Source organism: Symphalangus syndactylus, chromosome 5 (genome assembly GCF_028878055.3).
Source record: "Symphalangus syndactylus isolate Jambi chromosome 5, NHGRI_mSymSyn1-v2.1_pri, whole genome shotgun sequence".
Classification (NCBI taxonomy): Eukaryota; Metazoa; Chordata; class Mammalia; order Primates; family Hylobatidae; genus Symphalangus; species Symphalangus syndactylus.
The window spans coordinates 15,408,209-15,651,349 of NC_072427.2; the positions used below are offsets into that span (position 1 = coordinate 15,408,209).

Genomic DNA, 243,141 nt, shown 5'->3' on the forward strand with positions numbered 1-243,141 from the left:
AACATATATTACATTTGCATTACTACAATCCATTGAGGAATTTTACCTTTTTAAAGAATTTGTTGACAGATAGATATGCTTCTGCCTGCTCTCTGACCAACCTGCTGAGGAGATACTGAGTCTGGAGATAGTTTGCTTGTGCAAATACAAACAGGAAGCTCCAGAACACCTGATATGAATCTCAACCTTCTCTCTGAGTGGACTCCAAATGACCTCTCTTTCTTGCCATTTTCACTGCTGAAGTTGGAAAGTGACTTTGAGGACATTAAAAATTACATTTTTCCAGATTTGTTGATTTGAGTCATGAGTATTCCCGTGTAGAAACGATTGGCTGACCATCAAAGATAAGGGATCCCTTCCACTGTGCACAGTCGTTGTGGGAAGGGGCTGCCCAGCCCCATTTCTAGGCAGGACTAGCTCTCACCAAGGAAATGATTCTGGGCTGTCGTCTCCCGCAGGTCAAAATGACTAAGAAACATACGTGTCTTCCACACAATCGCTCTCCCTGACTCATCTGCTGAATGAAAATAACTCTGGGGACTGAGCAGAGGGCAGAGCCACAGGATGGAAGGCTCCTGGGCTCTGAGTAGCCATACTGAACACTTCCCAACCAGTATAGACCAGGAAACTAAGAGAGAAATATGTTTGTTCGTGTTAATCCACTGAGAAGCGGTGTTAATCTGCTACAGCAGCTAACATCACCCAATTAATACAGAAAACATATGCAGCTAAAATAGACTTGAATATATATTTGGAAAAATTTGAATTCTCCCCTTCCATAAAGAAGTATACATATTTGCAGTTCCGAAGTTCATAGATGCAGGATCCAAGGGTCAAGTGTCTTCAAAACCCAGCAGCTTTGAATTTGCTCTTAACCCCTCTTGGACATAGGCTTCTGAGCCATAAAGGCAGTAAAGTCACTGGCCCAGTGCTCAGTACCAGTTGGTATTCATTAAATGTCAATTTCCCTCATCTCCTCAGATTTTAATCTCTAACTGAATAGAGAGATGCTGCTCAGACACTCTACATTGTGGAGGCATAATCAAATATAAACCACTTGATCAAAAGTAAAAACAGAAAAAGGAAGCCTACAAGAAAAGAAAGCACAGAAATCTTTCTTGGCCACAAGTACAGAGAAACACCATCTGCTCTTGCCTGATTCTGCTGCTGTCCTTAGTGTATGGTTACTGTTAGACCTTGATACTGGTGTTTTGTTTTGTTTTGTTTTGTTTTGTTTTGTTTTGTTTTGTTTGAGACAGGGTCTTGCCTGTCACTCAGGCTAGAGTGCAGTGGCACAATCTCGGCTCACTGCAGCCTCGACATCCCAGGCTTCAAGCAATCCTCCTGCCTCAGCCTCCTGAGTAGCTGAGATTACAGGCACACACTACCATGCCCAGCTAGTTTTTTTTATTTTTTGTAGAGATGGAGTCCCACTGTGTTGCCCAGGCTGGTCTCAAACTTCTGGGCTCAAGCAATCCTCCCACCTCAGCCTCCCAATGTGCTGGGATTACAGGCGTGAGCCACTATGCCTGTTCCTTGAAATTGTTTTGATCTCTTCAGAAATCATTTTAAGGAAGCAAAGGCCAGCTCACAGTATGCTTTTATATTATCTTATCAACTTTGTTTTGTGCTCATTTAAAAGATAATTTTGTCCCAGCTACTATGGAGGCTGAGGTAGGAGAATTGCTTGAACCTAAGAGGAGGAGTTTGCAGTGAGCCGAGATCATGCCACTGCACTTCATCCAGCCTGGGTAACAGAGTAAGACTGCAGAAAGAAGGAAAAGAAAGGAAAGGGAAGGGAAGGGAAGGACAGGGAAGGGAAGGGAAGGACAGGGGAAGGGAAGGGACAGATAGGGAAGAGAAGTGGAGGCGAGGGGAGGAGAGGAGAGGGGAAGAAAGAGGAGAAGAGAAAGAAAGGAAAGAAAGAAAGATAGAAAGAAAGAAAGAAAGAAAGAAAGAAAGAAAGAAAGAAAGAAAGAAAGAAAAAAGAAAGAGAGAGAGAAGGAAGGGAGGGAGGGAGGGAGAGAGAAAGAGAAGGAAGGAAGGAAGGAAGGAAGGAAGGAAGGAAGGAAGGAAGGAAGGAAGGAAGGAAAGAAAAAGAAAGAAAGAAAGAAGAAAAGAAAGAAAGAAAGAAAAAAGAAAGAAAGAAAGAAGAAAGAAAGAAAGAAAGAGAAAGAAAGAAAGAAGAAAGAAAGAAAGAAAGAAAGAAAGAAGAAAGAAAGAAAGAAAGAAAGAAAGAAAGAAAGAAAGAAAGAAAGAAGAAAGAAAGAAAGAAAGAAGAAAGAAAGAAAGAATTTTTAAAAATTTGATTCTGGATCATGTATCACTAGAAAAAATAATTTTGATGATTTTTCAATTTTTCCAGAAGCAATACTGATAAAGACGGCACATTATCCCCCTACTTTTTCTTTCAGTTGAAGCCTCTATTTCCAACCAACTTGCTGGCAGAATAGGGTGGTTTTTTAAATCTTTATCATGTTTTCCTATATGTAAAATTAATTCATACGTTTTGTAAAAGTACATTAAATTCAGACAATAGAGAAGTGCAAAAGAAAAAACAGGGAAATGGGATCATGTTATACATCTAGTTTGCCAATTTGTTTTCCCGATTAAACCATTTATCTTGGGTATCTCTTCATGCCCCTCCTTCCCATGGCAAACACCCTCAATGCATTTAAAGTCCTGAGATTTGGTTAAGAGGTGAAAGTGGACGAGTGATGTTCACACCAACATTCCTTCAGCACTGACAGCTAATTCCAGCCCAGATCTCATGAGTGTGGGCAGAAACACGCAGGTCCAAGGAACTCATCTAGGCAGAGATGTGCCCAGGAAGGTGTGAGTTTTCCAAGCTTTATTCAGAGCCGGTTCCCCACAAGGGCGTCTTTGTGGCAGGAACCTGCAAGTGAATACTGCCAGAGAGAAGGATGCTAATTACTTGAGTATGACGGTAGCTGTCTGCATGGAGAGAAATCACTTATCATGGAGCTTCTGGATGTGTCAACTCAAAGCTCAGAGCAATTAAACAAGGAAGCGGGACTGAGTCTCAGACACGGGCGGGTACACCAGAGTGAGGATCCCTCCTGCACACACAATAGGCTTGCAGGTCTGTTTCCATCACAAGCCGTACTTAAATAAAAGTGATCTCTCCACAAGGCTGAGATGGGCTATAGCAGCTGCTGCTGGATCTCTATATTCCACGGAGGTGCCTGCCTGGTTCCCTAAGATCCCTGGGCATTGTACCGGGAGGATGGCACCCAATGGCAAGATTGCCTGTTTCAACAGTGCCATCGTGTGTTAGGAGAAGCAACAACAGCCAAAACTCCGGGACACCCTTGTCTTCTGGTTTTCTCTGCTGAAGGAGACAGCATCCAAGAATCAAGGAATATCCCTGAGAGAGGAGAGATGTTGGAGTTATCACAGAAAAAAGATAGCAGGGGAAAAAATACATTCTCACTACAAATGGCATGGGATAATAAAGTGAGCTAAGTTAAATATTAAGATAAATATGCGTCTCAAGGTGATGAATAATAAGAATAAAAGGAGCCATCTTTTGTTATGTGCTCTCTATGACTCAGGCATATGAGATGCCTTGCTCGTTGACTCTTCGCAGCAGAACCGATTAGGCATTTATTTATTTTCCTTATTTGAGGAAACTGAAGATCAGAAACATTAAGGAACTTGCCCAAGTTCCACTTGCCAAGCCATGGTAAAGTGGCTGCTCAAATGTAAAACCGTCTACTCCCAAATCCATGTTCTTTTCATGATTCCAGAGAATATGGGGGAAATAAAGGAACCAATGTCTGCAGAAGGGGAGGGTCCCTTGTTACCCTCTCTGACCCATGCAGGTGTGGAGGGGTCAGGAAAGATCTGAGCTTCCTCAAACCCAAGGATAGCATTCCTACCAATTGAGAATTCCAGGTTCCAACATCACCATCTCCAGCCTAAACCTTACAAAATATATACTCATTTTTATCTCCAATTTTTTATTCTATGTGGTAAAAAAAATTATGGCAAAGTGTGTCCATCGAGAATATCCTTCTTGTTAAATGTCACACTGATTTCCTGGGCATAATGCCCATCTTGGTTTAATTGATCTTTACTAATGAAGACGGAGCTTTGTAAAGTACAGTTGTTACATTAAATTGATGTGACCTATCCATCTGCTACTAGCACAAATGTTTGTGACAGTAGAAAGAGTTGTCAGAGAGGAAACATCCCAGGGTTTTATCACCGCCGCTAACAACCCAACATAACTCAATGCGAATAAGTCTCATCCTGCCATTCTGTCTTACTGCTGCTGATATTTTGGTCCCCAGGAGCTTTGATGGGACTAAGGGTATACTAATCTGGGATGATTTGGTTGCAAGGAAGAAAAACACACTAAACTAGTTAATGGGAAATTGTGGGTTTGCTCTGAAAGAATCTTTTGTCAATTTTCCTGCACGGAAACCTTATGGACTTAGAAAGCACCAGGTGTCCAAACATTCTGTTACAAAACAAAATGTTAATTAAATCAGACATCTCTGTGTAAAAGCTAAGATGTAGCTGACAAAAATCAGCTGTTGGAATTTCCTGATGGAAATCAGATGTTGGAATTTCCTGATGAAATCAGGAAAGTGGTGAGTGGAAGTGGAAGGAAGACGAGTAAAAATAAACTTATGATACAAAATGGAGAGAAAAGAGATACCATCAAGAATTAATGGAGTGAGAAAGGTCAAACTGGTAACAACTGAGGAACAAAAATGATGATATAACTGGAGAAGGAAGAGGGGGACTGGGAAGGTAGATTGTATTATGTATTGGTTAGCTACTGCTGCATAACAAACTACCCAAAAACTCAGTGGCTTGATACAACAATCATTTATGATTGTTCACCCATCTGCAGACATACTATAATTCAACTGATCTACGCTGGGTCTGGCCAGATTGCTTTGCTTCTGTATACGAGTCCATAAGTCACTGGGATGGTGTTGCCCTACATTTACTATCCTTCTCCCAAGACCAGCAGGCTAGCCAGATGATGACAGAGGTACAACACAACAGACCCTACTGCACAAGCACTTTTCTTTTTTTTTTTTTTTTTTTTTTTTTGAGACAGGGTCTCGCTCTGTCACACAGTTGCCCAGGCTGGAGTACAGTGGCACAATCATGGCTCACTGCAACCTCTGCCTTTCGGATCCAGGTGATTCTCCTGCCTCAGCCTCCCAAATGGCTGGGATTACAGGCATGTGCCACCACACCCGGCTAATTTTTACATGTTTAGTAGAGAGGGGGTTTCACCATGTTGGCCAGGCTGGTCTTGAATTCCTTGTCTCAAGTGATCCACCTGCCTTGGCCTTCCAAAGTGCTAGGATTACAGGCATGAGCCACTGCACCTGGCCCACAAGCACTTTTCTAACCCCTACTTACATCATACCTGAGAACATCCCATTATCCAAAGCATATCACATGGCTAAGCCCAAAGTCAAAATCTGGGCATATGCAAGTGGGCAGGGCTGCAAAGTCACATGGCAGTGGGCCTGGGGATAGGGAGGGGTGAAGGCTTGGAACCAATTGGAGCAGGAAAGGTGGGTGGTGGTACAGGTGAACTAAATTCTCATCAACCACAGCATAAACCAGTAGATAAAGCCCTACAGGGTTGGTGGTGTAGTGGTACAACTTTACTACTTAGAGAAGCTGATTAACACTCAGAGTCAGAGGACTAAAAATTGAAACAGAGGTGTTTCCTTCTGAAGAGCAGTACTAAGACTAGGAGGGGGAAGTTAAGGTTTATAAACCTTTTATTTGTTTGATTTTTTAACTGTATATAATTATTAAAATTTGGTGATTTTTTTTGTTTTTGTTTCTGTTTTTGTTTTTGTTTTTAGACAGAGTTTCACTCTGTTGCCCAGGCTGGAGTGCGGTGGCACGGTCTTGGCTCACTGCAACCTCCACCTCCTGGGTTCAAGCGATTCTCCTTACCTCAGCATCCCGATTAGCTGGGATTACAGGCACGCACCATCATACCTGGCTAATTTTTGTATTTTTAGTAGAGACAGGGTTTCACCATGTTGGCCAGTCTGGTCTTGAAGTCCTGGCCTCAAGTGATCTGCCTGCCTCAGCCTCCCAAAGTGCTGGGATTATAGGGGTGAACAACCGCGCCTGGCCATTAAAGATGTTGTTTAAATTAATTTAAAATTTTAAAACAGATACTGTTCACTATTTACAGTGCAGCAGATCAAAGACAAAGCACAATCTTCTTCCTCAAGCGGTTCACTGTCTCATTTGGAAGATGGACTCTAAACCAAAGCAGCAACAGTGCGCCGGAAGAGAAGACAGTGGACCCGCAGTGAAAAGGAGACAGGCACTCAGTCACTAGGGATTGGTCAGGGAAGACAACAGAGGCAGGGACATTTGAACTGAGTCTTACAGTCCAGGAGTCTGAGAACAAACTCTTTATCCTGCCCAAAATCTTTAGAAACGGAGAACCATTTGTTTAAGCCTATAGCCATCCCAGAAAGGAAAAAGGAGTGCCCTTGGTGGGTGAGTGTATTAGTCGGTTCTCACACTGTGACAAAGAAATAACTGAGTCTGGGTAATTTATAAAGAAAAGAGGTTTAATTGGTTCATGGTTCTGCAGGCTGTACAGGAAGCATACTGGCTTCTGTTTCTGGGAAGGCTTCAGGAAGCTTCCAATCATGGCGGAAGGTGAAGGGAGACAGAGGCACTTCAAACAGCCAGAGTAGGAAGAACAGAGATGGGGTGGGAGGCGGGGGTGCTACATACTTTTAAACCACCAGATCTCGTGAGAACTCTATCACGAATACAGCACCAAAAGGTGGTGCTAAACCATTTATGGTACAAAATGGGGAGAGAAGTGATAGCATCAATAATTAATGGAATGAGAAAGGTTAAACTGGTAACAACTGAGGAACAAAAATGGTGATATAACTGGAGAAGAAGTGATATAACTGGATATAACCCACCCGCGTGATCCAATCACCTCCCACCAGGCCCCGCCTCAAACACTGGGGATTACAATTTGGCATGAGATTTGTGCAGGAACATTAAGTCCAAACCACATCAGTAGGTAACTATGGTAAGTAGCCAAAATGCAAGGGGTATTCAAATGAGGAAGACACCCACAGCCTGAAATGTACTCAGAAAGCTGCTGCAGCACTTATGGGCATGTACCCCAAAGAATGGAAAGCAGGAATTCAGAGAGATACTTGTACACCTATGTTCATAGCAGCCTTACAATAGCCCACAGGAGAGAAGAAAACTAAATGTCCACCAACAGAAGAATGGATAAACCAAACGTGGTACATGCATACAATGGAATATTATTCAACTTAAAAAAGAAGGAAATCCTGGCACAGGCTACAACATGGATGAGCCTTCAAGACATGATGCTGAGTGAAATAAGCCAGTAACAAAAGGACAAATGCTGTGTGATTTCACTTACATGAAGCACCTAGAGTAGTCGAATTCATAAGACAGAAAGTAGAAGGTGGTTTCCAGAGGCCTGGAGAGGGGAACGGGGAGTTATCGTTTAATGGGAATGGAGTTTCAGTTGAGGAAGATGAAAACGTTCCAGAGATGAACGACAGTAATGGTAGCACAACAATGTCAATGTACTTAATACTACTGAACTGGGCCGGGCGCGGTGGCTCACGCTTGTAATCCCAGCACTTTGGGAGGCCGAGGCGGGCGGATCACGAGGTCAGGAGATCGAGACCACGGTGAAACCCCGTCTCTACTAAAAATACAAAAAAAATTAGCCGGGCGTGGTGGCGGGCGCCTGTAGTCCCAGCTACTCGGAGAGGCTGAGGCGGGAGAATGGCGTGAACCCAGGAGGCGGAGCTTGCAGTGAGCCAAGACTGCGCCACTGCACTCCAGCCTGGACGACAGAGCGAGACTCCGTCTCAAAAAAAAAAAAAAAAATACTACTGAACTGTATACTTTAAAATGGTTAAAATGGCAAATTTTATGTTATATTTATCCTGCCACAATATTAAAAAAAAAAAGGTGGGGGGTAGAAGCAAGCTATGAGGAAGCTGGGCGAGAGCTGTGGGGAGCTGGCAGCTGGGGGGCATGGCATGGGAGCAGGAGGACACCGAGGACATCTGTTCTCAGGGGATAACGTGGAGCTTCCCAGGAGTGGCCCTGGACAAGTCAAAGTGCACCTCCCACTGAGTCAGGGCAGAGTGGGCCGCTCAGTGGGAGAGGCAGGACAGTACAGCAAGATCCCATTCATATAAGGGAGATAAAACACTAAACAAGACTCGATGCTCCCACAGGAACACTCATATTTCCTAGAAGATCTGGAAGCACACTCCTGACTGTGGTTGTCATTGAGAAAAGGCTTGGAACTTGTAGTAAAGTTTAGCATTACCTGAATGTTTGATTTTTTAACACCAAGACTATATTTGGGTATTCATATCAAAATAACTTAAGGTGAAATGAGACAAGTTGGCTAGGTGCGGTGGCTCACACCTGTAATCCCAGTGCTTTGGGAGGCCAAGGCAGGAGGATTCCGTGGGCAACATAGCGAGACCTCGTCTCTACAAAAGTAAAAAATAATCAGCCAGAGCTGTGATCTCACCACTGCACTCCAGCCTGGGTGACAGAGTGAGACCCTGTCTCCAAAAAAAAAAAAAAAAAAAAAAAGAGAGAGAGAGAGAGGTAGAAAGAGAAAAGGATGGTGCAATAGTTTCTTAGTCTTAACCAGACTCATTAACAAAAATAGTAGGGTCTATTTTGTTTGACAACATCCACCAAAGGTTCAAGTTCTATTAGTTTTCATATACTTAGAAAAATTCCTGCAGAAACATCCCCTTGACACATCTTTGGGGAACATGGAATGTGGAGAATTGTTTCTGTTGCTCTCCCCTGCCCCACCCCACCCCACCCTACCCCACCGCATGCCAACATTCTACATCTCTGCACATCAGGGAGCCACCGGCCTTGTCAGCCTTCACACTAGGCCCACCCTGTCCCTGCTGCAGATCAGCAGCCGGTCTCCGCCTGTTGGAACTATCTCTTGCTGTGTTTGAGATGTTAAGATGTTGTGAGAAAAGTGTGGAACTAGGAGTCAAGGAAGCTTCAGTCCTGGCTCAGCCACTTACTTATTGTTGAAAGTTGGCTTTTTATTTAAATCTCTGTGTTTCTGTTTTCTTGCTTAGAAATTGTTACAATCTGTGGCTATCATAAAGTTGATAGGAGAATACAGATATTTAAGATAGTCTGCATAGGCCAGGCATAGTGGCTCACGCCTGTAATCTCAGCACTTTGGGGAGCTGAGATGGGAGGATCTCTTGAGCCCAGGAGACCAAGGCTACACTGAGCCGTGTGTTTGCCACTACACTCCAGCCTGGAGCCTGGATAACAGAGCCAGACCTTATCTCAAAAAAAAAGAAAAGAGACATTTTGTCTTTGGGAAATAAATACTGAAGATTAGCTTCAAATGGACAGTGGTATGGATGTGACACTTGCTTCCCCGACTAACTTGTAAACTTATCCAAGGCATTGTCCACTGTGGCTCCCACAAGTTTTTAGGCTCGTCTTCCTTGGTGATCTTGCTTTGACGTGCTATGAAAGGCTGTCCCAGCAGACGGCAGAAGAGAACTGAGTCGGGAAAAACCAGCCTGGGTATTTCAGCATGCACTGTGAACTGGGTAAAGTTTCTGCACCTTAATGTCCCTGCTGTAGTAGCTCTACACATTGACTTCACAATCGCTACTGAACTTCCTTAATAAAGGTGGGTCGGCAAAGGCGTGAGGGTTACCACACGATCCAAACACCATGTCACTGAGACTCACTTAGGAAGAACATTCATTTCCTGAGTACTTCCGTAGTGCTAGAAACAGGGATGAATACAAAATAGTCCCTGTCCCCCCAGAGTTCACAGTCCAGCTGAGATCAAATGAGGACAGAACAATTTGCATTTTGCCAGGCCATCCTATAACGACAATAATTTCCTGAGTGTTTTCAGGTTGCCCGCTTCAGCCATATGTTCTACACTGCCCGCTTCTCTCCAGCCCCAGTCTCAAGCTTAACTCATCATCTCTGGCCTGGGCCACAGCAACAACCTCCTAAGGGAGCTGCCTCTGCTCTTATCCACCTCCAGTTTATTCTCACTGTATAGACAAGGTAATCTTTTAAAAATGCAAATGCAATTACACTGTGCACCACCTACTCAAAAGATCTAATGGCTTTGTATTGACCTCATAGTAATACCCCTACCCTTAATCTTACTTACAAGGCTTTTTGTGATCCGATCCCTGTTTTTCTTCTTCTAACTTTTCTGACCCTCTCCTCTTGCAATCAACTCAACAGACTGACTTTCAGTTTCCCAAATGATTTTTATCCCCTACTGGATTTACCCAAATTGCTTTTCTCTCTACTTAGAATGCCTTAAAACTAAAACTTACTCCCTCCCATCTACCCATCCTCCTTAACTTGGCTAACTAGTATTTATTCTTCAGCTCTCAGGTTAGATGTCCTTTCTTTTGGGAAACTATCCCTGACAGTACAAGCCTGGGCGTCATAACTCTCCTGGGTACTCCAGAGCACCCTCTGCTTCCATTCCCCTCGCATTTACCGTATTTCTTCGTAATGGGTTTGCATGTCTTCCCTTGTCTACTGTAAGCTCCTGGCACATGAGGACTTCCTCTTGCACAACAATGTATCCCCATTTCTTGACATAGATCTTGGTACAGAGCGGCACTCGATCAAAAATTATTGAGTAAATGAATAAATAAATCATAAAACGCAATTGATACCATCCAAGAAGTCATAAAATTCTTGAGAGTAGATCATTCTGTGTGTATCAGCCATATCCCTTTTTTTTTTTTTTTTTGAGACGGAGTCTCACTTTGTCACCCAGCCTGGAGTGCAGTGGCACAATCTCAGCTCACTGCAACCTCCGCCTCCTGGGTTTAAGCGATTCTCCTGACTCAACCTCCCGAGTAACTGGGACTACAGGTGCCCACCACCAAGCCTGGCTAATTTTTATATTTTTAGTAGAGATGGGGTTTCACCATGTTGGCCAGGCTGGTCTTGAACTCCTGACCTCAGGTGATCCACTGGCCTCAGCCTCCCAAAGTGCTGGGATTACAGGTGTGAGCCACCATGGCTGGCCAGCCATATCCCTTTTCATGAAGATGTTGTCAACCATGTGTTCTTGAGTCAAGTTGTGACCAGGCGCAGTGGCTCACACCTGTAACCTCAGCACTTTGGAAGACCAAGGCAGGAGGATTGCTTGATATCAGGAGTTCAAGACCAGCCTGGGCAACACAGGGAGATCCCATCTCTACAAAAATAATTTGAAAATACTGGCTGGGCATGGTGGCGCACACCTGTGGGTTCCCAGCTACTCAGGAAGCTGAGGCGGGAGAATCATCTGAGCCCAGAAGGTCGAGGCTGCGGTGAGCCATGATTGCGCCACTGCACTCCAGCCTGGGTAACAAGAGCAAAACTCCGTCAAAAAAAAACAAAAAAGGGAAAAGGGATACCAAAAAGATAAGAGAATGAAGTATGGAAAACATTTGTATAATGTCAATGTGAGGGAAGTCATCCTAAGTTTAACATGGAAATCAGAAACCATAAAGGAAAGATTGGAAACGCAATCACAAAAAGATTTGTTTACGACGCAAAAATCTCAGAAACAAAATTCATAAGCAAATGATAAATCGGGAGCATTCAATGTGTGTCAGACAGAGGGTTAATATCAGTACAAATCAATAGGAAAAAGACATCTTCCTAATAGGAATGGGCATAGGGCATGGATATGTAACTTAAAAATAAGTAGAAATGACCAGTAAATATATGAAACCATTCATAACCATGATAGTAATAAAAGAATGTGGCCAGCTGCAGTGGCTCATGCCTGTAATCTTAGCACTTTGGGAGGCTGAGGTGGGAGGATCACTTGAAGCCAGGAGTCTAATGCCAGCTTGCGCAGCAAAGCAAAACCCCATATCCACAAACAAAAAAAAAATTTTTTTGAAACAGTCTCACTCTGTTGCCCAGGCTGGAGTGCAGTGGCACAATCATGGCTCACTGCAACCTTTGCCTCCCAGGCTCAAGTGATCCTCCTGCCTCAGCCTCCCAAGTATCTGGGACTGCAGATGCATGCCATCATGCCAAGCTAATTTTTGTATTTTTAGTAGAAATGGGGTTTTGCCATATTGCCCATGCTGGTCTTGAACTCCTGGAATCAAGCAAGCCACCCACCCCCTCCTCCCTTGGCCTCCCAAAGTGTTGGGATTACAGGTGTAAGCCACTGTGCCCAGCCCTCCAAAAAAAAAAAATTAATTAGCTGGGCGTGGTGTTGCACACCTGTAGTCCCAGCTACTCCTGAGGCTGAGGAAGGAGGATGGCTTGAGTCCAGGCTGCAGTGAGCCGAGATCGCACCACTGTACTCCAGCCTGGGTGACAGAGTGAGACCCTGTCTTAAAAAGAAAGAGAAGAAGAGGAAGAAAAGGGAAAAGAGGAGAAGAAGGAGGAGGAGGAGGAGGAGAAGCAGAAAGAGGAGGAGAAGGAGGAAGAGCAGGAGGAGGAGAAGGAGGAAGAGGAGGAGGAGGAAAAAGGAGGAGGAGGAAGAGGAGGAGATGCAACTAAAATCATAAGAGGAAGAGGAGGAGGAAGAGGAGGATGAAGGGAGGAGAAGTGGGAGGAGGAGGGGAGGGAGGAAGGAGGAGGAGAGGAGAAAATGCAACATGAGGAAATGCAACTAAAACCACAGGAGGAAGGAGGAGGAGGAGGAGGGAGGAAGGCGGAGAAGGAAATCCAACTAAAACCACAGGAGGAGGAGGAGGGAGGAAGGCGGAGAAGGAAATCCAACTAAAACCACAGGAGGAGGAAGAAGGAGGAGGAGGATGAAGAAATGCAACTAAAACCACAGGAGGAGGAAGGAGGAGGAAGAGGAAGGAGGAGGAGGGAGGAGGAGAAGAATAAGAAATGCAACTAAAACCACAGGAGAAGGAAGAAGGAGGAGGAGGATGAAGAAATGCAACTAAAACCACAGGAGGAGGAAGGAGGAGGAGGAGGGAGGAGGAGGGAGGAGGAGGGAGGAGGAGAAGAATAAGAAATGCAACTAAAACCACAAGATACCTCTTTTTGCCTGCTGAATTGGCAGAGAGCAGAAAGATATGGTAATAATGAGAGCTGGACAGGGGAGAGTTTAAACAGGCACTCATCCACTGCTGGGGCTATAAATTGGAACAACTGTTCTGTAGGGCCACAGCCCTAAAAATGTCCCATCTGTTTGCACCAGAAATTTTATTTCTAGAAATGGATCCTGAAGAAATAATCCGATGTGCAAGATGAATGCGTCAATATGCATTGCAGTGGCACTCATACATGGAATATGGAAATTGCCTAAATGTTCACCCATGAATCCAAACAACTTTTCTTTTGCTCACCCATCAGTCACCTAAGTCCTTCAGGCAAGTGTTAAAAAACAAAGCACCTGGGATTTAGCCTAAGGAGCCCACCCCAGCCTTTCCCGGGCTTAAGCCTCGCTTTGCCCCGTTGTGCTGCATAGCCAGGGCCAGATTGAGCTCTTTGCAGTAGAGCAGGGTGTCCCATCCAGGGCCGGAGAAGTGGGCAGCTGCTGAGGATGTAACTTGTGATTTGTTTCTTGGTATCCAGGAGGAATAGAAAGCATTTTCTGTCTCCCTAGGGGCCTGTTTTTTTCTCTAAAATCTGGCTTCTCACCACTCTTGGGCCCTCAGAGCCTGATATGGTTGGCTCCACCCCTCACCTCCTCACCACCTAGGAAGCCTCTTCTAAGTTCCAGCCACCCAGGCCTTCTTTCAACTCTTCAAACTCATCATGCCTCCTCTGGCCACGCAGTCTTTGCAAATGCTATTCCCTTTGCCCAAAACACTCCTCCCTTCCTCTCCTGCCTGGTTACTTCTGAGCTTGAATGTTTCTGTCTCAGGAAGCTCTTCCTTAGCCTAAGTTTTTATAGACTCCCTTGTGCTCTGCATTCCATTTGCAATTTTACATTAATTTATGCAACTGTTTGGTTTCCATCTCTCTCTCCCAAGATTCTTAGCACCATGTGGCAGGAACATGTGTCAGTTGTAGCCCCAGTGTCCTCATGGTGTGTGATGCATGGCCCCAGCCTGGGATGACACAGCTGAAAGGCGCGGAGTGGTGCTGGCCTGAGTTCCTCCGCCACCTTCCTCGGTCCTCCTGCTCTCCAAACCCAGGGGCAGGTCTACCTTTGTCTCTGTCCACTCTGAACTCTGGGATCCCAGGAGTTGAGTTCTGTATTCACCTGTGATCAACATGTTCCTCTCTGACCCTCATCTCCTCAACTGTAGTTTGGAGAGAATAGTAACCACCTCACATGGCCGTGGTGACAATTAAATGAGTTAATATGTTAAGGGCTTATCATGGTGCCCGGCACGTAGTAAGCACTCAATTAATGTTATCTGTTAGTATTGCTGTTGCTGTTATGGTTACCACGAAGCAGGAACAAACAACAGAGTATGGCTGGCAATGTGGGGACATGGGGTAATGCAGTGGTATATGTTATGAGCTGAACAGTGGCCCCCAAAAAGATATGTCCATTTCCAAACCCCGATACCCTGTGACTCTGGTGTTATTGTAGATGTAATCAAGGATGTCAAGATGAGATCATCTGAGCGGGGCCTGAATCCAGTAAGTATCTTTCTAGGAGACAGAAAAAAAGACCTCCTGAAGACAGAGGCAGAGGCGGGAGTGATGCAGCTGTGAGCCAAGGAATGTCTGAGGCCTGCAGGAACTGGAAGAGGCAAGGAGGGACTCTGCCATAGAGCATTTCGAGGAAATGTGGCCCTACCAGCGCCTTGATGTCAGACTTCTGGCCTCTAGAACTGTGAGCAAATTTCTGGCATTTTAAGCGAACCAGTTGTTTCAATTTGTTACTGCAGCCACAGGAAAGCCACCTTCAGAGCAAAATGTTGCTGGCTAAAAATATCCCTGGACCGGGACAGTTGACCCATTAGCAGCACCTTAGGGAAGGGAGGAGGGCAGCGGGTAGTGGCCCAGCACTGCCTTGGGTTGGTGCTACAGGGGAGCTCAGGCCTGAGGACCTTCTGGGGGTCAGGCGCTGGAGGTGCCCTCTTCACTGTGGAGGCCTCAGCAAGTTCCTTCCCCTCTGTAGGCCTCACCCCCCGCCCCCCACTTGGTGTTTTGCATGTCTCTGTGAGTCTCAGGGATAAAACACTCCCATGTGAGCAAATCCTCTGAGGTCAGGTCTGGCAAAGCCAGGAGCAGCCTCTGGGGTGAAGAAGATGCTCACCCGCTGCTCCCTGAGCTGCCCAGGACTTCAGGGCCCAGACCTCCGGAGCTAACGGCTAACAGCTAATGCAGCCAGAAAATAAGCCCTCACTCTGCGTTCCCCTCTCCCCAGATGGACTTGAGGAGAATGGATCTAGTGGCATCCTTTCTGTGGGGTATTTCCAAAGCTTCCCTGCGGTCAGCTGAGGGGCACCAGAAGGAAGTATGTGTCTGGGCAATAGGCCCTATCTGTTGCCAGGCAAGCCTAAGGGGGTCCATGGAGGGCTTTGTGTCCAGGGCCTCTGGGTGGCAACACCAGCAGGGCCAGCAGTTTCTGAAGGGGCTGCCCTCCCACACCTCCTCATTCCCACTCTAACCACATGTGTTAGAGACCAGGGTTCTAGCTCATTCTGTCCAAAGTTATGTGCTGTCTTATGGATGAGGGTCCCTGACTCATTTTAGGCGTTAACATCCCCATCCTGAGGCATGGGAGGTGGACTCAGCTAATCAATTCCAGGGCCCTCTATGGCTCTGACCCTCTAATGCCATAGCAGCAGTCCCCTGACCTGGGCATGTGTGTGGCTGGGGCTGGGGAGGCAGGAGCAGCTGCTTGAGTGACACCAAGAACAACTTTGTGAACATGGACACGCCAGCTGAAAGGAAACCCAGTCTCATTAAGTCCAGTGCTCTCATTATACAGCCAGAAAACCGAGGCCTGGAGAGAGGAGGGACTAAGGTTATACTTTGATCACCCGATAAGCTGAGCCGGGAACCCAGGCTCCCTGTCCGCCCCTGGGAAGTGTGTGTTTACAATGCGCATGCTTGGGATAAGGCTGCCCTATGTGTGGGTTGAAGGGTTGCCATGAGCCTATCCATGCAATAGTCCGTGCCTGACAGTGCTGGGTGTCCATTTGGGTTCACCCTGTGGGGACTATGTTTAACCTGATGGTTAAACCTTGAGAGCTGAGGAGGAGGAGGAGGAAGAGGAACAGGAGGGATGGGCGAGGAGGGAGTTCGCAGGTGAGCAGGATCAGGAAAGGACCCCGGAGGACTGTTCCTCAGTAGATGGGCAAGCTCTGTTCTCTTGTGGGGACTTTTAGTTCTCCCCTTGGGAAATTATTCTAGGCTCCTAACATGCCTCAGACCACAGATCTAACACATACCTACAAGAGCACTCCAAGGAGAGTAGCGCCAACTCCCTCCCACCCCGGTGAGCACCGCCAGGTCAGCACTGTGGGGTGAGTGCTCAGAGCCCTAGACCAGATGAAGGACCAGCATCTGCCGGACGATGGACTCAAGTGTGCAGAACACGGTGCTAGGCCCTACAAGGAGTTCAGTAAAGGGAGTAAGGAAAAATTTCTTTTTAATTTTTTTCTTTTCTTTTTTTTTTTTTTTTTTTGAGATGAAGCCTTGCTCTGTCACCCAGGCTGCAGTGCAGTGGCGTGATCTCGGCTCACTGCAACCTCTGCCTCCTGAGTTCAAGCGATTCTCCTGCCTCAGCCTCCTGAGTAGCTGGGATTACAGGTGCGCACCATGCCTGGCTAATTTTTGTATTTTTCATAGAGATGCAGTTTCACCATGTTGGCCAGGCTGGTCTCGAACTCCTGACCTCGGCCTCCCAAAGTACTGGGATTACAGGCGTGAACCACTGCACCCAGCATAATTTACCATTTCAATGCGTTGAGACTCCAACCCTGTGGGAAACTGCCTGATATGAAAGCCTTTTCAGAAAGCTGGTAAATGTATACAGATCTTCATGGCCTAAGTAATTTTCTGATAAGGAGTGAAAACACAGCGAGTGGTTTGGGTGAGGAAGGAGGCAGGTTTGAAGCAGGACCTTCAGGAAGGGGAGGGAGAATGCCTGACGTTAAAGAGAGGGAGGGTTGTGCCTGGGAAGTACCATGATGAGTGCCAGGGGCCCAGGCCCTGGAGCCCCCAGCCTGCACCACAGTCTGTGATCTCCCTTGGAGCTGTGAAAGCCTTTACTGGTCTCCACAGTAAGCCAGTTTTTAAAAAGGGACACATTGTCATTGTACATATTTATGGGTACAATTTGATGTTTCAATACAGATATGCTTCGTAATGATCAAATCAGGGAGGTAGCACATCCATCCCCTCATGCAGGGATCATTTCTTATATGCAATGAAGTACTATTCAGCCATAAAAAGAACAAAATCCTGTCATTTGGAACCACATGGATGAAGCTGGAGGACACCATGTTAAGTGAAATAAGCCAGGCACACATAGACAAACAGACCATGATCTCACTCATATGTGGAGTCTTTTAAAAAAGTGAACTCAGGGCTGGGCAAGGTGGCTCACACCTGTAATCCCAGCACTTTGGGAGGCCGAGACAGGAGGATCACTTGAGGTCAGGAGTTCAAGACCAGCCTGATCAACATGGTGAAACCCGATCTCTACTAAAAATACAAAATTAGCTGGGCATGGTGGCACATGACTGTAATCCCAGCTACTTAGGAGGCTGAGGCAGGAGAATCACTTGAACCCAGAGGCAGAAATTGCAGTGAGCTGAGATCGCGCCACTGCACTCCAGCCTGGTCAACAGACCCCATCTCAAAAATAAATAAATAAATAAAAATAATTTTTAAAAAGTGAAGTCAGGGCACGGTGGCTCAAGCCTGTGATCCCAGCACTTCGGGAGGCCGAGGCGGGCGGATCACGAGGTCAGGAGATCGAGACCATCCTGGCTAACACGGTGAAACCCCATCTCTACTAAAAAAATACAAAAAAAATTAGCCGGGTGTGGTGGCAGGCGCTCGTAGTCCCAGCCGCTCGGGAGGCTGAGGCAGGAGAATGGCGTGAATCCGGGAGGCAGAGCTTGCAGTGAGCCGAGATCGTGCCACTGCATTCCAGCCTGGGCAACACAGCAAGACTCTGTCTCAAAAAAAAAAAAAAAAAATTAAAAAAGAAAAAAGTGAAGTCAGGAACCACCAGAGCATTCAGTGGTACCCCGTGGAGTAAAGCAGCTGTCACAGACCCTCCCCTGTGGCTTGACCTGTGCTGCCTCCCCTATTCCAGGATGTTTCTCCAGGAACAAATCCTTTTGTCATTTGGTTCTGTCTCGTTTCTCGGGATGCTGTCCTGGAGTGGATTCTCAGTCACTGTGTGTAACCCCTTCTTCATATGCGTAAAAAACCACCACTGATGATGCATGATACAATTCAGTGCTTTTGCAGAGGGACTGGTGCCTTTTTTAAATAATAATGATGCTTTCATTTGAGTCAGGGAGATTTCTTTTTTAATTGTGGTGAAATACATGAAACATAAAACTTACCACTTCAACTATTTTCAAGTGTATGACTCAGCAGCATTAAGTACACTCACAGTGCTGTGTAACCGTCACCACTAATCACTGCAGAACCTTTTCATCACTCCAAAAGAAACCCCGTTCCCATGAAGCAGTCACTTCCAATTCCGCACCTTCCCCAGGCACCGGTTGCCACTCATCTGCTTTCTGTCTCTGCGGATTTGCCTGTGTGTCAAGATGTTTTGATCTTTATGTTCCACTTAAAATGCAAATAACCATAGGAGAACCCACGATCTACACTTTCAATCCCATTAATTTCAACAATACCCACCCTCCACCCACCTCCATAGTTTAGAAATTACTATTATTATCGTTTTAGAGACAGGGTCTTGCTCTGTCACCCACGCTGGAGTGCAGTGGCTCAATCACAGCTCACTGCAGCCTCAAAGTCCTGGGCTCAAACAATCCCCCTGCCCCAGCCTCCCAAGTAGCTGAGACTACAGATGTGCACCACCATGCCTGGCTAATTTTTTGATGTTTTATAGAGACAGGGTCTCAAATTGCTGCCCAGGCTTGTCTCAAGCTCCTGGTCTCAAACAATTCCTCCCACCTCAGCCTCTAAAAGTGTTTGGATTACAGGCGTGAGCCAATGAGTCCAGCTAGGAATGATGGAATTCCCTGTGTGTTGTGGGGAAAACACTGGCATGGGAGTTCGGAGACCAGGGTTCTAGCTCATTCTGTCCAAAGTTACGTGCTGTCTTATGGATGAGGGTCCCTGACTCACTTTAGGCCTTAATATCCCCATCCTGAGGCATGGGAGGTGGACTCAGCTAATCAATTCCAGGGCCCTCTGTGGCTCTGACCCTCTAATGCCATAGCAGCAGTCCCCTGACCTGGCAGAGCACAGAGTGGGTGGGACCTGCAGGACTGAGTGCCAGAGGAAGCCAGGCCTGGGGATGGGGGCAGCACTGAGGAGGGCTCAGACTTGACCTGCCTCGCCCACCACTAGGCCTGGGGCCAGCCCTGTCCATGTGAGCTTCCTGGCTGGTTCAAAGCCCCAGGCAGACTCTGCAGGTGGGATGTGGCTGTCCCCATCACAGTGCCTGCTCTGGGGTGAGCCTCCTGGGGGCCTCAAGCAGAGGCCTTCCTGGGCAGGCTGAGGCAGGACAGGGCAGGGCAGGCCTGGGGGCACAGGAAGGAAGGCACAGAGGTTGGGACAGGGCAGCTGCAGAGTGGGATACAAGGTCCTCAACCCAGAGGCTCCCTAGGCCTCACTTGCCCCAGCTCTTGAGAGCCTGGTTCTGAGGTCTGCCAGGACTGGGGCTCAGTGCTGCCCATGGAAACAGGCGTGGCAGGGAAGAAAATCATAACCAAATATTTGTAGTCACCTCTCTCCTCCCTTCTGGAAAGGGAGGGTCCCTGGTTTGTGGGCTCTTGGCCTCCTGGACATTATTGTGTAGTGAAGGGAGAAAGGTTGAGATGCAGAGTTGGAGAAACTAAGAGAGGCCAAACTGGTCCATTTGAGGAAAGATGGGGGATACCAGGAGGGGAGGAGGGGACACCCTGGGGAACCAGGGGGCTTCCCAGGTGGTCCAAGTAGGGGAGGGCAGGATACAGAAAGTCAGAACATGGTTTTGAGTTTTGGAGACAACAAGAGAAAAGAGGGAGGGATCTGGACAAATATGGAAAGGACCGGGCTGGGGAGAGAAATGTTTAGAGATTTGGAAGATAGTGTGTCGTGCAATGTATTGTGAAAACCCCTTCTTCATATCCATAAAAAACCACCACTGATGATGCATAATACAATTCAGTGCTTTTGCAGAGGGACTGGTGCCTTTTTTAAATAATAATGATGCGTTGGCTTGGCTCCATCTGAATTAGTAGTGACAGACATCTTGAACAGGTTTTATCAGAGTTCCATTAGCTAAATATTGAGTTTCCTATTTTGTGGCTTGGCTTAAACCACTTTGTAGGCCCTTCTGCACTGGAAGCCACCTCAGAAATCACCTCTTTGGCCTGCAGCTCCATGTCCCCAAACTCTTGGCTTTCCTAAATGAGTGGCCTCATTCAGAAGATAATACAGCATCCCTCATCCGAAAATCAAAATCCAAAACTGTTTGAGTGCCGACATGATGTTTGAAGGCCAGGTTCAAAGGAAATGCTCATTGGAGCATTTTGGATTTCAGATTTTCGAATTCCAAAATCTGAAAAAATCCGAAATCCAAAATACTTCTGTAATTGTAACCTGTAATAGCCATTGGGTTCTGACCTTCCAGCTGAGACAGCAAGCAGTCAACACAGGCTCGCCATGCACCCGTCCTGCCCCTCACCCTCCCACGGGCTTGTGCCTCACCCCCCCAGCCTCTCTTGCACCTGCTGGGAAGGGGACACGATGCTCCTGCCCTGCCTTCTTGGATCTTGGGCCACTGTGACAATTGCAGGATTCCAGCCAGGGAAAGTGCTACAGGTAGAGGTACTAATTCTCCATAGAGAAGATTCCAGCAATGGCACAGCAGCCCTGGAAGGGTCTGTGATGGTCTCCACTCCTCCAGCTCTGGTCCTTGCCTCTTAGGGAGCTTCTCAGCACTGCCCTCAGAGTGGGGGAGGGGAGGTCCCAACCTCAGACTGAGGTACCTGCTTCTCCTTCTCCTCCATGACCTCCCTGTGGCCTCTGACCCCTCTGTGAAATGAGGGTGGTAATGTCTCCTTCAGTGGGCTGTTAGGAGGTCAGAGAGAATGGATACAAAGTGCTGCACACAAAACCCCAGCACTGGGAGGTGCCCCATCCATGACACCTTGAATTCCAGTCCACAATGCAGTGCATGAGAAATTTCATCCTAAAGTCCTTGATTTTAAATGCAACACTTGAGTTTCTGAACTCAAGGTCTCTTTCCTGGGCAGTCAGGTGTGCCTCAGTGCTCTGGTTCTATGTGAAGTCGGGGGATTGGGGTGCAGAGAGACACCTCGTCCTCAGTCATCCTTCCACCTCGGTCACCACTGAGATATCCATCTTTTCTAGCCATTGTTTCTGTTCTGTGGCAGGCCTGGGATCACCCAGACACACCACACTGTTGCTGCGGGTGGCAGGAAATGTCAGGGGAGAGGGTCAGGGTCCCCCTGGTGCCCCCCATCTCCTCCCTCTCTCCTTCCCCTCTACTACATCTTCCCCAGCAGCAGTGAAGTTTGGAGCTGCTGCTGGCTACAATGAGGGGGAAGGGCAGGGAGGAGAAAAAAAGGGATAGCATTAGGAGATATACCTAATGTTAAATGACGAGTTAATGGGTGCAGCACACCAACGTGCACATGTATACATATGTAACTAACCTGCACGTTGTGCACATGTACCCTAAAACTTAAAGTATAATAAAAAATATATATATATCTCAGCTGGATGTGGTGGCTCATGCCTGTAATACCAGCACTTTGGGAGGCCTAGGCGGATGGATCACCTGAGCTCAGGAGTTCATGACCAGCCTGGCCAACATGGTGAAACCCCATCACTACTAAAAATAAAAAAAATTAGCCAGGCATGGTGGCGGGCACCTGTCATCCCAGCTATTAGGGAGGCTGAGGCAGGAGAATCGCTTGAACCTGGGAGGTGGAGGTTGCAGTGAGCCGAGATCATGCCACTGCACTCCAGCATGGGCAACAGAGCGAGACTCCGTCTCAAAACAAAAAATAAATAAAATAAAAATGAAAAATAAGAGGAAGATGGGGCAGCTTTGTGTACTGCACGTCCCGAAAATGGGCTGACTGACCTCAAGAGGCAGAGATCCAAGCTCTCTAGCGTACATGGAAAACATACAGGAGAAAAAAGAAGAAAAAGAAAAAATATATAAATATAAATAAATGAAAATAACACTTCTCCCTGATTATAATGGAAATCACATTCTTTTTGTAATAATTTGCATGACAAAATATAAAGAAAAATTTTTAATTTTGCCACTCAAAAAATTCTGGTTTGTTTTTTACACTTTTGTATGCATATAAACATTTTAAAAAGTAGAATCATAATATATAGTCTTTTGTCACTTACTGTATTTTGGGCATGTTTCTATGGCAGAAATATATTCTGGCATCATCATTTTTAATAGCTGGCTGTATATTAAGTGAATCGTTGCCACCCCAGAGGTGAAATTCCTTCTATATACATTTTTAATAGACTTGAGCAAGCGTTGTTGGACTGAATTCACAGAAGAAGAATTTCTGGAGGAAAATAACATAAAACAGTTTTAGGGTTTTTAATAGAAATGTTCAAATTATCCTGTAGGAAAATTGGTTCAGTTTATACTCCCACCAACAGGGAAGGGACAGAGCTCCAGGTTCCCCCTTCCATTTGTCATCTTTGCTGGTCTTTAAGCAGCAAATCTCATTGTTTTCATGACTTTTTTTTTATTTCTAGTGCTTTTTAATCTTTTTCATGTGCTCATTGGCCATTTTTATTCTTGTGGGAAGTTCCCGTGTCTCCATTGCCCATTTTCTGTTAGAAATCATTCCTTTTTTCTGAGTAATTTTTTTTTTTTGAGGCAGTTTTGCCCTTGTTGCCCAGGCTGGAGTGCAATGGCACCATCTCAGCTCACCACAACCTCCGCTTCCCGGGTTCAAGGTGGAAAAAACCCAAAACTTAAATTTCCCGTTGAATGCAATTTGAAAATATAGCCAATGATTCCACTTTTCTTCTCTAGTAAGTTTGGACATTCTGATCTACTTGGTGTTTTATTATAGAACTCTTAGTGTGCCTGAGTCTTACATTGTGAAGATCCCTTTCTAAAACTTTACATGTAAGAGGATATACATGATATTGGATGAGATCAGGCTGGATGAGAACTGATACCTGTAGATATACTTTTTAGATGAAATCTCTGATTGCCACTCGTTTTCTTATTGAACTCATAAAAATAAAACACATTGGATGGAGGGTGGGAGTAGGAAGGAGATTTATGTGTTTTAATTGCATGTCATTGTTTCATAACAATATAGAACATATGGTATCCCTGGCTTTGGACCTACAGAAGGAAACACATTTTTCTACCTGCCATATGCCAGAGGTTCTTGAACACCTGGAGGGATTACTGCAGCCCTGGGGTGGTGAGAGCCCCATCCAGCTGGGGCCATGGTCTAGGGATCACGCCGGATATGGGGAGGCTCCAGCCAAGAGCTGAAAAATTTGAGTCCTTGTTCTTCTCCTGCCATAGAATCCTCTAGAAACTGCTAAAAATCTACAGATTGAGGCCCTGCCATAGACATGGGGAATCAGAATCTCAGGGTTAGGGCTTAAAATTTTTTTTCTTAAAGCATCATAGGTGAAAACCATTATTTTATAGATTACATTTATATGGCTAGCTCATGAGTCTGTTTATTTCCTTCTGAGGTTCAAGCCAACACTTTCACTATTTCCTGGTGATAGAGTTGTGCTTTCTCTTTTTTTTTTTTTTTTTTTTTTTTTTTTTTTTTTTTTGAGATGAGGTCTCACTCTGTGACCCAGGCTGGAGTGCGGTGGTGCTATCTCGGCTCACTGCAATGTCCACCTCCCAGGCTCAAGCTATTCTCCTGCCTCAGCCTCTCAAGTAGCCGGGACTATAGGTGCGTGCCACTGCACCTGGCTAATTTTTGTATTTGTAGAGATGGGGCTTCGTCATGTTGCCCAGGCTGGTCTGGAACTCCTGAGCTCAAGGAATCCACCCACCTCAGCCTCCCAAAATTTTGGGATTACAGGCATCAGCCACCATGCCTGGCCTGAGATCTCTTTAAAATTATTTAATTTTTTGTTTCTAAATCAAAGGAACTTGACAGAGACTTTATTGACTGAGTTGTACATTGAGCCTAGCCCTAGCCCTTTTAAAGGCACTGTGTGGAACAGTCTGGGCTCCCCAGATCGAAACTTCTCCCATTTCACCATCCAGTTGTCTAGCTGCTGTGAAGCCCTGGATGCTAACCAGCAGTTACAGCAGGCCATGGAGGAGCGGGCACAGCTGGAAGCATATCTGAGGCCCATGAGGCTTTGCAGAGGGAGGGATGTGGAAGGAAGATGACCCCAGGTGGCCAGGAGTAGGTGAGGACCAGTGACAGCCCTTTCTAACTTCTGCGTCGATTCTCGCAGGTGATGGAGTGGCTACAGTATCTACAAATGGAGAGACGAGTACGCTGAGTATCTCCATGGAGAGCATGCCGTGTGTGGCAGAGGATGCAGGAGATTTTGGAGCAGGTGAGACCTGACGCTTCAGTCCCCGCCTTAGAGAGGTCGCTTGATCGTTCTGACCACCTGTGCAATGGGAGGAGCACAGCCAGAGGTGGTCATGGGTCTGGGCTTTGTGGAGGTAGGGAGCAGAGAGGGAGTTGGTAGCCTGTCCAGCCACCAGCCCCTCTCTCCAGGGCCCTTTCCCCCTGTACTTTGGGCAAGTTCGCACATTGAAGGAGGAGAAGAAGCATGACATGCATCAGGTAGAGGAGCTGGAGACAAGCTCGGCTCCACTGCTCACCATTGAACGAAGAACCAGATGGGTGAGCTGGGGCTGAGGTGACCTCGAAGCAGGACTGTCATCAGAGGGCTGTGGGGGTGGCTTAGAATGCCCCAGGGAGGTGGGTGAATGGAAGGGCTTTGAGGCAGAGGGAAAATGGTCTGTGCCAGAAGACGGCAAGTCTTGTCATCTCCATGAGCCTCAGTGTCCCCATCAGCAAAGAGGGAGGAGTGCTGATTGTCAGCCACCCACAGTGCTATCTAAAAGTGGCTTGGAAGATTGGCTACCATCCAGGTGCAAGGAATCATTAGCAGGGAGGCCAAGTTTGGGGGGAGCCTGAGAGGAGCTGTGCACCAAGAGGAGGGTTTTTTGAGAATCCAGAGGCCTTTATTGTCTGCTTCCTTTCTCAGCTGAACCCTCCACCTGGAGCCCCCAGCAGGACCCTCGGAGGTGGAGCAGCAGCTACAAGCCAAGGTCAAGCCCCTGCAAAAGGAGCTGGAGAGTCTGGCAGGACAGCTCCAAGCCCAGGTGGAAGCCAATGAGGGCTCGAGTCAGCTGAACTGGGAGCAGGAGGAGAGGCTGCGGGAGCGGAAAGCAGAGCTCTGGGAGAAGCAGGGAGAGGCGGGCAGGTCCTCCGTGCAGAAGGACCGCACCACCATCAGCCACGCGCTCTCCCAGAATCACCAGCTGGAGGAGCAGCTGGCCAAGGTGAAGCAGATGGTAAATCCCGCCCCATCCAATAAGGGCTAGGAGGCAGGCACCAGTCTCTGGGGAAGGGAGGTACGAGGCCAGAGGCAGCTCTAGCCTGGGGGACAGGTGACCCCAGCACCCTCCAGGGCAGTGCTGTGACTGTTTCTTGCTTCCTGTCCTCCGAATTTTAGAGGTGGGTAGCCCCGGGTTCCTCCCAGGTCTGGACATCATCATCCCAGCTAGAGGCATGGAGCCCCCCAGTCACAGGGAAAGAGACAGCATTATAAGAGCCTCCTTAGATTCAAACTGAATTCCGGCCTCAGCTCCACTGCCCACCATTGAACTACCTTGCATCTCTAAGACTCGGTTTCTTTCACTTAAAAAGGAAGTGAGCCTTTTCCTCACTTCAACACAGAGGTGTTGAGGATTAAATGAGACAATACGTGGAAACATTAGGCACGTAGCACACTTAACAGATGGTGGTTGGTGCCCTCTGCTTTTCCTCCAGTCTGTGGCCTGCAGTTTAAATGGTGAGAAAAGGGTGTGAGATTTGAGGCTGGGGAAGGAGGCATGGGGTTCTAGGCACATAGGGGCAGTCACTTAGGCCTGGAGCAAGGGGCCAGGGACCTGGGCAGGTGACAGAGCCCCACAGTGCCCTCTCTACCCTATTAATGGGCCCAGAATCTGGAAGCCAGCCACCAGCTGCCCTCATGCCCAAGGACTTCCTGCAGGTGGAGCTGGAGAGCCAAGAGGCTCAGAGTCTGCAGCGGCAGCGAGACCAGTACCTGGGTCACCTGCAGCAGCACGTGGCTGCCTATCAGCAGGTGACCTCTGAGAAGGAGGCGCTGCACAGGCAGTTACTGCTGCAGACCCAGCTCATGGATCAGCTGCAGCAGCAGGAAGCTCAGGGCAAAGCAGTGGCCGAGATGGCCCGCCAAGAGCTGCAGGAGACTCAGGCAAGGGAGTTGCTGAGGGCGGGGCCCCGAGGGGATGACCTGGCAACTTCTGTGCCTTCTCATTCTCTTTCCTGGCCCCTTAGGAGCGCCTGGAATCTACCAGCCAGCAGAACCAGCAGCTACAGTCCCAGATGAGCCTCATGGCTCTCCCTGGGGAAGGTACGGGACACCACTCAGAGGAAGAGGAGAGAGCCCCAGGAGGAAAGGGGGACTGTTAGCAGCATAGAATTGAGGAGTTGGAAGAGATCTTTAAGACAGCTGGTCATTATGCTGACCGAGTGTCTGCACTAAGTTCGGCATCAATATGGTGACCTCCTGGGAGAGGGGGACCACCAGGTTGCCTAAGGATGGGATAACTGGCCCAGGTCAGAAAGGGAGCAGGTCAGAACTCCCGCACCGTTGGCTAGTGGGACTGCACCTGGGCAACATAGCGAGAGCTTGGCTCTTAGAAAAAAAAAAAAGTGAAAATAGAGAACAGCTGCTCATTACTCTCTGGGAAGGGGCTGGCCCAGGGTTACACATTGAGGGTGGGCACAGAGGTGGCCTACCGTACCTCCCTTATTGGGTTGTCTGAGGACCCCTCTGGCCACCCCCCACAGGAGACGGACTGGGCAGTAAGGAGGAGGAGGAGGGGCCTCAGCCCATGCCGAGCATCTTGGAGGACCTGGAGAGCCGGGAGGCCATGGTGAGCCTGACTCCCGCTGCCCCACCTTTGCTGCCTCCCTCTGTGGTCCCTCCCAGACACCCTTTTGCTCTTTGTTTCCTGCCCTCTGGTTTCTCTAGACCCTCGTGCCTTCCCTGGGAGCCAGTGTTCAGACATCATTTCACCTGTGACCCCCAGGTGCACCCTCTGAGGCCCCAAAGGGAAAGCTCCTGTCCCCCTCCCTGCCGCATTTGTCCTGTGTATCGCCCTAAAAGAATGCATATATCTTGCCTGCAGGTGGCCTTTTTAAACTCGGCTTTAGTCAGTGCCAAGGAGGAATAGCAGGCACAGCTACATGGGCAGCTGAAAGAGCAAAGGGTGTGCTGCCAGCGCCTGGCTCACCCAGTGGCCTTGGCCCAGAAGGAGCCAGAGGCAGCTGCCCCAACCCCAGGGACTGGGGGCGATTCTGCGTGTGGGGAGATCCACCGGGTTTTCACCATGTTGGCCAGGCTGGTCTTGAACTCCTGACCTCAAGTGATCCGCCCTCTTCGGCCTCCCGAAGTGCTGGGATTACAGGCCTAAATCACCACACCCAGTCCAATGAAGACCTTTTTAAAATTTGCAGTTCAGGTTGTGGAAAATTTGAGCTACAAATTAGCAAGAGTTTACTCTTCACATGAATGTTGTCAGATTCATCTTTTAATAATTGGTGTTTATATTTTCATTTAATGTCATCCACTTTTCTACAGGGTATGGACAGTGGATTTGCAGGTGGAGAAGACAAAATTTATGTTTACAATCAAGCCTGGAGAGGTGGTAAATAAAGATATGGTCCAGAGTATTTATAGGTCCAGTAAAAATCTGGACAAAGACATGTATGATGATTACTTAGAAGCCAGAATAAAGACCAACAGGTATCAAGCCATACAACTCTGTTTCAGTGTTTACACCAGTGAAAATAAAGTAGTTCATAGTCTTTTCTCTTGTTCCCTAGATTTGTTCCCAACAAGAAGTTTTTCAGGCCATAGACAGAGAGGCCGAGAGGCTGAGAAGGACCAGTTCAGTTTGAGGAAGATTCTTTTGATTTGGACAAATTTTTGGAAGAAGCCAGACAGCATGGTGGCTCTCAAAGACCCTCAGAGAACATGAGCATGAAGGCACGAAGAGGAGGAAGGAGTAGACACACATCTCTTCAAAGCAAATCAACTGTGATTGTCCATAACCCTAATGATGCAAGTCCCATGGCGCAACACTTTGTGAATGGTCAGGATACAAACCAAATCTGGATACTACTTTTTATTATTGGAGAAGGCGGGGGCGGGGAGGGGCGGGGATAGAAAATTTTACTTTGAATTATTTAGTTTTTTTAAAGAGTGGGTTGTGTTTGTGCTTCTCCCACCTTTCAGCATTTATAGAACATGCTGGCCCACATACACAGTCAAGACCACTTCCTTTTGTGTGACACTAGTAGTTCGGGTTAATATTTTGTGTAGGAACAGCTGCTTATGAGTCAAGTCCCCCCAACGGCAGTGAGGAGGAGGATGTTCACATATTAGAACTGTCCTGCCAAATAAATGTGGCCCCTGTTGTGCTGTGTTTAATTTGGAGTGGGGAAAAGAAACTCTTGCTTCGTTTCAACTAAAAACCTTTAGACAAAATTCTCGGTTATGTTTCCTTTATGTAATAGGCTGGGACAGTCTCAAAAATCTTCCTCTTCGTATTTTCATACGTTGCTGCTAGGGGTCTAGTTATTATAGTCTTTTTGGAGTCAGTTTTTCAGTATGCCTCAGAAACCCCTTAAAATGTGCTTACCTTTTTACTGCGTAATTCCCCTTTTAGAATTTGAACTTAATGAAATAATCATGATCGTATTATAATATTCAAATATAACTATATTTAATACAATGCATTTTGTATAGCGAGGAATTGGTATAAATTAAAAATCCAGCAAACAAATGTGTTCACAAACTAAATTATTGTATATTCATATAATGTGATATTCATTCATTAAATTAATGTAAATTTATATTTATTCATTAAAATATATTCATTATTTCTTAACTGGAAAAAAAAATCTTCCTCTTCATCAGATGTTTGCAAAACTTTAGGCCTTTGAGCTTGAACCTGGAGCTGAAAAAAATAAGCACTGTAAGGAAGGAAAGGCAATGTCTGCAAGAACATTCGATCTGAAAATCACCTTTTTATGAGGGAGTCAGTAAAAAGAACTCAGGCAGTTTTTATTTGTACCTTGTTCTTTTATTTGTTTTCTCCTCAAACTCCCTTTACCATCTTTGTTGTTCTTATGACTCCCTCACCCTCCATTAAAAATTGTAAACTGGGCAAGTCACAGTGGCTCAGTCCTATAACCCCAGCACTGTGAGAGGCTGAGGCAAGAGCACAGCTTGAGGCTAGGAGTTCAAGACTAACCTGCAGCATAGAAAGGCCCAGGCTCAATGAAAACAAATAAAAAATAAAAGAGTGAATCAGTCTGGCCCAAGATCACATAATAAGTGGGAAAGGCAAAATTTCAGCCCCAGCTTACCTGACTTGAGAAATGCGCTGCTATGTCCACTGTGTTCTATATATCTTGCTAACCATTACAGGTCTTCTTGTACTTCTCCTTTAAAACTGGGAACTCTTCCACCCCACCATTCTAACAAGCATGAAGGCAGCTTCAGTTACAAATCTCTCAACGTCCCCATCATTCCACATTTATGATCTATTTAATTGATACATAATCAGTAGCTACATGTATATCATAGATGTATCTGATATACAAACAGATTGACTCGACTCCATCTAGAACATGATTTTCCTGTTGTAGTGCATCGTGAAGTTCTTCTGAAGAAGACTGAACCCAACCCGAACCTCTGTGAAAGCCAGTCTCCTTGTCCTAGAAATTCAAAATATGGGAAAAGATTAATTGAAAGTTTCCACGAGCTCCAAATCAAACTGCCAACTTTTTCATCAGCCACAATCGGATTGATCGATTGATTTTTTGAGACAGGGTCTCGCTCTGCAACCCAGGCTGTGATGTGAAAATGACTCACTGAAGCTTCAACTTCCTGGGTTCAAGCGATCCTCCTCCCTCAGCCTCTTCAGTGGCTGGGATCATAGGTGCACACCACCATGTCTGGCTAATGTTTTCTATTTTTTGCAGAGATGGTCTCTTGCCATGTTGCCCAGGCTGGTTTCAAACTGCTGGGCTCGAGCCATCCTCCCACCTGGGCCTCCCAAAGTGCTGGAATTACAGGTGTGAGCCACCGCGCCCAGCCTCAAATTGGATTCCAGACATTTAGAAATGTCAGCAACCTTGCTTCATACCCTTCCGTGTTACCCAAGGCTAAATCCCTGTGTTCATGAACTTACTCTGTTTTCCTCACTGCCATAGAGAAGATATGGATAATGAGCTTTCTGTGTCATTCTAGATGCAAACCATATTAACAGTAATAGCCAAGGGAGATTTTGATCAGAACTCTTGTTTCTAACCTCATTTCTAGAAACTAGAAAATTAGGCCTCAAAACCTAAGTGCACTACGATCATTTCTGAGCCCAGTCACCCTCATCACCAGCACTACCATCATCATGTGTTTCTAATGAAAAACAAGAAAAGACAACATTTAGCCCCTACTTAACCTCGTTACAGACTTCTGGTTAATTTAAACAATTTTGTTACTTTCCCTTTGTGCAGATGGAAAACTTCTTTGCTTTTCTGAGATGGAGTCTTGCTCTGTCGCCAGGCTGGAGTGCAGTGGCGCAATCTTGGCTCACTGCAACCTCCAACTCCCTGATTCAAGCTATTCTCCTGCCTCAGCCTCCTGAGTAGCTGGGCTTACAGGCACACGCCACCATGCCCAGTTAATTTTTGTATTTTTAGTAGAGACGGGGGTTTCACAATGTTGGCCAGGCTGGTCACAAACTCTTGGCCTCAAGTGATCTACCTGCCTTGGCCTCCCAGAGTGCTAGGATTACAGGTGTGAGCCACCGCTCCCAGCCTACATTACCACAGCCCTTACAGTGCAACAAGGAAAAACACGGTTTCAGTGAGGTGCGTGTAAACTCTGTGTACTCAAATCACACCCTAGAAAGCCCACAGAAAAATACAGCCCAGGATAAATGTATAGACTGACTTCTAAACCCTCACAAGAAAGCGAAGGAAATGTAATTAATATAAAAATAATGTTTTATTAGTTATAAATCTAAAAAAGGTACTCAATGAAGATAAAACTGAAAATATTCTCTGTCAATTATTAGACATCTATTAGAAATCATTAGCATACTATAGTAGGCAGAATTCTAAAATGGGTCCCGTGATCTCACACATTCCCCATGTTACACCCTACACAATCCCCTCATTTTGAGTGTAGGCAAGACCTGACTTGTCTCTTGTTGTTGTTGTTGTTGTTGTTATTGAGAGGGAATCTCACTTTATCACCCAGGCTGGAGGGCAGTGGTGCGATCTCAGTTCACTGCAGCCTCCACCTCCCGGGTTCAAGTGATTATCCTGCCTCAGCCTCCCTAGTAGCTGGGATTACAGTTGGTGGGATTAGCCACCATGCCTGGCTAATTTTTTTTGTATATGTTTAGTAGAGATGGGGTTTCACCACGTTGGCCAGGCTAGTCTCAAACTCTTGACCTCAAGTGATCTGCCCGCCTCGGCCTCCCAAAGTGCTGGGATGGGAAACCTGACTTGTTTCTAACCAAAAGAATATAGCAAAAGTGATGGGATGTCACTCCTGTGTTATGTTCTATATAAGGTACCATCTTAGCAGACTGAAGAAGCCCTTGCTGGCTTTAAAGAAGCAAGCTGCCATGTTGTAAGACAGTCTACAGATAAGCCAGGAAACAAGGAGCTTCAGGCAGTCCCTAGGTGACAGCAGCTCCCAATTCAGAGCCAAAGGTCATCAAGGAAACAGACCTCAGTCCTACAGTTAAAGATGAATTCTGCCAGCCACGCTGAGGGAGCTTGGAAGTCAGTCTTCTTCCCCAGTTGGCCCTTTGATGAGACACACTACAGCCCTAGCTGACACCTGGATTATAGCGATGTGAAACCCTATGGAGAGGACCCAGCTAAACTGTGCCCAGCTGTGACATATGTGTTATTTTCAGCCATTATACTTGTGGTATTTTGTTATACAACATTAAAAAAGCTAACACAAATACCTATAAAACTTTTTTATTTTTTAATAAGTATCACTCAAAATGTTATCAATGAAGACTTTAGACCAGACACAGTAGCTCATGCCTGTAATCCCAGCATGTTGGGAGGCCAAAGCAGGAAGATTGCTTGAAGCCAGCAGTTCAAGACCAGCCTGGGCAACTTGGCAAGACCCCCATCTCTATAAAAATAGGCCAGGCGCAGTGGCTCACAGTTGCAATGCCAGCAGTTTGGGAGGCCAAGGTGGGTGGATCACTTGAGTCCAGGAGTCTGAGACCAGCCTGGGCAACACGGTGAGACCCTATCTCTATAAAAATAGGCCAGTCATGGGCCAGGTGCGGTGGCTCGTGCCTGTAATCCCAGCACTTTGGGAGGCCGAGGTGGGCAGATCACAAGGTCAGGAGATCGAGACCATCCTGGCTAACATGTTGAAATTCTGTCTCTACTAAAAATACAAAAAATTAGCCGGGCGTGGTGGCGGGCGCCTGTAGTCCCAGCTACGCGGGAGGCTGAGGCAGGAGAATGGCATGAACCCGGGAGGTGGAGCTTGCAGTGAGCCGAGATCGTGCCACTGCACTCCAGCCTGGGCGACAGAGCAAGACTCCGTCTCAAAAAAAAAAAAAAAAAAAAAAAAAGATTGCAATATATGATAATCATTTTTAAAGTATTTGATTAAACCCGATAGGTTTCCCAGAAATGAAAAAAAAAACAATTTTAAAACCAAAGCTGATTTTTAGAAAATTTCAAAATGTAAATCAGCCCTATCCAGAATATAATTTCTTTGAAACTTTAAGGAGTCATTTTATAATAGTATAACTATTAAAAAATGTAACTGTTATTTTAATGTTTTGAAATAAAACATTTTAAAATATGAATACTGTAGCTTGAAAGAAATAAACTGGGGAAGGAAAAGTAGAGAAAGAAATGCCCATTCCAGTCCAAAGCTTTATTTATCAAGTTTTCTTAGAATGACTTTTACCTATTTACGAATTCTTGTAAATAGAATCTATAATGGAAATACTGACAGACTTTTGTCTAAAGTGTCATTATTGAATACTGCTGTGATGTTACTGTAATGTAATAAATTATTGTTGCGAAGTGCTGTTTTTGACTTAAAATTTTATTTTGTATGTCTTGAAAACCATAGTATTAAAGGTATCGAGATTGTGCAAATGCTGTGCACACTTGGCATGAGATAATGTTTTTATTTTTACAAAATTGTAATATAACTATGCAAGTGTTTATTAAAAGAACACAAACTGAAAAAGTTATGGGATTAAAAAAAGTAATGGGATTAAAAAAGTTATAAGATGTTCTGCACGATGGCTCACGCCTGTAATCCCAGCACTTTGGGAGGCTGAGGCAGGCAGATCACGAGGTCAGGAGATCAACACCATCCTGGCTAACACGGTGAAACCCCGTCTCTGCTAAAAATACAAAAAATTAGCCGGGCATAGTGGCACACCCCTGTAGTCCCAGCTACTTGGGAAGCTCAGGCAGAAGAATTGCTTGAACCCCGAAGGTGGAGGTTGCAGTGAGCCGAGTTCGTGCCACTGCACTCCAGCCTGGGCAACAGAGTGAGACTCCATCTCAAAAAAAAAAAAAAAAAAAATTATGAGATTAAAAAGTTATGGGATTAAAAAAAGTTACATTATGGGATAAAAAATGTTATGAAAAAAGGCTGTAGAAAAAAATTGTGGGAAAAAAGTTTTTTTGTGGAAAAAGTTATAAAAAATAAATTATTCCAAAAAAAGTTTTATGAAAAGCTATGGGATTAAAAAAAAAAGTCATGTGATAAAAATTAAATAAATAAAAGCAGGCCACTGTCAGCAAAGCCTGGAGAAGTGTCTAATGGGGAAGGCAGGTGCAGACGAGATGAAGATCACTGTCATCCCAAAGCAGGGAACTAGGCCCGGCGTGGTGGCTCACTCCTGTAAGCCCAGTATTTTGGGAGGCCGACGTGAGAGGATCACCTGAGGTCAGGAGTTCAAGACCAGCCTGGCCAACATGGCGAAACCTTGTCTCTACTAAAAATACAAAAAATTAGCTGGGCATGGTGGTGCATGCCTGTAGTCCCAGCTACTCAGGAGGCTGAGGCAGGAGAATTGCTTGAACCCGGGAGGTGGAGGTTGTAGTGAGCCGAGATCGCACCATTGGACTCCAGCCTGGGTGACAGAGCAAGACTCCATCTCAAAAAAAAAAAAAAAAAAAAAAAAAAAAAAAAAAAAAAAAAAAAGTTATGGAAAAACCTTACGAAGAAAAAGTTATGGGATAAAAAAAAGTCATGGGATAAAAATAAAAACAAGGCTGGGCACGGTGGCTCACACCTGTAAGCCCAGCACTTTGGGAGGCTGAGGCAGGTGGATCACCTGAGGTCAGGATTCGAGACCAGCCTGGCCAACATGGAGAAACCTCATCTCTACCAAAACTACAAAAATTAGCTGGGAGTGCTGGCGCGTGCCTATAACCCCAGCTGCTCCAGAGACTAAGGCAGGAGAATCGCATGAACCTGGGAGGCGGAGGTTGCAGTTAGCCAAGATCGCACCACTGCCCTTCAGCCTGGGCAACAGAGTGGGACTCTGGGGGGAAAAAAAAGGAGTGTAATGTAATGCTTCACTCATCTTCTTTAAGCGGCAGTGGGAGTAAATCCCACCACTTTAGGGCAACCTCCATCTCCCACTGCAGCCAAGATTCAATCTAAGGGGGTTAGTGGGAAGAAAGGCTCAGCATAAAATACCATATGAGCTCTCAAAGTCCCGTGTGAGCACAGCGTGTTTTTTGTTTTTTGCTTAACCTTGTATTATATAGCTTTTCAAACATAGAAACGTAGGGAGAAGTTCAGCAAAGTGGCATGTGCCTGTATTCCAGCTATCTGGGGGACTGAGGTGGGAGGATCACTTGAGCCCAGGAGCTCAAAGCTGCTGTGGGCTATGACTATGCCACTGCACTCCAACCTGGGCAACAGAGCAACACTCCATCTCTAAATAAAGAAGTAGAATACTAAAATGCAATAAACCCGCATGTACCCATCAGCTTTAACAATTAACAAATGGCCAATGATTTTTTAATCTTTTTATAGACATGGGGGTCTTGCTATGTTGCCTAGGCTGATCTTGAACTCCTGGGCTCAAGCAATTCACCTGCCTCGGTCTGGGATTACAGGCGTGAGCTACCGTGCCTGGCCCAATCTTTTTCCTGAGTGTTCCTACATCCCCACCTGGGTTATTTTAAAGCAAATCCCAAACATATTTTACTATTTTTTTACTTTTATTTTTTGAGAGACAGATTGGGCCAGGCACAGTGGCTCATGCCTACAATCCCAGCACTCTGGGAGACTGAGGCGGGCAGATCACCTGAGGTCGGGAGTTCGAGACCAGCCTGACCAACACGGAGAAACTGTCTCTACTAAAAATACAAAATTAGCCGGGTGCATGGCACATGCCTGTAATCCCAGCTACTCAGGAGGCTGCAGCAGGAGAATCGCCTGAACCTGGGAGGTGGAGGTTGCAGTGAGCTGAGATTGTGCCATTGCACTCCAGCCTGGGCAACAAGAGCGAAACTCCATCTCAAAAAAAAAGAGACAGATCGTGTCACTGCAGTCCAGCCTGGGTGATAGATAAAGCCAGACCTTGTCTCAAAAAAAAAAAAAAGAAAAGAAAAGAAACGGTGTCTCACTCTGTTGCCCAGGCTGGGGTGCTGTAGCATGATCATAGCTCACTGCAGCCTCAAACTCCTGGGCTCAAGTGATCCTCCTGCCTCAGCTTCCCAAGTATTGAGATTAAAGGTGCCCAGCACCACACCTGGCTATATTTTATGTGTTGTAGTTGACCAATCTTATCTCAAACTCCTGGCCTCAAGCAACGCCCCCCCCACCCTGACCTGGACCTCCCAAAGTGGTGGGAATTACAGACATGAACCATTACTCCTGGCCAAATTATTTCATCTGTGAAAACCTCCGTATGTATCTCAAAGAGATAAGGACTTGTTTTTAACAGAAATACAAGCCTGTATAACATAGAAATACAAAAAATAATAATAACATAGAAATACAACACCTGGCCCCAACGCTGTGGCTCACGCCTGTAATCCCAGCACTTTGGGAGGCCAAGGCAGGCGGATCACTTGAGGTCAGGAGTTCGAGATCAGCCTGGCCAACACAGTGAAACCCCGTCTCTACCAAAAATACAAAAATTAGCTGGGCATGGTGGCACGCGCCTGTAATCCCAGTCTACTGGAGAGACTGAGGCAGGAGAATCGCTTGAACCTGGGGCGGCGCGGGGGTTGTGGCACGGAGCTTGCAGTGAGCCGAGCTCCTCCACTAGGCAAAAGGGCGAGACTCTGTCAGGAAAAAAAAGAAAAGAAAAGAAATACAATACCTGAAAAGTTTTAGTAATTCCTTAAATCAGTTATCTTTGAATTCTTATCCAAAAAATATCCACACATTGAAACATTTTGTTGATACATCTCTTAAATCTCTTTTATTCTGAAGTGTTTCCCCCCCCCACATTTCCCCCTTTGCCATTTTTTTGAAGAAGACTGATCATTTGTCCCATATAATTTCCTACATTTTGGATACTGTTGATTTCATACCTACGATGTCTTGATATATTCCTGCTAATCTCTATATAGTCTATAAACTGGTAGTTAGATCTTGAGGCTTGATTAGGTTCAATTTTTGGCAATAGGTGATGCTCTGTATTTCCTATGCATCTCACCAGGAAATGACATGATGGTATGATTGATCACAGTTCAGGCATTTTTAGCTTGATGCATCCATTATGTCTTTTGTTGTTGTTGTTGTTGTTGTTGCGTGAGGCAAGGTATAGCTTTGTTGCCCTGGCTGGGGTGCAGCAGCGCGATCGCAGTTTACTGAAACCTCCGCCTCCCTGACTCGAGCGATTCTCCCATCTCAGCCTCTTGAGTGCTGGGACCCCAGGCGCCGCCACCTAATTAACAGACGCGTCGCCTCCGTGTTTGAAATGTCCCTTTCAGGATGCCGTCCCCTTCCTGGTACGCGAAGCGCTGGGAGCGAAAGGGACTTCCGGGAGATCTAGGAAGTCGCTTTTCTTTCTGGCAGGAGGCGGGGTTCTCCCCGTACGCTGCGGAGTCTCTGCGGGGTGTAGACCGGAATCCTGCTGACGGGCAGAGTGGATCAGGGAGGGAGGGTCGGGACACGGTGGCTGCAGGTCTGAGACAAGGCTGCTCCGAGGTAGTAGCTCTCTTGCCTGGAAGTGGCCATTCATTCCTGGAGTGCTGCTGAGGAGCGAGGGCCCCTCTGGGGTCTCTGGAAGTCGGTGCCCAGGCCTGAAGGATAGCCCCCTTGCGCTTCCCCTGGGCTGCGGCCGGCCTTGTCAGAGCGAAGGGCGTCCTTCCACCCCGCGGCGCAGGTGACCGCTGCCATGGCTTTTCCCCATCGGCCAGACGCCCCTGAGCTGCCTGACTTCTCCATGCTCAAGAGGCTGGCTCGAGACCAGCTCATCTATCTGCTGGAGCAGGTCAGTGCTCGCCTAGCGCCTTTATCGTATCTACAGTGTGGCACTCACTGGATGCACATTTCTTCCTTGCCGTGCCCCTTTGATCTTGTTCTTGGCCCCTGGTATTGTCCTTGGAGCTTCCCCAGCAGGTCCAGAATGAATCCAGGGAGTAGTAAGAGCTGTTTGGAACCTGGCCAGAGAGTTAATGGAAATCACCCCCCAACCCCCTATACAGGCAAGGGAGACACCATTAGTGCCAGGCATCCCCAGGGACGGAAAGATGGTTAAGACATCTTTGCCATTAGGGATCTTATCACTCCAGTAGGAGCTGTATGAAGCACAAATTATCACGCACAGGTGGTAAATGAGTGATAGAGCTAGTGTACCCTAAGAGTTCAGAGTAAGTGATCATTTCTAGCTGGGGTGATGATCTAGGAGCTTCAAGGAGGTGAGTGTGAATAATAAGCATATTTTCTTTGGAGACTAAGCATGCTTCAGGCAGATAGATTGGTAGGAGCAAAGTTGACAAACCAGGGAAAGACAAGGCATGTACAGCGAAGACACCCATCAGCAGTTACACAGTAGCCACTGAAAAGAATTTTTTTTTCCATTTGTGGCATGAGACAATACTTGATGATTCTAATAGTGATGTGTGTGGTGGGGTAAATGGGCAACAAGAAGGCCAGTTAGGAGACCGTAGATCAGACAAGAAATAAAGGCCCACACAAAATTGGTAGCAGTGGGAATGAAGGGAAGTGATGCATTTTTAAGGTATGGTGAAAGAAAACTCAAAGACTTACTGATTGGTTATAAATGTTGAAGGAGAAGCAAAAATGAGTGAGATTTTTAACCTGGGTTACTAGGAAAATAATACTGCTACTGTGATTTTAATGGATTACTTGTGTAATCATTTAGTTATTCATTTTATGTCTGTACTCCTCAGTAGATTGGAAGGCGGGCAGGGATCATGTTTGTTTTGTTCAACACTACCCAGTGAGTACCTAGCTTAGAGTCAAGCACACACCATGTGCTTAATAAATATTTGTTGTATGAACATTGAATAGAAATGAGAAAAATAATTAGAAAAAGGAACAGGTTTGTTGGGGGAGGTTGATTTGTTTGGGTTTGGATGGGGGAAGGTAAGACGCCCATAAGAAATACAGCTTGTAACATCCAGCAGATAGAAATGTAGAACTGCAGCTCCATTGTGAGGACTGGAAGGAAGATGGATCAAGATGAGAACTGCAGGGCATCTTGGACCAGATTTTATTTCTATTTTATTTTATTTATTTTTTTGAGACAGAGTCTCACTCCGTTGCCCAGGCTGGAGTGCAGTGGCGTGATCTTGGCTCACTGCAACCTCCACCTCCCGGGTTCAGGCGATTCTTCTGCCTCAGCCTCCCAAGTAGTTGGGATTACAGGCGCACGCTAGCCCACTTGGCTAATTTTTGTATTTTTTAGTAGAGACAGGGTTTCACCATGTTGGCCAGGCTGGTCTCAAACTCCTGACCTCAGGTGATCTGCCCATCCCTGCCTCCCAAAGTGCTGGGATTATAGGCTTGAGCTACCATGCCCGGCCTATTTCTCTTTAATACTTAGTGCTTGCACAGTGACATGCGCATAAAAGACTTGCAACAAATGTCTGAAGAATTGAAAAGAGGTGCTAGTTAAAGCCACTAGTTCAGGTGAGATCAAGTAGAGGAGACCAAAGAGAGAAACTTGAGCCCACTGGGTGATTCAGCGTGGCCAAAGTGGATTTCCAGGCAATAACGTCCTCTCCTAACTTCTGACTTAATTTTTGTTAATGTGCACTGCTATTCAGGCTTGAAATATCAGAATCATCTTTGCCTCTCCTTCACCCTGATACTTAACTGAACCAGTTGCTGAGTTCCATGGATGCTTCTTTACACATAACTTTTTTATGGTGATTGTAAAATAACACTTGCACATTATAGAAAATGTAAGAAGATCAAGGAAAGTAAAAAGAAAAAAAAATTACTTATAGCCCTACCATAAGTTATAAACACTGTTAACACTGTTAATTTCTTTCAAGTATTAAAAAAAATATTAGGCTGGGTGCAGTGGCTCATGCCTGTAATCCCAGCACTTTGGGAGGCCAAGGCAGGCGGATCACCTGAGGTTGGGAGTTCGAGACCAGCCTGACCAACATGGAGAAACCCCATCTCTACTAAAAATACAAAATTAGCTGGGCATAGTGGCCCATGCTTGTAATCCCAGCTACTCAAGAGGCTGAGGCAGAATTGCTTGAACTCAGGAGGTGGAGGTTGCGGTGAGCCGAGATCGCGCCATTGCACTCCAGCCTGGGCAACAAGAGTGAAACTCCATCTCAAAAAAAAAAGAAAATTATATTACACATTCCATGTATCTCTTAATCTATTTTTTTTTTTTTTTTTTTTTGAGACACCACCACCAGCCTAAATCAGGCCTCTTTCATTGCCACATGCTTGGGCTCCCTGGATGCTTTCATTAACTCCCTAAGTGGACTCCCTGCCTCCTGTTTCTCTGGTCTTCAGATTCCTCTAACATTTCCAGCTGACTGGAATGCTTCAATGCACAAAAGCTTTATTTTTCCCTGTTAATTAGAGGATCAAGGCCACACTCCCCTAAGCTGGCATTTGGAGCCCTTCCTACTCAATTCTAGCCAACTATTTCAGTCTATTTTTCACCATTCACCTTCCTCAAGATTTCCTACCCTCTATTGACCATTTTGGGTTTGGGAAACTAAAAAATAAATAAACATTTAAAAAGGCCAAACGTGGTGGCTCACACCTGTAATCCCAACACTTTGGGAGGCTGAGGCAGGTGGATCACCTGAGGAGGTCTGGGGTTCGAGAACACCCTGGCCAACATGGCAAAATTCCATGTCTACTAAAAATACAAAAATTAGCCAGATGTGGTGGCATGTGCTTGTAATCCCAGCTACTCGGGAGGCTGAGGCAGGAGAATTGCTTGACCCTGGGAGGCAGAGGTTGCAGTGAACTGAGGTCGTGCCACTGCACTCCAGCCTGGGTGACAGAGTAAGACTCTGTCTTAAAAAAAAAAAAAAAAAAAAAAAAAACAAAAAACAAAAAAAAAACCAGACCGGGAGCAGTGGCTCATGCCTGTAATCCCAGCACTTTGGGAGGCTGAGGCAGGTGGATCACGAGGTCAGGAGTTGAAGACCAGCCTAGCCAAGATGGTGAAACGCCATCTCTACTAAAAATACAAAAATTAGCTGGGTGTGGTGGCGGGCACCTGTAATCTCAGCTACTCAGGAGGCTGAGGCAGAGAATTGCTTGAATCCGGGAGGTGGAGGTTGCAGTGAGCCGAGATCACCACTGCACTCTAGCCTGGGTGTCAGAGGGAGATTCCATCTCAAAAAACAAACAAAACAAAACAATAAATAAGGTTAAAAAAAAAAAAAGATTTCCTGCCCTCTATCCCGTTGACCTTTTGGGCTGGATCATTCTTTGTGGTGGGGGCTGGCCTGTGCATTGTTGGATGTCTAGCAGCATCCCTGGCCTCTACCCACAAGATGCCAGTAAAACCCCTACCCTGAGTCAGATAACCAAAAATGTGTCTGGACATTGCCAAATGTGCCTCGGAGGGCAAAATCATCCCCTTACCACACAGCCTATGCTCTCTTTCTGATCTTTGCTGGACTGTCCTCTTCATCTATCCATGTCAACACCCTACTCATTTGTGAAGGCCTGGTTGAGAGGAAACTCCCAGTGACTTTCCCCTCCCTGTCACTAACTGTAACCTCTCTTTCCTCTGAGCGGACATTGAGATCTGTGTCAGGAGTGGTGGTGCAGGAATCATATGACAGGGATTGTGGGGTGGGGGAGTGGAAGGGGGATGGGGTGAGGACTGTCCTGGGTTTGCTAAGTTTTCTGCAGTGAACGTGTGCTATTTTATTTTGTACTTAGGAGAAAAATGCAAGGTGGGGTTCTGTTGTGTTTGGCTTTGTTCAGCAGGAGACCAGGGGTGGTTGGGAGCCAGAGTGGAGGAGGCAGCACAGAAGGGGAGTGAGGTGCAGACCAAGGTCACAGGTGAGCAGAAGGGTTAAGTGACAAGGAGTTAACCTGAGAAAGAAGGTGGGATGTCTTCTTCCCACTGGTACAGAAAACGAGAAGGCAAAATAGGTAAATATACAGAGAAGTGTCAACTGTGGATACAGATAATAAATAAGGTGCCAGGCTAGACGATACTTAGTGCCCTTCCACCTCAGAGACTATGTTTCTGTTAGATGGGTGGCTGGGCTACTTCTCAGCTGAGGAAGCTCGTGTGACCTGTGAGTGACCCAACATATTGTGTCTCCTTCAGCTTCCTGGAAAAAAGGATTTATTCATTGAGGCAGATCTCATGAGCCCTTTGGATCGAATTGCCAATGTCTCCATTCTGAAGGTACTGTCCCTTTCCCCTGGGGGTCATGCCCCTCTTTGAGCAGTTTTTCTTTTGATGAACAATACAAACTACTGAAGAGTGACTACTCTTGTAGGGCAAATATAGGGTAGCCTAATTGGGTAGAAAAGGGAGATTGATGCTGTTGTTCGTATTTTTTTGTGTGTGTTTTTTTGTAGGGGGAGACAGAGTCTCTCTCTGTCACCCAGGCTGGAATACAGTGCAATGGCACAATCACAGCTCACTGCAGCCTTGACCTCCTGGACTCAGGCGATCCTCCTGCCTCAGCTTCCCAAGTAGCTGGGACCACAGGCATGTGCCACTACACCTGGTTAATTTTTAAATTTAAATTTATTATTTATTTTTCTGAGTCTGTTTGCTACAGAACATATATATATATATATATATATCTTTTTTTTTTTTTAAATTTTGTAGAGGTGGAGTCTTCTTTTGTTACCCAGGCTGATCTCAAACTCCTGGGTTCAAGTGATCCTCCTACCTTGGCCTCCCAACGTGCTGGGATTACAGGCATGAGCCACCGCACTTGGCCCATACTGTTTTTATATTGTTTTATTTTAGGTTTTCCTATTGACAATTTGAGGAAAGTTCAGCGGGATGGTTGTCAGGGGAGCAGTTTGATTCCTAGAATTAGCATAATTAGGAAGCCCTCAAGAAGTCCCCTATCTTCGTATCATGCTTTGTGCTTTTCAGGCAGTCTTATATCCATTGTCTTATTGGATTCTCTCTGTAGCAACACGAAGTAGACAAGCTATACAAGGTGGAGAACAAGCCAGCCCTCAGCTCCAATGAACAGTGAGTGTCTGGGAGAGTCTGTCCCTACTCCAAGCTGGAAGAGGTCCCTAGGGGCACATTTGCCTTTCATCTGTCCTTGGCTGAGATATATGGTTCACCTCCCTGAACTTTACAATTTCATGGCTAGGTTACTCTTCTGTTGTTTTGTTTTCTTTTGTTTTGTTTTCTGTAGTTTCCTTTCTGTGGTTTCTTGTCCTCTTCCCTCTCTAATTTACATCACAGTCTATAACCAGATTGACTAATCTTTCAAAATTATTTTCATCGCGCTCTTCTCAAGAACCTGCAAGGCAGCTGGGTGCGGCGGCTCACACCTGTAATCCCAGCACTTTGGGAGGCCGAGGCGGGCGGATCTTCTGAGGTCAGGAGATACAGACCAGCCTGGCCAACATGGTGAAACCCCATCTCTACTAAAAATACAAAAATTAGCCGGGTGTGGTGGCGTGTGCCTGTAATTCCAGCTACTCAGGAGGCTGAGCCAGGCGAATCGCTTGAACCCGGGAGGCGATGAGTTGCAATGAGCCAAGATCGCGCCACTGCACTCCAGCCTGGGCAACAGAGCAAGACTCCATCTCAAAAAAAAAAAAAAAAAAAAAAAAAAGAATCTGCAAGGCCTCTTATTACTTGCTGAAGATTGTCCACATTATTTGTCATAGACTTCAAGGCTGTCTGCAGCATGGCCTCCCACGTTACCTTTCCAGCCTTGTCTCTCGTGTGTCCCCTTCAAGCCTCTGTTGACATGTGCTTCCACCCGCCTCTCAGCTCTGTGCCTTCACCCTTTTCATCACTCCATTCACTCTGCCTGAAATTCTCTCCTGTCCTCACTGCTCCTATAAAGAGTGTCCATCCTTCAGAGCCCAGCCACCTCCTCCATGAAGCTCTCTGTTGCCCTTCCAGTCCAGGGTGATTTTCTCCTCTGGATTTCCATGGCATTTTGTATTTGTCCTGTTCGCTCGGCATGGAGTCATGTACAGCTGTTGTCTTGATTTTAAAGTATTTCTGAAACTTAATTAATGTACATGCTTTCTTAGAAGAAAAAATTCTCCTGGATACATGGAGAATATATCCATGTACCCCAGTTTGAAAAACGTTATTTTCTATTACTTTCTTATATTTAAAATTTTTAAATTAAATTTATTTATTTTCAGAGACAGGGTGTCACTCTGTTGCACAGGCCGGAGTGCAATGGTGCAATCATAGCTCACTGCAGCCTTGAGCTCCTGGGCTCAAGGGATCCTCCTACCTCAGTCTCCTGAGTAACTGGGATTACAAGTGTGCAGCACTGCATCTGCCTACAGTTTTATTTTATTTTATTTTTTTTGAGTAAGAGTCTAACTCTGTCACCCAGGTTGGAGTGCAGTGGCGAGATCTCAGCTCACTGCAACCTCCGCCTCCCAGGTTCAAGCAATTCTCCTTCCTCAGCCTCCCAAGTAGCTGTGATTACAGGCGCCTGCCACCATGCCCAGCTAATTTTTCTATTTTTAGTAGAGATGGGGTTTCTCTATGTTGGCCAGGCTGGTCTTGAACTCTTGACCTCAGGTGATCTGCCCTCCTTGGCCTCCCAAAATGCTGGGATTATAGGCATGCACCACCTCGCCAGGCCTTATAGTTCTTTCATTTTACTATTTTTTTTTTTTTTTTTTGAGACGGAGTTTAGCTCTTGTCTTCCAGGCTGGAGAGCAATGGTGCGATCTGGGCTCACTGCAACCTCCACCTCCCGGGTTCAAGCGATTCTGCTGCCTCAGCCCCCTGAGTAGCTGGGATTACAGGCATGCGCCACCATGCCCAGCCAATTTTTGTATTTTTAGCAGAGACGGGGTTTCACCACCTTGGCCGGGCTGGTCTCAAACTCCTGACCTCAGGTAATCCACCCGCCTCTGCCTCCCAAAGTGCTGGGATTACAGGTGTGAGCCACCGCTCCCAGCCTACTATTATTATTTTTAATAGAGATGAGGTCTCACTGTGTTGCCAAGGCTAGTTTCAAACTCCTGAGCTCAAGCAATCTTCCCACCCTGGCCTCCCAGAGTGTTAAGATTATAGGTGTGAGCCACCACGCCTAGCCTTTATTTTTAACTGACGAATAATAATTGTATATTTTTATGGGGTATTTGTGTATTGTTTTTCAGCACTGATTGTTAATATACTCCATATAGGCATCTTTTTTTACCCACTGGATTGTAAATTATTTGAGAACAGGAACTTTTGGGTCCACCATAGGCCCAGTAATGTACCCAGCTCATCACGTTTTACCCATTATGTTGAGAGGTATCTTCTGTGGTTGGTATATGGTGGACCAAGAGAATGCCATAGCTTTGGCTAGGATGAGACCTGTAGGGCAAATGGCAAAAGAGTTGGTATTGTTTCAGTTTCTTCTAAGTTGCTATCCAACTTGATAATTTTTCTTCACTGTTTTTTTTTTCTCTCTCTCTCATAGATTGTGCTTCTTGGTCAGACCCCGCATCAAGAATATGCGATACATTGCCAGTGAGTGTGCCATGGTACTATGCGTAACTGTGGGAAAGGGTGGGTAAAATCTAAGGGCTTTGGCCATAAGGACCCTCTAATAAGAAAATAATTGTTTGAGTTGGCTGTAGCACTTGTGGAGCTTCCCTGCTTCTTTTTTTTTTTTTTTGAGACGGAGTTTCACTCTTGTTGCCCAGTCTGGAGTGCAATGGTGTGATCTCGGCTCACTGCAACCTCCGCCTTCTGGGTTCAAGCGATTCTCCTGCCTTAGCCTCCCAAGTAGCTGGGGTTACAGGTGCCCACCACCAGACCGGACTAATTTTTTGTATTTTTAGTAGAGACTGAGTTTCACCATGTTGGCCAGGCTGGTCGCAAACTCCTGATCCACCCGCCTCGGCCTCCCAAGTGCTGGGATTACAGGCATGAACCAGTGTGCCCGGCAGCTTCCCTGTTTCTAGTGTAACAGATGGCCCATGACTTGCTGGGCTGCATTCCTTCTCTCTGTAGGTCTTGTCAATGCTGACAAATTGGCTGGCCGAACTCGCAAATACAAAGTGATCTTCAGCCCTCAAAAGGTGAGTTTGGATCCTGGAGGAAGTGGGATAAGGTAGAACAGGATTGAGGACCGGGCAGGGGTAAGGGGCCAACAGCACTACCTCCCTGTCTCAGTTCATTTTCTGTTGCTGTAACAGAATACCTGAGACTAGGTAATTTATAATGAACAGAAATTTATTTAGCTCATGGTCTGAGGAGGTAGTGAAATCCAAGAGTGTGGGGCTGGCATCCGGCGAGGGTCATCCCATGGCGGAAGGGTGGAAGGTGGAAGCCAGCACATGAGACCAACAAGCACCCAGGGGCTGGACTTGCCTTATAGCAACCCACTCCTGCCAGAAGGACATTAATCCATTCATGAGGACTCATCCCTCATGACCTAATCACCTGTTATTAGGCTGCACCTCCCAACACTGTTGCACTGGGGATTCAGTTTCCAACAGATGAACTTTTGGGAGACACATTCAAACCGTAGCACTCCCTCAAAGCAAATTATGTGTGATTGAACCAAATACCTGTCACTAACGTATCCTCAATTCATTAACATATCCTCAGTTGTTTAGCAGAGGGTCTGTCATCATACTGTCCCAAATAAAGTATTGTAGAATTGTGTGAAGAGGCCTCTACGTAGATTTTTTTTAATGAAATGCTTCACACTTGCGAGGTAGAACCTGCTCTGTATCCCTAACACGAACTCTAGTATAGTAATGGTGCACGGCTTTCCAATGACTTTCTCCCTGTATCCCTTTAATAATAAATACAATAAATCATCACCCTCCCTCCTCCCATCCCCTATGCTTATAAGGATGTGGCTGGGCTGCCCCTGGGTTACTAGAACCATGCCACCATATATTGGAAAAGCCTTTTCTTGCACAGGAAAGGAACCTTAGAGACTGTTTTACTCCACCCCAACTTTGAGCAGCTGAGGGAACTGAAGCCCATGCTCACACAGTGAGTTAGCATAGCCAGACTAGAGCTCTTCCATCTTTAACTCAATAATTGCAGTACGTATTTGGAGGTCCATCATAGTCTGTCCATTTCTTGATTCCATTGAGCTCCCCTCTCACCTCCACATCAGCTACGTGCATCCTCAATCCCAGTGATTGGGAGGAATGATGTTCCAGGCCTTTACCTTGCCAACCATAGGCCTATAAAGCTACAGCAAGTAGTGCATGCATACTTAGAGAAGGTAGAAGCTAGACTAGGAAGGACAGAGATTTATTCCTTTTCAATCTTTCTAAGAAAATTCTAGAGAAAATAGAGGCAGTAACTAAGGACTGAAGCCTCTGAAACCAGGCTCTCTGGATAAAATCCACCCTTGAGGCCTTATTACCTGTGTGGTCTTGGGTTAGGTACTGAGCTGCTCCGTGTCTCGGTTTTGTCATCTGGAAGATAGAGTTGATAATAGTACTTTTCTCTTAATTTAAGTGAGATGACTGAGTCTCTGTTGAAATAAGAAATCAAGCGGGACCCTAGGCTTATATTGTTTTATCCTTCTCTAAAATGAGTAAGAGGAAAGAGCCAGTGACCTTCCTTTGAATGTCACCTGAAGATTGATAGCACAATCTTACAAATATTTATCTTAGGATAATATGCTTAAGAATACAAACATGTGAAGTATTATTACCAGAGCAAGAAATTATTGAGTAGGACAACCACTCAGAATTATAGGTACTTTTGAATGTTATTAAAGGAGTCATGGCAATAATTTCTAATTCTTGGACTCTTACAAAACCTTTTTTTTTTTTTTCAAATTACGCTTCCAAGGACAGCTTTGGTGTTTTGTTTTGTTTTGTTTTGTTTTGTTTTGTTTTGTTTTGTTTTGTTTTGTTTTTGGAGACAGTGCATTGCTCTGTCACCCAGACTGGAGTGCAGTGCTGCGATCTCAGCTCACTGCAACCTCCGCCTCCCAGGTTCAAGCAATTCTCCTGCCTCAGCCTCCCTAGTAGCTGGAACTACAGATGTGCACCACCATGCCTGGCTAATTTTTTGTATTTTTAATAGAGGTGGGGTTTTGCCATATTGCCCAAGCTGGTCTCGAACTCCTGAGCTCAGGCAATCCGCCCACCTCTGCCTCCCAAAGTGCTAGGATTACAGGCATGAGCCACTGCGCCTGGCCAAGGACAGATTTGTATTAACAGGGAATAATCCTACAAGTTAAAATAATCCTACAAGCCTCTATATTACACAGAAAAACAAAACTGGTATTTTTATGAGTGTTCTCCACTTAGCACCTTACCTAATGGAATTCTTTGACCTAATTTTATATTAGGAGGCATCTCTCTCTCTTCTTTGAGACTCCTTTGTTAATTATGAAGATTGGCAGTTTTCAGACCTGGCTCTGGAATTCCATTACTTAGCGTTAAAAGTTAAAAGCAGGCCTGAAGATTTCAGTTTTCCTGGCAGAAATGAGTGAGGGAGGAATAGGATTCTTCTGTGTAATAGTAAAATAAGGAGCACGTAGCATTGATCTACATCTCACAGAGCTAGTATGAAGATGAAGACAAGTGATTCTTGTAGAACACTAAGAACAATGCCTAATCCATTTTAAGGGCTTACAACATTAGCTGTTAATAATGTCATCTCATTATCAGATGTGAGTGCCCTCAGCATTCTTTCTCATTATTTTCAAATATTCACCCTTTCCCCACTTACCTCAAAGGAGTAAGAGATCGTGGCCTTTTCCCTTCTAAAATGAGCTGTTCCATGCCAGTTCTTGGCCCCATTCTGCTTTCCTTCTCCATTATCTTGCTTTACCAGGTAGACTTTGTCTTCTGCCTTCACCCTTCTAGACAGTGTCCCCTATTTCATCTCTTCTCCCTATCAGGGCTCCCCCTTCTTTCATGGCCAGGTTTCTGTGAAGAATTTTCTACTGTCACTGCTTCTGCTTCCTCATCTCCACCTTCCTTGTTTCATCTAGTCTCCCTCAGGTCTCTGTTGTCAAATCCACTGGTGTCTATTTAATGTTAATCCTACTTAACTTCCCTGGCATTTGACACTGTTGCCCACCCTTCCTTGCAACTCTCACCTTTCCTGCCTTGACTGTTGCTGTTTTCTCCTGCCCCTGCCTCTCTGAGTATTCTTTCTCAGTCTTCTCTGCCAGGTCCTGTACTCTGGCCCCCTTTCATCTTGTGTTCCCTAGAGTCCTGTCCTTAGCTCTCCTCTGCGTGTTCTTTTCTCTTGGACAGACCATCTACTTTATTTATTTATTTGAGACAGGGCCTCACTCTGTTGCCCAGGGTGGAGTGCAGTGGCACAATCTCGGCTCACTGCAGCCTTGACCTCCTGGGCTCAAGTGATCCTCCCACCTCAGCCTCCTGAGTAGCTGGGACTACAGGCACACACCACCATGCCCAGCTAATTTTTGCATTGTTTTGTAGAGATGGGGTGTCACTATGTTGCCCAGACTGGTCTAGAACTTCTGGGCTCAAGCGATTCACCTGCCTCGGCCTTCCAAAGTTCTGGGATTATAGGAGTGAGCCACTGCACCCAGCCACATCATCCACTTTAAATACAGCGTATATGCTACTTAATTCCAAGTCCTTGTCTGTGTCTGCCGAGGTCCCGTGGGCATGTCCTAAACAGAACTCACTCTCCCTTGTACAGATCTTTTCCTCCCATCTGCTCCTCCACAATTTCCAGAGCACCTCATGCTGTTGCTCTCATCTCTGTCTGTACAACTTACCTTTTGAAGACAGCTGAACTCCTTCTCCTTTGTAAAGCTCTTCCCTTCTCTCAGGGAGATAAGAAGCAATTTACTCAAACATAAATTAAATGGATGAGAAAGAACTGGAGTGCTGGGCTGAATGATTCTAATGGTCCTTTCTAGATCTTAAGAATCTGGGTTCTCTTGTCTTTCACTGGGTTCAGTAATTATTGTCCTCATCAGTGACCACAGAGGAACTCCAGAGAAATGGAGAGAACAGAGAAGAAGGTGGTTACTAATCAATTTCCTTTTCTCTTTCAGTTTTATGCGTGTGAGATGGTGCTTGAGGAAGAGGGAATCTATGGAGGTGAGAGGAGATGAATGTGAGTGGAAAGGGAGAGAGAACATACAGAAGAAAAAACCGTTGTTGTTCTCCACCCCCCAGCTCCTTCTTTTCCTGGTCTTATTCCTGTTAGTGTAGCAGGAGGAGAGGTTCCTGAGAATGGGAATGGAATAGGACCACGAATTAGAACACTTCTGGGGGCTGGGCTTGGTGGCTCATACCTGTAATCCCAGCACTTTGGGAGGCCGAGGGGGTGGATCACCTGAGGTCAGGAGTCTGAGTCCAGCCTGGGCAACATGGTGAAACCCCATCTCTACTAAAAATACAATAATTAGCTGGGTGTGATGGCGCACGCCTGTAATCCCAGCTACTTGGGAGGCTGAGGCAGGAGAATTGCTTGAACCCGGGAGGCAAAGGTGGCAGTGAGCCGAGATCACACCATTGCACTCCAGCCTGGGCAACAAGAGTGGGACTCAGAGAAAGGAAGAAAGGAAGAAAGAAAGAAAGAAAGAAAGAAAGAGGAGAGAGAGAAGAGAGAGAGAGAGAAAGAAAATAAAAGAAGAAAAGAAAGAGAGAGAGAGAGAGGGAGGGAGGGAAAAGAAAGGATAAGAAAAGAACTCTACTGGGGTAGTGTGAAAGGAAGAGCAGGGCTTAGAGTTGGAAATGACCAGCCACTCTTCTCACCTTCCAAGGCTCCCACCGGAAAAACTGGGCCTCCCCTCTGTGTATTCCTCATGCTATTCTCCACACAACCCAAACCTGATCACAGCCCTCCCTGCTGGAAATAGCAGCAGCTCAATATAAAGCCCAGAATCCCCAACATGCCTCCTATCCCTTGCACAGTCTGGCCCCTCCTGTCCCGTTAGCCTCATCGTGTGCTGCTTCCTTCTCCTGACTCGCCACCCTCCAGCCAGAGGCACTTTACCCATGCTTTTCCAGGTACCCAGAATGTTCTCCACCCCACAGCTTTTTGCCTTCCCAAGTCTTACCCAAATTCTAAGCTTAATTTTCTCTTCTTGAGGGAAGTCTTTCCTACACCCCCAGTTGTGGTTACATCCCTTTAACATATGTGCTCACAGCTTGCTGTTTGACCTCTTTGGAGCACAACCGTGAGTTAATAGTTTGTGTCATAATTTGTCTGGTGTTTCTCCCTCACTAGACTGTAAGCTCCAGAAGGTTGGGAGCACGTCCATTTTGCTCACTGCTGTATCTCTGGTGTTCATACAGTCCTACATGTAGGCAGCTTTCAGTAAATATTTGCTGAATAATGAATGAGTGAGCCAGGCGTGGTGGCTCACACCTATAATCCCAGCACTTTGGGAGGCCAAGGCGGGCGGATCACCAGAGGTCAGAAGTTTGAGACAAGCCTGGCCAACATGGCAAAACCCCGTCTCTGCCAAAAATACAAAAATTAGCTGGGCATGGTGGCGTGCACCTGTAATCCCAGCTACTTGGGAGGCTGAGGCAGGTGAATTGCTTGAACCCAGGAGGCGGAGGTTGCAGTGAGCCAAGATCGCACCATTGCACTCTAGCCTGGATGACGAGAGCTAAACTGCGTCTCTAAATAAATAAATAAATAAATAACGAATGAATGAATGAATGGTTTTCTCAGCACTTTTGGTCAGCCCTCTAGTAAAAACCCACCACTTAACACATTGTATTACAGGCTGCTGTGGACACATCTCCTTTCCTTATCAGGCTGTGAGCTCCTTAAGGGCAGGGACTGTGTCTTATTCCTCTTTGAGCCTCCATTGCTTAATGCAGTACTGGCGTGTGGCAGGCACTCAAATATTTGTGGCGGACCTTCCCTCTTAACGTGGAGCTGAGTACCTTCTGCAGGGAGGCTGATGCTCTCTGTCCCCACAGATGTGAGCTGTGATGAATGGGCCTTCTCTTTGCTGCCTCTTGATGTGGATCTGCTGAGCATGGAACTACCAGAATTTTTCAGGGATTACTTTCTGGTAAATGCAGAGGCCCTTGTGTTTCGGCATCAGGGGATGGGGACAAATGCGGGATGCAGAGGGCTAGAAATACCAATATAACCTTTGTCCAACTCAACTAATTTATCACAGGTGATAGTGATGTAGTGATTGAGTGCTACAGATTGGTCTTTGTAGGACTTCCTGTGGAGCCAATGAAAATGAACCTTTCAAGCATCCCCCAGACCCTGCCACCCTGCTCCAGGGCTTCTAGGGCTAGCCACTTTCCAGGTGTCCTATTGGGTTGGTTCATATCTTTGTGGCTTGTGTGGTCCCTGCAGGAAGGAGATCAGCGTTGGATCAACACTGTAGCTCAGGCCTTACACCTTCTCAGCACTCTCTATGGACCCTTTCCAAACTGCTATGGAATTGGCAGATGTGCCAAGGTAAGAGCACTAGCAGTACTGTTGTCCTGGCAGACCCTGTTTCCCCTGTTCTGTACCCACCTGGGGTTATCCAAGGGCATCTGTGATATGAGGTGTATTCTTTACTTTGCTTTCATTGTTCTGGAATAGATCCTCAGAGAGGAGAACTTGTGTGGCTAACAGAGAAGCAAAAGCCAGGATCTCCTGGGTAGCATTCCTAAATCTCTTTTTATTTTGGGGACAGAGTAACACATCTTCTCATCAGTCTGAAGAGTGTTGGGGAAGGATAGACACAGATGGGAGTAGATAGGGCCATATTGTGAATAATTAGCTCCTGTCTCGGGGACAAGAGGAAGTATCACGTGGAAAGGGTTGGCTTCTGTAGGTATGGGGCTGCAGTAGGGACCCGGACACAAGACTGAGAATGTCTTGGGCCCTGGCAGATGGCATATGAATTGTGGAGGAACCTGGAGGAGGAGGAGGATGGCGAAACCAAGGGCCGAAGGCCAGAGATTGGACATATCTTTCTCTTGGACAGAGGTAAATTATGCCCAGCGCTCCTGTCATCTTTCAGCCCTAGAAGACATGGGAATACGGAAAGCGTGGTGGCAAAGTTAAAATCCTAAAGTTAGGGCTGTGAATCCCAGCTTTGAGGAGCGTGAGCCCTTGGCCCTATGGAAAGTATCAAAGCTGCCCTTCGGCATGCTGTGTCGAAGGCTGGGTCAGGGAGAACCTTCATGCTCAGGGATCTCTGTTTCAGATGTGGACTTTGTGACAGCACTTTGCTCCCAAGTGGTTTACGAGGGCCTAGTAGATGACACCTTCCGCATCAAGTGTGGTAAGTGCTATGGGCCTCTGCAGCTTGGCAAGATGGATGGGTCATCAGCCTTGGCACCTTCCACATGGGGCAGGGGTTGTGGGAGAGACCCAGACCCTGAATGAACTGCTGACGTCCAAATAGTTTGAGGACCTTTATGGCAGTTCAGGGAATGGTAGAAGTCCTCATTGGAGATCCTAATAGCTGTCCCTCTGCTCTCAAAGGGAGTGTCGACTTTGGCCCAGAAGTCACATCCTCTGACAAGAGCCTGAAGGTGCTACTCAATGCCGAGGACAAGGTGAGGGTGTGGGTGCTAGCAATGGGCCCACCTAGGGCCACTGCTTATACCAGGCTGTGGGCCCCAGCTCTGAGAGGCGAGGCTGAGTCGATGCGAGAGAGGGTTTGCCCACCAGTTCAGAGCATATCCTAGAGCACAGAGGAGGCATTTGATATGGACTTAGGGATCCCAGCTCAGCTTTCTTTGTATTTCTGCCAGAACACCTGAGCACCCTTCCTGTACTGTCATTCTACTGCTAAGTTATGGTTCTGGCAGAGTAAATTGTTCTTGTCTTACTCTCCTCACAGGTGTTTAATGAGATTCGGAACGAGCACTTCTCCAATGTCTTTGGCTTCTTGAGCCAGAAGGCCCGGAACCTGCAGGCCCAGTATGATGTGAGGCTCCAAGCCCTGGTCCTCTGTTTTGTTCCCTCAGTGGCTTCCCAAGGCTGCTGCCCTTGGGCCCCCCTTCTAATACTATGACAGGTTCCCTGTCCTTTCTCATGGATGGATGGCAACTGAGGGAGGGTGGTGGTTTCTCGTGTCTGAGGTTGGGGGGTTCACCTTTGGGAATTTTCCCACAGCGCCGGAGAGGCATGGACATTAAGCAGATGAAGAATTTCGTGTCCCAGGAGCTCAAGGGCCTGAAGCAGGAGCACCGCCTGCTGAGTCTCCGTAGGTTTCAGCTTGAGGGGCGTGAGGGGAAGTGACTGTGTCCCTCTGGGGAAAGCACCAGGGGACCATTACCCCCGAGGAGGAGATCCTTGTTCATCGGACGCGTATGGTCTTATTTGGTGTCAAGTGGGAAGAAGTGCTTTTGGATTTTGCCTTAGGAGATTTTTATTCTTCTGGACAATAAAGGGACATCTTTCTAGAACCAGGAATATGTCAGCTCCCTTTGTCCAACCTGCAGATATTGGGGCCTGTGAATCCATCATGAAGAAGAAAACCAAGCAGGATTTCCAGGAGCTCATCAAGACTGAGCATGGTAACTGCCGCAGCCTTGCGTGCTACTGCCCACGCTTCTACTTCCCCAGCTCCCAGCCCCGTTCCACCCTTAAAAGATGTTCTCTGGCTCTTCCCAGCTGACACTGGCTATGTGGAATGCTGGTTCCTGCTAGAAGTCCTGGGGGTCCCTTAACCCACCCCAAGGATGGAGAAAGAGACGGGGAGACAGACACCTGTTAGCATAGATGGCAACAGCTGAGCTGGCCCCCAGTAACAGGCTCCCCTCTGATTACTCACAGCACTGCTAGAGGGGTTCAACATCCGGGAGAGCACCAGCTACATTGAGGAACACATAGACCGGCAGGTGCGCAGGTGGAGGGCTGGGGGTGCCGAGAATGGCGTTTAGAGGTGGGGTCGGCCTTAGGCAGAAGGAAAAGAACACCTGTTGTGAAGCTTCAGTTCTCCTCGAGTCTTTCTTCCTATGCAGGTGTCGCCTATAGAAAGCCTGCGCCTCATGTGCCTTTTGTCCATCACTGAGAATGGTGAGCCCAAAAGACTGAAGATGAGAATGTCAGATTGAGAAACTATGCTTTAGGGACAGAAGAAGTGATTTTGAAAGGCTAAGGCAAATGTCTTAGCAAACAGAATGTTTCCCTGTAATTTAATGGATTCTTTTTTGTTTGGGGTGAATTATCACCAGGACACAGGGTAATTTATTGTTTTAGCCCTAAGTGGGACCACATCCAGGCCACCCTAGAGCCCTGTCATATCTTAGGACTGCAGGGGTATAGAGCTGAGTGGCATTTCTCTCATCAGTCCATCTGTCCTTATTTTCAATAAGATAAAGATACATTCCAGGAAAAAGGGACAGCAAGTTCATTTCATGAACATTTATTTATTTTTTTGAGACAAGAGTCTCGCTCCATCACCCAGGCTGGAGTATAGTGGTGTGATCTCGGCTCACCACAACCCCCACCTCCTGGGTTCAAGTGATTCTCCTGCCTCAGCCTCCTGAGTAGCTGGGACTACAGGTGTGCACCACCACGCCCAGCTAGTTTTCATGAACATTTCTAAAATTCCAGATTGTGCAACCTTCATGGCAACTTGTTTTTACTGTTGAAGTCTTCCAGTTCATGAATAAATATTCTTGAAGGTTGCCTTCTTTTTCTTTTCCTTTTTTTTTTTTTTTTTCAAGACAGAGTCTTGCTCTGTTGCCTAGGCTGGAGTGCAATGGCACGATCTCGGCTCACTGCAACCTCCACCTCCCAGGTTCAAGCGATATCTCACCTCAGCCTCTTGAGTAGCTGTGACTACAGATGCACGCTATCGTACCCAGCTAATTTTTGTATTTTTAATAGAGACGGGGTTTTGTTATGTTGGCCAGGCTGGTCTGGAACTCCCGACCTCAGGTGATCCACCTGCCTCGGCTTCCCTAAGTTCTGGGATTACAGGACTGAGCTACTGTGCCCGGCTAAAGGTTGCTTTCTACCCAGAGAAGTATTTTGCTTATTCTAAATCTCATTTACTATAGTTAGAATCCCAGTTATTGTTACCTCTATGGAGAAAAACATATAAGACTGTGCTTTTGGAACTCATTTGAACACTTTTTCTATTTCTCAATAGTTATGAAGCAGTTCCTAGTAGAACTGCCCCTTAGCCAGAAAGAAATGCATGAGTCTGCCAGGTGTGGTGGCTCACGCCTGTAATCCCAGCACTTTGGGAGGCCAAGGCAGGCGGATCTCAAGATCAGGAGTTGGAGACCAGTTTGACCAACATGGTGAAACCCTGTCTCTACTAAAAATACAAAAATTAGCCAGGTGTGGTGGCGCATGCCTGTAATCCCAGCTACTCAGGAGGCTGAGGCAGGAGAATGGCTTGAACCCGGAAGGCGGAGGTTGCAGTAAGCCAAGATTGTGCCACTGCACTCCAGCCTGGGTGACAGAGCAAGACTCCATCTCTAAATAAATAAATAAATAAATAAATAAATGCCTGAGTCATCACTTCTTCTCCCTCCTGCTGCATCCTCCCCACATCCCACTACGATCACCGTTAGTTCCAGTGTCCCCTCCTCAGCACCCTTATGTTTCACAGCTCTTCTTGGGAGCTCCCAGACTGAGGCTTTATCTTTCAATAAGCAAGCTTAAATTTAGAACCAACTGTATACTCTGCAGGGTTAACATTTACTGAATCCTTCCTCCTGAAGAAGGCATTTGTTGCTGGTTGATCTGTACATTTTAGGGTGCCTCTGCCAGCCTCTTTCTCATGCACCTGTCTTATTTTCTTCACTCTTAGGTTTGATCCCCAAGGATTACCGATCTCTGAAAACACAGTATCTGCAGGTAAGGCCTGGAGAATGTATTCTCGAGGGAACTTGATGGAGGGCAGTTACTGGGCATTTTTGAAAGAGGCAAGAGAAGTGGCCCCTTTCCTGCCTCCATTACCTTCCTGTTTCCATTCAGGCCTCCCTCTTAGAGCTACTAGGGACAGTCAGCTTTCAGCACGCCTCTCTGCCCTCTAGCCTTGTTTCACCCCACACACTGACGGCGCATGGCCAGTGCTGAGAATTTAAACATTTCAGTGCTGGCCCCAGTGGTGAGTTCTTACTCCTGGGAGTCTCCCTCATTTTAGCACCGTGTGAGGCATTGATTCAGCTTTCCTTCCTGGTACTTCTCAAGTCTTACTTCATCCAGGAAGCCTTTCCCATACATCCATGGGTCTCTAAAGTCTCATGCTGCTTTTTATTCTTCTTTGTTTGGTGTTTAATTATTTCTTTTCTTTTTTTTTTTTTTTTTTTATTTCGAGATGATGTCTCGCTCTGTTGCCCAAGCTGGAGTGCAGTGGTGCGATCTCGGCTCACTGCAACCTCTGCCTCCCAGGTTCAAGCATTTATCTGCCTCAGCCTCCTGAGGAGCTGAGACTACAAGCGCGAGCCACCATGCCCAGCTAATTTTTGTATTTTTAGTAGAGACGGGGTTTCACCATGTTGGCCAAGCTGGTCTCAAACTCCTGACCTCAAGTGATCTGCCTGCCTTGGCCTCCCAAACCCAAAGTGCTGGGATTACAGGCATGAGCCACCGCTCCCAGCCCTGTTTGGTTATTTCTGATGTGAAAATTTATCTCAACAAAGTGTGAGCTCCTTCACACTGCAGCAGAGGCTTCATAGTCCTTCTGCTCAACTCTGTAGTACCTGACAGTGCTAGATGCTCTTTGGACACTCAGTAAATAGTCTAATTGCATCTTCTTCAGAGCTATGGCCCTGAGCACCTGCTAACCTTCTCCAATCTGCGAAGAGCTGGGCTCTTAACGGAGCAGGCCCCCGGGGACACCCTCACAGCCATGGAGAGTAAAGTGAGCAAGCTGGTGACCGACAAGGCTGCAGGTAAGCAGGGAGCACAAGTGACCCCTGCTCCAGCTGTTGTCCTGACTTCTCTCAACAGGCAGCACGCTGGGAGGGACAGAATGAATTGGAAGGTGGACTGATTCCTTCCTATTAATGTCATTACTATTATTACTACTACTACTGCTAGTAAGAGCAGTTTCCACATAGTGAACACTTACCATGTACTGAACCCTTTAGTTTCTCATTTAATCTCACAAAGACTCTATGAGGTAAATTTTCTCATCCTCATTTTATGATGAAACTGAGGCTTACAGAATTAAGTGATTTGTCCAAGGTCCCTTAGTAAGTTAGGTCAGTTTAACTCCAAAGCACATACCAATAAACTCGGGTTACCCTGTGGATTGCATTTAGTAGAGAGCTGGTACCCTGTAGGAGGGGGAAGACTGTGGGTGGGGAGTATCTTGATTAGTTCCAGGGAATTGTAGTTGAACAGCTTCCGAGAGTTTTTGGATGTGATTGGTGCTGTTGTGTCCTGAATGGTGTTATCTGTGGCAGTGTCATGAATCCATAGACCTTAGGTGAAACCTGACACAGATTTCTTCCCCAGGAAAGATTACTGATGCCTTCAGTTCTCTGGCCAAGAGGAGCAATTTTCGTGCCCTCAGCAAAAAGCTGAATTTGGTATGTGGAACAGGGATGGTTAGGGAAGACGGTGGGTTCATTCCATTGTGGAGTCTTTTTTTTTTTTTTTTGAGATGGAGTCTTGCTCTGCTGCCCAGGCTGGAGTGCAGTGGCACAATCTCAGCTCACTGCAACCTCTGCCTCCCAGGTTCAAGTGATTCTCCTGCCTCAGCCTCCCAAGGGATTACAGGCATGTGCCGCCACACCCAGCTAGTTTTTGTATGTTTAGTAGAGACAAGGTTTCCCCATGTTGGCCCGGCTTGTCTTGAACTTCTGACCTCAGGTGATCCGCCCACCTCGGCCTCCCAAAGCGCTGGGATTACAGGCATGAGCCACTGCGCCCAGCCCATTGTGGAGTACTTTGAATCCACAAAAACCTTTTTGTCATTTCATGTGTATAAAGATTCTTTTGTTTGGTAGTCTTACAGCATGGTAGATTCATTCATTTAATCAACATGTAACAAGCACCTGCCAATGCCAGAGAATATTCTAAGTGCTGCTTCAGTGACAACCATATCCTATGTCACTTAAGGGCAGGGAAAGGAGAACCCATCCCTCCAGCCCCTTCACATTATTCAATAATGACGCATGGGAACTCATTCCAGAGAACTGGCAGTTACTCAGCAGAAACTGCCATCTTCCGTTATGGATTCTCTTTTCGGGGCTATTGCTGGTTCTCCCTTTAGTTGAAATAAGAATTGTTCTTTGGGCTATGCCACTTTATCTGACCCTTTAAAGGGTTAGGGAGCTGAGCTGTCACTTGCCTAATGAAGTCCCTTTGTCTTATAGATCCCACGTGTGGACGGCGAGTATGATCTGAAAGTGCCCCGAGACATGGCCTACGTGTTCAGTGGTGCTTATGTGCCCCTGAGCTGCCGAATCATTGAGCAGGTGAGAGCATGTTACTCTTGCTCCCATTGATATTTCACTCTCTCTGCTTTCTCTTGGTCCCTGGCCTGTCTCAACTTTTTTTTTTCTTTGAGAGATGGAGTCTTGCTCTGTCACCCAGGCTGGAGTGCAGTGGCGCGATCTTGGCTCACTGCAACCTCCGCCTCCCGGATTCAAGTGATTCTGCTGCCTCAGCTTCCCAAGTAGCTGGGACTACAGGCATGTGCCACTGCACCCAGCTAATTTTTGTATTTTTAGTAGAGATGGGGTTTCATATAGACGGGGCCAACTATATGTTGGCCAGGCTGGTCTCGAACTCCTGACCTCAGGTGATCCCCCTGCCTCAAACTCCTGAAGTGTTGGAATTACAGGCGTGAGCCACCACACCTGGCCCTGTCTCAACTTTTTGCTACTTGAGTAATAAGCAAGAAATGTGACAGTCTGGATGCTGTGCCCTTCCTTTCCTAAGTCTGATACTGTCGGTAGCCTTAAACACAGTGCTTATACCTTCCCAGGTGCTAGAGCGGCGAAGCTGGCAGGGCCTTGATGAGGTGGTACGGCTGCTCAACTGCAGTGACTTTGCATTCACAGGTATGTGGCATTAACAGTGGGGTAGGCTGGCAGTGAGAGGTGGGCTGGATGCACCACTCAGGACTAGCATGTCAGGGAAGAGCTGAATCTGGTCTGATCCTCACAGATATGACTAAGGAAGACAAGGCTTCCAGTGAGTCCCTGCGCCTCATCTTGGTGGTGTTCTTGGGTGGTTGTACATTCTCTGAGATCTCAGCCCTCCGGTTCCTGGGCAGAGAGAAAGGTAAGAGAGAGCAGAAAGGTGAGAATTGGCCTGCATTGTATCTGGGTAACAAAGTGTCAGCTGGGCGCGGTGGTTCATGCCTGTAATCTCAGCACTTTGGGAGGTGGAGGCGGGCAGATCACCTGAGGTCAGGAGTTCGAGACTAGCCTGACCAACATGGTGAAACCCCATCTCTACGAAAAATACAAAAATTAGCCAGGCATGGTGGCGGGTGCCTATAATGCTAACTACTTGGGAGGCTGAGGCAGGAGAATTGCTTGAACCCGGGGGGTGGAGGTTGCAGTGAGCTGAGATTGCGCCATTGCACTCCAGCCTGGGAAACAATAGCAAAACTCCATCTCAAGAAAAAAAACAAAAAAAAGACACGCAAAGGGTCCTGCACAGGAATATTTTTCTCCTGGCCTCGGAGTACAACTTGCCATAGCCTTACTGTGGGCTGCCACAGCAGGGAGCCCAGTTATACCAGTGGTAGAAAGCAGTGATGCCCAAGAGCATGGCGCTCACGTCACTGTCTATAAACGGGTGCTGTGATCCCATGGGGACTGTGGAACTGGAGGGGCTCTGTGGTTACCGTTGGGGCCTAAGATCTGTGCTGTCTCTTCTGCTGCTGCATTTGACTCCTTAGGCTACAGGTTCATTTTCCTGACAACAGCAGTCACAAACAGTGCTCGCCTTATGGAGGCCATGAGTGAGGTGAAAGCCTGATGTTTTTCTCGGCCAGTGTTGACACCTTCCCTGAACACATTCCTCAGTGAGATGCAGGCATCTGGCACCCAGCTGCTATAACCAAGTGTCCACCAACTACCTGCTAAGAGCCGGAAGCATGGAACATGTTGGGATTTAGAGAACATCTGAGAAAAGAGTTCACTTCCTGCTCCCAGGATATTTCTCTTTTCTGTTTATGAAGTCCAACCCATGCTGCTAAGATACGTGCAGGAAGAGGTATCCTTTGCTAAATTATATTTGAATATCATTGTAAATAAAGCCCCTGCTCTCAGATGTAATACATTTGTCGTCTGGACACGCATTTCCATCTTTATTAGTGAAAGCCCATTGGAGCTTTCTACAGGGGCTTCCTATGCTTCTTGGCCTGGACTTTGTGGTGGCTCCAGGCCTGGTCTGGTTCTTCCCTGTAAAAATCACTCAACCACTCTGTACCTGAGTTTCCTCAACCATAAAATGAGGGGGATGGCTGAGGTGACCAGCAAGCACGTTTCCAGTTCTAAAATGTTGTGATTCGTTACATTTTTGAGAAAATGACTTTGTTGTTTTAACTTAAGGAGGCACTTCAATTTTAAGCATTTTGTTTCTTACTGCAGAATGAAAAATTGTGTGCCATTAGAGCCATTTCAGGCATCAGCAAACAGTGCTCCTATAAATGTGCCAGCACCCTCCTCATTGCTGATGCTAGTAGCCTTTCTCTCTCTCTCTTTACCTTTTAAAAATGATGAAATATAGGCCAGGTGCTGTGGCTCACGCCTGTAATCACTGCACTTTTGGAAGCCGAGGCAAGGGGAACATTTGAACCCCGGAGTTTGAGACCAGCCTGGATAACATGGCAAGACCCCATCTCTACGAATAATAAAAAAATTAGCCGAGGGTGGTGGCACACACCTGTATTCCTAGCTACTGAGGAGGCTGAGGTGGGAGGATCCTTTGAGCCCAGGAGGTCGAGGCTGCAGTAAGCTGTGACCCTGTCTCAAAAAAAAAAAAAAAAAAAGGAATTACAACCATCTACATTAGTGGCCTCTTTTCAGGCCTCTTCCAACTTGATCTCACTGATGACTATGCTTTCCTTGAAATTGTCTTATTCAGCTTCCATAATACCCTTTCTTTGTCCTCCCATAGTCTCTTAGGTTGTTCTTTGATTACTCCTCTCTGCTCATCCCATTTGCTGACACCTCCCCTCTTTCTGTCCTTTGTTGTCATCCACTTCCAGAACTCAAGCTTTCATCTCACTCCTTAGTGCCACACAAGTATTTCCTACCTGGTCATTCCACAGGCACTTCAAACTCAGCATGTACAAAATAAACTCATGAGTGGAAGCTCCTGTCCCTACTTGAATCCTTCAATCTGCTCTTCTTCCTGTATTCCCAAACTTTGTTCAAATGAGCAAAAAATTGTATTCTTGACCTCAGATTTTTTCTTTCTATGCCCCACCTTCAGCTGGTTCCCTTGTGCTATTGGTTCTTATTTCTAAATGTCTCTAGTTCATCTTCTCACCATCCCTATGACAGAGGTCTTTATTGTCTCTTGCCTGGGTTTTTGCAAGAGTGTCCCTCCCAGCTGCTCATTCTTCCATCTGTTCCCCATTCCACAGTGCTGCCACTTACTAAAAGGAAGAAAGAAAATCAAAACCTGAGTTACTGGATCATCAAAAGTATTCTTCCTATAGAATAATGATCATTCTGGGCCCGGCACGGTGGCTCACACCTGTAATCCTAGCACTTTGGGAGGCCGAGGCAGGCAGATCACCCGAGGTCAAGAGTTCAAGACCAGCCTGGCCAACATGGCGAAACCCCGTCTCTATTAAAAATACAAAAAAAAAGTATCCAGGCATGGTGGTGCGTGCCTGTAGTGGCAGCTACTCGGGAAGCTGAGGCACAAGAATTGCTTGAACCCAGGTAGCGGAGGTTGCAGTGAGCTGAGATTGGGCCACTGCACTTCAGCCTGGGTGACAGAGGGAGACTCCTTCTCAATTAAAAAAAAAAAAGAACATTGAAAGCACCAATGAAGTTTTTCTGAAAATAAGAAAAATATGGTTCTGAAGGTGAAGCAAACAAGCATCCTTTACCTTTAGGGAAAAGGCATATGAAGAGGATTCACCTAAGTTACAGTTGGCCAATAAACACGAAAAATGTGCAATTTCAGTTATAATCAAGTGCCAAACAAGGAAATGCCAGTATTATTATTTTACCTACAAAATGAGCAAAGATTTTTAAAAGTACAATAGAATTCAGCCCTGCTGAGGGTAACAAAAGGAGGGTACTTTTCCGGTGAGGCTTTGTGCAGAAGGCAAATTAATAAAGGGAGCATTCAGTAATTACACCTCTATGAATCAGCCGTACGAAAACGCAGGATGCATTTATAAATACATACATACATAAAGATTTCTGTATGAAGATATTCAGCCCAGCCTTATCTTTTAAATTATTATCTAAATATCAATAGCAGAATAGGCGAGATATCTACACACCAGGATATTATGCCACCATCAATCACTGGGAAAAAAATGTGATATATAAGCATTTAGGGATGTAACATGTTCATCGAAGAAAGGAGGCTACAAAAGTACTTTAATGTCTATTTTGAGTTTTAAATTTTTCATGTAACGATTTAGAAACTCATCTAATTTGATCAGGTGACTTAGGCAAATCATTCAAATCTTTTTGCGTTTCCTCTGCAATGGCGACAATACTTGCCATACAGGATTGTGGAAGTTAAATGGGATAACTGGCGTTGAAACGTTCCAGGCTCATAAGCAGGACTCAATGTTCCTTCCCTTCCCCTTTAGTGTATGGCTTCTTACATCTGGGGAGGAGTCCGACCAAAGATCGATTCCAAGCTTCGCTTCTTGGATGAGCGAGGGAAACTAGGCGCTAACTTTCCTATTCATCCCCGCGCCCGTTCCGGGCGGCCGGGACTCAGGGAAGCCAGGCAGCCGCGGTGCTCTCAACTCCTTCCCCGCCGGCGCGCTTCGAATCCAAACTGCGCAGGGCGAGGAGGGGCGGCGTGTTCCGATGACGTAGCCGGCTCTGGAGAGGAGTCCCTTGAGGCTGCGGCCAAGCGAGGGAAGCGGGAGGTGCAGGCCACGCCCGGCCACTCACAGACAGTGACGTCATCCCCCGCCGCCACTCCAGCGCTTCTCAGGCCCTGCTCGCGAGTCCCCCCACCCCGATTACGCACCCGCGACTTCAGCCCGAGGGGCGGGGATTTTCTTGGAGCGACGGGAAGCGACGCCAATCGCGACGAGGCTTCGCCCCGTGGCGCGGTTTGAAATTTTGCGGGGCTCAACGGCTCGCTGAGCGGCTACCCGGAGTGACATCGCCGGTGTTTGCAGGTGGTTGTTGCTCTCGGGGCCGTGTGGAGTAGGTCTGGACCTGGACTCACGGCTGCTTAGAGCGTCCGCCATGAGGAGAAGGTGCGGGTTGCGGGGAAATCGAGGGGACGCGGGAGGGAGCGACGCCCGTCTTGGGTGCGGGGCCTGTTCAGGGGTGCGGGACCCGTGGAGGGTCCCGGGCCTAGATCGTCACGGCAGTCGGCGTCGAGTGAGGCCGGGGGCGCTGAGGGGCAGGGTCTGGAGGCGGCGAGCCAGTGCGAGGGCCGCGGCTGTGAGACCTGACGCGCTGTCCCCCGGCGGCCGCGGGTGCCCGTAGGCTCAGACGCCCGGGTGGGGGCTGAGCGCCGGTGCCCGGACGCGGCAGGGCGGTCGAGGCCGGTGGCCCGGGGCGGCCTCCACCCAGGCGGTCAGCGCTGGCGCTTGGACCCCACCCTCCCCGCCCGCGGCGTCTCAGGTGCCGCTTCTTGGCGCAGATGACTCGTTGTAAACCTTCTGCGGTCGTGGCTTCTCTTTAAAGTTGTTAAGTTTATTTATCGTTGTTTTTCTTTGTTTTATTTTTTTTTATTTTTGTGGAAACGCGGTCTCCCTATGTTGGCCAGGCTGGTCTCGAACTCCTGGCTTCAAGTGATCCTGCCACCTCCGCCTCCCAAAGTGTTGGGATTACAGGCGCGAGCCACCGTGCCCCGCCCGTTATTTTTCTTTATATCTGGCCAGCGGTGTTAACGTTTTGTTCGAATTGGAAAGATAGTTTGTTTCTTTGCAAGTTAAGAAACAGATTATGGAATTCTTTTCCGGTCGTTTTAATAACTTCCTAGGCATTGTTGGGGAGGGACTGTACGACTTGAAATTGGGACCAGACGGTGACACTGCCACTTACCAACCTTGTGACTTCCAAATATTAACTTTATTTTCTGAAAGTTGTGGATGAAGTTTTGTGATGAAACAGCGTTAAATAATTTGTAGTTTTTGGTGGAACTGATTGTTCTAAGGCTTTGTAAGATTCTTCATTTCATGATCACTAATTCTGATCAGTCGTTTTCAAATGCTTGCCCTCAGAATAATGAGAATTGAGTGCCAACATGGTGAAACCCCGTCTTAACTAAAAATACAGAAATTAGTCGGGCCTGGTGGCGCGCCTGTACCCCCAGCTTCTCAGGAGGCTGAGGCAGGAGAATCGCTTCAGCCTAGGAGGCAGAGGTTGCATGAGCCGACATCTCAACACTGCACTCCAGCCTGGGCGACAGAGTGAGACTACGTCTCTTAAAAAAAAAAAAAAAGTCCATTAACAGTTTATGAATTATGTAGGCATCTCCTCTATCAAGGGATTGAATGAAGCAGGAGAAAAAGTTACCCTTTAATGTTGGTTCCAGGCTAATGCATATAATTAACTTTTTTTCTTTTTTTTTTTTTTTGAGACGGGGTCTCACTCTGTCACCCAGGCTGGAGTGCGGTGGCGAGATTGCTCACTGCAGCTTTGACCTCTGAGGCTCAAACGAAACTCCGGCCAGAATTAATTATGGTTATCGATCCCCGAAACAGGTTGTACAGGAGATCAACAAAGCTCCTTCTCTGGAGTGCTAAGAAAAAATAGGGCAGTGGATCAGTGAAGGCTGCCTGAAGGTAGGAAACAATTTAGAGGACCACTGTGAGATATCTTCCAGTCCAGTGATTTATGTTCAGGACTGGAAAAACTGACTCATTTTACAACCTTTGTGTCCTTGAGTGGTAGTCTTTGTATGCACTCTGATTTTTTCAGTGAGTCTAAAAAAAAACTCAGACTTGCTCCTTTTAGGGGATTACCTGAAACAGTTTAGCCAGGGAGTATTTAAGTGTATCATGATAATTGTTCATAATGATTGCTCTGAAGCATCTTAAGATCATACAACTTTTTTGAAATGTCACATTATTCATTCAAAAAGACTTCTTGGGCCCGGCACAGTGGCTCACACCTGTAATCCCAGCACTTTGGGAGGCCAAGGTGGGAGGATGACTTGAGCCCAGGAGTTCAAGACCAGCCTGGGCAACATAGCAAGACCCTGTCTCTATTTAAAAAATAATAATTTATACTAAAAAAGAAAAGAAAAGTACTTCTTGAATGTTTGTTATATACAAGGAACCATTCCAAGTGTTGGGGATGTAGCAGTGAGCAAAAGTGGCATCCCTGCTCTCACAGAGTTTATATTCTAATAGTAAAAGAGGAGTGTAATAAATAAGTTAGTCTTAAATGGTGATAAGTGCTATGTAGAGAAATCAAGGGGATAAGAAGTACTGAAGGTGTAGGAAGGGGGGTTGTGGTTTTAAAGAGATGGGTCAGCAAAGGCCTCCCTGAGAAGGTGATCTCTGAGCAAAGACCTAAGAAGGAAAACGGCGAAGCCATGCAGCATGGGGGAAAAGAGATCTAGGTAGAGGAATCAGCAAATCAAAGTGCCCTAAGCAGGGATGGCGCCTGTTATGTTCCAGAAAGAGCAAGGAGGTCACTGTGACACGAATAGAATGAGCACTGAGATCAAAAGAAATGGCTTTCAGATGGAATGGAGCTCCACAGGTCTTTGGAAAGTCAAAGGCTTTTCCTTAGAGTGAGATGGCAAGTCATTGGAGGGTTCTGAGTAGAAGATTAGGACTTGGGGCTCCTGTGTTGACAATAGACTTAAGGAGGCCAGCATCGAAGCAGGGAGACCAGTTAAGAGGCCCCTACCATACAGCAAAAAGTTGGTGGTGGTGACCTGGACCAGGGTGGGGGTGGTAGTGGTAGCAGCAGAGGTCAGGAGGAGTGAGATTCTGCCTGTCTTGTGTAGATAATGCTAATGGCAGGCATATAAGAAAGAAGTGTCAAGGATGATACAAGATTTAAGTTAAAAAAAAAAATTAAGTTCAGTACAATTTGAATGTTAGGAAGAGTGAGAAATGTTTTTAATTCTTTGAAAATGATCCTCTTACAGGAACTGTCTCTAACTAGAATAATAATAACGGGTGTTTGGTAATTCCAAACACCCATTTCCAACAGGCCAAATTAAATGCGTTATATATTAGTAAAATTTTTTTTTTTTTTTTTTTTTTTTTGGAGACAGTCTTGCTCTGTTGCCCAGGCTGGAGTGCAATGGCACAGTCTCAGCGCACTGCAACCTCCGCCTCCTGGGTTCACTGGGTTCAAGTGGTTCTCCTGCCTCAGCCTCCTGAGTATCTGGAATTACAGGCACTCACTACCACACCCAGCTAATTTTTGTATTTTTAGTAGAGGTGGGGTTTCACCATGTTGGCCAGGCTTGTCTTGAGCTCCTGATCTCAGGTGATCCGCCTGCCTTGGCCTCCCAAAGTGCTGGGATTACACACATGAGCCACCGTGCCCGGCCATAGTAAAAATCTGTAAGTTTTTCAATGAAGTCACAAATCAAAAACATTTCAGATTATGGGCCGGGCACAGTGGCTCACGCCTGTAATCCCAGCACTTTGGGAGGCCGAGGCGGTTGGATCACGAGGTCAGGAGTTTGAGACCAGCCTGACCAACATGGTGAAACCCCGTCTCTACTAAAAATACAAAAATTAGCCAGGCGTGGTGGCGTGTGCCTGTAATCCCAGCTATTCAGGAGGCTGAGGCAGGAGAATCGCTTGATCCCAGGAGGCAGAGGTTGCAGTGAGCTGAGATCACGCCATTGCACTCCGGCCTGGGTGCCAGACTGAGACTCTGTCTCAAAAAAAAAAAAAAAAAGAAAAACCAAAAAAGTTTTAGATTATGTGCCAAGATATTTTTAATAACAGCTCTGAGGTATAATCCACATACCATACAATGTACTTAAATTGTGTAATTTTAGTGATTTTCAGAATATTCAGAGTTGTGCAATCATCACTGCAATCAATTTTAGAACATTTTTATCACCCCTTTAAAATCCCATTAGCAGTCAATCCCCTTTCACCCCATGGTCCAAATTCTCCCCAGCCCCAACTACAAATCTACTTTTCATCTAGGCAAGGTGGCGCACACCTATAATTCCAGCACTTTGGGAGCCCAAGGTAGGAGGACTACTTGAGCCCAGGAGTTCAAGAACAGCTTGGGCAACATAGGGAGACTCTACCTCTACCAAAAAAAAAAAAAAAAAAGGTATTTATTTTTATTTATTTATTTATTTTATTTTATTTTATTTTTTTGAGATGGAGTCTCACTCTGTCACCCAGGCTGGAGTGCAGTGACGCGATCTCAGCTCACTGCAACCTCCACCTCCCGGATTCAAGCACTTCTCCTGCCTCAGCCTCCCGAGTAGCTGGGATTACAGGTGCCCACCACCACACCCAGCTAATTTTTGTATTTTTAGTAGAGACAGGGTTTCACCATATTGGCCAGGCTCGTCTCAAACTCCTGACCTCGTGATCCGCCGGTCTTGGCCTCCCAAAGTGCTGGGATTACAGGAGTGAGCCACCGCGCCCGGCCTAAAAAAGAAGTTTTTTTGTTTAAGTTAGCTGGGTATGGTGGCTGACATCTGTAGTCCCAGCTACTCCAGAGGCTCAGGTGGGAGGATCACCTGAGCCTAGGAAGTTGGGGCTGCAGTGAGCCATGATCGTGTTACTGCACTCCAGCCTAGGTGAAAGAGGGAGACCCTGTCTCAAAAAACCATACAAACCCCAAATCTACTTTTTACCTATTCTGGATATTTCATATAAACGGAACCATAGCTCTGGTCTTTTGTGACTTGCTTCTTTGACTTAGCATAATGTTTTCAAGGTTTATTGCCAAATAATATTCCATTGTATGGCTATATACTACATTTTATTTACCCATTAATAAGTTGATGGCCATTTGTATTTTTTTTTTCACTTTTTGGCTATTATAAGTAATGCTACTATAAACATTTGTGTAGTTTTCGTATAAATGTGTTTTCATTTCTTTTGGGCAAATACCCAGTAATAAAATTGCTGGGTTATATGAACTCTGTTAAACTGAGGGGCTGGGTGCAGTGGCTCATGTCTGTAATCCCAACACTTTGGGAGGCCGAGGTGGGAGGATTGCTTGGGCCCAGGAGTTCAAGACCAGCCTGAGCAACATGGCAAACCTTAAAAAAAAAAAAAAATTAGCCAAGCATGATGGCATGTCTGTGGTCCCAGCTACTTGGGAGACTAAGGTGGGAGAATTGCTTGAGCCCGGGGCGTTGAGGCTGCATTGAGCTATGATCACACCACTGCACTCCAGCCCAGGTGACAGTGAGGCCCTGTCTCAAAATACAAAAAAACAACTGAAGAACGACCAGACTATTTTCCAAAGAGGCTGTACCATCTTGCATGCCCACAAGCAGTGTCTGAGGGTTCTAGTTCCTCTGGATTCTCACCAATACTTTTTGCTATTTTTTTTTATTATACCATCCTGTTGGCTATGAAGTGGTTTTGATTTGCATTTCCCTAATGACTAATATTGAGCATCTTTTCATGCGCTTATTGGCCATTTTTATATCTTCTTTGGAGAAATGTCTATTCAGATTCTTTGCCCATTGTGCTAGATTTTTTTTATTCAGAAAAACGATCACTTTACCTTCTAGATGTGTTACAGAGATAGGCAGCCCTGCTTGTAAACCTTCGTCAGGATCCAGAGTGCATAATACCTCTATTAGGTTAGGTAGGTTAGGAGCATAGGACCCTTTGGCAGGAATTCAGGGCCATTAATTTTACATCTATTGAACAACTACTGTGAGTTAGGGTGTGGTAAAATGAAGATGAATAAGATGTGGTGGTCCTTGCCCTTGAGTTTATGGTCTACTAGGGGGCTGGGGGGGAAATGGTAAGTGAGTGACAAGTCCACAGCTCTCCATAGGAGGTGGTGGCATATAGACAGAACCAAATGTACAAAGCACGGTGGCATCAGAAAATGAGAGCTGCATGTGGTTTATTGAGGGGCGCTGTTCAGGAAATGCCCAGGAAGTTTAGTTGGCCAGAGACCTGGGGAGTGTCAAGTGGGAGAGATTAGCAGACAGACTCGGAGAGAGGTTTTAGAAGGCCTTTCCACAGAAGGTGATTGAAATATTTCCTGAGGGCAGTGGGGCCTTTGAAGGGGAGTAGTTAAGCAGGGATCTGATGGGATTTATTATTATGAACAACTAGCTGTTATATGGAGATTGGCTGGGCAGGGGTAGGTCTGTCAGACTGAGGAGACTGGGATACTTAAGTAATGACCTTCAGAGCAGTGCCCCCGGCTGGCCTGTCTGGAAGCCAGGGTTTTGCATCCAGATCGAATATTGGCCACAGATTGGATCTTAAAAGTTATTTTTAATAAAATGGTAATATTAGGATTTTAACTTGTGCATTCTTGTGTCTTCAAAATGAAGTGCAAAAGGAGTGTTTGCCTGGGGAAGCTCTTTAGTTGGACTTTAGTTGGGATTATGTTAAACAAATGCCTTACTTACTGTTAACATTTCTCTTTTTTTCCTTTAAGTTCTGTTGGACTTGAACTGTTAACATTTCTAGGCCGGGCGCGGTGGCTCACGCTTGTAATCCCAGCACTTTGGGAGGCCGAGGCGGGCGGATCATGAGGTCAGGAGATCGAGACCATGGTGAAACCCCGTCTCTACTAAAAATACAAAAAAATTAGCCGGGCGTGGTGGCGGGCGCCTGTAGTCCCAGCTACTCGGAGAGGCTGAGGCAGGAGAATGGCGTGAACCCGGGAGGCGGAGCTTGCAGTGAGCCGAGATTGCGCCACTGCACTCCAGCCTGGGCGACAGAGCGAGACTCCGTCTCAAAAAAAAAAAAAAAAAAATTTCTAAAGTGAAGGGAGTACAGTAAATTCTTTTAAACATTTGTCAGTATTTGGGTATTGGTATGGCCATCTGGTATAGGTAACAGGTATTTGTGTAGAAATGTTTCTTCAACAAGGACGGGCAACCTCTAAACTGGGATTTCGTGGCTGGAGATATTTTGGATGTGAATGTATTAACAGCTTTGGAGAGACACATCGTAAGAGATCCAGGCTGGTGACTTGTAGAACCACCGAAAGCTCTGAGACAGAAAGGGGCTAATGAAAGTCTCTAGTTCCAATTGGGTGTGGATGGCACACAAAGAGCTTAAGTGTTTAAGTGATTTGCTGCAGGCTTCTCGGCCGAGTAGAAGCAGAGCACATCTAGATTGTAGTTTCTCTGGTGCCAGGGCAGTCTTAGTTGTCCTGTTATACCTAAGAAAAGGGAGAAAAATTTCTATTCTTTAAATGTTCTGTAAAGCAGACTAATGGTTATAATTTTTAAAGTAAGCTTTTCTTAAAAGATACAGAAGCCAGTTAAATTCGTATTTTAGATAAATAATTTTTTGTTAAAATAAGCTTTTGGTAATTGAAGAATAACATACATTCAGAAACGTACAGAAATCAAGTGTAAACTCAGTGAATTTTTCACAGTTGATGCACCTGTGTAAGCAGCAACCCAGAAGCCCTCTACCAGTCACTGCCTCCCCTGAGCCAAAAGAACCACTATCCTGACTTCTGAAAGCATAGATTAGTTTGGCCTGGTTTTGTTTTTGCTTTTTTGTTTTCGTTTTTGAGATAGGGTGTTGCTTTGGTGTGCAGTGATCACAGCTCACTGCAGCCTCATCCTCTCAGGCTCAAGCAATCCTCCCACCTCAGCCTCCTGAGTGGCTGGGACTATAGGCATACATCACCGTGCCCAGCTAATTTTTTTTTATTTTATTTTTTTTTTTGTAGACACAGAGTCTCACTATGTTGCCCAGGATGATCTGAAACTCCTGGGCTCAACCAGTCCTCCTGCCTCGGCCTTGCAAGGTACTAGGAATACAGGCTTGAACTACTGTGCCTGGCCAGTTTTTGCCTGTTTTTGAACTCTCTGTCAATGGAATCACATAGTGATACACACTTGCATATCTGGTGACTTTTGCTCAGCCTAAAGTGTGGGGTTTTTTTTCCTTTCTCTTCCTTCCCCTTACAACTTTTTTTTAGTTGTTTCTTTTACTTCATTAAAAAAACGAAAAGATTTGAGGTATAATTCATACACAGTAAAACAGACTTGCTTTACAGGTAGTTTCTTTTTTTTTTTTTTTTGAGACGGAATCTTGCTCTGTCGCCCAGGCTGGAGTGCAGTGGCGCAGTCTCGGCTCACTGCAAGCTCCGCCTCCCGGGTTCACGCCATTCTCCTGCCTCAGCCTCTCCGAGTAGCTGGGACTACAGGTGGCCGCCACCACGCCCAGCTAATTTTTTTTTGTATTTTTAGTAGAGACGAGGTTTCACCGTGGTCTCAATCTCCTGACCTCGTGATCCGCCCGCCTCGGCCTCCCAAAGTGCTGGGATTACAAACGTGAGCCACCGCGCCCGGCCACAGGTAGTTTCAATTGTATACTGTTATATAATCGCCATCAAGATCTAGAACTATTTCATCACCCCAAAAAAGTAAAATAAATAAATAAATAAATAAAATAGAAAAATAATAATTTGAGCTTTATCCATATCATGTGTAGTGTGTTCATTTTCTTTTTTGAGACAGTTTCGCTCTGTCGCCCAAGCTGGAGTACGGTGGTACGAACTTGGCTCGCTGCAACCTCGGCTCACTGCAAACCCCGCCTCCCAGGTTCAAGCGATTCTCCTGCCTCAGCCTCCCCAGTAGCTGGGATTACAGGCGCACCACCATACCCAGCTAATTTTTTGTGTTTTTAGTAGAGATGGGGTTTCCCCATGTTGGCCAGGCTGGTCTCCTGACCTCAAGTGATCTGCTCCCCTCGGCCTCCCAGAGTCCTGGAATTACAGGTGTGAGCCACTGCATCCAGCCGGTTTGTTCATTTTCATTGCCATATTAGTGCCTTGTAGGAATGTACTATTCATTCTGTTGATAGACATCTAGGCTGTTTCTGTTTCCATGCTATTATGAGTAGTGCTTCTCTAACCATTCCCATATATGTCTTTGGTGAACGTATGTGTTCATTTCTGCTAGGTATGTATGTAGAGGTAGAACTGCTGGGTTCAGCTTTAGTAGATAGACTGCCAACAGTTTTTAAAATAGTTGTACCAATTTACACCATGCCAGCAGCATATGAAAGTTCTCACTTTTCTATATACTCACCAACACTTAATGCTGTCTTTTTAACTTTAGCCATTCTTTGAGCTGCTAGTTGTAATTTAAGAAGAATAGGCCAGGCGTGGTAGCTCATGCCTGTAATCCCAGCACTTTGGGAGGCTGAGGCAGGTGGATCACTTGAGGTCAGGAGTTCGAGACCAGCATGGCCAACATGGTGAAACCCCATCTCAGTGGCTTTTTAACTTTAGCGATTCTTTGAGCTGCCAGTTGTAATTTAAAAATACTAGTCCGGGCACAGTGGCTCATGCCTGTAATCCCAGCACTTTGGGAGGCCGAGGTGGGTGGATTTTTGTGTTTTTGTAAAAATACAAAAATTAGCTGGGCGTGGTGGCACACGCCTGTAATCGGAGCTACTTGGGAGGCTGAAGCAGGAGAATCACTTGAACCTGGGAGGCAGAGGTTGCAGCGAGCTGAGATCTCACCACTGCACTCCAGCCAGGGCAACGGAGCGAGACTCTGTCTCAAAAAAAAAAGAAAGAAAAGAAAAATAAATAAAATGGCCAGGCACGGTGGCTCCACATATGTAATTCTAGCACTTTGGAAGGCTGAGGAGGGCGGATCACTTGAGGCCGGGAACTCGAGACCCACCTCGCTAACATGGCGAAACCCCATCTCTACTAAAAATACAAAAATTAGCTGGGCGTGGTAGCACGTGCCTGTAGTCCCACCTACTCGGGAAGCTGAGTCAGGAGAATCATTTGAACACAAAAGGTAGAGGTTGCAGTGAGCCAAAATCGCACCACTGCACTCCAGCCTGGGCGACAGAGCAAGATGCTGTCTCAAAAAAAAAAAACAAAAAACAAAAAAAAAACACCGAAAAATAGTAATAAATTACCAGATATTTTGTAGGAGTTTCTCACCAGCAAGTTCTTGTGTTAGTTTATTTTACCAACATTTTTGTCTGGTTTTTCTTTAGTAAAAGTATTTATAATTCTGTATTATACTTCCATAGGTAGATCATTGTTGAAAGTCCAGAAGGTTGAACTTCCATGATATAATATGATATGAAATCTTGCATTGCTAGTGGCATTTGGTAGGAAAAGGGATGGGGAGTGGTTAAAGGTGAATTAAGCTGAATGCTTGTTTTCAATTTTTTTTTTTCTCGAGGCCACTGAGGAGCTAGTCTTTTTAGTTCTTGAAAATAGTGCTTTTAGTCCAGAGGCTGTGACTGATGTAACTAACAGGCCTTAGTTTTTGGTTTTCAGTGAGGTGCTGGCGGAGGAGTCCATAGTATGTCTGCAGAAAGCCCTAAATCACCTTCGGGAAATATGGGAGCTAATTGGGATTCCAGAGGACCAGCGGTTACAAAGAACTGAGGTGGTAAAGAAGCATATCAAGGTGGGTTGAATAGTACTGGTCTCTGCATTGGACCAGGGTAAGGATGTTGGTTCTCACCCGAGATAGCATACAGAAGGGACATGTGATCATCAGCATTAGGATAGCACAGGCTCTTCCTGTTTGGTTTGGTTTGGTTTTGAAGTCCTTTCTTGAAATTTGAGGAGGCTGAGTGCGGTGGCTCATGCCTGTAATCCCAGCACTTTGGGGGCCGAGGCGCATGGATTGCTTGAGGTCAGGAGTTCAAGACCAGCCTGATCAACATGGTGAAACTCCGTCTCTACTAAAAATAAAAAAATTAGCTGGGCATGGTGGTGAGCACCTGTAATCCCAGCTACTCAGGAGGCTGAGACAGGAGAATCTATTGAACCCGGAAGATAGAGGTTGCAGTGAGCCAAGAGCACACCATTGCACTCCAGCCTGGGCAACAGAGCGAGACTTCATCTCAAAGAAAAAAAGAAATTTGAGGAGTTTGGTATTTGTGTTGGGAGTTTTTTTCCTCCATTGCCCCAAACTTATGGACTGTTTTCCCTCTTGTAGGAACTCCTGGATATGATGATTGCTGAAGAGGAAAGCCTGAAGGAAAGACTCATCAAAAGCATATCCGTCTGTCAGAAAGAGCTGAACACTCTGTGCAGCGAGTTACGTGTTGAGCCATTTCAGGTCCGTGGCAGCCCACAGGGTCTCTGGGGATCTGTCTGGGGCCTGAGACGTAGAAAGTAATGTTGACTTGGGCCTGCAGATGGAAGGCTTCCTTGTAGGGATGGAGCTAGACGTAAGAAGTGGGGAAAACATGTTGTGTAGTTAATTAGGCCTAGCAGAGTAATTCTCACCTCTGTGGAGAGTCGCCCTGGTAAGAGGTGAAGCAACTAATAGATGATCAAAAAGAAGCTGCTTACCATAGTTTTGCTTTCTAGGAAATGTGATTTTTTTTTTTTTTATAAACTCTGAGAAAAAGGTAGGCTAGATGGTGCTGCACTGTTCTTTCTCTGAAAGAAAATGAAAACAGGAACAAAAGTAACTAATGATTAAAAGGAATACTATGAAAAAACCAACCTTTGTGGGTTTTATCATACCCAGAAGCTGCATACCACTGAACCAGCCAAAATGGCTTCTTCAGAAGAAATGTCTCAAAAGCTGGAATACTGGAGTGCATAGTCCATTTCAGAGCATGCCATGATATCCATTTTGGTATGGAGCTGAGAAGTGGCTATATTGTGGTCCACTGCAAGTCAGGGACTTGAGTGAGGACACCAGCGAGGATGAAATGAATAACTGATGGGGTCCTGAAAATCTCTGCTTAAACCCCTAAAAATAGTGCCAGGATCATAAAAATTAGGACAGATGTGGAGCTTGGAAAGATAATGAGTACACCCATAAGGTTCTCAGATCCCTCTTCCTGTTACAGGAAGACCTGCCTGGATATCTATTTGGAGTTAGCTTAGGGGGGAGACCACCTTTAAAGGGCAAAGGATAATTCATACCTGGTAGCCAAGAGCAATCAGGCAGAAGAGAACATGAAGCGGAGTTTCCTGGAGTCAACATAAATGTCATAAATATAATTGATTTTGGACATAGTTTCTTTTTTCACATTCGATGTGAAATTGGGCGAGAAGTGAGGTGTACAATGATACATCTCCTTTAAGTTACCTGATGTTCCTAGTTCACAATGTTAAATGAAATTGTGTAAATGTATAGGACATTTAAGAAAAATTTATATGTCTATAAAAAATGCCACTTTTTTTTTCCTTGTTAACCAGTTAGGAGTAGAACAGGGACTATCAGATGGGATTTTGTTGGTAAGGTGAGACGATGTTCATAGGATTAGCAGGATGAGTATTTAGATATGAGCTAGGCATGCCACCCTATAGCTAACCCAAAGCAAGCTTTCCAGCCAATTTACTATTTTATTTATTTATTTATTTATTTATTTATTTATTTAGAGACAGAGTCTCACTGTGTCGTCCAGGCTGGAATGCAATGGTGTGGTCTCGGCTCACTGCAACCTCCGCCTCCCGGGTTCAAGCGATTTTCCTGCCTTAGCCTCCCGAGTAACTGGTATTACAGGTGTCTGCCACCATGCCTGGCTAATTTTTCTATTTTTAGTAAAGATGGGGTTTCACCATGTTGGCCAGGCTGGTCTCGAACTGCTGACCTCGTGGTCCGCCCATCTTGGCCTCCCGAAGTGCTAGGATTATAGACGTGAGCCACCGTGCCTGGCTGCCAATTTACACGTTTTATAAAAGTGCCTGGTGCCTGGAGTAGTCTAATCATAGAGACAAAAGGTAGAATGGTGGTTGCCAGGCTTGGAGAAGGGAAAAAATGGGGACTTATTGAGTATGAAATTTCTTTTTTGCAAGAGGAAATGAGTTTTGGAGGTGATGGTCATGATTGCACAACAATATAACTGTACTTAATACCACTGAACTATATACTTAATGGTTAGATGGTAAATTTTATGTTATATTTATTCTACCACAAGTTTTAAAATTGGGGGGGAAAGTACCCTGGTACTTATTCATCTTTCCTCACTGGAACCTTCCTTAGGAGACCCTCTTTGTGCCATATTCTGTTGACCATGAGTTGACTTACTTGTAAGTTTAACTGAAAGTCTGTCGTCCACGCCTTATGTTGTCCTTCTCTTCCTTTGAAGGAATTCACTTGGAATCTTTTAACAGTGGTACATTGTCTTATTCAGGAAGAAGGAGAGACAACCATCTTGCAACTAGAAAAGGATTTGCGCACCCAAGTGGAGTTGATGCGAAAACAGAAAAAGGAGAGAAAACAGGAACTGAAGCTACTTCAAGAGCAAGATCAAGAACTGTGTGAAATTCTTTGTATGCCCCACTATGATATTGACAGTGCCTCAGTGCCCAGCTTAGAAGAGCTGAACCAGTTCAGGCAACATGTGACAACTTTGAGGGAAACAAAGGTACACTGCCTACATTTGTACTTCCTAAAAGTCACTTTGGTTTTCCTCTAGGTATCTTGTAATTGCTTTGTTTTAAAGGCTTCTAGGCGTGAGGAGTTTGTCAGTATAAAGAGACAGATCATACTGTGTATGGAAGAATTAGACCACACCCCAGACACAAGCTTTGAAAGAGATGTGGTGTGTGAAGACGAAGATGCCTTTTGTTTGTCTTTGGAGAATATTGCAACACTACAAAAGTTGCTACGGCAGGTACTGTCTTCTCAAATTATGTCCTAGGATCTCCGTAGTATATAGCAGTTTGAACAAAACTGACAGCTGTTTCTTCAGTCTTAAATAAGGAGACAACATAAGGTAAGAGAATGAGGGAAGCTAAGGATAGTAATATATGATATACAACCTTGATTTTTGTTTAACAGTTAAAAAACCTTTAGCTCCAAGAAAATGAAATTATAGATGAAATAATATTAATCATTTGAATTAGACTAGTGTTTAATTAAAATTTTTTTCAGTTCTAAATTTGAATGCTAATTCTCGGGGTCTGAGATCCTGACAGCCTTACAGCTTGTGTTTAGGAGGCATGAAAACATGCTACTTTGAACTCTCATGAAAGTGTCTCCTCTACCCATGGGTCCAGACATTTCTTTGCGGGAGGCTGGAGGGCTAGCCCCTGTGCTGCTGCTTTGCTGTGAGTGACACTGGCTTTCTATGCTGTAGCTGGAAATGCAGAAATCACAAAATGAAGCAGTGTGTGAGGGGCTTCGTGTTCAAATCCGAGAGCTCTGGGACAGGTTGCAAATACCTGAAGAAGAAAGAGAAGCTGTGGCCACCATTATGTCTGGGTCAAAGGCCAAGGTCCGGAAAGCGGTAAGAAACCCAGTGGGTACTGGGACAGTAGTCTTCTCTTAGCACTTCTGTGTTAGTCATAAAGACTGTTGATTTGGCCAGGCTCAGTGGTTCGTGCCTCTAATCCCAGCACTTTGGGAGGCCAAGGCGGGTGAATCATTTGCGGTCAGGAGTTCCAGACCAGCCTGGACAACATGGCGAAACCCTGTATCTACTAGCCAGTGGTAGTGGCAAGCGCCTGTGATCCCAGCTACTTGGGAGGCTGAGACAGGAGAATCACTTGAGCCTGGGAGGCGGAGGGTTGCAGTGAGCCAAAATCACACCACTGCACTCCAGTCTGGGTGAGAGAGTGAGACCCTGTCTCAAAAAAAAAAAAAAAAAAAAGTAGTGTTGATTTATAATACCTTTGTGGCTTTGCATTATAATTTTACTTAAAAGGGTGGGAACTTTTGCAAACCTTAGTGAATATAAAAGTATGACAGCCACCTTTAACAAGTTTCTTTCTTTCAGCTGCAATTAGAAGTGGATCGGTTGGAAGAACTGAAAATGCAAAACATGAAGAAAGTGATTGAGGCAATTCGAGTGGAGCTGGTTCAGTACTGGGACCAGTGTTTTTATAGCCAGGAGCAGAGACAAGCTTTTACCCCTTTCTGTGCTGGTTAGTACAGGAGTGAGGTCTTTGGTTTGTTTGTTTGGAGACAGGTCTTACTCTGTTGCCCAGCCTAGTCTCAAGTTCCTAGGCTCAAACAGTCCTCCCAACTTGGCCTCCCAAAGTCTTGGGCCACCACACCCAGCCAAAAGTGGGGTTTTCATGTGGCCTGTTCACTAGTTTTTAAGACATCCAGACATTCAACAGGAAGTATTTCCTCTTCTGAACAGATAAAGCCACCTTTTCAAGACATTTAGCATAACTGCCATTCCTGTATGAAAAAGCATTTGCAAATGTTATTGGGAAATATTGGTCTCTTGCTTTCTGAAGCAATATGTCATGGTAGCCTCTAGCTGTGAAGCTTAAGTTTTTATCAGGTGCTTACTTTTTGCCAGGTGCAGTGTCAAACCCTTAATATGATTTCACAGAATCCTCAAGAGGTAAGGATACTAAAGCACATAAATGCTGAGTAATTTAACCCAGAGACATAGAGTGGTAAATGCCAGAGCCTACGTTTGAGCCAAAAGGAGCTTGACTCCTGGAGCCCAGTGAATTCTAGTCTGAACTGAACTGAATATAAAGATGAAGCTATCCCAACTAAATTCAACAGATGTTTCTGCACATTTTCTGTGATCCACCCCTCTACTGGTTGGGCAAGACAGAAAAGCAGAATATGAAAGAAACCGAAGACAAGGCAAGAGATGATGCAGATTTTTGACATTATTTTAGTCTCTATCCTAGTCTCTTAGGCCCTAGTCCCCCAAGCTGATTGTGACAAAGCTGGTTTTTATTAACCACTATATATCTATTACACACACACACACGCCTCTTCCTGTATCAGTTTACTATAAGGAAAGAATCTATTTCCATTTTAGGGAATGGGGGATTCGTAAAATTGGATACTAAATACTAGAGGAATTGTTTTAAACTACTGGGCCTGTATTTTGCAGAGGACTACACAGAAAGTCTGCTCCAGCTCCACGATGCTGAGATTGTGCGGTTAAAAAACTACTATGAAGTTCACAAGGAACTCTTTGAAGGTGTCCAGAAGTGGGAAGAAACCTGGAGGCTTTTCTTAGAGTTTGAGGTATTGCCTTAGTTTTTGTGTTTTTAACTGTTAAGAAAGCATGCCAGGTACGGAATCAGTCCAGTTAGCTTTGTTCTTTGCCAGGCTTTTGATACCTCATCTTTATCATTCTCTCTGAATTTCTGCTGACTGCCTCTATTTGGTATGCTTATCTACAGGGTCTTTTAAGAGAAAAGCCCAAAATTAATGGCTTAAATAAAGTAGGCATTTCTTGCATGAATGAGGTTCAGAGGTGGGCAGTGTGGGGCAGGCATGGCAGATCTGCACAGTGAGCAGGACCCCAGGCTTCTCTGGCCCAGGGCGCTCCCCCACCACTAAGGGTGGACCTCATCTTCAGGGCCAGGATGGCTGCTAGAGCTCCCACCCTAATGGCACTTTTTTTTTTTTTTTTTTTTGAGGTGGAGTTTCGCTCTTGTTGCCCAGGCTGGAGTGCAATGGCACGATCTTGTCTCCACCTCACAGGTTGAAGCGATTCTCCTACCTCAGCCTCCCGAGTAGCTGGGATTACAGGCATGCACCACCATGCCCAGCTAATTTTTTGTATTTTTAGTAGGGATGGGGTTTCACCATGTTGGCCAGGCTGGTCTCAAACTCCTGACTTCAGATGATCTGCCCACCTCGGCCTCCCACAGTGCTGGGATCACAGGCGTGAGCCACCATGCCTGGCCCAATGGCACATGTCATACAGTGTGGTGGAGGAAGGAACAAAGAAGGCATTGCCCCTCACTCCTTCAAGAGCTCTTCCCGGCTCTCTTCACAGCACCGTGGCTCACATGCTTTGTCACCTGCTGGTGAGGCTGGGTGAATTGCTGCCCCAGGTAAATTCTGGTTCTGTTAAACTAAGGAAGGAGAGAAGAATGGATGTTGGGGCAGGCAACTAACATTCTCTACCATTCCAGCTTTTGCTATGCTTAGAATATTGCATGGGTATTGATTCCTTTTCTTCTGATAGGCAGCATGGATGGGTTCCTTCAGAGCATTTTAGAGCTCAGGGACTGTGGTAAAGCAAGTGAGGCGTGTAGGGCACAGATTGAGGGAGACCTTGTTCTCGGGTTCATGGTGGCCCTGTTAGAGCTCAGAGGGCCTTCAGAGAATCTGAATTCAACTCCTTCAAGTTTACAGGCAGCAAACTAGGACCCAGAAGTAGAGAGAACTATGGGATATCTTACAGCTGCTTAAGAACAGATGTCTCTGTCCTCAGTTATTCTTTACTTCTGGTTACAACAAGAAGAGTAAACATAAATAAGGAGGCCAGGCATGGTGGCTCACGCCTGTAATCCCAGCACTTTGGAAGGCCGGGGCGGGCGGATCAGGAGGTCAAGAGATCGAGACCATCTTGGCTAACACAGTGAAACCCCGTCTCTACTAAAAAAATACAAAAAAATTAGCTGGGCATGGTGGCGGGTGCCTGTAGTCCCAGCTACTCGGGAGGCTGAGGCAGGAGAATGGCATGAACCCGGGAGGTGGAGCTTGCAATGAGCCGAGATCATCGCACCACTGCACTCCAGCCTCCAGCCTGGGCAACAGAGTGAGACTCCGTCTCAAAAAAAAAAAAAAAAAAAAACATAAATAAGGAGCAAAGGCAGCAACCTTTGTTGACAAGCAAATATTTAAGAAGAAAACAAGAAATGAATTACCATCCTCTTTAGTAACTATTGGCTGTCACCAATCAAGCAGTATGGAAGGGAAACAATTTAATTTTCAAGAATATCTTCTAAATTTTTCTGCCTATGTGCCCCTATTTTTGAGTATACACACCTAATTTATAATTACAAGCTATATACTTGGATTACTATTCTGATATACCGTATATGTTCTAAAAGAAAATACATGCTGCTCCGAGTGTAGTGGTGTTTATAACTCAATGATCACAGCCAGTTACAGATTTGTTCCTCTCCCACTCCCACTGCATTACTTGACTAGAAAGAAGACAGTCAAAAACAGAAAAGTTAACAAAAAGAAAAGTTAAAAAGAATGAGAAGCTTTAACAATTTACTTTTTTTTTTTTTTTTTGAGTCTCGCTCGTTGCTCAGGGTGGAGTGCGGTGGCACAATCTCGGCTCACTGCACGCCACCCAGGTTCAAGTGATTCTCCTGCTTCAGCCTCCTGAGTAGCTGGGACTGCAGGTGCACACCATCACGCTCACTAATTTTTTTATTTTTAGTAGAGATGGGGTTTCGCCATGTTGGCCAGGTTGGTCTCGAACTGTCGACCTCAGGTGATCCGCCCACCTCGGCCTCCCAAAGTGCTGGGATTACAGGCGTGAGCCACCGTGCCTGACGAGAACAAAGAATCTTAGCAGAAGTTATTGGTCTCATGGTGCCATGTTTTCCACTAATTAAAATGTACTTTTCACAGAGAAAAGCTTCAGATCCAAATCGATTTACAAACCGAGGAGGAAATCTTCTAAAAGAAGAAAAACAACGAGCCAAGCTCCAGAAAATGCTGCCCAAGGTAATAATGTTGCTAAGGGTTTTTGGTGCTTGGTTACAAAGATACCTCACTATTTGTATGTCTTTTTCTTTCTATTGTTTAGCCCCAAAACTATTTTCTTCAAAGCTTAGGCAGAGATAATAAGTTATATATTTAGTATAAGCAACTGCATATCAAGGTGTATTCGTTTGCTAGGACTGCCATAATAAAGCCCTACAGGCCGGGTGTGGTGGCTCACGCCTGTAATCCCAGCACTTTGGGAGGCCGAGGCAGGCGGATCACGAGGTCAGGAGTTCAAGGCCAGCCTGGTCTTGATCATGAGGTCAGGAGTTCAAGACCAGCCTGGTCTCTACTAAAAATACAAAATTTAGCCAGGCGTGGTGGCGGGCACCTGTAATCCCAGCTACTCAGGAGGCTGAGGCAGGAGAATCGCTTGAACCCAGGAGGCAGAGGTTGCAGTGAGCCAAGACCACGCCACTGCACTCCAGCCTGGGCAACAGAGTGAGACTCCATCTCAAAGAAAAAAACAAACAAAAAAACAAAACACTATGGACTGGGCAGCTTCGACAACAGCAACTTATTTTCTCACAACTCTAGAAGCTATAAATCTGAGATCAACATGTCATTGGCAGAGTTGGTTTCTTCTGAGGCCTTTCTCGGCTTTGTAAATGGTCGTCGTCTTCTCTGTGTGTTCACATGGTTTTCCCGCAATATGTGTGGCCTAAACACTCCCAGTCATATGAGATTAGGGCCCACCTAATGACCTCATTTTAACCTAATTCTTTTTTTTTTTTTCCCCCAAGAGATGGGGTCTCGCTATGTTGACCAGGCTGGTCTTGGACTCCTGGCCTCAAGCAATCCTCCCATCTCGGCCTCAGGAATGCTAGGATTACAGGAATGAGCCACGATACCTGGCCTTAATTCTCTTTTTAAAGACGCTGTCTCCAAATACAGTCACATTCTGAGGTATTGGGGGTTAAGGCTTCAACATTTGAATTTGGGGGAAACACAATTCAGCCAGTTACATAAGGAAAACTTTTGAGAGAGAGAGTCCTGTGGGCTCCATTACCATTTTCCACTTTGATAATAATAATACCATTTTTGAGTTAAGTCAGGGATATCATTTCAAAATGCTCTCATTTAGTAATTCATCTAATCCTTACAACATCCTTATGAGGTTGCTATTCTTTCCATTGTTACAGACGAGGAAACTGAGGTACTAAGAAATTAGGTAAATCTGGCCGGATGTGGTGGCTCACTCCTGTAATCCCAGGGCTTTGGGAGGCCGAGGCAGTTTGAGAACAGCCTGGCCAACATGATGAAACCCCATCTCTACTAAAAATACAAAAATTAACCACGCGTGGTGTATGCCTGTAATCCCAGCTACGCGGGAGGCTGAGGCACAAGAATCGCTTGAACCCGGGAGGTGGAGGTTGCAGTGAGCTGAGATCGTGCCACTGCACTCCAGCCTGGGTGACAGAGTGGGACTGTCTCAAAAAAAATGTAAATTTGCTCACTGCTTCACAGCCAGTAAAGAGGGCGATTCCAGATTGAACCCCATTAAGTCTGATTTCAGAGTCCTACTCCTAATGTTCACTGCCTGTTTCATATTGCTGATCTTCCCTGTGCTGCCTCCAACTTCAGGCACCAAAATCTTAGTGGTCAAACTTTGGGTTCTTGCCATTTTCCACTCTTGTGTGTTGTGTGAATGAAATGTCCCCAGGCTTTGATTTCTGGTCACTCTGACCTGTACCCATGTGGGCCCAGCTACCTGAAATGAGGCTAATGATGCCCTGAGGAGGAGGAGTCACTCTCTAGGGAAAACATTGCATTTGGGCTTTGCACTAAAGAGTTGAAGTAATTAACATGTCCTTGTTTCTGGTCTCAGCTGGAAGAAGAGTTGAAGGCACGAATTGAATTGTGGGAACAGGAACATTCAAAGGCATTTATGGTGAATGGGCAGAAATTCATGGAGTATGTGGCAGAACAATGGGAGATGCATCGATTGGAGAAAGAGAGAGCCAAGCAGGAAAGAGTAAGTGTGAACGTGAACGCAAATTGGGAAAAGAGGAAGAAGGTAATCTGAGCAGCCCATAGTCTCTGCTAGGGACCAGGGTTTGTTGAATAGGGAGCCCATGGCAGCTCTTTTTAGCTCTGGCTGCAGAGACATGGGCCTAGATTCCTGGCCCTGCTTCTGTTGCCATCCCAGACCTGCTCTCTTCCTGAGATTTATCACTGTTGCTTCTGAATTTCACACAGCAACTCAAGAACAAAAAACAGACAGAGACAGAGATGCTCTATGGCAGCGCTCCTCGAACACCCAGCAAGCGGCGAGGACTGGCTCCCAATACACCGGGCAAAGCACGTAAGGTAAACACAAGGCTTAGGAAACACTGATTTCAAGGGAGTGGGTGAGGGTAGTCCCAGCCACCTCTTTGAAGGGGGCCAGCCCCTCCACACCTGTAGGTATTTCTCATCAGGTGGGACGAGAGACTGAGAAAAGAAATAAGACACAGAGACAAGGTACAGAGAAAGAACAGTGGGCCCAGGGGACCAGCACCGGCACCAGTCTCGAGTTCCCTCAGTATTTATTGATTACTATTTTCACTGTCTCGGCAAGGGGAATGCGGCAGGAGGACAGGGTGATAGTGGAGAGAAGGTCAGCAGGAAAACATGTGAGCAAAGGAATCTGTGTCACAAATAAGTTCAAGGGAAGGTACTGTGCTTGGATGTGCACATAGGCCAGATTTATGCTTCTCCCCACCCAAACATCTCAGTGTAGTAAAGAGTTAACAGAGCAGCATTGCCGCCAGCATATCTCGCCTCCAGTCACAGGACAGTTTTCTCCTAAGAATAGAACGAATGTAGGTACATACATCGGGTTTTACGCCAAGACATTCCATTCCCAGGGGCATGCAGGAGACGGAGGCCTTCCTCTTCTACTAATCCTCCTCAGCACAGACCCTTTACGGGTGTCGGGCTGGGGGACGGTCAGGTCTTTCCCTTCCCACGAGGCCATATCACAGGCTGTCTCAGTACGGGGAAATACCTGGACGATACCCAGGCTTTCTTGAGCAGAGGTCTCTGTGGCTTTCCGTAGTGCATTGTGCCCCTGGTTAATTGAGAATGGAGAATGGCGATGACCTTTACCAAGCATACTGCCTGTAAACATATTGTTAACAAGGCACATCCTGCACAGCCCTAGATCCCTTAAACCTTGATTCCATACAGCACATGTTTCTGTGAGCACAGGGTTGGGGCTAAAGTTGCAGATTAACAGCATCTCAAGGCAAAACAATTTTTCTTAGTACAAATCAAAATGGAGTTTATGTGTTCCTTTTCCACATAGACACAGTAACAGTCTGATCTCTCTTTTCCCTACACCTCTTGCCCTCTGTCCTGCAGAGATGGGAAAGGGTTTTTCTGTTCCTTCATGTCGAGTCCACTTGAGAGTGGATGGAAGGCTGAGTAGCGGCCTATAGTGACAGTCACAGAGTGGCCAGCTTTGGTGTCTGTGCTTGTTGAGTCCTTGCATTAAGTTTGGGGGGCGGGGGGGGCGGGAATGATTGCCAACATTCTGTTAACGATGAAAAGAAAGCTTCAGCGGTTTTCCTGAAAACCTGTAATGCCATTTTCCCTGTAAGACCAAGAGATGGCCTTGTGGTACCATGTGAAAAACAACGTTCACACTTACTAAATGGAACATGTAATGATTCTTCATCTCTACAGCACAAAGTCAGAGAGGACTTTATTATTTATTTTTTTTTTTTTTGAGACAGAGTTTCACTCTTGTTGCCTAGGCTGGAGTGCAATGGGTGATCTCGGCTCACTACAACCTCTGCCTCCTGGTTTCAAGCGATTCTCCTGCCTCAGCCTCCCAAGTAGCTGGGGTTACAGGCATGTGCCACCGCACCCGGCTAATTTTGTATTTTTAGTAGAGACAGGGTTTCTCCATGTTGCCTAGGGTCTTGAATTCCTGACCTCAGGTGATCCACCCACCTTGACTTCCAAAGTGCTGGGATTACAGGCGTGAGCCACTGCACCTGGCCTTTTTTCTTTTTGATAAATAAAAGAGCGTTATTTCTTCTCCCTACTTATATTTTGTAACGTAAATTTATTATTTTTAGACAGTGTCTCACTCTATCACCCACACTGGAATGCAGTGGCACTATCATGGCTCACTGCAGCTCAACCTCCTGGGCTCAAGTGATTCTCTAACCTCAGCCTCCCATGTTGCTGAGACTTACAGGCACATGCCACCATACCCAGCTAATTTTTGGGTTTTTTTGTTTGTTTTTGAGTTTTAGTAGAGATGAGGTCTCACTAAGTTGTCCAGGCTGGTCTCAAACTCCTGAGCTCAAGTGATCCTCCTGCCTCAGCCTCCCAAAGTGCTGGGATTACAGGCATGAGCCACTGTGCCTGGCCTAAAATGTGTTTTGTTTTGTTGAGATGGAGTCTCGCTCTGTTGCCAGGCCAGAGTGCAGTGGCGCGATCTCAGCTCATTGCAACCTCCGCCTCCTGGGTTCAAGTGATTCTCGTGCCCCAGCCTCCTGAGTAGCTGGGACTACAGGCCCGCGCCACCACGCCCACCTAATTTTTATATTTTTAGTAGAGATGGGGTTTCACTCTGTTGGCCAGGATGGTCTCAATCTCTTGACCTCAGAAGATCTGCCTGCCTTGGCCTCCCAAAGTGCTGGGATTACAGGCATGAGCCACTGTGCCTGGCCTAAAATGTGTTTTGTTTTGTTGAGATGGAGTCTCGTGCTGTTGCCAGGCCAGAGTGCAGTGGCACGATCTCAGCTCACTGCAACCTCCGCCTCCTGGGTTCAAGTGATTCTCGTGCCCCAGCCTCCTGAGTAGCTGGGACTACAGGCCCGCGCCACCACGCCCACCTAATTTAATATATTTTTGGTAGAGATGGGGTTTCACTCTGTTGGCCAGGATGGTCTCAATCTCTTGACCTCAGAAGATCTGCCCGCCTCGGCCTCCCAAAGTGCTGGGATTACAGGCGTGAACCTCCCCCTCCCTAGTAGCTGGGATTACAGGCATGTGCTATCACACCTAATTTTGTATTTTTAGTAGAGACAGGGATTCTCCATGTTGGTCAGGCTGGTCTCATACTCCCGACCTCAGATGATCCACCCGCCTTGGCCTCCCAAAGTCTGGATTACAGGCATGAGCCACCATGCCCGGCCCCCTAGAATTTTTTTAATTAAAAAAAAAAAAAAAGTTGGCTGGGTGCAGTGGCTCAAGCCTGTAATCCCAATACTTTGGGAAGCCAAGGTAGGGGGATTGCTTGAACTCAGGAGTTGGGAGACTGGGTAACATGTTGAAGCCCCATCTCTACTACAAATACAAAAATTAGCTGGTTGTGGTGGCACACGCCTGTGATCCCAGCTACTCAGGAGGCTGGGATGGGAGGATTGCTTGAGCCCAGGAGGTCGAGGCTGCAGTGAACCAAGATTGTACCACTATACTTCAGCCTGGGTGACAGAGTGAGACCCCATCTCAAAAACATTTACAGCTGTTATCATTAGCATATCATAAGTTTTGACATATGTAGGTTTACACAATGAAACTGTCACCATAATTTAGATAATGAACATTTCATGGTCCCCAAAGTTTCCTAGTGCCTCTTTGTATTACCTCCCTCCTTCCCTGGCTCCTGGTTTGCCCCCAGCCTCTAGCTGTGGCGAGTAGGGATTTACTCTTTAACTATAGATTAGTTTGCATTTTGAAACATTTTACATAGAATCCCACAGTACATATTTTTTTGTCTGGCTTCTTTCATTTAGTGTAGATTCATCTCTGTTGTTGTATCAAAAGGTCACTCCTTTTTATTGTGGATCAATATTCATTCCACTGTATGAATTTACCACAGTTTGCTTGTCCACTTACCTGCTGGTGGGTATTTGGCCGTTTCCAGCTTTTGGCTGCTGCAGGGAGCTGTTGTGAACATTTACGTCTAAGTCTTTGTATGGATCTGTGCTTTCGTTTCTTTTGGGTAGAGACATCTAAGAGTGGAATGGCTGGGTCGTATGCCAGATGTCTTGTGCCACAGTGGTTGTACCATTTTACATTTCCATTTGCTGGATAGCAATAGGCTTTGAAAACTTTTCACAGGTTTCTTCAAACCTATGCAGTATTAGACACAGCAGGCCCTTCACCATGTAAACCCGTCTTCCCTGGACTGCCTCCCATAGTCATTTCTCTGTAGGGTAGACGGGTTGCTGGAAATGCTGAGGATGTTACTGCACATCAGTTACCCATGTGCTCTTCTCCCTAGCTGAACACTACCACCATGTCCAATGCTACGGCCAATAGTAGTATTCGGCCTATCTTTGGAGGGACAATCTACCACTCCCCCGTGTCTCGACTTCCTCCTTCTGGCAGCAAGGTTAGTATGCCCTGTGTCTAAGCACATCCTCACATGCACCCCTAGCCTGTTCACCCAGAGGCCCCACCTACTTGTTCTAGATTCTAAGATCCCTGGATTTTGTTCTTATTGAGATGCTGAGAGTTGACAGATATAAGTTAGCTCACCATTAAATAATGGTCCAAAACTAATGTGCAAAAAAAGAGAACAGTCACTCTGAGCCCCACTGGTACCATGGGAAGCAGCGGGATGTGTGGGAAACTGAGTCTGCAGCGAGCCTGCCTGATCTTCAATTCCAAGCCCAGTCTTCAGCTGGTATGGAGATAGGTCCCCTGGATGTGGGTTCTAGCCCAGTGAAACCAGATCACTAGATATGCCAAGTACTCAAGTAGAGATGTGGAAAGTATGTGGTAAAACACATTCAGTCTTTCAAATATTTTATTAGACTATGCTCAAGATAGGTGTTCTGTAAATCAAGAATTCATATTTAAAAAAATTTTTTTTCTAGAGACAGGGTTTTGCTATGTTGCCCAGACTGGTCTTGAACATGTGGCCTCAAGCAATCTTCCTGCCTTGGCCTCCCAAAGTGTTGGGATTATAGGCATGAGCCACACCCAGCCCCATATATATATATATAATTTTTTTTTTAACTAAAAATTATAGGATTATAGACAGGAATATAAAGATAGTCTCATCCTTTGACCAATGCAGGTATTGTGTGTGCATGTGCACATTCATTAGAAGGATGATACGTGGATCTCTTTCTCTGCAGCCAGTCGCTGCTTCCACCTGTTCAGGGAAGAAAACACCCCGTACCGGCAGGCATGGAGCCAACAAGGAGAACCTGGAGCTCAACGGCAGCATCCTGAGTGGTGGGTACATTGGCTCGGCCCCCCTCCAGCGCAACTTCAGCATTAATTCTGTTGCCAGCACCTATTCTGAGTTTGCGGTAATTCACCTTTTCTAATATCTACCAGTCTCTGGGGAGCACACAGTTGGGGCAGAGTGGGTATCTTCCCAGGGGCACCCAGGCTATTAGCTAGGGCAGCTACCTTGGAGGCTGAGAATCCCTTTCCTGCTTTGACCATGGCGGGGTGGGTGTGATTTAAGGGGGGGGTTGTATAGGAAGGAAGTTGGCAGCAGCAACTAGACATTTAACCTGGATCCTTCTGCTTAATACATACCATTCCCTGGCTGCAGGAGGCAACCCCTCTATCACTGCCCTGGTGCTGTCTTGGTGGAGTTCTTGGTAATTGTCTTAATTCTTTGTTCTTAGAAGGATCCGTCCCTCTCTGACAGTTCCACTGTTGGGCTTCAGGTCTGTATGGCAACCCCTGCATGTCCCTCTTCCAAACTGATCTGTCATCTGCTGGCTTCATTCATCTGGGCACAGGGCTACCCTAACCAGTAATCTCAGCAGTGTTACAAAGGAAGCAGGAATTCCTATCATGGACTCAAGAAAACACATCTGATTTACATTCACAACAGATTAATAAAATTTGTTCAGACTTGAATTGGATTCTCAGCCCCTAAAGTCAAGCACAGTTTTAAATCATGTTTAACAGAAAACCTTGACCCTCCCCAATTGTGACATCAAAGGCCTGCAATAGCTGGAAAGAATAGAGGCCCCATCACGTGGGGGAAGGGAGCCCCCGCTGTGTGCTGCCTACAGTGAGGCTCTTGGCCTGTGTGCTGATTATTTCCTGGAGTATATACCTTCCTAACCCCTCAGGGCTCAACCGCCAGCTCTAGTCTCAGCTAGCTAATGCTCATTTCCTCACCTTTGCCTCTTTCCATACATTGAGCTACTGAAGCATAGATGAAGCACTGGAAGCAAGTTTTTCCAGAATGCTCTTCACTTCCTGTTATCCTACTCTATATCTGCTAACAGCTAACTACACTGCCTTTTACTTAATCTGTGATTTCTTCTCTCAATATTTTACTAGCGAGAGCTGAGGATGTCCCTCACCCTTGAGGGGATATTGAGTTAAACTCCTAGCCTGCCTCCCCTCTTAATTGCTGCAGGGATGGAGAATGGAACAGTTGGCCAAGGCTGCAGCTAGTTTTGATCACTGACTCCAGCATGTTTTTCAAATTACATGGCTGGTGGTGCTTCTACCTTTAAAAGTGGGTGTGTGTCACTCTGGCTGATTGCTGGACAGAGGTCCAGCTTTCCCTTTTTCACTTGTTCAACCAAGGCCCATTTTATCTGAGACTTAAATGTACCTGCCTATCTGTGTGGCTGGTCCTAGGTAGGTTCATCTGGTTTGGGTTGCTATGGCTGATTGATAGACTCCACCAGGCAGCACCAAAGCCGGTAAACTAACCTCTGCTAATATCTGTCTTTCTCAACGGCCATTCATGCTTTGTCTTTTGCTGCTATACCATGTGCTCCAGCATGAGATCAAATCACCAGCAGGTTACAAGGCCTCAGCCCCAGGGATTGGTAGATATATGTTCTGGCCCATTGTTTTATAAAGGGCTCAAGAGACCAAAGCTTGTTGCCTACTTACCTTGACAACTCTAAAGTAGCTTTGTGAAGTAGAGTCATGCCTCACTTAATGACAGGGATATGTTCTGAGAATGTGGGGCAGTTTCATTGTGTACATATCAGAGCGTACTTAACAGTCCTAGACAGAATAGCCTACACACCTAAGCTATATGGTATGGCGTTTTCCTCCTAGGCTACAAACCTGGGCAGCATGTTACAGAAAGAATACTGTAGACAATTGTGGGTTTTTTTGATTCAGGCTATTCCTGGGATACTGTAGGCAACTGTAACACAATGGTAAGTATTTGTGTATCTAAACATAGAAAAGGTACAGTAAAAATATTGTATAATCTTATGGGACCACCATAGTGTGTGTGGCCTGTCGTTAACTGAAACATCATTATGCAGTGCATGACTGTATGAAGGATTTCCCTTCTGTGAGGTGTAACAGGATGGACTGGCTGAGGAAAGGGGTCACGGGCATGCGTGCACATGCACTGTGTCTATGACTAATAGAATGGTGCTCAGAGTTCCTCACCTTTTACTCCTAACGCAGCCTATTGCAGGCTAGGGATCTCAGAGAAACTACCTTCGAGGGACCTTTTGCTGACAACCGTACTTAGAAGGGTGGGGCATGTGTAATAGAGGCAGTACTGCCACTGATGTTATTTATTTTTCAACAGCGAGAACTTTCAAAGGCTTCCAAATCTGATGCTACTTCTGGAATCCTCAATTCAACCAACATCCAGTCCTGAGAAGCCCTGATCAGTCAACCAGCTGTGGCTTCCTGTGCCTAGACTGGACCTAATTATATGGGGGTGACTTTAGTTTTTCTTCAGCTTAGGCGTGCTTGAAACCCTGGCCAGGTTCCATGACCATGAGCCTAACTTAAAGATGTGAATGGGTGTTACAGTTGAAAGTCCATCATAGGTTTAGTGGTCCTAGGAGACTTGGTTTTGACTTAAATACGTTAAAGGTTTATGGCAGGAAGTGCAAATTTTAGCATATGGGACCTGACTTCTCTACCACATAATTCTACTTGCTGAAGCGTGATCAAAGCTTGTTTTATTTCACTGCTGTGTAGGAAAATGATTGACTATGCCCATCCCTGGGGTAATTTTGGCATGTATACCTATAACTAGTAATTAACATCTTTTTTGTTTAGGCATGTTCAGTTAATGCTGTAGCTATCATAGCTTTGCTCTCACCTGAAGCCTTGTCCCCACCACACAGGACAGCCTTCCTCCTGATGAGAATGTCTGTGTGCGTCCGAAGTTGAGATGGCCTGCCCTACTGCCAAAGAGGTGACAGGAAGGCTGGGAGCTGCTTTGTTAAATTGTGTTCAGTTCTGTTCCACAGTTCAGTGCCCTTTGTTGGGGGTGTGCATCTATGAACACATGCTTGTCGGAACGCTTTCTTCGGCGTTTGTCCCTGGCTCTCATCTCCCCATTCCTGTGCCTACTTTGCCTGAGTTCTTCTACCCCCGCAGTTGCCAGCTGCATTGGGAGTCTGTTTGTTCCAATGGGTTGGGCTGTCTTTGTCGTGGAGATCTGGAACTTTGCACATGTCACTACTGGGGAGTTGTTCCTGCTCTAGCATCCATGATGAGGCGCCCTCTTTACCTACCCTCTCAATCACTACTCTTCTTGAAGCACTATTATTTATTCTTCCTCTGTCTGCCTGCAGCAGTACTACTGTCAACATAGTGTAAATGGTTCTCAAAAGCTTACCAGTGTGGACTTGGTCTGTGTCAGCCACACTGTTTACTCATACAGTATGTGCCCTGTTTTTAAAATATAAAATTATTCTTAAAAATAAATTAAAATCTGTATACTTACATTTCAAAAAGATAGAGTGTGGTGTTTCCTTTCTTTCCCCCAGTCACTTTTTAGTTGGTTGGTCTGTGTGTGAAAAACAGAAAAAACTAAAAGGACCTCCTGGAAATTTTTAGTCGGGAGCATGATTTTTGAGTCTCACTCTGTCGCCCAGGCTGGAGTGCAGTGGCACTATCTTGGTTCAGTACAACTTCCACCTCCCAGGTTCAAGCAATTCTCCTGCCTCAGCCTCCCAATTCGCTGGGATTACGGGCACGCACCATCACACCTGGCTAATTCTTGTATTTTTAGTAGAGACAGGGTTTCACCATGTTGGCCAGGCTGGTCTTGAACTCCTGACCTCAAATGATCTGCCTGCCTCCCAAAGTGCTGGCATGACAGGCATGAGCCACCGCACCCGGCCGAGTGTGATTTTTTAAATATTCTCTGGTACATTTCTAAATTAAGAATATCGCAGGCCGGGCACAGTGGCTCACGCCTGTCATCCCAGCACTTTGGGAGGCCGAGGCGGGCGGATCACGAGGTCAGGAGATCAAGACCATCCTGGCTAACATGGTGAAACCCCGTCTCTACTAAAAATACAAAAAATTAGCCGGGCGTGCTGGCGGGTGCCTGTAGTCCCAGCTACTCAGGAAGCTGAGGCAGAAGAGTGGCGTGAACCCAGGAGGCGGAGCTTGCAGTGAGCTGAGATAGTGCCACTGCAGTCTGGCCTGGGCGAAAGAGCGTCTCAAAAAAAACATATATCTCTTATTCTGATTTTTTTGTGAGAAAAATATAAAACGTAACCCCTGATGTGTAAAGAGCAAAGGGAGTCCTAGGAAGCTTCTGGCTTCAATGCCATTTGTCTCAATATGGGGAGGCTGTCCAACTTCAACAGCATTACTGAGGGAGGATGGACATAAACTGTACACGTGTGAAGGGTAAGACAAAAACTATCACCACAGTCAAGTTAACCAAGTATCTCTATCCCAGAAGTTTCCTCCCACCTCCTTCTCATTCCTCCTTCCCACTTCCCAGCCTCACCCTGCCTAGCAACCACTGACTTTTTTTTTTTTTTTTTTTTTTTTTTTTTTTTTTTTTTTTGAGTTGGAGTCTCGCTCTTCCCAGGCTGGAGTGCAGTGGCACAATCTCAGCTCACTGCAACCTCTGCCTCCCAGGTTCAAGGGATTCTCCTGCCTCAGCCTCCCGCATAGCTGGGACTGCAGGCGCATGCCACCATGCCCGGTAAATTTTGTATTTTTAGTACAGACAGGGTTTCACTGTATTAGCCAGGATGATCTCGATCTCCTGACCTCATGATCTGCCCACCTCAGCCTCCCAAAGTGCTAGGATTATAGGCATGAGCCACCATACCCGGCCCACCGATTTCTTTGTTACTACAGATTAGTTTGCATTTTCTACAGTTCAATGTAAGTAGAATCATACAATATATACTTTTTTGGTCTGGCTCTTTCACTACTTTGAGATTTACCCATATCATTGCTTATATGCATAGTTTTTTTTTTGTTTTTTTTTGTTTTTTTTTTTTTTGCTTAGTATTCCATGATGTCAATATACCAGTTTATTTGCCTGTCAGGTTTATTTTTCACATTTGGCTTTTCTCCAGTTTTTGGCTATTAAAAATAAGGCTGTTAGAAACATTTATGTACAAGTCTTTGTATGGATATATATTTTTTTCTGAATACCTAGGAGTGAAGTGGCTGGATCACATCTATGGTAGGTGTACACTTAACTTTTTAAGAAATGCCAAACTGGGCTGGGCACGGTGGCTCACGCCTGTAATCCCAGCACTTTGGGAGGCTAAGGTGGGCAGATCACGAGGTCAGGAGTTCGAGACCAGCCTGGCCAACATGGTGAAACCCCGTCTCTACTAAAAATACAAAAATTAGCTGTGTGTGGTGGTGCACACCTGTAATCTCAGCTATTCAGGAGGCTGAGGAAGGAGAATTGCTTGAACTCGGGAGGCGGAGGTTGCAGTGAGCTGAGATTGCACCACTGCACTCTAGCCTGGGCAACAGAGCAAGACTCCATCTCAAAAAAAAAAAAAAAAGAAAGAAATGCCAAACTGTTGTCCAAAGCAGTTGTACCATTTTACATTCCTACCAGTAATGTATGAAGGTTCCAGTTTCTCCAGATCTTCACCAACAGTTGGTATGTTCAGCCTTTATATAATTCTAGTTATTCTGTGTATGAAGTGGTGTCTCACTATGGTTTTCATTTACAACTCCCTAATGACTAATGATGTAGAGTGTCTTTTCATATGCTTATTTGCTATCCTTCTGTCATCTTTGTTGACTTTTGTCCATTTTAAAAAATGGCTTGGCCGGGCACGATGGCTCATGCCTATAATCCTAGTACTTTGGGAGGCTAAGGCAAGTGGATCGCTTGAGCCCAGCAATTCGAGACCAGCCTGGGCAACATGGCACAACCCAATCTCTACTAAAAATACAAAAAACTAGCCAGATGTGGTCGCATGTGCCTGTAGCCCCAGCTACCCGGGAGGATGGCTTAAGCCCAGGAGGTGAAGGCTGTACTCCAGCCTGGACAACAAAGAGACTCTGTCCAAACAAAAAAAAAAAAAAAAAACCACAATGAAATACCACTTCACACCCATTAGGATGGCTGTTAACCAAGAAATAGAAAACAAGTGTGGACGCAGATGTGGAGAAATTAGGATTCGTGTGCACTTCCAGTGCGAATGTAAAATGATGCAGCCTCTGTGGGAAACAGTATGGCAGTTCCTCAAAAAAAATTAGAATTACCACACAAGCAATTCCACTCTGGGTATATATCCAAAAGAACTGAAAGCAGAGACTCGAGAGTTGTACACCCATGTTCACAGCAGCATTATTCACTGTAGCGAACAACTCAAATATCCACCAATGCACGGATGAATAAAACGCAGTGTATACATACAACAGAATCCTAGCCTTTAAAAGGCAGGAAGTCTAGATACATAAGCTACATCATGGATGAACTTGGAGGACATGCTGCTAAGTGAAAGAAGCTAGTCATGAAAAGACAAATACCATGGGATTTCACTTACATGAGGCACTACAGTAGTCATAGAAACAAGGTTAGAACTGTGGTTGCCAAGGGCTGGGGAAGGGGAGAGTGGCGAGTTAAGTGTTTAATGCGCAGAGTTTCAGCATAGAATAACGAAAAAGTTCTGGAAATGCATAGGGGTGACAGTTGCACAACAGTGAATGCATATAATGTCACTGAACTATGTACTTAAAAATGGTTAAAAACAATTTTTCTGTTTTTTATTGAACATAAATTTTATGTTCAGTATATTTTACCACAATAAAAAAGAAAAAAAAGACCCCATGGGTGGGAAACATTTGCTAAACCACACACACACACATGCACAAATACAATTTAACCATAAAGAAAACTACTGATAAGCTTATTTTATCAAAATAAGTTGATACTTGTGAAGCACTTTGAGCCTTACCTGGCACGGAGTAAACATCACCTAAGTATTAAAATTGTAATACCAAGAGAGACTGAAACAAACTACATTGTAGCAGAAGATACTCTGAATACTAACTCCCAAAAGACTTTATCTGAAATATCCAAAAGAAAAATGACTAAGGAAAATACAGAACATTTTAAAAGGCCAGAAAACTTGAACAGGCACTTCACAACAGAAAAATTCCAAGTGGCCAATAAACATATGAACTCTTCACCTCAAGCAATCTCCCTGCTTAACCTCCCAAAGTGCTGGGACTACAGGTGTGAGCCACCACGCCCAGCCATCCAAAACACAAAAGCTACTCAACCTCATCAGTATCCAGGGAAATGCAAATTAAAACCAGTGTGCATCTACCTGACGTTTCAGCCACAGTAGACCCCACCCTGCTGGGGGCAACAGTTATCTAGTAAAATTAAAGGTATCTCTTGACTTAGCAATTCAACTCGATGTTCTGCAAAGGAACTTGTGCACATGTGCAGAAGACTGCTCAAAGTATTATGTGGAATGACCAAAATCAGAAACAATAAAAATGACCATCAACAAGGCTGTATCACTTGAGGTGTTATTCATACAACAACAGAACACCATATAGCATTAAAAATGAATGAACTCCAGGACCCAACAAGGATGGATCACACAATGCTGAGTGACAAAAACGACACAAAAGCACATATACAAGATTCCATTTACCTAACACTCAAAAGCAAACACAACTATGTTGTATAAGGCTGCATACAAGCATGGTAAAATTCAAACAAAAGCAGGGAAGTGACTGACAAAGGAAGATGACCTGGAATGTGCCCCAATCTCAGCTGCACATCAAATGTACCTGGGGTGAGGTGGGCGGAGCTTTGAATCTACCACTATCCAGGCCACACACCTAGAGGCTCTGATTTCATTGTTTCATTGATTTCATTGTTTTCATTGATGCTGACCTTAGGCAGCAGAGTTTTCAATGCACTCCAGCTCTTTCTAAAGTGCAGCCAAGTTTAGGACCGGGCTTGAGGGTGGAGGGCAGGGCTGTGATGGGGAGGAGCAAATACGGGGCCCTTGGGGTGCAGGCAATGGTTTTCCTTGACCTGAATGGGGGTTTCACAGGTGGTGTATATACATATACATACACACGTCAGCTCTTCGCTTTCTCCACAGCATACACGTAGGTGTTCCAGGGCCCACAGGTGACAGTCTTTACTTGGAGTTGCTTATCTACAAAGTATTCCACACGGCGGGGCCGATCCAAGCTGGTGGTGTCCTCGTGGCCCAGCTGTCCATATTTACCTAAAGTGAAATCAGCCCCTTTGCCACTGTCTCCACTGGGTCTTGCTGCTTCTTTCCCTCCAGGAAGGGGCCCAGACTATCAAATGAAGGGCTGGGATTATGCCCCACTGCTCTGTGAATCCAAGAGACCCAGAGCCAGGCAACCTTGGGGATCCCCAAGAGGCTAGTGGCAGCCAGCCACTCCAGGCAAGACGCTCCTCCAGACTTCCCTGCTACCCAAGCTAAGATGTTCAGAGCACACACTTCCATCAAATCTTTTTCTCCACCCAGTGTCACATCCACAAAAAGCTGCTTTGTAAATGCTGGTTGGATACTCCCTTAAGACAGTCTTTCAGAGAGGTAGGCGGGTGGTACCGATATCCTCTCCATGTCTCCCCTGTCTGGTCTCAGACTGAGTGTGCCTATGTCTGTTCTAACCCCAGGGTGGGAGCAGTCCTGTTCCTCTCAGTGACCTGGCCGAGGCCCCTGCTTCCTCTAGTCTTGGTGGCTTTGTCACCTGCCCTATACTCCCAGGTCTTTCTTCTCCTTGGTTTCAGGGTCACAAAAACAATCCTTTTACTTACCCCAGCCCCACGTGTACAGCTCCCCTGTTCCTGAAAGCAAAAGGACAATCGATAGTTGTCACTACTGTTCTTTGGCAAGGCATCTGTCCAGCCCGACTTGGCACAGCCCACAGCTGCATATTACAATCCTCACGAGATCTGCCTGGCGTGGAACAACATGTTCTCTTAACAACTGGCTGATCACACGTGGCACGGCAGAGGATCCCGAGGGAAAAAGTGGCAGATCTTCCTGTGTGCCACGCTACCGAGCGCCGCAGTCTTCCATGCTGGACTGGACAGTCCCTGCTGTCAGAGGCGACGGCGGGCAGGGAATGTGTCTGTGGCCGTGCAGGGAGGACAGAAAGCATCAGCCTCCCACCAGAAGGAAGACTCTTCTGGGCCTGACAGGCTGGGGAACTACTGTGAAACAACACGGGGGGGTGGGGCTTATCCACTGAGCAAGGTAGCTGCTCTGTATGAGCCACAGAAGCCTTAAGACAGAATTGTTTCCGTCGACCACGCCCCCTTCCGTAGGCACCAGCTCGAGTGGAGCGGAGTGCCTTCCTGCTCCATCCTGAACCAGCCTCCCAGCCCCACTCACGTGTCACCACAGCTGTGTGCCGGGATCCACAGCTGGCCTTGACTGCATCTGAGCCCAAGGGGAGATCCAGTAATGCTGGGAAGGGCTGGACAGCTATGAAGGGGGCAGGGGCTCCATCCTCAGCCCCGCCCGTTCTCTTCACCTGAGAACCATCTTCATTCAGTTCTGTGGCGTCAGAATGATAATGATGTGAACACTGACCAAGCCCTGAGCTAAACCTTATTCATGCAGTCACTTTACTGCCACAACAGCAGAGGTACACGACTGTCTAGCTCCAAAGCTAGTGCTCCCAACCCCTACATTCTTCAGGCGGGGTTGGCACTAGTGCACAAGTGTGTTGTGCCAAGACCGGCATCAGCCTTGCCAATGCTCCCTCCCGTAAGGGGCTCACATGCTGCATCTGAGCAGTGTAGCTCTGAGGCCAGCATCCAGCCAGGAGTTAGGAATGACAGCCACATCCTGGGGAGATGGCTGTGGGAGCCGAGTTGACCCTCACCTTCCCTTGCGACAGTCTCTCCATCCTCTGCCAGGTTCCTGGTGGGCAGGGCCAGCTGCCCTGATTCATTCCAGCCCCAGATATAAATATCCCCAGTCTCTGAAAGAGATCAAGGGGACACATGAAACAGACTGTGAAGCCTCTGCATCCACCCAAACTCTCCTCCCCATCCCATCGGCTCCTGGGGACAACTAAAGCCTGCCCTGCCCAAGGTAACACTCCAGGCCAAGGTGCTTCCCCTCAGGCCCCAGGGGCTTGTCTTAGGTTCCCATCCCCTCAGTGCCTTCAGATCATCCTTTAAGTCCCTTACTGGACCTTCCACTTCCATTCTTATGCTGCCAAATGGCCCCTCATTTCAGAAATGTATCCCTAGAAGTGCCGCAGCGGTCTCCCTTTCAAAACCACTGGGCCGGGGCCAGGTGCGTTGGTTCATGCCTGTAATCCAGCACTTTGGGAGGCTGAGCTTTGAGCTCAAAAGTTTGAGACTAGCCTCATCAATATGGCAAAATCCCTGTCTCTAAATAAATAAATAAAACAACCACCGGGCCGGCCTGTGCCCCTTTTTCAACTGCACCCACAGCTGGTCCTGTTGAAAGCCACGTGCAGCTCTCCCCTTCCTGGCATCCCACAGCACTAGAGCTTTCTGGTTGGAACAGCCTCCTGATACTAAAAATTTCTAACAATAGCGGATTTTATGAAGTGCTTAATCCATGCTGATGTTTCCCATGCTTTTCAAATATAATCACTTAATTCTCACAATAGCCCTACAGGTGGTTTTATGACAATATCACCATTTACGCAGGATCCCTATTTTATTCACAACTGAGGCACAGAAGGGTTAAGTACCAGGCCCAAGGTCCCAGGGCCCGAGCAATGATCTGAAACTAGGAAGTCTGGTGGGATGTGTCCATGCTTCAACCTCTACACTAAACTTAAGGCCTCAAACTTCTTCTGGACCTTGAGTGCAGGGTGTCCCACTGGGCTGTTTCCAGCCCTCTGGTGTCTTCTCTCCAGCCCAGGGTTGTTTTTTTTTTTTTTAGACAGAGTCTCACTCTGTCACCCAGACTGGAGTGCAGAGTGCAGTGGTGTGATCTTGGCTCACTGCAACCTCCACTCACAGCTCAAGTGATCCTCCAGCCTCAGCCTCCCGAGTAGCTGGGACCACAGGCACGAGTCACCACACCCAGCTCATTTTTATATTTTTTGTACAAAGATGAGGTTTTGCCATGTTGGCCAGGCTCAGCCCAGGGTTTCCTGGCTTGGTAACCAGCCCAGGCCCATTCCATGAGAATATGGTGCGGGGGAAGGCATTGGTAGCTTTTTTTTTTTTTGAGACTGAGTCTCACTCTGTTGCCCAGGCTGGAGTGCAGTGGCGCGATCTCGGCTCACGTAACCTCTGCTTCTCGGGTTCAAATGATTCTCCTGCCTCAGCCTGCCAAGTAGCCAGGACTACAGGCGCGCACCACTGCGCCCAGCTAATTTTTGTATTTTTTTTAGAGACGGGGGTTTCACCATGTTGGTCAGGCTGATCTCGAACTCCTGACCTTGTGATCCACTCACCTCAGCCTCCCAAAGTGCTGGGATTACAGGCATGAGCCACTACACCCGGCCCCCTGGCATTGGTAATTTTGTAAGCTTCCAGGTGATCTAAGTAGCAGCCAGAATGAGAGCCCCAGACACAGACAAAGATCATCTGTTCCCAGCCTCACCCTCTCTGCATGGGCTCTAACAGCCTAGGAAGGAGCTACACCTGGATCACCAAGTGAAACTCCTCACTCTGGCCAGCTGTGGCACCACCACAGGGACACACTCATCACCATCCTGGTGCCTGGTGGGCACCCGTGTCCACCCTGTGCCACACGTCATGGCCCCCTAGGCAACTGCAGCCTTTCTCCGCTCTCCTTGGCTCGGCTGCCCCCTCACACTCCATACTCCCTCGGGAGCACTGTTAAGAGACAGTCCTGGCTGGGAGCAGATGGGGAGAGGAGGGGAGGGGCAGTGAGACCAGTAACACAGAAGCTAGGAACAAATGCCAGAGTCCGGGCGTGAGTGGGCCATGGTGCAGGCAGAGGAGGCCGAGGGTGAGAGGCATTTAGGAGGCATAACTGACTGGGCGATGGATGGATTTGGAAGGACGCCAGGGTAGGCCCCCACCCAAACTGGAACACGAGGAGGAAGGTTGCACAAGATCATGAGCTTGGCTGGAGAAGCACTAAGTCACTCACCACTCACACACACAGAATGCCAGCCCCCCGCGGCCACCTCAGCCATGACTAGGCCCTGCAACGCCTCCAACAGCCGTGGCTCCAGCTCTGCCTCCAGGGTCCCATGGCCCAGCTGTCCATGCCTGAGCAAGGGAGACCCTCGTCAGCTACAGTCGCATTAAGGGGTCCCGCTCCGCTTGCTTCTCCAATCACTAGCCCTGACCTGCCCCCGCCCCCGCTCACCTGCCCCCGCCCCAGGAGAACACCCGGCCAGCCGCGTCCAGCAGCAACGCGTGCTCGGCGCCCAGCTCCAGCTGGCGTGCCCGCAGCTCCGGAGCCAGAGGCCGGTAGAAGGGCGCCCGCGGGCTCACGTAGGCACGGGCGCAGGGCAGCAGGGGTAGCCTCCCAGCCTGGGCCTCACTGCCCGGATCGGATTCCCCTTCGGCCTCGGGCACCACATTCTGGGCCCACAAGGGCTCCCCACGCAGCGCCGATTCGGGCGCCCAGACCTGCAGTAACGCCCCCGGTCCCGGCCCGGCGCGCAGCACCACGAGGAGCCCCTCAGAGGCCCACGCGTCCTTGCAGCCGCCCGCCGCGCCGCTGGCTGAGCCCGACAGCTCCACGCGGCCTCCACCTGCGGGGCGGAGAGCGGGCTAGGGAGGGGAAGGGACACGCACCGAGGGCGTAGAATTTGGGGCGGCACTGGGGGCTGGTCTAGATTGGAGCAGGGTGGCCAGAATCGAGGCGGCTGGGGGGTGGGGGTGTTCCTGGGAAGGGGCCGAATTGGGGACCAACCCAGAATGTGGGGCTGGCGGCCTGAACGGGGGAGACACCCTGGATTTGCCACAGCGGTGCGAGGAGGCGACTGTGGAGCGCGGCTGGAATAAGTGGGGACGGGGGCGGGGAGTGCTCACGGGTCACGAAAGCGGTGTAGCTCCAGCTCGCGCTCACGCGGCAGATGTCGACGCCCGCCCGCAGCGGACTGGGGCTGTGCACCTGGCGCCCGCGTCCGGAGCCCAGCTCCTGCCCGAAGCCGCAGAAACCGAAGCCGAACCAGGCCCCCGGCCGCTCCTCCGCCATGCCCCAGCAGCGCCCTCTGCCGGCCGCCACCTGGCTGCGGCGGGCCCGGGGAGATTCTTGTAAAGAGCCCGCTAGTGGGACACCGGCAAGTCTCTGGCCTTCCAGGGACTGGAGCTGCCTTATCTGTAAAATGGGGAAACTATCATTCTCCTGATCACAAAGCACAAAGGCAGAGTCCGTGCCGCGAAGGCTCGCTGAGCAGGCGCCCTGGCTAATGCCCTACCGGATTTACAAAGATTCTCAAATATTTAGAGTGAGGCACTTTCCCTGTCCTCCCTTTTGGCTCAAGCTCAGCGGGCCACAAAGTGGGTACAAAGTGGCCTGTCCTTTAGGCATTGGACTAGGATCCGAGGGCCCCCGACACCTCCACCCCGTCCCGCAGCTTCCCAGCATCCGGCACTTTATCCCATGTAATCTTGGGGACCAAAATGGTCGTTTTACAGAGGAGATTCCGAGAGAAAGTAACCCTTACACACTCATACAGCTAGAGAGAGGGGGACAGAGGGCTGAAATCAGGTCCCACCAACTCCACACACAGTGCTCTGCCCCTCACCCCACAGTGGAACGCAGAAGAGCGTTTGGGAGCCAGTGCCTCTGCAACTCAGCAGGGCCTTGTGACCTTAGCCAATTAACTGAGCCCAACTGCATTTCTTCAGTTTACAAAGGGAGGTGGGGGCGGTGCTGTTTGCACCTACCTCACAGAATTGTTTGTAATAAATGCAAATAAAGGGTTTGGTGTGAGTACATGCCATGATAAACACACACTATTAGCTTATTGAATCCAGTATTTAGCGCTGACAAAAAATTTTTCCCTGGATATCTTACTGGTTTTGAGAAACTTATACAGACACAATTTCAACTGTACCTTATCTAGTCATTTATTCGTCCAGCAAGCATTTACTGAGCGCTCCCCCTCTGTGCCAGTGAGGACAGCTGTCTGCTCCCAAGGAGCTAACCCTTAAATGGGGAGACAAACACAGTCTGGTGGTTACAACAGCAACGCCAACTTCAAGCAGATTCGGCTGGAGCGGGTTTTGTTTTTTTTTGTTTTTTTTAATATAATAGAGACAGGGGTCTTGCTATGCTGCCCAGGCTGGTCTCGAATTCCTGGGCTCGAGTGATCCGCCCGCCTCGGCCTCCCAAAGTGTTGGGATTACAGGCGTGAGCCGCTGCACCCGGGCTGAAGCAGAATTGCACAGGCATTTTCAGGCCTCTGAAGTCAGATCTTGGGTCTCTCCTGAGACCCCAGTTCCTGGGCTCCTAACCCCTTCCCTGTCCTCTCCCAACCCAAGGGGGCCTCTGACCTTGATCTTGACCCTATGCCCTCTACCCTCTCGGGCAGGTCCTTCTAGTGGGCAGCCTTGGAGGAAACGCCGAGGCGCAGAGCGGCCGCCTCCGAATAGGCCTCCCGCCCAGCGGGCGCCGACAGCCACGGGGAGAAAAGGTTTGAAGGGCGCGCGGCACGAGGCGACCAATCGCCTGCAAGGGCGGTGACGTCGCCGCCCGGGGCGCGGCGGCCGCAGCCCTGTTCACCTCCCCCGAGGCCTACGCCGGGGCCCTGCGGCCCGGTCTGTGAAATGCGCTGAAACCTCCGAGGGGCGTTGGACCAAGGCCCTGGAGGAACCCAGGGGGCGTTGGACCAAGGCAGAGGTTGGGCCAGGTGGTCCCGCCCCTGCAGGAACCCGTGGGTCTAGAGCTCGGATTAGAACCACCGAGAGGACATTCATTGAGACCTGAGCTAAAGGTTTGGCGAGGAGTGACGCCCAAGACGGGCGAACCCCGCCACTCACCCCAGTCCCGGAATCGCTGCAGCTCAAAACCAGACACACGCCGGACTCATGCCCAAACAGGAAGCAGCTTTTACCTTCCACGGATTGGCTCAGGACCCGTCACGTGCCTCTGTCGAGCCAATGAGCCTCACGCTGGGCTTAGCCCTCCTCGAAACAGGCTGGGGTGGTGGGCGCGGCGCAAGCCGCCCTTCAACCAGGCTCAGCTGGCCACCAACCCCAACCCCACCCCAGCGCCCTCGGCGGAGGCCACAGAGGACTCCCAATATAAAGACAAACGTACTGAAGGCCCAGCATATGGGAGTCTGCACCCTAAACGATTTATTTCTTAGGATGGTTTAATATTTTTTGAGATAGGGTCTCACTCTGTCGCCCAGGCGACACTTTGGGAGGCTGCACTCTGGGCTCACTGCAACCTCCGCCTACCGAGTAGCTGGGATTACAGGTGCATGCCACCACACTCTGCTCATTTTTTTTTGGTATTTTTAAGAAAGAGTTTTGCCATGTTGCCCAGACTGGTCTCGAACCCCTGACTTCAAGTGATGCACCCGCCTCAGCCTCCCAAAGTGCTGGGATTACAAGCTTGAGGCACCGCACCTGGCGAGTTTCTTATTGATTAGCTTCCTAGGCTTACCCTTTGTCCCTCCAGTAGGATTAAGAAGCAACTCAGTGGGCCCTGGTTGGGGAATCCATGAGATTCCTTCCATGGAGGTGGCTCTGCCACTGTGAAGCTCCGTTGCACACTCACCCACGCCCAGCTCACACCCATACTCACCCACACTCAGAGACTCCCACTCACAGCAGCCCTCCCTGCCCAAGGACAGGGCACACAGTGGAGTTCTACACACTTTTATTGGAGGCGCAGGCCTGATAGCAGGCTCAGGCCAGGCTCACAGCTGGTGAGGCTGCTGATGTGTGCGCCCTTCCGGATGCCCCAGGATCCACAGGCTGTGTTGGGATGCACCTTCCCCATTCCCAGCTGACTACAGTAGTACAGAAAAAGGGCCCCTCTGAGTGAGGCTGCAGGCAGTGCTGGCCAAGCAGGGCTGTGCGACTGAACGTGGCCACTGACTCAGAACAGAGGACATCCTAGGGCAGCAAGTGAGGATGGGCAAGACTATTGGGCATGCCAGCCACCACCAGCCAAAGCTGCTTCTGTCCTTGCTCTCCGTGCCACAATAGGTAGCGTGTGCATGAGCCTTGGGCCCAGGGACAGCCCCTCACTCTCCATCTTGGTTGGGTTGGATAAGCCCATATTCCACTGCTTTGTCCAAGCAGGCTGCAGCAGCCCTTGTGACAGGGCTGTGGTCACCCTTAGCTAGCACTGACAAGATCTCCATCATCTCGCTCTCCATCAGGGTGCTGGCAATCTCCCTCGAGGCCTCCACCATGTTCAGCACCACCACAGCACCCCGGTGCTGCAGCTCCTGGTTGGAGCTCAGAAGCAAGGTCTGCAGGATCTCCAGCCAGTGTGTGGTCTGTGAGAAAAACAGGGTAGATATAACCCCCGGGCAACAGGCTCAACCTTGGCAAGGGACACACCCACACACCCTAGGACTGCCCCCTTCAGCTGCTGCTGGGAGTTCCTGGTCCGTCCCTCCTCCCCCACCGAGAAGAGGCACTGACCACTTGGGGAATGCGGCTGCAGAGCGTGGGCCGCATGGAGGTAAGCATGGCCAAGCCTCCGGCAGCCGCCCGCTGTAGCAGCTCATCATCCTCTCCACTGTACAGCACCAGCAGCTTCAGTCGATCATTGCCCTGGGCTTCGAACAGGTCCTGCACCTGTGGCCAGATGTGGGGAGTGGACCAAGTCAGTTGGGTGTAAAGCCCAGCCAGGGCACAGGTACCTCTGCATCCCCGCCTGTGATGAGCATCCAGACCAACCCTCACCTCCTTGCTCATGGCCAAGTTACACATGCATTCTGTGGCCGCCCGGCGGATCATCTCATGCTCCTCAAACATGTAGCCTTCTATCATGGGCACAGCCTTCTCCTTCAGGATCTTCTGCCTGCAGGGCCACAGGAGGAAGCAGCAGGGATACGGTTTGGATGTTTTCCCTTCTAACCCTCAGGTTGAAGTATAACCCCCAATGTTGGAGGTAGGGCCTGGTGGGAGGTGACTGGGTCATGGGATGGGTGCCTCATGGCTTGGTGCTGTCCTCATGATAGTAAGTTCTCGTGAGATCTGGTTATTTAAATGTGTGTGGCATCTCCGCCAGGCGTGGTGGCTCACGCCTGTAATCCCAGCACTCTGGAAGGCCGAGGCAGGCAAATGACTTGAGGTCAAGAGTTTGAGACCAGCCTGGCCAACATAGTGAAATCTTGTCTTTACTAAAAAGACAAAAAAAGAAATTAGCTGGGCGTGGTGCTGCGCACCTGTAGTCCCAGCTACTCAGGGAGGCTGAGGCAGGAGAATCGATTGAACCCAGGAGGTAGAGGTTGCAGTGAGCCAAGATTGCGCCACTGTACTCCAGCCTGGGCAACAGAGGGAGACTCCATTTCAAAAAAAAAAGTGTGTGGCATCTCCCCCCACTGTCTCTTGCTCCTACTTTCACCACGTAATGTGCCTGCTCCTGCTTTGCCTTCTACTATGAGTAAAAGCTCTCTTGAGGCCTCCCCAGAAGCTGAGCAAATGCCGATGCCATGCCTATACAGCCTGTAGAGCCATGAAGCAATTAAATCTCTTTTCTTTATAAATTACCCAGTCTCAGGTATTCCTTTACAGCAATGCAAGAACAGACTAACACCGGCAGCATCATCAGAGTTTCTACATCCGCTCCACCCCTGCACCCACACCCTCATGCAATCAAGTCCCAGGCTGAGGATTTCCCTTGGCAATGTCCAAGGACCCTCTTGCACCAGGTATGAACTACAGTGCTTCTTAGCCTTCTAACCAGGCCTAGGAAATAGCATAGGATTGTGAAAAATGCTCAAAATTAGGATGTAGAAGACCAGGGTGGTGGTGATGGTGAGGCTAACACCTAACATTTGAGGGGTTTTGTTTCTGTGTTTTTTTGAGGCAGGATCTCACTCTGTCACCCAGGCCAGAGTACAGTGGCATGATCACAGCTCACTGCTGTAGCCTTGACCCCCCCCAGGCTCAAGTGATCCTCCTGCCTCAGCCTCTCGAGTAGCTGGGACTACAGGTGCACGCCACCACACCTTGCTAATTTTTTTTCCAACTGTTAAGTTCAGGGGTACATGTGCAGGACATGCAGGTTTGTTACATAGGTAACCATGTGCCGTCATGGTTTACTGCACAGATCATCCCATCACTCAGGTATTAAGCCCAGCATCCATTAGCTATTCTTCCTGATACTCTCTTTAATTTCTTTTTTAAATAGGGACGAGGTATTGCTACATTGCTCAGGCTGGCCTGAACTTCTGGGCTCCAGTGACCCTCCTGCCTCATCCTCCCAAATTGCCAGGATTACAGGTGTGAGCCACCACGCCCAGCCTCATTTGAGTATTTACCCTGACCAGGCACCTGGATCATCTTACTTAATCCTCACCATGGCCCTATAGTAAAGGTGCAAGTGTGATCATCATCACTACTGTCTTGCAGAATAGGAAACGGGCTAAGTAATGAGTAATATGTTCAAAGTCACAGTTAGTAATAAAACTAAAACATGCTGGCCGGGCGCAGTGGCTCACGCCTGTAATCCCAGCACTTTGGGAGGCTGAGGTGGGCGGATCACGAGGTCAGGAAACCTAGACCAGCCTGACCAACATGGTAAAACGCCGTCTCTACAAAAATACAAAAATTAGCTGGGCGCAGTGACACACACCTATAATCCCAGCTACTCAGGAGGCTGAGGCAGGAGAATCGCTTGAACCTGGGAGGCAGAGGTTGCAGTGAGCTAAGATCGCACCACTGCCCTCTAGCCTGGGTCACAGAGCAAGACTCCGTCTCAAAAAAAAATAAATAAATAAAAATAAAACTAAAATATGCTGATATGGCACAATGCTAGGGGCCAGGAACCCAAGTAATAAGTACTTTTAAGTGTATTTTCTCATTGTATTCTCCTCATCACTATGCCATGAGGTAGGTACTATAGTCATCCCATTTCACAGAGGGAGAAACTGAGACAGAGCAGTTAAGTAACTTGCTTGAGGTTACCCATTTGCAATCAGGGAAGCGAGGCAGTCTGACTCTAGAGTCTGCCGTGCCGTGCTGCCTCTCGGCCTGTCTCCTCCTCTCTAATGATGCAGAGCAGTCACTGTGAGGCTCACAGAAGCCAATGACCGAGGAGTGTTTCCCAATGTGTAAACTGCTGTGGGGGATATTCCAAATCCTGATGCCTGGTCCAGGCCCCGCAATCCCAAGGGACCTTACCGGAGCCTCTCGCTGATCCCGGCCAGGTTTGTTAGGGCCATGAGCGCCTCGAAGTTCTGCAGGCCTGAGCAGTTGAGGTGCAACAGGGAGACGAGGGGCCGGACCACCTCATAGATCTGCAATGTGCACCCCACCTGTCAGGGGTACTTGCCGCGGCCCCCACAAGCCCCACCAACCCTGCAGGGAGGAGCCCACCCCCAAGAGAGTACTGCTGTCTCAGGCTGTCCTCCCTGCCCCAGGCCTTGGCAAAGCTGAAACTTCCTGCTGGTCCCAAAGGGGAGCTACAGCCCAGCCCACAGGCCGTCAAGGACGGAGGGAGTGGAAAGGCCAGGGCAGGAAGACACGTACCCGCTCGCCAGGGAAGGTCATCTCAGGGTTGGAGGTGATGGTGAGCTTGGCAAGGGCCTGGGCTGCCTTTGTCTGCCCCACGTCCGTGCCTTCCAGGGCCAGCGGGATCAGTGCCTGTAGGAACAAGCCCGTCACTGCTCAGGACATGCCTGGGAGTGTAAGACCCCAACCATCAGGCTCCCCGGCCCTGACTGTGCCACCCTCACCCTCCTCCTTCTCTCCAGGCTTGACTCCCTGTGCAGACCCTCTGCATCCAAACACTTCCTGAAACACCTAATAAGGGCTGGACATGGATTGTGCTGGGCAGCAGGGCCATGGAGGTAAATGAGACAAAGGAACAGTGGAGCCTAGGACCTTCACAGCCACCAGTGTGGAGGGGCCAAGGAGGCTGCCCGCTTCCGCGTCACTCTCTCAGCGGGACGATGTTCCTCTGGCCATTAATAATATTTTTCTGTCCCGCATCTAACACCCAGCTCTGGCGTGGCAACTGCTGAGTCATGTTTTATAGGCTGATGGCTCAGCCATCAGGAAGGGGTGTGGAAACCAGCTTACCCTGCCGCCTCCCTGGGCAACCACAGTGCCTCGGTCCTCTACCTCTTCCACTAAAGCCAGGAAGACCCTGTGGGGAGAAGGCGGTGGTGGGCAGGCGGCTCTGGGACTCTGGCAGGCAGACGCTCCACTCCTGGGCTCCGCAAGGACGGCAGCCAGGCAGGCAGCCCCCGTCGCTCTAAGAGGCCCACAGCACTGGAACCTGCACCCTCTGGAGCCACATCCGCAGCCCTGAGGCTCAGGAGTTGGGAAAGGTTGGCTGCCGCCAAGGCTGGCCCACCTGGAGAGCAGCTCTCTGCAGGAACTGGTCAGCACAGGGCTGTCCGTCTTCACCATGCACACGGTGGCCGACACCACACCCGCCGCCAGCAGCTTCTTCACCCGAGCCCGCACGAAGCTTGGCTTGTCCTGGGGGAGGAGGCAGCTTAGGAGAGGGGCCTGGGCTGACTCACAGAGAAAGGGGGGACCCTTCTCACAGCAGCAGTTGAGGAACTGGGAAATAAAACAGCCAGCCAAAGGGAAACAAACTGGCTTAAAAGGGAGGCTGTTGGCCAGGTGCGGTGGCTCATGCCTGTTAATCCCAGCACTTTGGGAGGCTGAGGCAGGCGGATCACGAGGTCAGGAGATGGAGACCAGCCTGGCTAACATGGTGAAACCCCGTCTCTACTAAAAATACAAAAAATTAGCCGGGCGTGGTGGTGGGCGCCTGTAGTCCCAGCTATTCGGGAGGCTGAGGCAGGAGAATGGCGTGAACCCAGGAGGCGGAGCTTGCAGTGAGCCGAGATCGCGTCACTGCACTCCAGCCTGGGAGACAGTGAGACTCCGTCTCAAAAAAAAAAAGAGGGAGGTTGTTCTGCTGTGGATGTCCTGGGTTAGCTGGTCCCCATGGTGGGGAACCCTCCAGCCCTTCTGGCGGCCCCTCACCTTGGGGTGCTGCTCGGGCACATGCTGCTTGGCATACTTGGCCAGCTCCACCATCTTGGGGTCAGGCTCCTCGTAGTCGTAGCTGTTGGTGCAGTTCACCAGCGCCGAGGCCACCGCAAAGAGCACTGACCTCTCCTCAGACTGCCAGGACACAGAGGCATTCACATGGGCATCCCGGGGCAGAGCAGTACTCAGACAAATGCTGCCCAGGCCCAGGCCCCCAATTCCACCCTCAGCTGGGACCCTTGGGTACAGGATGAATTCAGGAAACTCCCCAGGCCCCAGACTTTGGGAGCTTACAAACTTGACCTCCCCAGCTCCTCCAAGAAGAACGTCCTTGCTAACACCACTGGTGCTGGCCAACATGCCCACAGTACACAGAGCAGCCACTCAGCCACCAGCCCTCCTCCCTGGGGTCAAAAGACCCCACTGGCCAAGCCCTGCCAAGAAAGCCTGGTAATCCTAGACAGTGTCCCCAGGCTGACAGCAGGAACCACAGAGCTACCCTGCTGAGCTGGAACAGAGCTTTCAGAGCAGCCGCATCCTCCACAAACTCTTCCTTCACGTCGGCATCAAAGGTCAGGTAAGCCAGGCCCTCCACTGCCCAGCGCCGAGTGCCTGCGTCGATCTGGTCATTGCACAGCCACCTGGGGACATGCAGGATAGTGGATGACCCTCAGGATTGGGGGTAGGGAGGGGTACACCAAGGCCAAGGGGGAAAAAGCAAGGGTTTGGGCATCCCCTCAATGTACAGAAGCAGTTCACGTACCAGGATCCAGACTGCAGCCCCTGCCTGAGCCAGAGGGCAGGACGGGAGGAGGCCCCAACCCCCACCCAGACCCTTGTGTCCTGAGATCTATCCCACAGGTGGGGAACCACAGCAAGGCCAGATGACTCACTTTCGACACTGCTTAGCCAGTTTGAGAGTGGAGCCTTCAGCAAACTGCTTCATGCTGAAGTCAGTCCCTCCAGCCGAACCCAGCTTACAGAGTCCCTGGAGGAAGAGGGCAAGACCAGTTGGCCTCTGGGGAAGGAGGCAGGAGCTGAGCTCCTCCACACCTGGCTTGGACTCCCTCCCTGGCACTCTGTCATGGCCTCCTGGAGGCTACACAGACAAATCAGCACCCTCTCCCTCCAGACCACCACTTAGAGCATGTGGCAGCAAAATCAGCTACTGGGGTGGCCGCATGACACAGCATCTGCAGACACTGATGCGCTGGCCACTGGACAGTCGTGGGCCCCACCCCTTCCCAGGCCACACTGAGAATGGCTCTATCTCCTTCCATGTCGCACAAAGAAGCCCTCTGCAGGTGGAGTTGAGAGGCGTGTGGGGAAAGGACAGGTGCTTCAGCCACAGCCAAAATCCTTATGGGATGGAGAAATCCAGGACTGAGTGCCCCAGGGAGGAAGACCAGCTTCCACAGTGTGCACAGCCACAACAGGCTCATGGAGAGCCAGGTAGTCCCCAAACCCCCAAACCACCAGCTCCCAGGAACACTGCATGACCCCTGTAGGCCCAGCCTCAAGCCCCATGGTGGGAGGAGCCATGCCAATGTCTCTCGCCACAAGAAGGCCCAGAATCAGGCCGGGCGTGGTGGCTCAAGCCTGTAATCCTAGCACTTTGGGAGGCCGAGGTGGGCGGATCACGACGTCAGGAGGTCGAGACCATCCTGGCCAACATAGTGAAACCCTGTCTCTACTAAAAATACAAAAAAAAATTAGCAGGGCGTGGTGGCGGGCGCCTGTAGTCCCAGCTACTCGGGAGGCTGAGGCAGGAGAATGGTGTGAACCCGGGAGGCAGAGCTTGCAGTGAGCCGAGATGGTGCCACTGCACTCCAGCCTGGGAGACAGAGCCAGACTCTGTCTCCAAAAAAAAAAAAAAAAAAAAAAGAAGGCCCAGAATCTCATTCATTCATTTATTTTAGAGAGGGTCTTGCTGTGTTGCCCAGGCAGGAGTGCAGTGACATGTGTGACTCACTACAGCCTCAACCTCCTGAGCTCAAGTGATCCTCCTGCCTCAGCCTCCCAAGTAGCTGGACCTATAGGCATGCACCCAAGCCTGGCTAATTTTTTTGGAATTACAGTATTCCTTATTTTCATCTAGAGTGTGCTGGGGCCACACCCTGCAACACCAGCTGGACCAGGACCCCTGCCTGGCTGCCTGCCCACCCACCCCAGGCCCACCGTCTCACCACTAGCGCCCGGATGCGGATGCTGTCCTTCTCACTGCGCTTATATAGGTCCTTCAGCAGCGAGACACCATTGGCAGTGATGAATGAGGCCCGCTTAGCCTTGCCGGCTGCGTGGATCAGAGCCTCCACAGCCACCAGCTGCTCCTCCTCCTGCTCAGAGGCACACAGAGCAATCACACTCTCCATGACACCGCTCAGCTCCAAGGCCCGGTTGCCAGCGTCACATGGGCCCTGCAGGAGGCAGGACACCGTCTGGATGGCCCGTAGCTTCCCGGCCAGCCCTTGGCCCTCAAACCAGCTCCTGAGGGGCACAGGGTGACAGCTGTCACACCAAGGCCAACATAAAGGGACTCTTCTTCCCTCCCTTCCCCTCCACTGGCCAGGCACCTGCACTTCTTGGGCAGAAACAGCAGGAAAGCTGCCAATGGGAGGACTAGGACGTTTCCACCTGGACAATAATGGCTGATTTTCTTTATCAACACTTTCACTCGAGCCTTCCCTGACACAGTATCTAATACAGGTTACTCCCAAATGACCATTGATGTCCCTTCCTGGACTTAAGCTCTGAAATGATTCCGCTTATTTCATAATTTATCATCAGTTTTCTCCCCAACAGCTGTAAGCTCCTTTGATTTTTTTTTTTTTTTTTTTGAGACAGAGTCTCACTCTGTCCCCAAGGCTGGAGTGCAATGGCATGATCTCGGCTCACTGCAACCTCCACCTCCTGGGTTCAAGCGATTCTCCTGCCTCAGCTTCCCAAGTAGCTGGGATTACAGGCACCCACTACCACGCTTGGCTAATTTTTTGTATTTTTAGTAGAGATGGGGTGTCACCATTTTGGCCAGGCTGGTCTCGAACTCCTGACCTAAGGTGATCACCCACCTGCCTCCACCTCCCAAAGTGCTGGGATTACAGGCATGAGCCACCGCACCTGGCCTATAATCTCCTTTAAGAATAAAGACTGTCACCGGGGCGCGGTGGCTCACGCCTGTAATCCCAGCACTTTAGGAGGCCAAGCCGGGCAGATCACCTCAGGTGTGAGGTCAGGAGTTCGAGACCAGCCTGGCCAACATGGTGAAACCCCGTCTCTACTAAAAATACAAAAATTAGCTGGGCATGGTGGTGGGCACCTATAATCCCAGCTACTTGGGAAGCTGAGGCAGGAGAATTGCTTGAACCTGGGAGGGTGGAGGTTGCAATGAGCCAAGATCATATCATTGCACTCCAGCCTGGGCAACAAGAGCGAAACTCCGTCTCAAAAAAAAAAAAAAAAATCCCAGCACTTTGGGAGGCCAAGGCAGGCGGATCACCTTAGGTCAGGAGTTCAAGACCAGCCTGACCAACATGGAGAAACCCCGTCTCTACTAAAAATACAAAGTTAGCTGGGTGTGGTGGTGCATGCCTGTAATCCCAGCTACTCAGGAGGCTGGAGCAGGAGAATCGCTTGAACCCTGGAGGCAGAGGTTGTGGTGACCCGAGATGGTTCCGTTGCACTCCAGCCTGAGCAACAAGAGTGAAACTCCGTCTCAAGAAAAACAAACAAAAAAAGGACTGTCATGTTTCATCTGTGTGGGAACAGATGCGTAGGAAGTTTTTGGTAAACCCAGTACGTGCTTGATGGCGTTTGTTGCATTATTGGAACACTGATTTGAGAAAGAACCGCCCCGGGGAGGCCACTTTGGAGCAGGAAGTGGGCCTTGGGGCCACTTTCCCTTCGTCCGGCCCCCAACTAGTCCTCCCCAAGACTACTCTTTCTGCTGGAAACCTTTCATTTCTGCCCCACCTCAAGGAGTCAGAACTTTTTCGCTAGAATCCCTGGCAACGGGAGGTGAAACAGACTTCCTTACTTGATGTAGTTTTCACAAAGTCGGTGGAAATTCTCCCTCTCCGCATCACACCTGAGGTCATCAAAGAGCTTGCTGAGGAGAATAGAGGCGCTCATGCGGCTGTTCGCCGTCACTGCGAGCTCCCCAGGAGGGTCCTGTAGAGAGCCCCCAACTTCCAAAATCTTTTTCAGACCTGTAAAGACACCCCGTTTAGACAGCAGAACACTAGTTCCAACCCCTAAAAGTAAAAGAAAGAGGCTTCCTAGGAGATGTGGAGAAAAGCAAGACAAGAAGGCTACAGAGTTCTGACAACTGCGTCCAGGGCAGCCCAGAGAATCTGCTTAGCTGATCTGCTACCTAAGGGAGGCAGCTGTAGGATCAGGAAGGACCTCAGAAGTGACGCCTGCATGCCAGCCCTGCCCCTGGGGCCAAATGCTCTGGAGCTTTTGAGGTTCCTCATCTGTAAAACTAAGGAGAAAAGAATATCCACACCTCATAGCATCATTGTGAACACAATATCCACACCTCATAGGATCATTGTGAAAGACCCTGCTCATGCAAGGCCTTTGCAAAGCTTTTCTTATTTATCTTTTTTTTTTTTTTAGACAGAGTCTCGCCCTGTTGCCCAGGCTGGAGAGCAATAGCGCAATCTCGGCTCACTGCAGCCTCCGCCTCCTGAGTTTAAGTGATTCTCCTGCCTCAGCCTCCAGAACAGCTGGGATTACAGGTGCGTGCCACCACACCTGGCTAATTTTTTGTATCTTTTAGTAGAGACGGGGTTTCACTGGTTTTCAGCCAGGCTGGTCTCAAACTCCTGATCTTGTGGTCTGCCCACCTCGGCCTCCCAAAGTGCTGGGATTATAGGCATGAGGCACTGTGCCCAGCTCGTATTTATCTTTTAGGGGAAGAGAGATGAATTGATATATCTACCTTTATTTTTTCCTCGGAGTATAGAATATAGAAGTAATACATGCTCACTCAAAAAAAAAAAAAAAAAAAACAGGGCACATTGGCTCATGACTGTAATCCCAACACTTTGGGAGACCAAGGTGGGTGGATCGTTTGAGGTCAGGAGTTCGAGACCAGCCTGGCCAACATGGTGAGATTCCATCTCTACTAAAAATACAAGAATTAGCCGGGCATACTGATGCGTGCCTGTAATCCCAGCTACTCGGGAGGCTCAGGCAGGAGAATTGCTTGAACCCGGGAAACGGAGGCTGCAGTGAGCTGAGATTGTGCCACTGCACTCCAGCCTGGGTGACAGAGTGAGACTCCGTCTCAAAAAAAAAAAAGATACAGAAAGCTAATCCAGCCTCTCTGCTAACCTGCTTGCAGGCCCGCTCAATGTGCATGTATCTGCACACACATATGATAGAAGAATCTAACTCTGAGCCCCCTAAGGGTAGCTCCTGTGCCTGTAGGTGTTGCAAGAGCGGAATCCCATTGCTCTGGAAGATCTTCTCAGCTCCAGCATCCTCCTGAGCCACAGGACGCACTTCACTGCAGACACATGGCTGGAGATAATAACAACTTTTTTTTCTTTTTTTTTTTTTTTTTTTGAGACAGGGTCTCCCTCTGTTGCCCAGTCTGTAATGCAGTGGTGCAATCATAGCTCACTGAAGCCTTGACCTCCCAGGGTTAAGTAATTCTCCCACCTCAGCCTCTGGAGTAGCTAGGACTGCCAATGCACACCACCATGCCCAGCTAATTTTTTTAATTTTTCATAGAGACAGGGTCTCGCTATGTTGCCCAGGCTGATCTCAAACTCCTGGCTTCAAGTGACCCCCTGCCTCTCAAAGTGCGTCATCCACCATGCCTGGCCCCACTCACAACTTTTCTTATTACTCCTAAGGATAAACAAACTTCAGCTGCCGAAGCAAGTTTTTGTGAACTGTATCACCTACCTTGGTCAATGACCCAGAGGGTGAGGCTGTTGTTGGGGTCCTTGAGAGACTTCCGGGGCACCACTTTAATCAGGAGGGTCAGGGCATTGTCTCGGCCTTGGCCAGAGACCCCCACCTCTGTCAGCAGATCTAAGAGGTTACTGATGAGCACCTTCAGCTCCCGGGCGGGATCTGGCAACAAGAAGACATCAGTGGGCTCCACAGCAGCCCAGCCCTGTTTGACCCTTGAACTTCTCCAACAAACCAGGGAGACACAGGGAAAGGGGGATCCACATCCCAGGCTCCAGACTGAGCTCCAGCTTTGTCCTGAGGCACCTTGGCTGCTGAGAATCTACAGTAAAATAATGTCACCAAACCGTATTCCAAACAACCTGCAGCTGCAAGTCTGGTCCCCAAAAAACTGGCCTGGCTGGCTCAGCCCCATCCCTTCCATGACAGTAACGTCCAAAAGACCCCAGACCTGCTTCCACTCACCCACGATGATGGCGCCTTCTTTGCCTCGGAAGCCTTTTTTGATGCCCTCCTTGAGGGCATCAAACATAACCTGCAGCAGGTGGCAGGCAGCCAGGGACACAGCCTGGCTTTCCACGCCCAGGATGGAGACTACTCGCCGAGTTCCCAGTATGCTCAGGGTTGCCACTGTCTGGGGTGGGAGAGGTAAACAGAAGCTTCCAGTTGGTGAAGGGCAGCTACAGAGATCCCTAACTGTGAGTTACAGAATACGGCCAGAAGGAGAGAATTGGGTGGAAGGCCCAGCTCCAGGTGAACACAAGACAGAATGGATGGCATGACCCAGGGTAATGGCGGGATAATTTTGTTAGAAAGATTTCCTAAAGGAAACATTACACAGCAATGCCCTACTACCTCTCCTTGGTGCCAGAGAAGACGTAGTACACTGCAGCCCTGGGAGCAGCTGCTTTAGCTCACGTCTCCCCAAGAAAAAGACCTAAACCTAGATGAAGCTACCTGACCACCAGGCTTAATGGTCTAGTTCTTCCCCAATCTAAACCCCGAGGTTCTTTCCACACCCTGGGGATGTGGACATAATGTACACGGAATGGGCCCATGAGACCTCTCCACCCCGTTTCTTTTTTTTTTCTTTTTTGAGACGGAGTCTCGCTCTGTCACCCAGGCTTGAGTGCAGTGGCACAATCTGGGCTCACTGCAAGCTCCACCTCCCAGGTTCACGCCATTTCCCTGCCTCAGCCTCCCGAGCAGCTGGGACTACAGGCGCCCACCACCACCACCACCACTTCCAGCTAATTTTTTGTATTTTTAATAGAGACGGGGTTTCACCGTGTTAGCCAGGATGCCCTCTATCTCCTGACCTTGTGATCCGCCCGCCTCGGCCTTCCAAAGTGCTGGGATTACAGGCATGAGCCACCAGGCCCCGCCCTCTCCACCCTGTTTCTAAGCTGGAGAACCCTAGAAGGCCTGCTTGGTCCACTAAGCCCAAATCCTGACTGCTTCCACTTAGCAGCTAAGTGTCCTTGGCCAAGACTGTGAACTGGAATGGACGGGAAGGCAGGAGGCAACAGAATGCATATGCTTTTAACAATCTTAGCCTTGGGAGACCCAGAGTGCAGCCCAAGCTTAGCCTGAAGAGATTTCATTGACTGTTTCACAGTTCCACCCCTATCTAGGAATTGTGGGCTCCTCTAAAAGCAACTAAGGGTCTAGTCTCTTGTCCCCTCTCCCCTGGAGCCAGCCAGCTCAGGTAAGAGCGGGGGGCATGGACTTCACCACACCGGCCCAGGAGCAGGACTGTTCTTGCTGAACTGTCCATGCTGGGCCACCACCATCCATGCTGAGAATCATGTCGGGATCAAGCCCTATGTGTCCGGTCACTGTCTTGATGGTAGAGAGATGCTGTGGTGGCCAGGCACGTTCTGGGCAATGAGCTTGCTTGTGCCATATGGACATTGAAGGAGTCAGTGACCAATGTGTTTTTGTGAGTTGCCTGCAGGAAAGCTGGGGCTCACACTTGTAAGTCCCCCACAAAGCAAGTGCTTGGGGTACCCCAAAGCTGTTTCTGCTCTTTCTACCCTACTTCATCCTAATTTATGTTGGTCTTTTTCACGCCATTTTTATTTTTTCTCTCTTGTTACATGTATCTCCTTGTACTCTGCCTTTTCTTTTTTTGTTGTTTTGTTTTGTTTTGTTTCTGAGATAGTCTCGCTCTGTCACCCAGGCTGGAGTGCAGTGGCGCAATCTCAGCTCACTACAACCTCCACCTCCTGGGTTCAAGCAAATCTCGTGCCTCAGCCTCCTGAGTAGCTGGGATTACAGGCGCGTGCTACCATGCCCGGCTAATTTTTTTATTTTTAGTAGAGACAGGGTTTCGCCTTGTTGGCCAGGCTGGTCTTGAACTCCTGACCTCAAGTGATCCACCTGCATCAGCCTCCCCAAAATGCTGGGATTACAGGTGTGAGGCACCATGACCTGCCTAAGTTCTTTTTAGAATAAGGTAAGGGGTAGAATAAGGTAACGTAAGAGGGTAGAAGAGTGGATGGATGGATGGACGGGCAGATGGGCGGATGGACAGATGGGTGGACAGAGGGACGGATGGACAGACAGACAAAGGGACTGAAGCTGTAACCAGCCCCTCCACTCCACCTACCCGTGACTGATGCTCAGAGCAAATGCCAACCAGCGTACGCAGAGCCGCCAGCATGAGGTCAGTCTCTCCCGTGTCCAGTAAATGTTGCAAGAGCTGAACCCCATTACTCCGGAAGATCTTCTCCGCTCCAGCATCCTCCCTGGCCAGCACCACCAGGTTCTGAGAAGCCTACATCAAAGGAAGTACATTATAATGTTGATACTGCACGTGGCATAGGATGCAGCACTGGTGAGCAGGGGCCCCGAGCCCCGGACCTCACTGCTTCCACTTCACAGTTGAGTGACCATGGCCAGAAAATAACCTCTTTGAAGTTTAGCTTCCCCTGTAAGTAGAGGGAAGAGCCTTCTCTCGGGATTGATGGTTAGAGCAAATGAGTCCCCAGCAGAGCCTGAGGGGCTGGGACAGTGCCTCAGTTACCTCTGTACACCCAATTCCTGGCACAGGGCCTGGCCAACAAGGTACTCTGGGAACACTGGTTCTCTTTCCTTGGTTCATGCTAAAGCCCCAGACCCTCAGAGCTCCCATCCAGGCCCCATGAGCCCAGCTGCACGATTGGAGCAGCGGCAGAGCAGGGCAGCAGGGGCTTCGGGGAGCTACATGGGTGAAGGATGCTATAGATGGGTGGCTCGTGTGGGAGCTCACTCACTGACTCAGCCCGGGGCCTGTACCTTTTGCTTTTTCTCAGTGCCCTTCTCCTCTGGGTCCAGCAGTATCTGGAACATCTGTTCCACTTTGGCATCCGTCGAGGACATGTACCGCACCTAGATAAACCAACAAAGCACGGAGGAAATCACGGCTGTTGGCCAGAGACATCACACTCCCTATTCATTTGTCTCCAGCTCCTCACTCTGGGAGGCTCAGGGCTAGCACCTAGCTACCCTGGGCAGGAAGAGACTTGCCTGGCAGCGCCTCCTAAATTTCCCGCAGCTGTTTTTCTTTCTGAGCTATTTCCTGCTTGGGCAGCAGCGGCAGCGCCGATGCTGTAGTGCCTTTCGGGAGGGGAGGTATCGTGTCAGCTATGAGGCAACCCACTCCCAGTGGTGCCATCTATGTTGTGGCAGCGTGAATGGGCTTCCCGTGGCACTGAACTCAGCATTTATACCTCCTGCCAGGGAGCTGGCAGATCGTGAGTTAGTTGCTAACACTTCCTTTAGCTCCAGAATTCTCTTTTCACTGTTTTAAAAATAATCTGAGCTGGGCGCAGTGGCTCACGCCTGTAATCCCAACACTTTGGGAGGCCGAGGTGGGCAGATCATCTGAGGTCAGGAGTTTGAGACCAGCCTGGCCAACATGGTGAAACCCTGTCTCTACTAAAAATATAAAAATTAGCCAGGTGTGGTGGCGGGTGCCTGTAATCCCAGCTACTCGGGAGGCTGAAGCAGGAGAATCACTTGAATCTGGGAGGTGGAGGTTGCAGTCAGCAGAGATCCACTGCACTCCAGCCTGGGTGACAGGATAAGACTCTGTCTCAAAACAAATACATAAATAAATAAATAATAATCTGAACGGGCAAGACCATCCTAGGCCTACTCCCCCACCCCCAAAGTCCTGGGCATAGATGGTGGCACAAGCCTAGCATGTGGACCACCCGCCTTCCTCTCTTGCATCCATGGCGGCCATGACTAACCAGTCATGGCACGTTCCCCTGCTCGGCTTAGGCAATCTGCTTCCTAATTCTTCTCAACATAGGACTCTGGGCAGCCACTGCCAATCAGAGTTGGCATTGAGAGAGGAAACCTATTTGCTTTCCCAGGTTTCAGCATTTCAGTGAAGTGTCTGCCATCATGTTATCTGCTTCCACTGTGTCAGCATTTTAACATCAAATTATCTGGTGAATTTGAGCTTGGTTGTAGCTCATAATTAGATTCTTTTCTCCTAATTTAAAAACATACATATTTTATACAATTTCTCTTTATTAAAAAAATATGAACAGGTGATGCAGTCTCCTTTGGAAAGCCCTCTCAATCCCATTCCTTTCCCCAGGGGTCACAACATTATCATTTTGACGTATATCCTTTAAAATGTTTTCCTGAAAAAATAAAGAAACAAAAATGCATATTTGGCCCGGTGCCATGGTTCACGCCTGTTATCCCAGCAAGTTTGGAGGCTGAGGTGAGTAGATCCCTTGAGCCTAGGAGTTCAAGACCAGCCACCTGGGCAACACAGTAAAACCCTGTCTCTACAAAAAATATAAAAATTAGGCGAGCGTGGTGACATGCATTTGTCCCAGCTACTTGGGAGGCTGAGGTGGGAGGATTGCTTGAGCCCGGGAGGCAGAGGTTGTACTCCAGCATGGGTGACAGAGTGAGACCCTGTCTCAAAATACATAAATAAATGAAAATAAAAATAAATTTAAAAAATAAAATATTTTCGGCTGGGCACAGTGGCTCACACCTGTAATCCCAGCACTTTGGGAGGCTGAGGCAGGCAGATCACAAGGTCAGGGGCTCCAGACCATCCTGGCCAACACGGTGAAACTGCATCTCTACTAAAAATACAAAAAATTAGATGGGCGTGGTGGCATGCTCCTGTAGTCCCAGTCCCAGCTATTTGGAGGACTGAGGCAGGAGAATTACTTGAACCTGGGAGGCGGAGGTTGCAGTGAGCCAAGATCGTGCCACTGCACTCCAGCCTGGGCAACAGAGCAAGACTCCGTTTCGAAAAATTAATTAATTAAATTTAATATTTTCTGGCCAGGCACGGTGCCTCACGCCTGTAATCCCAGCACTTTGGGAGGCCGAGGCGGGCAGATCACGAGGTCAGGAGATCAAGACCATCCTGGCTAACACAGTGAAACTCCGTCTCTACTAAAAAATACAAAAAATTAGCCAGGTATGGTGAAACCCCGTTTCTACTAAAAATACAAAAAAATTAGCCAGGTTTGGTGGCGGGTGCCTGTAGTCCCAGCTGCTGGGGAGGCTAAGGCAGGAGAATGGCGTGAACCCGGGAGGTCGAGCTTGCAGTGAGCCGAGATTGCACCACTGCACTCCAGCTAGGGTGACAGAGCAAGACTCCATCTCAAAAAACAACAAAAAAAAACCATTAAATATTTTCCTTTGTATTTACATACCCAAGTGTACCCACAGAAAAAATACAGCACTGTTTTGCTGTGCAAGGGATCATTAACATAAATGATATTATACTATATGTGTTATTGTATATTTTGCTTCTTTTCTTTTTCAAAAGAGACAGGGCCTCACTCTGTCAGCCAGGCTGGAGTGCAGTGGCACGATCATATCTCACTGTAACTGCAAAATCCAGGGCTCGAAGGACCCTCCTGCCTCAGCCTCACAGGTAGCTGGGACTACAAGGGTGTGCCGCCACACCCAGCTAACTTTTCAGGTTTTGGTAGCAACAAGGTCTCATTATGTTGCCCAGGCTGGTCTCAAACTCCTGGCCTCCAGTGATCATCCCATCTCGGCCTCCAAAAGCACTGGGATTACAGGCATGAACCACCATGCCCTGCCTATTTTGCTTTGTTCATTCAACAAGTGTCCCAGAGCTTCCCATTTCAATATGTGTGTATCTACCTATTCTCAGTAACTATATAAGAGTCTATAGTAAGGACATTACCCAATTTATTCAGCCATTCCTCTATGGCCGGGCATTTAGGCAAGTTCCAAGTTTTTCTTACTACAAAAAAGGCTGAAATAAACATACACATGTCTACTTGTGCACGTGGACAAGGTTTCTCTGAGAGAAACAGCAAGAAATAAACATATGGGATCACAAGATACGCTCATTTCAAATTTAATAGATATGCTAAAGTACTCTCCAAAAGAGCTGTACCAATTTATACTCCTCCAGCAGTCATCAGAGAGCCCTTGGCCCCCAGCCTCACCACTGATGTGTCTACCTCTCTCCTTCTCGAAAAGTGTACAAACTTTTAAATATCTGCCAAACAGACCTCCAAATCAACAGTACCGTGCTGTCATCTTAATTTGCTTTTCCCTGGCCACAGGTAAGGTTCACTTGCCATCGGTATCTCTTGTCTGGAGAACTGTGTCTACACCCCTGGCCCAGACGCCTTCACCACCAGTCAATGCTTCCACCTCTCTGGGTCACTGACATACCTTCTCCTGAATCTGGCCCCCGATGTTCCGCAAGGCCTCCTGGAAAACTTTGTTCTTGGGCTCCAAGCTCACACATCTCTGCAGGTCAAGGACAGCCTGGTCCAGGCGGCCCAGCTTCTCTAGGGCTTGGCTCCGCCGGTAGAGTGCTTTGACATCCCCACCATCCTTTTCAATGGCTGAGCACAAACAGGAGCGCTGTCAGCACCCATGAGGCCACCGTCTCCAGGCAAGAGCGGTAGGGAAAGATCTCGAGGGAAGGCCAGAAGAAGGTGGGGGGACGAATGTGGGGCTCGGTGCTTCAGCCTCAGAAAAGGTGAGGGTAGCTGCAGAAAAGGAAAGGCCCGAGGCAGTGGGAAAGAAAGAAGGCAGATGTGTCTCTGGGGCCAAAGGAGGAGAATGTGATGGTGCAGCGGTCCCAGAGTCCTTGCCCACCACAGAAGCCCTACAGCTCCACACCAGGGCCCACCATTCCTACCTTTGGATGCTTCTGTTTCTGCTTTGTCGTAATCTTCCTGTAAGAGAAAGACAGGAGCCTGAAGGAATGGTCATCTCCCTCTCGGGGCACTAACCAGGCAGCAGGGGTACTCTCGCTCTCCAAGGTCACCCGATCCCCCACCACCCTGAGGTGCAAAAGACATCTGGCAAGCGGGGATGGCCTGGGAGCGTGAATGCCCAGTTGGGGCCCAAGCATCAGCTTAGATGGGCGAACCGGGGCCCGGGCAGGCAAGGGGAAGAGCGCCAGTCTCCCTCACCAGCTTGAGGTGGCAGGCGGCCCGGTTCCGGTGCAGAATGGCCTGGTCCTGGGGCGTCGCGTCCAGACCCAGGGCCTGAGTGTAGGCCGCCAGGGCGCCCCCGTAGTCTCCACATTTGAACAGCTCATTGCCCTCTTTCCGCAGCTGCTCCACTGAGCTGGCCTGCAGAGAGAAAGGGGGCGGAAACGTCGGAGGGGATTCGGGGCAGAGCCCGGGAGCTAAGGGGAGAGGAGAGGAGGGATCGGGGCGAGCCTCATGGATGGAGAGAAGGAGGCCGAAGATGGTCAGGGCGGGTGCGAAGGGGTGATGGCGCGGGGGTTGGGTACGCACCCCGGGGGTGGCCGGCCGGGGCTCGGGGGTCCCTGGACCACTCACAGTCATCGCGGAGAGGTTGTCCGGTGCCCGCGCAGGCGCAGTCTCTGGGGCGGGGCGAGTCGGGGCTCTGGACGCGGCCGGGAGCTGCCCCGCCCCACTCTTGCGTCGGAGGTGGGGTTAGAGAGGGGCAGGGCTAAGGAGTGAGCGCGCCCGGGCAGGGGCGGGGCGCTTGGCTCTGGATCGCAGGTGCAGGCAAGTTCCGGGCATGCCTAAGCTGTCCCCGCAGAGACCTGCAGGAAGCTCGCGGCGGAGGACCCAGAGGGAGGCCTGCGGTGGCTCCAGCCCCGACTCCGGCCCCGACCGCAGCAGAAGTGCACGAGGTCTACGGTCATCAGGGTCACAACCAGTAGGTTGTAGAGGCCCAACACTAGGAGCGGGCCTGGGCCCCTGCGGGAGAGAAAAAGTATCTGGATCCCGGCCCCGGCCGCGCTCTCGCTGCTGCGCAATGTGGAGGGTACAGAACCCCTGGGAGTCCGGAGAAAGCTCAGGACTCCCTCCCCAAATAAGTGTAGTCTTACATACACACATTTGCATACGAATTTAGGAGCTCATCCTAGAACCACCTATGGGCAGATTCAGGATGGCTCCCCATTACCAGCTTGCACAGCCCCCTGAACTTCTCCTTTGTAATTGTAATCATGATCTACATGATTTTCTGTTGCGGTCTGTCTCTTCGCTAGTCTGTAAGTTACAAGCCTCCCACCCCATAATTTAGGAACAGAGCCCCAGATACTGGAACACCCTGTCGATGTTCCAGTGGCTCCGAGGTTGGAGATCTCACCTGAGGATGGGCGGGGGCGGAAGAGCGGACAGATTGACTTGGTACAGGGCCTCAAATTCAGCCGGGGTGCAGCAGGAGCCCCCTGCAGCCTGCAGGTGGCAGCAGTAGGCTTCCTCTGAAGAATCAGAGAGACGAGGGCAAAAGAAACCAGGATAGTGGCGGCCATCGACATCCCGAGCGGTCTGGCACAAGTGAGGGTGGTGGACCAGAGCTGAAGAGAGAGGTGGGGGGCTAGAGACAAGCAGGAGGGATCTTTCCACAGCTCACTCCACCCCTACTGGAGAGTAAAAGAGATCAGCCCCTACCAGACGAAAAGACACCCTTCCACCCATCCCCATCAGTTCCAGTTCCCAGGAATAGCCCATAGCACCAGAGGCAGGTGGGCCGCAGGGGTAAGTGCTGTACCTGAGAGAGAGGTTGGCCGGACAAGGGTGACCCAGCTGAAGAGCAGCAGTAGACCCACGGATAGGCCTGTCAGCAAGGGGCCTGACCTTCTCTGGATGCCCATGAGAGTTCACCACCACCCCTGTCCTGGTCCTGGGAACCCCAACATCTCTCTTTCTAGGCCATGACTGCAGACAATAAGGAAATAAAAATCAAAGCCCCAAGGCCCTCGGGCACCATTAATATGAGCCTGAAGCTTCTCTATCACAGGCTCTTAGAGAGAGATGACAGGGACTGGGTTTCCATCTCCTGTTGGAAAACATGGGGCCTGCATTGCCAAACTGCTGAGGGAGAGAAGGCTCAAAGGCCTAGAGGACACAATGAGGGATGAGAGAGCAGCTGAGCCATTAGTATGAAGAACAAACAAGCATTTAGAGCCAAATATGTTTCTACCCATTCTCCAACTTCCAGGCTGCCATGGAAGCTCTGGGAATTCTGACCCTCCTATTTCAGGTCCCAGAGACCTCAGTTCCAGCATGTGGGGCTTCCCTCCCTAACCTCTGCTACATGGCAACCACCAAGACTAGCTGAAAACCAAGGGTGACTCCTTTCATTAGCTTTTCCCCTGAGCCTTATCTGCCCCAGCTACCAGCCAGAACACAAAAGCTACCTGTCTGATTAGAGTATACTTAGCTAATAGGGAACCCCCCCTCACAGAGAAGTTCTATAGGGATCACCAGGTTTCTCTTACCCCTCAGCTGCCCTAAGGCAGGGAATTTCTCCAGAAGGCCACCAGCCAGCAGAATTAAGTGTTATTCTAGTGCCTACCCAGGCCTGACAACATCATGCTCCCAGGACAGCAATGACAACACTCATCACCCCAGGGGCCCACAGAAGATGCCTAGAGACTGACATAGGAGCTCTCATGGCATAAGAAGACAGTGCAAATTTCATCTGCAACACTGAGGACAAAGGCAGTTCCTGCAGAAACGTCACAGCTACCTGGGAGCCTAAGTCTGAAGCAATTAGGCAGGGCTCCCAGTGAATGCTCTGATTTTTCAGGTCAGTCCCTAGGGTCTCCTGGAGGGCCCGAAGGTAGACTCCCCTACCCACAGAACCTGGCCCATCCCTACAGGGAGAACTATTTTTAGAACACTTGGAGAATTTTCAGAGCTTTTACAGGTTGAAGATTGTTCATGGGGGGAGCTTCTGGGAGAAGCTGTCTCTGACTCTGAGGGTATGTGGATTGTCCTTTCTTCCCGCTCCCATAGTTCCCTGAGCCTTGGCCACCCTGGATTCAGAGCACTGTGAGGCCACTGCCTTATTTCTTGTCTGTCTTCCTCTTTTCCACAGACTGTGGGCTCCCAGAGAGCCAGGCTTATGTTCTTGCACCCCCAACAGAGCACACTGAGCTGGGGGCTGCGATGCTGAAGGCAGCTGTCCACATCACTTGCTCTCTGCGCCTGGCATGTCAGCTCCAGAGGAATTCATCTGGGGCAGGCCCAACTCGGCCCGCTGAATTAGCCTCCACGATCCCCGGGCCTCCCCGGCGCCAGGGGGCGCTGTAAATGCTCCGTCCGGGCCCCCGCGGCCGCAGTCGCCCGCCCCATCCGCGCGATGGGCTCCGAGGCGGCGCAGCTGCTGGAGGCTGCCGACTTCGCGGCTCGCAAGCACCGGCAGCAGCGGCGGAAAGACCCCGAAGGGACCCCCTACATCAACCACCCCATCGGTGGGCGCGTCGGCCGCGGAGCGCCGCCTGCGGCACCCGGGCGGTGGGAACTGGGAAGGAAACGTGGGGGGCGTGCACCTCATTGAGCACCTATTTTGTCCCAAGCTTAGTGCGATATACCGTTTAAGCCTCATAACAATTGGAACGGTAGGCATGATTGTTCCCTTTGTCGGTTGACTCCCAGAGGGTAAGGGACTTGACCAAGGTCACCCAGCTAGTGAGAGTCCACAAGGGGCCACATCTGGCTCTCCAAAACCCGCAACACACCGCCTTGGGACTACCTCCGACCTGACTTCCTGCTTTGCCCCTCCCCGTCAGGTGTGGCACGGATCCTGACCCACGAGGCGGGAATCACTGACATTGTGGTGTTACAGGTAACTTTCCCCCTTCTCTGCTAGGAGCCTGGGATGGGGATCAGGGGCCCCATTCAGCAATGGGCAACCCTTGGCTGACATCTCAAGGCTGAGTGGGAACTTGTCCCCAGGCGGCCCTGCTCCATGACACGGTGGAGGACACGGACACCACCCTGGATGAGGTGGAGCTACACTTTGGGGCACAAGTGCGGCGCCTGGTGGAGGAGGTAACAGATGACAAGACTCTGCCCAAGCTGGAGAGAAAGAGGCTGCAGGTGGAGCAAGCGCCCCACAGTAGCCCCGGGGCCAAACTGGTGAAGCTGGCAGACAAGCTGTACAATCTGAGGGACCTGAATCGCTGCACCCCAGAGGGTACGCTTTCGTATGGGCTGTAAGGGAAAAGGGAGGGGGATGCCGCCTTCTGAAGACACAGGTTGGTCAGTTCCCCTGAAAAACCCTGGGCATTCTTAATTCCCAAATTAATCCTACTGGACCACTCTTTGATCTTCTTTCATACAGTAAAAATACAATAGCTGGGCCAAGGGGAAGTTTTCAGGACAGCTCATTCCATCAGGAACTCATGGCCTTGAACCAAGCTTGCCAGGAAGTGGGGAAAAGGCAGTGCTTTCCTTGACATCACGCTAGCAAGTTTCTGTCGACTCTTATGCAGGATGGTCAGAACATCGAGTCCAGGAATACTTCGAGTGGGCAGCGCAGGTGGTGAAGGGGCTTCAGGGAACAAACCGGCAACTGGAAGAGGCTCTAAAGCATCTGTTCAAGGAGCGGGGGCTGACACTCTGATCAGTGCTTGAAGCTATCCAGAGGCACAACTCCAGCCTCGTTCGGGCCGGAGAGGATTCACACGCCATCTTTTCTGTGCCTCCAGAGCTCCCTCCATCCTTCCCAGATATTAGAGGTCAAAAAAAGACTTGCGTTTTTTCTCAATCTGAAGGTCTCCTGCTAACTAAGCTGAGCCCCGCGTGTGGGAATCAGATGTACCCATCCATTTCTGATGCACTCACTGCCTCTCCCCAAGTCTTGGGTCTGTTTGCTATTTTGCATGGTGGGATCTCTGGCCCCTCAGGGACTTGAGATTATATAAGTACTAGTTCCTAAGACGTTATGGAAAATAAAAATAACTGTGGGTTAAGGTTTAAGCTGCTGCTGCTCCTTCTCCAGCCTCCGACTGGTAGGCTGCATATCTGTCCTTCAGCAAAGCAGGACTAATTGTGTGTCCCGGAGTCACCTCCCTCAGGTTGCGGGCCTCAACCCCTCCGAACCTGGCTTCCTTGTCAGTGAGATGGGTTGTGTAATTATCAGGTTAGACTGTGACGTGCCTGATGGAGCCTGACACATAGGTGCTCAATAAATGGTAGCAGCCTTTCCCATTTAGAAAGTTGGAAGGGGGCTAGACGCGGTGTCTCTCGCCTGTAATCCCAGCACTTTGGGAGGCCGAGGCGGGCGAATCATTTGAGGTCAGGAGTTCAAGACCAGCCTGGCCAGCATGGCGAGGCCCCGTCTCTACTAAAAATACAAAAAAAATTAGCCGGGCGCAGTGGCTCGCGCCTGTAATCCCAGCTACTCAGGAGGCTGAGGCAGGAGAATCGCTTGAACCCGGGATGCGGAGGTTGTACTGAGCCGAGATCGCGCCACTGCGCTCCAGCTTGGGTGACAGAGGGAGACTCCGTCTCAAAAATGAAAAAAGAAAAGACGTATTGGAAAGGAAGTGCCGCCCGCTTACTGACAACCATTGCTGGGCACGGGAGAGACCCCAGCAGCAACATGGTTGGGCCGGTGGGGGATTCTGGTTCCCCAGTACCTCTAGCCGCGCCGGAAACTCGGTGACTCGCAATCCCCTCGCCCTTCCGCATTGCGGGTTACTTCGGTGGTTAAGTGACAGGGACTTCCGGGAAGGCCCGGAAGTGGCCCGGGGCTTTCCGACCCCGGGAGCCGGGCAGTAGGCGGAGTGTAGGGGAGGCGGTGGAACTTTGCTCGATGGCCACGGAGAGGGATTGCCCGGTGGTGGTTTTTCAGTCGTTGCTGAGCAGCTGAGGTTTATTTTTATGTATTTTATTCTGCATCCAGTCATCCATTAAAGCCAAAGTTTATTAAGCTGTCTGGAAAAGCGATTATCTTGGGTACGAGGAAATTGTTAGGTCAAAGCTTTTCGACTACGATAGTTGTTTGCCCAAGTGAAGCCCCAGCGGAGGGCTTTGCGAAAAAGTAGGTGAAGGGCAACCAAAAAAGCCGAATGAAAAGAAAACAAATGAACAAAGTTCAGTGTAATCCCCAGGGTATGGTACATTTTGGAGAACTTTGAACTTGATTTTTTAAAATTAGTTTTGCGGGAGTAGGATTACGAGATTTTTTTTTTAACAAAAGATGACTTTGTTGTAGTCCACTTTATATGTTTTGTTGCCTGTGTTTTTAGTGTCATATCTAAGAAATCGTTGCTAAATCTAATGCCATGAAGCTTTTCCCGTTTTCTTCTAGGAGCTTTCGTTTTAGCTTTTGTTTTGTTTTTTTTGAGACGGAGTTTCACTCTTGTTGCCCAGGCTGGAGTGCAATGGTGCCATCTCGGCTCACCACAACCTCCGCTTCCCGGGTTCAAGCTATTTTTTTTTTTTTTTTTTTTTTTTTTTTTTGAGAGGGAGTCTCGCTCTGTCACCCAGGCTGGAGTGCAGTGGGGCGATCTCGGCTCACTGCAAGCTCCGCCTCCCGGGTTCACGCCATTCTCCTGCCTCAGCCTCTCCGAGTAGCTGGGACTACAGGCACCCGCCACCACGCCCGGCTAATTTTTTTGTGTGTATTTTTAGTAGAGACGGGGTTTCACCGTGGTCTCGATCTCCTGACCTCGTGATCCGCCCGCCTCGGCCTCCCAAAGTGCTGGGATTACAAGCCAGAGCCACCGCGCCTGGCCAGGGTTCAAGCTATTCTCCTGCCTCAGTCTCCCGAGTAGCTGGGATTACAGGCGTGCGCCACTACGCCTGGCTAATTGTTGTATTTTTAGTAGTGATGGGGTTTCTCCATGCTGGCCAGGCTGGTCTTTAACTCCTGACCTCTGGTGATCCACCTGCCTTGGCCTCCCAAAGTTATAGTTTTAGCTCTTACAGGTAAAGTCTTTGATCCATTTTGGGTTAAATTTCTTTTTAAATCAATTTAATTTGGTATAAGGTATACATGATGTTATGAGGCTACATACAGGTAGTAAAAAGGTTACTATAGTGAAGCAAATTAACACATCCATCATTTCACATAGTTACCCAATTTTTTGTTGTTTTTGTGGCAAGAACGTTTTGGGTTAATTTTTGTATATGGTGTAATTTTTTTGTATATACACCATATACAAAATACATGATGCATGGTTTTGCTTGTGGATGTCCAGTTTTCCTAACACCATTTGATGCAAGGTCTGTCCTCTTAGTACCTGTTTTTGAATTTTTTTATTTTTTATTTTTTAGTAGAGATGGCGTTCCACTAAGTTGGCCATACTGGTCTGGAACTCCTGACCTCAGGTGATCCGCCCACCTCAGCCTCCCAAAGTGCTGAGATTACAGGGGTGAGCCACTGCAGCCGGCTGAATTTTCTGTTTGTTTTTGAGACAGAGTATCGCACTATCGCCCGGGCTGGAGTGCAGTGGCACGATCTCGGCTCACTGCAACCTCCCCTTCCCGGATTCAAGTGATTATCCTGCCTCAGCTTCTCTAGTAGCTGGGATTACAGGTACACACCACCACGCCAGGCTAATTTTTGTATTTTTAGTAGAGATGGGGTTTCGCCATGTTGGCCAGGCTGGTCTCAAACTCCAGACCTCAGGTGATCCGCCGGCCTCCGCCTCCCAAAGTGCTGGGATTACAGGTGTGAGCCACTGCACCCAGGTGAATTTTTTAAACATGTTGAAAGTACGTCTCACTCTGCAACTTTCTTTTCCCTCACTAATATTTTTGAGATTTATGTTGATACATGTATATACTTACATCATTCCTTTAGTTTACTTAATAGTATTTTATAAACAGATAGTATTTTATGTATGCATTCTCTTTTGATAATCAGTTGTTGTTCACTTTTCACCACACCAAATAGCGCTGCAGTCAACATTCCCATACATTTCTTTGTGCATCTGAATCACAAGGTGTGCTTATATTTGTTTTGAACAAGAAGAACCCTTGGATAACTTTTTTTTTTTTTTTTTTGAGACGAGTCTCGCACTATCGCCCGGGCTGTATTGCAGTGGCACGATCTTGGCTCACTGCAACCTCCACCTCCCGGGTTCAAGCCATTCTCCTGCCTTAGCCTCCCTAGTAGCTGGGACTACAGGTGTGCACCACCACGCCCAGCTAATTTTTTGTATTTTTAGTTAAGAGACGGGGTTTCACCACGTTGGCCAGGCTGGTCTCAAACTCCTGACCTCATGATTCTCCTGCCTCAGCCTCCCAAAGTGCTGGGATTACAGGCATGAGCCACCGTGCCCAACCTTGAATAACTCTTAAAAATATTGCTATCTAGAATTTTAGTTCCTGCCTCTTTTTAAACTATAAAATAGTATTACATTTATAGCCAGTATTTATTTAGGTATACCCTCCCTCTCATTAGTTTATGCCCCTAGACAAATTCTCTTTTTGCTTAAGTACACCTGTTTTCTTCCACTAAAGTTTTGTACATTGCAAACTCTTGAGTCTTTGTGTGTCTGAAAATGTCTTCATTTCCCCCTTGCTCTTGAATGGTGTAGCTGATAGCAAATTCAAGGCTGAGTTTTCTCTAGGTTTGAATGGACTCTGGGTGTCTATTGTAGCTAACTAGATGTCTGCTATCACTGTGATTGTCCTTCCTTTGTAAGACTTTTCTATTTTTTTTTGAACAGCATCTCCAATTTGCATTCATAAAAGTATTAATCCAAATTGCAAAAGTAGACTTTTACAGAGTCACAGGTCAGTAACAAAACAGGAAATGAAATGTTCCAGAGACTTTTTTTTTTTTTTTTTTTTTGAGATGAAGTCTCGCTCTGTCACCCAGGCTGGAGTACAGTGGTACAATCTGGGCTCACTGCAACCTCCGCCTCCTGGGTTCAAGCGATTCTCATGCCACAGCCTCCCTGGTAGCTGGGATTACAGGTGCGTGCCACCACGCCCGGCTAATTTTTGTATTTTTAGTAGAGACAGGGTTTCACCATGCTGGCCAGGCTGGTCTCGAACTCCTGACCTCAAGTTATCCGCCTGCCTTGGCCTCCCAAAGTGCTGGGATTACAGGCATGAAGCCATTGTGTCCAGCCTCCAGAGACATTTTGATAAATTCCAAAGAAACACATTAGGCAGGCTGGGCACCGAGGCTCACCCCTGTAATCCCAGCAATTTGGGAGGCCCAGGCGGGTGGATCACGAAGTCAAGAGATCGAGACCATCCTGGCTAACACGGTGAAACCCCGTCTCTACTAAAAATACAAAAAAATTAGCAGGGCATGGTGGCGGGCACCTGGAATCCCAGCTACTCGGGAGGCTGAAGCAGGAGAATCACTTGAACCCAGGAGGCGGAGGTTGCAGTGAGCTGAGGTCATGCCACTGCACTCCAGCCTGGGTGACAGAGCAAAACTCCGTCTCAAAAAAAAAAAAGGCCGGGTGTGGTGGCTCACGCCTGTAATCCCAACACTTTGGGAGGCCAAGGCGGGTGGATCACGAGGTCAGGAGATCAAGACCATCCTGGCTAACACGGTGAAACCCTGTCTCTACTAAAACTATAAAACATTAGCCAGGCGTGGTGGTGGGTGCCTTTAGTCCCAGCTACTTGGGAGGCTGAGGCAGGAGAATCACTTGAACCTGGGAGGCGGAGGTTGCAGTGAGCCGAGATCATGCCGCTGCACTCCAGCTTGGGTGACAGAGCTAGACTCCATCTCAAAACAAAAAAAAAACAAAAAAAAAAACAAAAAACTAAGCTAAAAATCTACAGTTAAACCATGGTTGTACAACAGGTTATATTCATTCCTGCAGTTTCTCAGTAAGTTCTTATATTTGCCTTTCTCTTTTGAGAGTGAATCCCACCCACTCTATTGCCAAGGCTGGAGTGCAGTGGCATGATCTCAGCTCACTGCAACCTCCACCTCCCTGGTTTAAGCTATTCTTCTGCCTCAGCCTCCCAAGTAGCTTTGACTACAGGTGCATGCCACCAGCCCAGCTAATTTTTGCATTTTTAGTACAGACAGGGTTTTGCCATGTGGGCCAGGCTGATCTCAAACTCCTGACCTCAAGTGATCCGCCCACCTTGGCCTCCCAAAGTGCTAGAATTACAGGCATGAGCCACCGCGCCCGGCCTTTAGGTTTTATCTTACATAATTTGCAATATATCTACATGAGGTTTTTTTAATTGTTTTAATTTTTTTGAGACGGAGTCGCACTCTGTCGCTCAGGATGAAGTGCGGTGGCACGATCTTGGCTCTTTGCAACCTCCATCTCCCAGGTTCAAGCGATTCTCCTGCCTCAGCCTTCCAAGTAGCTGGGATTACAGGCTATAGGCACACACCAGCATGCCCCACTACGTTTTGATTTTTCTGTTTTTTGTGGGTTTTTTTGTATTTTTAGTAGAGACAGAGTTTCACCATGTTGGCCAGGCTAGTCTCAAACTCCTGACCTCAAGTGATCTGCCTGCGTTGGCCTCCCAAAGTGCTGGGATTATAGACATGAGCCACTGCACTTGGCCTGTTTTTTTATTTTATTTGTTTGTTTTTTGAGACAGAGTCTCGCTCTGTCGCCCAGGCTGGAGTGCAGTGGTGCACTCTCGGCTCACTGCAACCTCTGCCTTCTGGGTTCTCGCCATTCTCCTGCCTCAGCCTCTTGAGTAGCTGGGACTACAGGCGCCCACCACCAGGCCCGGCTAATTTTTTTGTTTTTTTTTTTAGTAGAGACGGGGTCTCACCGTGTTAGCCAGGATGGTCTCGATCTCCTGACCTCATGTTCCACCCACCTTAGCCTCCCAAAGTGCTGGGATTACAGGCGTGAACCACCGTGCCCAGCCTGGCCTTTTTTTTTTTTTTAAATGTACCTTTCTTGGAACTTAATGAGCTCTTTGATTCTGAGATCTCACATCTTTCTTCAGTTCTGAAAAATTCACCGTCTTTGTTTTCTCATCCCTGTATTCTCACTAGTCTTTTTTTCTAAAACTGCTATGAAACATTATGCCAAAGCTTCTCAGTCTATCCTCCATCTGTCTTAGCTTCTTTTTTATATTTCTTTTATCACTGTGGTGCATTCTGGGTGATTCCTCAGTTGTTTTCCAGACCTGCTAAATTTTTATGTCATCTGCCTCCAGTCTAGGGTTTATACCATACATAGAGTAAATTTCAATAATTGTATTTTTACATTTCCAGCATGTATAATTTGTAAAATCTTATTTGCTTATTTTCAGTCACTTTCTCATTTCAAGACTGAGTATCTTTAGCTCTTTGGTGATTGCACATATATATATATATATATATATATATTTTTTTTTTTTTTTTTTTTTTTTTGAGATGGAGTCTCGCTCTGTCGCCCAGGCTGGGGTGCAGTGGCGCCATCTCGGCTCACTGCAAGCTCCGCCTCCCGGGTTTACGCCATTCTCTTGCCTCAGCCTCCCGTGTAGCTGGGACTACAGGCGCCCGCCAACACGCCCGGCTAATTTTTTTTTTTTTGTATTTTTAGTAGAGACGGGGTTTCACCGTGTTAGCCAGAATGGTCTCGATCTCCTGACCTCGTGATCCACCTGCCTCGGCCTCTCAAAGTGCTGGGATTACAGGCGTGAGCCACCGCGCCCAGCCATATATATTTTTTAAAGTATTTTTTTAGATTGCTTGCACGTCATCCTGTTTTTGTTTGCAGCTTACATTTTTCTTGCCTGTGTACCTCTCAGAGTCTGGTTCTGGTCCCTTGACGTTCCTAGGTTACACTTGGTTACCTGTCCCATGTGGACTTTGAAGTCCCAGCACCTACCATCCTTAACTAGTCTCTACTTCTCTCAAGCTGTATAGCTTCAGCCTCTGCTAATGGCTGTATTATTCTCTCCATTCTTTGTCAAAGAAGATTTCCTTTGACAGTTTTTGCTTTCTTTTTTTTTTTTTTTTTGAGATGGAGTCTTACTCTGTTGCCCAGGCTGGAGTGCAATGGCAAGATCTCAGCTCACTGCAACCTTTGCCTCCCGGGTTCGAGTGATTCTCGTGCCTCAGCCTCCCAAGTAGCTGGGATTACAGGCACCCACCACCACACCCAGCTAATTTTTGTATTTTTTAGTAGAGGCAGGGTTTCGCCATGTTGGTCTGGCTGGTCTGGAACTCCTGACCTCAGGTGATCTGCCTGCCTCGGCCTCCCAAAGTGCTGGGCTGCGCCCGGCCTGTTTTTACATTTTTAATATTTATTTAGCAATCTCTGGCATTAGGAGTTGAGAGGGCAGAATTACAGGTGTGCTTGCGCCTCTAGTTGGAATGCAAGTCTCTAGGTATGTTAGTCTGTGCTGTTATGACAAAAATACCTGAGACTGGGTAATTTATAAAGAACAGAAATTCATTTTCTCACAGTTCTAGAAGCAGGAAGTCCAAGATGAAGGTGCTGGCAGGTTTGGTGTCTAGCGAGGGCTGCTTTTTGCTCCCAAGGTGGTTACTCCATCCTCACACGGTAAGAAAGGCAGGCTGTGTGAAGCCTCTTTCATTAGGGCCTTAATCCCATTCCCGAGGGAGAAGCGCTCATGACCTAATCACCTTCTAAAGGCCCCACCTCTTAATATGCTGCATTGGAGGTTAAGTTTCAGTATGATTTGAGAGGGACACAAATATTCAAACTCGCAGGAGGCAATGCTGACTGGGAAACCCCAGTCCTTCCTCCTCCACTGAGGGGCCTTCTCCAGGTCTCCACACTCAATGCTGTGTCTCAAATCTTCAACTCTGTCACATTCAGAATGCCAGAGAGTCCGCATCTCCAACCCCACTTTGGTTTCCTGTGCCCAGACTACCTAACTACATGGATTTTTAGTTCAGGTTTATTCTCAACTAGGGAGGTCCAACGTCAGGAGCCAAAATGAAGGGAGACTGCAGACCCAGTTGGTCCTGGGTACTGTTACCATCTGAATTGATTTCTCACTGACCCTAAGTAAAATTGAGGGTTGTTGCAAAGGATCCGCTCTCTGTCTTATTTCTTCTCACTATGAGAATGAGCATGACCCCTTGAAGTGTTTGTCCTTCACACACTTTTTTGTTAGGGAAGAACAAAGATTTTGTTCAGAGATCTCTACTGGGGATGGTAAGCCTCATTCCCAGCATCCTAGACTGATTTTCCCCCTCCGTGAGTGCACAGATGCCCCAGTGACAGAGCAAGGTAAGCAAGTCAGGTTCAGGTCAAATTAAAGATGCTGCTCTCTCTGCACAAGTGTTCAAGGTTTTATGTTTTACCTACCTTGAGGCAAGCCATATGAGGACACTGTCTGGGCTGGCTCACCCTGCATGGGAGGACCAGCTCTTAAATGGTTCAACTGGAGCCTTTCTCTCTGTGGTTCCAACTGGCCATACAGCCCTTCCTTCTTCATGAAAGCTGGATGGTTCCAAGTAAATGTAGGAATAGAATCCGATCCATCTCCAGTGGTTGAAGTGGCTCCTGTCATGTCCTGGTTCACTTTCATGGTAACCCTCAGAACTGTGAGGCTGGCTGGGCGCAGTGGCTCACGCCTGTAATCCCAGCACTTTGGGAGGCTGAGACAGGCAGATCACTTGAGGTCAGGAGTTCAAGACCAGTCTGGCCAACATGGTGAAAACCCATCTCTACTAAAAATACAAAAATTAGCCAGGCGTGGTGGTGCATGCCTATAGTCCCAGCTACTTGGGAGGCTGAGGCATGAGAATTGCTTGAACCCAGGAGGCGGAGGTTGCCGTGAGCGGAGATTGTGCCACTGCACTCCATCCTGGACAAGGCAAGACTCTGTCTCAAAAAAACAAACAGTGAGGCCTCAGTGCCACAGCTCTGTGGTAAAGGGCTGCTGCTTGCTTTAAAAGTTGGGCCATTTCCAAATTATGCATGCACAAGAATCACCTGGGAGCTTGTTAAAAATGCAAATTCTTTGGCCTCTGCTCCCAGAGACCAGTTCAAAGGTTACACCCAGGAATCTGCCTTTATCCCCCTGTGCACTGAAGTCAGCTTTTGTTTCTTGCTCCTATCTCCTATTACACAGCAGTCTCAGGGCAGCTGTGGCTCTGCCCTACACATCTGCACTGCAGCCTCCAGGCTGAAGGAGAAGCTCTAGTCAGACCAGAAACCTGTACTTTCAACAGCAGTTCTGGTGATTCTGAATCATACCTTGAGCCATGCTGCCTTATGTTTTTTTTTTTTTAAAAGACAGAGTCTCACTCTGTCACCCAGGCTGGAGTGCAATGGAGCAATCTTGGCTCACAGCAACCTCTGCCTCCCAGATTCAAGCGATTCTCCTGCCTCAGCCTACCGAGTAGCTGGGATTACAGGCGCACACCACCACGCCCGGCTAATTTTTGTATTTTTTTTGGTAGAGATGGGGTTTTGCCGTGTTGTCCAGGCTGGTCTCCAACTCCTGAGCTCAGGTGATCCACCCACCTTGGCCTCCCAAGGTGCTGGGATTACAGTCATGAGCCACCACCGGACTGCCTTAAGTCATTTTAAAGGCTAGTAAATAGAATTAAGCATTCGTTTCTGTCAGACAAATAATTTCATTGCACATCGGAGGCCTCCAAAGATAGTATCCTTTATTCTGCTAATTTTCTAGGCGTTCACAGATTCCCCTCCTATTGTTTGATTACAAATTCTACTAGCAAATGACACCTGCCACAGTGGAACTGCTTAGCATCCTTTACTAATAGGATTATAGCTCACATTTGTGGAGCTCTCGTATATACCAGGCACCATGCTAAGCAGTTCACAATGATAATCCTATTTCTTCTGCTATGATATAAATGGGGTTCCACTGTGTGGCCTAATACGGGCAGCAACAACTCTGACGACCTGGAAGAACTCAGCCCTCTCACTCTTGTCTTTAGATGGCTGCTTGGCAGGCCCCAGTGACTTTCTCTAAGGACCCTGAAGCAAGCTTTTCTCCTAAAGTAATTGTACTCGTTGATTTTTTTATGTGCTGCAAATATTTTCTTCCATATCTGTCATTTGTGTTTTAACCTCGATGTTTTCCATCACACAGAGACTTTCGATATTTTTTGGTTGCAAAATCTGCTTATCTTTTCCCTTATTATATCTTTTAAGTCTCATGTTAAAGTTTAGAAAAGACCGTCCCACATCAGAGGTACAAAAATTTTTGAGTAATTTTGTAGTAGATCTTCCCTCTGGAACTAATTTGTATGGACACTGTGAGGTAGAGATCTAACTTCGTGGTTTTTTTATTTTTTATTTTTTTAGCTGTGTCACCCAGGCTGGAGTGCAGTGGCATGATCTAAGCTCACTGCAACCTCCGCCTCCCAGGTTCATGTGATTCTCCTGCCTCAGCCTCCTAAGTAGCTGGGATTACAGGCGCGTGCCACCATGCCTGGCTAGTTTTTGTATTTTTAGTAGATACAGGGTTTCGCCATCTTGGCCAGGCTGGTCTCGAACTCCTGACCTCAAGTGATCCACCCGCCTTGGCCACCCAAAGTGCTGGGATTACAGGCGTGAGCCATCGCACCCGACCGAGATCTAGCTTTGATAGCTAGTTGTCTAAAAGTACTGTTTATTAAATAATCCACCTTTTTCCCCACTTAAAACATCCCTCTTACCATATACTAAATTCCTGTAGCCCTGGGTCTGTTTCTGGACTCTCCCGTCTGTCTGAGCCCCTCCAGGTCACACTGAGTGAGGTAATGGTGGCGTGAGAATCCTCTGGGAATCTGGCAGGACGTGTACCTTTCCCCCCTCAGCAGTCCACCCCCCAACTCATTATCATCGTTCAGAGTGGTCTTAGTGTTCTCACACATTCACTCTCCCAAATGCACTTTAGAACTGTCAATTCCAAAGTATCAATCTCATTGGAATTACACTGAATTTATCAGCTGATTTGGGGAAAACCAGTATGTAGACAGGAACATGATGTGTATCATTGGGCTGACTTACAGAGTACTCTTAACAGGTCTTCACTGGATTCTTAGGTTTTACAGGTAGGCAGTTTTATTGTCTACAAATAATGACAATTATAATTCTTCCTTATTTTCCTCATCTGGCTTGTTGCAGGGGTTAGTAGTGCCGGGACACTGCTGAATAATAGCATGCCTTTGGTTAGTTTCTGACTCTAATGGGAATGCCTGTGGTGTCTGACTCTTTAGAATGCCGTAACTGTTGGTTTCTCAAACAGACCTTTATCTAGATTAGCGTGTTTCTTTCCAGACTTAATTTACTAAGAGTTTTAATAAGGGATGGATTTTAAATCTTACCAGATACCTTTTCAGCATCTATAGAGCTATCATAAATTTTTCCCTATTAACTGAAGCTGAAATGAAGGCTCCTGCACAGCCATACTGTCTCTTCATATACTCCACATGCCCCTAGTCCCCTGTGCCAGGAACTGAATACCTCTGCAGGATAGACTAAAGGCGAGGCTTCAAGGTCTGCCTGCTAGGTGTGGTGCTGAATGCCTTCTCAAGCTGCCCAAGCACATGGGGTCTTGGAGGCTTTCCTTTCCAGAGAAAGAAAGTAGGACCAATCCCCACTCCCTGCCATAATAAGAAAGAGCTCTTGGGGACAGCAGTGTACAGAGCATAGAAGCCAAAGAGGAGTCAGGCAGGGCGGAGGACCCCATGCCCCTGCCACCATCCCACAAATCAGTACATAGGCCAAGTACCCAGTTTGCCAGGGGTCTTGCTACCTGAAGTGACCTATGACCTCTGACCATGACAATCTCTAGCGAGTCCTTCCTGCCATTCTGCAGCCTCTTAGCCAATGCATGCAGGCCAGGCGGCACTTACAGCAAAGCCACCACAGAAAGCAGTGAGGCCTTCGGACTCCTAGGAGAAATAGTGATTCCTTCTACTGCTCCATCCCCACTGCTAACTCTGGGTCCCCATCCCTGTCCTCCCAGAATCACTCTGATCCTGCTCATCACACCAGGACATGGAGTCTCTACATAACCACAGGATTCCCCTAGAGCCGGCTGTTACCACAGTGACCCTGATGCTGGGCTGTTACCCACTTAGCCTCCCTTACCTCTTCTGTCTGCTTCCACTTCTTCTATATCCCTGTTTGGAAAAAGGATGGGTGCCTGAGCCTGTGCCCAGCTGGGTGTCCGCTCACAACCCAAAGCAGAGCCTGGCACTGCCCACTCTGACCAAGGGCCTTCTCTCCCTGATCTCACTAGCATCTGCCCTATTTACCCATCACTGGGTTTGTGGGTTGCCCCCAAAACACAGCAGCAGCAATAAACAGAAAATGAGGGCAGAGCCCAATGTGTCACAGTTCTGGGAGGCAGATCGGGATGGGATACCCGTGTGGCTTGTCCAATGATCTTCATGTTAAGAGGCAGTCTCTGTGAATGAACTTCCTCTTCAGGCCACAAGAAGCCCTAACCCAAGCGGAGGCGAAAGGTAGCGATCTCCATGGGCTCCAAATAGACGTCAGTGCTGTTGGACGGGGAGGCCAGAGGGTACAGTAATGTCAAGGAGGTTGGCTGAAGGAATACCACGTCCAGGCCATGGAAAAGGCTCCCCAGGGCTACCTGTGGAGAGAAGAGAAGGTGCAGGGTTGTGCTGGGTGCCAAGACACTAAAGAACGTGGCTGTTCATCTACAATTTGTTACCTCTTTAAGAATCTCAGCCAGGTGCAGTGGCTCACACCTGTAATCCCAGCACTTTGGGAGGCCAAGGTGGGTGGATCACCTGAGGTGAGGAGTTCAAGACCAGCCTGGCCAACATGGCAAAACCCCATCTCTACTAATAATATAAAAATTAGCTGGGCATGGGGGCAGGTGCCTGTAATCCCAGCTACTCGGGAGGCTGAGGCAGGAGGATCGCTTGAACCAGGAGGCAGGGGTTGCAGTGAGCCGAGATCATGCCACTGCACTCCAGTTCCAGCTGGCCCCTCTCAGCAACACCACGCCTTCTTACACATGAGTGTGCATCCAGTCTCACGGGCTTGCTGAGATTTGCTCAACCCTAAAGCCTGCCTACAGATCTCCAGGTAAGAACCGTTTCACTGGGCTGTGAGCTCTGTGAGAACAGTGACCATGTCTTGGTTCACTTCTGAAACACTGGAGCCCAGCAGAGGACCTGGCACCTGGGGACATTTATCAGTGCCAGCTGCTAAGAGCTTTTACAAAGTAACAACGGGATGGGGTTCTGGTTTTCTATTTCTGGTCTTTTCCACTTTGCTTGATAGAGGTCCCTGCTCAGGGAACAAAAGTTCTCAAGCGATCTACCTTGTCTGAAACTCCCCCTGCCAGGCCTCCGGAGCTCTGAAAATATGTCTACAGCTTCCCCCCTTCTCTCCAGAAAGCCCTGGAGTGACACTTTCTTCTCCCAGCCTGTCACCGAATCTCAGCCCAGTCTTACCAAGCTCACGCCTGCCATTCCCAGGTGCTCTGTTTGCCCACCCTACTCACCTTGCCTTGGCTTGTGGTGCAGTTGAAGCCCAAGTTCTTGGCCTCCAGGCCGCAGTCAAAACCCTTGCGGTGTAAGATGAGTGCAGTCTCCGCCGAGGGCAGGGTGTCCTCCTGGATGACAGACAGTGCCCAGGGAAGTGGGCGCAGGGCTTTCAGAGATCGGAGATGTAGCAGCGCCTCTGCCCAGAGGCAGTGCTGGCACAGGGAGGCATGTGGGTAAGGAAAGGCCAGAACCTGGTCCTGGAGGTTTGGAGCCGAATACCTGCTAAGGGGTCTGGACCTCATCCTGGAGGCTAAGGAAGGAGCTGAGCAGGGAGGGACACCATCAGAACTCTGCTCTCAGCATGTCACGCTGAGGGACACTCACCTCAGCCTGGAGCGTACGTAGGTTGAGCAGGTGGAAGTCACAGGGCAGTGAGGAAGCCAGAGGATGAAATGAGCGCAGACCAGGGCCTGGGAGCTGTGTCCTGGCTACAGGCAGAGCGAGTGCCGGGGTGTTCAGGTACACGGAGGTCAGGTGGCTGAGAAGGGATGGGTAGCTGGTAGAGTGGCTATCTCGGACCTGCAAGGTTGACCCGAGATATTGGTGAGGGACCAAAGCCAGGCTGGGGGGAGAGGATGAGGCAGGATAAAAGCACACCCAGGTCAGTTCCTTTGGAAAGAGCTTTCCTGGTGCGCCTGGACTCAAGGGCATGCCTGGCTCCAGGCGAGGTTCCGCTAACCCTTCAAGTGTGGACATTTGCCATCTCACCTAACTCAGAGGGCTATTTCACTAAGCCGTTTCTTATCTACTTTTTAGTTCCTTGCTCACATAACACTATCATGAGCAACACACTCCCATCAGCCATGTCTCCCCTCACACATGGATCCACAGTGCAGGGAGGATGGCAGACAGGCAGACGCAGGCCTCACCATGGAGCACGGGCCTCCAATCTAGAGTGCTCCGGGTAATCCTGTGGCTTCACAGTGACACCACATCCACAGTGCCAGCCTGGCTCTCAGGCCCAGCGCTGCAGGGGCTCTGCCAGCAGGGCTACTCCTTAGCAGCTCACGTGGACGTCAGACTCACAGGCCTGGGCTGAATATTCTGGACTTCTGTCCCTGGCATCCCCCTTCTTCCAAGCACCCAGCATCTCTCACTTCCCTCTGCATTCCCAGGTAATGCTAAACCCTCTTCCGTCTCACCTGGGCAGTGTCCTCATAGCCACCGGCAACTTCTCCAGCCTCTGGCCTAGTTCAAGCAGCCAGCATGTCCTGCCTGAACAGCCTCCCACTGTCACCCTCCTCCAGTCTCCCTTCCCACAGATCCAACCTGCTCCACACTGTCAGCGTGACATGCTGAGAGCAGAGTTCTGACAGTGTCCCTCCTTGCTCAGCTCTTTCCTTAGCCTGGACCTTTCCTAGCCAGGATAAGGTCCAGATCCCTTAGCAGGCACTCAAGGTGCTCTGCCGTCTGCCCTGATCTCCCCCCAGCACTCTAGCCCAGCACCAGCCAAGAGGGCATTCTGCAAGGATGGAAATATCCGACACCGCATGGTCTAATACGGCAGCCACTTAGCCACTTGTGGCCACTGAGTACTTGAAGTGTGGTCAGTAGGAATAAGAAAGCAAGTTTTTTTACTTGATTTAGTTGTAATTTAAATAGCCATATAGGGCTGCTGACCACCGTACTGGACAGCGTAGCTCCAGCGTAACTAAGGAACTCACTGCTGTTCCCCAGCCTGCTGTCTTTCCTGCCTCCTACCCTGTGCCCTGGTTCATATCTTCAAATCACACCCCCGTTCATCAAAGCCACACCTGGGTGACACCTCCTTGACCTCGATCTCCTCAGCCCACATTATTACCTTGCTCCTCAGCATCAGTGAGACAAAGCCCTTTTCTACCTTGCATTTTCACACACATGGCTTCTCTGCCACCCCTACTCACGAGTAAACTCCTGGGAGAGGCAGCACTGTCTGCACTTATGTCCCTCTGGATCCTCACAGTAAAGCAGGTGCTCAATATCTATCTGATGCACGAGTGACTGGGCGGCGGGCTCTGTCACCTGGGCTCCGGCGCAGCTACACCTTGCTCGTACTAGTTCCCCACTCCCCGAGCCGACCCTTACCTCTCGGTTACCGCTCCTGCTGCTGTGAAAGATCAAGCCCCTAAACATGGCTGCCAGTTTGGAGAAAAAGTCAGGCTGGTGGGGCAAAGAAAGCCATGAGATGAGCGGGGTTGGAGCACAGGCTTAGAGAATGCTGGGACAGGGCAGAGGAGGGCAGCACAGAGGAAAGTGGGAGACGAACATGAGGGGCACAGGTGACAGAGCGCTGCTGGGAGAGGAAGGTGCCAGGCTGCGTGAGATGGGACACAAAACGCCAGACTGCCTCCCCCCGCCCCAGGAATTCAGCCCTACTCTCTCTCCCTTGCCCACCTCCAGCTACGCTCCTTGAGCCCTAGGCTGGACCCCCCGGCCACCCCCAGGGACTAGCCAGACCTGGCTCCCTGGGCGTCAGCCCCAGATGTTACCTCACTGCCCACGGTTCGCCGCTCTAGCAGGAGGCGGAAACGGTTGCAGGTTCTCTTGTTGTCCTTGAGCCCTTGGCCTAGGCCCCGGTTGTCATCCTGCATCAGCCGCCGGTCCAAGATCACCTCCAGCTGGCCTGGGGAAGCAAACAGTGAGTGCTGGCCTGCCCCCACCCCCAAGCAGACACTGACCTTTCAAAGGAGAATCCCAGCCACAGGCCCTGACAGAAAAACCCAGCTCAAGAGACAGAAGCTGAGTCACTCAGGAGAGGTCACGGGTTCCCACAGCTGGGAGGGAACCTGATGAGGGGCTGGTCCTGTGCCCTTATTTTGCAGATGAGGAAGCATGAGGCCCAGAAAGGGGCAGGCTGGCCCTGGCAGTTTACCCCCATGCTCTGGGACTCAGCAGTAGGGGCCCAGGCAGGAAACCGAATCTGGACGGGTTACATACAACAAAATAAACCAGAAACGAAAAACTTAGATCAACAGCCATCGGTAGTGTTGCTGCATACCTCCGTAATCTGGGGCAGGTTTGCTCAGGTTGGGCAGGTTTTGTTGTGACTAAAACACAGGCTCTCCTGCCCTTGTTCTACACTGGACAGCCAGACAGCCCCAGCAGGTCAGACTCAAGCTCTGACTGCCTGTGTGTTAAAAGTAGGGCTCTGGAAAGGACAGCCAGATGGCAAGTCAGGCAGAGGCTCATATTAAGTGTCATCTGGGGTTGCCCTGGGAAAAAGATAGGGCAGGTGACCACCTTTGCTTTATTTTCTAGAGTATGCTTGGAGCAGGGGCTCGGTGCATGGCTGATGTGTTGGGGACAGAGGCCCCAGGGTGTGCAGGTGTTGGAGGTGGGTGCAGCTGTTCTTGTACAAGATCTCGAGGGAAACCACACCAGCTGCCCCCACAGTCCACTGGGACAGATGGCCCTGTTCTCCCTTTCACCTCTCCAGTCCTTACTGACTTGTGTAGTTGCTCAGTCTTTTAACCCAGAACAATCACAGAAAGATGTCCGAAAACCCTAAAATGGATCCCTTGTATAGAAGACAGTCATTTTTTCAAACACCATATCCCAGAGGGGTAGAGGAGAAAATCCAGTCAGGGATATTGGGCTGCAGTTAGGAGTCATGACACAGATGGACCAGGGGCTGCTCCTGGCAGAGAAAGGCACACTCCTCCCAGCAGGGAGTCAGGCCCCTGCACTTGCCAGCCATCGGGCCACGCCTAGCCTTGACTGGGTGCTCTCGGCTCAGCCCTTCACAAGGGCTCTTCCCAGAGACAGATCTCAAGGGCCTCAGATGCCACCAAGTGCAAACTGTTCATTTTGCCCTGAGGATATGGGGGCCACACAGAACTGCCAGCGCGACCAGCTGCCCGGGTCTGACTCCAGGCCAGTGCTCCCCATGCCCGTTTTGATTCTTAAGAATGTCAGTCTTGGCCGGGTGTGGTGGCTAACACCTATAATCCCAGCAGTTTGGGAGACCGAGGCAGGCAGACCACAAGATCAGGAGTTCCAGACCAGCCTGGCCAACATGGTGAAACCCCATCTCTACTAAAAATACAAAAATTAGCTGGGCATGGTGGCAGGCGCCTGTAATCCCAGCTACTCAGGAGGCTGAGGCAAGAGAATCGCTTCAAACTGGAAGGTGGAGGTTGCAGTCAGCGGAGATTGCGCCACTGCACTCCAGCCTGGGCGAAAGAGTGAAACTCCATCTCAAAACAAAAAACAAAAAAAAGAACGTCAGTCTCTTTTAATGATCACTAGTAGGAAAACAATATGTAATTTTCTCATTTCCTTAATATTTCATAACACTGAGTGTACTTTACAAGCTGTCCCTACTCTCATCCCCACCCAGAAGAGGGTTGCACACCTCAGCTGAGAATCACTGTTCAATACCCTGATGCTTCTTGCCTTGTTTTTCAGACTGGGTCTTGCTCTGTCACCAGGCTGTAGTGCAGTGGCACAATCTTGGCTTACTGCAGCCTCCAACTCCCGGGCTCAAGCAATTCTCCCATCTGTCTCCTGAGTAGCTGGGACTACAGGCACGTGCCACCAAATCCAGCTAATTTTTAAATTTTTTTGTAGAGCTTGGGTCTCGCTTTGTTGCCCAGGCTGGTCTCAAACTCCTGGCCTTCTGCCTTGGCCTCCCAACAGTGCTGGGATTACAGGAGTGAACCACTGTGCCTAGCTTTGCTTTTTGACATTTTTTTCTTTCTTTGGCCCCAAGAGTTGTAACCCTGACGGTTCTTCAAGGGATCCAGTAGGACACTCCACCCAGTTGCCTACACTGCTGCCGCCACCAGGGGACGGGGACAGCAGGTGCCTGCCTCCTGTGCCAAGAGCTCTGAATGGCTCGCCCCCTCTCCAAGCATGGAGGTGATGCAGTCCAGAAAGAGGCAAGGGAGGCCACCAGAGCGGGGAGCCCTTGAGGGTGGGGACGGTCTTCTTTTTGTCTGATACCCTCTACAGAACTCCTGGGCCCTACTCACCATCTTTGAGGCTAGAGACACCCAGGGCCTGGGCAGTGTGCAGCGTGAGGCGCTTCTGTGCATCCTGGATATAGGCCATGACTGGCATGGGGTAGAAGTTGGCCTGGAGAGGGAGCTTCTTCAGATACCGTCGGGGCTGCACCTGTGGGGGCAAGGCCAGCAGATCAAGGGCACCCGGGCACCACGTGGGCCCAAGCGGTCCCTAGACTGAAGGAGTCCCTGATCACTCTCGCTTCTCATTCATCTTTCTCCATCAGGGCAGATCATCCCCCAGGGCCTGTGACAGGGGCAAAAGCAGAGTCCAAGTTCTACTCTGTGGGGTCTCCGAGACCCAGGCCCAGGAGTCACCTGAAAGCCATTGAGGTCTGTGAAGAAGATACCCTGGCTGTCGATGTCTGTATGGATGCGCAGGGCCAGCTCCTTGTTGACGTAGTCCCGGATGTCCACCAGGGATGATATATCCAGAGACAGCCCCTCCACCCCTGGGCACAGGAACAAAGTGGGGGCATGGAGAAGTGTGAGGCTGAACCACAGCTAAGAGGCTGGGCTGGGGGATCACAGCCGAGCTGGGGAGAGGCTCTGTCCAACCTCCCAAGAAATTCCCAGGGCATTTCTGGATGACTTTTTCTCCAAGAGAATGGAGCACCCCTGTCTCAAATGATACGGAACAGAGGTATGAACAGAGAAGCAGCAGAAGGAAGAATACGCCACAGTTGTGGAGCCCACACCTCCTTCCGGACCCTTCCTCATGCGCAGGGCTCACCTGGCAGATTGTAAAGCCGAACCGCCTGGTGAATGTGCTCGTAGTACGCAACCACCTCTGAGAAGAAAGGGCCTTCAGTGACACGCAGCACGGGGGGCTCCTTGGGGACGTAGGGCTAGGGAAAGAGCAGAGTGCTGTTGAAACTACAGCACAGAGGGCAAGGCAGGAAGGTGCCAGCCCAGGGCTGGGCAAGAGAGCACCTATTCCCAGATACCCCTGGGCTGAACAAGAAAGACAAGGCCCCTGGCAGGCAGCAATAAATCTGTGGGAAGGCCTGTGCCCCCTCCTGCCCTCCCCGCTAGTGAGGCCTCCCGGGGCCTGCCAGGTTGTTCAGGGCATCTTTAGGGTACCTTGGCCTCGGCATCGGGCAGGAAGAGGTAGGCCCCGCTCTTGTCTTTGGACGTACGGGTGCCATAGACAAGGACCTGCATGTCCACCTGCTGCTCCTGCTCCTCATCCACCCTTCGGATGCTCTGCCAAAAAACACAGCCCTGACCCCTGGCCCCACACCAGCATGTCAGGCCTGCCTCCTGGGAGGACATGGACTAGCTTCCCCAAGGAGCCATGCCCTGCTTCCCCATGCTGTCAGGCTGGAGCTGAGATGGCCCAGGCCCGGGTCCACTGTGGGTCAGGTGCAGAATGCTCGCAGGGCTGGGAGGCTGCTCTGCACAGTGCCACCACCACACACGTCCTACTCTAGTCCCTGGCCCTTTACCTTGAGGAGCCCAGTAAGGCCTGAGAACCAGACCTGCATGTAGCGGTTGCTGAGGGCGAAGTCACTGGTGCCAGAGTCAATGACACGGAGAGGGAACGCTTCATGCCTGCTGACGGACAGCTGCCGGCCGTGCAGGTAGACACGCACAGAGGAGGGCAGCGTGCGGTGCCCATCCAGGCCCAGCTGCAGCTGCAGCACGCCCAGGCCCAGGGCTGGCAGGCGGACAGGCACAGACACCTGTGGGCATAGGAGGGGTGAGGAAGTGGGGGCACGGCTTTCGCCACAGGGGTGCTGGGGCATTCGCTTACTAACAGAGGGCTTGAGCAAGTCCCTGCACCCGCTGGGGCCTCTGCCCCTCCTCCAAAGTGGAGGTGATATGATTTGCCCTTTCTTCCTCATCAGACTTTATGATTCTCAAGTGATATTTGAAAAAGTATGAAGTGGTAACCACACATTAAGCTTTCAATAAACATTGAATGACTGAATGACTGAATGATGGGGCATTATAACTGCTATTTTTACCATTACTATTACCATACCAACCTTCCCCTTCTTTTCAAGGACACACTCAAATCCCAAGAGTGCCTGTCCTCTGGACAACCCCCTCCCCAGGACACCTGTCCTCAGCCTGGAGAGTAGCAGGGCCACAAGCAGGAGGGTGTGAGGCTGGCATCGCCGGGTGGGGAGGGGCCCACGATGGGCAGAGGGCCAGGCCCACCTGACGAGCCCGCACCTCACCTGGTAGACGTCAGGGACCGCCTCGGTGGCAGAGCTCCAGTGTGCGCTGATCTGCACGGCCAGGGGCTGACCCTCCTCTGAAAGGACGCGCACGCGGGGCGAGTTGACCAGCAGGGACACCATGCTGAATCGCTCCTGTTCCAGTGGGTTGAATAGCACCACAAACCTGTGCATAGAAGGTGGGCTGACCCAGGAGGCTGCTGCTTCTGGCCAGGGCAAGCGCCCTGCACTGGTTCAGCACATGCCAGGGCAGAGGGGCCTGAGAGCCAGGGAATGGCTCTGCCTCTCTGCACCTGGCGTAGTCCAGGTTACCTGGGCGAGGAATCCAGTTGGATCACCGTGCGCTCTGGGAGGGCATCGTGACTTAAGCGAGTGTCATCCTGGAATTCAGTGGGCCAGAAGGGAAGAACCATTATGGGCTCAGCCTCCTCCCACCCCGCCTGTCCCAGGTGTGGACCAGCAGCTGCGCTGGGCACAGAACTCATCTGGATGGGGAAGGAAAAAGAGGAGCAGCACCCCCATCCAGCAGCTCTTGGGATGGGACCTGCACACACCAGAGGGTCCCCATGCAGACCCCGGAGGGGCTCACCACTTGGAGGAAGGGCGCCTCAGGGTCAAAGTGGTAGGTCTCCTTGTCCCCCAGCACCAGATAGTGGGCTGCATGAATGATGACCTGCTTCAGGTTGACAAGGGAGCGCAGAAGCCTGTGGGTGGCGCAGGCGAGGGAAGGAGAGATGACCATAGGCAAGCTGTCTGCCTTGTCAGCAGGGCAAGCCCTAGGCCGGCCTACCCCCTGACCACCCAGTGTCCTTTCTTTGGGACAGCGAGCAGGGGAGCTGACAAGGAAAAAGAGAAGGCTCCCACCTGACCCCATAGTCCACCACCACAGCCTCCTTGGCCGTGCCAGTGATGGCATCGTGATGCTGGAAGAGCCCCAGCGTGCGCCGAGCTTCCGTCAGGAGGGTGAAGTCAGACAGTGGGTACCGGCCAGCCAGGCCAGAGCGGCGAGCGTGAGCTGCAGCCAGGCTGTACAGAACCTCTGCCCCCCTGCCCAGAGACAGAAGTTAGCTGCCAGCCTGCACCACTAGCCAGGGCCCACCCACACTCTGCCAGTCCAGCCTCCTGTCTTTCCACCCCTTCTCTACCTGCCCTGGCCTCTGGGTCTATCTATTCCCTTCTGAGCCGATCCAGCCCCTCCTTAAACCCCAAAGGCTGACTCTCCCCCTCCAGCCTGGAAGCGGGGACAGGGTCTCACCGCAGGTGGGCTTCCAGGACTCGGTCTAAGCTCTTGTAGAAGGGCCGGGAAGTATAATAGCCTGTCCAGTAATGATCCTCCCGGTCCGCATAGGAGAAGAAATCCCCGCTCAGCACAGGAAACCCTGGAGGCCGGGCCCCTGGCTCCACCCCTGTCCTCTTGTACAGGGCATCAAAATAGTCAGAAAGAGTGCCAAACTGGGCCTGTGGGAACCCCAAAAACCCACTCCCATCAGTTCTAGAGCCTCTTGGAAATTGTGGCCACAGTGCTGCAGCTGGGGGTGAGGCAGGGGCTCTGGCCTCAGAAGCAGGAACTGTACATCCTGCCATTCTAGACTTAACAGAAGTAGGGGAGCCTGGGAATTAATTCTGACATAAAAGGGGCACCTTCGGCTGGGCACGGTGGCTTACGCCTGTAATCCCAGCACTTTGGGAGGCCGAGGCGGGTGGATCACGAGGTCAGGAGATCGAGACCATCCTGGCTAACACAGTGAAACCCCATCTCTACTAAAACTACAAAAAATTAGCTGGGCGTGGTGGTGGGCACCTGTAGTCCCAGCTACTCAGGAGGCTGAGGCAGGAGAATGGCGTGAACCCGGGAGGCGGAGCTGGCAGTGAGCCGAGATCGCACCACCGAACTCCAGCCTGGGCAACAGAGCGAGACTCCATCTCAAAAAAAAAAAAAAGGGGGGGCACCTTGCCCGAGTTGGGAACCCAGGGCACGGTCTCACAGGAAGGGATGGGCTGCAGCACTGTGAGGCCCCCTCCCCAGCCAGGTGCCCCTCACACCTGCACATGGAGGTTAGGCCTGCTGTTGAAGAAGTCAAAGAGCCGCTGGTAGTTGAAGAACTGGGCATCCCACTCCTGGGGCTTGTCATATCGGAAGTCATCTCCAAGAGGCACCAGGAGGACGTTGCTTCGGAAGAGCCGGGACTTCTTCCGGTATTGGTCCAGGAGCAGGGCTGCCCTGGGGCAGGAAAAAAACATGGGCCCAACATGAAGTCTCATTAGTAAAAGAGCACCACGCACAGCCATCCCGCCAGCAAGCCCCTAGAAGACATCCCATCCATCAAGGAGTGGTTCAGCGCAAACGAACACCTCCTGCACGTGAATCCCAGCCCCAGGGGAATCCAGTGTTCTCTGGGCAGTTCTGACAGCTGGCATGTTGTTTTTTACGCTAGGCTGTTGAGATCTTTTGGGATCCTGGTTCTGACACTCCCGCCTCATTTTGCCCACCAGTTAGCGATGCAGCACCAAAGTTAAGGGTCTGGACCCCGGAGCCACATCACACCAGCTCCACAAGTACTACCTGAGTGACCGTGGGCAAGTAACCTCTCTGAGCCTCCATTTCTAGCAAAATAAGGATAACATCAGTAGGTACCCATATAATGTTATGAGAATTAAAATGGATTGAATGGTCCGAGCGCAGTGGCTCACACCTGTAATCCCAGCACTTTGGGAGACCGGGGCAGACAGATCACCTGAGGTCAGGAATTCAAGACCAGCCTGGCCAATATGGTGAAACCCTGTCTCTACTAAAAATACAAAAATTAGCCGGGTGTGGTGGCGCACACCTGTAATCTCAGCTACTCAGGAGGCTGAGGCAGGATAATCATTTGAACCCAGGAGACGGAGGTTGCGGTGAGCTGAAATCGCACCACTGCACTCCAGCCTGGGTGACAGACTCCATCTCAAAAAAAAAAAAAATTAAAATTAAATAAATAAAATAAAATCAATGAATGAATATTTGTTAAACACTTAGAATAGTGCCTGGTACATAATGGGAACTATATACAAACATTTATTTTCTTTTCATCCAAATTATTGGCAAAATCAGTAGAAAAACAGCCCTGTGGCACATCAGCAGAAGCCCTTTCCTACTTTAACTGGCATGTTATAAATATCACAGTCCAAAAAGTCAACTAATCTACTTAGCGGCGCTGGCCCAGCTTGTACTTTTGTACTTCGTTCTCATGAGAGGATTCCTCAAATACCACTTTCCACTAACTAACTTATCAGTCTAGTAAGCCTTTCAAAGGAGAAAACGATTACCTTTCAGAGCCTGTTCTTGTAAACCTAGGCCAGCATCACTGATCACAACTGCTGCTTTAAGAAAAGTCATGCCTTCATAGCCCTAGATTCTTGCCTGGAATCGGCATTTAGACTTCTGGAAACAAAAGACCACTTTATTTCCCTTTTGGTCACATGTTTCAACTCTTGGACATCAGGGAGAAATCAGAGCATTGCAACATAAAAACCAATCCAACTTGTTGTATTCTTAAGGTTCTGACTAAATTGTCGTTTGGATCAACTCTTACCTAACACTTTTCCCCCAGGCCTGATTTCAGCAAGAGTGATATCTTTAGGGGTCCCTAAATTCTCTCAAAAGGGACAGGTCTGTTTTCTCAGAGGCTGGAGGCTATCTCGTGGGACTGAATGTGGATCTGAACAGGATTCTCGTGGTTGACTTAAAGCCAAGTCAGAACCCTGGCACTAAATGAAGGCACATGAGCCTGAAGTTTGTAAGATACATCTAACCTGGGAATCATTCACCTCTAAGTTGTCAGCTGGCCCTGGCAGTTTGTTAGGGCATCAAAAAGTACTCATGTGAGAAAATGAAAGCATTCTGCGAAAGGTGGTTGCTAGAGCCATTCCAGTTTTTCAGGAGACTTAGTAAGGAGCTGCTGCCGCAGACGCTGCGAGCCTCAACTCACCACCTGAGCCCACCCTCCATGTGGCACGGCCCAGACCAGAGCCAGGCCTCCTGATTCCTCTGTGAAGTGAAAGGGCTGGAAGCAGATACCTCTCTGCCACATTGGCCTCTGTGATGGCCCGGGGTGGCACCTTCCAAGGGCAGTTGATGCGCCCACCAGGCAGGCGTTTGAAATCAAATTGGCAGCAGATCTTGGGATCCGGGCCGCAGGTATGGGGGACGTCATAGCTGTAGAAGGGCATCATGTGACAGAATATGTCTGTGCTGGAGTCCGAGTCTGCAGAAGACACACCACGTGGTCACCAGCAGGCAGCCTCTGGACGTCAGGAGGGCAAGGATCTGCTCAGGCTAAAGGCAGCCCTGATAGACCGTGAGGCTGTAACTGGACCTAGGGCTGGAGAGAGTGTGTAGGCCAGGGAGAAAGACATGAGGGGCTCCTTCAGGGGACAGGCACACAGGGCACGCTGAAACCCTTGGGACAGCAGGCCCTGCAGAGGCCAGAGGTCAACGTGACCCTCCCCTAACCAGAGGGTGCGACCATTTCTGGCAGTCCATACCAGTGCCTGCAGGTCTGCTCTGAAGAACAGTGGGGGTCTTAGTTCTGATATCCCTGCTATTCCCCAGTGAAGACTATGCTGCAGTGACCCCCTCTACCCTACCTGGCCTTACCCCATGTCTGCCTCCACATGAACTCTAGGCTGTGGGTGGCAGCAAAGTGCTTCTTGATGGCATAGTGCACTCTCTGAATCAGCATGCTGGTGAGGTTGGCACGGCGCAGCAGGTAAGGCATGGTGGAGCTGTATCCAAAGGGGTCCACTGCCCAGCCAGAGCGGGGGGTTGCACCTGGGTAGGGCATGGATGCCAGAGAGGCCCTGAATACACCTCAGGGGCTGGCCTCTCAGCCTCCCAGTTGCTGGGACCCCAGCTCTTGTCCTGGTAGTGAGTGGACAGATGACATCACACCAGGCCCACATGGTGGGATCTGCCTAGAAAGGAACCACCCCCTGTCGATCCCTGTGCCTCACAGCCCCCTGCCATATCACTGCGGGCCCAGCCCAGGGCGCAGACCCCCATGCCTGGGCCTGGACTTACCAAGATTTCTCTCCAGCCACTGGTGTCCTTCAATGAGCTGGTCAATCAATGCAAAGTAGTGGGAATTGGCCTCATCCGGCATCACCCAGCCTCCTGTCGCAATCTCCAGCTGCCCGTTTCCCACCAGCCTATAGTTAAGGACTCACACTCAGGATGGAGCAGGACACTTTGCCCAGTCCTACCAACCAGAAAATGTCAGGGCCTGTGTACACTGGCCTCACTGAACCAGTTCTCCAAATCCCAGGACCAAGAGAACACACACTTTCCCTCCTTTTCTTGCAGCCAACCTCCAGGTTATCCTGGCCCCGTTTATCTCGGAACCTCTACCTGTTTTTGCCTTCCCACCCTCCAACATCACTCAACTCTTCCACAGCTCTCTGGGCCTCTCCCTGCCACCCTGGCACCCACAGCTTAAGGTAAGACCCGTCCACCCAGCCTGGGGCTCAGATGATGCCCTCCCACGCCTCCCCGCCTGGTACTGGCCTTCGGACTGCCGCTCTCTTTTGGGCATTGATGTTGTCCCACCACTTGGCGAAGAAGGAGACCTCTGCCCAGAGGAAGCGCCGCCGGGGGTCCTCCTGCAGCTTAGACACCATGCTATTGAGGATGTGTTGGGTCTGCTCTGTGTAGTACTTGTCAAAGGTCTTGATCCAGCCTAGGGAGCCAATGTGGGGTCCCCTGAGGATGCCACCATCTTCCTTGACGTCCCTCCCTTGTATTGGCCATCAGAAATCCCACTCCACACTCCAGCTCCCAGGAGTCTGCAGGGCCCTCACCTGGGTCATTGTGAGAGTGGGGCACCACAAACACCTGCAGGTCTTCAGCATCCCAGTCGTGCGGGTCGTAGGAGATGTCGAAGCCTTGCCTCCACACACCACCATCCACATTGTCAAACGGCAACTCCTCCGACACAGTGAGCATCTGCCAGGTGAATTGCAGCTCAGTACCCCAGTCATGGCCGCTGTACATCCCTACCAGCTCTGACTCTTACCTGCAGCTCTGGCTTCTGACCCCGGCCCCCCAAAGCAAACTGGCAGTCCTGGGGGGAGATGGAGAAGAAGCTGGGCCGGGGCTCTGGTGGCACCACCCAGGAGCCATTGACCGTGTAGTAGGGCAGCATGGCGGGCGGGCCCTCTGCGTTTGCTGTCAGCTCCAGCACGGAGTCCTTGATATGGCTGATAATCTCATGGTTCTCCTCCAAAAGCTGCTCCAGCTGCTCAATGCGGTTCTGCAGCACAGAAATTTGGCTCTGCCAAAAACCAAAAAGCAATCACACGCAGCTCCTTATGCCACAGGGAGGGTCTCTGCTTGGGGTCTACCAGCTGAGGCCTGACTACAGTTCTTCCCTCATCAGTCAACGCCAGACCATGAGCCTACAGGGATAGATGACACCGTTCAGATAAAGGGAGCTGTGCACATCACCACTGAAGACTACACTCCACTTGGGTTGGGAGAACCATCACTCTCTAGCTCAGGGATGGCAAAGATTTCCTTTCACCTCCCTATTCTCAACAATCGGCGTTGCCTATGCTGAGGATTTCAACGGGTCTTAATGGCAAAGAATGCTGCAATCAATTAGCAATGTCTGCCAAGAATTCAGGAGGGGCTGGGCATGGTGGCCCACACCTGTAATCCCAGCACTTTGGGAGGCTGAGGCGGGTGGATCAGCTAAGGTCAGGAGTTCAAGACCAGCCTGGCCAACATGGCGAAACCTCGTCTCTACTAAAAATACAAAAATTAGTCGGGCGTGGTGGAAAGCTCCTGTAGTCCCAGCTACTCGGGAGGCTGAGGCAGAAGAATCGCTTGAACCTGGGAGGCGGAGGTTGCAGTGAGCCAAGATTGCGCCACTGCACTCAAGGCTGGGCGACAGAGCAAGACTCTGTCTCAAAAAAAAAAAAAAAAAAAAAAAAAGAAAGAAAGAAAAGAAAAGAATTCAGGAGAACAGAGTGACAATACTCATTGCCATTGCCATTTTTTTCTTCCTTCCTTCTTTTCGCCATCACTGTTTTTAGCTGAGGGTTTCTACAAAACCTGACTATTGGGAAGGAAGGCTCCTGTCCTGTACTGACATTACCATCCAGTGGGGGGTGGGAGGCGCATACCCTGAGCCCAGGTGACTTGTATACAAAGAAATCAGCAACCAGGCACGACTCACCCGGGGGAAGTTCCCACCATTCTGGTGTCGGGTGGGATCGTGTTGCACTCGGTCCAGCATGAGGTAGAGCGAGAAGACTGCCACACAGAAGATGGCAGCCCCACATACTGTCACCTGCTTTTTCAGCTTCATACTGGCCTCCACACACACCTGGCAGGAAGGACACCATCTGTAGCTCCAGCATGCAAAATGCCCGTGGCAGTCTTTCCACCAAATGCCCCAGTGAGTTCCTGAGGGCTGTTCCAAAGGAACACCCATTTGCCTGGCTCCAAGTAGCACAAGTAGCACATCTGGGGCTGGCCCACCTGGTCCTGGTAGCAGCTCTGCCCCTAGCGTGGAGAGGACGCTCTCCTTTGGCTGGTGCTATGAAAAACGGGCCCAGGATAAGAGTCCCAGCTCTGACTGGAGTGCACCACACAAGCTCCTGATTACACAGCTTCCCTGCCTAGATAGGAGGTGCCTGTTCAGGCTCCTCGGCCATGTGCTTCTAGTTTCAGGTGAATAAGCTAGTCTCTATTTTGTTTGATTTAAAAGTTTAGCCAGAACCCAAAAAGACTGATAGGAAAGCCTTTCTCGGTGCCCTTTCAGGTCAAACTGGCACTCACCAGAAACAGTGCCTGGCATAATCCTTTCTCAGAAACACAGAATGAGTTTCTTTCTAATAAAGAAGAAAGATGCTTGTGTTTCTAGCATAAAGCAAGCCCTATGTGTTCTCCCTGTTTGTCTACTGTTTCCTGCAGTGAGAAATTTCCAGCCGCGGTTTGCAGAGCACTTAGGGGACCCCTAGGAAGCCTGCAGTGACGCCGAAGGCTCCCTGGGAAGGGAGAGACGGGGCCCAGTGCTTAGCTGCGAGGCAACTTCAGAGGACCCGTGCCCCCCGCCGCCACCGCCCTCGGGCCACCGCTTGCCTGCTCAGCAGGAGGGAGGACGCTAACTGCGGAGCCGAGCGTGGGCGGGACCGCGCTCCGGAGTCTGCTCCGCGGGCCCGGGGCCGAGGAGCTTCGTCGCCTCTGCGTTGTGCCCTACTTAGCGCGATCTGATTCTGCTCGGGAGCCTCCGGGCGATATTTTCAGCCCTTAGAGACTGGGTCCAGGCCAGTGTAGGTGGAGCTGGGCTAAGAGTTGGATCACAGAGGGCAGGCACCCGCCGCCGGGTCTCTGGCCGCCCGCCCGGCTCCCTCCCGACCCGCTTCGACTTCGTCGGCCCCGGGGACCGCAGAGACAGGCGCCAGGTCCGGGCCTCAGGCAGCCTCCAGCCCCTTCCTGGCCCCTCTGACGCCGCAGCGCCGCTCGCGCTCCCGCCGCCCGAGCCCGAGCCCGGCCTCTGTCCGAGCAGCCGGAGCCCTCCCGCGCGCGCACCCGGCCCGTTACCGTCAGCGCCCGGCCTCCGCGCCGCTCCGGGCCCAGTCGGCCGAGCTGCCGGCTGTCACGCGCCCGGGGGCGGCGGCCCGCGCGCAGGCAGCGACGCAGGCGAAGGCGGGCGCCCGCCCACCCGTAGCCGCCTGCTCCGCGCGCCGCAGCCGCGCTCCCGCTGGGCCCCGGGCCGCCGGCGCGCTCCGCTGCGCCCGCCCCGCGCGGGTCCGCCAGCCTCTGAGGCCGCCGGGCCCAGCAGCGTGCGGGGCGGGGACAGCCGCGCCGCCCGCCCCGGCCTGCGTGTGCCCAGCAGAGCTGACAGGAGCTCTGGCCGCCGCAGTCCCAGCCCGACGCCTCCCGGGCCCCGCTCCGCTGGGCTGCAGTGCGCAGCCGCACCAGCCCGGGCCGGGCCTGTCTAGCTCGGAACCTCAGGAGGGACGCGCGACTGAATTTTTTCGGAATCCTACTTGAGTAAGCGCATAATCGGGCAGTGGTCGAAACGCCCTCCTCCGTCTCGGCAGCCGCGTAGCCGGGTGCGTTCTCCGCGGCCTCACCCGGCTCCGGCCCAGGTAGCCTTAGGTTTCTGTCGGTGTGCCTCTCGGCAAAAGGGTGCTGCCTCCTGTTAGTACAGCGCATTCCTCTAGTCCCTTTCCTTTCCGTGCCTGCTCTGTTTCCTGCCAGCGAGTGAACAAGACACAGACTTTTCTTGGTTGTTTCCCTTTTACTGGGCATCTAGGTTGTTTACAGTTTTTCAGTGTAATCCATACTGCAATGAACATCTCCATGAATTCCACGTTTTTGTTCTTTTTAAGTTATATGTAACTTATGATCTGAATGTGACCCCCCAAATTCGTGTTGAAATCCTAATCCCTCAAGGTGATGATGGTATTAGGAGATGGGCCTTTGGGGGTGAACAGAGTTTGAAGGGAGAGCTCTCATGAATGGGATTAGTGCAGGTATCAAACGACCCCGAGATTCGGCCCCTTCAACCACGTGAGAACACAGCTAGAAGGCACTGTCTGTGCACCACAGGCAGGCCCTCACCCGACACTGAATCCGCTTGTGTCTTATCATGGACTTCCCAGCCTCCAGAACTGTGAGAAAATACATTTCTGTTGTTGATAAACTACCTACTTTATGGTATTTTGTCCTAACAGCTCAAACAGATTAAGACGTTATTTTATGATGAATTTGCAACAGTGAAGTTACCCAGGCAAAAGATAAGGACAGAGATGACTGATGACACTATCGCTCCCCCAAAAGACTGTACCAGTTTACACCATCAATAACAAACTGTTGGATATTGCTTAAACAATGTTTTAGTTGATTAATGAGACATATAATGCCATCTCATTTTTAAAAATTTTCCTTTAAGTTCTGGGATACATGTGCAGAACATGCAGGTTTGTTACATAGGTATACATGTGCCATGGTGGTTTGTTGCACCCATCAACCCATCATCTAGGTTTTAAGCCCCACATACAATAGGTGCTCTCCCTCACCTTGCCCCCAACCCCCGACAGGCCCCGGTGTGTGATGTTCCCCTCTCTGTGTCCATGTGTTTTCATTGTTAACTCCCACTTATTAGTGAGAACATGCGGTGTTTGGTTTTCTGTTCCTGTGTTAATTTGCTGAGAATGATCAATGCTATCTCTTATTTAACGACCATTTCTTTTTTTTTGAGACAATATCTCACTGTTTCCCAGGCTGGAGTGCAGTGGCACCATCTCAGCTCACTGCACCCTTGACCTCCCAGACTCAAGCCATCCTCCCACTTCAGCCTCTTGAGTAGCTGAGCGTTACAGGCATGTGCCACTACACCCAGCTAATTTTTTGATTTTTAAATAATTTTATTTTTATTTTTTGAGAAGGAGTTTCGTTCTTGTTGCCCAGGCTGGAGTGCAATGGCGCCATCTTGGCTCACTGCAACCTCCGCCTCCCAGGTTCAAGCGATTCTCCTGCCTCAGCCTCCCAAATAGCTGGGACTATAGCCACGTGCCACCATACCTGGCTAATTTTGTGTTTTTAGTAGAGATGGGGTTTTACCATGTTGTCCAGGCTGGTCTCGAACTCCTGACCTCAGGTGACCCACCCGCCTCAGCCTCCCAAAGTGCTGGGACTACAGGCGCGAGTCACTGTGCCCAGCCCTAATTTTTTGATTTTTTGTAGGGGGGGTTCTCACTGTGTTGCCCAGGCTGGTCTCCAACTCCTGGGCTCAAGCAATCCTCCCACTTTGGCCTTCCAAATTTCCAGGATTATAGATATAAGCCACAGTGCCCAGTTGTTTTTTTTGTTGTTGTTGTTGTTTTTGACAAGCTCTTGCCTGTCACCCAGGCTAGAGTGCAGTGGTGTGATCATGGTTCACTGCAGCCTTGAACTCCTGGCCTTGATCCTCCTGCCTCAGCTTCCCAAAGTGCTGTGATTACAGGGATGAGCCACTGCACTCGACTGCCACTTCTTTTATCACCATCAGGAACAGCTTTCCAGGTTTGTTTACTCACTGGAATGCCTGCTATTAGGGTGTTGGACCTAGACTGGGCTCATCATCCTCTTTGTCTTTTCATATTTTGCCTTGTGTTCTGGGAGATTTATTTTCCAGCCCTTCTATTGAATTTTCCATTTTGGTGTTGTTTTGGTTTTTTTTTTTGAGACAAAGTCTCACTCTGTCGCTCAGGCTGAAGAGCAGTGGCGTGATCTCAGCTCACTGCAACCTCTGCCTCCCAGGTTCAAGTGATTCTCATGCTTCAGCCTCCCGAGTAGCTGGGATTAGAAGCGCGCACCACCATGCCCAGCTAATTTTTGTATTTTTAATAGAGATGGGGCTTCACCACGTTGGCCAGGCTGGCCTTAAACTCCTGACCTCAGGTGATCTGCCCACCTCGGCCTCCCGAAGTGTTGGGATTACAGGTGTGAGCCACCGTGCTCAGCCTCATTTTGGTGATAATCTTAATTTTCTTTTTTCTTTTCTTTTGAGAGAGAGTTTTGCTCTTGTTGCCCAGGCTGGAGTGCAATGGTGCGATCTCCGCTCACCGTAACCTCTGCCTCCTGGGTTCTGGCCATTCTCCTGCCTCAGCCTCCTGAGTAGCTGGGATTACAGGCATCTGCCACCACACCTGGCTAATTTTGTATTTTTAGTAGGGATAGGGTTTCTACATGTTGGTTGGGCTCGTCTCAAACTCCCAACCTCAGGTGATCTGCCCACCTCAGCCTCCCGAAGTGCTGGGATTACAGGTGCGAGCCATCGCGCCCGGCCTGATAATCTCAATTTTCAAGAATTCTTGTTTGTTGTCTGGTGGTTCTTTTTTAAAAATTGAGGTACAGTTTACACTGTGTGGCACAAATCTTGTGTACAGCTTGATCCGTTTTGATAAATACATACACAAGCATAATCACCACCCAGATCAAAACGCAGGACATTCCCATCTACCCAAAATGTTCCCCTGTGTCAAGTGGCAAGCAGTCCCTAAGCACACCATAGTGGCTGTCAGACTGTGGTCCAGCCTTGCCTATGTGGCCCATGTAGAGACATACGTGGTTGTAAGGGCACCATGGTGAACCTTTTCCCCTCCATCTTCACACACCTTTCCATCAGGACCCTCCAAACGTAAGCACTGCTTTGACTTCTCTGTAACTTCGTTTTGCCTTTTCTTAAACTTCATAAAATAGAATCATAAGTATGAACTCTTTCATGTCTGGCTTCTTTACTCAGTATGACTTTTTTTTTTTTTTTTTGAGACAGTCTTGCTGTCACCCAAGCTGGAGTGCAGTGGTGCGATCTCAGCTTACTGCAACCTCCGCCTCCTGGGTTCAAGTGATTCTCATGCCTTGGCCTCCTGAGTAGCTGGGACTACAGGCACGTGCCACTACACCCATCTAATTTTTGTATTTTTAGTAGAGACGGGGTTTCACCATGTTGGCCAGGCTGGTTTCCAACTCTTGGCATCAAGTGATTTGCCCACTTTGGCCTCCCAAAGTGCTGGGGTTACAGGCATGAGCCACTGTGCCCAGCCACATCTTTGACATTCATCAATGTCGGTACATATATTAGTGGTGTTTTGTTTGTTTGTTTTTATTGCTGTATATACGTTTGGGTCATTTTCTGCTTGTTCTGGACCTAACTTCTCTCTCCACTTCTGTAACTTGAATTATTCATGTAGTCCCACGTTTCTTAGCTTCCATTCTCTTTTTTTTTCTCTGTACTTCAGTTTAGGTACCTCCTTTTAACCTATTAAGTTCACTAAATCTGTTTTCTGATATGACTTAATTTCTAAATTCGATTGTGATTTTATCCTTTACTCCTATCAATGTTTATGAAATCCATCCAATGAGTTTGTAATTTCAGGGATATTTTTCAGTTCAATAGGCTCCTTTCATTCTCTTTTAATAGATTCCAACTCTGTTGACATTCTCTACATTTGCTTCTTTTTTGTCCATCTTCTTCTCTGTTTGACATATTAACCAAGTTATTTAAAAATCTTTGCCAGTTCCAATATCTGGATCATCTGTGGGTCTGCTTTTATTATTTTTCTTTTATGTATTAGCCCCATATTTCTCCATTTTTTGCATGGTTTATGATTTTTAATTGTATGTCACATATTGGGTATAAAAGAAGGATAGGGACTTCAAATCTTGTTATTCCCTGCAGGAGCTAGTCACTTCAATGCAATTAAGTACTGAACTGGGTTGGGGCAGTGTTGCAATTGCAGTAAAACTCAATCCCCTCCTGGTTGTCCTTGTTCTTCAGGAATGGCCCTCTTGGATTTTGGATTGAAAGCTTGGTCAGTCTGTGTCTCAGATCTTAAAGTTCTGCTCTTCAGAGATTTAAAGGGAGCTCTTTAGCTTCCAAACCCACACAGGTGCAAAACCTGGCAAATACCTTATGTTGGGGAGACCAGCTATTTTTTCACCCCAGGCCTCCTCTCTAAACACTGCAAGACTGTGGAACTTGCCTTCTCGGTCTCCTGCACTGCCTCAGAACTCAGCAAATGTCCCATGGGGAAAACACTCTGCATTTTGTGCTCCTCTAGGTCCTAATCCATAGCAAGTCCTTGCAACCACCAAAAACTATTCCTTTCTCTCTTGCCCAGTAGAGTCTCTCTGCTTGGGCCAAGTCTGATCCTCATGTCCCAGATGGGCAAATGTTTCAGGGAAGAAAATAGCTGCCTATCACTAGTTCAACTCGGAAGGGCTCTTTCCTCCTTGAAATTTTAGTCCATTCAGTCTTTATTTCTGTGACCACTCTTCATTTTTTAAAAAATAAGACATCTTCAGCCAGGCGTGGTGGCTCATGCCTGTAATCCCAACACTTTGGGAGGCCAAGGTGGGCGGGTCACTTGAGGTCAGGAGTTTGAGACCAGCCTGACCAACATGTTGAAACCCCGTCTCTACTAAAAATACAAAAATTAGCCGCGTATGGTGGTGCACGCCTGTAATCCCAGCTACTCGGGGGGCTGAAGCAGAATTGCTTGAACCCGAGAAGCGGAGGTTGCAGTTAACTGAGATCACGCCACTGCACTCCAGACTGTGCAACAGAGCGAGACTCCATCTCAAAAAGAGAAAAAAAGACATTTTCATCTTACCTGTTTTTTCCCTAGCGGTTGCAATGGGAGTGGTGGCGTGCAGAGACCTACCATATCCTACCTAGCAGAAGTTTTTCAGTTCTGCTTTCTACCATTTCCATTGGAGGTATTATTTCACTTCCTAGTATTTTCATTTAATTACATGACAACACAACTTCCTCTTGTTTGAACAAGTTATAGGGCTCTCGTCTCTTTCAAAATAGATTTTTGCTTGTTTTGTTTTGTTTTTTTGAGACAGAGTTTTGTTCTTTGCTCTTGTTGCCCAGGCTGGAGTGCAATGGCGTGGTCTCGGCTCACTGCAACCTCCGTCTCCCCAGTTCAAGTAATTCTCCCGCCTCAGCCTCCAGAGTAGCTGGGATTACAGGTGCACACCACCACGCCTGGCTAATTTTTTTGTATTTTTAGCAGAGACGGAGTTTCACTATGTTGGCTAGACTGGTCTCAAGCTCCTGACCTCAGGTGATCCACCTGCCTCAGCCTTCCAAAGTGCTGGGATTATAGGTGTGAGCCACTGCGCCCGGCCGATGTTAACTATTTCCTGAACTTTCTTGAGGGATGGCCATTTTACTTCAAGGTTCTCATTGCCCTGTTCTTCTGTATTACAAATGTTTCCCACTTTGTTTTTTAGTTATGTTCACACTTCTTATCTTCTCAAACTTCGCTTTTGGTGATGTTAATATTTCAGATGACTTTTTAGGTTTCACTGGGACTTAGGGGAGGAGGTGAAGGCTCCCCAGTCTGCCATCTTATTCCTCAATAAATTCATCTTGAGAAACAACTCCCTCAAAAGCATTTACTTCCTCGTCAGCTACATCAGTCTTCTATGAGTGGAACTCTCTTCTCGTCTCCTCCGGAATTTTATGTGAGTGTTGTACGCATCCATAGTGTCAGCTACTCTCTAATATTCATAAGCCATTGATTCATACATCTATTGCCAGCCTTCACCTCCATCTGGGCTTCCAGACCCTATTCATCTACATTTAAATTAATTATTATTTTTATTTACTTATTTTTGAGACAGGACCTCGCTTTGTTGCCCATGCTGGAATGCAGTGGTGTGATCACAGCTCACTGCAGCCTCAACCTCCGAGGCTCAATTGATCCTCCTAACTCAGCCTTCTGAGTAGCTAGGACTATAGGTGTGTGCCACCATGCCTGGCTAATTTTCTTGTTTTTTTTTTTTTGTAGAGACAGAGTTTTGCCATGTTGCCCAGGCTGGTCTCAAACTAGGCTCAAGCGATCCACATGCCTTGGCCTCCCAAGTACCTGGGACTACAGGTGTCTACCACCACACCTGGCTTCACCCACACTTTTATCTCCAATAAAATGCAACATCTCTAAACTCAACATCCTCCTCGAAGCTCTGATCCTCTTCCTATAATCCTATTTCAGGGGATGACACCGCCATCTGGCCATAGCCTGTGTATCATCCTGATCTCTCCCCTCCTTCCCCATGTCTCACATTCAGCTGCTACTAAATCATGTCAGCTCTGCCCCATGCATACTGCCTGTCCTCCTCCTTCCCCACGGCCACCATACCCACACTCGTGCCTTCTGAGACCTGCCTTCCGGAGGAGCGCACATGCCAGGAGTGTTCAGTGGGCACAAGTGGTTTTATTGTTTCTGCCCAGAAGAGGAAGCCCTGGCAGCAGCAGGGACACAGAGAAGACATGGCGCTGCATCCTGCCGGCAGTGTGGATGCTGGTGGCGGGAGTCCAGGACTGTGAAGAGCTGTCAGCATATGAGCTGGAGCCGCTGAGGAGCTGCACCTAGGCCTGCAGAGGCCACCAGCTTGAGAAGGGGGTCCCAGCCTCACCGATGCCGCTTTCGGATGCTCTGCAGCTCCTGGTAGATGGTGCTGAAGCTGGGCCGCTGCCCAGGTTCATAGGCCCAGCACTGCTCCATGAGCCTGAACACAGCATCAGGACACAGCTCTGGGCAGGGCAGACGGCCCCCTGTAAGGAGAGGCACAGCATACCAGGCATGAGGAGGGAGTTTGAGGGTCCTCGGCAGACTCTGGGGGATACCATGAGCCATTGGAGCTGCTTAAGATGCACTGTTCTGAAGGATGCACTGTTCTCCACCAAGGGCCCAAAGGACAAAGAGGCCTGGCTTCTGATCCCAATCCCACCACGTGCTAGTTGTGTGTCCTCTGCCAGCCTGTTTATCCATCTGAGAAAGGGACATATTAATCCCTACCACACATGTAGTGATGAGCAAATGAAATAACATGTGACCTAGCACAGAATAGGTGCTCACTCAGTACTAGCTACAAGGATATTCTATTTTTTTTTTTTTTTTTTTTGAGATGGGGTCTTGCCCTGTCACCCACGCTGGAATGCAGTGGTGCGATCTCAGCTCACTGCAACTTCCACCTCCCAGGTTCAAGCGATTCTTGTGCCTCACCCTCCCAAGTAGCTGGGATTACAGGCTTGCGCCACCACACCTGGTTAATTTTTTGTATTTTTAGTAGAGACAGGGTTTTTCCATGTTGGCCAGGCTAGTCTCAAACTCCTAGACTCAAGTGATCCACCTTCCTCAGCCTCCCAAAATGTTGAAATTACAGGCGTGAGCCACTGCACCCAGGTTTTTTTCTTTTTCGAGTCAAGGTCTCTCTCTGTCACTCAGTTTGGAGTGCAGTGGCATGATCTCAGCTCACTGCAACCTCCGCCTCCCAGGCTCCAGTGATCCTCCCACCTCAGCCTCCCAAGCAGCAGGGACTACAGGCACATGTCACCACACCCAGCTAATTATTGTATTTTTTGTTTCGTTTTTTGTTTTTTTTGAGATGGAGTTTCACTCTTGTCACCCAGGCTGGAGTGCAGAGGCACAATCTCGGCTCACTGCAACCTCCGCCTCCCAGGCTCCAGTGATCCTCCCACCTCAGCCTCCCAAGCAGCAGGGACTACAGGCACATGTCACCACACCCAGCTAATTATTGTATTTTTTGTTTCGTTTTTTGTTTTTTTTTGAGATGGAGTTTCACTCTTGTCACCCAGGCTGGAGTGCAGTGGCACAGTCTCGGCTCACTGCAGCCTCTGCCTCCTGGGTTCAAGCAATTCTCCCATCTCAGCCTCCCAAGTAGCTGGGATTACAGGCATGTGCCACCATGCCTGGCTAATTTTTGTATTTTTAGTAGAGACGGGGTTTCACCATGTTGGTCTGGCTGGTCTCAAACTCCTGACCACAGGTGATCCACCTGCCTTGGCCTCCCAAAGTGCTGGGATTACAGGTGTGAGCCACTGTGCCCAGCCTATTTTTGTATTTTTTTGTACAGATGGAGTTTCACTGTGTTGTCCAGGCTGATCTCGAACTCCTAGGCTCAAGTGATCCACCCAGCTCAGCCTCCCAAAGTGCTAGGATGACAGGCGTGAGCCACTGGCCAGGTTATTCTTATTCTGCCTGGTGGGAAGGTTGGCATTAAGGGAGTTAGAAGAGTCCGGCTGGAGCATCTGGAAGAGGGTGCAGCCTGAGGCTGCTGTCATCACGGGGTGCTTACCCTTCTCCACGAACTCCCGTGTCTGCTGATTGCTGAGGTTGGGATAGGGGGAGGCCCCCAGGCTGAAGGTCTCCCAGAGCAAGATGCCAAAGCTCCACACGTCGCTTTCGGAGGAGTAGCGGCCTGCAGAGGAAGCGAGGAGGTGAGGCAGCGTGAGTGGACCCTCCCTGGGGCCAGGGTGCGGCAGGTGGCAGGACCCAGGCCTGGCCTCTGGCCATGCAGTCCAGGGTGGACAGGGACTAGGTACCGTAGTTAAGGGCCTCAGGTGCGGTCCACTTCACGGGGACTTGTCTGAGGCCCCCTGAGGCTGCATAGACCCCATCAGCTTCCTCTCGGGACATCCCAAAGTCACTGATCTTCAGAACATTCTTCTCTGTCACCAGGCAGTTCCGAGCAGCCAGGTCCCTGGGTGAGACAGGGCAGGGGCTCATTTGGCCAACAGTCGCCTGCCCAGCCCTGGCTGAACACTCTAGAAAAGCCACAGACAAAAGTTGCTCCCAGCCCTGGGCACCCCTGTCTACCAGAGAGGCCAACTCCCCCTCTGGAGCTGATGCCTGATGGTCCAGTGGGGGGCCCTAGGGGTATAGGTACCTCTTGACTCTGGTTGGGGGTGTTGGCAGGGCCTGTGGCCACCACCCACTCACCGGTGGATGCAGCACTTGCTCTCCAGGTACTCCATGCCAGCAGCTGCATCCCCCACCATCTGCAGCAGAGTCTTCACCCGCAGGCGGGCCCCCTCCGTGCGGAGGAAGGTCAGGAAGTCGCCCCCTGCAGGTGGGGAGGACCCCTGCTGAGCCTCCTGAGGTAAGGGTGCCACCTGGCCAGGCTGCGTGCCCTACCTGGAGCTCAGCGCCCCGTGCTCACCCTGCACAAGCTCCATGACGATGTAGATGGGCTGCTTCTGGGTGCAGACACCAATAAGACGCACGATGTTGGGGTGGCTGTACTGCTTCAGGATCCTGGAGGGCACTGCTGCTCAGGCTCCACGTGGCCGGGCCCGCCTCCCCAGGGTCCCCCGGGGATGACGCAAGAAGAGCTTGGCCTCCGAGGCCAGCAGACCCGGACGTGTCACCTGGGGCAGCCTCTAGCCTTCAGCACTATAAGGGGGTACTACCCACAATGGGGGGGCCTCGAGGATTAAACGCCACCACGGAGGTCAAGCACTTCACACTGTGCCATGCAGTGTAACCTCTGTGTATGCGGGACCCGTGGTGATCATTAGTTTATCACCCACCTCGCTTCCTGTAGAAACTTGGCCTTGAGGTCAGGTGGGAGCGTCTCTCGACAAGACTTCACCGCCACCAGGGTGTTGTCGGCTCGCAGGCGTCCGCTGAACACTTCGCCAAAGTTCCCCTGAAACGGTCTTGGGCTCCTACCATGGCCTTCCCAGTCCCGCAGTTCTCTTCTCTGCTCCCTACCCATTCTTCACTCAGCCCCCGTGCTCGGACCCCTCACCCAGGCTCTCTGGGAGTTTGCCCCTCGCTGGGGAACCTAGAGAGCACACAGGGCAGGCAGGTAAAGTTGCCTCCGATGTGCCACCCTCCCTGAGAGAAGTGACATGGAAATCCAAAAATCACTCTCCCTTGGGTTTGAAAAGCATTCTGATTTTTAGTAAAGTGACTTCTTCCCTAAACAGGTATCTTATGGCTTACAGTAACAGGGTGTCTCCCTGCGTGCACACAAGAGCTCGAGGGGGGCGGCCTGGGTGGGGGTGATGAGGTCAGGGTGCCGGCAAAGCTGTCTGCTGGGAGTTTTCAGGGTAGGTACTGTCCCGTTTCCTGGAGGATGGTGTGTGGTGGGGGCTGGGCAGGCAGTCAGGGTACAAGTGGGGAATCAGATGGGGCAGGGAGGTCTCTGGGTGGTAGGGCAGGGGGCCCAGGCGCGACTCGGGAGAAGCCGCCAGCGACAAGGAGGCCAGCAGAGGCGCACTCACCCGTCCAATCTGCTCACCCAACACCAGGTCCTCATGGTTCAGCACCCACTTGTCCTGGGGAAGAGAGGAGTCAGGGGATCAGAAGTCTGAAGAAAAGGGGTGCTGGGCCCTTAGAAGGGCTATGTCCTCCATTTCTTGGTGCCTCCATATGTGACCAGGGGTGGGACCACATGGGGAGCACGCTGAGATGACTACGGGGTCCAGGCAGGTGCCCTGACCAGGTAAGCACCCACCTGGTGTGTACAGCCCATGGCGTAGCAGTGGCCCTGACATTCCAAACCTAGAGCGAGGCTGGCCCTGAGGGTCACTCACTCTGCATCTTGTATGTAGACAGAGGGCCTGGAAAGCCCTTTCTGCCCAGACGCTGGGTGGGCCTGACCCACACTCCCCAAGCCCTGCCACAGGTGGCATGGGCCAGGCTGGGTGCAGGCTCACCTTGGGCACAGCCCTGTGCAGGATGACACCACTCTTCTTGGTGAGGGGCTGCTGGGTGCTCAGTAGGTGGTCGATGAGCAAAGGAATGCTGGGAAAGCCTTCCCCTTCCAGTCGGTACAGGTTCTGCAGGGCAGGGGACCCGGGGTCAGCAGCCTCCATTCTAAGAGGGCCTGAGCCCTGGGAGGGGGAAAGGGAGAGCAGCAGGGGAGAAAGGGCCTGCCCAGGACCAGGGGCAGAGAGACCTCCAGAAAAGATGCCATCTGATGGCACATGACATCCTGCTGCCCCACCAGCAGAGGACTCACACTTAAGCCGCTATTTTGTTGCAGGGACTGGGTGGTCTCTGTGGCCCCTTCCAGCCAGCCCTGCTAGGGAGGCATCCAAGACCTGGCAGCTACCCGCTACCCTGAAAGGCCATTCCCCTTGGGGAAGGGAAGGGATGGGAAGAGTGAGGCCTGGAAGGCTCGGGTGCCAGCCCCACTCACGTCCAAGGACTGGATGATGAAGTGCCGGGTCAGACCATCCCACAGCACCGACAGCACGTACTCCTGCTTGCCCTGGCTCTCCCGCACCAGGAAGTCCCCCGAGTGCACCAGCAGCTCAGCCACCTCGGCCCTCGGGATGGCCCCGTGGTACCACAGCTGCTCATGTAGGGGCTTCTGCACCTCCGGAACGAGCTGCAGCGGTGGGGGGAGCTGGGCAAGGGAGGATTGAGGAGGAGTCACTCAACCACCTTGTTGAAGAGGCCGTGGGGGCAGCCAGGGGTCTCTCTCTCTCCCCACTATATGCCCTCAGGCCTCACAACCATGGAGTGGCATGCAGAGCCATCCACAGGCCCCTGGAGTGGGCACTGGACTGGCCCAGGCTCACGCTGGGCAGAGCTGGGAAGGGGGAAGCCCAGGCAGGAAGACCCCAAACCAAGCTCGTGCCTCCTCCTCCAGGCCACAGGCCCCCAACCATTCCTGAAGCAGGGAGAGCCATGGAACAGTCGAGGTTGCTGGTCCCTTTAGCACACTGGGGCGATGGAAAGGGAGGGGTCACGGGGTGGCAGGGTCTGGGAACATCTGCAGCCTGGAATCCCAGGGAAGAGAGGAACTTCCCAACGCAAGCAGCCTGGGCAGAGCCTCCTCTCTAGGACATCCCAGTGATTAAACTCTAAACACAACAGTAGGGGGGCCCAGGCTGGGTGCCACTCACCGAGAACTTGGGGCGGAAGATTCCTGAGATGTGGCTCTTAAGGATCTCCAGCGTGGGCGTCCTTCCCCCCTCTCGCTCCTGCTCCTGAGGCCAGGGACAGACGTCAGCGGGTGGCCAGGCTTAGGGAGGGGGAGGGCGAAAATGAGGAGCGCAGCCCCAGGTGGGCAGGCCGGTGGCGGGCAGCGGCCGCGGATGGGGCAGCTCACCGAGGACGACGTGGAGTGGCGGTCATCCTGCAGGAGCAGCACGGCCGGGGGCTCGCTGGGGCCCAGCTGCTCCAGCTTGGTCCGCAGCAAGTCCTGCTGGGCCTGCAGCTTGGCCTGGCTGCACAGCGCTACCTGCAGCCCCTGCAGTGCTTCTTGCAGCACCTGCCTCTTGCCCAGCAGCTGCACCCTGCAGGCAGGGGTGGGTGGGAGGGTGGGTGAGAAAGAGGGCTCGGTCTGCGGCGGGTAGCCAGCAGCAGGTAGGGTAGGTAGGAGGGAGGGAGGCCCAGGAGGCTGCTGCAGGCAGGGGCCCACTCACCGCCCCCGGGGGTGGGTGTTCTCCTCTTCATTCCGGAGCTCCTGTTGCAGCTGTGTAACCATCTCCTGCCGCCTGAACACCATCTCGGTGGCCACAGCCAGCTCATCTGTCACCGAGGTCAGCCTGCACCCAAGAGAAGGGAAGCATTAGAACTGAGCCCTCCTCAACCCACGTCCAGTGCACCCCTGTAGAGCCAAGCAAGCCCGGCCACCTGGTGACAGCTCTGTGTGGACAATCTCCACGACCTAGCCCTGCCTACATAAACACCCGTGGTCTGCTGGGAGCCCCGCCGCGGCCCAGGTGCAAAGCCACCACCCACGTGTGCTGCACGCTCTCCACAGTCAGCTCGTTCAGCTGGAGCTCCCCAGGCTCCAGCGGTTCACCCTCCTCAAGCAGTGACTCATCGAATGTGACGCAGGGTGGGACGTCAGGTGCGGACCTGTGGGGTACAGCGCCCCGTCAGTGGACAGGCCAGCAGCCCTGGGCCCAGCAAGAGCAAGGACGGGGCTTACCCATAGTGTCGCAGGAAGCCTTGGTACTCAGCCTCAGGCTGGATGCGGGCAGCAGCTGCAGCCATCTCCTGGTGAATGGCCACCACCTCATCCTGCACCAGGCTGCTAATCTCCAGGTATTCCTGCAGGATCTCCTTCCTGCCCCCGAGATGGGATCCCCAGTCAGGGGAGCCTCAGGCTGTGGAAGGCTGGGCAGTTCAGGCCTAGGACCCTGGGTTTGGAGTCAGGGCTGGGGTTGACCCCTGCCTCACTTCAAGCTAGCCATGCCACTGTAGGCAAATTATTTAATTTCTCCCTAATCTTCTATTTCCTGGTATGTATAAGAGGGACACTGGCAGTTGTAATAAGGATCCAGTGGGCCAGGCACAGTGGCTCACGCCTGTAATACCAACACTGGTAGGTCGAGGTAGGTGGATTGCCTGAGGTCAGTTCGAGACCAGCCTGGCTAACATGGCGAAACCCCGTCTCTACTGAAAAAGCAAATATAAAAATTAGCCAGGCATGGTGGCACATGGCTGTAGTCCCAGCTACTTGGCTACTTGAGAGGCTGAGGCAGGAGAATCACTTGAACCCGGAAGATGGGGGTTGCAGTGAGCCAAGATCGCACCACCACACTCCAGCCTGGGCGAGAGTGAGACACCGTCTCAAAAAAAAGGATCCAGTTGAGATCCTGTGTGCAGAGTGTCTGCTGTACAGGGAGTGCTCAGTAAACATGAGCTACGGTCATCCCTGCCCTGGGCAGCCAGCTCTGCACAACCACTACCATATAAGCCATCAACATGCTGCCCACCCCCATTCATATCTCCCAGCCCAGGCACCTCCCCTGGGCCCTAACCTCATGTACTCACTCACCTACTCAAAATGTCCCATTGGCTAGCTCTAAGACACCCCAACCTCTCTAGTTGAAAACTGAGGCCAGGCACGGTGGCTCATGTCTGTAATCCCAGCACTTTGGGAGGCCGAGGTGGGTAGATCACAAGGTCAAAAGATCGAGACCAGCCTGACCAACATGGCGAAACCCCATCTCTACCAAAAATACAAAAACTAGCTGGACATGGTGGCACGCGCCTGTAGTCCCAGCTACTCGGGAGGCTGAGGCAGGAGAATCGCTTGAGCCTGGGAGGTGGAGGTTGCAGTGAGCCAAGATCGCACCACTGCACTCCAGCCTGGCGAAAGAGTGAGACTACATCTCTAAATAAATAAATAAATAAATAAATAAATGAACTGCTACTCTTGTCTCCTAAACCTGTTCCTCCCACAGCCTTCCCTACATAAGTTAACAGCTACTCCATCTTCCAGCTGCTCCAGGCCAAATCCCCAGAGTTACCCCTGACTCCTCTATTTCACGCTCCACTTCCAATCCATAGGGAAATCCCACCGGCTCCACCTTCAAAACAGCCCAGGACCTGACCGCTCCTCACCTCCATTGCTACCTCCCCGTCCTAGTGGCCAAAAGCTTGGATCTGGATTACTGCAAGAGCCTGCTCTCTGGCCTCCCAGCTTCGGTCCTTGCCCCCTGAAGTCTATTCGCAGCATAGCAGCCAGAGTGGCCTTATTAAAACAGAGGTCAGGGCTGGGCGTGGTGGCTCACGCCTGTAATCCCAGCACTTTGGGAGGCAGCGGCAGGCAGATCGCTTTGGGCCCAGGAGTTAGACACTAGCCTGGGCAACATGGTGAAACCCCATCTCTACTAAAAATACAAAAATTAGCTGGGTGTGGTGGCGCATGCCCCTAGTTCCAGCTACTTAGGAGGCTGAGGCAGGAGAATTGCTTGAGCCTGGGAGGTGGAGGTTGCAGTAAGCCGAGATCATGCCACTGCACTGCAGCCTGGGCGGCAGAACAAGACTCTGACTCAAAAAAAATTAAAACAAAATGAAACAAAAAAACAGAGGTCAGGTCATGCCATTCTTGTTCACCCAGAGCCAAAGTCCTCACCATGGCCCTGCTGGACCCTCTATCACCCAGTAGCCCTTGACGCCTGACTCCTCCAGCCTCATGTATGACTCTCCCCCTCCCTCACTCTCAGAGGCACCACTGGTTCCTGGCTATTAGTCCCCAGTACTCCCCTACCTCAAGGCCTGTGTAATTGCTGTCCTGCTTTCTGGAATGGTCTTTCTCCAAATAGCCCCATGATTCACTCCCGTACCCCTCTCAGGGGCCTCTTTGAATGTCACCTCTCAAGAGGCTGTCCCAGATCACTCTATGGACAACTGTCACCTCCTCCCTTGCCTCCGTGCTCCCAGGTCCCGATCCACTTCTCTTGCTTTATTTTTCTCCATGGCTCTTAGTGCTCCTCACATCCTCACTCCACTAACACGAAAGATCCCTGAGGACAGATGTTTTTGTCTACCATTGTTCTGTGTTATAATCCAGCGCCCAGAACAGTGCTCAATGAATGTAATAAAACCCTGGAATAATGGGACCCTGGAATAGGGTAATTCAGAGGTCAGTTGCCTGTTTCCAATCCTTGGCCCAGGTCCCATTCTCATGTGGTTACATGGCCAGCACTTTCCCAGCAGTGGATTTTCTGGGTCCTGCCTCTGGGCCTGATGGCTGGGCTTAGGGCTGCTCAAGGGTTGGGGGCCGGGGGACAGGGCTGCGGGCTTACAGGATGCAAGCCATCTCCTCGTGCAGGTCCTGCAGTGACCGCAGCAGGCCGGGCAGCAGGAGCTGGTGGTGGTGCTGGTGGTGTAGCTGTGCAGCCCGCACGCCCAGCACATAGCGGTTGTGGTGAGCAAAGAGCTTCCACAGGCTGCGCACATACTTGTCCTTGGCCTTGTCACGGTCCTTGTCTGCCAGATGGGGGGCAAGTGGTGTAGATGACAGCATGGAGGCCCAGGCAGCCCCCGCTCTCGGGGTACCCAAGGACAGGTCAGCACTGGCTTCGGATTCCCTCCCTGCCAGCAAGGGAAGCCACGAACCTTTGCTGGCCTCCTGGTACTTGCGCTTGGCTTGGGCACTGTCCCGTGCCAGAACTCGGTACTGGCTCTTCAGCTTCTCAATGTCCTGGCTGTGGGTCTAGGGAGAGAGGAGAGGCCAGTGTGGGGAAGCAGGTCCCCAGTTGTGGAAGATTCTTGCCTGGGGTGAAGCCCTGGAAAGGTCCTGTCGTCAGGCAAGGGGCACCTGGAGACTTCTGGGAAAGCTGGCTGCTGACGTGAGAGTCAAAGATCAGAGGGCCTGTTAAAGACAGGTCCCTTGGGGAGGAAGAGGTAGACTACAGGCTACAGTGGTCCCTCCTTGGACTGAGAGTGGTAGCCTGGTGGCAGGCAGGGCCAGTTGCAGGTGTGTGCGGCCCGTGCAGTCACTCGGGGCTCCACATGTAAAAGGGCCCTGTGCTTGGTTTTATGCTCCGTTATTGCCACCTCGAAATTCTTAACAATCTTTTAACAAAACCCCCACGATTTCACTTTGCACTGGGTCCTGCAAATTACGTTCTTGGCAGTTGGAATAGTTGACAGCCAGAGATCAGTGTTCTCGTTCCAGTTCTCCTGTTTATGTGCTGGGATATGTTGGCCAAGCGCCCAACCTCAGTTTCCCCATCTGTCACTGAGCTAAATTCCTCGACTAGATCAGTCTTTTCCTTAAAGGGCCAGAGAGTAAATAAATATTTTAGGCTTGTAGGCCATACAGTCTCTGTCACAATTACTCAACTCTGTCATTGTAGTCACAGACAATAGGAAAACAAAGGCGCATAGCTGTGTTCCAGCAAAACTATAAAAATGGGCCCACCCTTGAATTAGATGATCTTTTGGGGAGAGGAATGGGGCCAGGGTGGCCACCAGGGGCCGCTGTGGGTCCATGGCAAGGCTGGGCTCTGCACTTGAGGAAGGGGTGTGGTGCAGGGAGGGTGAAGGAGACACTGAATGGGGGCACTAGGCTCCCAGATAAATAGCTCCAAATCACACAGCCTCTAGACTGAGGAGCTGGGTGGGATTCAAACCTACGCAGGCTGACTTCACGGCCCGAGTCCTTGACCTTCAGGGGGCTGTGCTGCTGCACAGTCTCTGGGCCCCTGAGAGGAGGCTGCCTAAGTCGAAGGCAAACAGACTGACCCTCATTCCTCTCCCTGATTCTCAGAACCCAGAGCCAGATGGCACAGTGTGGAGGCGAGTACCGATTCTGAGCTTCTCCCAGGCACATGACCGGTCACCCATCCTTACATTCCCAGCACTTTGCCCAGGCACAGAAAAAGCACAGAGAGGCCTTGCTGCAAGCCAGCCCAGCGTAGGGGAGGAAGAGAGGAAGCTGCATCAAGGTTACAGCAAGCCAGGCCTGGGGTCAGGGACTTCCACTTCCCCAGTGAATCCAGGGCCTCTTGTGCAAAACAACTCCTTCGAGGCTCAAAATTTAGCCAGAAATGACCGAAGCCCCAGCGCTGCCCGCTCACCTTGGCGAGCTCCTGCTGCAGCTGCTGCCACTGCTCGCTGTAGGTCTTGCGAAGCTGCTGCCGTTCCCGAATGAGCAGGCTCAACTTGCTCAGGGGCCCTGAGTTCAGATCCTCTGCGTGCTGCCGCAGCAACCGGCTCAGGCCCTCAGTTTGGCTGGTGATCTCGGCCCAGGACTACATAGCACAGATGGGGGAGGCACGGAAAGGGGCACAATGGCTCCCAAGACTTGGCCTACCAGATCTCCAGCCACTGCCCCAGAGGGCCCCCAGGAGAGAAAGGAGAAGGCAGATACAGCCAGCACCCCCCAGAGTCCCATAGAGACCCACCTGGCTGATGGGGCTGTCAGGGCTGATGCCCCGGCTCTGGGCCCCACTGTCCTGCAGGGACATGTGGTGAAGCAGTCCTGCATACTCCCTGTCACTCTTGACCCGCTGGGCCATCCACTTTCTCATGCCCTCCAGTAGACGAAGCTCGGCCTCCTGCATCTGCTGCAGGACCCCGTGGCCCTGGGGGCTGCACAGCTCGGAAGAGAAGCCCATTGTGCTGTCCTGGGGACAGAAAGGGGGCCATCCCTGGAGGCAAGGCAGCAGCTGGAGATGGAGGCATGGGACGAGGAGGCTGGGGACTGTAGGGTCAGGATGGGCTGCAGACAGGGAGGATGTGGGGTCCTGCCTCGCTCACACGCAGCCATGGGTACCCAGCAGCAGCCTGGCCTGGGGACTGGCCCTCATTACTTCCTTAGCGTCAGGGTCTCCTCCCCCGTTCGGGAACAGGAGCCAACCTGGAGCCCTGGAGCCTCCCTCCCCAGGCCCTTCCACCCACCACCCCTTACAGGGACACCCTTGCCCAGGTCCTTAACAGGCCAAGCCTGCCCCAGCTGAAGCCTCAGGCGGCCACAGCCTGAGCCCTGCCCCTGCGGCCATACCCTCCCTTCCGCGGCCCCTACCCCCACCTGGGTGGGTCTCTGGCCCTCGGAACGCTTGCTCTGCCCCTGCCTGCCGCACCCCCACTCCCACCGCTCCTCCAGGCCCCGGGGCTAGAGTTACCCGCGCGGGCAGCTGCTCCTGGGACGGCCTCGGACCGACTCAGGCCCGGTGCCGACCCTGGCCAGTTCCTGATTCCGCGCTTCCTCCTCCCGCGGTTTCAGTTGGCCCAGGCCCCGGGGCGGGCCTGTGGAGGGGAAGGGGCGGGCGGGACCGGCCCGACGGCCCCGACGCCTGCCAGCCCCCCTGCTCCGCGCTGGGCCGCAGCCTCTAGCCGGCCGCACGGCCACGGAAACGGAAGGGAGGAGGGGGCCGGGAAAGAATGGCCCAGCCGAGAGCCGCCTGCGGCCCGCAGCCCCCAGGGCCCGGCAGCGCCCCGGGAACACCGGGAAGGGGCGCAAGGTGGGGGTCAGGAGGGGGAGCCCAGGGCGAGGCCCCAGGCAGATGCTGGGCCCAGGGAAGCCCAGGGTGTCCGCGGGTACTGAGGGGAGGGGCGCAGTCCTAGCACCAGGCCAGGGCCACCGCAGAAGAGGAAGAGGGAACCCTGGTCCCAGCCCTCCCCACTTCACGGAATTCCCTAAGGGGAGGCTCAGGCGCCAGCTTCCATTTGAATAAAATTTCCGAGTAAATATCCCGAACAGAGGCTGCTTCTCGGGGACAGATCCTGGTGGTTTTGTCCCCATCCTCCTACCCTCAGGCAGGGGCTTCCTGTCCCAAGGGAGACCTGGGGCAATCAAGGGGCAGGGGTTGGGGAGCAGAGAGGTGTGGAGTTTTCCATTTGGGACTCAGGCTTCCCACAGCAAGTCATCTTGATTCAGTCAGGCCCCCACCTTAGGCCTCAGCCCTATAGCCTGTGGCGGCCAGGTCACTTCAGCCCAGGAAGACACAATAGGCCCAGTTCTTCACACTGCTGGAAACCAGGACTTTGGGAGTGAAGTGCTCAGCTCCTGAGGACCAGAGGTCACCAGCCCCACCCCAGGGGGCCCCACTAGGGGCTGGCACATCCTCCCGCCCCTTGGAGGACTTTGGCCTTCTGACTTGGGCCCACATCCAGGCAGGCAAGCCACTGTGTAGGCCTAACTGGCCACCTATCCTCAGCTGCAATGCAGGAGCAACGGTACCACACTGGAGACTTGGCCTGGTTTGCATAGTCTGCACGTTTAATCACTTTAAAACCTCTAACATCATCTCGTGTCCATTAAATAGAACCAACAATGCTGGGCCTGTTTAAATTACAAGAAAAAAATCACTGTGCACCAACCCAGTATCTTACAAAACCAGCCGGGCTGGCCACGAGGGTAGGAGGATGGGAGAGGAGGGGGCACCCCTGGGCAGGTGGCTGGGTACCAGGAATGGCTAGGGGAGACAAAGAAAAGGGGGCTCCCAGATGGGAGGGGACTGATTGTCCTAATGGGAGGGATGCAAAAGGCACGTCAGAAGAGGAGGTTTGAGGGGGCATGACAGGTCAGTGCTTTCTCCACCAGGGCACAGTGTTGGAGGGGGCTCAATGCCACCACCTGCCCACCCCTGGCACTTGGAGAGCCAGTGACCTATGAGCCCCCAGCATGGTGAGCCCCACTTGAAACACAGATGTCAGCCTGCCCCTCCCACCAGGACCCCCTTTCCTTGAGCCCGCCTGGCTGGCCCGCCTCTTCAGGACTTGGGGCTCAACTATTCCTCACTCCTCAGCAACATGCTGCAGCCCCCACACCTCAGGGCCAGGGCAGCCAGGGAGGAGCAGGGCGGATGGTGGGTGTGAGAAGGTGGGTAGTCCAGCTGCTACCCCCATTAAAAATACAAAAACAAATCATCAGCATCTAAAGTGAAATAATCACAAAGTGAAAATATATCCTCAAACAGCCCCTGAGATCCCCACAGGGGAAAGCAGCATCGGGTGGGAGGCCAGAGAGGCCGGCTGGGCCACCGCCCCTCCCCACCACCCACCCAGGGGCTCCAGGTCTGTGAGTGCCAACAGCCCAGGCAGCCCGGGCTCAGAAAACAGGGACTCAGGCCCTGACGGGAGAGGCGGGTGCAAGAGAGGGGAGGGTGGTCAGGACACCAGCACAGCGTTCAGCCAGAGCTTCAGCCTTGGCTGCACCAGCCTGGTGGCCAGTGGTGGTGGAGGCACGGAGCACAGGTGTGGGTCATGGGACACTGGCCACATGCCACGTGCACACCTGGAGGCACCTGCCTTGCCTTGGTCCCTTCCTATGATGGCTGCTGCCGCCAAGACTCACCAGAGCTGGGGGACAGGGTGGAAGGTGCAGAAGCCCTTAGAGAGGTGGCCTCCTCCCTCAGATACCTCCTAGGCCAGCCCCCGACTGCCTGGATGGGACCATTATTGCTTTAGAGGGACAGGGAAGGGCAAGAGCTGCGGCCTGGGTCAGGAATCCCAACAAGCAAGGGCTGCCCCTCTTCACTCCGCAGGAACTCTGGCTGGGGCTGGGGCTGGGGCTGGGGCTGGGGCCGGGGCCGGGGCAAGCTGCCCTAAAGGTTTCACTCCTTTCTCCACATGGAGGGGGTGCTGAGGGTGGGGTACGGCCCTCCCCACGCCCCAGCTGGTCCTGGGCCCACCTCAGGTGGCCAGGTGGGCCCGAGGGTAGGGTGGGAAGCAGTCTCCACCCCTCTTGCCTCCCAGCTGGGGTCCAAACCCAGTCCCAAGATAAAAAAATACTTTGGTGAATTAAAAAGTGCCCAAGGAGGGGATTGGCTTGAGGGGGTGGGCAGTGGGCTCATCAGAGGGCGCTCTGGTCTTTGATAAAGGCGGTCCTCTCGCCCCGGCCCTCGTCCTCTTCTGAGTCAGACGGGCACTCCTCCTGCCAGGCTTCAGGGGGCAGCCCCTTGTAGGAGATGAGGCCACGGTCCATGGTGTACACCTTCACCCCCCGGAAGCTAAAGCCAGAGCGCAGCTGCAGGACCAGGAAGACAGTGACGAAGACCAGCACGATGAAGGCGCAGCTGAGGCCGGCCACCACCTCAGGCAGGTGTGAGGGCAGCAGCCCTGCCCGCAGCCGCGGCCCCGCCTCCACGTCCGGGGGCAGCCGGGGTGGCTGCTGCTGCAGCGGGGACTCTCGGCTGCTCTGGCTTTGCCGGGAGCAAGTCTGCTCCACAGGGTCCAAGGAGGCGTGGCTGGGGCAGCTGAGGCAGTCTGTCGGGGCCGGACCCTGGCATGTGGCACATGAGGCATGGCAGGGGGCGCAGACGCTGGCCCGGATGGTCTCCACGTCATTCTCGGTGCTATAGTGCGTATCGAGGACTTGGGGGGCGAAGCCTGGAGGGCAGTGCTGGACACAGCTCTTCTGGTGCAGGGAGAAGCCTTCCTCGCACACTGCCGGCGTGGGAGAGAGGGCAAGTGTGTGTCAGCTAAACAGACTGTAGCCCCAGGACCATAGCAGCCCCAAGCCAAGTCACCACATCCCCAGGATCCTCCAGCCCCAGGACTGTGGTCATCCCAAGAGCCCCAGGGGCTCTAGGTCTCTTGAGACTTTTTTCTCTTAGAGCTGGGCTTCAGGACAGGCACCCGCCTTACCCCCAGACTCAGGCCCCCAAAGCCCAACAGCACCCACTACTGACCCACACAGGCCTGACTGGACGTGAGGGTCTTGCAGCCACTGCTTTCTGGAGGTACGGGCAGCCCCTCAGGGGCGGTGCCATAGAGTACGAGGGTGAACTTGGTCAGCGTCCCTGTTCCAGAGCGGGGAAGAGGCAAGAGTTGGACAGTGCTGGCACCACACCCAGCGCCCTAGATCCTGCCAGCCTTCCACCTCGTACCCCTACCCCTCAAGTGCCCCCAGTACCATAGTTGTTGGCTTCGCTGGTGTTTTCAATCTCTAGGACCCACTCGCCAGAGGGATCCTCATCCCAGGAGTGAGTTGTCATGAAGGCCCAGTCATTAAACCCATCTGCGGAGTAGTCATGTGGCCTGGGGAGGGGAGTGCACACAGCCCTGAGGCCTCTGGGGGACCCCAAGCCAGGGACATCTAACCCACAGCACACAGGCCACACACCCTTCCCCCACGCAGACCAACCCCATGGGGCCAGAAGTGCCTGCTGGCTTGGCTGTTTCTCAGTGAGCCAGACGTGCTCAACTGGGGGATTCTAGAAAGGTACACAGGCACCGCACAAGGTGGGGCACACTACTGACATTAAATGGGTGCAAGCCAGGGATTCCTGCAACATGGGACAGTCCCACAGGACAAAACTGTCCCTCCCAAAATGCCAAGAGTGCCCCACTGAGTAGCACTCAGTGCCCCCTGGGCCGTGTAAGCGAGCAATGGCAAGCAGGCGGGCTGTGAGAGGAGGTGGCGCTGGGCAGGGCGGGCAGGGACAGAGCAAGCACCTGGCTGCCAGCAGGGTGGAGCGGGTGCCCATGGGGCTGACCAGGTGGATGGCCAGGTCGCCACGGCGATTATAGGACAGGGTGAGCCGCGCCTGAGCGTGCTCCAGCCGAATGATGTGGTTGGGCTCGCCCAGGCACGCGGTCACAGTCTTCCGCACCTCGAGCCGTTTCCCGATGTCTCTGTGCAGGAGAGCACCATGATGGTCAGCCTGGCCCAGAGGGACCAGCGGGCACCCCCTGCGACTCTCAGGCCCCACTGGCCCCCTCCCAGCCTGGGTCCAGCCCTCACTTGGGCTCGGTGAGGATGTCGATGATGCACTTCCGCTGGGGGGCCACTGTGGTCCAATTCTGGGCCAGGGCCACCATGGCGCCTGCGTCCAAAAGCCCATAGCCATATGAGTGGCTCACTGTGGGGACAGGGAAGGTGGGGTCAGCCGTGAGGCACAGAGTGCCTTCCACCTAACTCCACATCCAGCCTGCCGGGCCAGCCTGCCCTCACCTTTCCGGCCCACACCATTGGTGGCCCAGTCGTTGGCGTTGAGGTGGCCTGGCTTCGAGGTCTGTACCACCAGGTGCTGCATGTCCCGCCATGTGAGGTTCTTACTGCAAAGAAGGAACAGGGAGGCTGGGGATCAGTCTTTTTTGGGAGCAGCTCTCCAGCTGCCCTAAGGGCTGCCCTACAGAGAGTGCTGGTAGGGACAGGGTTGCCCCTGGCCCCCACCCACTTACTTGGCCTCCAGGGTGAGAGCAATGATGCCGGCTGCTAAGGGGGCAGAGGCTGAGGTGCCCGTGTGAGACTCCGTGCACTTCTGCCGCAAGTCAGTCGTCACCTGCCAGGAAGATAATCATATTGGGGCCTGTGATGGGTGGAGGTGGCTAGAGGAGCCACCTGCCTACCCTCCCTCTGCATACAGGCCCTGGACACCACAGATGGTATGGGGAGCCAGGGCCAAGAACCCTGGGTCCCAACTGCTGCCTTGCTAACTTGCTGTGGACAGGCTAATAATGAGCCCCTCCTGGGCCTCATTTTCCAAAGGAATAAGGGGGTTCAACTAGAGGTTGGAGACGAATAAGAACAATGTATGTTTTTAGGGAGAGTCCAGGCTTTTCAAAGGCTTCAGAGATGGCTCCATGGCCTCCAAGAACCTAGAGAGCCCCGGAATTCATATTCCATGATGCCTGAGCCACTGTCACCCAGCCACATGGGGGTGGAGGCAGACAGCCTCCAAATGAGGGTGCTGGACAGAGCCAGCCAGCAGCCCCATTTCCCCAGCCCCCACCCCCAGGTAAGACTCACGATTTGCTTCTCATTCTGGTTGCCACTGCTGTAGGTCGTGGCCAGTGTGGACGAGCAGGCCTCGCTGTACCACGGCACGTTGCCAAACTGCGTGGCGCTGCTGATGGACAGCGTGTAGATACTGTTGGTGTAGCCGTCGCAGTTGCAGCTGTCATGTTCCCGGCCCCCGTTCCCCGAGGCCCAGACAAAGATGGAGCCCAGCCCCCCTCGGCCCTGTGGACAGAGTGGGCTGGGGTCATTCAAGATTGGGACTTGAGGGAGGGCTGGCAGGAGGACACTGCTGGAGAACTGGGAAGGCCGGAGCCTCATTCTCTGGGAACTTCCTGTCCCCTGTGAGATCCCTGGTGGATCAAGTACGTATCCAAATATGTCTATCTAGGCACACAAAAAATCAGACCAGGAGGCCAAGGCGGGAGGATCGCTTGAAGCCAGGAGTTTGAGACCAGCCTGGGTAACATAGCAAGACCTCATTTCTAAAAAAAATTTGTTTTTTAATTAGCCAAGTGCAAGTGGTATATGCACTTTACTCTTCCTCTGTCCCTTAATGTTTCAATAAACATGCTTTGTGTAAAGTTAAACATGAGAATAAATAAACCAAAAAACACAAGATAGCTACGGAAGACAGCACCCAGCCTGCCCCCAGGGGCTGGACAGATCCCCACCTCACCTGGCTAACCCCACGGAAGAAGGCCTCCTCGGCGAGGCGGGCTGGCCCATCCACTGTCTTGCCGTCATCCTCGGGGCCCCAGCTGGCACTGTAGATGTGGATGTGGTTGGGGTTCAGGCCCAGCGAGCGTGCCTCCACTGCATCTGTCACCTCGCCATCCAGCATGCGCACCCCTGGCCATGAAGCGGGGGCACGAAGAGGGATGCTGCATGGGTCCCGCTGTCAGGGCCCCCCCACCCCAAGGAGCACACCCAGCCCTGCACCCCAGGGGATAAGCAGGGGAGGGTGGAGGCTGATGCTGGGAAACCCTGAACCCCCAACTACCTGTTTGCCTCTGCCTTCCAAAGACAAGACCCAGAGAAGGAAAAAGAGAACACCTCCTGCCCCCAACCACACATTCTGGACTAGAAAGAGTCTCTGGTTCCCAAAAGAGCCTGGTCATCAAGGACCTGCCACGTGAGGACTCACAATGGGTCGTGAGGATTTCAGGAGACTCCTGCTAGGAAACCCTCACTCCACAGGGGTCCAGGTCTTTCAGTCTTTGACCCTTTGAGAACCCTCCATGGAACAGCCACATGATCGAAGGATCCACAGTGGGAAAATGGCAGGCATTGGCCAGATGGGAAGCGGGCAGGGAAAAATCCCACTGAAGGGCCCTCCTGAAGACAGGGTGGCCCAGGCCCACACTCACCTCCAATGCGGGCGTTGTAAGCCACACCTACACCACAGACACCGTTGTTGGCCACCGCAGCCACTTCCCCCGCACACCGTGTGCCATGCCTGCCAGGGCCAAGCACGTAGCATGAGTAGGACAAATGGGGTGAACAGGGCCTGGCAGATGTGGCCTGAGGAGCACGAGGGATCCACACATCCGACACCCATCATCCCCTGAGTGCCCAGCCCGTCTCCCACACTCCACTGGGCCTGTGGCCATCTCCACTCTGACCAAGCCCTCCCTCAGAGCCCCAGGTGGGCCAGGATTGTGGAAAAAGCCTCAGCCTTTTAGGCAGGGCACATCTCACCCAGGCTCAGCCCTGTTCCTTAGTGGAAGAAAGGAGAAGACAGGCAGACGCCGCGGCCTGCCACTTCTTACCTGTTGTCATTCATCTGTGTGTACCGAGGCTGGGGGTCAGGGTCCTGGTCATTGACATCAAAACTGGCCCCAGGATCCTAAGAAGGATTTGGCCACCATCAGGAGAAGGCTGACCTCACTGATAGAACATGACAGCCCCTAGACACACCTCACCAGGGATCATGACCTCCCTCCCCCGCTTCCTCACATAATTGCCTGCCAAGTCCGGGTGGTTCTTCTCGATGCCATCGTCCAGAATGGAGACCACGATGCCGTGCCCTGTGTAGCCCTGCGCCCAGGCCTCCTTCACATTCAGGTCCCGCTGAGTGACACCAGACTGTGGAGACACCCACCCCATCACTTATGAGACATGATTGGTTTTGTGAGGCTAGGGGCATCTTGAAGAATCCCCTTACCACCCTAAAACCTCCTCCTGTACCATCCCTGCTCCTGAAAGGCCGCCACTGACTGTCTGGACTCCATGGGAATGTAGAGGACTCTGGGAGGGCCACCCCCAGGCCTGCTTATTAGGATGGGCCAGGGAGAGACTGCCCAGCAGGAGGAAAGGAAAAGAATCAGAGGAGGCCTCGAAGTCAGCCTCCTCCATCCAAGAGCTCATAGTGGGTGGATGGTGCATCTGGGGAGGAGGTCCCAGCAGCCAAGAAGGCCGCGTACCAGGTACCACTGCTGAGGAAACTTGGGGTCTGTGGGCTCCTGGTACACGTCCCGTTTAGTCCGTCGCTTTGCCACCTGCTGTTCCAGCCACTGTACCTGCGGGGGAGTGAGGGAGAGATGGTGTGGGTGGAGCAGGAGGCGAGAGGGGCTCCTGAGAGCAGGAGGGGGAGGGTGGCAGCAGGAGGGGGCTGGGGCCACACTCACTTGAGGCTCCCTCTGCAGCCGGCTGTGCCGCGGGCGGTGAGGCGACAGGGACCGCTTCGTCACTCCTCGATGCCAGAAGTGGTAATAGTCCCCGAAGATCTGCAATAGAGCAGGGAGACTGAGCTGGGCTTTCCATCTGTCAGTCCCCGGGGAGGCGGGGGACGGGGGTGGACAGCGGCTTCACGGGAGGCTCTCCACGGTCGGGGGTGCGGGGCATCTGCTCCCTGTCCAGGACCCAGCAACATGCAGAGGCCACGAGGACTCACTCTCACTGGGATATGCTGCTTGCCTGAACCACCTGTGCTTTGCTCATGGCCACCCAGCACATGCCGGCTACCCAGATGCCCCTGAGCAAACAAGGCCAACAGTTCCTGCTCCCCGGTGCCAGAATCCCTCTCTTCTCTGCTCCCACCCGCTGGCAGTGTCCTGTGGGAGAACACCTACCTGGCCCAGGTTGAGGAACCCATGCTTCCGTGCCACGCTGTTGGCCACTGTTGGGCCTCCAGGGATGCGCACAGCCCACGTGTTGGTGAAGACCCTGTGGCCCTGAGCATGAGCTGCTAGCAGGACCAAGGTTCCTGTTGCTGCTACCACCCATAGCAACCAGGGCCTCAGCTCCATGGGGGGGACAGGTGGCTGGGACCCTGGAGCGCCCGTCTCCTTGGCCTGGTCACAGGGCCTCGGCTCCCAGGTGCCTGCTCACTGCCTGTGGCCCGGGGCTGACTGGTGGGGGCATGGGGCCGAGACAGGCAGGGCTCGGGAGGGTGAGGAGTGCCGACTCTGAGAGGAACAAGAGGGGAAAAGGGGAGAGAGGGTCAGTTCCTCCCCTGCCATGCACTAAAGCTGCCCTGCCCACCCCAAGTTTCAATTGGGGCCTGAAATGAGATCTGGAGGAGAAGGATAAAAAAATTAGTCCTCCCCAGAAGAAATCTAGCCCCCAAGGCCAGCCAGATAGATGGACAGATGGATGCCCTCACAGTCCCCCCCAGTCCTTTCTCCATGCAAGAATATAAGAAGTGTAACAGAAGGGCCGGGCATGGTGGCTCACTTCTGTCATCCAGCACTTTGGGAGGCTGAGGCGGGTGGATCACCTGAGGTCAAGAGTTCGAGGCCAGCCCGGCCAACATGGTGCAACCTCGTCTCTACTAAAAATACAAACATTAGCCCGGTGTGGTGGCGGGTGCTCGTAGTGCCAGCGACTTGGGAGGCTGAGGCACGAGAATTGCTTGAGCCCAGGAGGTGGAGGTTGCAGTGAGCCAAGATCGCGCCACTGCACTCCAGTCTGTGCGACAGAACGAGACTCCCTCTCAAAAAAAAAAAAAAAGTGTAACAGAAGAAGCAGGATGAAGACTATGAAGCCCTGAGTCACTCAAAATCAGAAACAGCAAATGAATATTCACCATGATCAAGGTAAAAAAGATGCATTATAGAGCAGTATGTACACATAATCCCATTTTATTTTTTAAAAACTATTTATACATGTATATTTATACAAACTAAAACAAAATCTGGAAGGACACACGCTAAAAAATGTTAACAGTGGTTCTCTCAAGATGGTGAGAATTACAAGTAATTGTTATTTTCTTCTTTGTGTCACTATTCTCCAAATCACCTAGGTATATTTTACATAGGAATAAGATGTTGGCTTTTCAAGGTTTTTAAATGAATGGCATCTATACAACTCACTAGGGTTTCCTAGTTCAGCAAAGCAGATTCAGCCATAGGGAGTTATTTGCAAAGCCCCACAGCTCCTAGGAAGAAAATGGGTGACCCTAAATGGGATGGTGCTTTTAGGGGCCATGTCCTGAGGGGGTGCGGGGGTGGAGATCACAGAGGCTTCACCTCCCTCTATGGCTGAGATGGCCGCTATCAGCAAAGTCAGGGGCCCAGGCTCGTTTTTACAGTTTCCTGGGGAACGCTGGGGCCGCCAAGCCCTGCCCTGCCTGGGCCTGGAGGCCCCCAGCTGCCCCCTTGCTTGCTCCACGCCCACCAGCCTTGCGTAATCCGAGCCCAGAAAGCCAGGGCAAACACTGGCTGCTGAGCCAGGAGCGCCAAGGTGAGGCTGAATCAATAGCCCGAGTGTTGTTTTTCCTCCTTCAGCAAACAGACGGCGGGACCTCTCTGCCCAGGGCCACATAACTGTCCCCACATAGGGCCCCTGACTAGCCAGAAGCCAAGGCCCTGGAGGAAGGGGGGAAGCTAGGGGAGGTCCCAGGAGTGCTGCTGGGGGTATCCCAAACAGTGCCAAGCTCCCTGAGCAGCGGCAGGGCCCTGGATGCCCTTACCACTTCCATAGCCAAGGCCACTCTTTGCCAGATACCAAAAGGAAGACATCCCAGCTCACGTAGGCCCTGGGGAGCTAGAGAGGCAGGCTCACCACAGAGAACTCCTCGCTTCTCCAGAGGCTGCCCTTAGACACAACCGGCCTCCCCGACTGCTGCAGTCCCACCCTGCAGGCTGGGGGTACTCCACACACAATTCCTGGAGTATTTTCAGTTTGGACCAAAATAACCTGACAGCTGATGGCAGGAGACATCTACAATACCGCTCCTGCACATCCCTGTGGGCAGACTCCACAGGGCTCCAGGGCAGGCCTGGGAACCACAGCCCCATGGTGCTTTGGGTGGTTGGTTCCAGAAAGCTGGCCTGATCAATGGCTGGGCAGCTAGGCGCCCCAGCCCTAGGGGATGGAGGGACCGCCCCCTGCCCCAAGTCCCTCATTTAACAGAGGATGTGGGACCCTGGGGGCAGAGCCATATAGGAATGGGGCCTCATCTCTCTCCAGTCTCTTGCTGCCACAACAGCTGCCTCTTGGGTCCAGATGTCATGCAACCACCCCCCTGCCCCCACCACCACCAACCACAGTGCTGTAAGTCCTGCTGGAGCCCCCAAATCAAGGCTGGGTTCATCTGGGTCTAGCCCAGATTCCAGCACACTGTAGATGGAGCTGCAGCTGCTTGGCGTTAAAAGTGATTAACCAACTATTTAATTACCTTGCAGCACTCGGAAAGAAAGCAGGCTTCAGGCGCAACTGAACAGTCCCCCCAAAGAAAGAGGGCCAGCCTCCTTCTATCCAACAACCCCAGCCATGGTGAGGGGTGGGGATGGCTTCCAGAAAATGAGACCCCCACAGACGGCTCTGCCACAGCATGTGGGACAAGGGAGGATCCCCGAAAGAGTAAGAACTGAAAACAATGAATGAATGGGTTTCTCCCCACCCCCATCCCAGACTGACTCACCCTCTAGTCCCAGTTTGTCTCAAACCTGGAGGCTTGCTGTATTTCTCATGATCTTGTTTCACAAGGGACTCTGTTCCAGGCTGTGGCCAGAGAGAGGGTGCTCTTCCTGGCTGTGTTCTTGGGCAAAGCCCTTTTCTCCAGCTCCAGAACCTCCCGACACAGAGAGCCACTCTGGGCCACTCAAATTGCGCCTTACCCCAGGACCGACTGCTGTTTCTCAGACACTGGGGGTCTGGCTCTGACACAGCCACAGAGCAGGCCACGGGAGGGCCACTCGGACACCCAATCAGTCTCTCCCTCTAGCAGAGACACCACGCGGGGTCCTGTTACCAGCCCTGGGAGGCTCCCGTGAAATTATCGCTCCCAGTCCCTGCCCACTATTTGCTGGATGATCTTAACAAGTCACTTCCTCTCCCTGGGCCTCAGTTTCCTTGGTGGAAAAACTGCTGGACCAGCGGCTTTCAAACTTTTTAAAAAGCCACAGAATCCTTTTTAAAAATCAAATGCTCCGTAAAAGCCCAATATAGGAAATAGTAAAACGAGGGCTGCCCTGCTTGAGAAGAGGCCAGGCTTGGCTACTCTCCTATGCTGTGTCCACACCTGCTCAGCACCCGCCCTCACCAGGCCATATCACCTGGGTTCTCCTCGCACTTCCCAAGTCAGAATAAGAATCCCAACACTCTCCGGTGGATGAGGGTCTGCACCCCAGGGGCCAGGGGGTAGAGGATGATGGGAAAGCGGGTTCTGACCAGACAAGTGACTGCCGTCAGACCTGCCTGGCAAGCAGGCCGCCCCTCGGTCCAGCCACCCCGCGGGGGCACAGGGGCCTCGGCCAGGCCGCGGCAGAAGGCAGCCCCGGGACCTACCTGCGCCGGCCGCCGGCGCCCGGGGATCCCGCACCTGAGTCCTCGCCGCACAGGTGTGAAGGCGGGGGCGAGGCCCGGGCGAAGGAGCCCCCGCCTCACCCCCGGCCGCTCCTCCCCTCTCCGGGCGGAACGCAGGCCCTCCTCGGCCGCGGAGTGGGCGAGCCGGCGGCAGCCCCCGAGGCGGCGGGGAGGCTGGAGCACCCGGCGCCTGCAGAATTTTCTCCCCATCCCGCCCCCAGCAGGGGCCCCGCAGGCGCTTCCTGAGGTCAGAGGGCTCGCCCTGGCCCCACGCGGAAAAGTACCGGCCAGGGCCGGGGGGCCGAGACGGGCCCGGCGCGCTCAGGTGGCTGCGGAGCGCCCTGTCTGCTCCCGGCAGCTCCACCCTCGGGGCCGGCCCAGGGGCCAGTTCCCGAAAGCCAGCGGGCAGCCGGGCCCCGGGGGACCCGGGTCGGGGCTGCACCGGCGCCAGTGCCCCGACCCTCCCCGGCCCGGGCACCCGGGCCGCGGAGCCCGCTCCTGGGGCAGAGCGGCCCGGCCCGGCCGGCTCCCCTCTGGCCCGGCTCCCAGGCGCGCTTGCCTTCCCTGGGCCCCGGGCCCCGCGCCCTCGCTGCTTACCCTGGGGAGCCCGGGCGGGGAAACTTTTCCAGGCTACCGCCGCGGCGGCTCGGGCGCCCCTCGGCCGAGCGGAGAGCCCGGCGGCGGGGGCCTGGCCTCGGCGCGGTCCCCGCGCCCGGCGGCGGCGTCACGGCGCGGAGGCGGGGAGGCGCGGCGGCGCGGCCTCGGCCCGGCCGGCGACCAGGGCAGGGCTCGGCCTGGGCTCCAGCTCCGGCGCGGGCGGGGGCAGCGGCCGGGCCGCGGCGGCGCGGCTTGTTTACTCGGGCCGCTGTCAGCGGCGGCGGCGGCGGCGGCGGCCCGGGCTCCTCCTCCTCCGCCGCCGCGCCCCTCCCCCTCGCGGCGCCACCTCCGCGCTTCCCCGGCCGCCGCCGCCGCCACGACCGCCGGCTTCGGCTCGCCAGCCCGCCGCCCATGCCGCCCGGGCCCGACTCCGGCCCCGCGTTCCCAGCGCCGTGCGCCCCAGCGCGTCCGGCCCCGAGCGGCGGCCCTGCGGGGCCTTCTGGGGCGCCCGCTGCCTCCGGCTCCTGGTAGGGGCAGGTAGGAAGTGGGGCAGGCGATCCCAAAGTCCTCGCGGCAGCCCGGCGCGTCCCTCAGGCCCCGCTGCCGTGCCCCCGCCCCCGGGCTCGGCTCTTCGCCCCGCGAGCTCCCCGGGAAGACGGCCGCGGAGACCCGAACTCGGAACCAAGGGGAAAGGCTTGGGGGAGGCACTCCGAGCCCTGCCTCGGCCGGACTCTTGGGGGACTGGCCCTCTCCGTCCCCCGCTTCCCCACTCCTGGGCCACGAGTTTGAGCCTGACCGGGTTCAGCGCCCAGGGACGGCGGACCTGAGGTCCTCCACTCCCCACTCCAAGGTCGAGGGACGACTGCACGGCGGCAGGGCCAGCCTCCTCTTGGCCTACTGTTAGAGGAGTCACGACTTCATCTGCATTTGTATAGACAGGTGGATATATGAGCAGAAGTAGCCCACCTCCTTTTAATATTTTTAGCTTTTTTTTTTTTTTTAAACACCAACCGCTTGCCAGGCACCAGGCCAGTCACTTTACATTATCTCCTTCTTCTGTACATGATTTAATCCACATAATCCTTTCAGGCTGAGATTATTAATCCCATTTTACAGATAAGGAAACTGAGGCGCACAACGTTTAAATAATTTGCGCAAAGTCCCACAACCAGCAGACCTCAGATCCTGCAAGAGACTGGGGTGTTTGGCAGAGCCTGAATCCAAGCTACTTGCAATATACCAGCCGGAGCCTCTCCCTCCCTGGGACCTAGAAAACGTTTGTGCTACTTGGCTGAGGCCGACGCTGCTGGAGCTGAGAAAGAAAAGAAGGAAAATGTGGCCAAGAGCTTCCCAGGCTGGGTTATTCCAAGGTCGCAGAGCAGCCTGTGCCCATCTCTTCTTGCTCCCTGTGAGATAACCTGGCTGCACAGGATCAGCCTGTGGCCTCCTTAACACAGGTTCCCGGGTAATGGAAAAAAAAAAAATCCACTGAGTGTTTTCTATGAGCCAGGCACCACTGAGAGCTCTTTTCCTGTGTCAACCCATTTTATCCTCACCACATGCCCCATGAGGTGGGTACAGTACATTTTCCTTTAAGTACCTTTGATGGATCACTGCATTTTATAGAGGAGGAAACTGAGGCCCAGAGAGGTTAAATCATGATAATTCTTTTTTTTTTTTTTTTTTTTTTTTTTTGAGACAGAGTCTCGCTCTGTTGCCCAGGCTGGAGGGCAGTGGCGCGATCTCGGCTCACTGTAAGCTCCGCCTCCCGGGTTCATGCCATTCTCCTGCCTCAGCCTCCCAAGTAGCTGGGACTACAGGCGCCCGCCAACACACCCGGCTAATTTTTTTGTATTTTTAGTAGAGACGGGGTTTCACCGTGTTAGCCAGGATGGTCTCGATCTCCTGACCTTGTGATCCGCCCGCCTTGGCCTCCCAAAGTGCTGGGATTACAGGCAAATCATGATAATTCTTAAGGCAACTGGTGAAAAATCAATCAGCAAACCGGTTCAAATCCCTGGGGCACTATTTTTTACTGGGACACCTTAGACAAGTTAATTTCTCAGGGACTTCCTCAATTTACCCCTCTATAAAATGGAGATAATATTTAATGAATGGGGTCAGGTACGATTCGGGCACCTTTACAAACACTGCAAGAACTGGAAACTGGAGGAACAATGCTGGGTCCTCAAAGTTGAGCGGGAAGATAAATCCAGTTGGCCTTGTCCCAAAGTGGGGACTTCCCCTCTGCCAAGGAACTTTAAGACTTGTAGGGGCCACACTGGGTAGCGCCAGCCACAGTTGGGAGAACAATACTCCAGCAGTCAGACTGAGGCAGGAAGTGAGTCACGCTTCTTCCTTAGGCTGTGAGCAAGAGAACTCCATTGAGGGGAAACAGGGACAGGGCTGGCCCCACCTACCTTCCCACTTGTCCTCAGGCCTAGAAGAAAGGTCAGCCCAGAAAAATAGCAATACTTGCTGCTTCAGGTGCCCCACCCATCCTGGAGGCTGGCCCCAGGGGAGCCCGCAGTGGGTCTTTGGAGGGGGAGGGGCTAGCCTAGGCTCAGATGACTGCCACCCAGGCAGAGGGGGTGGGAAGTGGAGCTTCCCAGTTTCTCCCAGCCAGCTTGCTCTTCAATCCTGCCTTTGGCATAAGGCAAAATTCTTTAAACTGGGTTCTCAGAGGTGCATCCCTGAGAGGGAGGAATGAGGACAGGATTGGGCAGGTGAGCACCTCTTTGTGCTTCACCCAGAGTGTCTCATATTTTAGGGTTTCACATGAGATTGTATTTTACAACAATTCTGCGGCTAAAAAGAATTTGAAAGCCACTCTCCGTGAGACCTCTCTGGAAAAAATCCCATTTGACCACAACTGGTGACTTCTGCCTTTATCTCATTGCAACAAGTCCTGTGGGCAGGTATTGTTCTCTTTATCACTCCCAAATGGCCCTGGAGCCTAGGTCTCCTGACTTGGGGCCCTAGGGGCCCAAGGTCCTCTGGATCCCACCTTACCAGTTTTACACAAAGTTAGCAGGACTTGGGCATGTGACAGAAGTCTGGAGATGAGTGGGAGGAGCAGGGCCCGATGGGGTAAGTGGGGGCTGTACAGGGACTCCATTTTTCCAGCAGGGCTCTGGGAGGAAGAGTCCAGCCAGGCCTCTCTTTATCCTTGATTTGGGGCTAATCCAGGGAGGCTCCTGAGAATCGCATCATCCTAAATCCACCCAGTCATCCTGACTCCAGGCGCTCCTGTTGTCTCCTTGGGGTGCTCTGGGCGTCTTCTCTGAAATCTCTGGTCCACCTCAGGCACAGCAAATAAAGCCTTCGGCAGCAGCACCCACACCTAGTTGTAAGCAGAATGTCTACACAACATTCAGACGTGCATAGAAGGGTGCACAACAAAATTCCATTGGTGTTCTCTCCAAATGAAAGGGTCACATTTGCGATCTTTGTTTTCTTCTTTTTGCCTACCTGCATTTTTCAGGAATGTCTACAAGAACTCCTAAAATAATTAAACCTTTAAGTCAATGCAAAATTGAATAAAGCACGTCCATACTTCACCATCCAGCTCCAGAGCACCTGGGATTCATCCTGGCCGCTGCTGCTTCCCCGCCGCTCGCTGCAGCTGCAACAGTCAGGCTCCTATCCCTTCACAGGGTGGGGCCCTTCCAGTTCTGGCTAAACCACTTTGGGAAAACCTTCTTTATATGACAGGCAAACAGGGTGTCTGTGAGTGGGGGGAGGAGCTAAAAGTGATGTGGTGGTGACATATCTGGTCGCGCTGGAACTGCATCCTAACATGGCCAGCCCTTCTCATTTTCCTCATTTATTGGGGTGGGTCTGCACTTACCTTTTGCCTGGCTTTGCTGCATCCCAGCCACTGGCTGACTTAATGACTTCCTTCCGCCAGCTCCAGCTCCTTGTCTTCTGCCTTGCCTTCCATGGCCAGCCAGTGCTGCCACAATTACGTACCTAATAAATGCTTTGGGTGCAGTCTCACCTGGCAGACATTCATTGAGCAGCTGCTGAACGCTGGGCTCTGGTGCCCCATAGCTGGGTCCCTTAGAGCTTGTCCATAGGAAGCCAGAGACCACCTCTCTAGTAGGGTTGCATGGAGGTACCTGGGACACACCAGGATCTTCCTCAGTCTGCGACCTCCCTGGCCTTCCAGCTTCAACAAGCCTGCTGCCCTTCATTCTCTCTCTTGATTCAGAAATGTGAATCACTCAATCCTCATAGTTTCTTTTTGTTTGTTTGTTTTATGGGTTTTTTTTTTTTTTTTTTCTAGACAGAGTCTTGCTCTGTTGCCTAGGCTGGAATGCAATGGCCTGATCACAGCTCACTGCAACCTCTGCCTCCTGGGTTCAGGCGATTCTTATGCTTCAGCCTCCCAAGTAGCTGGGATTACAGGCGTATGCCACTTGTATTTTTTTTTTTTTTTTTTTTGGTATTTTTAGTAGAGATGGGGTTTTGCCATGTTGGCCAGGCTGGTCTCGAACTCCTGACCTTAAGTGATACACCCACCTCGGCCTCCCTAAGTGCTGGGATTATTAGGCGTGAGCCACCGTGCCCGGCCCCCTTGTTGAGTTTTCAATCGGTTTGTCATCCTGAACAGGGTTTCTCAACCTCGGCATTATTAACATGGGTCGGCTAATTCTCTGTAGGGGACACTGCACTCTGCATTGCAGGATGTTCAGTCGCATCCCTAGTCACTAAACATTAGCTGCTAGTAGCACTCCCACTCCCATGATGACAACCAAAAAGGTCGATCTCCAGGTATTGCCAAATGTCCCTTGGGAGACAAAAATCTCTCCCAGCAGAGAACCACTGTCGCAGAGTGAGGAGTGGGAATGTCATGGGATGGTGGTTAGTGTGCCAGGGTTCGAGGCAGCAAGAGTTGTCTGCTGCTAACTAAGCTCTGAGACAGCTGGCAGTGAGGGAGAAAACTCCCAAACTTGAAACTGCCCAGTATGTCAGCACAACAATGGGCCATTTAGTGATCAGGGCAAACAATCATGCGTCCTCATGACATCTGAGGACATCGCTTTCCATCGTGTTGGTGATAATGCTGAATCAAGGACAGGATCAATCATGTTGATCATACTCCGTTTTCTAAGGTGGGGAGGTGTGTGAGCCCTTGAAGCATTAAAGACGGAAAACAGATCAGTGGTTGCTTGGGGAAGGGGGCAGGGAGGGGCGGGGGGAAACTTTTGGGAATGATGGACATGTTCATTATCTTGATTGTGGTGATGGTTTCATGGGTGTGTCCATATGGCAAAGCATATCAAGGTGTACACTTTAAATCCATGCAGCTTATAGTGTGTCAGTTATACCTCAGCAAAGCTGTTTTGAATATGTGTTGTTTAAAGTTTTAGTGCTTGAAGGGCATTATTTTGAAAATTCACTACTGTGGAGTAGTCCATTTCTTTGCTGAATAAATAAGGGGTCACTGTATTACTTAAAAAGAAAACAGGAAGAAAAAACAAAAAGAAGAAGAAGAAAAGCGATCATGGGCTGTAAGGTCGTCCTAGGCAGGGAAGGAAAAGAATGGCGTGAAGAGTTGGCTCAGTCGCCCCTGAGTGTGGCCCGGAGAGCCTGTCCTCCGGCCTGCGGCAGGCCCCAGAGAGTCTTTCCGTTGACTGATGCCATCAAATCAACATGTCCGGAACGGTATTAAAAGGTGCTTGGGAAAAATAGAATAACAAATGTGCTGGCTGCCAGGAAAGGAACAGATGATTCTGGAAATTATAGGCTCCTCCTCAAACTTTAATCCCTAAAACAAACATTGCTGGGGAAAAAGTCAGTTAATACCCGGAGGAGTGTGAGTGCTGTCCTTCAATGGGGCACACCTGGGAGCAGAGAGCGTTTACAGGAGCCAGACACCGTGTGCCAACCTGTGTGTTACAGGCTCATGCTCAAGGGGCTGCACTTGGCAGCAGGGAGCACTGCGAGTGGCAGTGAGGGGCCCTCTCTGACGGTGCAGATGCTTTTTGGCTGATGGAGACCTCTACGGAGGTTCTTAGGAGCCCCTTAGCGAGGCGGGTGAGCAAGGAGAGGGGCTGGGATAGCGATGAGTTATATGTGAAAAGAAAAACTGCTTTTGTGGAGGTTGATTGTGCACTGGGCATTTCATTCATTCATTCCTCAGATACTCATTGAGTGCCTACTGGGTGCAGGACCTCTTCCAGCGCTTCAGTTATAGCGAGGGAAGCAGGCAGTTCACAGGTGAATAAGCCAGTTTATTAGAGAAGTTCAGATCATCCTAAGAGCTCTGGAAGAAAATGGTAAAGAAGGTAATGTGGGAGTGCCTGGGGAAGAGGGAGGGCTGCTATCCCTGGGGTGGTCAGGAAAGACCTCTGGGAGGAGGTGATGTTTGAGCTGAGGCTGAAAAAAGAGGCAAAAGTGTAAAGATCTGGAGGAAGGGTGTCCCAGGCAGAGGGAAAGGCAAGGACATGGGCCTGGGGGCATGAGCTTATGCACTTGTGGAGCAGACACTTCTTGGAGTATGGCCGAGAGATGAGATGAGATGAGAGGTAGGTAACGGGCTGGATCACAGAGCACTTGCCAAGCTGGGTCCAGATGTTGAATTTAATTATCAGAGCAATGGGCTCTGGATTCTCAAAATTCTTTTGGAAATTTGGCTGATTTACCCTTTAATAAAAATTATTTATTTATTTAGTTAGAGACGGAGTCTTGATCTGTTGTCCAGGCTGGAGTGCAGTGGCGCAATCTCGGCTCACTGCAACCTCCACCTCCCTGGCTCAAGCAATTCCCCTGCTTCAGCCTCCCGAGTAGCTGGGATTACAGGCGCACACCACCACACCCGGCTAATTTTTTTGTATTTTTAGTAGAGACAGGGTTTCACCATGTTGGCCAGACTGGTCTCGAACTCCTGACCTCAGTCAGTCCACCTGCCTCAGCCTCCCAAAGTGCTGGGATTACAGGCATGAACCACCGCTCCCGGCCATTTCATTTTTATATTTTTAAATTTAATTTAAAAGATGGGCTCTCACTCTGTTGCCCAGACTGGCCTCAAGCAATCCTCCTGCCTCCCCCTCCAGAGGTGCTGGGATTACAGGAGTGAGCCACCGTGCCCGGCAAATTTACCCTTTTTAAAGGCTCCTCTGACTACCATGGGGAGTAGAGATATGGGGGTTCGTGTGGGAACCCACCACAGCCCGACACAGGAGGCACCATAGGTGACCCTCCTGATGTAAAATGTAGGGGACTGGCTTGGGGGAGTCCAGTGACTTTTTTTTTTTTTTGAGACAGTCTCACTCTGTCACCCAGGCTGGAGTGCAGTGGCACGGTCTCAGCTCACTGCAGCCTCTGCCTCAGCCTCCCTGAGTAGCTGGAATTACAGGCATGCGCCACCACACCCAGCTAATTTTTTGTATTTTTAGTAGAGACGGGATTTCATTTGCTATGTTGGCCAGGCAGGTCTCAAACTCCTGACCTCAAGTGAACCACCTGCCTCGGCCTCCCAGAGTGCTGGGATTATAGGTGTGAGTCACTGCCTTGAGTGACTCTATAAGCGTCCAGCCCTTGAATGACTTACAAACCAGTGAGCAGGTGGTAGGCTCCTGTGCAGGCCTGGGAAGGCTGGACAGGAGGTGAACCACACATCTGACCTGCGAAGTGGGGGCATCTGCAGGACAAAAGCTGGCGGAGCAGCCAGGCCTGGGATCCCACAACCCAACTGCTTAGGTGGGTTCACGTGCTTCTCTCTAAACCATAGCCCTTGGGCATCTTTAGCCACAGACTTGGCAACAAAAAGCTGCTTTGAGTTAACAGCTAAAACTCACAGTGAGTTTACAGGCTCATGCTCTCAGGCCCTGTGCTCAATGCCTTATAATGATTGCTTCATATATTGCTCACAACAACCCTTGAGGCAGGTGCTGTTATGATCCCCGTTTCACAGATTGGGAAACTGAGGCCTGGACTCGCAGTCACTAAGGAAAATAAAGACCCAGGATTTGAACCTGGGACATAAGAATAGAAAGCCTACTTTCTGCCTCTACAAGAGTGCCAAACTGTGGCTAAATCAGACACAGATTCTCTCAGCCATCGTGATGTGGGTGGCTCAGCTGTGATTCACATCTGACTTTTTCTTGGACAAGAATTATTCACCTATGTTCTCACAGTAGTACATGCTGATTTTTCTGGTTTCTTTTGTTTTTGTCTGAAACAGTATTGTTCTGTTGCCCAGGCTGGAGTGCAGCAGCTCTTCACAGGTGCCATCAGATCATACTACAGCCTTGAATTCCTGGGCTCAAGGAATCCTCCCACCTCAGCTTCCCGAGTAGCTGGGACTACAGGCACGTGCCACCATGCCTCCTGAAATTTTTTATTCTTTTGTAAAGACAAGGTCTCACCATGTTGTCTAGGCTGGTCTAGAACTCCTGGTGTCAAGTGACGCCTCCCTCCTCAGCCTCCCAAAGTGCTGGGATTACAGGCATGAGCCACTGCGCCTGCCCTGATTTTTTTTAATAATATTCATGCTACTGAAGTGCTGAACTGCCCTTCCCCTCCACAAACTTGTTGGGAGGCTGCAGTGTTGGTGATCAGCCCAGCCCTCGATTCAGATTCAGCTCTGAGATGCTCTTGAATGTCCCTAGGCAAATTACTCAACCTCCCAGGGCCTGAGTTTCCTCCTCTGTAAAATGGGGTAAGAGCAGTACCCCATCATCAGTGACAGCTGTGCCAACCAGCAACAGGGGCTGCTGGGGTTGTGTTCTACCCTCCCTCCTGAAGCGGGAACGCTCTCCCGGTTGGCTGGCCTGCAAGGCTTTTCTGACCCTTCTCTGTTGCCTTAGTTTCATGGCTGAGCCTCTGCGCTGATGGCAGCTTGGTGCTAGCAGGTGATTTTTCTCTTGGGAGACAGCTGCCGGTCCCATTGCATGGCTGTGTACTTTCAGTGCAGCCTTTGGTGTGGCCTGGTTCCTGGGTGGCCCACGAGGTGCCCTTGTACCCATTTTGTAAGATTCCTGCTCCTTTGACCTCTTGCCCTGAGGTCAGAGGTCAGCAAACCGTCCTCTGAGGCCAGTACTTCCCAACTTGTTCACATGATGCCACACAGACTACATGGGCAACCCCCTGGGGCACATGGACCAGGCTGACTGAGGCTGGCAGGGCCTTGCTGGCATTGGTCGCCCTGGGCCCTGGTGCCTGCTTGGGGGAGGAGAGGATCTAGAGCCCATTTCAGGCACATTAATGGGCAGTGCTCTCTAAGGGGCCTTAGTGGCCTGGCCACATGGGGGACAGGTGGGAACACTGCTTCCTTGTGACAGCCACCTCATTGGGCTTGCTAAGTTCTCTCAAGAGATCCTGGCAGGGCCGAGCTCCCTGATCTTGTCAGCTTTAGAGAGAAGGAGTAATTTCTAAGTAGTGCTCTAGGAAAATTATTTTCCTGAGAACCAACAGGGCTCTGTCTGGCCGTGGCAGTCAGTCTCCCAATTCGAGCTACATACATTCTTTACAGGAAAGAGACTCCTGCAGCGCCCCACCCCTACTCCCGCCCCAATATGCTGACGTCAGTTATTTTTGTGATGTCAGGTATACATTTCTCCTTATAGCCCCTATGCAAACATCAATCCAAGATGAATAGGCAATATATGACTTGAAGGTCAAAACTACATGGAAAAATACACATAAGACAATCTTGCTTCTACCTCTATTCCTTCTGTGTAGTCCCTCTCCACACCCAAGTACCAATTTTTATTGGATCTGATTGATCCCTCTGTTATTTCTTTTTTTTTTTTTTTTTTTTTTTTTTTTTTTTTTTTGAGACGGAGTCTTGCTCTGTCTCCCAGGCGGGAGTGCAATGGCGCGATCTCGGCTCACTGCAAGCTCCGCCTCCCGGGTTCATGCCATTCTCCTGCCTCAGCCTCCCGAGTAGCTGGGACTACAGGCGCCTGCCAACACGTCCGGCTAATTTTTTGTATTTTTAGTAGAGATGGGGTTTCACTGTGTTAGCCAGGATGGTCTCGATCTCCTGACCTCGTGATCCGCCCACCTCGGCCTCCCAAAGTGCTGGGATTACAGGCTTGAGCCACCGCGCCCGGCCAATCCCTCTGTTATTTCTTTTTGCCAAAAGAAAAAAATATATAGACACATACATATACACACATATACATTTATCTGTATTTTTATACTCCTTATTTTATTTTTGAGATGGAGTCTCACTCTGTCACCCGGGCTGGAGTGCAGTGGCGCGATCTCGGCTCACTGCAACCTTCACCTCCCGGGTTCAAGCGATCCTTCTGCCTCAGCCTCCTGAGTAGCTGAGATTAGAAGCATGCACCACCAAGCTCAGCTAATTTTTGTATTTTTAGTAGAGATCGGGTTTCACCATGTTGGCCAGACTGGTTTCGAACTCCTGACCTCAGGTCATCCACCCGCCTCAGCCTCCCAAAGTGCTGGGATTACAGGCATGAGCCACTGCGCCCAGCCTATACTCCCCCATTCTTTTTTTTTTTTTGAGACAGAGTCTTGCTGTGTCGCCCAGGCTGGAGTGCAGTGGCACGATCTCAGCTCACTGCAACCTCCACGTCCCAGGTTTAAGCGATTCTCCTGCCTCAGCCTCCCAAATAGCCGGAACTAGAGGTGCGTGCCACCACACCAGGCTAATTTTTTGTATTTTCAGTAGAGACAGGGTTTCACGGTGTTAGCCAGGATGGTCTGGATCTCCTGACCTCATGATCCCGCCCACCTTGGCCTCCCAAAGTGCTGGGATTACAGGTGTGAGCCACCACGGCCGGCCTATACTCCCCTTTTTAATCAAAAGGCAGCGTGTTACAATTTTTTTTTCACTTAGCAGTACATCTACATTGGAGAAATGTACCTAGTAAATATAAACAAAACTGCAAACCCAGTAAAATTTAAAGTAACAATATCTGTATAATGAGAAGGATGACGTTGTTTGCTTGAAACCACATTGCTACTTTTAGCGATATGGGACTGACCACTCAGAGCGGATCTGCTTTTGAGCTTGACATGTATACGGATGCTGCCATGCTCTGGGGAATGACTCAATTCTCCCCAACCTTTCTCTATTTGAATTACTGCAATACTTTTGTTTGCACAGTGGGCTGTTACATCATTTGGCCTTCACTTGGCTTCAACGCATCATTTACGCATTAAATCCGCCTCTGTTCTTTTCTTGTTAGCCAGCAGCAATTAAACAGGACTGCTCGATGCCAACACAATCATAAACACAAATGCAAACTTGGGCAGTGAAATCCTGTGTCAACAATAAATTGTAAGGTGGTCAAGCCGACGATGATGCTAATGAAAATAATCGTATTGGCCAACTTGCTATGCGCTGGCACCATGCTAGGTGCAAGGTTTTAAGTGCAAGGTTTTATTTAATTCTCCCAGCAACTCTATAATAAAGTAAGCACTACCCATTTCACAGATAAGAACATTTAGTCTTAGCGGGATTAAATAACTTGCTCAAGGTCACATGTATAGAAAGTGGTAGAGGCAGCATTTGAACCCATGTGACCCCAGGGATCAGTAAGGGTTTGTGATGGGAGCATGGACCTCACTAAGCTTTTTGCCATCAGTTCCTGGCCATAATTGCCCACCTTGGCCAGGCCTGCTGGGCTGGGCAAGGAAGGTGTGCGGAGCCTGGGGCAGAGAGTGGAAAGGGAGTGTGGTGGTCACAGTCCCTGTTGAGACCTGGACTCCTAAGGGCCCCTCTCCCTGAAGTCCTGGGAGAAATTGCACCAAACCTGGCCTTATGACCCTGATTCCTCTCACCCAATATCAAAGTGAATAAATACGCACACGCCAAAAATACCATTTGGAAGATAATGATCTATGTCCATGACTGTAACAATGCCACTCTGTCAGGTCTTGGCAAAGGACTAAGAGTTACGTATGTTCCTGCGGTGTCCCTGGCTGGCCACCCTAGGCTGGAGCTGGGCAGTGTTCAAGATGAAAGCACAGGGCCAGGCATGGTGGCTTCTGCCTGTAATCCCTGTGCTTTGGGAGGCCGAAGCAGGAGGATCACTTGAGGTCAGGATTTCAAAACCAGCCTGGGCAACAAAGCATGATGACGACTCCTCTATAAAAAATTTTTTAAAAAAGATGAAAGCACATGCCAGGCGCGGTGGCTCACACCTGTAATCCCAGCACTATGGGAGGCCGAGGCAGGCAGATCGCCTGAGGTCAGGAGTTGGAGACCAGCTTGGCCAACATGGCGAAACCCCGTCTCTACTAAAAATACAAAAATTAGCCTGGCATGATGGCATGTGCCTGTAATCCCAGCTACTCGGGAGGCTGAGGCAGGTGAATCACTTGAACCCAGGAGGAGGAGGTTGCAGTGAGCTGAGGTTGAGCCACTGCACTCCAGTCTGGGCAAGAGAGTGAGACTCCATCTCAAAAAAAAAAAGAGAAAAAAAAAAAAGAAAAGATGAAAGTGCAGACTTGTGGCCAGTATCTTCCTCTGGCCTTTCACCCTCCTCCCATCCTGCCCTGTCTTACTTCATCTCCCACTTCCTCTCCTGTCACTGCCGTTTGTTCTTTCCCTGTCCTGGGCCTGTCGTTAATCCCCTGTTGGAGCTGGAATCCGCAGCTCCAACTTCGTTTAATGAGAAGGGTGAGATAGGGCGGCCAGGAAGGCCTGGAGTCAGAGGCTCAGCCCAAGCTTAGTTACCAAGTCGTGGAACAGGTCTGAGCTTCCCATACTGCTGGGGCAACAGATGTGTTAAGTGTACCAGCCCCAAAACGATGACCCGGAGTTTCCTGTGGGGACCTGGCTGCTACCCTCCTTAACAACAGCTCCAGGGTGGGAGTTTGGCCCTCAAGGATCAGGACAGCTGAGGCCAACCAGGCTCCTGGGGACTGACTCACACTAAGGCATTTACACAACAAATGCCCAAACCCTCTCCCATGCGCAGGTACTTCCAGGCGTGCCAAAGCCCCTGTCTTGGTAAGGGTCCCCGGAGAAGGTACACATAGACCCAAGCCAGCGGCCAGGGATGGCACCATTGCATCTCTGCACCCACTTCCTCCGATCCAGGCCTGAGAACACAAGCACCCTTCCTCCTCCCCACCAGGACCAGATAGCCCAGCACTTTCCGGTAAGCCTCTTGCCCCACATAGTAATTTGGTTTCAGTTTTCCTAGATCAGTACAATTGATTGTGAAAACCCAGTTCCCCTGTCCGTTTGGCTCCAGGTGCCAGGAACTGTTAGAGCTCCAGCTGTGTGCTCCCATCATGCGGCTCCCAGGATGGCCTTCACTTGACTCCCCAAGATTGGATTGGATATTCACAACCTTTTTATCTGGGTTTCAGCTTCTACTAGAATTCAACCCTTCCCTATTACAAAAAAAAAAAAATCTAGTTTCTTACATTATGAAAAACATTTCTTTTTTTGGAGTCTTGCTCTGTTGCCCAGGCTGGAGTGCAGTGGCGCGATCTCAGCTGACTGCAACCTCCACCTCCCAGGTTCAAGCGATCCTCCTGCCTCAGCCTCCCGAGTAGCTGGGATTACAGGCACGTGCCACCAAGCCCAGATAATTTGGTTTTCGTATTTTTTTTGAGACGGAGTCTCACTCTGTCACCCAGGCTGGAGTGCAGTGGTGCGATCTCAGCCCACTGCAGCTCTGCCTCATGGGTTCAAGTGATTCTCCTGCCTCAGCCTCCCGAGTAGCTGGGATTACAGGCAAATGCCACCAAGCCCAGCTAATTTTTGTATTTTTAGTAGAGATGGGGTTTCACCATGTTGGCCAGACTGGTCTCAAACTCCTGACCTAGTGATCTGCCTGCCTCAGCCTCCCAAAATGCTGGGATTACAGGCATGAGCCACCACACCCAGGCAAAATCCAGTGTCTCGTGTTATGAAAGACATTTCTATGTAAGCTCCATCGGCCTTCCTTATACATTCCCACAGTCCACCACCTGGCACATCCAGCTCAGCCACACTGGCCTTCCTGCTGTTTCCCCCTCCCTCTCACCACACTCCTGCCACAGGGCCTTTGCACTGGCCATCCCTCTGCCTGGACCTCTCTTCCGTGACACCTGCTTGTCCTAGCTCCCTCATCTCTTTTGGGACTTTTCTCAACTGTCACCTTTGCTGACTGCAGGATGTTAAAATGCAAACATAGCACTCCCCGTCCCCCATCCTCACGTCATTTCTCTCCATAGCACTTTTCGTCACAGGACATCCTCAGTACTCTCACTTGTTTATTGCCTTTCTTCCCCCATGGAAACGTCAGGCCTATGTGGTGGGCAGGGATTGCTGTGTTTTTCTCACTGCCATATCTCCGATGGCTAGACAGTGCCTGGAACCTAGTCGGTGCTCCATCAACAGTTGTGGAATGAATGATTTCATTTTGGAAAACTTGAATTTACATAATAACACAAAAAAGAAACACACAATATCTATAACCTTATCCTTTCCAACTGAGCTCCCCATCTCCGGAGGCATTCAAGTGGAAGCTGGTGAGCCATTTGGTGAGGGGCTGTGGAAAGGACATGTGCACTGGGCGGAGGTGGGATTATGGGACCTCCAATTTTCCTGCTTTCAGGAAAATTCTGGGATCCTGAGGAATACTTTTCGTCTTCCCCTGCAGTCATTGTCTGGGAGTTTTGGAACCGCTGACTGACTCTTCGAGCACCAGGCTTTTCCCTTGGTCCTCAGCACTGGGTGGGGAGCCCTACATCCCAGAAGGCTTGGGAAACAGGGTGGAGGGGAATCGCCTCTCACAGCCAAACAAGACTCTCCAGGAGGAAATACAGCAGAGACCTGCTCAGGGCTTAGCAAACAGTGACAAAGGTGAGGTGAAGCCAGTCGGGACGCACACCAGCCCAGGATGATCTGAGGAATGTCAGGCAGTCCCTATATCCTCAGATGTGTCCCCATCCACCTGGCACATGTCTGGAACTTCGCCATTACAGAGACTTCAGTGTCTGCTTTTTTTTTTTTAATTTTTAAATTAATTAATTATTTATTTATTTTTAAAATAGAGGTGGGGTCTTGATAAGTTGCTCAGGCTGGTCTCGAATTCCTGGGCTCAAGCAATCCACCCACCTCAGCCTCCCAAAGTGCTGGGATTACAGGCGTGAGCCACCGCACCCAGCCCAGTGTCTGCTTTTAAGATGCACTGTTTGGAAAGTCAGGTGATTCAACATTGCAGCCACATAAACCAGGTCTGAATTTGCATGTCACCCCTGACTGGGTCAAGAGTGGGTGTGAGTTTTGGTAATGGGGGCATTTAGAAGCAGGGGCACTGCCAGGAAAGGAGGCAGCCTGAGACCGCCTGAGACCTCATGGATAAACCCCAGAGCAGACACTGGGGCCAGGTATCTGGGACAGGAAGTGGCTGTGAGAAGCAGGAACCGATGTAAAACCCCTCAACAGCCACAGCATTTCCAAGGGCTCAGTCTTCACAGAAATGGGTTACTAGGACGTATCACCTATGGGTAGCATTTGGGGAACTCCTTCAGGGTCCATGTGGACAGGACGTTTGGGGGTTCACATTTATAGCAAACACACAGCACAGACGCCACCACTGCTGCCTCCTAGCCCATGGCAGACACTGACATTGCCAATATATCACCATACAGCTGTGGAGCCCTTCTCCCCACAGTGATCCAAATAGTCACGGCCAATCTATCAGAATTAGCATGAGGCCGGGTGCCATGGCTCATGCCTGTAATCCCAGCACTTTGGGAGGCTGAGGCGGGCAGATCACTTGAGGTCAGGAGTTCGAGACCAGCCTGGCCAACATGGTGAAACCCCGTCTCTACTGAAAATACAAAAAGTAGCAGGGCGTGGTGGCATACCCCTGTGATTCCAGCTACTCGGGAGGCTGAGGCAGGAGAATCCCTTGAACACGATGGGAGTCACAGGTTGCAGTGCGCTGAGATCGCACCAATGCACTCCCCTCCCACCTGGGCAACAGAGCGAGACTCCGTCTCAAAAAATAAAGAATAAAGAATTAGCACAAGAGGTGAAATGGTGTGGTGGCATGCACCTATAGTCCCAGCTACTCAGGAGGCTGAGGCGGGAGGATGGCTTGAGCCCAGGGGTTCTGGGCTATAATGCACTATGCTGGTCCACACTAACTTCAGCACCAATATGGTGACCTCCCAGGAATGGGGACCACCAGGTTTTCTAAGGAGGGGTAAACTGGCTCAGGTAGGAAACAGAGTAGGTCAAAACTCTTATATTGATCTAGTGGGATGGTGCTGTGAATAGCCACTGGACTCCAGCCTGTGCAACATAGCCAGATTCTCCTTTTTTTTTTTCTTTTGAGACACGGTCTTTGTCACCCAGGCTGGAGTACAGTGGCACGATCTCGGCTCACTGCAACCTCCATCTCCCAGGTTCTAGCGATTCTCCTGTCTCAACCTCTCAAGTAGCTGGGACTACAGGCGCCTGCCACCACACCTGGCTAATTTTTGTATTTTTAGTAGAGACAGGGTTTCACCATGTTGGTCAGGCTGGTCTCAAACTCCTGACCTCAGGTGACTCACCTGCTTCGGCCTCCCCAAGTGCTGGGATTATAGGCATGAGCCACCGCGCCCGGCCGCCAGATCTTATCTCTTAAAAAGAAAAAGAAAAGAAAGAAATGTGTCTTTACTGTCGCTCCCCTTCAGGAATCACAGGGTTAGGATTCCACGGAAGAGAAGAGCAACTGGGACTCAGGGAGGGAATGAGACCGGGCCCAGGTCACACAGGGCATTAGTGGGGAAGGCAGGTCTGGAGCTCTGAACTTGCCACAGGCCCAGGTGCTGTCGCCTGTGACTGGACAGTTGGGCCAGGAGACTGAGCACGTGTTCATTCCCATGCCCACATGCCCAGTGGAAGAAGCCATTCCAGCCCCACATGTCAGCAAGCACAGAGTGTGAAGTCCCAGGGCGCTTGGGGTGACCTTCTACACTTTGGACTTTCTGGACTCCAGGAGTCAGCTGGGTGCATTGGGAAGATGTTGGGGGAGGCCTAGAGCCCAGGATCTGGCAGCTGACCCTACATGTCCATGTGAGCCTTTGCCCCTAGTCTGTGTCCGGGGCAAACTCCCCAGTGCCCTCTAAGAGAGGCAGCCAGACCTGGCCCAGCAGGACAGACCTTGCCTTGCGCTGGTCCCCAGTCTGGACAGGCCATGTCCACGCTCCTGGCTTCAGAGGCTTGATCCATCCATGAGGAAGTTGGCCTGTGGCTTAACTTTGCAGGGTCTCCATTTCTTCATCCATTAAATGGGGATACTGACGCCTCCCCTGCTGAGGTGTCGCAAGAATGGGATGAACTAATTCATAAAATGTTTGGCATGGCATCCTGCACACAGCAGGTGCTCAGGGAGGACAGCTGGGATTCTGACTTGGCCTAGGGAATTTCCCAGCTCTTAAGAGCCCAGCCTGTGACCCACACCTTCCCATGGGAACCATCCACCCCACACCAGCTCTGTCGTCACTGGAACTGAAATATCTTGGCTGAGCTTGGAAGGTGAGAAACTTGATTTCTGCTGATTTTGGAGAAGGACAAGGAAGATGAGAGTGCTCTCTTTATCTGAGAAGCAGCTCAGAAATTTTCAAACAGTTGCCCACGGTGCCTATGTTCTCTCTGTGGTCTCCGTGTGTGTGTGTGTGTGTGTGTGTGTGTGTGTGTGTGTGTGAGAGAGAGGCTCCTCCCATTCATGGAGGGGATTCCCAGTGTGGTTGGGGACCCAGGGCGGGTAGATCAGTGAATGTCCTGCTTGGAAGTGTGTACCCGTGCCCATTCTGGCTTCCCAAGGGTCATTCCATGAGTCCTCAGCCCCGCTGTGTGCCCCCCACTCCCCATCACACAGGTGATGTGGGGAAACAGACAGAGGGAGCACTGGATGGGAGGAGGAAGAGTTGAGTTTGCTTGGCCTACAGCGGCTTTGTTTTTGTTTTTTTGAGATGCAGTCTTGCTCTGTCGCCTAGCCTGGAGTGCAGTGGCACAATCTCGGCTCACTGCAAGCTCCACCTCCTGGGTTCAAGCGATTCTCATGCCTCAGCCTCCCAAGTAGCTGGGATTACAGGTGTGTGCCACCACACCCAGCTAATTTTTGTAGTTTTAGTAGAGACAGGGTTTCGCCATGTTGGCCAGGCTGGTCTTGAGCTCCTGACCTCAAGCAATCCACCCACCTTGGTCTGCCAAAGTGCTGGGATTACAGGGGTGAGCCACTGTGCCCAGCCTGTTTTTTCGTTTGTTTGTTTTTGAGACAGGGTCTCACTCTGTCACCCAGGCTGGAGTGTGATGGCATGATCATGGCTCACTGCAGCCTCGACCTTTCTGGGCTCAGGTGATCCTCCCACCTCAGCCTCCCAAGTAGCAGGGACTACAGGTGCATGGAACCATGCCTGGCTAATTTTTTTATTTTTGGTAGAGACATGGTTTTGCCATGTTGCCCAGGCTGGTCTTGAATAACTGGGCTCAAATGATCTGCCCACCTCAGCCTCCCAAAGTGCTGGGATTACCGGTTTGAGCCACCACACTTGGCTGGTCTACAGCGTTTTAAAACAAAAACAGCCCATCATTTAGAATTTAAAGAAAAAAAAGCAGCTGGCTATAAAATAACATATAAATAAAGTTTATATACATACCCTGAAAAAAAGACTGGAGGGAAATACATCAGCCAACTAGAGTGATTGTTCCTGGGTGACAGGCTTGAGGCTGGATTCTTTTTTTTTTTTTTTTTTTGAGACGGAGTCTTGCTCTGTCGCCCAGGCTGGAGTGCAGTGGCGCAATCTCGGCTCACTGCAAGCTCCGCCTCCCGGGTTCACGCCATTCTCCTGCCTCAGCATCTCTGAGTAGCTGGGACTACAGGCGCCCGCCACAACACCCGGCTAATTTTTTGTGTTTTTAGTAGAGACGGGGTTTCACCGTGGTCTCGATCTCCTGACCTCGTGATCCGCCCGCCTCGGCCTCCCAAAGTGCTGGGATTACAAGCGTGAGCCACCGCGCCCGGCTAGGCTGGATTCTTATTTTCCTTTTTTGTTTGTTTTTTGTTTTTTGAGACAGAGTCTCGCTCTGTTGCCAGGCTAGAGTGCAGTGGTGCAATCCTGGGGCTCACAGCAACCTCTGCCTCCCGGGTTCAAGCGATTCTCTTGCCTCAGCCTCCCAAGTAGTTGGAACTACAGGCACATGCCACCATGCCCATCTAATTTTTGTATTTTTAGTAGAGTGGGGTTTCACTATGTTGGACAGGATGGTCTCGATCTCTTGACCTCGTGATCCACCTCCCTCGGCCTCCCAAAATGCTGGGAATACAAATGTGAGCCACCGCGCCCGGCCGCCTTTCAAACTTTTTGATAGTGAATATGACTTGCTTTTACCACCAGATGCAACAATAGCGAACATTATCTTTATCCAGGGGAAATGAAACCTGTGGTTTGGGCTCCAGTGGTGAGTGGGGCCGACTTTACTCACTTGTCCCGCCATGGGTGGTGACCCGCAGGCTGGGGTGGGGCCAGGTCCATCTTTCCTGTTCCCCAATCTTGAAGGTGGCAGAGGCCCTTTGAGCCACCTTGCTGGCCCACTGAGGAGCTGTGGCTGAGGAATACGCCCATCAGGGCGGACTCCTTGCTGGGAACTTGGTGAGACAGATGGACGTGGTGATGAGCGACAGTGAGGTTTCCCCCACATCCTTTTGCCTGCCCTGCTGCGTCTGCTGCTGAGTCAGAATCCATCTGGGGAGCCACCGTGGGATGTACTATGATGCGCTGGGCAGCCTCCAAGGGCCAGGCAGGCTTTGAAGAGAGGCAAGAAGCTCAGAGGAAAATCAGAGGCACTCTGTTTCCACCTGCATCCACTGCTCAGTCCCAGGGGTCATTCTTTACCAGTCTCAGACCTTGCCACAGTGCTCTGGCCAAAGCGCCCCTTAGGCACTCCTTGGGTACCCCAACATGTGCTCATGCCACGCACTGGCCTGGGCACATCCCCATGCTCCCTGGCACAGCCCTACAAGGTGGACGTGGCAGGAGTGAGGGCTGATGCCTGACCTGCATCTATCTCAGCCCTTCCCTACTCACTGCCTCCACTTACGGAGGCTGGAGTTTTTCAGTGGGGCACAGACATTTTGGCATTTGGGTGGGACATTTTTTTTTTTTTCTAGGGCAGGACAATTCTTCATGTAAGACGGTTCCATGCATTGCAGCTAAATCATTGTGACAACCCAAAATGACTCCACACTTTTCCAAACATCCCTTAGAGGTGTGAGTTCGCCCCAGGCTGAGACCCACTGAGCAAATGTTGGATCCATGCAACCGGCAGGCTGGTTGCAAGGCTTCCCTTTGGCAGTGACATTGAGGGGAAGTCTTCAGGTAAACAGGTTTTTCTAAGAAAAAAGGCAAAGATGATGAATCCTCTCTTTGACCTCCTGAACCAAAACCAGCAACCACACATGGCTGAGCCTTTCAAGATGAAATGAACAAGGCTGCTGTTTTGCAGGAGGTTGGAGCTCTGCAGTTACCTGCACCCAAATGCATTCCTAACAGCTACAGGTGAGGAAACAGGCACAGAGAGGTCAAGCCACTCGCCCAAGATTGCTTCACTGGAAAGGAGGGAAGCCAGGATTCACACCCAGACATTCTATGATTCTGCCCTGACTCATTCCAGCTTTTCTTTTTTTTCTTTCTTTCTTTCCTTCTTTCTTTCTTTTTTCCTTTCTTTTCTTTCTTTCTTTCCTTCTTTTCTTTCTCTTTCTTTTCTTTTTTCTCTTCCTTCCTTCCTTCTTTTTTTTTTTTTTCTGTCACTCAGCTCTGTAATCCCCACTTTGGGAGTCTCAGATGGGCAGATCACCTGAGGTCGGGAGTTTGACACCAGACTAGCCAACATGATGAAAACCCATCTCTACTAAAAATACAAAAATTAGCCAGGCGTGGTGGTGGGTGCTTGTAATCCCAGCTACTTGGGAGGCTGAGGCAGAAGAATTGCTTGAACTGCCAGAGGCAGAGGTTGCAGTGAGCTGAGATTGCAGTACTGCACTCCAGTCTGGGCAACAGAGCAAGACTCTGTCTTTTTTTTTTTTTTTTTGAGACGGAGTCTTTCTCTGTCCCCCAGGCTGGAGTGCAGTGGCGCGATCTCGGCTCACTGCAAGCTCCGCCTCCCAGGTTCACGCCATTCTCCTGCCTCAGGCTCCCGAGTAGCTGGGACTACAGGCGCCCGCCAACACGCCCGGCTAATTTTTTGTATTTTTAGTAGAGACGGGGTTTCACCGTGTTAGCCAGGATGGTCTCGATCTCCTGACCTTGTGATCCACCCGCCTCGGCCTCCCAAAGTGCTGGGATTACAGGCTTGAGCCACCGCGCCCGGCCGACTCTGTCTTAATAAATAAAAATAAAAATGGCCACAGAAATATTTCTAGTCCCATGTGTTCCTCCAGAACCTTACCACTCTCCCATAGGGGATAGAGTCTTTTTCTCCTCTCTCTGAAACTGGGGAGGCTCTTGTGGCTGCCTTGATGAGTAAATATGGCAGAAGTTATGCTCTTTGGCCTCCAAGGCCAAGCCATCGAAGGTGGTGACGTCTCTGTCTCTCAGGATGCTTGACCTCTGAAGTCATCTGCCATGTCATGAGGAAGCCTAGGCCACATAACAGTCATGTGCAAAAGTTCCAGCCAATGCCCAGCTGAGACCTCGGCTGCTCAATCACCAGCATTGGTAGCCAGTGAAGTGAGCAAGCAACCTTCACTATTCCAGCTCCAACCTTCCAGCTGAGGCCCCACTGGCATCTGTCCAGATTCTTGGCTCACAGAATCTGTGAGCCTCATAAACAGCTCTTTTACTCCTTTGAACAGGAGGCTACTAAGAGTTTGGACTTTGAGTCAGGAGTTGTGGGATGCTTTCAAGCAGTATGACTGCGGCGCTGGCCTCTCTGAGCTCCTGAGCAGAGTGGAGACCCAAAATACAGGGAGGCCAGTGAGGAGGCTACTACACTAGTCCGGGCCCTAGTAAGGAGGGACCTTAGGGCAGAGAGGAGAGGAAGGTGGGGGGTGGGAGGCACAATAGGAAGCCCAGAGGCCAGGCAAGGTGGCTCACACCTGTAATCCCAGCACTTTGGGAGGCCACAGTGGACGGATCACTTCAGGTCGGGAGTTCGAGACCAGCCTGCACAACACAGCAAAACCCTGTCTCTACTAAAAATAGAAAAATCGGCTGGGCATGGTGGTTCACGCTTGTAATCCCAGCACTTTGGGAAGCCGAGGTGGGTGTATCACCTGAGGTCAGGAGTTCGAGACCAGCCTGGCCAACATGGTGAAACCCCATCTCTACTAAAAATACAAAAATTAGGGCCGGGTGCGGTGACTCACGCCTGTAATCCCAGCACTTTGGAAGGCCGAGGCGGGCGGATCACGAGGTCAGGAGATTGAGACTATCCTGGCTAACACGGTGAAACCCCGTCCCTACTAAAAATACAAAAAACTTAGCCGGGCATGGTAGCGGGTGCCTGTAGTCCCAGCTACTCGGGAGGCTGAGGCAGGAGAATCACTTGAACCCAGGAGGCGGAGGTTGCGGTGAGCCCATATTGCTCCACTGCACTCCAGCCCAGGCAACAAGAGCAAAACTCCGTCTCAAAAAAAGAAAAAGAAAAAAGAAAAAGAAATAAAAGAGAGCACAGAATGGCCCAAATATCCAGTTATCATCTCATGTTGGTTGCCAACTTGGCAAGCCATTTTCCCTTTTGGAGCTTAACTTTTTTACCTTTAAATGAGTAAGACTTTTTTTTTTTCTTTCTGCATCAGTTCTCCCTAGTGCTCAAGGCCCAGCCTGTGTCTCACTTCCCAAGGGCTAGCCCTTTTCTCTCTCTCCTCTCAAAGACTCTGGTCTTGCTCCCAGCTTTTTTTTTTTTTTTTTTTTTTTGAGACGGAGTCTGGCTCTGTTGCCCAGGCTGGAGTGCAGTGGCGCCATCTCGGCTCACTGCCACCTCTGCCTCCCAGGTTCACGCCATTCTCCTGCCTCAGCCTCCCGAGTAGCTGGGACTACAGGCACCCGCCACCATGCCCGGCTAATTTTTTGTATTTTTAGTAGAGACGGGATTTCACCGTGTTAGCCAGGATGGTCTCGATCTCCTGACCTTGTGATCCGCCCGCCTCGGCCTCCCAAAGTGCTGGGATTACAGGTGTGAGCCACCGCGCCCGGCCTTGCTCCCAGCTCTCTAACAGAGCCTCTGCACACTTTTCCTGCTTGGTATATCTTTTTTTTTTTTTGAGGTGGAGTCTCACTCTGTCACCCAGGCTGGAGTGCAATGGCAGGATCCCAGCTCACTGCAACCTCTGCCTCCCAGGTTCAAATGATTCTCCTGCCTCAGCCTCCTGAGTAGCTGGGATTACAGGCGCACGCTGCCATGCCTAGCTAATTTTTGTACTTTTAGTAGAGATAGGTTTTTGCCATGTTGGCCAGGCTGGTCACGAACTCCTGACCTCAGGTGATCCGCCCACCTCGGCCTCCCAAAGTGCTGGGATTACAGGGATGAGCCACCACCTGGCCCCCTCTATGTTGTTTTAAGCCACTAAGTTTATGGTGGATGCAGGTGGAAACAGAGTGCCTCTGATTTTCCTCTGAACTTCTTGCCTCTCTTCAAAGCCTGCCTGGCCCTCGGAGGCTGCCCAGTGCATCATAGTATGTCCCACGATGGCTCCCCAGATGGATCCTGACTCAGCAGCAGACACAGCAGGGCAGGTGAAAGGATGTGGGGGAAACCTCACTGTTGCTCGTCACCACGTCCATCCGCCTGACCCAGTTCCCAGCAAGGAGTCAGCCCTGATGGGCGTGTGCCTCGGCTACAGCTCCTCAGTGGGCCAGCAAGGTGCCTCGAAGGGCCTCTGCCACCTTCAAGACTGGGGAACAGGAGAGGTGGACCTGGCCCCACCCCGGCCCTGCTTGGTGTATCTTATGATAATTCACTTTTATGTTGTTTCTTTCATTTGTCCGGCCGTTTTCCATTGTATGAGTGTATCATACCTTGTGTATCTCCTTGATGACGTTTCCAATTTCTTCCTCCTGGGATGCTCATAGAGCTTCTGTAGAGTCTCTGCCTGGAAGAGGAATGCTCACAAATGTTCTCACCTTCATCCTGATCTTGACCTGACCTTCAAGCTGCCATTTTGTGTCACTTCCAAGTGGCTTTACCAATCTTCTCCAGAGCTGGTGGGTTTTTGTCTGTTTGTTTGAGACGAAGTCTTGCTCTTTTGCCCAGCCTGGAGTGCAATGATGTGATTTCGGCTCACTGCAACCTCCGCCTTTCCTGCCTCAGCCTCCCGAGTAGCTGGGACTACAGGTGTGTGCCACCACGCCCAGCTAATTTTTTGTAGTTTTAGGAGAGATGGGGTTTCACCGTGTTAGCCAGGATGGTCTCGATCTCCTGATCTCGTGATCCACCCGTGTTGGCCTCCCAAAGTGCTGGGATTACAGGCATGAGCCACCGCACCCAGCCCTGAGCTGGTGTTTTTTAAGGAGTCTCATTTGGGTCTATATTTAATAATATCAGTATTTATGTTTTCTTCCATTTTAAATTATCTGATGGGTGAGACATAATATCTCCTTGTTGTTTTAATTTACCTTTCTCAGCCAGGCACAGCGGCTCACGCCTGTAATCTCAGCTCTTTGGGAGGCTGAGGTGGGTCAATCACTTGAGGTCAGGAATTTGAGACCAGCCTGGCCAACATAGCAAAAACTTGTCTCTACTAAAAATACAAAAATTAGCCAGGCATGGTGGTGCACACCTGTAATCCCAGCTACTCAGGTGGCTGAGGCAGGAGAATTGCTTGAACCCAGGAGGTGGAGGTTGCAGTGAGCTGAGATTGCACTACACTCCAGCCTGGGCAACAGGGTGACTATCTCAAAAAAAAAATTTACATTTCTCTGATACTGTGGAGACAGAGCCTTTTTTCTGTTTTTGAGACAGGGTCTCACTCTGTTGCCCAGACTGGAATGCAGTGGCATGATCACAGGTCACTGCAGCCTCCATCTGCTGGATTCAATCCATCCCCCTGCTTTAGCCTTCAGAGTAGCTGGGACTACAGGCATGCACCATCATGCCCGGCTAATTATTTTGTTTTCTGTACAGACGAGGTCTCACTTTGCTGCCCAGTCTGTTCTCCATCTCCTGGACTCAAGTGATCCTCCCACCTTGGCCTCCCAAATTGCTGGGATTATTGACATGAACCACCATGCCCAGCCCAGAGCCTCTTTTTCATATGATTATTGGCCATCTAGGCTTTTTTTTCCTAGAAGGTTCATAACCTGTGCCGAATTTTCTGTTGGGTTGGTTGTCTCGCTTCTTGATTTGCAGAAGACCTTTACATATTCTGGATACCAATCTGCTGATTATATTGCAGATGTTTCCTCCATATTGTGCATATCTGTTATTTATTTATTTTTGAGACAGGGTCTTGCTCTGTCACTCAGGCTGGAGTGCAGTGGCCCAGTCTCAGCTCACTACAACCTCTGCCTCCCACGTTCCAGTGATTCTCCCACCTCAGCCTTCCAAGTAACTGGGACTATAGGCATACACCACCACGCCTGGCTAATTTTTGTATTTTTTGTAGAGACAGAGTTTTGCCATGTTGCCCAGGCTGGTCTCCAACTCCTGAGCTCAAGTAATCTGCCTGCCTCAGTCTCCCAAAGTGCTGGGATTACAGATACGAGTCATGGTGCTCAGCTGTGCGTATCCTTTAATTTTGTGGCATTTTTTTGTTGAACTTAAGATTTAAATGTCAATATCATCAGACTCATCAATTTTTTTCCATTGTAGCTGATACCTTTTGTGCCTAAGATATTCTTTCCTGTCAAAAGGCATGAGGAGCTGGGTGCAGTGGCTCACACCTGTAATCTCAGCACTTTGGGAGGCTGAGGCAGGTGGATCACTTAATGTCAGGAGTTCAAGACCAGCCTGGCCAACATGGTGAAACCCCGTCTCTACTAAAAATACAAAAATTATCTGGGCGTGGTAGAACACACCTGTAATCCCAGCTACTTGGCAGACGAGACAGGAGAATCACTTGAATCTGGGAGGCAGAGGTTGCAGTGAGCTGAGATCACGCCATTGCATTGCACTCCAGCCTGGGCAACAGAGTGAGACTCCACCTCAAAAAAAAGAAAAGAAAAGAAAAGAAAAAAAAGTCCGGGCGCAGTGGCTCACACCTGTAATCCCAACACTTTGGGAGGCTGAGGCAGGCGGATCACCTGGCATCAGGAGTTTGAGACCAGCCTGACCAACATGGAGAAACCCTGTCTCTACTAAAGAAAAAAAAAAAAAATTAGCCGGGTGTGGTGGCAGATGCCTGTAATCCCACCTACTGGGGAGGCTGAAGCAGGAGAATCACTTGAACCCAGGAGGGGGAGGCTGCGGTGATCCGAGATCATGCCATTGCACTCCAACCTGGGCAACAAGAGTGAAACTCTGTCTCAAAAAAAAAAAAAGAGGCTGGGTGTGGTAGCTCACACCTGTAATCCCAGCAGCTTGGGAGGCTGAGGCGGGTGGATCATGAGGTCAGGAGAGCGAGACCATCCTGGCCAACTGGTGAAACCCCGTCCCTACTAAAAATACAAAAAGAATTAGCCGGGAATGGTGGTGTGTGCCTGTAGTCCCAGCTACTCCGGAGGCTGAGGCAGGAGAATTGCTTGAATCCAGGAGGCGGAGGTTTCAGTGAGCCGAGGTCATGCCACTGCACTCCAGCCTGGGCGACAGAGCAAGACTCCGTCTCAAAAAAAAGAAAGAAAGAGGCACATGGGGGCTTTGGAAGGCACTAGCTATGTCCCGCTTGTTGTTGTTGTGTTTATTTATTTTTTTGACGGATTCTCGCCCTGTTGCCAGGCTGGAGCGCAGTGGCACGATCTCGGGTTACTGCAACCTCCGCCTCCGAGGTTCAAGCGATTCTTCTGCCACAGCCTCCCAAGTAGCTGGGACTACAGACATGTGCCACCATGCCTGGCTAATTTTTGTATTTTTAGTTGAGACGGGGTTTCACCATATTGGCCAGGCTGGTCTCAAACTTCTGACCTTGTGATCCGCCCTCCTCGGCCTTCCAAAGTTTTGGGATTACAGGCGTGAGCCACCGCTCCTGGCCTTATATCCCGCTTGTTGATCTGGATGCTGGGTACACAGCTGGGGTCACTGTGAAATTTCATCAAGCAGCACCCTTATGACTTGTACACTATGCATGTTGTAATCAAACAAAAAGTTTACTTAAAAAAGAAATTGTTCCTTACCCTGAGGTCATAAAAATATTCTTCTATATTTTCTTCTAAATGTGTTAAAATTTTGTTATTCACATGTAAGCCCTGAATCCACCTGGAGTTTTGTGTGTGGAGTTAGGTGGGATTCTAATTTTACTTTTCCCATATGGATCACCACTTGTCCCAACGCCATTTATAAAAGAGTCTATCTTTTCCCCACTGGTTGGTAACGCCTCTCTGTCATACGGCAAATTCTCATTTATGCAAGGTTCTGTCTCCGGGGCTCCTGTTCTGTCCTTTTTTTCCCCTTTATTGTTTGTTTTTAAATGGGCTCTCACTCTGTCACCCACGCCAGAGTGCAGTGGCAGGATCTCAGCTCACTGCGGCCTCAACCTCCCAGGCTCAAGTGATCCTGCCACCTCAGTCTGCCAAGTAGCTAGGACTACAGGCATGTGCCACCACACCCAGCTAATTTTGTTTTTGTAAAGACAGGGTCTCTTTGTGTTGCCCAGGCTGGTCTCAAACTCCTGGGCTCAAGAGACCATCCCACCTTGGCCTCCCAAAGTTCTGGGTTTACAGGCATGAGCCACTGCACTCGGCCCACCTTTTTTTTTTTTTATAGCTAGATGCCAAAGCCATTCTAAATTTCTTAAAAAAATTTTAATATCTGATAGGACCCTTTTGAGGACTTTAAGATGAGAAATGGTCAGAATGATGCTGGGATGAGGTCACTCTAACGAGAGGAGAATGGGTTTTAGAGACCAAGGCCAAAGGGTCAGGAGGAGCTGGTGGTAGCTACGGTGACCAGGCAGAAGGTTAGCAGCCCGGCCTGGGAGGTGGCTGGGAAGTGCACTGAGCGCACTGATGTTGATGTGCCGAGGTAAAGCAGACAGGACTCGCTGAAAGATTGGATGTGGGGGTGAAGCAAAAATTGGGATTCAAGATGACTGTGGTTTTTGGCCAAAGTAGCTAGAGGATAGTGGAGCCATTGGCTGAGATGGGAAAGCCTGGGGTGACGCTGATAGGTGGGCACTTAGAAAGTGCTCAATTTGGCTGGGCGCGGTGGCTCACGCCTGTAATCCCAGCACTTTGGGAGGCCGAGGCGGGTGGATCATGAGGTTAGGAGATCAAAACCATCTTGGCTAACATGGTGAAACCCCGTCTCTACTAAAATACAAAAAATTAGCCGGGCGTGATGGCACGTGTCTGTAATCCTAGCTACTTGGGAGGCTGAGGCAGGAGAATCACTTGAACCTGGGAGGTGGAAGTTGCAGTGAGCTAAGATTGTGCCACTGCTCTCCAGCCTGGTGACAGAGCAAGACTCCGTTTCAAAAAAAAAAAAAAGAAAAGAAATAGAAAGTGCTCAATTTGCCAGGCGCGGTGGCCTGCTCCTGTAACCCCAACACTTTGGGAGGCCGAGGTGAATGGATCACCTGAGGTCAGGAGTTCGAGAACAGCCTGGCCAACATGGTAAAACCCCATCTCTACTAAAAATACAAAATTAGCCAGGCGTGGTGGCGGGTGCCTGTAATCCTAGCTACTCAGGAGGCTGAGGGAGGAGAATCACTTGAACCTGGGAGGCAGAGGTTGCAGTGAGCCGAGGTCATGCCACTGCACTCCAGCCTGTATGACAGAGTGAGACTCCAACTCAAAAAAAAAAAAAAAAGAAAAAGAAAAAGAAATAGAAAGTGCTCAATTCACCAGGCGTGGTGGCCCACGCCTGTAATCCCAATACTTTGAGAGGCTGAAGCAGGAGGATTGGTTGAGCCTGGGAGGATGAGGCTATAGTAAGCTGAGATCATGCCACTGCACTTCAGCATGAGTGACAGAGCAAAACCCTGTCTTTAAAAGAAAAAAAAAATACTCAATCCACTCTTGTCTGAATGAATGAGCAAAGGGGTGGGTGGGCATGAGTGAGAGGCGAGGCTACCCCACTGCCTGCAGTCCACCTGTCTGAGTCCTCAGGGAGGATTAAATAAAACCCCCTTGCTCACAGGGTTCTGTGTCTCAGTGAGTCTGTGCCACATCCCCCCAGCAGGACTGTCATTGCTGGGGCATCTTCCCCAGTGTGGCAGCACTCCCCGCTCCCCACCAGGCACATCGCTAGGCCCCCCAGGCTCTTGGTCCCAGGCCACAGGTTCATGGAAGGCTCCCAGGCCCAGGGGAGCTAGGGAGGGCGCAGCCAGGCCCTTGAGGTTGCAGGTCTGGCCCTGTCACTCATCTGCCTCCTCAGTTAGGGAGGTGGCATGGGTGAGCCTCCAGGTCATTTTGGGGGCCTGTGCTATTTGCCAGCACAAAGCAGCACCAGTGTGGAGAAGCCACAGCCTCAGAGGCCCTGCTTGTGGGTGGGGGCTGAGACCTGGGTGTTCGGGACCAGATCACCGCTCTGTTTACAGCCCACCTCTGGCTCATCGTCACCAGCTGTTATGAAAGCACCTTCAGTCCATAAAACGTGGAAATTGCATCTGGGTGCTCAGGCTGAGTCACTTCTCTGAGCAAGCCTTCAGCTGGAGCAGCATTTTTTTCGACCGGGCCTGGAGTGGGGCTCCGTGTGGGTCTGTGTTTACCCTGTGGGCAGCCCCAGGGGGCCTGGCAGGCCCTGGGTACAGGCTTCATTTACTCACTCATTGAATCAAGACCATTTTTAGGCCAGGCACAGTGGCTCATGCCTTTAATCCCAGCACTTCAGGAAGCCAAGGCAGGAGGATGGCTTGAGCCCAGGAGAGTGAGACCAGCTTGGGCAACGTAGTGAGACTCCATCTCTACAAAAAAAAAAAAAAAAAAAAAAATTGGCCAGGCATGGTGGCATGTGCCTGTGGTGCCAGCTACTCAGGAGGCTGTGGGGGAAGATCACTTGAGCCCAGGAGGTGAAGGCTGCAGTGGGCAGTGTTTGTGCCATTGCACTCCAGCCTGGAGGACAGGACAAGACACTGTCTCAAAAAAAAAAAGGAACCAGTTTTAGCCGGGTGTGGTGGTATGCACCTGTGGTCCCAGCTACTCAGGAGTCTGAGGCTGGAGAACTGCTTGAGCCCAGAAGTTCAAGGTTACAGTGAACTATGATGACATCCAGCCTAGGTGAAATTCTTAAAAAAGCTAAAATTCTTCTTTTTTTTCGAGACGGAGTTTCACACTTGTCGCCCAGGCTGGAGTGCAATGGCATGATCTCCGCTCACCGCAACCTCCGCCTCCTGGGTTCAAGCGATTCTCCTGCCTCAGCCTCCCGAGGAGCTGCAACCCCACGCTCGGCTAATTTTGTATTTTTAGTAGAGACGGAGTTTCTCCGTGTTGATCAGGCTGGTCTCGAACTCCCGACCTCAGGTGATCCACCTGTCTTGGCCTCCCAAAGAGCTGGGATTACAGGCGTGAGCCACTGCGCCCAGCAAAAAAATTATTTTTTCAAAAGATCATTTTAAAGCCGCTTTTGTGTGTTGAGAGTCAAGCACTATCACCAGGATGGACAAGGAGAAGTAATAAGGGAGTAATAAGAAGTTCTTACATCCCCAAATAACCCGGGGGTGTGCAGAGAGGCCAGGTGCAGGTTCAGGAAGACTGGGAAGAGAAAGGGAAGGGAGGAGCTGAACTGCAGGGTGGAAAGATTGGCCTCAGCCTGGGTCTGCTCTGTACATCCACCTGGAGGTCCTTGGCCTGGAGCTCTCTCTGCCCTGCCATAACCTCTGGGCTGAATGGGAAGGAGGGAGGAGGGAGGCATGGTAGAAACCAGTTTTTTTTTTTTTTTTGAGACAGTCTTGCACTGTTGCCCCGGCTGGAGTGCAGTGGTGCGATCCTGGCTCATTGCAAAGTCTACCTCCTAGGTTCAAGCTATTCTCCTGCCTCGGCCTCCCGAATAGCTGGGATTACAGGCATGCGCCACCAGACCCAACTAATCTTTTTGTATTTTTAGTAGAGACAGGGTTTCGCCATGTTGCCCAGGCTGGTCTGGAACTCCTGGGCTCAAGTGATCCTCCTGCTTCAGCCTCCCAAAGTGCTGGGATTACAGGCATGAGCCACTGCACCTGGCCAAAACCAGTCTTTATTAAGCACCTACTTCATGCCAAGCCCTGGGCTAGTTTGTTCTCTTAAGGCCTCACACCTGGTCCAAGAATTCTGACCATTTGCTGGCTGCAACGATTTGGGTTAGTGACTTCACCTCCTATGTGTTATATCCTCTTCGTCCCCTGCCTCATCTTCCTTGCCTGGCTTTATGGTTGTGCCGGTCAAGTGAGATGACACAAGCAAAGGCATTTACTCCATAAATGCAGCTGGTGCTTTTATAAAGAATCATGCTATGGTTGGCATTTATGAAGTGCACACTATACCAGGCACGATGCTGAGTGTTTTCCTCACAGTAACTCAGTGAATCCATCGTCTCTGGTCCATGAAAAAAATTGTTTTATAGTCAGATAAGGAAAACATGGAAACATCGCATTCTCCCTCCTGGGGTACTTTAATATATTAAAGGCTGTTAGCCTGCGCACAGTGGCTCACACCTGTAATCCCGGCACTTTGGGAGGATGAGGCAGGAGGATCGCTTGAACCCAGGAGTTCGAGACTAGCCTGGGCAACGTAGAGACCCTGTCTCAACAAAAAATACAAAAATTAGCCAGGTGTGGCGGCGTGTGTCTGTGATCCCAGCTACTCAAGAGGCTGAGGTGGGAGGATTGCTTGTGCCCAGGAGTTTGAGACCAGCCTGGGCAACACAGTGAGATCTTGTCTCTTAAAATAATTTTTTTTTAATTAGCTGGGTGTGGTGGTGCACACCTGTAGTCGCAGCTACTCAGCAGCCTGAAGCAGGATGCCTTGAGCCCAGGAGTTGGAGGCTGCAGTGAGCTGTGATTGTGCCACTGCACTCCACCCTGGGCAACAGAGCAAGACCCTTTACTATATATCACAAGGACTCAGGAGTCCTATGGTTAAAAGGAAATAAAAGCAAAACCCACCTGTTTGTGTTTAGCCATCATTTCCCATGTTTGTTTGCTCCCTGAGCTTCATTTCTGAGGAGCCCTTATTAAGATTGAGATTGAAGCCTGTCCGTGTTCACAGGTACACATGCAGACCTTCAACAGCTGCCTCGTCAGTCTTCTACTGGCTTATGGGGGCCCTGTGGGCCACTTTGGCTTAGGACCCTGTATTGTTCATTTTTTCTCTCATTCATTCATTCATTCTTTCAACCACGTGTCCCTTGATTCTCAAAGGCACAGTGAGAGGTGGGTAAGACACAGCTTCTGTTTTAAGGATCTCATAGATCAGGCCAAGGCACAATGGCTCACACCTGTAATCCCAGCACTTTGGGAGGCCAAGGCAGGCAAATTGCTTGAGCCCAGGAGTTTGAGACCAGCCTGGGTAACAAAGCAAGACCTTGTCTTGACAACTTAAAAATTAGCTGGACATGAAGGCCAGGCGCGGTGGCTCACGCTTATAATCCCAGCACTTTGGGAGGCCAGGGCGGGCGGATCAGGAGGTCAGGAGATCGAGACCACGGTGAAACCCCGTCTCTACTAAAAATAAAAAAAAAATTAGCCGGGCGTGGTGGCGGGCGCCTGTAGTCCCAGCTACTCGGAGAGGCTGAGGCAGGAGAATGGCGTGAACCCGGGAGGCGGAGCTTGCAGTGAGCTGAGATCGCGCCACTGCATTCCAGCCTGGGTGACACAGTGAGACTGTCTCAAAAAAAAAAAAAAAAAAAAGAAAAATCTCATAGATCTGATGGGGGTGACGGAACAGTGTGATCAGAAATTCAAGGCACTGAGGGAGCCCAGGGGCTGGCACTGAACCCAGTCTGGGCATCAGGGATGGCTTCCTGGAGGAAGTGTGGGTTAAGTTGGCCAGGTGAAGGACATCGGTGGTCAGAGTTGTACATATTTGTATATCTTTGAAAATATTTGTACATCTTTGAAAAACTGTGCATTATCTAGACTCTCCAGGACCTCCCTTGGATTATCTGACTCCATTCTATGAAGACTACTTACAACTCTTTAACTTGTAGGTTAGTGATAGGAATGCAAAATTTTGCTTGTCTATAAACCTGCAGATTCCAAACTCCAGTAGGAGACCAGTTGACTCTCCCCTCCCTAGCTTTGCCCCCATTTGCATGTATTTGTTGTTGTTGTTTTTTGAGATGGAGTTTTGCTCTTGTTGCCTAGGCTGGAATGCAATAGTGCAATCTTGGCTCACTGCAACCTCCACCTCCCAGGTTCAAGCAATTCTCCTGCCTCAGCCTACTGAGTAGCTGGGATTACAGGCATGCGCCACCACACCCAGCTAATTTTTTTTTTTTTTTTGGTGGAGATGGGGTTTTACCATGTTGGCCAGGCTGGTCTCGAACTCCTGACCTCAGGTGATCCACCCAACTCAGCCTCCCAAAGTGCTGGAATTACAGGCATGAGCCGCTGTGCCCAGCCCCCATTTCCATGTTCTTTTCCATATTCCTGATTATTAAATGTGTCTGTTCTTTAGATTTCATCTGAACCAGTTGTAACATCTGCCTGGTTTCCTTAAATTTGTTTAGGAGTAGAATAAAATATTTAACACATACTCTTTTTTCAATCTATGTATGGAAGTCATGATTTTGCCTCTTTTTAAAGTGTCTTTTAGAAGGATGATAGAGGCTCACCAGGCAGAAGGCATGCGTGCAGAGGCCTGGAGGCTTGCTCTTCTCGGCTGTTGAGCAACCAGTAGCCAGATGCAAATCCTTATCAGAGCAGACCACCGGGAGCTGCTGCAATAGACACATTTTTCAGCCCCCATTCATGAAGGGTGGAGAGGCTGGAGGAAAATGAAAACGTGCTAGTGACCAGTGGCTAAGCATTGATGCGTCTGCACAACCAGGGATTTCAGGACTCTGTGTCACCTTCCAGTTATGTTTGCATTTGAGTTAAATGCACTTCTGCGGTGGAATCCATTGCATCTGGGTCAGTGCAATTGAAGTGGTCGTTTTAGGGAGCCAGCACTGGGCAGGGGCCACTGCTGTGTTTAATGAATTCACCTCGTTCACAAACACAAGCAAAACTCACCAAGAACAGAAGTGAGCTGGGACATTCACAGCCTTGGTCTGAAACCAGGGAGATTCAACAAAAGCTTATTACGATTGCTATTCCTAGGCACAAGAGCCCTTCAATCAATTAGCTTAAAAAATTCCTGAAGTGCACACACAAAAAAAGCAAAAGAAACTGGACTTTCCATCCAAGAATGCTGGGTAATATACGCTGCATTGGAAGGAAACTGGCTTTGGGCTCTTCCAGGCTGGCCTGGAGCATAAGGCCCAATGTGGCCTGCATTAGCCTCAGGCTCTGGCGGGAAGGATCTCACTTCTCTTCCCCCTCTTTCTTGTCCATTTTGTTGGCTGGGCTAACAGCAAAACCCCCGTTCCGTCATCCTCAAGAACAAGTCCGGGCCAGGCACGGTGGCTCACGCCTGTAATTCTAGCACTTTGGGAGGGCAAGGTGGGTGGATCACCAGAGGTCTGGAGTTCGAGACTTGCCTGGCCAAAATGTGAAACCGTCTCTACTAAAAATACAAAAATTAGTTGGACATGGTGGTGCATGCTTATAATCGCAACTACTCAGGAGGCTGAGGCAGGAGAATCATTTGAACCCAGGAGGTGGAGGTTGCAGTGAGCTGAGATTGCGCCATTGCACTCCAGCCTGGGTAACGAGTGAGACTCCGTCTCAAACAAAAGAACAGGCCCCGCGTGGGTGCCTCAGCCAGGCACCACTTTGTTCCCTGAGGCTCAGCTCCCCGTGGATGTGGTGCTGTCAGGGGAGTTTGCTGGTGTAGGAGCACTGGGCATCTGTGATGTGCCAGGCACTGTGCCGGGCACTGGGGAGACAACAGTGACCTGAGCACACCCTGCCCTCATGGAGCTCATGGCTAAGGAGACAATACAATGTGGAGGGGGCTGGGCTGAGAGGAGGCGCCCAATGGGGCATGGGCACAGAGACGCCCCAGGGGACGTCCCTGCAGTGGGGGGGGGGGGGGAGCCCAAGTGGCAAAGGGAAGGAAAATGGCCATCACGTCACAGTACCTGTTGGGGCTGGTTCTGAGCTCCCATCAGATCCTCTGGAGAACTCCTAGGAATGCAGGAGGTGGAGCTGAGGGGCACAGGCCAGAGCTGGACTCCTTTCCCTGCACCGGATGGTCAGCGGGCCCTTTCCTGAACCCCAGGCCTCCTGCAGGGCCTACGTAGGGGCTCCTACTGCAGCTTCTTCCCTGGCAGAGCCCAGCAGGAGCTCCTCTGCTCCCCTAGCTCTGCTTCCTCTTTTGATTTGCATAACAATCTGCCCAGACTAGCTTTGTGCCTCTGCATCAGGGCTGGAGCCCAGCGCTGCGCTCTGCCAAAGGAGAAAAAAAAAAAAGCTCTCACAATAAGAAAGCCCGATGGTGGTTCCTGGGCAGGCTTCCCAGGGAATCAGCTCTGGACGACCTGCTGGCTTTGGTGTGGGTTTGGGTTAGACCCAGGTGAGGGGCCCTCTTTGAATCTTCCCCCTCCTGGCATAAGGCCCAGAGTCCTGTTCGTGGGGCCTGCTGGAGCCTGGTGCCCAGAACATTTATCCTACACACACCCACATGCCAAGGGATGTAGGATAGTGTAGTCATCACAACACCGCTTGTCTTAGCAAAAGACTAGAAATAACCTGCATGTCCAACAGCAGGGATTGGTGATTCTGGACATCCATACAATAGAGTGCTGGGACCCTGTAAAAAGAATGAGGTTTGGGGCTGGGCACAGTGGCTCATGTCTGTAATCCCAGCACTTGGGGAGGCTGAGGCAGGCGGATCACCTGAGGTCAACAGTTCGAGACCAGCCTGGCCAACATGGCGAAACTCTGTCTTTACTAAAAATACAAAAATGAGCTGGGCATGGTGGTGCATGCCTGTAATCCCAGCTACTTGGGAGGCTGAGGCAGCAGAATCGCTTGAACCCAGGAGGCGGAGGTTGCAGTGAGCCGAGATCATGCCACTGCACTCCAGCCTGGGTAACAAAGTGAGGCTCTGTCTCAAAAAAAGAACGAGGTTCCATGGGGTGTACTCACAACGTGGGGGGTGGGGGCATCAGTTCTTGCAACCCTATGTGGGCACTTTGCCTATTCCATGCCCCTAGAGGCTGCAACAAATGCATCAGCTGGGGATGCCCCACACGCCCCAGACTCAGCATCCCTGCTTTCCATGGCTCTAGTCCTTGCCTGGCACTGGGACTGAGGAGTCTGCTGAAGCCAATGGGCCTGCCAGTCCCTGCTGTGTGGCCACGAGTGGCCCCTTCTGCACTCCCTGCCTCCGCTCCCTCATCTGTAAAATGGGGACAATCCACCGACCTTGTATGTGTGGTGAGCGCCTGGTGTACACAGTGGCTGTGCAATAAAGGTGATTCTGACCGAAGTTTTGCCCCGTGAGAACTGTAGGGTGGAGGAGCGTGCAGACCAGGGAGAGCAGGAACAGAGTCCCAGAGATGCCCTGATTGGTCTTCGGGGAGGAGCGGGGGCTCCAGTGCTTGGGCCCTACCTGTCACCTGCTATGTGTGTGTTGGGGGCCTGAGCCACCTTCACAGCAGACAGCGCTCTGGAGGGGAAGAGTTCACCTCACAATTTCCTGAGCTGGGGAGGAGGGTGTGTCAGGCAACACCGCGGTGACAGCCCCCGCCCTCGCCCCCGCCTGCCCCGAGATTTACCCAGCCCTGCTGGCAGCGGCGGGTGACCTCAGCTCACCCACCAGTCTCAGGAAGGGGTGAGGTTGTGCTGGGGGATTGCCCTGAAGCTGCTTTTGCTGCGGTGCCTAGAGGGTATGATTTGGGGGTGCTTTCGTAGGAGCTGGTGGAGTTGGTGTGGGGTGATACTTCCCAAGGCTCTGCAGGGGCAGGGCGGCCTGAGCTGAAAGAGAAGGGGGCTGAGCCAGGCGCGGTGGCTCACGCCTGCAATCCCAGCACTTTGGGAGGCCGAGGCGGGCAGATCACCTGAGGTGGGCAGATCACCTGATGTCAGGAGTTCAAGACCAGCCTGACCAACATGGTGAAACCCCATCTCTACTAAAAATACAAAAATTAGCTGGGCGTGGTGGCACATGCCTGTAGTCCTGGCTATTTGGGAGGCTGAGGCAGGAGAATCGCTTGAACCTGGAAGGTGGAGGTTGTAGTGAGCCGAGATTGTGCCATTGGACTCCAGCCTGGGTGACAGAGTGAGACTCCGTCTCAAAGGAAAAAAAAGAGAGAAGGGGGCTGAGAAGGGAGGTCCCACTGGGCCTGGAGGCCTGGACCCAGACCTGTCCAGCATCTCCCACAGTGTCTGACGGTGCCCCCATGACCCCCACAGACCCTCAACTGGCTCCACAGGGAGCCTCTGTCCTCCCAGAAGAGTTAGGTTTTTTAAATTTCCATTTAAACTTTTTATCACATTCTTCCCTCACTGACTTGATTTCCCCCTTTCATTCCCCCTTCCTGTAAGCTCATCTCATTGTCATTCTTTCCAACAAACCTGAAACTAAAAATAGCTAACGTTTCACACGTTATCTTCTTGATTCCTATCAAGCAGCCCATGATGCCCCTATCTTTCCGATGAGGAAACAGAGTCATCCAGGGCAAAGGACTTGGCCAAGGTCACCCAGTAGGCAGGGCCCCTGTGCCTTCCTGCCTCCCAGGTGCAAGGCCCCAAGGCTTTGCCGGCTCTGAGCCTCTGAGTCACTGGACCAAGGCAGAGCCAGGTGGTCCGGGGAAGCCTTCCAGAAAAGGAGGCCTCAAAGCCTAGGGGTGAGGGAAGGAGGGGAGGGAGGAGATTCTGGTGGAGGTAAAAGCACCTGCAAAAGCCAGGCAGTGGTTGGCTGGGCGTGGTGGCTCACGCCTGTCACCCAGCACTCTGTGAGGCCGAGGCGGCAGATCACTTGAGGTCAGGAGTTCGAGATCAGCATGGCCAACATGGTGAAGCCCCGTCTGTACTAAAATACAAAAATTAGCCAGGCATGGTGGCACACACCTACAGTCCCAGTTACTCGGGAGGCTGAGGCAGGAGAATCACTTGAACTTGGGAGGCAGAGGTTGCAGTGAGCAGAGATCGTGCCACTGCACTCCAGCCTAGGTGACAGGGTGAGACTCTGTCTCAAAAAAAAAAAAAAACAGCCAGTCAGTGGGCAGGCCTGTGTGGCCAGAGTGAGGGCACAGTGGACAGGGCAGAAGTCAGAGCCCCACTTAAGAGATAGATGGGTGATGAGGGGGAGGAAGTGGATGGGGCTTAGGGGGCTCACCAATGCCAACGAGGCAGGGGCTTAGGATCAGGACTGGGACGAGCATCTCTGGGAAGAGGGCCTCATGAAATAGCCTGGATGGTTCTTCCTTCCAAGACGGGCTAAATACCCAGGGGAACCAGCTTCCCTTTTCAGCTCTTCCCAGGGTCAGCTGCTCCGCAGGGAATCTTATCTTTAGCTGGGACCTCCAGAGACTCTGGGTCCCCACGCTGTCTTCCTGAAAACCCTGTTTACATAAGAGTGTCAATGACTCATCCAGCTTCAAATGTAGTGCTTCCCAACTCCAGCTGTTCAGAAGAATCATCCTCCGTGGATGTGTGTGTTTATGTGTGTGTGTGAAGGTAAATTGTTTTCTTTTCTTTTTTTTTTTTTTTTTGAGATGGAATCTCGCTCCATCACCCAGGCTGGACTGCCATGGCATGATGTCGGCTCACTACAACCTCCATCTCCTGGGTTCAAGTGATTCTCCTGCCTCAGCCTCCCAAGTAGTTGGGATTACAGGTGCCCACCACCACGCCTGGTTAATTTTTGTATTTTTAGTAGAGACAGGGTTTCCTTCCTCATGTTGGTCAGGCTGGTCTCAAACTCCTGACTTCAGGTGATCCACCCGCCTCGGCCTCCCAAAGTGCTGGGATTACAGGCGGGAGCCACCGTGCCCGGCCTTTGTTTTTATAAAAATGATATATGGCCCGGCACAGTGGCGCATGCTGTCTCTACTAAAAATGCAAAAATCAGCCAGGCATGGTGGCGCATGCCTGTAATCTCAGCTACTTGGGAGGCTGAGGCAGGAGAATTGCTTGAACCCAGGAGGCGGAGGTTACAGTGAGCCAAGATCACACCACTGCACTCTAGCCTGGGCGACAGAGTAAGATTCCACTCTCATGAAAAGAAAAGAAAAAAAAAAGATGTATGCTGGCTGGGTGCAGTGGCTCACGCCTGTAATCCTAGCACTTTGGGAGGCTGAGGCAGGTGGATCACTTGAGGTCAGGAGTTTGAAACCAGCCCGGCCACCATGGTGAAACCCCGTCTTTACTAAAAATACACACACAAAAAAATTGTCCAGGCGTGGTGGCGTGCACCTGTAATCCCAGCTATTCAGGTGCCTGAGGCAGGAGAATTGCTTGAACCTGGGAGGTGGAAGTTGCAGTGAGCCAAGATCATGCCACCACACTCCAGCCTGGGCAACAGAGAGAGACTCTGTCTCAAAAAAAAAAAAAAAAAAAAAAAAAAAAAAATATATATATGCTAACTCTCAAACAAAACAAGCAATACAGAAAAGTACAAAGAAGGAAGTAACAAACTCCTCCCATTAGAATGACATCTTCGGGCCGGATGCATTGGCTCACACCTGTAATCCCAGCACTTTGGGAGGCCGAGGGTGGACCACAAGGTCAGGAGTTCAAGACCAGCCTGGCCAAGATGGTGAAACCCTGTCTCTACTAAAAATACAAAAATTAGCCGGGCGTGGTGGTGGGTGCCTGTAATCCCAGCTACTCGGGAGGCTGAGGCAGAGAATTGCTTGAACCTGGGAGGCAGAGGTTACAGTGAGCTGAGATCGCGCCACTGCACTCCAGCCTGGGTGACAGAGTGAGACTCCGTCCCCCCCAGAAAAAAAAAAAAGAAAAAGAATGATATCTTCATGAAGGCAGGGGTTTCATCTGCTCTGTTCTCTGCTGCACCTAAAACTTCTGGTGCTCAGTACATGCTTACTATAGCCCATTATTCGTGTTAACCTTGGGGAATGCCATCTACACAGAGAAGTTTGGAGAGATGAAGAGGGATAGGAAGGTTGGGGCTCAGAAAGTGATACCCCAGACTGGGGCTCTGACATGCTGAGAGGCCTGCAAAGCTGCCTAACCTTGTCTTGTACCCTCCCTACAGAGGGAGGGACTCTTCCTGGAATTCCGTATCTGACTAAGAAAGCTTCTTTCCAAAAGAATTGCAAAACCAGGTACAGCAGCATGCACCTATAATCCCAGCTATTTAGGAGGTTGAGACTGGAGGATCACTTGAGCCCAGGAGTTTGAGACCAGACCAGGCATCACAGGGAGACTCCCATCTCAAAAAACAACAACAGTGAAAGAACTGTGGTTGTCTTGGCTGGGCGTGGTGGCTCATGCCTGTAATCCCAGCACTTTGGGAGGCCGAGGCGAGTGGATCACCTGAGGTAAAGAGTTTGAGACAAGCCTGGCCAACATGGTGAAACCCTGTCTCTACTGAAAATACAAAAACTTAGCCGAGAATGGTGGTACGTGCCTGTAGTTCCAGCTACTCCAGAGGCTGAGGCAAGAGAATTGCTTGAACCTGGGAGGCAGAGGTTGCAGTGAACCGAGATCGCACCATTGCACTCCAGCCTGGGCAACAAGAGCCAAACTCTGTCTCAAAACAAACAAACAAATCCAACTTTTGTTCCTTTGCAGTTCCGCCCTCACCTTCCCATAACTTGTCCCACTCAGCTCCCAGACAGTCATTTGCTAACCACTGTCCGAGCACTGAGCCTATTCATTTCTCCATTTTCCTCTCCTCAACCTTCTGGCCCTTCTTTGAGTTCATATTTTGTATGTCTCATGTGCATGTAATAAGCCTGTTATTCTTTTCCCTTGTTAACTTGTTTTTTGTAATAGAGGTGCCGGTCATGACCCTTTACATGGGGAGAAAAGGGATCACCCTCCTTCTGCCCCTGCAGTTCAGAGAAAGGTAAGTCCAAACAATTTTAGATTAGATTGCACCGTACCCGTTCTATTTTAAACTAAATATATTCTATTTTACTTGAGTTTAACAGAAAAAAAAAAAAAGACAGATCAGGTGCTATGGCTCACACCTATAATCCCAGCACTTTGGGAGAACAAGGTGCAAGGATCCCAGGAGCTTGAGACCAGCCTGGGCAACATAGTGAGACCCCTGTCTCTACAAAAAAATTTTTAAAAACTAGCTGGGTATCAGCTGGGTGCGGTGGTTCACACCTGTAATCTCAGCACTTTGGGAGGCCGAGCTGGGCACATCACGAGGTCAGGAGTTCCAGACCAGCCTGGCCAATATGGTGAAACCCCGTCTCTACTAAAAATACAAAAAATTAGCTGGGCATGGTGGTGTGCACCTGTAGTCCCAGCTACTCAGGAGGCTAAAGCAGAAGAATCACTTGAACCCGGGAGGCAGAGGTTGTGGTCAGCCGAGATTGTGCCACTGGACTCCAGCCTGGGCGACAGAGCCAGACTCTGTCTCAAAACAAACAAACAAACTAGCCGGGTGTGGGAACATGTGCCACCTGTAATCCTAGCTACCCAGGAGGCTGAGGTGGAAGCATCACTGAAGCCCGGAAGTTCAGAGCTGCAGTGAGCCATGATTGTGCCACGGCACTCCAGCCTGGGCAACAGAGTGAGACCCTGTATCTGGAAAAATAAAAAGGAAAAAAAACCCAGAAAAATTGCTGAATCTTAGATAAATATTTACTTTCCACAAGAGCTATTACTTCATAATGAATTTCTCATGGTTAAGAAAAAAGATTATGAAATTCATTAAGACATTGGAGTCTTGGGGGAAAAACTCAGATGTTTCACTTTGAGCAGGATCAGTCATTTCTTGGAATAAAAAAGGTGACTACTCCCCTCAAACATCCTCCCTCTTCCTCTTGCCCACCCCAGCTCTGATTTTGATGCTGATATTTTTACTTTGTCAAGGTTTATTTTTTATTTTTTTTATTTATTTTTGAGACAGAGTCTAGCTCTGTCACCCAGGCTGGAGTGCAGCGGCGTGATCTCAGCTTACTGCAACCTCTGCCTCCCGGGTTCAGTCTGGTCTCAAACCCCCGACCTCAGGTGATCCTCCTGACTTGGCCTCCCAAAGTGCTGGGATTATAGGCATGAGCCACCACGCCTGGCCGCATTTTTTTGTTTTTGTTTTTGAGATGGGGTCTTGCTGTTGCTCAGGCTGGAGTGCAATGGTGTGATCTCAGCTTACTGCAACCTCTGCCTCCCAGGTTCAAGTGATTCTCCCCACTCAGCCACCCCAGTAGCTTGGATTACAGGCACTGGCCATGATGCCTGGCTCATTTTTGTACACAGAGTTTCACCATGTTGTCCAGGCTGGTCTCGAACTCCTGAGCTCAAGTGATCCACCCGCCCTGACCTCTCAAAATGTTGGGATTACAGGCATGAGCCACCACGCCTGGCTATCAGCATTTAGCCTTATATTGAAATTGAAATAGATTCCATTCCATTCTTTTTTTTTCTGAAGGAGAGTTTCACTCTTGTTGCCCAGCCTGGAGTGCAGTGGTGTGACCTTGGCTCACTGCAACCTCTGCCTCCCGGGTTCAAGTGATTCTCCTGCCTCAGCCTCCCAAGTAGCTGGAATTACAGGCACGCACAACCACGCCTGGATAATTTTTGTATTTTTATTTTTATTTATTTTTGAGATGGAGTTTTGCTCTTCTTGCCCAGGCTGGAGTGCAATGGCGCGATCTCCGCTCACAGCAACCCCTGCCTCCTGGATTCAAGCAATTCTCCTGCCTCAGCCTCCCCAGTAGCTAGGATTACAGGCATGCGCCACCATGCCCAGCTAATTTTGCATTTTTAGTAGACGGGGTCTCTCCATGTTGGTCAGGCTGGTCTTGAACTCCTGACCTCAGGTGATCTGCCCGCCTCAACCTCCCAAAGTGCTGGGATCACAGGCTTAAGCCACCAAGCCCGGCCTTCCATTCCATTCTTTAACAACATTTTGTCCAGGTGCCTGAAGAGGTTTTTATCCTTAAAGTTTAGTAACTTGGCCGGGCGCAGTGGCTCATGCCTGTAATCCCAGCACTTTGGGAGGCTGAGGCGGGCTGATCACCTGAGGTTGGGAGTTCAAGACCTGCCTGACCAACGTGGAGAAACCCTGTCTCTACTAAAAATACAAAAATAGCAGGGCATGGTGGCACATGCCTGTAATCCCAGCTACTTGGGAGGCTGAGGCAGGAGAATCGCTTGAACCCGGGAGGCAGAGGTTGTGGTGAGCCGAGATCTTGCCATTGCACTCCAGCCTGGGCAACAAGAGCAAAACTCTGTCTCAAAAAAAAAAAAAAAAAAAAAAAAAGTTCACTACCTCAGCCAGTATGTTCCGATATTGGTCATTCTGAATTTGCGTCCCTGGAGTAGTTGTGCCCTCGCATCTGTAGAGTTGCTTCTTCGTTTCAGAAAGACTTTCTCTAAATAGCCTTTTGTTTTAGTTGTTGGATAATTTATTTCAGGGAGTCCAGTCACCCTGATGTTGGAAGGTCTGGGATCCATAATGATCATTTTCTAGTTGTTTTATTTGTTCTTTTTCTCTAAATTCATTGCAATTATTTCAAGTTTCTCTCACACACTATTCCCTTGCTTTTCAGATGCATGTACTATGTTGTAACTCTGTTTTTAGATGTGTCATAGTCCTGTTTTGGTTAATGCGTTTCCACCCCTCTGCAGTTTCTTTGCATTTCCTGGTAATTTTTTTTTTTTTGGTTATCTTTTTCTTTTCTTTGAGACGGAGTCTTGCTCTGCCACCCAGGCTGGAGTGCAGTGGTGCTATCTTGGCTCACTGCAACCTCTGCCTCCCAGGTTCAAGTGATTCTCCTGCCTCAGCCTCCTGAGTAGCTGGGATTACAGGCGCCCAACACCATACCCAGCTAATTTTTGTATTTTTAGTAGAAACAGGGTTTCACCATGTTGGCCAGGATGGTCTCAAATTCCTGGCCTCAGGTGATCTGCCCGCCTTGGCCTCTCAAAGTGTTGGGATTACAGGCATGAGCCACCGTGCCTGGCCTGTCATCTCTTCTTTGCGCTCTTTTCATTTAGCACTTTTTTTTTTTTTTTTTTTAAGGAATGGGGCTTCACAAGGTTGCCCAGGCTGGTCTCAAACCCCTGGGCTCAAGTGATCCTCCCACCTGGCCCCCCTAGCAGGTGGGGCTGACAGGCGCGCACCACTGCACCTGGCTCGTGCTTTTTACACCTGGTTCATATTCTCATTCACTTTCGTCTAGCGCGAAGCTATCAGTTCCAAGAAAGCCGCTCAGGTCCTTGGCTCTGCTGGCTTTCAGCTGTGCCCCCGTGTGATTTCCTTCCCTTTCCTGGCACTTGCGTGTAGGGTGGCGTTGCAAGTTTTTTTCATCTTGCTCGGTTAGCTAACTCCTGACGTTTTACTTGTTCTGCTACGGGAACCTGCCTGTCTTCCCCGCAGAAGGGCAGTTTTGAGGCTGCATTGTTTTCAGTTGGGTAGCCTGAGCGTGCAGAGGTGGGTGGGAAAGTCCCCCCGGCTGAGGCCACCCTGCTGGGGGCCACAGGTCTTCTCTGTCCTGTCATCCCCTAAACATCCTGTGCCCAGCCCCTTCTGCCCTACTCCTCACCCCAGCAGTTGAACACAATAGCCCTGGAGGCCCCTTCTCACTCTGTCACCCAGACTGGAGTGCAGTGGCAAGATCTCGGCTCACTGCAACCTCTGCCTCCTGGGTGCAAGCAATTCTCCTGCCTCAGCCTCCTGAGTAGCTGGGACCACAAGCGTACCATCACAGCCAGCTCATTTTTGTATTTTTAGTAGCGATGGGGTTTCACCATGTTTGCCAGGATGGTCTCAGATTCCTGACCTCAGGTGATCCACCCACCTCGGCCTGTTGGCTCACCCTTTCCCCAAAAATTTGTCATTGTTGTGCATGTGGTCAGGTATTGGGATGGGGGAGTTCTCCCCTCATCCTGCCTTCTAAAGTCTGAACTCCCCTCCTCAGCAGTCTCCGCAAAATGCAAATCTCCAGGGCCTGTCCACCCCAAGAGCAGAGGTCTGTGGGTCTGGGTGGGACCTCTCCCTCCCGCCCAAGTGATGCACCTGAGCAGGCTTGGGGTTTAGAAGTGCTGACTCATCCACCAGGAGTATTTGCGTTTTACTCATATTAAAGAAATGCAGCCCTGCTTATATAAGTCCATATGGCACTGAAATTGAATAGGCCTGGAATGTCCAAGTGGATGGGCAGATTTGATTATCAGCTTCCAATGAGGATCATCCTATTGGTGAGGCCTCTGAGGCACAGAGAAGTGAAGTGACTTGCCCAAGGTCACCTAGCACGTCAGCAACAGGCAGGTTTGAAGAACTGGAAATGCTGACTCCAGACCTGGGGGCTGGGATCAGGGTGGCTCACTTCAGGGAGCAGGAAGGTCTTAACATTTTTTTTTTAAATTATTTTAATTATTATTATTTTTCTGAGAGGGAGTCTTGCTCTGTGGCCCAGGCTGGAGTGCAGTGGCGCGATCTCGGCTCACTGCAACCTCCACCTCCCGGGTTCAAGTGATTCTCCTGCCTCAGCCTACCAAGTAGCTGGGACTACAGCCATGTGCCACAACACCTGGCTAATTTTTTGTATTTTTAGTAGAGAAAGGGTTTCACCATGTTAGCAAGAATGTTCTTGATCCCCTCACCTCGTGATCTGCCCACCTCGGCCTCCCAAAGTGCTGGGATTACAGGCATAAGCCACTGCGCCTGGCTAAATTTTAATATTTTTTTCTGTCTCCTAGGCTGGAGTGCAGTGGCATGATCTGGGTTCGCTGCAACCTCCACCTCCGGGGTTCAAGCAATTCGCGTGCCTCAGCCTCTCGAGTAGCTGGGACTACAGGCATGTACCACCACGCTCGGCTAATTTTGTATTTTTAGTAGAGATAGGGTTTCACCATGTTGGCCAGGCTGGTCTCGAACTCCTGACCTCTAGGGATCCACCTGCCTCGGCCTCCCAAAGTGCTGGTAGGCAGGAGCCACGGCACCTGGCCAGGAAGGTCTTTGCTTTTAGTATGAGGAACCCATTCCCATTTCCGGGCCTCACAGAAGAAATGGTCGTGGCCTTCCCATGGGAACTTTGACCTTGAACCTCACGGAGGGAGGGTGGCCAGACCACGAGCTCACTGCCATTCCCAGCCCTCCCAGGAGCAGTGACCCCTCCACCTCCCCTCGTCCCTGCCCCGCTCCCATCCACGCACTGTTTGGGCAGCAGTACCGGAGAAGAGCTGAGTCCAGTGGTAAGCGTGGGCCGAGCAGTGGCTGGAGAGGTCCGGATAAGGAAGCAGCATCAGAAAAGGTGGGGAGACTGGGATTAGGTCGGATCAGGCCTTCCTGGGAGGATCTCACATTCATCCAGGGAAGAAGCTATAGGCTACTTGGGCCATGACTAGTGGCAAAGCTTGGCCCTCTGACCGCAACCCTGGGCGGAGACCCTGGAGAGCAGTTGGGCCAGGATGTCCTGCTGGGGCGCCCTGGGTGTCATCAGCCCCTGACCCTGTTCTCATCTTGCCCCACTTTGCAGTGACCTGGCAGGGCCAGCCTGGTGAACATCGGGCAGATCTTCCTTTACTTGTTTCACAGGCTTGGTGATTCAGCTGCTTTGGCTGTGAAAAGGGAAAAGCTACTGGACCCCCCACCCCCCACCCCCAATCCCCCACGGTTGTGAGAATGAATTCATGTGAAGAGCTGAGATACAAAAATCGCAAGTCGGGGCATGGCGGCTCATACCTGTAATCCCAGCACTTTGGGAGGCCTAATTGGGTAGATCATTTGAGGCCAGGAGTTTGAGACCAGCCTGGACAACATGGTGAAACCCCACCTCTATTAAAAATACAAAAATTAGCCAGGCGTGGTGGCGTGCACCCGTAATCCCAGCTACTTGGGAGGCTGAAGCAGGAGAACCACTTGAACCCGGGAGGTGGAGGTTGCAGTGAGCTGATATCATGCCACTGCACTCCAGCCTGGAACGACAAAGCGAGACTCCACCTTGGGAAAAAAAATGACTTGAATCAGGAAGGCAGAGCCTGGTGCACTCTAAGCACAGGAGCTCAGGAACCGCGATGGAGCTCAAAATAGATCCATGACACAAGGTGGCAAAGATTGTATTGGAATCTTTCGGTGAGGATATGGGAAAAACGACTCTCGCTGTTCACCACAAAACTACAATTTAATTTCTCTCTAGGACGTTTCTGCTCTTTCCTTGCTAAATTTCCCCTTCTCCTTTCCTACCTCCCACCCAGCCCCAACATCCCCTCTATTGTCCAGCTCCAGCCTTCTGCTGGCACAGCCCTGACCAAAAGCGGGGTGTAGGGGTGTGCCCACAGGAGCCCCCATGTGTCCCCGGGGAACATGAATCATGACAAGGGTTACAGCTTGCCAGGATGCCAATGCGTACAAAGCACGTTTGCACATTGCAGACTCTACATCCCTGTGGCAGGGACTGTCACGAACCCCTTGGACCCAGGAGCCCCCAGGAGGAAGCGCTGGTGCGGGGTGTCAATGTGGCTACCTAGCGCCCGCTGCTTCTGAAGCTTACCTCGAATGCGTCGCCCACATCCATAGCTTCTGGGCTCTTCACCACAACCGTGGAGGAAAGTGAGCTAGGTTACGGCTACCCATCCTCCCTGGAATCCCCTTTCTCAAGCGAGAGCGAAGCTCAGAGAGACCAAGGCCTCGGGGCAGCTGTGGTGCCACCTCTGGCCGTTTGGTCCGAAGTGCCCCGTTGACTGCATGCAAGTCCCATTGTGTCCGGAATTCGTGGATTCTTGGTCTCACTGATCTCAAGAAAAAAGCCGCGGACCCTCGCGGTGCATACTACAGTTCTTAAAGGCGGCGTGGCCGGAGTTTGTTCCTTCTGACGTTCGGATGCATTCAGTTTCTTCCTTCTGGTAGGTTCGTGGTCTTGCTGGCTCAGGAGTGAAGCTGCAGACCTTCGCGGTGTTACAGCTCTAAAGGCGGCGCGTCTGGAGCTGTTCGTTCTTCCCGGTTGGTTCTTGCTCTCACCAGCTTCTGGAGCGAAGCTGTAGACCTTCAAAGTGACTGTTACAGCTTATACACGCCCTGTAAGCCCAGAAAACGAGCAACAACTAGCTTTATTGCAAACAGCGAAACAACAGAAACGCCACAGCATGAGAGAGAACGCGAGCGATTTGCCGCTCCCAGCTTGGGCCGCCTGCTTTTATTCTCTTATCTGGCCCCACCCACATCCTGATGATTGGTCCATTTTACAGAGAGCCGATTCGTCTGTTTTACAGAGACCCGATTGGTCCGTTTTAACAGGGTGCTGATTGGTGCATTTACAATCCCTGAGCTAGACACAAAAGTTCTCCACCTCCCCACTAGATTAGCTAGATACAGAGTGTTGATTGGCGAATTTATAAACCCTGAGCTAGATATAGGCTGCTGATTGGTGCATTTACAAACCTTGAGCTAGATACAGAGTGCAGATTGGTGCATTAACAATCGCTTAGCTAGACACAAAGATTCTCCAAGTACCCACCAGATTAACTAGATACAGAATGCCGATGGGTGCATTCAGAAACCCCGAGCTAGACACAGGGTGCTGATTGGTGTGTTTACAAACCTTGAGCTAGATACACAGTGCTGATTGGTGCATTTACAATCCCTTAGCTAGACATAAAGATTTTCCAAGTCCCCACCAGACTCAGGAGCCCAGCTGGCTTCACCCAGTGGATCCCGCACCAGGGCTGCTGATGGAGCTGCCTGCTAGTCCTGCACTGTGCGCCCGCACTCCTCAGCCCTTGGGCGGTCGATGGGACTGGGCGCCGTGGAGCAGGGAGCGGCGCTCGTCCGGGAGGCTCGGGCCGCGCAGGAGCCCAGGGCGCTGGGGAGGAGGCTCAGGCATGGTGGGCTGCAGATCCCAAGTCCTGCCCCGCGGGGAGGCAGCTAAGGCCCAGCCAGAAATCGGGCACAGCAGCTGCTGGCCCAGGTGCTAAGCCCTTCACTGCCCGGGGCTTGCGGGCCGGCCGGCCGCTCCTAGTGCGGGCCCGCCGAGCCCACGCCCACCCAGAACTCGCACTGGCTCGCAAGCCCCGCGGGCAGCCCTGGTTCCCGCCCGCGCCTCTCCCTCCATACTTCCCTGAAAGCTGAGGGAGCTGGCTCCGGCCTTGGCCAGCCCAGAAAGGGGCTCCCACAGTGCAGCGGTGGGCTGAAGAGCTCCTCAAGCCTGGCCAGAGTGGGCACTAAGGCCAAGGAGGTGCCAAGAGTGAGTGAGGGCTGCCCGCACACTGTCACCTCTCAGCATGTCCTGTCCCCTGCCGACCGGCGGCCTCCTGAACCCCCTGCTGTTTGTGATGACGCAGAACCACTGTGTGTCCTAATATCATAGGCAGCCTGTCGTCACGGCTAATTGTAATGATGCTTCCTCGCCAGGGTTTCATGCTTCTGAGTGTGCACTGCTGTCCGATCTTGTTGTTTTCTCCTGGCTTTGGAGAGGGCTTGGCTCTCAGCAAAGGAGATGTGGAGGGAGCCACTCTCATCTTTGCCCCAGTGCTTTGGTGCCTGGGGGTGCCCAGAGTGTCCCTGGGAGTGTCTGTGCTGTTGAGGGCACCTGCTGAGGCCTGCATCATCTTCCCTGAGGCAGAATCTTACAACTTTTGGGGGTTGCTGGCTCCTCCGACAACCTGAGGAAAATGGTGGTCCCCTTCCCAGAAATCTGCAGAGATACACAAGAATAATACATGCACTTGAGGGGTTTAGATACCCTGTGACATCTATTTCAGGATTTTCCAGGGGTTCTTAGAGCCTGGATTGAGACCTATATTACGGGGTGTAGTCTACCTGTTCTGCCAATTTCTAAAGCTCCAAAACCTGGATGCTTACATTATGGTTGGATAGCTGGGTGTAGCCATGCCTGAAGGAGGCTTCTTTTTTTGAGACTGATCCCATAAAAGGATTAGGTAGAGTATGGCTGAGACCCACTGAGTGAAAATGATGTCCAGTTTATTCACCAATCAACTTCTGCACAAATATATGCGGCAAACAATGAGTATATACAGTGTCTACATATTACGGTACAATAACCTTCACTGAGAGCCAGACACTCCGTTTCCTTCTGAAAGGTCAGAAGGTTTTGCAGAACCCTGGGGGAGAATAACTGAAGGTAGCTGTTCTATAACCCTGAGGCAGAGGGCAAGGAATAGGTACAAGGGAGTGTGGGGGAATTTATCTTAAAAGGCTTGTTTATGTTGACCAGGAACTGACCTTTGATCATGTGCGTGTGAGGTTCCCTGAAAGGGGAACAATAATTTTTTTTTTTTTTTGAGATAGAGTCTCACTCTGTCACCCAGGCTTAAGTGCAGTATCACTATCTCAGCTCACTGCAATCTCTGCCCCCTCAGGATTCAAGCGATTCTCCTGCCTCAGCCTCCCGAGTAGCTGGGATTACAGGCGCCTGCCACCACTCCCAGCTAATTTTTGTATTTTTGGTAGAGACAGTATTTCACCATCTTGGCCAGGCTGGTCTTGAACTCCTGACCTCATTATCCACCTGCCTCGACCCCCAAAGTGCCGAGATTAGAGGCGTGAGCCACCGTGCCACAGTAATTGTTAGTTACCTGCAGGTCATGTTGGCTCCAGGTTTTCGGCATTGTGCCTGCACTGAATAAAAGCAAGCAGCTCCAGCTTCTTGGGGCTGCTCTCTGGCCACTAGAGCCAGGCAGTCACCTAGCTGCTCTTACACTGCATACCTATGTCTGAGTACTCATTTCATCCATTGGCCAGGGTCTATGGGACAGATCTGGCACGACCTCACAGTATAGTGCTGTTATGAGCTCCCTGAGGCACAGAGAAGTTAAATAACTTGCTCAAGGGCTCAAGGTCACACAGCAGGTGGTAAAAGTGGCCTTTGACCCCAAGCAATCTGACTCCGGGTCCATTCAATAGTCTAAGAAATTGCAGGCCTAGCATGGTGGCTCATGCTTGTAATCCCAGCACTTTGGGATGCTGAGGCGGGCAGATCACCTGAGGTGAGGAGTTCAAGACCAGCCTGGCCAACATGGTGAAACTCTGTTGCTACTAAAAATACAAAAATTAGCTGGGCGTGGTGGCTGGCACCTGTAGTCCCAGCTACTTGGGAGGCTGAGGTACGCGAATCACTTGAACCCAGGAGGCAGAGGTTGCAGTGAGCCAAGATTGCACCATTGCGCTCCAGCCTGGGTGACAGAGCGAGAGCCTGTCTCCAAAAAAAAGGAAAAAAAAAAAAAAGAAAAGAAATTGGTAGGTGAGGCTGTCCCCCATCCTGTTCTGGGACTTGAGTCTGTTCCCCGCTCAGGTCATTGGATCCTGCTGGGGCCCAGGCGAGAAGAGCGGGCTCTAGACAAACCCTGCAATTGCATTTTTCTAGAAAGCCTTCATCACACGTTGCAGCCTAAGGTCCCAGTCTAGGGGTTCTCAACGGACTGTATCTTGAAGTGGCATTTGCCTGGCCCGGCAGGGAGACAGGACTCTGTTCTCAGGCAGATTTGGGTGGTAACATGACCTCATTTGACTCCCAGGCTGGCAGGGCCTGGGAAATATCAGTTTATGCTTGTTTCCAGAGTTTTAAAGGAGGTTTCCTTTGCCTCTCATACACTGCAAAATGCCTGCTGGGAGTGGTGCTTTTGCTTATTGCTTCCCAGTTGCTGAGTCTCCCTTTAAGTTCTGAGTCTGTCTCTAAGAGGCCCTTTGGTGTTGGAAGGGGCTTAGAACCCTGGCTTTGTCATGAGTCCCTTTCCTGAAAATGGCTCCCGTGCAAGGCTGTTCCACTTCCACATTCTCAAACACCCTCCCTCCCGCAGATCCCCAGCCCAGCCCGACAGGCCTGTCCAACTTGAGGATGGAGGTGACAGCCGTCACGGAGTCTAATGCCCTCACTTTTTTTTTTGAGACAGGGTCTCACTCTGTTGCCCAGGCTGGCGTGCAGTGGTATGGTCATGGCTTACAGCTCACAGCAGCCTCAACTTGCCCAGGCTCAAGAGATCCTCCTGCCTCAGCCTTCTGAGTAGCTGGGACTATAGGAGCACATCACCAGCTGGGCTAATTTTTTAAATTTTTTTGTAGAGACGGGGGTCTTGCTGTGTTGCCTGGGCTGGTGTCGGACTCCTAGGCTCAGGTGATCCTCTCACCTTGGCCTCCCAAAGTGCTGAGATTACAGGTGTGAGCCACTGCACCCTACTCCCTCACTTTTGCAGATGGGAAACCAAGCATGAAGGAGAGGAGAATGCCTTGCCCAAGACTTCGATGCTAAAATTCTCGGCAGCTGTGGTTTGTATTTACCTGGGGCTGGCAGCATCAGGACCACCAGGAGGCCCAGTGGAAATGCACACCCTTGGGGTGCACCCCAGACTTGCTGCATCGGAAGCCATGCTACAACCAGCCCTCCAGGTGACTGAGGCTAACACAAGTTTGAGAACTACTGCCCTGGCCCTTGCTTTCTCGGCTGGGACTGAAATTCTGCACAGGTAGGACCCAGTGACAAACTTTCACCTCCCAACTGCTCCATGTACCTTGGTCCCCACAAAAGCCTTCCTCACACACAAGTAAACTCCGGAAGCAAAGGATAGGAAAGAGAGCTAGAAGCAGACACTGGTGGTTATGAACATCTTCACATGATAAACAATGCAGCTCCAAAGTGAGGAAACTGGCTTGCTATTTCAGCACAAACAAGATGCCAACCAGCCAAAAACATTAGTACACAAGCAAAAGAAAACCTAGGCCAGGCGCGGTGGCTCACGCCT

At 50.3% G+C, this 243,141-nt stretch overlaps 9 protein-coding genes across 69 annotated transcripts; 4 read left to right on the forward strand and 5 right to left on the reverse strand.

Moving 5' to 3' along the window:
* Positions 1-16,252: 16,252 nt before the first annotated feature.
* LOC129481525 (golgin subfamily A member 2-like) lies at positions 16,253-30,257 on the forward strand. The gene is given in 11 exon segments (XM_063638485.1): positions 16,253-16,275; positions 24,385-24,527; positions 24,625-24,729; positions 24,925-25,025; positions 25,412-25,702; positions 26,181-26,202; positions 26,354-26,628; positions 26,712-26,819; positions 27,248-27,313; positions 27,569-27,760; positions 30,243-30,257. Coding segments are annotated over 11 exon segments (1,341 nt in total).
* Positions 30,258-37,454: 7,197 nt separating this feature from the next.
* On the forward strand, positions 37,455-61,233 carry VPS33B (VPS33B late endosome and lysosome associated). 4 transcript variants are annotated; one of them, XM_055277148.2, is made up of 23 exons: positions 37,455-37,924; positions 42,230-42,310; positions 43,059-43,120; positions 45,552-45,601; positions 46,088-46,155; positions 50,100-50,145; positions 51,988-52,082; positions 52,382-52,486; positions 52,909-53,005; positions 53,226-53,303; positions 53,507-53,580; positions 53,868-53,954; positions 54,143-54,233; positions 54,472-54,546; positions 54,806-54,870; positions 54,994-55,048; positions 56,799-56,845; positions 57,753-57,885; positions 58,454-58,527; positions 59,317-59,418; positions 59,931-60,006; positions 60,113-60,229; positions 60,855-61,233. In XM_055277148.2, exons 1-23 carry the CDS (start codon positions 37,829-37,831, stop codon positions 60,932-60,934), a joined length of 1,854 nt encoding a protein of 617 aa, XP_055133123.1. In that variant the 5' UTR covers positions 37,455-37,828; the 3' UTR covers positions 60,935-61,233. The 4 variants fall into 4 exon arrangements, with proteins under 4 accessions (XP_055133123.1, XP_055133124.1, XP_055133125.1 ...); XM_055277149.2 differs by lacking the exon at positions 42,230-42,310 and having other exon boundaries at positions 37,457-37,924; XM_055277150.2 differs by lacking the exons at positions 46,088-46,155; positions 50,100-50,145 and having other exon boundaries at positions 37,473-37,924.
* Positions 61,234-64,069: 2,836 nt separating this feature from the next.
* PRC1 (protein regulator of cytokinesis 1) lies at positions 64,070-93,330 on the forward strand. 13 transcript variants are annotated; one of them, XM_063640107.1, is made up of 16 exons: positions 64,239-64,370; positions 71,956-72,033; positions 74,542-74,674; positions 75,212-75,334; positions 77,370-77,603; positions 77,682-77,852; positions 78,318-78,467; positions 78,957-79,104; positions 80,046-80,182; positions 82,541-82,636; positions 84,504-84,650; positions 84,875-84,985; positions 88,902-89,012; positions 89,764-89,940; positions 90,268-90,309; positions 92,648-93,330. In XM_063640107.1, exons 4-16 carry the CDS (start codon positions 75,224-75,226, stop codon positions 92,759-92,761), a joined length of 1,749 nt encoding a protein of 582 aa, XP_063496177.1. In that variant the 5' UTR covers positions 64,239-64,370; positions 71,956-72,033; positions 74,542-74,674; positions 75,212-75,223; the 3' UTR covers positions 92,762-93,330. The 13 variants fall into 13 exon arrangements, with proteins under 13 accessions (XP_055133132.1, XP_055133135.1, XP_055133129.1 ...); XM_055277154.2 differs by lacking the exon at positions 71,956-72,033 and having other exon boundaries at positions 64,131-64,370; positions 92,166-93,330; XM_063640105.1 differs by lacking the exon at positions 71,956-72,033 and having other exon boundaries at positions 64,131-64,370.
* RCCD1 (RCC1 domain containing 1) lies at positions 92,148-104,922 on the reverse strand. Of its 8 annotated transcripts, XM_063640114.1 has the most exons (10): positions 104,787-104,913; positions 103,862-103,953; positions 102,831-103,119; positions 102,160-102,550; positions 101,938-102,059; positions 99,713-99,811; positions 99,217-99,381; positions 98,637-98,666; positions 97,917-98,073; positions 92,148-93,383 (listed from the first exon to the last, which is right to left on the reverse strand). In XM_063640114.1, the coding sequence occupies exons 3-9, from the start codon at positions 102,994-102,996 to the stop codon at positions 97,922-97,924; spliced, it is 1,125 nt and encodes a 374-aa protein (XP_063496184.1). In that variant the 5' UTR covers positions 102,997-103,119; positions 103,862-103,953; positions 104,787-104,913; the 3' UTR covers positions 92,148-93,383; positions 97,917-97,921. The 8 variants fall into 8 exon arrangements, with proteins under 8 accessions (XP_063496184.1, XP_063496185.1, XP_055133138.1 ...); XM_063640115.1 differs by lacking the exon at positions 92,148-93,383 and having other exon boundaries at positions 96,557-98,073; positions 98,637-98,778; positions 104,787-104,918; XM_055277163.2 differs by lacking the exon at positions 92,148-93,383 and having other exon boundaries at positions 96,557-98,073; positions 99,707-99,811; positions 104,787-104,915.
* Positions 104,923-105,616: 694 nt separating this feature from the next.
* On the reverse strand, positions 105,617-124,890 carry UNC45A (unc-45 myosin chaperone A). Of its 2 annotated transcripts, none has more exons than XM_055277166.2 (20): positions 124,682-124,890; positions 124,307-124,468; positions 124,030-124,066; positions 123,555-123,730; positions 120,150-120,242; positions 119,482-119,649; positions 117,336-117,504; positions 116,862-117,032; positions 114,979-115,150; positions 113,132-113,432; positions 111,839-111,933; positions 111,445-111,586; positions 110,940-111,080; positions 110,296-110,423; positions 110,019-110,085; positions 109,467-109,580; positions 109,119-109,234; positions 106,674-106,791; positions 106,410-106,565; positions 105,617-106,261 (listed from the first exon to the last, which is right to left on the reverse strand). In XM_055277166.2, the coding sequence occupies exons 1-20, from the start codon at positions 124,685-124,687 to the stop codon at positions 106,004-106,006; spliced, it is 2,790 nt and encodes a 929-aa protein (XP_055133141.2). In that variant the 5' UTR covers positions 124,688-124,890; the 3' UTR covers positions 105,617-106,003. The 2 variants fall into 2 exon arrangements, with proteins under 2 accessions (XP_055133141.2, XP_055133140.2); XM_055277165.2 differs by having other exon boundaries at positions 124,637-124,861.
* On the forward strand, positions 124,834-129,085 carry HDDC3 (HD domain containing 3). Of its 10 annotated transcripts, none has more exons than XM_063638540.1 (7): positions 124,845-125,135; positions 126,605-126,908; positions 127,029-127,083; positions 127,200-127,575; positions 127,894-127,949; positions 128,060-128,300; positions 128,599-129,085. In XM_063638540.1, exons 4-7 carry the CDS (start codon positions 127,464-127,466, stop codon positions 128,727-128,729), a joined length of 540 nt encoding a protein of 179 aa, XP_063494610.1. In that variant the 5' UTR covers positions 124,845-125,135; positions 126,605-126,908; positions 127,029-127,083; positions 127,200-127,463; the 3' UTR covers positions 128,730-129,085. The 10 variants fall into 10 exon arrangements, with proteins under 10 accessions (XP_063494616.1, XP_063494610.1, XP_063494613.1 ...); XM_063638539.1 differs by lacking the exon at positions 124,845-125,135 and adding an exon at positions 125,607-125,854; XM_063638543.1 differs by lacking the exon at positions 127,029-127,083.
* Positions 129,086-138,623: 9,538 nt separating this feature from the next.
* On the reverse strand, positions 138,624-158,931 carry MAN2A2 (mannosidase alpha class 2A member 2). 14 transcript variants are annotated; one of them, XM_055277171.2, is made up of 24 exons: positions 158,713-158,931; positions 156,894-157,043; positions 155,730-155,987; positions 155,515-155,659; positions 155,222-155,393; positions 154,739-154,866; positions 154,316-154,489; positions 153,737-153,923; positions 151,723-151,900; positions 150,935-151,137; positions 150,544-150,726; positions 150,269-150,383; positions 149,992-150,059; positions 149,680-149,845; positions 148,942-149,178; positions 148,577-148,699; positions 148,227-148,341; positions 147,812-147,945; positions 147,464-147,605; positions 144,980-145,113; positions 144,576-144,650; positions 142,836-143,030; positions 142,469-142,579; positions 138,624-141,586 (listed from the first exon to the last, which is right to left on the reverse strand). In XM_055277171.2, the coding sequence occupies exons 2-24, from the start codon at positions 157,023-157,025 to the stop codon at positions 141,434-141,436; spliced, it is 3,528 nt and encodes a 1,175-aa protein (XP_055133146.2). In that variant the 5' UTR covers positions 157,026-157,043; positions 158,713-158,931; the 3' UTR covers positions 138,624-141,433. The 14 variants fall into 14 exon arrangements, with proteins under 14 accessions (XP_055133146.2, XP_063494591.1, XP_055133147.2 ...); XM_063638521.1 differs by having other exon boundaries at positions 155,730-155,966; positions 158,713-158,874; XM_055277172.2 differs by lacking the exon at positions 158,713-158,931 and adding an exon at positions 158,264-158,384 and having other exon boundaries at positions 155,730-155,966.
* A 6,487-nt stretch (positions 158,932-165,418) lies between these two features.
* FES (FES proto-oncogene, tyrosine kinase) lies at positions 165,419-177,761 on the reverse strand. Of its 11 annotated transcripts, none has more exons than XM_055277175.2 (19): positions 177,357-177,761; positions 176,637-176,858; positions 176,310-176,483; positions 174,844-174,940; positions 174,531-174,714; positions 171,923-172,060; positions 171,730-171,849; positions 171,411-171,533; positions 171,095-171,281; positions 170,889-170,972; positions 170,177-170,386; positions 169,692-169,814; positions 169,257-169,310; positions 168,558-168,676; positions 168,188-168,282; positions 167,968-168,091; positions 167,571-167,728; positions 167,324-167,446; positions 165,419-165,779 (listed from the first exon to the last, which is right to left on the reverse strand). In XM_055277175.2, the coding sequence occupies exons 2-19, from the start codon at positions 176,847-176,849 to the stop codon at positions 165,637-165,639; spliced, it is 2,469 nt and encodes an 822-aa protein (XP_055133150.1). In that variant the 5' UTR covers positions 176,850-176,858; positions 177,357-177,761; the 3' UTR covers positions 165,419-165,636. The 11 variants fall into 11 exon arrangements, 9 of the variants coding, with proteins under 9 accessions (XP_055133150.1, XP_063494599.1, XP_055133151.1 ...); XM_063638529.1 differs by having other exon boundaries at positions 170,889-170,966; positions 177,357-177,574; XM_055277176.2 differs by having other exon boundaries at positions 176,637-176,882; positions 177,357-177,574.
* Positions 177,762-178,431: 670 nt separating this feature from the next.
* Positions 178,432-191,192, reverse strand: FURIN (furin, paired basic amino acid cleaving enzyme). 6 transcript variants are annotated; one of them, XM_063638536.1, is made up of 16 exons: positions 191,064-191,192; positions 185,992-186,327; positions 185,548-185,646; positions 185,344-185,439; positions 184,877-185,005; positions 184,690-184,766; positions 184,288-184,376; positions 183,597-183,769; positions 182,930-183,142; positions 182,362-182,462; positions 182,132-182,235; positions 181,922-182,039; positions 181,633-181,812; positions 181,091-181,215; positions 180,867-180,977; positions 178,432-180,621 (listed from the first exon to the last, which is right to left on the reverse strand). In XM_063638536.1, the coding sequence occupies exons 2-16, from the start codon at positions 186,166-186,168 to the stop codon at positions 180,029-180,031; spliced, it is 2,385 nt and encodes a 794-aa protein (XP_063494606.1). In that variant the 5' UTR covers positions 186,169-186,327; positions 191,064-191,192; the 3' UTR covers positions 178,432-180,028. The 6 variants fall into 6 exon arrangements, with proteins under 6 accessions (XP_063494606.1, XP_055133159.1, XP_063494607.1 ...); XM_055277184.2 differs by lacking the exon at positions 191,064-191,192 and adding an exon at positions 190,268-190,524 and having other exon boundaries at positions 180,871-180,977; XM_063638537.1 differs by lacking the exon at positions 191,064-191,192 and adding an exon at positions 190,268-190,522 and having other exon boundaries at positions 185,992-186,325.
* Between the last annotated feature and the right edge of the window lie 51,949 nt (positions 191,193-243,141).

Coding starts and splice junctions, on each gene's coding strand:
- VPS33B (XM_055277148.2), top strand. CDS start 37,829: ATGGCTTTTCCCCATCGGCCAGACGCCCCTGAGCTGCCTGACTTCTCC. Junction 52,487..52,908: donor GAATTGGCAGATGTGCCAAG/GTAAGAGCACTA, acceptor GGGCCCTGGCAG/ATGGCATATGAATTGTGGAG. Junction 56,846..57,752: donor TGAAAACACAGTATCTGCAG/GTAAGGCCTGGA, acceptor CATCTTCTTCAG/AGCTATGGCCCTGAGCACCT.
- PRC1 (XM_063640105.1), top strand. Junction 75,335..77,369: donor TACGTGTTGAGCCATTTCAG/GTCCGTGGCAGC, acceptor TGTCTTATTCAG/GAAGAAGGAGAGACAACCAT. Junction 77,853..78,317: donor TACAAAAGTTGCTACGGCAG/GTACTGTCTTCT, acceptor TCTATGCTGTAG/CTGGAAATGCAGAAATCACA.
- RCCD1 (XM_063640110.1), bottom strand. CDS start 102,996: ATGGCGGAGGAGCGGCCGGGGGCCTGGTTCGGCTTCGGTTTCTGCGGC. Junction 102,551..102,830: donor CTACACCGCTTTCGTGACCC/GTGAGCACTCCC, acceptor TCCGCCCCGCAG/GTGGAGGCCGCGTGGAGCTG. Junction 99,812..101,937: donor GCATTCTGTGTGTGTGAGTG/GTGAGTGACTTA, acceptor GATCTCTTTCAG/AGACTGGGGATATTTATATC.
- UNC45A (XM_055277165.2), bottom strand. CDS start 124,687: ATGACTGTGAGTGGTCCAGGGACCCCCGAGCCCCGGCCGGCCACCCCC. Junction 117,505..119,481: donor GCTCTGAGCATCAGTCACGG/GTAGGTGGAGTG, acceptor CTCCCACCCCAG/ACAGTGGCAACCCTGAGCAT. Junction 109,581..110,018: donor TTGCCCAGGGAGGCGGCAGG/GTAAGCTGGTTT, acceptor TTGTTCCTACAG/GCACTGATCCCGCTGGCCCT.
- HDDC3 (XM_063638546.1), top strand. CDS start 127,464: ATGGGCTCCGAGGCGGCGCAGCTGCTGGAGGCTGCCGACTTCGCGGCT. Junction 127,576..127,893: donor CTACATCAACCACCCCATCG/GTGGGCGCGTCG, acceptor CCTCCCCGTCAG/GTGTGGCACGGATCCTGACC. Junction 128,301..128,598: donor GAATCGCTGCACCCCAGAGG/GTACGCTTTCGT, acceptor ACTCTTATGCAG/GATGGTCAGAACATCGAGTC.
- MAN2A2 (XM_055277171.2), bottom strand. CDS start 157,025: ATGAAGCTGAAAAAGCAGGTGACAGTATGTGGGGCTGCCATCTTCTGT. Junction 155,394..155,514: donor CCACTCTCACAATGACCCAG/GTGAGGGCCCTG, acceptor TTGGCTCCCTAG/GCTGGATCAAGACCTTTGAC. Junction 154,490..154,738: donor GTGGCTGGAGAGAAATCTTG/GTAAGTCCAGGC, acceptor TGCCCTACCCAG/GTGCAACCCCCCGCTCTGGC.
- FES (XM_055277175.2), bottom strand. CDS start 176,849: ATGGGCTTCTCTTCCGAGCTGTGCAGCCCCCAGGGCCACGGGGTCCTG. Junction 170,387..170,888: donor TCTTCCGCCCCAAGTTCTCG/GTGAGTGGCACC, acceptor TCCCTTGCCCAG/CTCCCCCCACCGCTGCAGCT. Junction 167,729..167,967: donor AGCAAGTGCTGCATCCACCG/GTGAGTGGGTGG, acceptor TGTCTCACCCAG/GGACCTGGCTGCTCGGAACT.
- FURIN (XM_063638536.1), bottom strand. CDS start 186,168: ATGGAGCTGAGGCCCTGGTTGCTATGGGTGGTAGCAGCAACAGGAACC. Junction 184,377..184,689: donor ACACAGATGAATGACAACAG/GTAAGAAGTGGC, acceptor TGGCCCTGGCAG/GCATGGCACACGGTGTGCGG. Junction 180,978..181,090: donor CAGCGAAGCCAACAACTATG/GTACTGGGGGCA, acceptor GCTCTGGAACAG/GGACGCTGACCAAGTTCACC.